Source organism: Notechis scutatus, chromosome 2, assembly GCF_049901735.1.
Source record: "Notechis scutatus isolate UNSWTSFEM ecotype Mainland chromosome 2, rNotScu1.2, whole genome shotgun sequence".
Taxonomy (NCBI): Eukaryota; Metazoa; Chordata; class Lepidosauria; order Squamata; family Elapidae; genus Notechis; species Notechis scutatus.
The window spans coordinates 82,271,784-82,488,548 of NC_142010.1; the positions used below are offsets into that span (position 1 = coordinate 82,271,784).

General features: G+C 37.7%; 2 protein-coding genes across 21 annotated transcripts; one reads left to right on the forward strand and one right to left on the reverse strand.

The window, feature by feature from the left end:
* The first annotated feature begins 1,951 nt into the window (after window positions 1–1,951).
* On the forward strand, window positions 1,952–13,261 carry SKP1 (S-phase kinase associated protein 1). 9 transcript variants are annotated; one of them, XM_087955313.1, is made up of 6 exons: window positions 1,952–2,473; window positions 4,343–4,439; window positions 7,581–7,654; window positions 9,815–9,958; window positions 10,794–10,934; window positions 12,545–13,261. In XM_087955313.1, exons 2-6 carry the CDS (start codon window positions 4,343–4,345, stop codon window positions 12,578–12,580), a joined length of 492 nt encoding a protein of 163 aa, XP_087811439.1. In that variant the 5' UTR covers window positions 1,952–2,473; the 3' UTR covers window positions 12,581–13,261. The 9 variants fall into 9 exon arrangements, with proteins under 9 accessions (XP_087811439.1, XP_087811440.1, XP_087811441.1 ...); XM_087955314.1 differs by having other exon boundaries at window positions 1,952–2,313; XM_087955315.1 differs by having other exon boundaries at window positions 1,952–2,190.
* TCF7 (transcription factor 7) lies at window positions 12,957–174,146 on the reverse strand. 12 transcript variants are annotated; one of them, XM_026687298.2, is made up of 13 exons: window positions 170,631–174,146; window positions 170,451–170,517; window positions 169,493–169,599; window positions 71,503–71,635; window positions 63,044–63,134; window positions 50,609–50,695; window positions 47,723–47,833; window positions 44,592–44,754; window positions 42,793–42,900; window positions 33,688–33,780; window positions 28,064–28,112; window positions 25,864–25,936; window positions 12,957–20,612 (listed from the first exon to the last, which is right to left on the reverse strand). In XM_026687298.2, exons 1-13 carry the CDS (start codon window positions 170,874–170,876, stop codon window positions 20,294–20,296), a joined length of 1,647 nt encoding a protein of 548 aa, XP_026543083.1. In that variant the 5' UTR covers window positions 170,877–174,146; the 3' UTR covers window positions 12,957–20,293. The 12 variants fall into 12 exon arrangements, with proteins under 12 accessions (XP_026543083.1, XP_087811429.1, XP_087811424.1 ...); XM_087955299.1 differs by having other exon boundaries at window positions 20,529–20,635; XM_087955303.1 differs by lacking the exon at window positions 33,688–33,780 and having other exon boundaries at window positions 12,957–20,635.
* Between the last annotated feature and the right edge of the window lie 42,619 nt (window positions 174,147–216,765).

The window sequence follows — 216,765 nt, forward strand, 5'->3', positions numbered from 1 at the left end:
GGGGTAGTACCTAGCCAACTTTGGCTTATCTAGAAAGTTAATTAGGAAACATCTGTGAAGTTGGTTTGTCCAGGAGCTTGGAAAACATCCTGAAAGAAGGCAGTGAGCCAGAACTAACCCATACTAATAAGAATGCATGGAGATATCAATATAAATTGTTGAGCTCATGCTTGGTTCAAAGGCAATTTTACTTCCAAGTAATCCTTGTTTAGTGACCAATAACTCAGTTGCTAAGTGAAATTAGGGCTGCTTATGGTCTCTGCTTATGGCTTCCCCTTTGCTTTATTGGCCTGAGAAGGTCATAAATGCAAGGATTGATTGCAAAGTTACTTTTTCATCATCATAAATGCAAAGAGTTGCTAAACAAGAACTACCTATGCTATACTAGATGGTGATGGTGGAATTGGATGTTTTCATCAATATCTGGGCTAAGTATTCCACTGTGGCTGACAGTGATCTCTTGTATTGGGTTTATAATGCCTTGTCTAGATCTACCTGGACTTATCTTTTTGCTGCAGTTCCCTCTGTATGCCTAAGAGAAATTTAATGCTTGAAGATTGAACACTCCAGTTCTACAAATATTAGAAGATGGTGCTTGATGCACTAGATTTATCAAGCAAGAGGTAAGACTTTCTGGCTTGGAAAAAAAAAAGGTTTGCTGTCTCATGACTAATCCATAAATGTGGGAGGGGGTAGCAAATAAGGAAATAAATTGTGATATTGCTGCGATATCAAACATCATATGGCATTTATTTGAAGTAGTTTAGAACTGCTTTGGGAATAGTTTTTGCCTGAGTTTATTTAAACTTTGGTTTAAGTGGCAGATATCTCTTAATTCCAAACACTGGTTTAGTGTCAAGTTATGATCTGGTCCTTGATCTGGAAAGTTTTTCAGAGGATGCTCTTCTAGAAATATTTATTGGGAGGTGTGGGGTGGAGAGAAAACATAATGTACAATTTGAAATTTTATTGTGCCAGAAGAGTAAATGTAGTGCTGCCCATTATATAAGCAGGCCCCTTTTCAAGGTTTCCTCTTTCAAAAGTTGGAACATTTACGCAATTAAAATAGAACTATTTGGCGAGGGCAGGCGACTAACCAATCAATTCTGTATTCTTGCTAAAGAAACAACTTGAATAATTATCCTAGCATAGTAATGGCAATTAACACTTTGCCTGATATGAAACAGTCGATGTAAAGCACTAGCTAATGTTAGGATGATGGAATAGTTTCTTACCAATGATTATATGTGAAAAACATACTTAGACCGATTCCCTTAATACTTAATTCCAAGGGTACGTTGAAACGTCTGGTGCATTTGTGGATACACACGTATAACTCTAACATAGTAAATGTAATTTCTTAGGCGGCACTGAACTACTTGATATTCCTCCTGTTTCAATTTCTCTGTCTTCATCAATTACTCAACATCTTTTGTGGGAGGGGGCCAAATAAGCCCACGGAGTAATAACCAGAAGGAGCTGGATTCACACACACACATACAAGCAGCATCCACGATTATCAGACATGAATTACGCAGCCGTCCAACTCCAACAGGGAAAAGAAAAGGGAAAATAATTACAGAATAAATGAGAAACTGTCCTTCCTATTATGACGTAACACCGTCGCCACTACTATGAGGTAGCCTCGGCCACGAGCGTACTCGTAGAGGGCAACCTCCGATTTTGCCTGAAGGACCCCAAGGTACTTAATATCTAAATACGTTTAAGGGTCTCCTCCTTCTTTTTTATACGAACTAAGTTATTCCCCTCTCGGCCCCTCCGCAGTCCCTCCACGATGAAGGCGGGGGGCCGATGCTCGCTGAGTCGCCCGGCGCAGGCGCTCAAGACGACATACCCGGCCCGGTGAGTGGAAGGGGCGGGGACAAACGCCAAGGCCCTCGGGTCCGCTCCGCCCCCAACTCTATAAAATGCCCCGGCCGCCAGACGCTCCAGTGCGCCCTTAATTTGAGTTGGGTGGTGTGTATTTCGGGGAGAGGCTAAAAGGCGCCACCGCTGCTCCCGTTGCCATTGCCGCCGCCTCCGCCGCTGTTTGTGCTGCCTCACGGTGAGTGAGGCCGAGGCCTGGTCGAGGTTCGGGCCTCCTCAGCGGATGGTGAGGGGATAGAACAAAGTTGGCAAGAGGCTTGTAAGGGCCGCGGAGGAAGAGGACGGCTTGAGAACCTATCGCAGGTGGTTGCTAAGGGAGCGGCTTTCCACCCCCCGCCGGGAAAAGGGGTGCGGAGACGCGCACAGCCGAAGGGCCGCCTCCGCCATCTCTTCCACTAGCCCGGCTCGTCCTGGAAGGGGAGGAAGGTGACCGGCTCTAGGAATCTGCACTCCTTTCGTCTCCCGAGCCAGAGGAGCGTTTTCCCATCCCGTTTCCCCTCTTCTGTTAAGGGAATAACGTATTTTTTATTTATTTATTTATTTTAAAAAAGGGGAGTTGACGATACGTGCCTCATTTCTTGACGGTGTGAGTTTTTGCAGGGCGTCTTTAATTTGTAAACGGTGCACACTTCGGGGTGGGGGGGGGAGATAGAGGGTGTGTTTGTGTTTGTTGGAGCGAAGCAAATACAATATAGTGAGTGAAATGAGAAGGGTATAGGGCTGACGTAGCCAGCCGGGCACTGTACCTTCACTGGTTTTATGTACCCTAAATGCTTAGTCACGATTGCCGTTTAATCCGAAGCTGCTTATAAAAATCTGTCTTAAATTTAAACAATCTGGTGAGTTTTAAGTTTTTTTTTTTAAAAAAGAAACTAATGGATTGGATCCAAGCCTAGCCTCAGGATTTAATTATGTCCTAAATCATGGGATTTTAAATGATTAAAGTGTCCATTCAATTTAATGGATCTGTCTGAGTAATCAGATTCATTCTGATCTCATCACTGCATACTTTTTATAACTCTTAGGTTTGGTTTTTAATATTGCATTTATATTTAGTTTATTAAAAATGCTTATGTCTTTCAATGGGAACTTTATGAAAAATACCACGGAAACTGTTAATTATTGTGCCCTGAGGTCTCCAAAGTAGTAATCACTTGTGTATACTATGAAATTTATTATCCGCTTTTGTTTTAAGGGGTTACAGTAGTTGAGGTCAAGAATTTTGCTTAACCTTATCCAAAGTGGATTATGTATGATTTGGATACTACTTGAACAATTCTGAAAATTTTCATATATTTTGTGATTTCTGGTTCTATACCTTGAAAAATAATTTGGGTTCCTCTTAAGGTAAAGGTTCCCCTCGCACATACATGCTAGTCATTTCCGGCTCTAGGGGGTGGTGCTCATTTCTGTTTCAAAGCTGAAGCCAGTGCTGTCTCCTCCATGGTCATGTGGCCAGCATTACTAAATGCCAAAGGCGCACAGAACGCTGTTACCTTCCCACCAAAGTGGTCCCTATTTTTCTACTTGCATTTTTACGTGCTTTTCAACTGCTAAGTTGGCAGAAGCTGGGACTAGTAATGGGAGTCAAACCGCTGAACTGCCGACCTTTCTAATCGACAAGCTCAGCATCTTAGCCACTGAGCCACCACGTCCCTCTTGGGTTCCTCTTAAAAACACTTAATACTGGTTATGTAGTTTCTTTCATGATGCCTGATTACTTATAATACAAGACAGTAGTTATAGTACAAAACAGTAGTTATAATACAAATCAGTAGTTGTGTGAAGAACGATGGTGTACAGATAGTTTGTTGAAAGTATAATATATTTTCAAAACTTGCTTGGTAAATAGCCCACATGATTAGAATTAGGTCATTTACCATGAATCATGACAAAATGCCCAATTAGTTATCTCATTCGGTAAAATGAATGTCTGCTTTTGAAGCAAGATATAAGCATATGCAATACACTGCCTTAAATAGCATAATACAAGTTCGTTTTAGAATTTTAAGTAATTTTAGTTAGACATTTTTATCGGTCATGTGCAGCACTTCAGACTGGAGAGTAAAAAGTTGTTTTGGAACACTAAAAGGTAAAAAAAAATAAGCTTCTTGAAATACTTAATCAAAACATGCATTTTAGTCTTATGCACTAATATTCCATAATAAAGGTTACTTTCAAGGAGGCAACACTGCAAATAGAGTGAGTTGTAATCTGATCAGCCCTTTTTTTAGCCATTAATTTTAAGCAAGCCATTACTGAGTCAGGTGATATAGCTTTATTGATCACATTATGATGATGCAGGGATGGATGAAATTGAACATTGTAAAATAAAAAATTAAATTTCTTTGTAAATATGGTTTACTGTCTATTTTTGTATAGATGCTAGTGAAACCACATAACTGAAATGCAATACATAAAAATACAGGTAAAATATTTTTTCATTCATTTACAGATGCCTTCAATTAAACTACAGAGCTCTGATGGAGAAATATTTGAAGTTGATGTTGAAATTGCAAAACAGTCTGTAACAATCAAGACAATGTTGGAAGGTATGAGCATCATAAAAGATAAATGCTTTCTGTATTTCTGTTTTTCTTTCTCCACACAGACATTTTTAATTTGATAAATTGGATTTTAATCTGAATCAGTTTTAGGGGAGTCTTCCTTTTCAAGGAAGGAAGACGCAGGTTTTTACAGCCTAATGGATTTCCTGAGACTAAGAGCTTATTGGCAAAGGTATGGGTGAGGTGATTTTGAAGCTGATAGTGAATTCTTACTATGCCTTGTGATTGGATTACGGTTAAATCTTGTGAAGCAATAAGATAAAGATAATATCAAAGTAAAAGATACAGGAGTCCTAGCGGATTTTATTCTGCTAGTTGTTGCTGACTATAGGGGGCGGTGCTCATCTCCGTTTCAAGGGCATTGAGCCAGCACTATCCGAAGACATTTCCATGGTCATATGTCCAGCATGATATCACTGAGCAGTGTTACCTTCCCACCGAAGTGGTACCTATTTATCCACTCACATTTACATGCTTCCAAACTGCTAGGTTGGCAGGAGCTGGGGCGAGAATGGGAGCTCATCCTGTCACATGGCGCTTGGATCTTGAACCTGGCTGCCAGCTTTTCCAGCAGACAAGCCCAGCGCCTTAACTGCTGAGCCACCACGCCACCATAAGGGTAATACAGATAGACTGTGAAGTTTTGGAAGCAGTTAAGCCTTGCAGGATGACAGCTTAATTCTACTTGTCTACATATTAAAAAATTGATGAGGGATTTTAGCCAGATAACTTATTTTTTAAACCAATTTGGAAAAAGAGTCTAGAAATCTTTAAAGATTTCTTCCCAGAATTTTCTCTTGACTATGTTGTGATTTTTTAAAATACGGATTTGACATTTTTATAATTTAATGCATTGTTTGCAAGCTACTTTTACAGTTAATTTGAATGTTGGAGGAGTAAGCACTATTTGAAGAAATTTATTACTTTAACCCTTTTCTCTGTCCATAAATGATGATTTGTGATGATACAAATTCTGTATTATAAACACTTTCTAAATTTCATTATCTCTCCATTTCAGTATAGGTATTCCTTGAGCTATGACGGCAGTTGTAAGCAATGTGGTCATAAAACAACATCACATGACTGTCAGTGATGGCAATTCCAGGAGTACCAGTAACCATTGTTAAATGAGATTGTTGAGGACCTCACATAATCATGATTTCCTATTTCCTGCTGGCTTTCCCCATTGCCTTTGCTTGTAGGAAACCAGCATGGAGCATCAGAAATTGTGAACATGTGACCAACAACATGCTATAATTTAATTTTAAGCCAAGTGTTGAGAACCAAGATTGTAATCATGTGGCTATGGGAGCCCTACAATGGCTGGAACTCCATGGATCCATCATAAGTCCCTCCCTATACAACATTGTCATAACTGAATGGTATTGAACAAATGGTCATAACCTGAGGACTAGTTGTAATTATCCAGGTGATTGCTTGTCCCAGTAATAATAATTAGAGAAGAGAAAATGTGAAAACTTTTAAAATTTATTTCTGGAAAAAGTTTATTTTGAATAATGCAGAAAATAGTTAAGAAGTGAAAGGTATTGGTCTGTGTTTCGAAATTCGTTGAATAAAGAAATAAAACAATATATTCAGAAAGTGATGTTTTGTATGATAAAAATATGTATTCTCAGTCCCTTTATGTCACTCCTAATTAATATTTGCTTTGATAAAGTGGATGACAACATTTAGAATATGTAAACATCCTATGTTGATGGTTTCTTCTATTTTGCCTGCCCACTTTTAGAAAGAGGAAAAGAAAGTGATGCTACATTGTTTAGAGTTGAATAGCTTGTAGCTCTATTGGTAATACAAATTATTTTAAAATATATCCCATTCTCTAAATTGGTAAATTTTTGCCTGAGATACATTGTTACGGTATATATACAGAATATCCTTTTTCAAGCAATCCAAAAACATTATTTGATTTTATACTTCATTTCCTAAAAAGCTCTTTTCTTCAAAAATTCTAGAAATTTTACATCTGTTTGGTTACTTAAAGGGAACAGCTACATCAAATACTTGTACAAAGACCATGACAGACATTGGGTTTTTTTAAAAAAATATATTTACCATTATATTAAATGTTTGTAACATCTTGATATATCTGTCCTCCTTTATGTTATACTTGAATTTATGCCACTTATTCTGGTCATGTTTCTTCACTGCTATTTCAGGGTATTAGACAGCTGCTTTAAACCAAATAAATCCATCAATTAAAATGGATTAAAATGAACTTGCAGCTCTATTCAGTGTAAACCTAGAAATATTTGTTTTAATCTCATTTTTAATCTCACAGGTGGGTGGATGTGTGCTAAGGAGTGTAGTTGGTGGGATGCTGTGGATTTGTAGCTCCATAGCAGGCCTCTCAAATGGAAAAAGTAGTGGGCATTTAAAGTAGTTAAGACTGTGCCCTATCTAACAAAATAAAATTCAGTGATGAAAAAAGTAAGGTTTTACACTTAGGACAAAAAAAAACACCATGTCTTAAAATGCACAGGTACAGAAAAGATGGTACATGGCTCAATAGCAGTAACTGTGAGAGGGATCTAGGAGGGATCTATGAGTCAGCATTATGCTACTGTCTATCGAGATCCTTCTGAATCTTGAGCCTATATTCTGGAGTGTTGGCTATTGCCAACAAATACAAATAAGTAGCAAGAGAAACAGATCCGTTTACAATCTTATCCTGTGCGTATTTCCTTAGAAGGTCTTTTAAGTTCTTTACTTCTGTGAATATTTTATATTTTATGGCCCACACAATGGGCCATGATGATGTTAAAGGAGCAATAGTAGAAACTGAGGGCTCCTTGGTGCTCTCTGGGTTTGCTTGTTTTCTTGCAAACATTTCATTACCCTAACTAGATAACATCATCAGTGCTAAGCCTAATAATGTTACTTAGTTAGGGTATTGAAATGTTTGCAAGAAAACAAGCAAGCTCAGAGAGCACCAAAGAGCCCTCATTTCAACACTGAACTACAAATATTCTACTTTATTAATAGTAGAAATTCATATCTCTTTACAGAGAAAAATATCAATGTTTTTTTGGAAATTGCTAGATTGGCTTAAGTGTTAGTAAAATGGCTGCTAATATATTTTTTGTTGATTGTTTTCCTTCTTAGACTTGGGAATGGATGATGAAGGAGATGATGATCCTGTTCCTCTTCCAAATGTTAATGCAGCTATACTAAAAAAGGTAATTCTATTTTAATGAAATACAGAATTTTCAAACAATCTGGTTGCATAATATAAATATGTTCTAAGTTAATTTTTATATTGAGAAGTAGTATATCAAATGCTTGGGGAAGGCAGTTCTGTCTAAAAATCACTGGATGGATTATAATTTTAAGTTTATAAGTATATTCTTGTTTTTGCTGCAGTGCCTTATTCATTTGGGACACCTATATTGCAGAGTAAAGTGCTGGTGTTAATTATAGAATCCTCCCAAGGTACCTGGGTACCTTGAAAACTCTATTGCCCAGTCAGATTCAACCTGGCCTCTTATTACATGGAAGAGGTGCTCCTTGTCTCACATTTCTGGGATGTTAGGAGATCTGAAGCTAGAAAGTGCTGCTCATAGCAGTGTCAGTGTAATAGAATGGGCTTCTCATTGAAATCAGACTGGCCTTCTCTCTGGTACCTTTTAAAAAGCTACTGTATTAAAAATGGAGCTTTTTCAGAGGCAGCATCTGTAATTTCCTCTGCACCTCTTGTTTTCTGTCCTTTGATTTTGTAATTTGGATTATAGATAGTTTTAATTGTGTTGTTTTGATTGTGATATTGCAAAACATGGTTTCTGAGATTGTGGTGGGAATAGATTTTGTTGTGCATGATGTCATGATTAACTAAAAATCTTGAATTCTGTACAAGAGTAAATGCTAAAGCTACAAGACCATCTTTGAGTCCCCCCCCCCACACACTATGCAGTTTATTATTGGCATTCATCCAATAGTTGTTTCCATAGAACAATAGACTATAGTATTTAATATTGGTTAAGTTCTAACTATTGGCTTACTGTTGTCCATGCGTTTTATGATAATTTTATGTTTATAGTATACTACTGAATATTTTCTGTGGGCTACTTAGATTTTGAAAGATTGATTACAAATGCCTTCACGTTACTTTGGTCAATCAATAATTAAACAGTCCCTCAATGCAAGAATTAGGCTTGTTCATCTTTGTGGAGCTGACTCCATTAAAAGGATTAGTTTTTCTAATTGGACTGCTTTTGAACCCCTCATTGCTTCTGAAAGGACAATTTTCTGGTCAAGAATGCCATTTGTCTAGCTTTGCCATTGTAACATATATACCATTTCTTGTTTGTGTTGATACTGAGAATGATTAAAACATTTCTTATATAGATTGCTGCAGTGCGCTTTACATGAGGCTGACCTTGAATCTTTGGAAGTTGCAGTTAGTCCAAATATGACAGCATTCTGGCATGCATTTTGTTGTCCATTTTGTGCCGTTTTTGTTGCCCATTTTGTGCCATTTCTTCTATCACTTGCATCAATTAAAAATAATGTTATGTTCTTCAAAGGGTTTCTTATTTTTGTCATAGTGTTTGTCATAGTGAGGAGCCATTAGAATGACAAAACTATGAAAAAACTTTGTGATAATAGCCCAATTATACAATGTTTAATTATAATTATGTTATTTTTGTTTGGTTTACTTTTAGGCAGATTTTTAACTTTGTACTTTTTAAATGTTTAAAATTAGACTTAATTTTTTAAAGAGTAGTGTTCAGTGATTTCTGTACAGGAAGATACTTCAAATAGTTGTAGAAAAACAAAATGTTTGATTATATAGTTAATATCAGTGCAATATCCTGGCAAAATTGTTAAAGGGTTTATCTTTAAGCTGGTCTTTCTATATTTTTTGACATAACAAAATAGAAATTTGCATAATTTTTACATTATTGAAAATAATTTTCTGCAGTTGAAAGTATTTTTCTAGGAAATAGCTAAACTAAACTATTTTAGTTAGGAACATTTCTGTTGGTAATTTTCACTGTTTTATTTCATTTTTCTGAATATTTTTCTGTAAATCCTTTGTATTAGTATAATTAGGCCTGGAATTCAGAATAATAAATTACATAAGAAATATGTGAAATCTGATTCATATTTTCTACTTTTCTATCTCTGAAAGATTGGTACTTAAGCATTGTGAGCGTGCTTAGTTTGAAAATGGTCTCGCCTTTTGTTTACACCCATAAACCCATAAATCATGTTTGCAGTATTGTGCTAAGCAATGTTTATATAAAAGCTTTGTGGATGCCAGTAAAACATTAGCTTAGTGCAGTAGAAAACAAAACAAATTTATAAAGCTTTTCCATAACATACTTAAATTTCCAAAGGTGATTCAGTGGTGTACCCATCATAAAGATGATCCACCTCCTCCTGAGGATGATGAGAACAAAGAGAAACGAACAGATGATATCCCTGTGTGGGATCAAGAATTTCTCAAAGTAGACCAAGGAACCCTCTTTGAACTCATCTTGGTAGGTTGGCCTAGTATATCCTCCTCCATTGATATTTACAGACTAATGAAATATTGGAGTATAATAGTGTGTGTATGTTGATGTCGTAAATAATTTGCAATTGGTTTAAGCAAAATGCCCTGAAATCTAAAATATCTAATGTCAGAGGTAAGCATCATGATTGTAAAGATGCAGAGATAGATAATGCAAGCAACTTAGTAAATGAACATCACTTAAAGCAGGGGCCCCCAACCTTTTGGGCAGCAGAGTTCTGTGGAGAGAGGTTATTCTGCGGATTGGACAGGGTGTGGTTTTGTGTGCTGCCTGGATCCTGCGGATGGGGCTTCACTTGTTTGCACGGCCCAGTTTCTGGCAAGCTGCAATCCTGTGCCAGTCCACGGACTGGGGGTTGGGGACTCTGCCTTAAAGCTTGTATATCTGTGCCTACAGCATTCAAGGCTGAGATTTTGCTTAGTTTATCTCAGAAGTTTAAACAAAAGAAAGTATGTATGTTTACTGGTTTGTAGTTCTTCCTGCTTTTTGAAAGCTCAACAACAATGAAAACTTGATATATTGTGTCTTATGGAATATGTATTCCAAAGTATAGAATTCATAATAGCACTGTGAAATGTTAACTGGCAGTCCTTACGAAGTCTGTAAATGGAAGAAAGGCTTGTTATTGCCATTAGCAATAATATTTCTAGATCAAGCAAGAAAATACAGTAGTTAACCAGGCTTCATTTCATTTATCATTACTTGCTATTGTATACAATTATTGCTAGAAATCTTATGTACACTATTATATAATGGAGCACTGATTTACAGAGTCTTTAAAAATCTGTTGCTTTTTATAAAGGCTGCAAACTACTTAGACATCAAAGGCTTATTGGATGTGACGTGCAAGACTGTTGCAAATATGATTAAAGGAAAAACACCAGAAGAAATCCGCAAGACTTTCAATATTAAAAATGACTTCACTGAGGAGGAGGAAGCCCAGGTATGTCAAGCCATTTTACTTAAAACAAAATCTCTTCACTATTTAATCCTACAACTATTTTAACTTCTGTAGGCTAAAATAGTTACTTTCTTTTCTGTTGATTAATGTATAAACAGTTTGTTGTGAAGCTGGTGTTGGAATGAGACTCTAAACTATTTGTTTTTATAGACAACAAATACTGATTTGGCAATTCAGCCTTCATATAATTAAAATCAAATGGTAAATAAAATAAAGCTGTGCTCTAATCAGTCCCATTCACTGACTTTGCTATCATTCATGTATGGGAAAAGAAGTCTCAGGCAAGCTAGCTTACTATATGTTTATATTAATACACTATTGCTATTTTTTCATTAGGGAGTTTAGAATTACAGTATACAAAAACAGCTTTTTTATATATGGAAATCAAATTGTTATTCTCGACATAGAACTTAGCACCTCTAAGTTTTCTCCCTTGGCCATCGTCACTTAAGGGCTTGCCCCTTTCAAGACAAGATATTCTATGCAGAATAATTCACTTAGTCTTTCTCATATCAAGATAATGAGGGAAGAATAAGCAAAATTTCTGCAAAGAGCATTACCAGTACAGGAGTCCCTGTGGATTTTACTCCAATAGTCGCTGCTGATTATAGGAGGTGGTGCGAGAGAGAGAGAGAGAAAGAGAGCATTTTATGGAAAAATGTTAGGAAGAAAAAAAAAATCAGAGATAAAGGAAATGCATTGCAAAATATTTTATTAATTTTTTATTTATTGCTGATTAAAGATGAGTTAGAGTAGGTTGCCTGACAAAATCTAGATATTTAGACTACAGTACCATATGCATGGCCTCTGAATTGCACTGTTGAGAAAAACACTTAGCAGATGCTAGGTTACTTAGTCTAAGTCTATAGTTTCAATCTTGTTATTAGATTCCAATTAAAAGGACTTGTGTCCAATTCTCTATTACAGAATCATTATATGATTGTTTAAAATACTTTTTTTAATACTATCACTATAATTTTTGGACTGCAAAGAGAATTTTTAGACACAAGTTCTGCCATTTATCCATTTGATTTCAGTGGTTCATTTAGCACAAGGGTCTTCAAACTTGGCAAGTTTAAGACTTGTGGATTTCAACTCCCAGAATTCCTGAGCTAACATGACTGGAGGAGGAATTCTGGGAGTTGAAGTCCACAAGTCTTAAAGCTTTCAGGTTTGAAGACCCCTGATTTAACATGTTGAAAATAACTGCTAATGTCCTGCAACCAGTAATCAAGCTAATAAAACCCATTTCTTCACCGCAGATTTTTATTCATCTTTGATTTTCTTTTGGGAGAATGAGTTCGCCATGTTAAAAAGTTGCATGCAGTCAGTTCTAAAATAGTCATAACTATATTTCCATAAATGGAAATACTAGTTTTATACAGTGGTATACTTCATTTTTAAATACTACTTGATATCTGGAAGACATCTGAATTGGGGAAATAATTTGAATCACAGGGATGCTATTAATTTACAGGTAAATATCTAGAATAGATATATAAATATATCTATTCTAGATGTTATATATTATCAACACCTAGTATTTGATACTGCTCTTCAAATGTAATTGTAAAGTTTGTCTTTATTTTTAGGTACGCAAAGAAAACCAGTGGTGTGAAGAGAAGTGAAGCTTTGTGCCTGATACCTAACAACACTGTAAGGATTGTTCCAAATATCAGTTGCACTGCTCTGTTTATAATTGTTAATATTAGACAAATGCAGCAGCAAATGAAGTTGTACTAGTCTGGTGGTGTTCTCTTTGCATGTGTAACGTTTGAATATAGATTTAAATTCTATGGTTTAATCAGTGTAATCTGATTTCCTTATTTTTTCTCTTCTCTAAATAAAACTAAACTCCATGCAAGTTCTGTATGGCAATTAGCACTGCAAACTAGACCTTCCGTGCTTCTGAATGTTTCACTGTCACATTAAAATCCTCAGCATGTCAGAATTCAGAAGTCTCTGACCTTGTAAATAAAATTACTTGCAAAACGTTTTCTGAAACTGAATCGGTGAAGCCTACTTTTATTAATGGAGTAAGAGCCACAAAATGTTTTGAAAAACTAGTTGGAACAATTGTTTTGGGATTCTTCCATTCTACATTTTTTGTAGTAGTGACGTTGTTAAAAATAAAGCAAATTAGCTCTGCTTGATACCTACCATTCTAATCTAATATAGGTGTGATCTTGGTAGTGCCTGAGCAGTTAGAACTCTCTTCTGGCTAAATACTTGTAGTTTCTGTAAAGAAGCATAGTATTTGGTATGTACCATTTTTAAAACCAATAAAAATTTCAGTATTTGATCAAAAATAGATTTCTAAACAAATTTCTTGGACAGTTAATATCTGTTTCAGTATATCAGACACATGACATCAGATTGCAGTGATTTGTCACTGCATACTGAGTGATGATATTGATGGTGTATTATTTAAGATCACAACACTAGCCAGTAGGTTAGCAACTTTTTCATTCATTGTGATTCTGTTTAGGGCTTAGAGGAGAGACATGTAATAAGCAATGTAATAAGCGCATCCCATTTCTTTATGAACACTAAATAGAATAAATATTTAAAGATTGATGATGACCTTAAGCATTTAATGTACAATAAAGAATTTTAACATTTAACTATGCATAACAAAATGCACATACTGGGCAATTTCACAAATTTTGTCATTATCAGAATAAAATGGTTGCCAAAAAGATTAATTACCAGTAATATTTTAATATAAAAATAAGTGGATTTCCTACAAAATAGTTCATACACCACTGTGTTTCAGTTGAAGAATCTAGCGAGGATAAACTGAGTAATGGAATTTTAGAATTTGTCTCTTTTCAACATGTCATAATTAGATGCGAGGGTTATGAAAAAATGAAACAATCAAAAATCAGTGCATTTTGAATCTTAGTTTCTAAACAAAGTTTCCATTCCAATCCATCCAATACTACAGGTGAAACTCGAAAAATTAGAATATTGTGTAAAAGTTCATTTATTTCAGTAATGCAACTTAAAAGGTGAAACTAATATATGAGAGAGACTCATTACATGCAAAGCAAGATAGTTCAAGCTGTGATTTGTCGTAATTGAGATGATTATGGCTTACATCTCATGAAAACAGCAAATCCACCATCTCAGAAAATTGGAATATTGTGAAAAGGTGCAATATTCTAGGCTCAAAGTGTCCCACTCTAATTAGCTAATTACACCATAACACCTGCAAAGGGTTCCTGAGCCTTTAAATGGTCTCTCAGTCTGGTTCAGTAGGAATCACAATCATGGGAAAGGCTGCTGACCTGACAGTTGTGCAGAAAACCATCATTGACACCCTCCATTAGGAGGGAAAGCCTCAAAAGGTAATTGCAAAAGAAGTTGGATGTTCCCAAAGTGCTGTATTAAAGCACAGTAATAGAAAGTTATGTGGAAGGGAAAGTGTGGGGAAAAAAGGTACACAAGCTGCAGGAATGACCGCAGCCTGCAGAAGATTGTCAGGAAAAGGCCATTCAAAAGTGTCGGGGACTTTCACAAGGAGTGGACTCTGGCTGGAGTCAGTGCATCAAGAGCCACCACACACAGGCAGATTCTGGACATGGGCTTCAAATGTCGTATTCCTCTTGTCAAGCCTCTCCTGAACAACAAACATCAGAAGCGTCTTACCTGGGCTAAAGAAAAACAGAACTGGTCTGTTGCTCCAGTGGTCCAAAGTCCTCTTTTCTGATGAGAACAACTTTTGCATCTCATTTGGAAAGGACCCAGAGTCTGGAGGAAGAATGGAGAGGCACACACTGCAAGATGCTTGAAGTCCAGTGTGAAGTTTCCACAGTCTGTGTTGATTTGGGGAGCCATGTCATCTGCTGGTGTTGGTCCACTGTGCTTCATTAAGTCCAAGGTCAATGCAGCCGTCTACCAGGAGATTTTGGAGCACTTCATGCTTCCTTCCGCAGATGAGCTTTGTGGGGATGCTGACTTCATTTTCCAGCAGGACTTGGCACCTGCCCACACTGCCAAAAGCACCAAAACCTGGTTCAATGACCGTGGGATTACTGTGCTTGATTGGCCAGCAACTCGCCTGACCTGAACCCCATAGAGAATCTGTGGGGCATTGCCAAGAGAAAGATAAATGACATGAGACCGAACAATGCAGAAGAGCTGAAGGCCGCTATTGAAGCATCCTGGTCTTCCATAACACCTCAGCAGTGCCACAGGCTGATAGCTTCCATGCCACGCCACATTGAGGCAGTAATTGCTGCAAAAGGGGCCCAAACCAAGGACTGAGTACATATTTTTTTATATATTTTTTTTATTTGTCAATTGCTTACAAGATAATAGGTATAAGTAAAACATAGTTATGAATACATGGATACATGTAAGAAAAATAAAGAAACAATAGGACAGGGACGGTAGGCACGTTGGTGTGCTTATGCACTCCCCCTACAGACCTCTTAGGAAAGGGGTGAGGTCAATAGTAGACAGTCTTAAGGTTAAAGCTTTGGGGGTTTGGGGAAAAAAACCACAGAGTCAGGTAGAGTATTCCAGACATTGACCACTTGCTGAAGTCATAGTTCCTACAATCAAGTTTGGTGCGATTAACCTTGAGTTTGTATCTATTGTTTGCTCTTGTGTTGTTCTGGTTGAAGCTGAAGTATTCACTGACTGGTAGGACATTGCAGTGTATGATTTTATATGCATGCTTATACTTTTCAGAGGTCCGATATTGTTCTATGTAAAATCCTTGTTTTATTGATTGCGTGTAATCTAATTTTTTGAGATTGTGTATTTGGGGTTTTCATGAGCTGTAAGCCATCATCATCACAATTATGACAAATCACGGCTTGAACTATCTAGCTTTGCATCTAACGAGTGTCTCATATATTAGGTTCACCTTTTAAGTTGCATTACTGAAACAAATGAACTTTTGCACTATATTCTGATTTTTTGAGTTTCGCCTGCATTTCTACCTCAGTGTGCCTTAAATGTTTTACCTTTGTATACACTGCCATTTTCAAGGTACTGTCTCAGAACACAGCCTGTGTTGTGGCAGCCTACTGAGCCCAGGATGGTATAGCATTGGAATCTGTCTTGAGAGGATATCAGTGTTCTATTGTAAAAAAAAAAAAAAAAAAGATAATACAAATCCCCATGACTTTTCAGTCACTCTCGTTGTTCAGCTGTTATAAGGGAGCCTTTAGCAAAGAGAATTGAAGCTATTGCCTTGATAGGAATTAACAGTTAGTTGTCTGGAAATTTGGGTGAAATCCATGCTTTTTCTGGGCATATGAACAAGAAGGGCAGAGAGCCCAAAAGATCAGTAATGGAGACTTGCCTGTAGACTTTTTAAAAAATGTGTATTGTTTGTCTTACAGCTTCAGAAACTTAGTTCTGTTCATAATTATGCTGGTTCCTTCCATCTACATTGCTATCTGAGAACTGAGATCAAAGCAGTGTGGCTGACTGTCATCTCACAGTATGCACTTTGGCAAATTACCCTAGTCTTTTTCATCAATGAAGAACAGCTGTTCACCTGCTTTGTTTTTCAATTCCTTGACCTGAAGAAAATTTAGGGGCTGTCTCACAAGATAATATGTCTCTCTTAATCTTAAGGGGGAAGCTCAGGCTAGGTGTTTTTGCCCATCATGCTTTTTCTAGCTAAAGAATCAGTTTCATATACAGTAGTGATCAAGACACCAAGGGTGTAAACTATATGAGTTCTAGTTCTATCTTAGGTATGAAACTAGGTGGGTGACTTTGGCAGTTGGGTTATTTCAGTTCTACAAAGAAATTGACAGCAAAATACTTCAGAACATGTTGCCAAGAAAATTGCAGTCCAGGCGTCAACATAGACTTGAAGGTGCCATTTGCCTTCTCATAATGGCCGATGCAAAAATGAGACTCAATCTGTTTTAGTCATATGAAGAATTCAACTGGGCCCTTTCAAATGGAAAACAATTGCTTTCTCTTTCATGGCTGCTACAGACTCATTTGGGGAGGCAGTGTTTAACTGTAGGAATCAGACTGCGCATTGAATAATATAAATTAGTTGAAATATCATTTTAAAATAGTTGGAGATACATATTTACTTCATGTACTTCACTCAGAGTTGAAGATCACAGCTGATATACCATTGTACATGTATAGCTCACACAAAATCAGACAGCAACACCTTCTGTACCTTGCACATATAATGCCTGCATTAGGTTTATCATAATTGCAGCTTTTCTCTCAACTGCTATAACCATATCCACTTGAAGGAGACCCCTGCCCTGAAATAGCATTTGTTTTTGGTAGGAAGAAAATAAATTATAAAGAAAATAGGTAGAATGGTCAATTTTCACTGCCATTGTCTACAAGTGGCTAACTAGATCTAGCTTTGTTGATATATGCACTTGTTGCTGGTGTTGATTGAAGTTTTGATTGCGGTTAATGCACACTGTTTTTAAGAATAAAGCCCTTTTAACATTGTCAGAAAAAGTGCTAAATGTTTAATTTTAAATTTGCTTGATGAATCTAAAATGTTTGTGGCTGATTGGTTTTCTTCATAAACTATGTCATGTACACATATTTTTGTAATATATGGAAATATACGCACACAAAATATAACATTGTTTATAGGATTATAGTCCCCAGTTACCCATTTTTGAATGGACAATCTGGTAGATCACTTTTATTTATAAAGCCATAAACAAATTTTAAACAAAGAAGCAAAACAAATTCAAGATTAAAAAAAGACAAAACAACTCCAGATGATTGTACAAATGAAAGAAATTTTCCCCTGCTACATACATACAGAGATTTTTTTTGTGGCTTATTAAAGTTAAATTTCCATGACATGATACATTCAGTCTTCAGAAAAGCAAATAATGGCATTAAAATTGCACTTGCTGTGTACACATTTAACTCAGGAGTAAAACACCATGATAAAAGCTTTCATTTTACACAGCAAGGGAAGATAAAATACAGAAAATTTAATACATCATTTTTAAACATCTCTTTTTGGTATTTAAGTGATACTTGCATTTTTGGAATCTTGATTGTTTTAAAATGTTTCTAATTCTTGTGACTGCTCTAGTCTTAACTAAAATAGCTTATCTTCCTAGTTACATAAATGATAATCATGCTGATTAATATTGAATAGTTAATTCAGTTCCATTTTTGCACATTAGTTATGTACTCGTATGTGCAAATGCAGAAGTGCCTCTTTATGAGCTATGCTTATATCATATTGGGGTCAGGACATTTTCATGAATTTCAGAGTTCCTCTGAATTATCAATTGGGTGAGCCTTTCTGGAAGAAAAAAAATCAAGTATAGCATTTTAAAGAATAAAATTTCAAAATGATATTCTTGGGGAAGTGCTCTTGCATAGGCTTGAAATCAAGTTTGGACAGCCTTTTGATGCCAAAAGATGCTCCTAGTTTTCCTTGGGTTACTAATGCGTTTTAATGGAGGACTATTTCATGTTGCTCAAGGCACTGGCTGAAAGCTAGGTGATTCTGTTCTAGTCCTACTGTAGAGACAAAATCAACTGTGACTTGGTGTAAGTCATATTCTCTCAGCCCTAGGATGAAGGCAATGGCAAACCACTTCTGAAAATTGTTCCCAAGAAAACTGCATGGACTTGTGTAGTTTCGTAGATGAAAGCTAACTCAAAGGCACAAATAAAGTAAAATATATGTATGTTAGCTGGGATTTTCCCAATTAAGTTTTTGAAGCTTAATTACTAGGATTTATACTACATTTTTGGATGAGTTTTTGCCCTAAAGTTGGGGGAAAATACTATCAGCTGTTCTTAGCAATCATATTGGATGGTTACGGCTGAAAAAAAGTGGTTGAGAGATTATGGCTTATCTACTCTTGATTTGATGAGGTTTCTGATATTCAGAAATTCAGATTAGGGATCACTTCTCATTTCCCTCAAGTTCCTAAGATACTTGAATGAGAACATCATGCAAGTATTAGGAGGATCAACCTGCAATTCTACCTTTGATTCATTTATCATCAGCTTTCTTGCTACTTTCAAATTGTAACCTGTCAGCATTATAGTCTCTTTCTAATCTTCCTAAAAATGAGGTCCTTTCAGATGGAGCAAATTGGTTTAGTTTCAAGTCATAAAGAGTTGCAAACTCTTCAGGGCTGTGATTTTGCAACTTCCTTTACTCCCAGAAAGGTTAATGCAAGGTTCATTAAAATATCATTATAATGAAGTGACTCACCCATTTCAGTTACTCACATTATGAATTTTCCTTCCAGTCCAGTATTATCTCAGTATGTTGGGTTTGGTTATCGATGTGTGACTATATTTGTCCTCTGAGAAAAACTACCATCCCTAAAGTAAGCACCAGAAAGGGACCATCTGTGTTTAAAGTTCCAAGCAATCAACTTTGCTTAGCACTGAAAATGAATTGGGCTCTGGGGAAGCGTATAACTTTCAAATAAATATCTTCCCTGTAGAATGGACAAAAAGGATACAGAGAACGAGGAATACGACTAGGCTTCAATACTGCAGTTGCAGAAATGACTATAGGTAGAGTGCGCGATCACAATTGGCTTGAAATAGAAGGAGGGTAAATCTTGGCAAGCTTTTAAGAAGCCACAAAGACTGCAAAGTAAATTTTTAATGATTAGAGGCACAGCTTATATCCTTTTTATTTCCCATTGATTACATAGCAAAAGTACGGTAAACTGTGAAAAATAAGTATTTTTGGGTTTTGCATATTTTACAGTAGATAGCATAAAAAATCTTTATAGCTGAAAAATTGTGATGCACACAGCCCTATGTCTGGAATAGTAGATAGACTTTCACAGCCAGTGTTTTCTCCTATTTTATCACCTAATAAAGCTGCTGGAATAAACATTTGTTAACGCAATCCACCCTTGATCCCAAAGATGAGGCATTAAATATTTTAGTTTCTTACAAGCTGCTTTATACTTTTTCTGTGGAGCATTTGAGTTTGTCATTCAACAACTGCTTTTGTAATGTGTAATATCTATTGGATGGCTGAACCTCAGGACTTTGACTATAATAGTTTAATAAATGCCTTAACATTTATTGCACCTCTCATCTGCAATTAGATCAGTGCATTTTGTTTTTATCTCAGTTGGAAAAGGGATCAAATAATTCAGTTACTGACCAGAATTAAGTTTATCTTCATACTTTTCAAAGAGACTGTTGATGTCCTTATTTAGGCAACACTTTTAATGCTGCAGTGTTGTTTTCTGATCTGGCTTTTGACTGACTTTAAGACTATACCATTTGATGGCAGGCTGAAGTTGTCTCTGTAGCTTCTGTATGCAGCAGAACCAATCAGCAAAGTGCCTGATGAATCTGTGCACCTTGTTATCCCATTAGTACTATGTTCCTATTGATACCATATTGTCCCCTGAGGATTCACCTGGCACTATGGATTTATGAGGCATTGTTGAACATTTAGAAGGAGGTCCTGATGTGCTTGTAGCAGTTTTGAGATGTGCAGGTAAAGAAGAAGGATTGGCTTGGTTTTGATGTATAAGATCAGCAGGAGCAGCAAGCTTGTTTGGAATAAAAGCAGGGGATGTACACTGGAGCACATCCAAAGGGGAAGGAGGGGAATCTATAGTACTTCCATTGGAAGAAACTGGGCTGGAGCAGTGTCCTTTTCCTTGTAGGTACCAAATGCACTTCTTTTTCCTCCTAAGAACAGTGAAGAGAGTTATCTGTAAATAAAGGGTGAATTTACAGGGTCATATTTTTAAAAATGAAAGCATTTATAGCATTTAATACAAGTATAGTGTCTAAGGAACAAGGATTTAGAAAGAAAAACATATATATTAACACCTATTGTTCAAGTTTTTGTAAGAAGAATTTGTTTAATTAAAAAACACTTATTGTCAACTTGTATTTTTTTAACCACTAGATGGAGGCGTAACTGTAAAACTGCTAAAATTTCTCCAAGCCAATGTGCAAAACTGATCAAAAGTTATCAGAAATGTTTCGTTCTGGTTATTGCTGTCCAAGGGATTACTGAAAACAAACAAAAAAACACCCCCACACATAGCCGTAGATTTGGATAATTACCAATAAATAAGTATAATGTTTTTGAGCCAGATATTTAATTGGGTTTTTTTATTTAGTTTTAGGACGTACGGCGAATAGATCATGTTTTAAGTTGAATTCATGGGTGTTAGAAATTAGAAATAGGCTAAAACCCAGCCTTAGGCATGAAGCCAGCTGGGTGACTTAGGACCAATAACTTTTTCTCAACCCTTGGAAAGAAGCAGGGACTTGTCCAACACTTACAGGAATCAAATATCTTAAAAGCACCTCCTTCCCCCCCAAATTTAGAAATGAGTAGCTGTTTTGGCATGAGTAATTCTAAGGATGCTCTATCCATACTTGAGCATATTTCAGAAATTATTCTGCCTTCTTGAGTATGAAGTAATACATTGGTGATAGGCACCACTTGTCTAACAAAGGATATCACATTAACTTCAAAACTATAATATTATATTTTCCATTGCAGTTCTGAATATTTCCAATACATCTTGGGCAAATCATTGAGATTTGTTTTGATGAACAGGTTTGAACTGTGAAAGCAAACAAATTCATTTTTACCAGAAAAGGCCATTTAATTCACCTTGATTAAGCTGTTCGGGTGCTCTCAAACCACTTTGGGCAAAGGCTGTGGGAGATGGGCTCTCTCAGCCTTTTCACACAGGATTAGTTGATGGGACTTTCTGCCAGGCAATTTCAAAATTATCTATAGCGTGCAATGAAGCTATGTAGTCTGGAAAATCTTCAGTTTATGGGAATGGATCAGTGGTGCAACTATATAATGGATATGTTCTAGGCAGTTCTGTAGCAAACACCACAGCCAGCCTATCTGAGCCTTCTTGGTATGTAAAGGTTTTCCAAACAGGTTGCTTTTGACAAACACAACAGAGTTCTTTGCAGCATGCAATAAAAGTGGCCAACTTCAAAACACTTCCATCTGAGGATTTTCAGCTTATGAATGCAAAAAGAAAGTAGAGCAGTAATGGCAATATTTTGGCCATTGTACCTTGGAGAGTTGAACTATTGATGCCAGCCAGCCACATTTATGGACTGTTGACCAGCATGGGCAGAACCAGTGGCAGTTTTACCTCGTCCTTTTGACATTGACTGGCAAAAAGTCTGACAAGCATGTGTCAGGACAGGTGAGCTAGTGGTGCACCTTCCTCACACCTGTCTGACCTATCTGGCACCTGCTGGTGAGTGCTCCCAGCCAACTGTCTTGAGAAAAACAAGTAAGCTAATGGTGCCATTGGCTTCCTCTTCCTGGAATACACTGGGCAATGCTCTGCTATATTCTCCCAGCCTATACTAGGAGATGTCTACATGTGCTGAGAAGGCATTCTCAACCTTCTCTTACAGGCCTTGCCAAAGAAGATTCTTCTCAGGCTACATTCATAGTTCAGGCTCTGTAGCGAGGGAGTCTAAAGCAGACTGAAATAGAACAATTGTCTTAAAGTGTGGATATCTTTATTGCATTGTGAAACAACTTCAAGGAAATGCAACATTTGAAAATGTGTAGAATCATTATTTTGGGGAAAGTTAAATCAGTAAGCCAAGGTTTTGAATTGCAGTAATATCCACCCATTCTGCCTATCTAGACATCACTATCCTGCTGCCTTTCAGATGGTTTGTGCATTGCACTTTAGAAGAGGTGGTGGTAAGGGCTTAGCATCAAAGACGCAGCTGACAACAAGCAAAATGTTAATTCTTACCTCAGTATAAATATATACTGAGAAAGAAGTATAAATACACTGCTCAAAAAAATAAAGGGAACACTTAAACAACACAACGTAACTCCAAATCACACTTCTGTGAAATCAAACTGTCCACTTAGGTAGCAACACTGACAATCAATTTCATATGCTGTTGTGCAAATGGAATAGACAACAGGTGGAAAGCATAGGCAGTTAGCAAGACATCCCCAATAAAGGAGTGGTTCTGCAGGTGGTGACCACAGACCACTTCTCAGTTCCTATGCTTTCTGGCTGAATGCTGGCGGTGCTTTCACTCTAGTGGAAGCATGAGACGGAGTCTACAACCCACACAAGTGGCTCAGGTAGTGCAGCTGATCCAGGATGGCACATCAATGCGAGCTGTGGCAAGAAGGTTTGTTGTGTCTGTCAGCGTAGTGTCCAGAGTATGGAGGCGCTACCAGGAGACAGGCCAGTACATCAGGAGACATGGAGGAGGCCATAGGAGGGCCACAACCCAGCATCAGGATCGCTACCTCCACCTTTGTGCAAGGAGGGACAGGAGGAGCACTGCCAGAGCTCTGCAAAATGACCTCCAGTGGGCCACAAATGTGCATGTGGATGCTCAAACGGTCAGAAACAGACTCCATGAGGGTGGTATGAGGGCCCGATGTCCACAGGTGGGGGTTGTGCTTACAGCCCAACACCATGCAGGACATTTGGTATTTGCCAGAGAACACCAAGATTGGCAAATTCGCCACTGGCGCCCTGTGCTCTTCACAGATGAAAGCAGGATCACACTGAGCACATGTGACAGACATGATAGGGTCTGGGGACGCTGTGGAGAACGTTCTGCCTGCAACATCTTCCAGCATGACCTATTTGGCAGTGGGTCAGTAATGGTGTGGGGTGGCATTTCTTTAGGGGGACACAGAGCCCTCCATGTGCTCACCAGAGGTAGCCTGACTGCCATAAGGTACCGAGATGAGATCCTCAGGCCCCTTGTGAGACCATATGCTGGTGCGGTTGGCCCTGGGTTCCTCCTAATTCACGACAATGCTAGACCTCATGTGGCTGGAGTGTGTCAGCAGTTCCTGCAAGATGAAGGCATTGATGCTATGGACTGGCCCGCCCATTCCCCAGACCTGAATCCAATTGAGTACATCTGGGACATCATGTCTCGCTCCATCCACCAACGCCAGATTGCACCACAGACTGTCCAGGAGTTGGGGGATGCTTTAGTCCAGGTGTGGGAGAGATCCCTCAGGAGACCATCTGCCACCTCATCAGGAGCATGCCCAGGTGTTGTAGGGAGGTCATACAGGCACGTGGAGGCCACACACTACTGAGCCTCATTTTGACTTGTTTTAAGGACATTACATCAAAGTTGGATCAGCCTGTAGTGTTTTTTTCCACTTTAATTTTGAGTGTAACTCCAAATTCAGACTTCCATGGGTTGCTAAATTTGATTTCCATTGATAATTTTTGTGTGATTTTGTTGTCAGCATATTCAACTATGTAATGAACAAAGTATTTAATAAGAATATTTCATTCATTCAGATCTAGGATGTCTTATTTTTGTGTTCCCTTTATTTTTTTGAGCAATGTATATAGTGAGAAAGGAAAGTAAAGAATGCCATATTTGTATTGCTAGAAACATTCACTAGTTTCTAGTTATTGTTTTAGTCTTGAAATCAATTTTTAACTTATACTACATGGATACCGTTTATAAAAGCAAACATTTAGTATCAAATAAGAATAATTAGAATGAATATTGAAGGTTTTTTCCCCTAGAAGTTAAGCATTCTGATGGCTAGGTAGACATGATGCAATGGTTACACAGTTATAGAAACCATTATGTATTGAATTCCTTCACTCAATAAACCAACAGAAAGAAATTATACCAATCAACAAGGTAAAAATTCTATATTTAATTGGAGGATATCAACAAATTGGGTAGAATCATGATAGACTGAGAAAACATGATTTTTGACCCATGATCTCCCAAATCTAGGAATAAACATCCAGACATGGTGCTTCCAAAGAACACCAAGGTATTCCTTAGGACTAATTAGCTCTCCAAAGAACAGGACTGAGAGCCATCAGACAAGATGTCCCAGTATGAAAAATATAAATTTTATACCTTTTATAAATTGTCCTCTATTCTAAATAAAACCAAGATAAGAACATCGTTGTTATGGGAGAGGTAAGTAGATATTTTCTTATCAGTGCTGGTTTACATAGGAAAGGAAGGATCTGATGAACAAGAATTGTTGCCCCTACTCAATGTTTGAAGGCTCTGTGTTCTTTTCCGTGTTACAGTATCATCTTACTATTTCTTACTATTTTCTTACTATTGTTCCTATCATAAATGGAAGCCATTAGGTTTGTATTATATTTGCAGAATATTTTGCTTAGTAATCTTATACCCCACCCCACCCAAATAAATACTGGGAAGTCCTGTCCATGCTACAAGCACATCATTGAAGAGCCCTGTGTTACATTTTTTTTTCATCCATTACTTTAAAAACAGTCTGAATCTGTTTATTCTGGAAGAAAAAAAGTGAGGACAGTATGTTTATATCATCTTCAGCCACAGATTGCTTCATTTTCCAGGATAAGAAACTAAAACAATTGTAGGGGGGGCTGTTGATGCATAAGTATTGAAACCAACACAAAGAATAATAAATGGCATTGCTTCCTTAACCAAAAATTTTAAGGAACAGGAGTCATTTTTCCTAATAGATTACTAAGAAGAGACTGGAGGACCATGAAAGCCATACTGTTTGGATTGGCAATTGGCAAGGAAGGACATATCAATAAGTTTCAGTTACTGATTCATGGAAAAATATTCTGATAATTTACCACTTTTATCCTTTAGTCCATTTAAATGAATCTGACATCATTTTCAAAAAAATTTAATCATTTTTCTGTGTACCACTCTAGTTAAAAAAAAGGGTTCCCCTCCATATACATTATGCCAAGATACTTCACTAATATCTTCAGCGTTAAATGCAGAAAGCCTCTGTAGGTCACTCAAATGAAGCATGTGGAAAATTGAGAGCAAGCTTAAGCAGCACCATTAGTAGAGTTAGAAAAGGGCAGCTATAGAAATGATGCAAAGGAGATCAATCAAAATGGAGTACAACCATCTTTGTGGTAAGAAGCAGGGCTGCAAAGCGAAAGTTCCCGATACACACCTGCATGGGCCGCACCAGTCCATTTGATGGTTGAGGCCAAAACGAGCTCTGCATTTCTTAGGAGAGGCAGGATCTGAACAAGAAGCATGCGTATTGAATGGGCAAGACAAACAGCAGCAAGAGCAGGAGAAGGAAGAAAAGATGCAACGTCGATTTAGCTGCTGAAGACAAAACTAAATAGGCCACGTAAACTTAATTCTTCACCATAAATGTCTACTAACATCATCTTCCCCCCCCCCAAAAAAAGTGAGTGTTAAACAAATAGGGCACGGATGCAATGATTAGGAAAATGAAATTGCAGATCAGTAGTATAAAATACTAGGGTTTTATTATTTATTTCATTTTGATCACTTTTGTGTTTCAACCTATGCATTTTTTTAGAGAATATCTGAAAGCTTCCTTTAAGTTTGATTAGATCTGAAATTCTGCCGAGCAAGCAAGCAGGTCTTTTTATGTTAGAATTTTGTTATATTCTTCCCTATGAAGAAGTAACTTAGCGACATCCTATGTGCCAAATACTTATTGTTAAACAAACAGGTTAGAAAAAAAGAGAGCAAGAAATCACTTTGAAATTAATGATACTTAGCTACAGTCTAGATCAGAAGTAGGAGTGTAGCCCTCCTGATGTTGCTGAACTATAGCTCTTGGAGATCCAGCCTACCCAGCTATTATGATCTGGTGGGATATGGGATCATCAGCTAGCAATTCGGCAATTTGAGTCTCACCAGTTTAAGGTTGACTCAGCCTTCCATCCTTCCAAGGTTGGTAAAGTGACCAAGGTTATTGGGGGCAATATGCTGACACTGTAAACCGCTGAGAAAGGGCTGTAAAGCATTGTAAAGTGGTATATAACTAAGTGCTATTGCTATACACACAGCTTTCACATGCGTATATACTACTACTGCTTGACTGAACTGTATACATTTTTTAGCGCATGGATGCTTAGTCCAAAAAATGGCTGCCTCAGTTAATTTCTATAGGAATCCATTGTTTTTATTGGTAACAGGGATTCCAAACTCATGTGTCACCTACAAACCTAGAAAATTATGTGACTGTTAGAACAAAGTATACAAGACAATAGCCAGTATTAGATGGCTAGTATGTATGGGAAACTTATATTCCAAAAGCTTTGGTGGGGTCCTTTCCTCTTGCTGTTGAGAATTTGCAAATGATTTTTATTTTTACTCTTTTCTCAAGGGCTCAAGAGTCATAAAGAGAAATTGACTAATGTTCATTACCCAGAATGAATTCAAGATTTAAAATGTGCATAATATAAATTAAATTTAAGAAATGTTTTGGAATTAATTTGATTTTCTTTCTCATTGGCATCTTCCCAAATGCCGTATCTAATGACAAAATGGATTAATTATATTTTAATATGTGAATAATAATTTTAAGGAAAAACTAATATTAAAAAAGCATATATGAGAATGCATCTGTTAAGGTTTTATGCCCTTCTTAGAAACTGTTATTATTGTTACAGGCATCATGCCTGTTAATTATTTCTAATCCCCTAAACAAAGACCTTTGTGCTTATTGAAAGTTTCTATATATGTTTTAAAAATACTGTAGCAACTAATCTAAACTGAATACAAAGGAAAAACATACACCATAATATAGATAGTTATAAAAGCAGGATCTGGCAAGTTTTGCCAATGCAGAATTTTATTTAATCCATTTTAAAATATCTTTTATTACATGTTTTTTCTCTTTGAACCCCCTCAGGTTCCTGATAATGTACTTCCCCCAACTTTTTTTTTTTTTGATGGAGCCCTTTGACCTCAAAACAATTCCTTATGTATATTTGGGTAATTGTTGCAAAAACGGGCTGTTGGATTGGAAGTCAAATGTTTCATAAATGTTTTAACTTGTGCTTTCCTCATTTGTTATTGAAAAAACCTGAAACAGCCACAAATTTAAGAGACTGTTAAGGCAAGAAGATGGGATTAACTTGGTACTTCAATCTGCAGTTAACATGAGTTACTTTTGGTCTGTTGATATTGTCATCACAGATATAATATATAATTGTAGATAGCAGTAAAGTTAGAAAGATTAGTGCAGACAGTAAAGCATAAATAGTCCCAATAATAACCCATGACTACACTTCCTGGAAGACATATTGTTTGGCTAATTTCTTACCAATGTAAATGAAGTGATCAGAAACTAGATAATGTGCTAGATTTTACACCAGGAGGTTTACCTGAATTGGAATCTTGCTGCTTTTCTCTTGTTCGCCTTTTCTTTTTACCCTATGATTAAAAAAGGAGGAAGAGAAAATAAATCATAAATTGAACAAAACAAGCTAATTTTGTTTAGAAAGAGAATTTGGTGAAGAAGTATAGGAACTAATGCAACACAACTCCCCTTCTCCCAATTTTCCTGCTGTAGTTTTATCACTAAAGATTTTGGTTTTTTTTTCAAATTCCTTATTTACTAAAGTAAGATGGCCCCATTCATCAAACATTCAAACACACAGCATGTTGACTCTTACTGACTATATTCCAAAGATGCATAATGAAAGCACTTCTTACTTTCAAAATATGATAAAAATGTCCTAAGACGCCAGAGTCACTGTAACAGTGAGGTGGTCAGCAAATAGATGATTGAGATGGATAGATAGATAGATAGATAGATAGATAGATAGATAGAGATAGGTAGATCTATTGATTGATTGATGGATAGATGATAGAGATGATAGATAAAATAGATTGGGGTATCAAACTGGTGGCCCATGGGCCAGATGTGTCACAAAATGTCACGTGATGGCAACGTGATGCAGCGAGTTTGATACTTGTGTAATAGATGACAGATATAGCTAGATACATGATAGATAGAAAGGTAGATGATGGATGGATGGATGGATGGATGGATGGATGGATGGATGGATGGATAGACAAACAGGCAGACAGATATAGATGATAAATATGTGGGTAGATAGGAGGTAGTTAAATAGAAGTAGTTATCTTTATGGCCCTGATTGTAATGTTTGATTCAAGTTTTCTACTCCATCAAAAATCAAGCTATGAATGAACCATTGAGTCTAGACTACAATTGGGAAGCAGTGTTTTAACTAATTGTTATAAAGCCAGATTTTTGAAACTTCTATATAGTATCTTAAAGGAGGAGAAGGATGTTTGATAGCAGCAGCTCCAACTGCAGTAAGAGAGATAATTGGGTTAATAAGGAAAATACCCATACCCATAATACAGAGAGATCTTTGCCATACAGAGGAAAATAAAGTGCTAAAAATCTCTCCCTCTTTACTGTGAGGTCTGGACAGTTTTTGTCTAACCTTTCTACCTTGCTGCCTCAGTTGTCCATCATAATTACAATTGAGAGCTGTATCATACAGCAACAGATACCACTACAGGTAGTCCTTGACAAATGAACCCAACATTTCTGTTGTTAAGTGAAACATTTGTTAAGTGAGTTTTGCTTCATCTTATGACATTTCTTGCCACAGTTGCTAAGTGAATCATTGCAGTTGATAAGTTAGTAACCCAGTTGTTAAGTGAATCTGGCTTCCCCATTGACTTTGCTTGTCAGAATGTGGCAAAAAGTGATCGCATGACCCAGCAACGGTCATAAGTATGAATCAGTTACCAAGCATCTGAATTATGATCACATGATCATGGGGGTGCTGCAAAGGTTGTAACATTGAAAAATGGCCATAACTCACATTTTTCAGTGCCGTTGGAACTTTGAACGTTCACTAAATGAAGTATTATAAGTCGAAGACTACCTGTAGTCCATGTTTCTTGATGACACACAACATTCTCTTTATTGGGAGCTCATAGTTGCTATTAAAGTCATTGTATATTAAGATCTTAACTGATGTTTCAATGAGATCAATTTGACCTTGTCACTTTCATGATTTTTGAGGGATTAACAGACATCTGTTTCCAAATCTGCTAAAGTCTAATGCATTAAACTGGCACATCGAACCTGCTTATTGTAGGCCATACTCGTGGGATATCAGATATTTGAACTGGTTCATGGTTGTCACAAGAATCCTATTACAAAGTCACACTGTTTCCAAAGTGATATTGCTGCCACACAATGGCCTGATTTGGATAGTGGAAGTTGCACAACTTTCAATTACACATCTTCCACCAGAGATACTCTGGAACTGAACCATTTTCTTCCAGGAGAGATGGAGAAAAGCAGCTGGTAATGAATGCAGAAGATGATTGTGCCTGGACAACTAAAGGCATGCTGAGACACTGCTGGTCTGCATCATGTGCACAATTTCTCCCCCAGTGAAACAAAATACTTTTATCTGCTGAAAAAGTCTTTTAAAAATCCAGGAGCAAAATGGGGAAGGTAATGGGATAGAAAGAAATTTGTTTCAGTTTATAGTAGAGCATAACAAAATAAAATAGTATAATTCAACATTTAAATATTCAACTTCAGACTGAAGAGCTATTTCAAATCCGCTTACAAATGAAGACATCTGCCCTAAAGCTAGGGTCTGTTTGTATTTTCATATGTATCATGCTAACATACTAACGTTTTAATTATATTAACTTCCATTCTCTGGAGTATAAAATCTATAACCACTAGCAGCTTAAAAGGCATGCAACCTTGTAGGTTTGGGCTGCCTGGTCCAAAGGATATTTTGCTAAGAACAAGCTCCCACTGAGTATAACTTACTGTGGAGTAAATATGTTTAGCCTTTGTTTAACTGCCAGAGATGCAACTGCAATTTTGGACAAAACAAAGACTGTTCCATTTTAAGTTCAAACAACATTTAAATATGTTTGTCATTAACCAGGCACAAAAAACCCGCTTCCCTGATGAAAGCAGGCAAAATCAAACCAGATTGTGTTTTCCCCACACTTCTACCCATACAGTACTGATTTTGCTTGCATCAGGAGGCCAAGTTACTGCAAAACTCCCAAAGCCCACAATTAAAACAAAGTTGGTGGTTATTGCTAACTGGAAAACTCCATGGTTAAATTGTGACACAAAACTACATTTCAGCTGTACAATGGAAATGCAGTGAAAATATAGACTGGCGTTCTTAATGCAAACCAACGGCCTTGATTTGGAAAGGCCCTTGTACTTAAAATCATAAGGCAAGTCAAGGCCTAAAAGTGGGGCTTTCTTTCTAACATTGAAAAATTTATAATCTCATAGAAAGAAGGTGGAAGTATTCCTAGGTGCTATATTTAAAAAGTACACGGTGATGGGATGTGTGTGTGTGTGTGTGTGTTTCCTTTTAGAGGCCTGAGTCAAACATCCTGGCACATGAAGATGGCAACTATTATCCCACAGGGAGTATTGATGTGCTCCCCAAGTGCCTTCGCAGATTGCATTTCATTCAAATAAAATCTGATCAGACACTTTTAATTAAAGTTCAGTTGCTACTTCTCTGCCAGCCAAAAAGTAGTTCCCATCAAAGCATTTTATAAGCATTTTTCCCCTTTCCCCCTCCATTCCAAATTTTCACCATTGGAGATTCTACCTAGTAGTGTGGATGGGGAGATGGTCAATCCAGGATGCTGGCAAGGAATGCCAGAAGCAGGGGATGCATTAAGGAGGGAAGAAGCCATGTTCCCAAAATCTGAACCTTGCAAATTATACCATTCAAGCTGAAGTTTTTCAGTGAAAAACCAGTGGCAGCCCAGTTTAAAAGGCATGGAGCTTTGGACTCATAAAAATTTGAAGGTTTCATATGGCAGGAATAGTTAAGGGAGGCTAGTAGTCAGGGGTGGGATTCTTCAGGTTCGCACCTATTCGCTAGAACTAGTTGTTAACATTCTAAGCAGTTTGGAGAACTGGTTTTAGAAGAAATTACTGGCCTAATCCTGTAAGGAAGGCAGGAAGGAAACATTCTGGTGTTGCTTACAGAAACTGCCTCTCCGTTAACCTTTATTACATTCTTGGCAGGACTAGACTTCCTGTCTCAGGAACTTCTCTGGAGTTATTTTTCCCTCCTTTGCTGGTACTTTGCATGTGTGGAGTGACCATTCAAAATTACAATGGCACTGAAAAAAGTGACTTATGACCATTTTTCACACTTACGACTGTTGCAGCATCCCCACAGTCATGAGAGGCCAGGCGAGGAGATGCGTGCCTTGATGTGTGATATTGAGTTGGCCACGCCCATCCAATAACATGACCACCAAGCCATGTCCACCCAGTCACATGACCACCAAGCCATGCCCACCACCTAAGCCATGCCCACAGAACCGGTTGTTAAAAATTTTGAATCCCACCCCTGCTAGTAGTGGACTATACCAAGGCTGTCTCATTTTTTTTTCAGCACTGTTTTCCTAATTAAAATTCTAGTCCTTCCACTAGGTAGCCAAAGGAAAAATCCAAAAGCAGACTTTTAGATGTCAAAAACATTACTTCCACAAGAGGGCATCACTTGTCAGTGAGAGTATAAGAAATACTTTCCCAAAGGAAAAGTACAGTATTAAAACTGTTATCATAATTTTTTTTTTACTTTGCTACTGTTCTGTTTATAGGCTTTGGATTATGAAAGTGATAATGGTGGTGCTGATGTTTCAGATTTAATGTTATGTTGGATGAGACAGAAAGCTATATAAATTTGCAATGATATAATATGAAGGTGGGACAGGAAGAGAAGGAATTCTGTAAAAAGGAAAGATTACAGCTAGAAAGCACTAGCTACCACCATTAATATGTAAATACTTATGTTGTTTTGGATGATGAACTTGGGTGCTTGTACATGTTTCTGGGATGCCTTGGAGTCAGTGCTGACTCTTAGCAACTGCTTAGACAAGTTTTCTTGGCAAGATTTCTTGGAAATAGTTTGCCATTGTCTGGTTCCCAGGGCTGAGGGCATCTAGACAGCTTTTTGTCTAAGGTAGGACTAAAACTCAACCCTCCTGGTTTCTAAGGTTAACCACTACATCAATATCAATGATATACACTGATAAGCCCCAAATGCTGGGGACTGCAGTTGGGTATTATCTGTGTTTATTATTCACCTTGATGTAGCCAATATACAGGTTACTTTTCCTGGTTGTAGTCTTCTTGTAAGCATCCATCCTGTTGCTCTAAAAAACAGCATGCTGGACTAAATGACCCCTGATCTGCCCAAGAAGGGAAGTTTTTATAGTATTAAAGATGCAATTGTACCTCAGAAACTATAATTTCCTCTTAACTGAACAACCTATTGCTTACTTGCTGCATTCTGTATTTATGCATGTATGTACAAGAAGGTATTTGCCACTTAGAAATTGAATATTGAAATGTTGTTTTCTCATTTCCAGGTCTTCACTTCCAACTTCAGTCATGTCCAATGCAATGTAAAACTAATACGAAAAGACTGGTTATAAGTACATTGTTTCTGCTACCTGTTGTCCAACTTATAAACCTAAGCATTTTCCCTAAATTACCCTCCCAAGACATGCAATGTGGAACATGATTTACAGCAATATATTTTTGGGCCCGGGGGATTCAAAATGGCGGCCTTCTGTTTATATCCTCTCAGAACAATATAGGAAAGGGTATAAATGGAGAAGTAGAAACCTGCTGTGATTCCAGAGTTTTGATTAAATATCAAAACTCTGATGTATTCATCTCACAAACAACAAAAGTGCTGGCATAGAGTGTCAACCCACTTCCACTGACACACAAGTTAGCCATCTGAAAAATCATATGGCATATTGATTGTTCCCTCTCAATGAAGAAATTCCAAAGCCAATGAGCAATTCTATGGCCATGGAAAAGCTCAGGGCTCCTGGAATTCTGCAGCCAACGCTGGGTTAGGTGGATGCATGAGTGGCAGATGGTTTCAGACTCTCACTGCCATAATGCAGAATGACATTTGCTGCAGAATTCGCTTACCCTTGCCGCAGAAGCTGGCCAGGAAGTGCTGCTGAATTCCAGGGGCCCTGAATTAAACTGTATGTGATCACGGGATGGAGAGCCTGAAGAAGACTGAAGAGCAAGGGGTAAAGGGTTAAAATAGCAGCTATGGACAGCAGGGAAAAAATAAGCATATGAACACATCAGGAAGTATGCAGGACACCATTACCACATCCCAGGCAAAGACTGAATTCACTATTACTGTTTACTAAAACAAATCATTTGCCTTCTGCTGGAAATTGCATGTATTTTATGCAAGCATATGAATGCTGAACATGAAGTCTTACTTGGTTAAAGAATAGTGGATAGAATTATATATTGTGAAGATTTTGTTTGTTTTCTCTAATCTAAACCTTTTATTTAATCCAATTTTACATTGGACATGGAGCCGAAAGTAAAGTAGCCCCAGAAAAAGTTTCAAACACTTTTATCACAATTTTAACTTTGGACTTAAAATATATACATCTTTGCCAGGTCAGTGGATGAGCTGTATTCCCCTCCTCACTACATATATTTATTAATGAATACCCTTAAATAGCATGTGATATTTATTTAGAAGTCAGTTTTACTGAGTCTGTGCTGAGATTTGATGCCACGTGGAGGAGCACAGACCTGAGGTCTAAAATTATGTTCAGTAGATGAGAACATAAAACAGTTACTATGAGATACTAATTTCTGCTTTCTAAAAACTCATGATACACACTGTTTTTGCTTCCCCTCCCCCAAGTGCAGAAAATACTGCAGCCATGTCCTCTACTGCAAAAAGCTGTAAGATAAGGATCCTTTTGGGGGACGGGTAGTAGATATAAATAATAATCTATTGCACTGTATTTTCCTCCTCCCCAAATTCTCTGTTGCCCAATGCTTCTACTGTCCACCACTTTTAAAAATAATAAAATTTACCTGTAAAATATATTTATTATACTAATGCCTCCTTATTAATTATTCCTTCCCTTCTTTCCACAAAAGAAAAACCTCTGATTAATTTGGGGTAATTTAATAATGCTTTGGGTTTTTTTTAAATGATAGTAATCAATCTTAAAAATCCACAGAAACATTTTAATGAAAGATGGCAGGTTGTGCAAGATTACTAAACTAGTTTGCCTGGAGAGTCTTGTGGGAGACTCTGACCAATTTACCTCTAAGCCAATTGTACTTGAATAATGTAAGAGCCTAAGGAACAACAACAAAATAAAAGCCTTTCTACTTGAAGCGCTTTATGAAGATAACCTGAAGACCAACAAACAAGGATTTGCAATTGTGACCTGCAATGTTTGTGGTTTTTGTCTTCCTTTCTGAAAACAAGCTGGAATACATTTGCAGCAAATGCAAATGTATGGCAAGCCTTGAGAAAAAGCCATGGAATTGGAGCTCAAATTGCTACCCTTTAAGAAAGGAAGCTCCATAGTTTAAAAAAAAAAACAAGTAGACAGAGGAAAAGGCACTATCAAATGCACTGGGTGAAAGTAAAAACCAAGAGCAAAAAATGAAAATATAGTCTCCACTAGAAGTCAGAAACAATACTCAGTACCTTCAAATTCCGACTGTGGGTGTTCAGAAGGATGAAAAAGAACGTGAGACAGGCCATGACTCCCTAAATGATAAATAGGAAGAAACTGTGCCCAATAAGAAGACAAAGTGTACTAGTAGTTGGTTTTTTTTTTAGGACTCCAACAATTGAAACAAACATATGTTGACTGAATCTATCAACTAATGAAGTTTGCTGCTTGCCAATAAAAGGTTCAAGGATATGACAGAATATTTTCTAAGATTTACCACTTTTAATAGCAATTCTCCCTTCCTGTTGATAGATGTGAGGAAAAATGATGTAGTAAAATGAACTATAATTCCTATCATAGCATATCTGACTAAAGAGTGAAAGACATGCATGATGTTAAGTCAGCTGGTCATGTTGATAAGCATTGTTACATTAAGAATAAGACTAGTATGGTCAGACCACAAACTGTTCTGAATCCATACTATGGAGACAAAAGTCTGTCTTTTTGCCTGAGCTATGGTACACAATGCTTAGACTGCAGAGTGCTGCAGGCTAATTCACTGCTCACTGTTAGGAGTTCAATTCTTACTGGCTCCAGGTTGACTCAGCCTTCCATCCTTCTGAGATCGGTAAAATGAGGACCTAGATTGTTGGGTACAATATCTGAAAAACGCTTAGAGAGGGCTATAAAGCAATATGAAGAGGTATATTCTAAGTGCTATGGCTATTGCTAATTTTCCAAAGTGGGTGCCTTCTGGAAGAAGTGGATTTGGCTTTCGATCAGAATTTGGCAAATCAGTCAAATTTTGGAAGTTGTGGTCCAAGCTGGTTTCATCTGGAACACCAGATTAAAGAAAGTTGTCTTAAAGTGTTTTAGATCACGAGTCGCAAACAATTTGGACCTCAGGGACCACCAAACTCATAATTTTAAATCCCATGGACCAGAGACCCTGGGAAAATCCCCAAAAAAGTCTGCAGGAAAATTCCCCATCCCGTTTTCCTATCGATCGATCATTCTTTATTTGGGATCGCAGGATACCATCTCCAGTTCCATTCTCATGGGAAGAGATAGAGAGAGACTTTTGGCTTCATGCAAGGAAAACAGCAGAAGCAGAAGTCTTTCTTTCTCTCCCCCAAAATTCCGCCAGGAATGAGTTTTTGAGAGACTTGTTGCATCTTGGAGCAGGATGCATTTCAGGGTCCCAAAGACTCATTTCTGGCAGAGTTTGGGGGAGAGAAAGAAAGACTTTTGCTGCTTTCCTTGCGTGCAGCCAAAAGCAGAAGAAGAAAGAAGCAGAAAGAAGCAGTCCCGTGGCCAGGTGAGGCGCATGGGGCAAGTTCCCCCCTCCCTTTCCATCCTCCCCTCACTGCCTCATGTTGTTCGCAATGCAAGCAATGTAAGCCTTGTGTTCCCATGGGCCATGTCGGCAGAGCAGCCAGGATTATTGCTTTGGGGGTGCTATTTCTCTGCGGACCACCAAAATTTTCTTGCGGACCACCAGTGGTCCCCGGCCCACTGGTTGATGACCACTGTTTTAGATCATCGAGAAAGACAATCCAACTTCTCACTTGGTGGAATGTGTTAATTAATAGAGGCATATATAAGTTAATTTAACAGTTATTGGCTTTTCCAAAGGTTTTAAAAATGAGTGGGCATGAGAGATTCCGAATGTAAGTAAAAGACCATGCACACAAGTGTGCATTGTTTTGCTTTCCAAACTGCAAGCTTCCTGCTAGCTGTTCGGTCCAAAAAGCTGTAAAGGCATCTCTTTTAAATATTTTTTTTAAAACAAAGTCAGATAAAGACATAATTTAACAGCTGTTCCCCATATACTACTTATTTATGCTATTTCAAGTTCCTATTGCAGTTTTAAAAAAACAACAATAATATCCTGCAAGTACATAATTGCCTAAATATTAATTTTCATCAGAGTGAAGACATTTTTCCAGGGCTCCACAATTAGCCTTCCAATCATATGTGAGCAAGCAGAAATCAGCCCCTGCATAAACTTATTTTGTCCATCTCAAGATAGTACCTTGATTTTATACATGCAAGGGATGTTAAACCAACCCATTGGTTAAGCCAACTGGTTTTGCTGCTCTTTGCTTCTGAGCATCATCAGCCAGTAAAAAGCCATCTGCCAGTCACGTGCCAGTCAAATTCATCTAGTAACCATAATTACATGTAAACCTAGGTTCTCCCATCAGTCTGACATATTACCCACAACACCACTATTAGTCTGTCCTGAAATAGTTAACTGACCCTAATAATTTGGGCATGACATTAGGCACTTCTTCAAGATTTAAAATGGACATTTGCCTGCCTACACTTGCATACTTACATGTGATTGCATTCACAATTTTTATCATCCCAATGCCCAATGATTGCCTTTTCCTCTGAAGAAAAAGTGGATTCTTTAAGCAAAATAGTAAACAGAGAAGTCAGGGAAAATTTAAAGGAAAGATTGCAAACGAACTGGAGGTATAATGTGCAGAATCCTTCTTTTACATTTAGTCATAAAATCTCAGACCAAAGTTATGGAATTTATCTTCTGGGCTTTTCATTTTCCTTCTGAAAGGTTTTTTTGGGGTGGGGGTGGGGGGGCGTTTTTGTGCTGATTCATTCAGACAAAAACCTCAAAGTTTAGGTTCTTTTGCAGGATCCTTTGCAGAAGGAATAGAGATGTATGTAAATAAAAGTAGATAGCCCTAAACTTAGCTTGCCACCAATTAACTACATCTATGCAGTCTTCTACTTGTGGACTTCAGCTCCCAGAATTCCCCAGCCAGCATTCACTAGCTGGGGAATTCTGGGCATTGAAGTCTACAGGTCTTAAAGTTGCCAAAGTTGGAGACCCATGTTCTAAGCAGTGTTATGGAAATGTTGTGGCTCTCTTTTTAGTTTTGTTTTTCAAACTCACAGCCTAGTCAACAACTCTGCAATTCCTTATTGGAACTCTTCCAAGTACTGTCCAGAGCTGATTATACTTAACTTCTGATATCAAATCACGTGTTGCAACCTGCTGAGATAAGCATCAGGGAAGGCACCATCAAATTTAAAGAAGCCTGGTGAAGCTTATCTCTTTCTGAATATTGTTTTAATGATTTTTTTTCTTTGTTACATTTCAAGATGAAGTCAAGTGCAGCTATATCCCGATATGAATCTTCTTTCTGTTATCTCTTTCCATTTTTTTGCATAGTGAACTGCTATAAAATATGCAATGGTGCATCCCTGTTGCATTATACTGCAAAGAAATCCATCCCTTTTGCACTATTCACAAGATGTATCCAGATTTCTAAGGAATATTTTCCCTGAAGTGTTCGTCCTCAAATGCAATGTGAATTATTAACCTAGATCTAGATCTTCCATAGACCTGCATAAAGAAAAGTGCAGTATTCTCACATAACAAGTGCCCTGTTTAGCAATTGTTTGACAGTGGTCACACTGGTCCTTGAACTTATGACCATCACAGTTTCCCCGCAGTCATATGATCACCATTTGTACACTTTACAGCCAGCTTTTGACAAGTAGAGTCAATGGCAGTAAAATCACAAATCGTGTTTAAGTGGTGTCTTGCTTAATGATCAAAAGTGATTCACTTAACAACCATGGCAAAAGTGAGGTCATAAATCTGTTGTGGTCATGTGATTTCTTGCTTAATGTTATGATGGAGTTCCTGTTTCAGTGGCAAGAGTCCTTAAGCAAGGGCTATCTGCATGAAAGCCTGCAGCAATTTCTCTGGACTAAGGACAATTTAGATCTAGCAATATTAAACTGCCTGAATGCAGCTATAATATTCACATACAAGAATAATACGGTAAAGTATGTTGTTGAGAGAGAGAGAAATCATTTATACTAATAATTATACATGAAACATTAATTTCTGATTATTATTTACTTTGAGAATACTACCAAAGCCTTTCTCCTTTTCCCTATTGTAATTTTCATTATTTATAATGGGCACAATCTAATTCAAACTCATGTAAATTTAAAATACAAAAATTCTTCTTATTGCCTGATTATTTTTTTTAACCAATTTTATATTGTCAGCATGAGGAGGAAATAAATAGTTTCTTGATGACAGCAATCAATTAATTAATAAAGAGATGTTTAAAAAATTAAATCCTTATACAATTTCAAGGTGAAGATCCACCTTAAAGCAATTGCTTATTTTCCCCCCACACAAGAATTAAGTATCTTAGTCAGGCATCACATCTAAACATTTGCTTAACACCAAAAAAGGATCTAGCTTTTATTGTCACTTACATAGTTTGAATATTCTTGAGGCAATCTTGTCAGGAGAAATTTAGCCTTTTTAATGCCCAATCCCATTTAAGGGAAGGAGCTCTGAATAATGTCTTCTTCTCTGTCCTTCAAATAATTTTCCAATGCCCCTCTTCTCTTTTTCAACTGTCTGGTGTCCTTGTAACATTCTATGGCCGTCTACTTACCAAGGAGCGTAGGTGAGCATGGAATGATGCAAGGACATAGGCAGACAAAAAATTGGAAAAGGGCATTAGAAGAATATTGGAAAGACAGTGAAGCAGAGGCACTGAAGCTAGTATACTATGAAAGTTTACTAAATGCCAAAGATACCAAACTGGCCTACAAGAAAAATCAAATTAAAAAAAAAAATAGAAAAGAGACATAGCAAGGCAAAATATTACATGGCCAGGACGCACAAAAAAAGTAGCAGGCAAAGCTGATAACAACATGATCAGGTAATGGCTAAGTGCAGAAAAAAGAGACAATTCTGGCTGTACAAGATCACACTTTAAGAACAAAAGCCAGAATTGAGAAGATGGCAATAGAGAACAAATGCTGTCCCTACAAAGAAGCTGAAGAAACCAACTAATTGGTTGCTTCAAGAAGATTGTGTAGACTGACCACAAACAATGGGATGACAAAATAGCAACAATGGTGCATTGGAATATCTGTAAGAAATATCACTTGCCTGCAAACAAGTACTGATGGAACAATAAAACAGACAAATTAATAACAAATGAAGAAGCTAAAGTCCTCTGAAACTTCAGAATTTAAACAGATAAGCATTTGTCACACAACACTCCAGACTAAACAATTGATAGAAAAGACTAAAAAATCTGGATAGTAGATATTGCAATACCTGGAAACAGAATAGAAGAGGAAGAATTGGAGAGAAATCACAAAATACAAAGACCTGCAAAAAGAAGCAAGGCTGTGGCAAAAGAAAGCAATGACAGTACCAGTAGTAATAGGCACCTCAGGCACAATTCCAAATTCTGAACCATCACTTGAACACTATCAGCATGGACAAAGTCACCATCAGTCAATTGCAAGAGACAGCTTTACTTGGAAGAGCGTACATCTTGTAACAATCCCTTTAATGTTATTAAACAAGAACATCTGCCTATCCCAGGTCCTTGGCAAGGACTCAGTGGATAAAAATGCCAAATTGTGGATAAAAATGCCAAATTGTGTGTCCAACTATAAAGATGCCATTTATTTTGGTTGTTCATAAAGACACACGTTCCAAAACATTTTGGAATGGAATGTTTTGACTGTGAAATAGGAGGCTTCAAAGATTTCATATTCTTTCTAATCTGAAAATGGGCTGTGAATAATTGAGATCATTTTTTGGAATGGCCCATTTCAAGATTGGATACTTTCTGAATACTTGGAATGTCACATGGTAAACCTAGAGCATTTGGAAAAATATCCTGTTTTGAGATTGGAACATTTCATAGCAGAATGTTTTATGGCCCTCTACTCATAAAGCATCAAGCTCAACAACAAAAAAGGGACAGAGAAAAGATAGAGAATAAAAAAAGGTAGCAGAAGTCAAAAGTAAACGTTCAGGAAAAGAAATACATTTTTAACCACTGGGTAAACCAAGGTAAGGTTGTGGAGATGCAGGTCTTGTGGGAACCATAAATTATGGGCAGAGGCATAAAATATAAAATAAGTGGAAGTCAATGCAAAGGATAGTAATATATAGTTCTTACAGAGAAGAAGCCACATGGTGACAAATAGAGAAGATAAATGAGTAGCCAAGGGTTTTTTAAAAAACTATATAGAGATTTATTAAGGAAAAAAGTCCAGGGAAAGGAATATTTACTATAAAACAAATAACATACAGAAAACAAAACCATGTTGGTGAGAAAAGTAAGTAAAAAGAGTAAAAAAAGAGGATAGAGATAGAATGAAACAAGTAAAAGCTAAAGGGAAGACAAGAATAAAGGAGAATAAGGTGAAAGAAAATACCACAATTTTTAAAATCAATATTCAAAAGTTGGAAATAACATCTTGTGTAAATATAAGAAAGAAAAACATCTTTACGTTTTATTTATTCTGTCTGGATAGAATGGAGAATATAAAAATGAAACAAAATGAAGGATGTGTAGAGATGGAGCCTTAGATAATCTGAGGTACCCAGTCAGAGATAATTGCAATTAATGTCAAAATGCTGTATAAAAAAAGAGAAAATTATGCTAAGGTATGTAAAAACTATGCAAAGAAAGAAATGCTTACAGGTCTGCTGTTTCGAATAGAAAACAAATATTGAAAGTCGAAATGATAGATCCCAGCAGGAATCAGTTTAAGAGAATAGGCCCTAAATACCACTCTGGGGAAATGAGGGGGAGGGAAGAGGAAGATAAGGTTCAGCAGGGTGTCATATATATTGGCAAAATAAATAAACAGGAAACCAAACTAGGAAAGAAAATGAAGTGTACAAAATAGAAACCTATCAAAAAGCAGATTTATAAACCCCCAGCTGTAAATACTCAGCGTATTTTAGAATACCCCTTTCCCAATATGTCTGTCTGTGACCCAATCAGAGGAATTGTGGACAAACACAATCATCCATTCTCATGGCAAATAGAGATAATGGCACTAAATACATTGAACCTCTTTTTGAGTTGCATTGAAGTTAACGTTATAAGATCCTGCTGAAACCAGTGCCTGAAGGGCAGTTACAGTAGAGTTTTAATCTACTCTCAATATTCTGGCTTATAATAACCTATTGAATTCACATCCTAAACTCAATGGAAGAACCTTTCCTCGTGCTCCCACTCCTTGGACAGTGATACCACTAATTCTTGAGCACAATTTGCTGTCAATTCTCTCCCCCCCCCTCACTCCCCCAATCCTCCTTCACCCCTTGAGAAAGATTCATCTGAAAGCAGGAGCTTGTGTATGTGTGAATTATGACTTGCAATATATTGTGAGAAAGTGATGGCAGGGCAGCAGAAAAGAGAATCCCACTGAACTTAGAAAAGTTCTTTTCAATGTTAAGCTCAGAACGTTTTCAGGGTAAAATACAAAATAAAATATTCTTGTCATCAATATTGCTTGGTCTTCTTCTACCACTTCTACCAGTTTCATATGACCTTTACTATTCATAGTTCAGATAATCTAGTTAAAGCTTTTGAAACCAGTCTTCAATGAAGTCTCTCACTGGGTTGGCATCACTTGCAAACTACTAAGGCAGATAACTGAAAGCCATTAGTGGCAAAGATGAAGAAGCCTGGAGTTATTTATGAAGCAAAAATATCTAGTGTCCCACACAAACTCTGCTACCACACCACAGATCCCAAATACTCACATAGTTATCTCTTGCAGACCAGCCAGGATAAAGCTGCATGTGAAGCTGCCTTTCCTTGCGGGCCAGTTCATAATACTTGGCTTGCTCCTCTCGTGACAATGCGTGCCACTGAAAAGGAACCATAGAAAACAATGAGCACCCAAGATATTTACAGTGGTGTCACATCCTGAGATCAGAAAAGGGTACTGTTGCCTCCCAGGTGTTGGTAGATTTTAGCTCCCATCAGCAGCAACCAGCCACATTCTTAAGCAAGATCTAAAATATATCTAGAAATCTTAATTCTCTTTTAACATCTAATTCATTGCATAGATGCAAGATGGGTGGAAGGAAGATCAACATGTTCCCAAAGATTCAGCCCTTAACTTTATATATGGTATTTGGAAACACTCTGTTGCATACATCTGATCTTGATAAACACATGAAAGAAGAATAATCCACATAGCAGAGGAGAATGAGGAATTAGTGACTCTGCAGATGTTGCTGAACTACAACTTCTAGACATTTGTTTATTAATTACATCGATTTATATAGCCACCATCTCACAGCAGTGAATCTGAAGAATGGCCAGCAGGAAAAACAGTACAGTTTCAACTCTTGTGATTAGGTAATGCTCCATTTCCCCCTTCCACCTACGAGTTTTCTGTACCAGAGCATGGAAAAAAAGATGCAGCAATAGCAATTTTATTTTAGCATTTCTTCATTTCTCAAATCCCCAAATCACTAATTACTAATACAGTCACTGTTATTCATTTGCATATGCCTGTGCTTATCAGTTTTTATGGAAACTGAAGTTCTCTGTGGAGGAAGCAACAGCAAAAGTTTATTAAATAAAAGAGAATTCAATCTCTTGTTCTATAAATAAACTAAATCCTTGCACATTGTTAAATTTAGGAATAGAAGATTTTGACCAAATTCACCAGCAATTGTTTTTACTTTTTTAATGAGTATATATATCCACTTTACATTTTTTACTATTTAAAATAAGATCAGAATTTGGGATAAAATTGAAAGTTAAATTATATGATTGGCCAAAAAAGTAAATTAAAATATCACTGGTCTCTGAAAATCAAAATGAAAAAGCTTCCTCAGCTATAATAAATTAGTTGAGCAACCTTTGGTAGGTCATTTCTCATACTACATCCCCTCTCCAAAATGACAATAGTTGGCACCTGCCTTACAGTGTTGTGTGGATCCGTACTTTGTGGAAGGAAAAATATTTTAGATGTAGAAAGTGATCTACAAATAATCATTTTGAGTTTCCTGACATGTTTTGAAAGTCAAGGATAATGAAAACTAATTCATAATCTGCTGATGCAGGGACTTCAAAACAATCTTCCGAAAACAAACTGGAAAAAGCAAAATGTTTGTGTGTGTGTGTGTGTGTTGTATTTTCTTAAGCAGTCCTTTCTGCAGCAGTGCAGAAGTTTTATTATAAATTTCATTACATTTTCAAAGCCCATCCAAATGCACTGAAACAGTTACAGGGACCATTAAAGTCTAAATATGGAGAAGATGCAGCAAAAACCATACAGATCTCAGCTATGGAAAAGCGTGTTGGTATACTGCAAACTGCACACCAGTCAGGCCACTATACAGCTGGACTATTCACCTATATAGGAGAATAATTTTCAGAGCCTTTCACCAGCCTCTTTCCCAATCCATTGGAGCAATATCTCAGCTGAAAATAATGTTTACAACTAAAATCCAGAATTTCTGAAAAACCAAACAACTCATTCACTGTGAACCTTTCCTAATGCCTATATATCAATCAAAACAAGACAGACCACTTGTGCTCTTACCCGTCTTCCTAAAATTTGGTTGATTGCGGCGCTTTCCTTCAAGGTGCATTCAGCAATGACCTTTGCCCGCATTTCTTTCATGTACAACATAAAAGCATTCAAAGGCTTCTTAATGGTAGGCTTCTTAGCTTCCTTTTCTCTCTTGGGTTCTGATTGTGACTTCCTTATATGAAAGAGAAAATAACCCATTGATAATACAGGGTCTTACTTCAGGACTGCAGCCTCTTAGAAAATAATAAACAATAAGGATTGACAGTGTAGGATTAAAAACCCATGAGCCAAAGGTTAAACATTAAAAGAGCAAAATATGTTTTCTAATGGTAGCCAACTCTAAGACATTATCGCTGGAGATATAATTTTGGGGTCTCTATGGTCCAAAATATTTTACAAAACATCCTATTGAATCGATCCAGTTCAATTAATTTGCTTTGTTAATCTGATATATGAAATATTCATGTAGGAACCACCATGTTCATTACTTTGCCTGGTAGGATGGAAGATATTGTTTTTGAACTGTTACAACAGATGTGTTCCTGATTAGGTCTGATGAGTAACGAGCATAGAGTGCAACCTTCCAACCTGTAACCCTTAACATGAGGCTTGTGGACAATGGCTTTGTAAATGAGAAGCAGCAGCTGCTCTTCCAAGAGATGAAACTGGTAGGGAGCATGCCAGGAGAACATATCAGACCACCTATTCTTGCCAGATTCCTCCCACCTGAAGAAGTTCCTTTAGGACAAGGGTGTCATACTGGCAGCCCACAAGCCAGATGCGTCCCATGCAGGCCACGCCCACCCCAGCTCGGTGAAGGTGAAAACCGTTGCGAAATGTCACCTGATGGCAATGTGATGCTGTGAGTTTGACACCTGTGCCTTAGGAGAAGCAGCTTATGACAAGTGTTCTGTGAAGTGAGGAAGGCAGAGGTCAGAAAGTACTGTATTTCTATCATGGCTGCCCCCTTCTAAGACAGCCTTCCAGAGACTTTTTACAGACTGAACTTTTCTGGATCACCTTTATGGATGGATATAAATAATTATTACTTGGATATTAATTATTATTAATTATATGTAGTTCTTGAGCTATGGTGGTAATTGGGACCAGAATTTCCATTGATAAATGAAGTGGTCATAAAGCATGATCTGACACTTAGTGAAAGCAATCCTAGCACTCCCCATTGCCACCATTACCAACTGACCCAAGCCTCTCCCAGCTTGGTCCCTCCTAGTCCCTTAAATTTGGAACTGCCTCCTTTTCAATTCTCCCATCCTCTTATCAACGCCCCCCTCCCCAATCTCTGCCCTTATGGCCACTTTGCATTCTGCCACTTCTGTCAGTCCTGCTTCCCTGTGCTCACTGGCCATGCTACCCGCAGCTGATTTTTGTCATCTTCTTCTTCCTCCTGCTGCTAACTAGTTGTGCCCAGCCTGGTTTGAAGGTCTTCTTCTTGAAGGTCACTTGTGCCACTCTCCAAATAACATGCACAATTCCCAGACCATCTAAAACAGTGGTCACCAACCAGTGTACCGGGGACCACTGGTGATCTGTGAGAAAATTTTGGTGGTCCACAGAAAAATGTCATCCCCAAAGCAATATGGGAATACAAGGCTTGCATTGCTTGCATTGCGAACAACATGAGGTAGTGAGGGGAGGATGGAAAGGGAGGGGGGAACTTGCCCCACTCGTCCCACACACCTGGCCTCGCCACCAGGCTGCTTCTTTCTGCTTCTGCTTTTGGCTGCACGCAAGGAAAGCAGCAAAAGTCTTTCTTTCTCTCCCCCAAACTCCGCCAGAAATGAGTCTTTGGGACCCTGCAATGCACCCTGTTCCAAGATGCAACAAGTCTCTCAAAGACTCATTCCTGGTGGAGTTTGGGGGGAGAGAAAGAAAGACTTCTGCTTCTGCTGTTTTCCTTGCATGAAGCCAAAAGTCTCTCTCTATCTCTTCCCATGAGAATGGAACTGGAGATGGCATCCTGCGATCCCAAATAAAGAATGATCGATCGATAGGAAAATGGGATGGGGAATTTTCCTGCAGACTTTTTTTGGGATTTTCCCAGGGTCTCTGGTCCATGGGATTTAAAATTCTCTCTCTCTCTCTCTCTCTCTCTCTCTCTCTCTCTCTCTCTCTCTCTCCCTCCCTCCCTCCCTCCCTCCCTCCCTCCCTCTCTCCCCTGAGAATGGAACTGGAGATGGTATCCTGTGATTCCAAATAAAGAATGATTGATAGGAAAACGGGATGGAAAACTTTCCTGCAGACTTTTTTGGGGATTTTCCCAGGGTCTCTGGTCCATGGGATTTAAAATTATGAGTTTGGTGGTCCCTGAGGTCCAAATGGTTGGCGACCCATGATCTAAAATTCATGAGAAGGCCATGCCTGCTGTTCTCCAAATCATTTGCACCGTTCTTGTGATGCTTCACAAAGCCTTTGAAAAGCCTCTGAGGCATCCTGAAGCATTATAAGAACAGCATGAGCTTTTTGAAGGATAGTGTGAGTAGACTCTAGAAGAAGGCCTAGCAGAGTCAGATGCTGCCTCACATAGGGCAGGCTGAGCACACCTTTTTAGCAGGAGGGAAAAGATGGGTATAGCAGGAACTGCGGAGTGTGGGGTAGCAAGAGCTTTGAGCTGTGCCACCGGTTGTGGGCTTGAACTGAATTAGAGGCTGGGAGGGGGACCAGCTGACTGAAATTGCTGAAGGCCTTAGGCCTCTACTTCAGCCCCAGGGTTGCCACCACTGCCAAGGAGTGCTGCTGTGCAGGGCAAACAAAAGGGCAGAAATTGGGGAAAGAAAAAAAGGAAGGTTGGGATAAGTGTCCCTACAGTCATAAATGTGGCCAGACTTCCAAAGATGATCACAGGAGCTCTGCAATGTCTACAATTTTGAGGACCATTCATAAGTACCGTACATTCAGCACCACTGTAACTTCAAACGGTGGCTGAACAAATGGTTGTAAATTGAAAACTACATTGTTATATCTTTGTTGTGCATAGTAGTACATTTATTTTCTGGTGGAAAGTTTATTGTGTCTTACTATGTTGCTGTAAGTCTTAAAGATTCAGCAGCATATAAACGCAACATATAAATAAATGGCACAGTACCTATAAATCTTCAACCCAGTTCTTGGCTACTTACATGCTTCGGTCGTAATGATCCATTTCTTGTTTCCCAGATGGAGATGTGATGCCCGGGTGTGGGAGGCCTGGTGCATGCATTCCAGAGCTAAGCATCAAAGGATGTGTAATCCTGCAATATAACACAGATTTGTTACTGCCTGGACTTCTAATGCATTACATTAGAATGGGATTTGTACAGTAGTTGGACTTGTTTCTAGATGTGGGGAGAGACTGTTTCACAGAACTGTGTGTGGACATTGGTGTAACAGCAAAGTTTGCTGACTTCCATGTAGGCTTGACATTTCCAGAGACATAGCACAATATAAACTGAAGCCTGGGTTTCTAAATTCTTCTGGAACTGCAGCATAATGGATCCTTGGGCACTCAGCTGCTCTATTCTGAATTAGACTGAGAAATACAGCAATGGCAGCCAAGAGCTAACCTGCACTTGAATAGAATTTGGTTTTCAACAAATGTGAGACAAGAGTGGCACTGGGTGGCACTTTCTAACTTGATGTCGTTTTCCCTACAATGGCTGTTGGAGAAAACTAACACAAATATTACATGTCAAAATGACAACCTCCCATCTGCTGCCATCATCTTTGGTTATCCTGAAATTCTGTAAGGAAGCATTCTTCCTGGATGGAGGACACCCAAGAATGCTTTGACACAGCTCTTGGTAAAGCTTATGGCAATGCTGAGTCAGGCAGCGCCAACTCCAACTTGGTATTTTCTTCTTACAATGCCTGTAGTTAAATAAAGACTGCAAGACTTAATTTGCTGTTTGATTAAAGAGCTGTATTTAACAGTTCCTTACTTGTACCTCAGGTTTAAGTTCTAAGAAAAATAAAAAAGGGCTGGGGAAAATTTTATGCTGATTTTCTGGCTTCAGTTGTTTGCAATAATTATTTTATGCAAGTTGTTCTTGCCAAGGAAACTAGGCTGTTGGATGACTAAGTCCATTTTAGATGAGGACCTAGACTTGGCTTAAATACCAATTCTTTGCCAAGAATTTCTTAGCCTAACTTCCTATGATCTGCATGAGATCCTATGGCTTTAGTGCTATACAAATATTGAATGGCCCTTTCCCTTTCTCCAGTAATTCTGAACACAAAGAGGTATTAGAAAGTGAGGGCCACATTCCTTGAGTTTTCATAAAACAGATCATAGGCTAATCGTTTGCACATTCTTCACCAGTTTTGAAGAATACTTTCAGCATTATCGAACTATGCTGTCAATTTACTGAGCATCATGACTAAAGCTTGAGACAGCAGATTTGCCCATGGGAGACAACCAACTGTTCATTAGCTCTGTTGGCACAAAAAGAAATGATGCTTGATATTAATCTACTGGCATAGCTTGAAGCTTGATCATTATCTGTCAAGGTGTGCGTTCTTGTCTGAAAAATCTGCCTCATTTTCTGCTGTTAATGGGAATGCTGCTATGGCAAAGAATGAAACTACCAGATAACTAGGTCTGTAATGCATTTATCTTAAATATTAAGATACTTAGACAGGCACAGGTGCCTGAGGCAGAGTAAACATTAAGGTAATGGCATAATAATACTATAATAGTAAAAATAATGATGTGCCTTTCCCCATTATGATTCCCAGAATGTCTTCATCAAGAGACTTATTAGGACAATACAAAGCAGAAGCCAGAGGAGAAATGCAATGAATGGTGCTTGCACATACATTCCCTGTAGGTTAATGTATATTCCAGATGGACCTTCTCAGTAAAGTAAAGTAAAGAGAAAATATTTATTTTCTCAAGTAAAGAGAAAATAAATTTGGCATCTAGTTCATTCCAATTAACTCCCCCAAATTTACAGCTAAGTGGAACATATCCCAGATCAAATTCTTTTATGATGATCAAGAAAGCCCATGACAAATATGTGTCCCCTTCTGAAGTCTTTTTTTAAAAGTTTTGTATGAGAAATCTGCATACCACTTAGGTGTGGCTGGAGAAATAGAAATAACCTAGGCATTTGTCTGGTATGATAGCACACTCACACTTGCATTGCAATCCTCAACTGTTGCAAATCATTTTGCCACACACTTCCATAGAAGCAAAGCTAGTATTTGATACTAGCTTGTAGCCACCAGGATATTGGTGGAATGAGGGGAAAAGTGTAAACCCTCTGTAACTCAGCAGAACAAAAGTGCAATTGAGAAAAAGCGAAAATGGGCTCAAGGGATGCAGCACATAAGGCAGAGAAACTGGTAGTTTGAGTGCACCAGGTTTTCTGCCCAATTTCTACTTCTGTTAAAGATTACTAATTGAACAAAGTTGTAAGGAAGTCCATTATTTCTCGAAGCTACACCAGGTAGACAATTTTATTTTAAAGGTAGCCAACAAGATATTGCTTCTTTTTCTCTTTTGAGAACCCAGAACAGTTTGAAAAAGAATCACTAGTAAGGACATGTATCGTCATTCTACTGAAGTCCTTAGAAAAGAGCCTTTGCAAAATTCTGCACAGCTTCAAAATCTGAAAAGAGGACTGCGGGTAGAGACCTAATATATAACAAGAAGCATTTTTGAGAGAGCTTAAATAATTGTGGACAATAAAAACTCATTGGAGCATTTTCAGCTCTCCTTCATTTCCATTCCTAGATACTTGACAATAAGAGACATGTTCTTTGGCTTTGCGACATCTTGTGAGGGTTCTCTCTCTCTACTGTCCTACTATTGTTGACCCCAACCAAACTGTGTTTCTCCTCTGGAAGGTCATCCAATTGTTTATTTATTTTCGGTCCGAAAAGTTTGTCTGCTTAAAATAAGAGAACTCCTTCCCTGTTGCTGCCATCTGGACATGAGAGCTTCTCCCTAAATCCTGCAAACTTTCATGGCTTGAATTGCAACAGAAGCAGAGCAACATATCCTGGCTCAGGCAGCTTATACTTACCTGGAGAAAGTAGCCCCAGCAGAAAGCGCCGACGTATAGGGCTGTCTAAATCCACATGACTGGAAAGGGCAGACAGGCTGGCTCTGCCTGGGAGCAGGAAGAAAGAGGCTATAAAGCATCTACACCCATGTCACTTTTCCTGCATACTTTCCCCCCCATTTTTTTGTCTGGATTCATAGCTGGCTAAAGTTGGGAACTTGTATGTTGGGGAAAGGAAAACTTGTTGTTACTCATAGGCTTTTGTCTAAATGTAGACATGAATAGAGAAGAGTTTTCTCTAGAGTTTTTCTCGAACTCCACCAACAATGCTTAAAAGCTACCTGTAATGACTATATGATTAGCTTTGAAATATGGCTAGAGAAGTAGGCTTTCATTCCTGGTTGAGCCACCCAATCAGGTAGAAATGTTTGGCATAACCCTTTCCCTCATGCATCAAGGGATTCATCCAGTCTAGTCACTTGGATGCAAACAAGCAATGCAAAATTAATATTCCTAGAAATCCAGACAAATATTTCTATCATCTATGCCTTCTTTGCACTATTAGAAATCAAGGTCTAAATGAACGTTTCAAAGCCATTTCTTAATTGATGCTCTTGAGTCAGTCTGAAATGACACCAGTTTTATCACTTGTTCTCTTACATAAGTTACACTTACAAACTTGCTCTATTCCAACCATACTCCAAACAGTTACAGAAGATTACATTTCAATAGTGAAAGACATTGTTCTTGACAGCGGCTAGAATTGTATTTGCTAAGAATTGGAAAAATGAAAAAATACCTATGCAGGAGGAAGTTATTAAGAAAATTATGGATTGTGCTGAAATGAGTAAATGGACATTTGAAATTAGAGAGCAAGAAGATAAGCAATTTTATATGATATGGGATTTGTTCTATCAATGGTTGGACAAAAAGACATGGTAATGTAATAGATTAGATAATTTTGTAATAGAAGTTCAATAGATTGATATAAAATATAATACAGACATATATAACCATGGGATGAAAGTACAATATAAATTTCAAAATAAAATTTGAAATATCTCGTATAAAATGATGGAATAAATAGTTTAGTCATGGATGATTAATAACTGATAAATATATAAGCATATGTTAGTTTGACAATGTAAAAATCTATATAAACTGTGAGTAATGACTATGAAAGGATAGCACAAAAGATTTGTAACCAACTGACACACTGTATGTATATAAAATGGAAGATGGTTTTAAAAAATAGTGAAAGACATTGTTTAGCTTTGCACATGTTGACTTTTTTTCCTTTCTAAAAAGGGCTGAAATCTCTTGGGTTTTATTGTAAACACCCCCACTCCAAATTCAAATGCAAATCCAAATCCAAGCACATTCCCAGTGTGCTCTGGGCAAAATGCCAAACAAATACATGCATCTTTGGTTATTAGCCAAGACCTGTGTGTGGGATGCAAAGTTGGCAAAAATAATTTAGCATTACATCACAGGGAAACATGAAGTGACAAGTGATCAGAGGACTGGATTGGGAATGCTTCTGCAAAATTCAACTGAATCCAGGACAATATAGTAGATTCTTCTTTATAGAAGCCTCCACATAAAAAATGTAAAAATAGATGATTTATACTTTTTCTACTCTTGTTAAACAGATAATGGCTTGCAATAATCTATAGCTAGGAAGCAGTGGATCATACTGTGAAATTCTGAGAAAGTATCAGTATCTGCTCTAATTACTAATCAGTTTTTAGTAATTAGATTTAGTAATTTTAGTAACTAATCAGACCACATTTGAAGCCTTCCACCTAGGAGGAAATTGCCTACTCTTATTTTAATCCAAACTATGATCTGAGATAGTGTTTCCCCAACCTTGTATCTTCCAAAAGTATGGACTTTTAGTGCCAGAATTTCCTAGCCAGCATGACTATTGTTGAGAATTTGTGGATGTGAAGTCCATCCATTTGGAAGCTGCCAAGATTGGAAAACTCTAATCCAAGACCACAGAACTGTACTTAATTATGATGGGATGAAAGCATCTAGTGGATATCTTGTTAAGAATCAAGAATTTAATTAGTATATACTGCTCAGCTATCTCAAATACAGGAACAACCATGCTGAAAGCAATGCTGGTGAAAACTCGTGGCAAGGTCAAAAGGCTGGAAAGCATGTCTTAATTGTGGGGAAGATCATCAAACTTCAATAGATTAGATCTGCAGGTGTGGACAAAGCCAAAAGGAAAAATGTGCACTAATGGTGTTAGCATTGAAAGAGATTTCCCATTTTACAAGGACATATGCAATGGAACCACATAATGTGAAATGCATGAATGAATATACCTCAACCTTTTGAATGCAGAAAAGAAGCACATTAAGGAAAGAGTAATTTTATATGGTCTGGAATAAGTCAAATTTAAATGAGATGATATATTCAGGGTATGAGACCGTAAGAAGGAATAAAATAGCGAAGGCAATGGTGTGACAACAGAATGGAAAGAATAATTATAATTATGTGTTCAGTTATAATCCAGTAAATCATAACAATTGAAATTAATGTATTTTCAATGAACATGGTTACATGGTTGCACAAGGTTATGTATTCACTACAACACAGGGGAAAGAGGATTCACTACCTCTTTGGGGAAAGAGGTAGGCTATGGCAAACCTTAAGTGGAACTGAATGAAACACATTGACATGCAGTAGTACTAATGGATAATTACAATGCAAAAGAAACAAGAAGATTTCAAATGGGCAAATACAATAATGCAGGACGTAGAAAGTTAAGAATTCTGTGATCAGAATTATTTTTGTTATTTATATTTATTTTAAGCAATATAAATACAGATTATACACTGGAACATTAACTACATAATATCCTGGTCATCTCTCTTAAGGATTATGCAATGAGCTCTACATGAGGCCGTCTTTAAACAGTATCTGGAAACTGCAGCTGGTGCAGAATGTGGCTACATGAGGAGTCTTGGGCCTCCGAGGATTGTGCAAGGAACCCCTCTGCACCATGAGCTGCACTAGATGCCAGTTTGGTTCCAAGTCCAATCCATGGTTCGGTTATTGCCTTTAAAGCAATAACCGAATATGGCATGGGCCATTGCCCCTGCCCTACTGGCATCTAGTGCAGCTCATGGTGCAGAGGGGTTCCTTGCACAATCCTCGGAGGCCCAGGTCACCCAAGGAACCATCTTGTCCCAGTTACATCAACCTGTCCCACACAATCAGGCAGAGAGGATATGTTAGAGACCTATCAGTTAAGAATTTCAACTGGCAGAGTTTAAGAAAAGAGCCTTCTCTGCCATTGCCCCTGCCCTATGGAATATCTTGTCTTTAGAGGTGAGGTGGGACCCACCAGAAGGATGTGAAGACCTAGCTCTGCCAACTGGCATGGTGGAATCAAAGAGTGGCTCACAACCCTGAGATTGGTGGTGGCTTGATGGTGCTCAAGATTAAAAGAGCTTTCAGAATAAGCTACCCAAATAGCTAGTGAAAGGTAGAGAATGAAAGCCTTGGGTAACAAGTGGCATAAAATGACGGAATATAGATTTTCAGTTTCAAATAAGAAAGGACAAGTGAAGCTATCTCAATCAAGAATGTCACCAAATAAAATAATGTATCATGAAAAGAACAAGTGAAGAAAATCAGAATTAACCCTCAAAATATACACAGCCATTATTCAAGCGATCTAATAGAGGCAAAGAAGTCTAAAAAATGTGGAAGTCCTAGAATGAAATATTAGTGAGACACTGCACTAGATGTTTATTTGAGCAAAAATTAGGGCCTTAGAATAAAAAATAAAGACACATATAGGTTGAAACCAGAAGGATTAGGTGATAACATCCAGAGAATATCTATTTCTGCTGGCATTGTCTTCATCTTCATCTTTCTTAGTTAACATAGTTATTAATACCAGAAGACAAATTGAGGTACAAAGAGAAGGAAATATTAAGTCTTTATACTTTCTAAAGTCCCAGTTTTCTATGTTCCATTCCCGGACACACCTGTGATTCTTAATTGCAGAAAAACTAAGTGAGTATTCAAACTTATTTCAGAAAAGTTGAAATCAAACTGTTTAAATTGGGGGAGGGGGGAAGGAAAAGTATAAATGACACCTGGATGATTATATTTTAGAGTCTTCAAAGACAAGGTGGCTTCCCTTTCAACCTAGATATGTTGCCAATAGGAAGAAAACCTAAAGAGGAAGATCTCTGGCAACATTACTTCCCTTTCCAAGATACCAGAAGTTTGAAATCACCATAGAAGAAACAAGATGTCTAGTAAAAGGAAGACAAGAAGATAGCAGAGAAGCAAAATGGGTTTTCTACATCTGTTTTTGCTGTGAAAAGTATTTGTTGGAGAAAATGGTATGGCTATTTGAGGAGGGATAACATCTGAAAATGTATGCCAAGTAAGAGTGACATAATATTTGCACAATAACTTATCAGTAGAGCCAGATAATTTTCATCTGAATAATTCAAATGAGAACTTGTCAATCTCTAACAAAAACAGACAAATTACTGTTAAAATAATTTCCAGAGAACAGAAAGCCAAATAAAACCATTTTTAAATATGTGCATGTTTGTGGTGTGGTACCAGAGAAGAACAGAACAATTCGGATAATGCCTATCTCAAAGTAGTAGGTGAAAACAGGGATTAAATGCAGGTTTCTTACACTCTGAAACCTATAAAAGAACAAATCTTTGTGTGGAAAATCAGTAGAAGCTTGGTAAAGAGAAGTCCTTCAAATTGTAGCTTTTATTTATTTATTCATTTATTGTTTATTATTTATTATTTGTTTATTCATGTAAGAAGCATAGTAGCATACCTTTTGCAAAATCAGCACACTCTGGATCTTGCTTTTATGAAATATATCTTTTTTATGGATTCTTAAACCCAGATGGGTTGAAATGAATTCTTTGATTAAAAAAAACACCTTTTGATAAAGACTTCCCATTCTTTAGAAATATAGGTCCTCTTACGCTCACAAATAAATTAAATGCAAAACAGACAAGTATAACTGGAGAGTTCTGATTATGAGGGAAAGTAAATGATCACTGAGCTAAAGCTACTTAATTAAATTGTAGTAATAAAGTAAATGAGGCAAACAATGTGGTTGACATCTAATTGTCCAGACTTATGAAGTCAGAAGACCCTAAAGAATTCCAAATGATTTTTCCAGTTAGATGAATGGCCAATATTGCAAATGCAGTACATGCTGGGGGGGATGAAATTTATCATAGAAACTGAAAAGGCTTGAACTGAAAGTCACTGAACAGGCAAAAAAGCCACTGGAACTGTAACAGACAACTTACTAAAAATGCAGATTCACTCTGGGGAGAGTGAAGCATGAAAACTTAGGAATTGTGAGGAAATATGTTAGAAATAAAAGAGAATCAATGTAATCAAATCAGTAAAGTCACTGATCAGTAAAGTCAAATTTCAAAGTGTAGGTATCATTTTATCTTATCTCAAACCTTACATTCTTCCCCTGGAAAAGTGCAACCAAGCTCATACGACTTAACCCTAAAATATTTTTTATTTGGGGTTTTAAGTTTACAGATAAAGATGACAAATGTGACCTAAGATATGAATCAAAGAAAAATGGTTGCAAGAGTAGGAGAGAGAAGATGATTAGGGATAGTCATTAGAACTCAAAATTATCCACTGAAATTAAGAGATATCAGGTTCAGAAGAAGAAGAGTAAAAAAATATAGGCTTTCACAGGTTTACCCAAGTAGATATCTTCCATGGGTGTTGGATTTTCCTCCCCCAATATTTGGTGATGCACCTAGAAATTTTAGAAACTAAAGTCCAGTAACTTAGAACAGCGGCCTCCAGCCTTTTGAGCACCAGGGACTGATTCCGTGGAGAAAGGTTTTTCCACAGACCAGAGGAGCGTGGTTTCACATGGCGGCTGTGTTCCATGGATGGGGCTTTGCTTGTTTGCGCAATTCAGTCTCTGGCATGCCACAGACTGGTGCCAGTCCATGGACTGGGGGTTGGGGGACCCCTGACAGAGCAGAGCAGAGCAGAGCAGAGCAGAGCAGAGCAGAGCAGAGCAGACTAGACTAGACTAGACTAGACTAGACTAGACTAGAATAGAATAGAATAGAATAGAATAAAATAAAATAAAATAACATAGTTGGAAGGGACCTTGGAGGTCTTCTAACCCCCTGCTCAGGCAGGAAACCTTATACTATTTCAGACAAATGATTGTCCAATGGTTGTCTTCTTAACAACTTCCAGTGTTGGATAATTCACAACTTCTGGAAGCAAGTTGTTCCACTGGTTAATTGTTCTAACTATCAGGAAATTTAGAGGGTGTCAGGATGGGGAAGTATATGACGATAGGCATTACTTTTGTAATATAACTGTATGGTGTCGATCTATGATGCTTGCTGATAAATCATTTAAGAAATAGGCAAAGTCACACATGGGAGACACACAAACTTCCGTATTAATTTATATTGTTTCCTTCAGCTTTGATTCACCTCTGCATCTGGATTAGTTCCACTGCCGGAATACACTCATCTAATAAAAAGATATTAATTGAGTGAAATGCAGTGGTTAAACCGTGTTTTGTATTGGTTCATGATCTAAATCAGTTCTGCTCACTAGGGGATCTCAGGAAACGCTTTGTTCTTTCAACAAGTGAGAATAATCTTATAGTGCTGCTATCAGGCCTGCTGAAATAATCTGTCTGGAATATTTTGAATCCCTTAAAGCATTAGATAAACATTACTGTTAACTATCATTATCAGTGTGGTTTAAATCAGAGTTTAGCTTCAATCTTGAGAGAAACCCTATCGGGTGAGAATTTGGAAGTGTAATTTAATATGACATGAACCAGCCAAGACCTACAGCAGGAAACCAAAAATGAGCATCGAAATTTAGCATTCTGGCTTTAGGGCTGAGAAAACCATGACCTCTAATCCCCAAGTGGAAATTGGTCACTCCATGACCCAAGATGCTTCAATGGAACCCTCTGAAAATATATTAAACCACCAAATCAGTTCAGACAAAGTAAAATCCTCCCCTCCCCCACTTTGTTATTTGGAACACTCCCAATATAGCCCCATCAAAATTCCTTCTACTGATTTTAAAAAGCTGACATAGTTTCAGGAAGGGGGAGAACTCTTAATAATGAGACATCATCTAAGTGAATTCATAGCTCATAGTTACAGGACTTTTTAGGGAAGAGGTGTTGCATCAAATGCAACTGAAGACCGGATTCTAAATAATTTGGATAGTTCTTCAAGAGTCTCTCCATTTAACTTGGCAGGTTGTGAGGCTATTCCTGCTGAATGTCTCAAAGGTGCTTTTTCAAAAGACAACTGGACTATTTTTTCCTTGAGGCACCTTTGAGGCAACTATGACCTGAATGATGGAGAATCTCCATAGACATTCCTGCTGAACCTTTTCCTTCTCAGGAAAAGCTCTTGCTATATTACAACCATTGTGTTTGAAGTCAGCTTTCTTCTAGAACAGTGAACCTGTTCTCCTCAGAGCCATTGCCTATCATACCAGTCCTTATTGGCAAAAAGAGATTCTGGAGTCTCCCTCTTTCTCCATTTCTTCTTCCCAAATTGATTTGAATGTAATGAACACTGCCAAGCTCTGCAAAGGATGATATATCAAGGAAGGAGACTAGGGTTTTTGCTTGGGTGAAAGCCCCCCTCCCCCTTTTTTATAAAAGGGTCTAAGAACATTGGTCATGTTTGTCCATACAAGCAACTGTGTGAAGTTCTGTGGGATAAAAGGCTTGATCAGCAAACTGATGGATGCACATGAGCCACTTTTACAGGGGCAAGATTAAGAAATACATGGAAGGTAACTCACATGTAAATAGCATTGTGCAATTATGATGTCTGTGGGGTTTTTGAGGCATATAGGTGCACCAAGAAGGTTAAGACGGATTGTAGCCTGTGGGTGCCAATTGTCATACACCACAATCTATATATGGGTTCATGAAAAAATGAAATTGGGCATAAATAAAACCATCCCAATGAAATAACAGCCAAATAAAATTGGTCCCCCTCTCCTTAATGTGTACTTTTCTGGTTGGGAGTGGAAAAAATCGTGAAGGCTGATGGTGTATGGGCAGCCAGCACAGTTATTGTTTAATATGACTTTGAGCCTGCATGTAGTGCAAGTAGAACACTCCATAGAATTATTTCTGAAGAGTGGTCAAATTGGGAGAATCAGGGGTGGGATTCTGCCAGTTTGCACCTATTCACTAGAACTGGTTGTTTACATTCTAAGCAGTTTGGAGAACCAATTGTTAGAAGAAATTACTGACCTAATCCTGTAAGGAAGGCAGGAAGGAAACATTCTGGTGTTGCTTACAGAAACTGCCTCTCCGTTAACCCTTATTACATTCTTGACAGGACTAGACTTCCTGTCTCAGGAACTTTTCTGGAGTTTTCCCCCCCTCCTTTGCTGGTACTTTGCTTGTGTGGAGTGACCATTCAAAGTTACAGTGGCACTGAAAAAAGTGACTTATGATCATTTTTCACACTTACAATTGTTGCAGCATCCCCACAGTCATGAGTGGCCAGGCGAGGAGATGCGTGCCTCGATGTGAGTGATATTGAATTGGCCATACCCAGCCAATAACATGACCACCAAGCCACGCCTACCAACTTAGATACGCCCACAGAACCAGTTGTTAAAAAATTTGAATCCCACCCCTGGGGAGAATTAATTCTCACACAATCAGTGAGAAACAATAGGATAGCAAATCTGACCATTGCAAAGACCAAGAAGAGATTGAAACAAGCCAGCCTGCCCAAAAGAGAGCACCAGGCAATCCATTGCATGAGGCAGGAAAGAAAGAAACACGAGAGGTCCGAACACTCTTTTCAGTATATGGACTTGTTCTTGATTCCCAACTGTTGCTATGGTTCCTTAGTTGTGGCTTCTTAACTTTCTTCAATGAAACTTTGGTTATCCAAACTCTTGGTTTCCTGGCAGGCTGCCCAAGTGGTTCCAGTCCAGTTCATTGGATGAAACCTGCCACAAATTAGGCACATCCCTGTGATATTTTTAGTTACAATCTCTCATGTATTATAATGTGCTGCAATTAAAGGCAAACAATTCTCGTGCTGGCAAAGGTGTCAGTTTAAAACCAGATCACACAATTGTGTTTTTTAAAAAAGCAGATTAAAAATGATCAGAGAAGCATCCAGTCAAGATAAAGACTTCAGCTGAAGTTGGTGTCCCTGTATGTGTCTGTGTGTGTCTGTGTGTACACCCTTTTTTGTCCAGTTTAGCCTTCCTCAATTTGGGCTTCCTCTAGAAGCCCAAACACAACCAATAGTTTCTCTTTGAGCTTAAATGAGACTTGGAGAAGAGAGCATCGACTCTGATATAACCAAAAGATTAAACTACACGACGAGGTGCCATGATGTAGAACTTAACCTATTATTTTAAGAGAAATATACTTAATGCCATTTGTACTGTTAGTCCTTTTCCCCACACAGATTTATAGCCGAGCTCAGAAATGACAATTTTATACCTGCATGCTACGAACTCTCATTTTAATTTTGCTGCAATCAAAATGGGTTCTTCAAACACTTCCACTATGTCACTGTTTCCTCTCCCCGAATGCTTAGAAGGCCACCAATTCCTGTTTTCTTCCCTTGAAAGGCTTAGGAGGAGATGGAGTAACTCCTGCGCTGTCCTTCCCTGCCTCAAGTTGCTCCTGGTCCAGCAGCAAGAGAGATCCCTTCGCTCCTACTCCATATAAAGACAAAGGATGGGGAGAAGCAGCTTGTCTGGCATTTTCATATTAACTCCTTTGATACGGAAGAGGGAAGAGAAACTGACAAAGGCTTTGTCAATTCCACTCTTCTTCCTTTCGTGTGGATTTCTGAGGGGGAGTTGCCTAGCTAGGCTCAAGCTCAGGAGCCAGGAGCAAGAATGAGTAATATCTTCCACCAGTGGGCAATGGAGCCACTGCTTCACAAAGCAAAAATGGAATAACAGCAGGAATTTTAATTACACCGCACTCAGCCAGAAATAAATCAGGACAGTTCTCAGGCACTGTTGATGTCATGGGAACACAGAGCTCCGGAGCCGTTCCCAAATGGGCTCAGGCTCCTCAGGGGAAGTGTCCAAAGATGCAACTGTTTGGGGTTTTCATCCACAACATTAAAAAAATAGAGAATTTCTCTCTGCTGACTATCGATTGAAATGGACGGGGCCACAATGATCATGTTTTATATCCAAAAATATATCAGCTATGAAATTCAGGGATAACGGGAGCTGAAGTCGAAGCTACTTAGAGAGAAAGTTGTTTGGGATTTTTTTTTTTCTTTATTCATTCAACATATTTAAAAAATGTTTGTATTTGCCCCCTTGCCAATATTTCTTGGCAATACTTCTCTAAATCCACTCTAAAATGTTCTTCCTCTCCTGTTGTCTGAGTTGTTAATCATCACCCACAATGTAACCAGTTTAGGACAAACACAGTATTTAAGGAAAAGAGAGAAATCTAAACAATCAACCTTGACTTAAGTTGAAGCATTAAGCATTTCTTCTTTTGTGAATATAACTACATTCTTTGGTAAGGAAATATCTTACTGTTTAACTTGCAGGGCAGTTTATGACTGCATTTCACTTTAAAAAAATCACACTTAACCTTTCAATGCCAGGGTACCATCCCAATTTGCATTGCTCCAAACAGTTAATCAGGAAAAAAAATACTGACTTCTGGTCTTATGCTTGATTCAGGCTAAGTTAGAAAAATGTATAGCTTGCAAACGCTATGTATAAATCGACATTATACTACATGACAGCATTTACATTATGTGCTGCATAAACACCATGCATTTTTGCCTCTGTCAGATTAGAAAAACTAGCAGGGCTCTGAAATTCCTGGCAGACAACAACACATAGCTTGTAAACTGTGGATTGACTTGATGACTCATAAACTGTGTAGTTTAAGAACCTTTGAAGATTTGCACTGACACATACCCCTAAAAACTCAAGTCAGTCAACACATTGGTTTAGAACACTGCTAATTTCAATGGGCTTTCAATCAATGACTCCAATGTGGTGTACTTTTCTTGCCACTTATTTTTCTTAAGGTAGCTCTAATTTCCACACTTGGGTATTTATCTTCATAACTGGAGATTATTAAGGGTTTGCATTATAGAATATTAATATCTTAACATTAAAAGCTGATTCATCCAGGGTGGTTGTGGTGAGGAGTAATGGTGACAACCAAGTATTGTTTTTCCAACAATATTGATGAATCTTGAGAAAACAGAATGACAGTCTACTGTACCATTTCAGAAAAACTAAAGAGCAAGCATTTTCTCAGGCATAACTTGACCACATTTCATAAGGCTATTTCACCACATCAAATACATTCCGTCAGTCTTCAAGGTCAGAAATGGCAGTGAATCAACATGAGATGGAATCCCATAATATTCAAGTCAAATAAACTTCTGCCACACCACATCCATGAAACTAAGGAGATGTTACAGATTAAACAGAGTGGGGGAAAGTCCATCAGAAATTAAATGAATGCATATATTGACTGAATCTTCCTTCCTTCCTTCCTTCCTTCCTTCCTTCCTTCCTTCCTTCCTTCCTTCCTTCCTTCCTTCCTTCCTTCCTTCCTTCCTTCCTTCCTTCCTTCCTTCCTTCCTTCCTTCCTTCCTTCCTTCCTTCCTTCCTTCCTTCCCAGAATTTTCTAGCTATCCGGAATTATTCTTACAAATAATGCTTGCAAAAAATGCTTTTTTTTTCTACAATCAACAAATAATTTTAGTTATCACAACAAAAGCTTCTCGGGTTTCTTACCATTTCTATCTTTTTATTATCTTGTAAAACCAATTACAAAAGGAATGATGGAACAGCTACACAGGTCTTCACATATATTTTTTTTATTGTAGAGGTGTATAACTAGAAATCATGGGGTCATATTTGTATTCCAAAGAATTCTAAAAGTTATTACTAGATTATAAAGTTTAATATAAAAAGGGAAACATGGTACTTTATTTGAATTTAGGTTTAAATACAAATGAAATAAAATGAAATTGCTTCATGTTTTTTTCCTGGCTCCAACTAACTATTTTTTGGAGCATGTCAGCTCCTGCCAGGACATTCGGGAGCCATGTGCAGCTCTTGCTCAGAAAAAGCTGTGTACCCTCCTTTAGTTAATCTAAATTCTACAACCTGATTTTCCTTATTTCCGAATGGCAGCAGAGGGCTCAATTAATGAAGGCATTCCAATTCTCTGTGAAACGATATTTGATCAAAAAAAGTAGGAGAGCAAGAGAGAGAACCAATATCTCACTCGATAAGAATTCAGAGATATAAACATAGAATCTAGGAAACATGCTAAAATTCAACCACTGTGAAAGATAAAGGGTATTAATACATGTCCAGTGATATTTTTTTAAAAAAGTTATTCAGCTGAAGACCTTAAATACTTACCATCCCACAGAAGGTGTTATCTGTCCAACCCCACTGGGAGGGAGGGAATAAAAACCAGAAATATCTGATGTTTGAGAAGGACGGTGTACACCTATCAGAAAATGAAAACATGAGGAAATTTAGGTTAGCTTTATTTCTAGTTTTAGATCAAAATGGAATCAAAAGGTTCATTAATAACATCCAAACGTCAGTTAATTCATCTACTTACCCTCAACTTGCTCTTCCTACTATTTATTACTAAGATGAATATTCTTGGCTTTTCTTATTTACAACGTTCTTTTCAAAGCATGCAGGCATAGAGGCATGAGGCATAGAGGAAGTGAGCGAGTCAAAAGTATCCAGAGCAAATGTCTATGGAAATTCACAATCATCCACGTCATGGTTGTCCCAAAGGTGCTTTTTTCTAAAAAGCAATTGGACTTCAGTTCTGAAGAATCTTCTTGGATGAGAAGTGAAAGGTTTTCAAAGAAAAAAACCCGAGAAAGTCCCATTGCATTTTGGAAAAAGACACCTTTGGGATATCCAGAATAAGGTGAAGAGAGAACGAATAGAACATAGTCAAGGTAGAACTAGGAAAGGAAGCAGTGTGGGAGATGAGTGGGAACTTCAATTTATCTAGAGAAGATAAACTTAGTGTTATGCATAGTTGGAGAGAAGATCTAAATTTAGTGGTAGATAGGGAGAAACTTGTATTCTGAAGGATAACAATATGAAACTGACTTCCTTTTTGCCCTAAATTATATTGCTGAAATGAAGAAAGCTTGCAAGAAACCTGCTTGGATTCTTGTGGGAAAAGATGATGAGCTTTACTTGGCGCCAGTACTCAACAAATTAACTTTGACTCAGAGTTTTTAAATTCCACTTATTTGTCTATCAATTCATGCTTTAATTCATTTATCCATTAATTAAATAAAAAAGGATTCCTACTTCTTAGCTTAATATGTACTGTATAGAGATGCAGTACTGAGGAGGCATACTTCATTGGGTTGTTGTGAAATACAGAGAACATATTATGAAGTGTTTTAGCATGATATGTGTTCTGCTTCAGATGACCAGTTCTTCAAAGAAACATTCAAGTGTGATATTGGGAGATTTCAATTATCCTGGCATCTGCTGCAAATCTACAAAGATTAGAAGTCCAAATAAGGTCCCCCACTCTTTCTTGCTGGATTTATTTCTCAGAAAATGAAGGAAAGAACAAGAACAATTTGGGTTTGCTATCCAAGATTGAACCCTTATCAGCAGAGATGGATTGGCTGAAGGAATGAAATTGGTGATTATTTGAAGAGAATTGAATCATCATCATGATGTCCAAAAGAGAAGGTCTGAAGAGATAAGTATACTTGAGTTCAGAAAGGTGGATATTGGTTACTCTAAGGGAAGAGAGGTCAGAACCAATAGCCTGAAATCTTGACAGAGAAGTGTCAAGGAAGGAGGGAAAATCCCACAAAATAAGCTACTGAAAACCTAAATATATTCTTATCACAATGAAAAATGGGAGAAATTTAGGCCAGGGCTCTCTAAAATACTGCAGAGGAAAAGGAACATCTAGAGGAAACAAAAGAGAAACCTATAACTAAAGAAAAAGAAATCAAGGTTGGCTTCATAAAGTTTAGGAATTGTGTCAGGAAGAGAAAACTCAAAATAAGCTGAGGCTTGAGAGACAAACCAGCCAAAAAAGTATTTGGGTATGTCTGAAATAAAGCAAAGCAAAAGAGATGTGAATTGACTAAGAGGAAAAATGGAGAGCTGATAAGTAAACCTTCCTACTTCTATTTTCTCAGAAACAAAATAGAGTCTTGGTTGGTCATCATTATATCTCTTGGGCAAGGAGGGACTTGCAGCTTAGGACAGAAAAGAAGAGGATCACATCAGATTCTCTGTTGATCCAAGGTGTTCTCTGGATGGGCAGACACTACCTGCAAAAGTGCAGGTTTGTGTTTGGGGGATTTTTCTTGACCTACAGGTTCTTCTAAAAGAGTAGATGGAGAACATGGCTACTGGGACCTTTGCCTGTCTGTGACAGGTGCACCAATTTTGACCCTTACTGGTGCCAGAGAATCTGGCAATTATAATTCATATCTGCATCCTTGGCTAGATTACTGCATTACATTTTCATAGGGTTGCCCTTAAAGGTTATACATAAAGTGCATTTGGCCCAGAGTGCAGTGACCTGTGTATTTCATGGCCTCTGATATTGGGAGCATATACTGTAAAACTGATTTTGTGAGCCCCTTACAGGTTGCCAAAGATTTTGAGGTATAATTTGAGACAAAGAGTCATACTAGCTATGCTCCTCCTCGCTTCAGTAAGAGTAGCTAGCAAAAGAGCTTTGCATTCTCTGATTAAGTTTGTTTATTTTTATTTTAAGAAATGGTCTTTTAGGAACACTCACAAAGAATTTTAAAATCCCTGGTTGAGTTTCTCAGTATGTCAAGTAATAAGTTGCTTTGTGTTTTATTCCCTAAAGAGCCAAGCAAGATTTGAACTATTTCACTCCCTACTTCCTGTCAGATTTGGTTATTTGCCCTTTGTGGAGCATCTAGTAACTTATGAATTAGTAACTATCTTTTCCCCTTTTCTCTTTATGAAAAGTAGGTGAGCATTTCCAAGAGGTTAGATATGCTAAAAATATTTTCAATGTGTGGAGAAGACAATGAAACATCTTGGGAGACCAACTCAATATCTGAAAAATCTGCATTGTTAAAAACAATGTCCAAACAATACTCAAAGGGGCTTTAGATAAAGTCATTTTTGAGTTTCATACCCACTTTTCCATAGTCCCTATGTTCGGTAGCCTGCTTAACCATATTCAATATTCAGGTTTGTTGTGATTTTAGAGCTTAGGGGGAAAATGAACAGGTAATTTCTAATTATTTCAGTGGAAGTGGGGAAGAAAGACTGTTCCAAAGAAACATACTGAGAAATACTATGGGTGGAGTATTTTTATACCTCACAAGGTGTATTCATTCAGAAATGTTGCAATGAGATTGAATGTAAATGTCTATGAAAGCCAAAAACAATATAGGATTGTACAATCTGAATGCGGATTGACAGTATGTTCTCTGCAACATATGCCTGTTAGTGAAATGAAGCCAAATTAGGGCAGAATGAGAAGAGAGGAAAAAAACAAGACAATGTTGTTATATTAAATTCTATGCTAGTGCTAGACTTTTCTTATGCACTGGAGACAAATTCCTTGTGTGTCTAATCACACTTGGCCTATGAATAATATTCTATTCTATTCTATTCTATTCTATTCTATTCTATTCTATTCTATTCTATTCTATTCTATTCTATTCTATTCTATTCTATTCTATTCTATTCTTACTCTACTCTCTCTACTCTACTCTATTTTACTCTATGCTCTAAAACATAATATTGCATTGTGGGTATGGATTGCGTCTAGAGCATATGAGATAAAATGCACATGGAAGACCCAAAGGGCAATATATAAACTCTAGTGGGCAATCCGAGTTTCCGGTTTGTCGGCTTTGCGAGCGGTAGGGATTCGCGAAGCTGCGCGATCCCTGCCGCGCTAGCCGTTTTTGGGGCTCCGATCCGAAAGGGTGCGGAGCAAGGCTGCCCTGCAGGGGCAGCTGAAGGTAGGGGGGATCCGGAAAAGGGTTTGGGGGTATTGCAGACCCCCTCCCTGGCCGGCAGAACCTCCTTTTACCAAGACGGCGTAGCGGCGGTCTGTAATGGCCGCCACAAAGAAGCTGGCAGCTGGGCAAGTATGCGCTGGAGGAAGAGGAGAAAGTTTTTAAAAGTGAAAGTCTTCTTGGTCGATCCAGGACTCTGAGATATATTTAATTTAATTCCTGGAAGTGATGGCTTTTTGGATGATTCTTTCCATAAGAGAAAGTAAGCGGCAATTCTGAGGTGCTGAAAGGAAAGTTTACTCTCCCTCCCGACGGAATTAACAAACGGATATTGAGAAACCTGTTTTTTTTTCAGGTAAAACTAGCTTTATGGGATAAGTCGGAAGGGAGAGGACAAAAAATATATCTATCTGGCTGGATTTTGTTGGAGGAGATGCCTTAAGGATTTGGAGACAGAAAAAAAATTTTTTTTAATAAGGCTTCAAAACACAGATTTGGATTTTCTTTTTTCCTTTGTCTGATACTACCCCTGGAAGAGAAAGTGGGAATTTTGGCTTGGCTTGGATTGATTGAGGATTGTGGACTTTGGGATTGTCTTATTTTCCTTTTGGAATATTTTGGTTGGAGTAAGAAGAAAGAGGGAAAAAAGAAAAGAAAAGATTTATAATGGCTTTCTCCCTTGAGGAACTGAGGGATGAATATGAGCAAACAAAAGCAGCCTGTAAAGATGGTATGGAAAAAGCTTTTCTATTTTTAGAAATGGCGCTGGTTAACTATGAACAGACAATGCGACAGATGGAATTACAACAAGAAGAAGACGAAGACACCATCTTTAATGAATCCCAAAATTTACCTAAGGAAGAAGGAAGGAAGAAAGTGAGGAAAATGAAGGACTTAAGATCTAAAAAACATTTAAGAAAGAGAAAAATATGATGCAAAATAAATATAATGATAGCAAACAAGAGAAAAAGGAATACAACAGAGAAGGGATGCCAGCAAGACAGAGGTTAGAAGAAGGGGGGGTAGGAAGATCGGGTGGGGGGAGAAAGAAAGGGGAAAGGCGGAGAAAAGCCACAAAGTTTTAAAATTGGATGGGAAAAGAGGAATCTTTTTCAGGGATAAAGGGTAAAGTATAATTTTTTTAAAAAAAGATTTTGCAAGGTACATAAGACGGTATTGTAATATTTGTATTAGAAATAGAAAATTAGAATGGTTTAAGAGTTAATAAGAAGTTAAAATGTTGAAATGTTTAATAATGATTGATTTTTAAAATGTAATAAAATATTGAAGGGAAAGGCAATTAGAATGTTATAAGATTTATTATTTAGATTTATTATTTAACTACGTATTTAGGAGGATACTATGTATTTAAACATTTCTGATTTATTACTCTGTTTTTATTGTTATTAAAAGTAAAAATTAATTGATAGAATGTACCAAGCAGAATCAGATTGGATATTAGGTGTCATTTTAAATGTTAATCTAATATTTAGGGAGAGGATAGAAAGGCATCATACTCTGATTAGAGATTTCAGGAGAAATTCTTTTTTTTTTTCAGTATAAGGAATGAGATAGAGTGATAATAAAGGATGGGCAAAAGATACAAATTTAATGATTTAAATTAAGATGGATTGAATAAGATAGAATTATGAAGAGTGAAATGTGTGGAGAAGTATATATAGAAGATACAGAATGGTAAATAAAATAGGTAATGATCTGTAAGATGAGCATGAATATAATTAAAGCCCATATAAAGAGAGGTACCGGGGGCCAAGTTACTTTACTAAAAGATTTTTTATATGTTTGTTTGTGTCTGTTTATGTGTTTGAGAAGTATTGGTGAAACCTTTTAGAAGTATAGAAAGAAAATGACGATAATCAAGTCAGAAAGAAATAGAGGACAAGAGATGTTTTTATGTTCATTTAGAAATGGTTTAAAATAGAATTGTATTGTATAAGATAAGGTTTTATCTGACTTGTAAAATTTATAATGGAAAAAGGTTCAAATATGTAATGGTTGATGATGATTTGTTTGTTTTTGAAATTAATAAAACTTGTTTTAAAAAAAATAAATAAACTCTAGTGGGCAATCAGATTGGGAGAAAGACACTATGCAAAAGAAAGAAAGAAAAATATCACTTTTCTCATATACTTTCCTTCTGCTAGGATGGAAAATACCTTCTCTGACAGGATCAGGGCTATTGTTTCCTTCTATATGAAAAGATAATCTTAACAGGAAGAGGCATTTACTATATAATCCTTTGTGAGCACGCCAAGTTAGAACAAATCTATGCAGACCTTGCCAGGTATTCTCTGTCTTTGTATTAGTTCTGTGAGTAGATAAGTAAGTAATTCAATGTTAAGATTGGTAGGTAAGTAGATGATGAAACTAAACTGCAAGTGAAAGTGCCTTGGCCTACGAACCTGAGTTTTGGATAAATTATGAATTATAAATGAAAAAAGATTTCCATTCATATTCTAGCTCTCACCACCATTTCATCTCAAACAAAGACTTTTATAGACAAAGTGAGGGTCATGCATTTATTCTTGGGTGCATCTGTAGCTTTCTTGCCTATATATAAAAATGCATCCCTTAGTTCATTTTATTAAGAAAAAATCATCCATGTAGTTTAAAAAAGCAGTCCCAAAAGTATATGCAAAAACATATACTGTATACCCTCATTAATCCTTATTTTGATCAGTCAGTTATTTAACTTTTGTTTTGTCTTGTGACAGCAGAGTTGGTTACAAGAAACAGAGTAATCAAACATCTCAGTTGTTCATTTCATATTTCAATTTTGATATTTTTGTACCATGGTCTCATTTAGTTTGATATTCTTATTAGTGCAGAAATATCATGATTATATGCCTTAATTTATGGATTAATGCTATCATTCAATACGAATGAAGCCATTATTAAAATCAGAAAATTAATTTATAATGAAATTTTAAAGACTTATTCCTTGATAGTAAGTAGTCCACCAGAGGAAGATGTCACAAGGAACAGAGTTGTGGTCTAGTAGTTCTCATACATTATAACAAGCTTTGAAGAAGTTCCATAGAACTACTACTGAATTAAGTTGCTTTTAGCCTTCACTATATTTGAATAATTCACCCAATCATACTGAAATGCTGTGGGATAGTTCATAAAAATTAAATCCCAAACAGGTAAAGCTGTGGTTTCATCAAATCTACAATTTACAGCTTAAATCTAGTCATTCAAAGAAGCAATTCTCATTCTCTAAATGAAAAGCAAGAGACTCATGATTGAGATCTTGAATGTTTTCAATATTTTGATGATGATGATGATACTCCTGAAGATCATTAGATCATTTTTGGATCTAAACAGTTCAGCCCCAATGTACCAAATTTCTTTTTCCATTATAAAAACATCAATCTTTCTTGATCTAGAAACTGGGTTTCCAATCAATGGAAATAGAGATAGTTACAACAGTCCATTTAGTGACTGTTTAAAGTTACGATGGTACTGAAACGAAGTGTCTTAGGACATTTTCACACTTATGACCATTGTAGCATCCCCAGGGTCACATGATCAAAATTCAGATACTTGGCAACTAAATCATAGTTATGATGGTTGCAGTGTCCCGGGGTCCTGTGATCACCTTTTGTGACCCTCTGATGAGCAAACGTCAACGGGGAAGCCAGATTCATTTAACAACCTGTCTTACTAACTTAACAACTGCAGCAATTCACTTAACAACTGTTGCAAGAAAGATCGTAAAATGGAGCAAAACTCACTTAACAAAAGTTTCGCTTGGCAACAGAATTGTTGGGCTCAACTGTGGTTTTAAGTTGAGGACTACCTGTATATGTTGGGAATGACCAGGGGAGACATGATAGCAGTGTTCCAGTATTTGAGGGGCTGCCACAGAGAGGAAGGGTCAAGCTATTTTCTAAAGCACCCAAAGGCCAGACAAGGAATAATGGATGGAAACTGAACAAGGAGAGATTCAACCTGGAAATAAGGAGAAACTTTCTGACAGTGAGAACAATCAACCAATGGAACAGCTTGCCCTCGGAAGTTGTGGGAGTGCCATTACTTGAGACTTTCAAGAAGAGATTGGACTCCCACCTTTTAGAAATGGTGTAGGGTCTCCTGCTTGGATTAGATGACCTACAAGGTCCCTTTCAACTCTGATTATCTGTTATCTGAATGTCCCAACAACAAATGTTCTGTATACCTTTAGGGTTTGTGACAATGCAATAAATGTGGGTTGAGCTATTTCTAGAGGCCAAATGCACTCTTCAGAAAGACTCATGATTAACCAAGATATGTTAGCTGAAGATATGAACTTCTATTAACTGACTGTTATAATAGAGGACTGAAAACTGGAACATAGTGCCATTTTTTCTATTATAAATAGGATTTGAGGCAATAAGGCATTTAATTTCCTAAACTGCAGAGTTATAGATACTCCCAGTGACCTGCAATCTGCTTGTCCATCCTTAAGTATTAAAGCACAGTGCTTCTTTGGTTAAAATACTTTGTTTTATATATCTCAAAGGTTTAGTATCAGATCAGAGGAACTCTGAAAGGAAAAATATGGCCTCAACCCCACCACCACCACCACCAAGATTACATACTTATTCCTTTTCTCTGTCCAGAGCGAATATGTTTGTTGGTACAAAGCATGCAGTTCAACTTCCAAGACACATGAAGGTGGTATGTAAAAATGGGCAGAGGCCCTATGAAGCACAGAGTTGGAAACTAAATGTCTGTGGCAGGCACCCCAAACTTCATGACTATGGCTAAATGCCCCACAGTACACACTTTTTAAAGCACATCCCCCCCCCCAAGATTAGCATCACAGAAGAGGTGAAGAATTACAGTAGTTACCTTGTTTCTGGTTGATGTCAGCTGGCAGGTGTGGTGAATGGGAGCCATGGCTGAAATGTTCATTGCTATATGGGATGAGTGGGGTGAGTGGATGAACCCCATGAGATGGCTGTACTACGGGAACCTTGTTAGACTGAAAAACAGAAGTCAGAAGAAAGAGGATTTAGAAATGCCACCTTTTGAGCTCTGCAAATTGGGGATGTGGGGGGAGAAGAACCCAAGTCAGAAGCATCCTAAAATTCCTCTCTTCACCCCTACATTAGTTATCATCACTGACAATTCAACTTGCTTAGTAGATAACACGAAGCTTTGGAGATGAATATGCAAACACTAACATTTCAACAGAGGTATGGTAAGGAACAATTAGTCCAGTCTGACTATGTCTTTATTAGTGAGATAGCTGAAATGAGAATGAATTAGAACAGGTTTGTCAAATGTAAAATTTACTTTAGTAATTGCCATGCTTACTAATTAGCTGGCTGAATAGAGCTCTTGTTTTGTGTGAACTGCTTGCCAGCATCCCTCAAGATGATTTTTGGGGGGAATCACATGGTCTTCACATGTAAAGTGCTTACCTCCAACATCCTGCCAAAGTTAGCATCTCAGTTTATTTTGTATACATTTGTTAATCAATGTATTTGTTATTACTTATACCAATGGGAATAAAGAAGCATTTCTGCTTTATTGAATACTGAGCACTTCATCAAATATTGAAACTTTTAGAAGCTTTGCACATGTTGGGATGGCTTTTCAAACTAATACCTTTTAGAGTTGGAGAATGGGTGTTCCTCTACATGTTGCTGAATTACAGTCTTCAGCATCTCTGAACATTAGCATTCTGGGAATTATTGTTCGGCAGTGATATTTCCGCAATGCCTGAAGAACTATGCTTTAAAAGATTGTGACTATGGGAATAAAACCATTACGTGGAACTGGTGCTCTTCTATATTGTACAGTGCTGATACCCAGGAGACTGGCCATAATACTGTGTATGTACTCACAAGATTTCTAAACCCTGAAGTAGATCAGGGCAGGCCTGGAAAAAAGCAGTTTCAAGGTACTGCTGAAAAGCACCATGAACAAGTGTGAATCTGCATGCTTGCACAAACACATTCTTTGTGGGTCACATGTGTTATCCAACAATGTTTTGCAAGTCCAAATTAGTGTGTGAGGAACAGCACAGAGCACCTGAGCTTGATGCGTTGAGTTCTGTGGAGATATTTTTCAACTGCGGAATAAGACTCATATGTCAAGTTATTCTATAACAGTGGACTATCTTTTAAATGACTGATAATGCAACACAGTGATCGTTTTGTACTGCACAGGTTATGCAGATTATTTAGGCTTGAAGAAAATGCACCAAACACATTCAGTTCTGCCTTATCATGTTAAAGGAGGACAAAGAAATATATGCCTACATTTACCAGACTATTATGATGCAGGGTTTTTTTTTCAGTTGAAAAGAAAGAATTAGGTGAAAATATTAGGTTGAAAACTATTAACAATTTCCAGCTGCAGCAAATTCAGAGGAACTTGTTTTCAAATGAAAAATAGTAGTCATGCTATTAGAGAATCTCCCTGCCTGCCTCAAGCATTCTTACCATTTCATACTTGCCCAGTTTCGCCCATGGTTGCCTTTATAATGACACTGACAGTACCATACTGGAAAAATTGAGGTTTGTCATCCTGAAAAGCCCTCGGAAAAATACATGGTAGGGAACAATAGAACTATCAAATACAGGATGTTCACTGATTATTGAAAATGGAGTCTTTTAAACTGCCACATTCCTTACATGAGTCCAACAGAGCAAAGTACTATCAAACATGAGTAAACAAGGAAACCATCACATCTATGTTTGATTCTGTCACACCTGGCATTTTATACATAGACACCGAATATATTCAAGGCAATTAATATACTAGAGAGGGGGTGGAGAAATGCTGAATATAATGAACTCAGATTGTACAAGTAGAGGGGAAAAAATAGGCACGACGACAAAGTTCCAATTCTCAAATTAAGTTGCGTAGAGACCAGAGGACAAGAATATGTTTGATCATTTAAGGTAAATCACTATTGTATAATCAAAAATTAATGCCATCGGAACAAGGGTCCACAAATAAAAACATGAAGCAAATGACCCACATTAAAATATATAGCTATTAGTTAGTTCCATATACACAGGAACTAAGTGATTTGCAAATTTATATGTGCAGCAGATAATTAAAATAAGTCAGCCAAGCCACATACTATTAGGTTAAAAAAAAAATAAAGAACTGTATATAGGAAACATAAATCTTTTTCACATATGGAGAATACTGAAAGATAATTTACCCAGTTATTCTTTAATTCATTATGAAATTAACCCTGATGTCCATAATATATGAAAATATATGAAAACCATAGCAAAAATTGTCAAAGCAAATTAAAAAGGATATGCACAGTTCTGCACATAACTAAGAAATGGAATGGGGCAATTCACTGCAGCCAACTCACCATGGACAACTTGCCATGGCCAATTCACCGTGGCCAACTCGACATGAGACAACTCGACATGACCAACTTGACAAGGGACAATTCACTGGGGGACAATTCAACAATTCAGTTTAATTATTTCAATGTTTGCCATTCATATTTCATTTTGTCCCTCCTTTCTTTAATGATTCTATTCCATTATTTCTTTGAATTAGTGTAACTCATGTCCTACAGCAGTGAGGTGAGTTGGCCATTGCGAATTGGCTGTAGCAAGTTGGCTGTGGCAAGTTTGTCATAGACCCACCTAGAAAAGGGTATGGAACAGACTTCTACACACCTGCACACTTGCACTGCAGGGAAGGTCAAGAACTCATCCCACTCAAAGTGAGGATGATCTGTTATCAATTACTTGTCATCTTAGTGTCAACACTGACACCAGGACATATTACCATTTTGTTGATGAGTATGATGTCAATAATACTATTGTAGATTCATTGTATGTGTTGTAAATAGTTCAATGTATTATGGTAAATTCAATTACTATAAATCCTGTGGAAGTATGATCTGAAACATTACATAGCATCCTTCCTATTTTCATTGGACATTATATTTTCATGCGATTTTCATAGGAAAAAAATGAGTAAAATACAAGATAAACAAGATAAAATAGAAGATGAAATTGAAACAGAATAAAGAAAACAAACCCTTCCTAATACCATAACCCTGAGACCTAGTTTGGTGCAATGGTTAAAGGCACTGAGTTAGAACCAGGAGACTGGATTTGATACTCAGACAATGTGGAGGCACTGTGCTTTCCAACTAGTACTGCAGAGGGTAAAGTGTTGCAATGAGCCAAAAGAAAGGCTCTACAGTGTGCTGAGCAAGCAAGACTGAGTAAGTAGTTTGAGTATTGACAGCTACCACTGAAAGTTAGCTTATAGCACCCATGCAATATCAAAGACTCTTTGATCCATTTTGGCTTTAGCTCTCTCTATTCTGAGTTGCAGTAGAATAAATAGGAAAGGCCACAGCGATATAGCTCAGGTGAGATTTTAATTTTCCACCTTGTTGAAAGTTCATCAAGAGCACCAGTGAGTAGTAGGAACACAGTAGCTGAAGTCAATAAGAAAATGGCCAAGGAGAACTCTTTCTGATGCCAGTGGAACCATACTGGTTTCTATGCAGATTAAAGCATTTTAAGTGTAGCAGGAGAAGCAAAAAAAAAAAAAAAAAATGCTTGCAGAGACCTAGATTGGGCAATGTCTAAGGACTTGGAATTATTGTAGGCACATATCTATGCACCACACAAATTTCAGATGCAGTTTTAGTTTTAAAAGCTTGATGGGAACAGGTAACTGCCCTTTAGAAGAAGAAAAAACAAATGAAAAAGCATCAGTCCTAGGATTGCCTTAATGTTAATGCTAACTTTGGCACAACTGGCTAATTTATTTCTGCCCAATTAAAAAGATTTGAAAAAACAAAACAAAGTTAAAACTAGAACTTGCTTAATTTTAGTTTTTCCAGTTTGCAATTGAATATAATGATCTTTGCAGCAATTATCTCCTCCTCTTATTAATATAAATATATAACATTTTGTTCCTAGATATTGATTGTAAAGTTTTCTCCCTGCAAAAATTCCACTAAAAGCTATAGACCTCTACTGAGGCCCCCCTGTGTCAGCAAAATGATTAACGCTTTTGTAGATCCAAGGAGCTGTAAGGCTCAGTTTCAGCCTCAAACCACAAGACTTTACAGGGTTTTTTTTTTTTTAATATTTAATATGACAACCAGGCTCCTGTCTTTGTTTTTTTTTTAAACTAATTAAATTCCCATATTAAGTCTACAAAATTACTGACTGTTGCCCTAATATAAAGCTGCTGCCAGCTTTACAATGCCTAGAGGTCTGAGGTCTTACCTTCCCTCAAATTAACAATGGAAGGCGGTCTTATGTTTCATCCAGAGGCAAGACGCGAAGTAGAGATGGTTAGGCCAACTAAATTCAATGAGATTTAAATAGTGAAATATTTAGTGCTGCAGCCTGGAGAATAAATCGTGAAGCACAGAAAGACAGGCATAACTTTATTAAGACAAGAGATTTCCTACTTCAGTTTAAACCTGGTTGTATCATAAAATACCCTTGATCAGAGCTGCTTTATGAAATGTAATTGGGATTTAAATCCCAGTTCCTATAAATTAATATACAAATTTGGACTAGTTAAAGAGGTTTTATCTGACTATTCTTGCATCTGATAAATGAAGAATTTGCTGCCTCTTCTCCTTACAGACAATTGTCATATCAGATGCTTTGAGATACCTTTCCTGAATATGGGAAAGTATACACTCAGTAAAAAAGTATAAATCAAGCATGTTTCCCAACATTGGTCTTTCCAGAGGTAATGGACTCCTTCTCATTCAACATGGCCCTGTTAACTGTAGTATGTGCCAAGGAATCCTTGGTATCCTAAAGACTAGCACATTTATTATGATATAAGGATAATACATTTGTCAATAAAGAGCTAGAAGGCTCTATTCTAACACATACTGTATATCCTGGAAATTGTTGCAATATATTATTCTGAGCTAATCTGGGTACAAATCTATTATTTCATTACTTATACAGACTTCTCTATTGAGACCTTGAGAACGTTCATTTTCAATGTTTATTTAAATATAATACATCAAGACAAGCAGGTTCTATTTCTTAACTTATACATATTAGAGAATGGCTCAGCAGTCTAGCATTCCTAACTATTTATCTAGATCACTGTTTTTCAAACTTGGCAACTTTAAGAAGTGTGGACTTTAACTCTCAAAATTCCCCAGCTGTGAAGTCCATACATTTTAAAGTTGCCAAATTTGAGAAACAGTAATTTAGATAATTCACAAAACCTGAATAATAGTGATAAAAATTGTTATCACATATCCAAAATATTGAAGATGGTATTAAGAACAGATGGGAGAAAACATTTCAGGTTTAACATTGGAGAACAGTAGAAGCCAATTTAACAGAAGAGCATGAAACCAATTCATATACAGTTTTGCTTAAATTGATCATTTACAAAATGTTTGTGCCTATGGTATTTATATCATCTACATTACAAATGAAATATGACTTGAAATAAGTCAATTTCTGGGGTGGGCTCAGAATGATGAATACAAAATAATGTAAAAAATTAAATTAAAGGGAGATTTGTTGCCCTCAATTCCATTTAGGCTCAATGTTAAAAAAAAAAAAAAAGTAAAATCATGGATTTACACTCCTGCGCATCATGGTATTCACAGTGAATCTTCACCAGTTAGCAGGTACTTGCTGCTTGATCAGTCTCAGGGCTTTTTTGTTGTTGTTGTTGTTAAAAAAAAGAGAGAGAATCACACCAGAATAATTTTCAATTTTGAAACTTATCTCAGCTACATATCAAGGTAAAAAACAAATATTTATTTGGAAAGACATCAACAGCTATATACGTTTTGAAAAACTATTTTAAGTCATTTTACTATAAAGTCACGCTACTGAAAATTACCCCAGTTTTGAAAGCCTGTGTATATTCAGTTCACACATAGTCTTCCTTTTTAAAATTTAAGAGGCACACACACACACACACACACACACACACACACACACACACACACAAATTCACATTCTTTCTTCTTACCATCCTTGCTTCAAAGTGTTAACTGAATTCTCCTTTGCTTGGCAGATTCAGCTGTTCCTCAAATTACAAGGACAGTTTTCCTGAGGGTTTCTCTGAGATTTAGAGGTGGCACTAAGTGCTTTCAACTAGCTTATAGGAGGTGAGCAGCTAGCTTAACTGCTTGGCTGGGTCCCAAAGCTCTTGTGGACACACACCTGCAATCTTATTTCTGTTATTTACCAGGCACACATTTTAAAGAGATAAGCAGGTACTGCCACCGTCAATCAAAAACACATTTCATGCTAACCGCACCATTCAAATAACTTAACAGACACGGGCATCTGAGTTCTGTGGTGAACCTCCCCTCTTAGCAGGGTCTGCAAAAAGAGAGAGGGAAGCTTTCTTGAGCTGGGAAAGACAGCTGCAGTCTTGAGAAAGGCGAGAGAATTATCACTTGTATTTGGTTTCTCAGAAAATTCAGTTTTTCTTAAAGGCATAAATGCAATTGATATGCTGGGGAGGGAAGCAGAAGGACAGTGGGAAAAATGATTTCATCTGAAAAAGTTTAATTAGAGAGGAACTATTATTGGTGGCTTGTTTTCTTCCCTGTATACCTAGACCAGCAATGATTATAAAGCATCTTGACGATAATACCTTTATCAGAGAGAATATTATTGACACTAGTATTCTAACTGTGGGAATACTCTCCTTGCAAGTACAGGTAGTCCTTGACTTATGACCACAATTGAGCCTAAAATTTATGTTGTTGAGACATTTTAAAAGTGAGTTTTGCCCCATTTTATGACTTTTTTTGCCACAGTTGTTAAGTGAATCCCCGCAGCTGATAAGTTCATAACCCAGTTGTTAAGTGACTCTGGCTTCCCCATTGATTTTGCTTGTCAGAAGGTTGCAAAAGGGGATCACATGACCTTGGGACACAGCAAAGGTCATAAATATGAGTCAGTTGCCAAGCATCTAAATTCTGATCACATGATCATGGGCAAGCTGCAAAGATTGTAACTGTGGAAAGCGCTCTTAGGTCACAATTTCCAATAGGAGTTGTAACTTTGAAAGGTCACTAAATGAACTGTTGTAAGTCAAGGGCTACCTATATAAGTGGATACCCACTTTTTCAGAATCAACAAAACCCGATGCCTAAACCACGTTTAACTTTCAAAATAAGCAAAACTATTGTATGTTTAGTAGCAGACAAGGATCACTTACAATACCATGACTTCTTACAGGAATAAATGAATTAAAACAGTGATCCCAATTTTTGGGGGTTTTTTTTTTTTTTTTTTGGTGGGTTGGTGTTTTTTTTTTTTGTTTTTGTTTTTTTTTTTTTGTTTGTTGTGTTACCGGAAGCACTTTAAAACAAGAGGCGGCGTAACCGCGGCCGGGTAGGACGTTCCGTGGGGGGGGGGGGGAGGGGGGGGGGGGGGGGTGGGGGGGGGGTGGTTGGGGAGGGGGGGGGGGGTGGGGGGGGGGGGGGTGGGGACCTGAATTAAAACACAACAGATACTATTTCCTGCTTGGAATATTACTGTTGTTGTTATCCTATGCACTGACAAGTGGTTATCATTTCTGCTAAATTTGGGCACTTAAATTTTTTAACTTTAGCTACAATTATTATTTCTTTTTTTTAATAAAGTTTTATTTGGGTTTTCACACACAAAATACAAGTAAAACATCTTTTTTGAAAATAGCATGGTCCCGGGTTGAATTTTTTTATACAGACACAAAACTCAATTTCATGCTCCTTTTTGTATTCTATTCCATATCTTATACTATTTTACATTTTCTATATAGTTTTCCCCCTCTTTTAATTTTCTCAATTTTAGTTTGATTATCTCATCCCAATTCCAATCATTATATTTATACTTTTGTCTGTTCTGTTTCAATTTCATATTATCTTTTCTCATTAAACAAATTTTCTCCTGTAGTTACTAATTGGAGTATGACCCCTTTATATCTTTTAATTACATCCATTCAACTCTTATTTAAACTTCAATATATACCTTAAGTTTATGACCTTCAATATAATACATAATACATAACTTCCAATCGAATTCTGCTTGGTACATTCTTGTAATGCACACTATATTATTTAAAAAAAAAAAAGAAAGATTGTAAATATATGTAATTATAAACCCTCATTCCATTCCAGTTCAGTTCTATCATTAATAATCATTAAAATCTTAACATCTTTAACACTTCTTTTCAATTAAATATCATACTTCCTTAAAAACACATATAATCTCCATAATTAATTTTGCCCTTATTTCTCTTCACATATGTTTTATAAATCATTAAATATACCTTTCGTTACATTTATTTATTGACAAGCATTCCACTGAATTACGATAGCTATTTTTTCAGACATTTTAATCATACATTGTTTCATATTTTCTAAAATTATTTCTGTTTCTAATATAACGATACTATCTTATGTACATTTGCAGAATCCCTTTTTCCATTAAGTTTTCACCCATTATCTCTAAATAGGCCCTGTTTCTCTATATTTTGCTTCTGTCCTTTATAACTTCTTTTCCTTTCTTTCTTCCCTCTCATCTTCTCCCTCCCCTTTTTACCCTCTTGTCTCTCTAGTTCTAATTCTCTCTTCTGCATTTCCCTCTTCTGTTGCTTTCTGATTTTATACTTATTTTTCACTCTATTTTTTTTTGGAGTTGTTTTTCCCAATCTTAAACTTTCCATTCTCTTTCCCCTCTTTCCTCCCCCCACCATCTAAGATTACTTGTTCATTAAAGATGGCTTCTTCTTTGTCGCAATCTTCTTGTTCCGCAGGCATTTCTTGTTGTTTCTCATAATTCCAAATCTCCATTTCTAAAAACTGAAATACGAAGCCAAAAGAACCTCTCCCTTCTTGTGCATCTTCTTTGTACTTTTTAAGTTCCATTTTCAGTTCTTCTAAAAGTGGAGCCATTTTAAACAGTTTTAAACAACCACCCGATTGATTTTAGTCATTCAAAACAATAACCAAGAATCCAGAAATCATCAAGTAATCCAGATAGTCCCGAGTTATATCTTCTTATTTCTTTTTCGACTTTCTCTTCCTGGGGTTTTTGTTGCGATATTTCAGCTAGAATGTATCTTTTGGAAGTCTTGTTGAGATTTTGCTGTAAGTTCTTTTTTAATTCCAGGCAGTCTCCTCCCTTCCAGATCCTACCCTTTTATTCTTTTTCTCTCCTTTCCTGTTTTCAAAAGCTTTTAATTATCCAGAAATCTTTATTATCCCTTTGACTTTTTATTTTCAGCATTAAATGCCTATTAATGTCAAAGTGGATTTTTTTCCAATTTCTTGCTTAAGTCTCTTAGCTGTCAGTATAGGAAAAGGAGAAAACCAAATCTTTTCCCTTTTGTCTCTCCTTCGCAGGTTAAAAATCTTCTTAGGGAACAATGTTATTGTTTTTTAACAGTTTCAATTCCAGGGTACCTTATTTGTTGCTTTTGCTGTTTGACCCGGTCAACCAAAACTTTCTCTTCTTATCTTCCTCCTGCACATTCTTTTCCAGTCGAGTTCTTCTTTGTGGTGGCCATTTCTGACCACCACTGGAACCGCCTTCGGGAAAGGGAGTAATGGCCAGCTGGGGAGGAGAGATGCGGCTCTCCTCAACCCTGCAGGCAGTCTCCCCCCTCTTCACCACCTCTACGGGGTGGCTTAGCCCCAAAACGAGCTGGCTCGGGGCGCTCTAGCGGCGAGCACAGATCGCAGAGACGAGGTTTCGGTCTCTTGCTGAAGAAGCTCAAACCAGAAGACAAAACCCGCTACTGTACGTATTTGCTGTCAGTTGATAATGGATTTGCTCTTAATTAATTTCCATATGAATTGGGTAATGTATGGATCAGAAGAAAGATTTACTTTAAAAAAATCACTTCCCAGAAGTTATGGTATAGCTGTCAGCTCAAGTTGCAAAACAGAGTAAACATTCTGAAAAAAACCAAGTTTAGGGATGCCTATTTTAAGCTAATTCTCTATCAAAATATACAAGGAATGAAATGTACATGTATTTTTGTGCTAATTAAAAATAAAATGTAGGGATTACTATGTAAATATAATGACACAGACTTGTGGGCATACACATGTGAAAATATGAACAGATTTTTTATGTAGCTGGCTAAGGCAAGACAATGTGGAATTAATTATCTATTTCTTTTAAATTCTCATGAAGAGATGTGCAGCTGATAGTGTATTTGATGTGGTAGCCCATGTCTTCCTGGAACATATGCTTCCAAACATTTCTGTAAATACTTCACATTTTACAGAGTTCACTGCAACAATCACCATGCAACAGACATACTAACTATTTTAACTTTTCCATTTGAAGACATTCTTCCTGGGCCACAAATTATTATTTACCATCTAGCTTTTAGTATATAGCATGAGATGAATTAGTTTATCTCTACTTTGATATTTTTTTTTCATTTCAGAATATGATTTATAACAGAAAAAATTAAATAAGCTCCTGTGAGAAGAAATTTTTTTATCCAAAGAAAGGGCCTTTTTTTTTATTTTTTAAAAGGAGAAAATTGTTTATTGCAGATGTCACTTAGGCTCAATGCCTCCTTCATGAAACTTTGACCTGTATTTACCAGGAAAAGGATAAGGCATTATTTGCTACTTGCACAGCTAAGATAGTTTTGCATAATTTTAATTTGTATTGGGGATATTCATTCCTAGTAAAGATTGAATAGGGTGTAGAAACTGAAGAAAAGGTAATTTATATACTCCTAGCCTTTTCCTCCATATACTGTATGATTTCAGGGTTTAAGAGAAAAGCTATGGACAGCTTATTGGATACTTTATTTGCTTTGCCAACTCATCTTTAAAAGCAATTTAAGGGGAACTTCCGGTTTGTCGGCCAGAGCGGCAGGGATTTGCGAAGCTGCGCGATCCCTGCCGCGCTAGCCATTTTTGGGGCTCCGACCCAGACGGGCGGAGCTAGGCTGCCCTGCAGGGGCAGCTGAAGGTAGGGGGGATCCGGAGAAGGGTTTGGGGGTGTTGCAGACTCCCTCCTGGCCGGCAGAACTCCCTTTTCCCAGGACAGGTGCAGCGGCGGTCTGTAATGGCCGCCACAAAGAAAAACTGGCAGCCGGGTAAGAAGTGCGCAGGAGGAAGTGGAGAAAGTGATTGAGAGAAGAAAGTTTTCTTGGCTCCTAGGACTCTAAGACATATTTAATAAAATTCCTGAAAAGTATGACTTTCTGAATAATACCTGCCAGAAGAGGAAAAAAGCGGCTGTTTGAAGGTGCTGAAAGGATAGCTTTCCCTCTTTTCCTACGGAATAAATAACTGGATATTAAGAAACCTATTTCTTTTAGGTGAAAATTGGTTTTAAGTGATGAGTGGGAAGAGAGGATTAAAAAGAAAATATTTGTATGCTAAGACTTTGTTGGAGCAGATGCCTTAAGGATTTGAAGACTAGAATATATTGCAATAAGATTTTAAACAGATTTGGACTTTCTTTCTCTTGGATTGATATTACCCCAGAAGGAGAAAGTGAGAACTCTGCCTTAGTTTGGACTGACTGATAACTTTGGGACTGTTTTATTTTTTTTATTCTCTTTTGAATATTCTGGTTGTTGTAAGAAGAAAGAAGGGGAAAAGAAAAGAAAGAAAAAGATTTATAATAGCAGATGCCACTTAGGCTCAATGCCTCCTTCATGAAACTTTGACCTGTATTTACCAGGAAAAGGATAAGGCATTATTTGCTACTTGCACAGCTAAGATAGTTTTGCATAATTTTAATTTGTATTGGGGATATTCATTCCTAGTAAAGATTGAATAGGGTGTAGAAACTGAAGAAAAGGTAATTTATATACTCCTAGCCTTTTCCTCCATATACTGTATGATTTCAGGGTTTAAGAGAAAAGCTATGGACAGCTTATTGGATACTTTATTTGCTTTGCCAACTCATCTTTAAAAGCAATTTAAGGAAAGGAAAAAATATCACTAGCAGAACTCTTCCTTAATCTGATCATTTAATGTAAAGGTTAAGTAGCCTCTGTGAAGCTGTAGGACTTAGTGGACAAGCCCTGTTATAATAAAAAAATGAATTATATTATTCAATAAATTGGTATACGATTTTCTTCAAAAAATATGGCTGAATTAACAGACAGTGCACAGTTCATTATGGTCACACATTAATCCCTGAGAATATAGGTTAAGTCCAGACAGTTGTAACCCTATAGAAAGTAAAATTAAGGAGAAGGTAGTTGCAGCGGTGCATTTCAAAAAAAATTTACCGATTCGGTGGGCGTGGCTTGGTGGGCACACTTTGCGCACACATGCCAAACATGCACTTTGTGCAGGCGCAGAGGCTTTCCAACTTGCCTCCTGCAATCTTTCACTCTCCCTGTTGCTTCAGCAGCTGCCGTGCCACATAAAGCCACATAAAGCAGCGATCTGCTTGCCACATAAAGCAGCTGCGCTTCAAAAGCAGGACATTAAGATTAGTATGGAAGCTCGAGTGGGCCCAACAGAATGTCAGAGAGAAACGGTTCACTCTCCGCTGCTCATCACCACTACTGGCTCGGCAGAACCGGGCTGAACCAGTAGAATACCACCACTGCTTGCAATCATTTCCCAACGTCCATTTTTTTGGGTGTTTGGTACGAAGGGACATTCCTAAATGGAAGAGCATTCATTCTTCTGAATCCACCACTGAAGGATATATTTGTGGGACAGCAGAACTCTTGCATATTTCTACTTATAATAAATAAATACATATATAAATTATATAAATGCAAAACTGGCCATTGTGCAATTTGCCCTTAGGACTCACTCATCTAGGTTTGAAAAGCAAGCAAAGCCTGCTCATTTTTGTAAGGAGATTTCCCCCCCAGAACTATATAAGGTAAGTGCTGTTCTCTTTTGCACTACTGCAGGGGAGAGGACTAAATGAATTGGCGCTAAGCTCAAAAGAAGAGGGCAACATTGTTTATCTGCCTAAACCAGCGGTCGCCAACTGATGGGCCATGAGAAAATTTTGGTGGGCCGCAGAGAAATCTCACCCCAGAGCACCCCCCCCCAAAGCAATTAATCCAGGCAGAGCAGAAACACAAGGCTGCGCTGCCCACATGGCCTGCGGGAACCCTCTCCGCCCACTCACTCCTTTCTTGGCAAACTTGCCTGCTAAGTTGCTATTTTTCCTTTTTCCGACCATCAAGTGTTCTGCTGTGCCGGGAGATTTAGATTATCTAGGAAGCAGGAAATGGTTGGATTTCTTGCTTTCTAGCTAGTCTTTAGATCTTCGGCTCTGCTTTTAAGCATAGCCAAACCTCCCTTAGGACTGAAGGTTCTGTTATTCAGTGCAGACTCACGGCAAGAAAATTTGAAAGACTGAGCTAGGTGATGGCAGATAGATAGATCACTGAATGATTCTGTGAGCAACTCAATCTGCCTGCTTGCTTTGCCTGATTTTGGGTAAAAGTTGCTCTTTTAAAAAAAAAAATAATCAATATTTACATACATGGTGTGTTGTGAGTTAATTTTATGAGTTTGATTGCAAGCAAATTTTATGTGACAGACGGAGCTTGCTGATGGCAGATAAATAGATCACTGAATGATTCTGTGAGCAACTCAATCTGCCTGCCTGCTTTGCCTGATTTTGGGTAAAAGTTGCTCTTTTTTATAAAAAATTCAATATTTATATAAATATTTATAATATTTACATACAAGCCATGCCCAGCCAGTCACATGACCACCAAGCCATACCCACAAATTAGGCCACACCCACAGAACTGGTTAGTGGTCCCTGGGATTTAAAATTATGAGTTTGGTGGTCCCTGAGGTCCAAAAGGTTGGCAACCCCTGGCCTAAACAATGCTGCTGTTAGGAAAAATAGTCTTTTAATATTATTTTTTTAACAAATTTCATTGCTCTGTTTAAAAAAAACCCGTTCAAGTCTTCAACTTGCCTCAAGCAGCCATCTTTGGTCACTAGTGAAGCTGAGATGGAAACAACCCAACAGGTTTTGATATGACAAATATTACACTGTTATCAACCAAACATTATACACAACTTTGTCGTGGCTGCTGAGTAAATTTGCCTTGTGGTTCTTAGCAGTCAGGCAAGTAAGACCTGGCTGTGGTGAATTCAATGAGTCATTTCACTCTCAAAACTTTCCTAGTTTGCAAGCCCCCAAAAAGCTATTATAAAAGAGAAGTAAAGACTCAGATCAATTTCCTGGTACAAGAAGTGAAAGTATTTATGCATCTTTGACATATTTTAAATATTATGGCTATGAGGGTTATGTAAAATACAGCATCTGAAAAGAAAGAAAGAGAAGAGAGAGAGAATGGGAAGGAGGGAGGGAGAGAGGGAAAGAGAAAGAAAGAAAGAACAACAGCATAACAGAGTTGGAAGGGACCTATTTAACCCCGCTGCTCAAGCAGGAGATCCTATATCTTATCAGACAAATGGTTGTCCAATCTTTTCTTTAAAAACTCTAGTATTGGAGCAGCCACAACTTCTAAAGGCAAGATATTCCACTGATTAATTGTTCTCACTGTTGGGAAATTTCTCCTAATTTCCAAATTGGTTCTCTCCTTGATTAATTTCCATCATCTTGTTCTGCCTTGGTGCTTTGGAGAATAGGTTGATCCCTTCTTCTTTGCAGCAGCCCCTTAAGGATTGGAACACCGCTACCATGTCACCCCTAGTCCTTCTTTTCATTAAACTAGACATACCCAATTCTTGCAACCATTTTTCATATATTTTAGCCTCCAATCCCCTAATCATTTCTGTTGTTCTTCTCTACACTTTTTCTGGAACCTCATCATCTCTTTTATAACATGGTGACCAAAACTGGATGAAATATTCCAAGTGTGGTCTTACCAAGGCATTATAAACTGGTACTAACACTTCACATGATCTTGAGTTTATCCCTCTGTTAATGCAGCCTAGGAATGCGTTAGCTTTTTTTTGGCAGCTGCAGCATTCTGTTGGCTCATACTTAAGTAGCTGTCCACTAGGACTTAAGGATCCCTCTCACAGTTACTACTATTGAGTCATGTGCCATCTATTTTATACCTGTGTGTTTTGTTTTTCTTGCCTAAATGCAGAGCCTTACTTTTCTCAGCACTGAATTTCATTTTGTTAGATAGAGCCCAGTGTTCAAGTCTATCAAGATTCTTCTGTATCTTGAACTTATCTTCTGGAGTGTTGGCTATTTCTGCCAGCTTTGTGTCAAATGCAAAACCCCTTCTGTCCCCTCATCTAAATCATTTATGATGACATGGAAGAGTACTGGACTAAGAGAGAACCTTGAGGTACCCCACTGAATGCTTCTCTCCATGCAGTTCCATTAAGGACTACACATTGATACGGTTACAAATCTATTTGGTAGTGATGTTGTCTAACCACATTTTTCTATTTTATCAAGTAATAGATTTGGTCTACTTTATCAAATCCCTTACTGAAGTCCTAAATAAATTATGTCTACAACATTTTGCTGGTATTCTAATTTTGTCAGGAAATAACATAAATAAAGAAACCAGCCACATATACTTGCAAGACTTTGGAACCTGAGAATCTGCAGCTAATAAAACAAAAAACATTACAGTTTTAGATGCAGGGTATTTACATGGCAAGTACTTTTTAACATTACTCCAGACAGTGACAAAAGTCTGAGAATTACTTAAGCTTTGCTCCTGATCATTATTAGCTAAGTCAATCTACTTCATTGAAACATTCACAACCAGAGATTTTTATGCTACAAGGGTTGCGAGACGATAACTTCGATTATGCTTCACATTAGTGAAGTTAGTTTGGTTTGGGATCAACATATTTTGTGAATCCAGCTACTGCTGTTTGTAAACCTGAGTTAAGGAAATGCTGGGTGAATATAATCATTGTGGCAGATTCAGCAAACCATGATATTGTGAAGTGTGAAACCTCAAGCAAAGGAGACCTGGATATGAATCTAAATCTAATAGTTACAAAGCTCCCTGCTATGTATTCCAGAGAGCAGGTGCTCAAATGTAAACTGCACAGAAAAAGAATGATGATAAAAACTCATAGCTTCTGTATATCAGTTTTCCAAATTTGGTTTCATGCACTTCTCAAAAGATATGTCAACAACAACCTCAATAACTTTTCAACTTGCTGTCAGGATGTGATCAATACAGAGTCATTTCAGAATTCAGCAGATTGTTTTTATGTTTTTTTTCACTTTTTCTGCAATCAGTTTGCTTCAGCCCACTGGCATTACAAAGAGGAAATGAGGGAAAGTTATTGCAACCTACGCTTGGGGTTTCATTACTGCTGGTTCCTTCCCACACTGTCCCTGCAGTGAGATCTGTGCTTAGGAGAAAGAACTTTGATGCAATTTGGGCCTGACCACATTAGAGTGGCTGACATAACTTTCCTCTGACAACGGCATGTGATCAGAGTGATAAAACTTCTGTGCAATGAACGATGCTTACAACTGCTATATGGCCTGAGCTTCTAAGCTGCTGGCTCAGCAAATGTAGATTGATTTAGAATGAATGAATACTGAATCTCACCATTTGTCATCCTGGGTCCACTGAAAGTTTATAAGACAGTAATCTTGCCAGCACACAGAGCTGTTGCACCCCTTAAAACAGGGGTGTCAAACTGAAGGCTGCGGGCCAGATCCAACCCACAGGGTGCTTAGATGTGGCCCACGGCGTCACCCTGGAAACAGCGAAGGACCGGCCTGCGGTGCCTCGGCCCAGCCCAGCCCAACTTGGCACTGATCTACAACCTGATGACAGCTGGCAGAGTGCTGTAGGAGGCCATGGCAGCCAAAAACAGAGTTCAGGAGAGCAGTGCGTGCCCACCCCCCAGCTCCATTTTCAGCGCAGCCTCCTACAGCACTCTGCCAGCCACCACCAGGTTGTAGATCAGCACCTGGTTGGCCTGTGCCACCATCCAGGGGTCCTCCATGTGGTGTGAAAGGGATGGCAAGGCTCCTCTAGAGGACAAGGGTTTGGCCCTCTCCCTGGTCTTGCCTCCCTCTACTGGAGACAATGTATCCCTTCAGTCCTACCCGGGCAGCCACAGGCGCCCCCTGACACAAGTGACATCAAGCTGGCCATGTCCCCCCCAGGTCAAACACAATCCTGATGTGGCCCTCAAAGAAATCAACTTTGACACCCTTGCCTTAGAAGGATAAAGTGCAATGGGAACTACACTGTTTGCCTGATACATTCTGGTAAAAAACAAAAAGGGACTATTTGCAGTTGGCAAACAAAACTGCAATTTGACAGAAGTTGGATAACTACATAGGAAGTTACTAATGCATGCAATCAAGCACTATTCAATCATTGCAAGTTGGCATTAGGTCTCCAGGGTCTCAGAGTAGACTTTCTTCCAGTCTGAGTTAGACATGTCACAGCTTGAACTTGCCAAATTTTGAATGTGTTTTAAAACTAAGCTCTAGGGTTTTCTGTACATTTCCATCAAAAGTGAGAATTGTAGTCCTGAAATGCCAGTAGGAAGTGAAGGACAGTATTGTGGATAATAGATATCAATTCACCTCTTAGATTAAGTCCAGAAGACAAGCACTGCATTTCAATGTCAAGAATGAACATTTTTCTGGATGCAAACCAGATAGAAGGATTTTGCTTCTAACTCTTTAAATATAAAGAGGTTTGTGCAGTAAAGGGAGGAAATTGACAAAGCAAAGAGAAATAACTAATGGAGTTCTTCAAAGATCTGTTTTTCCTACACAGTTGACTTTTAAAACCTGTATCTTCCAGAACCATCTCTGGAAGACTACCTTATAGCTGATGTATCCGTTTCAAACAATCAGCTGTATATAAACAACACCCCACCCCCCAAAAATGAGCAGGAAAAATATAGGTGCTGGTTCGATCCTGCAAATATTTCAGTCCTTTTTATTCAAATATTTACCTGTTAGAAGAATGTATTCTCCCACCCTGCCTTCCCCCTTTCCCTTGCTGGTAAATGAAGGAAGAGATCTTGGCCAACAAGCAGAGACAGATGTGAGTGGACCAGACTCATTAAATAAGAATACTATCTGGAGAAATCCTTGTGATATGTATTTCAGATTTGGATCTGGATTTTCTCTAAATCTTATATTCAGTTCCCATATTTGGGGGGGAATGTAAGATGCTCAAGCTATATATAGATAGGGCTTGGTTTGTAGAGTCATCTCCACTTTGATAGTCATTCTTGGAACTTGCTATAATCTGTCGCTGTCCTTTTTGAAATGTGATATACAGCACTGGACATTGTACTCCAAACTGGTTCTGAGAAGCACAGAACAATGACTACAGCCTACAGAAAAGATTTTGAATATTTCAAGACTTGTCACATAGAAGAGACAGGACTGTCTTAACAGAATTATGGGCCCCGGGCAAAGCAATGTACTGGGGCCCCTATGACAACTACTCATAGGAATAAAAATGTAAATGGTCGATAAAATTAAACATATATTTGCATGTTAGTAGTAAAACAAACTGCAGTAAAGTTGTAATAAACATTTTGCTGTATTTATATGATACATGGTGCATTGAAGGGTTAACATACACTGATTAGTATTATGGGGCCCCTCAGGCCCATGAGATTAGTATGGAGCCCATCAGGCCCATGTGTTAAGGCAGCCCTGAGAAGAAGTAGTAGATTTATTCTCTAGTTCTGGGGTGGATGGTGGGGACGGGACTAGGATCAATAGGTTAACATTACAAGGAAGCAGATTCCAGCTAGGCTAAAAATCAGAAGGAATTTCTTGAATGTAATAGCTGTCAGCCTGTGCAACAGGCAGCCGTATCTTGTGGTGAATTCTCATTTGTTATAGATCTTCATACTGAGGCTGGATAATCATCTAGAATAGAATAACAGAGTTGGAAGGGGCCTTGGAGGTCTTCTAGTCCAACCCCCTGACTAGGCAGGAAACCCTACACCACTTCAGACAAATGGTTATCCAACATCTTTTTAAAAACTTTCAGTGTTGGAGCATTCACAGCTTCTGGAGGCAACTTGTTCTACTGATTCATTGTTCTAACTGTCAGAAAATTTCTCCTTAGTTCTAAGTTGCTTCTCCCTCATCTGTCTGCAATGTTCTTGGAGTGGACTAGATGACTTCTAATGAACCTTCCAACTCTGTGCTTTACATTTAATAGAAATTTAAATTGAAACCTTAAAATGTATTTAGCTTAAACCTTAAAAAAAAACACCAAAGACTCCCCTAATTCTTTCTCCCTATATTGAGAAAAAGAAAATCCCACCCTAACCAATATTTGTGATATAGACCTGCTTACTTTTTGGCATCCCTTCATCCCTGCCCTCCAGAGGTGACAGAAAGGTGGGTCACCTCTAAACAGCAGGCCCCCTCCTGCCTCTACTTCCTCTCTTTGCATTTCACACCTGGTGCCTATTAATTATGACAATGCAACAATTCCACGCTTCCTTAAAACCACTCCACATTCCAAAAAGCAATCTGATCAACTGTTTCTGTGGCAGAACTGCCTGATTTGCAAACCTCAGTCTTGTTATTCAAATGGCATCAGAACTGCTGGCAACACTTAGATAGTGTACATAAATTTGCAGTAAGTTTCAATTTCTGAGGGTGGATTTTTAAAACTTTCTCAAGCTGATACATCTCTTTCTTCTTCTTTTTGCTTGGCAAGCATTTCTCTTCTAAGAGAAAGATGTAGGTGGCTCAGCGGGAAAAGAAGAAAAGTGGAAAAATGAGGTTAAATGATTTCGTGACTTGTGCTGCCCCGATAGTCAAATCATCCCCAACACTTTTGACCTCTCTTGTTTCATATGATTTTACACTTACAGTACATTTACGAGAAAAACAACCTCACACCTATCGGTGTCTTAACAGATAACAGATAATTAGAGTTGGAAGGGACCTTGTAGGTCATCTAGTCCAACTCTCCCACCCAAGCAGGAGACCCTACACCATCTCTGACAGATGACAGTCCAATCTCTTTTTGAAAGTCTCAAGTGATGGTGCTCCCACAACTTCTGAGGGCAAGGTGTTCCATTAGTTGATTGATCTCACTGTCAGAAAGTTTCTCCTTATAAGGAAGCCCCATTACTCCTTTTTAAAAAGTCGCTTACATACTCTACTCTGCTTCTTAGAAGTTAATATGAAATGAAATTAATGCAACAGAGCTATTTTGAGTTGAATTGTTTATTTCTTAACTTTTCCACAAGTCGAAGGCCTAAACTGACAAGGGAAATAATATTCCATATAATTAGGTTGCTGTATGTTTAAAAATATAGAATGCCCATTTGTCATAAGGAGAAGCCAGACAAATTATTACAATTGTTTTGGCTTATATCCTGCTTTTTCTCCATGAGTTTAAGGCATTTTACATTGTTTTTTCCTGCTTAAGTTTATTCCACAACAATCTTGTGAGGTAGATCAGGTTGGGATAGTAATTGAATTGAATTTATCCAGTTTTTCTCCATAGCTGAATTTCCCTTCCATACCCCAACACTTGAACCATTATTTCAAACTATCGCTAGATAAATTGCATTTACAACAGAAGATCAGATTTTTTGGGGGACTTTGTAATATCTAGTAACATGTATCAATTGTTCTGGGGAAAAAGATGTTCAGGAGATGGGTGGAATCATTTGGGATGGAAGAAGCAGAGATACTGAAAGAAAGAGCAAAATCACCCAAAATTTCCTTCCTGCCTATTCTACTGCTGAAAACGTCAGCAGATCTGTATTTCCATGGGTATGGAAACACACCAATTGGATTAAACACAGTGGCTTTCTCATCACAACACAGTCTCCAAAAGCAAGATGCTAACACATATTTAAAAAATAATCAGTTCCTTTTTCTATGATTTAATGATTTAAATGTTTCGATAGTCTCAGCCCACCTGCATAGCCATAGAACAATGCATCAGATGGAAAATCAGTAGATGCAATTGTTAATATTAGCCATATTTACTTTTCACTGAAGTCTTATTTATTTTTTCATAACTGGAGTCAAGGGAGCATTACTGTATACAAATTCCTTCTTGTAAATAAAAACATGACTCTGAAAGTATGGAAGGGAAATAAGACCTATGCAGTGTGATTCATGGGGGTTTCGATTCTGACAGAGTTGCTTCAGAGCAACTCTCAATTTTACACTTGTGAATTCTTCTCAATGTCAAGTTCTTCTCAATGTCAAGTTCTAACACAGGGGGCAATTGAGAAGGCAGATTGAGATCAATAAGGTCTCCCTGCTCTGTAAATCCATGGAGCAGTATAGCATCTCTTCATAAATCAAAGTGTAATATGGATACAAAAAATGCAAATGCAATTTTAAGTCCACCAAAAGTAAAAATTGTTTCCAATTTTTGGAAGACAATTGAATAGTTCTTTTTCATTATGGATTGGTTAAGACCTTGTTATTAATAGTGCATTCAGTTTTGGACACTACACTTTAAGAAGGCTTTAGACAAGCTGAGAAAGCTGCAGAGACGGACAATGAAAATTTATTATTTAATTCATATCCCGCCTTTATTTTGTATAATTCAAGATAGTGAACATAAAGCTGCCACCCACAATGACCACTGTGGGAGGTGGGTTGGGCTGAGGGAGAGTGATTGGCCAAAAGTTACCCAGCTAGCTTTTATGGTTGTGTGAGACTAGAATTCACAGACTAGTCCAGCACCTTAGCTGTTACTACACCAACAGTATGGACAGAAAAGGAAATTCATCATTGAGAAGATATGACAACATTCTTTATGAGAGGAGATTCAGAATACAAGTCATGGAAGAACAGATTCAAGATAAAGAAGCAGATTCTGAATATTAGGAGAAAAATTATGTTGTAAGCCATCCAAAGTCACTTGTTAGTAAAATGGGAGGCATATAAATTTAATAAGTAAAATAAATAGGGAGAAACTCCTTTCTAAGAGTAAGAGCAAGCCATGGTATTTCTTGTACCGCTCTATGGACGTTAAAATGGATTTTGAAGAAACCAGATAGGAAGTATATTGAGTCCTTTGAACTTTGGTATGAGAGAAGACTCTCAAATAGGCTGTGAACAGCCAAAAACAACAACAAATGGATCATCCAACAATCAACTCAAGGCACACATTATCCTACTATGGACAAAGTAGGCAAGAAAGGGTCTAATACTGAGAAAGGCAGAAAGAAAAAGAAGAGATCAACTAGCAGCTAAGTGGATGGACAGCTATAGCAGTTCTTCCAATGCATCATTCGAAGAACTGAAGAACCAGGTTAGGGCAGATCATTATGTATATGTGGTCATTAAGAGTCAACAGTGACCTGATATGCAATCTTCATAATCAGGAGTAAAAGCAATTCAATTAATTAGCGAAAGTAGTGAGCTCTCCTCAACAGAACACATTCAAATCAAGACTAATAACCATCTCACCCTGGATGCTTCAGTCTGAATTACTGCACTGAAGGGGTGGTCAAATTCCAGGACCTCAATGGCTCTTTCCAACTGATGGTTCTTTGATTTTGGCTCATTCTAGTATAATAATATCAAAATTGCTGATCTTAGCACAGCTGACCAATAAATATTAGATCCAATTCTATTCAGCAGTCACAAATGTTAATCTGTAGTACATGAACGATAAATTTTGAATGAGATGAATGATACAATTGCATTTCTATTTCTTCATAAATTTAAGAAATATATTCATTCTAAATGTGCATATCTGAGTCTCAGGAAATATTTTTTTTTACTTTTCTATTCTTTTTAATCATTTCAATTGTCTTTCTATAAAACTCATGGGTAAGGCTAGGTTTTAGTTTATTAATTATGAAAAAAGCTTAATTATGAGAATCACTTTTCTTCAGTGCTTCAATTACAGAACTGACTGATACTCTTCTTCAGTTGAAGTCACTTCAACCTCCCTGTATTTGCTGTTTCCATGATGAAATGATTGAAGATATAAACATGGAAACATCAGAAGCATTCATACAATTGAATCAAGCTTGCTCTTTCATATCAGACAGTGACTTCTACTAATGCATTTCATAGTTTGATATGTGACAAATTTTGCACTGCAATCAATGGGTAAGTTGATATTATTTATTGAGCGTTTGCTTGACAAAGCATTCAACTAATATTCCTATCACCCTGGCAGATTGTTCTTCCTCTTACATAGCTCTGCCTTTTGAATTACAGATGAAGTCAAATGAGATGTCAACATAATTGCTACACTAGTTTAAAGGACCATAGAAGGCTCCACTGGCAAGTTAAAAGATGTGAACATGCCTTCTTTTAATTCCAATGGATGCTCATTCTCTTTTGCTTACATAAGATGTAAACTCAGCCTTACTACTCCCATTCATGCCGAAGTCTTTCATATTTTGATGTGGTTACATGCTCCAGAATGTAAACTTGCAGCATACAGAAAACAAGCAATTACAAAACTGGGCCAGTCTCAGCATAATGATTCCTTTGTAGAAACCTCATTTAAAATATGCTAAAAAGCCTAGCTGAAGATTGCTCCCATTCAGCTCCATAGTTTTCTATTGAAGTGCTTGTCAACCCTTGAGCCTTGGGGCAGCAATCTCTCCGGGGCAGCAATCAGGTGTAAGCTACGATGAAAGCAGAGTTCTGTTCTCTTGGGTAGTTGCATGGATGGTACATTTCCTGATACCCAAATTAAGAAACATATTGGACGGAATCATGGTATGAATTAATACTAGAAGATAAAATAGTACTGATAAGAAATTGAGTCTATGGTGGTTATAGTATGTCATCGTAACTAAAAGGCTGCATTGTGTATTCTGCCCAAATGTGTGTGTGTGCTTGGAAGTCTTTATTTTCCACCTCTGGCTTTATCAAGGCTGGTATAGACTTTCTTTCACAGAGTTGAGCTGACCCTAAAGAAAGTGTGATTCCTTTATCTTGGTTACTGTCCTCTTGAATCTTCCTTTCTGAGCTTTGCTAAGGTGTGTGCATCTGTCTGTGAGTGTGAGTGTATATGTGTGTGAAATACAGCCAGTGGATTATGCCGTGAATTCTAGATGACACTAAGTTAAGAACTTCATTCAGCTGTGCACTTAATAAGTCTTTCCTCTTTCCCCCTATTCTTTCATCCCTATATTACCATTTAGATACAACCATTGTGTCCTTTTTATTGTGTTAGGATGATAAAAAATAAATATGTTTTAGACCAAATTGTCTCTCATTACACTAATCAATAAATACCACCACTAATAATAACAATTTTGCAAGGACACCAGACAGTTGAAGAAGGAAAAAGGACATTGGAAGAATATTGGAAAGGCAGTGAAGAAGAGGTATTGAAGCATGAAGGCTTACTGAATACCAAAGAGACCGAACTGGCCTACAAGAAAGACCAAAAAAAGAACAGAAAAGAGACATGGCAAAGCAAAATATTACCTGGCCAGTACATAAAAACCTAGAAGGCAAAGCAAATAAAGACCCAGCAATGGCTAAGAGCAGGAAAATTGAATAAAGAGACAGAAGGGCTAATTCCGGTTTCACAAGGCCAAGCTGTCAGAATTGTGAAGATAGCAGCACACAGCAAATGCTGCCTCTGCAAAGAAGCTGAAGAAACAATGGACCACCTAGTTAGCTGCTGCAAGAAGATCGCACAGATTACAAACAATGGCATGAGAAAGTAGCAACAATGGCACATTGAAATATCTGCAAGAATTGTCACTTGCCTGCAAGCAAAAACTGGTGGGACCACAAAATAGACAAATTAAAGAAAATGAAGATGCTAAAGTACTCTGGGACTTCAGAATCCAGACAAGTACCTGTCATACAATACCCTAGACATAACAGTTGTTGATGAAATAGTGGATATTGCAATATCTGGAAACAGCAGAATAGAAGAGAAAGCATAGAGAAAATCTCAAACTAAAGAGCTGTAGATAGAGAGGTAGAAGAGTTATAGGGAAAAAAAGACAAAGGTAGTACAAATAGTAATAGGTATCTTAAATTCAACTCCAAAGTAACGTGTCTGGAGCAACACTTAATCAACACTGACATTGACAGAATCACCATCGATCAATTGCAAAAGGCAGCTTTACTTGGAATAGCTTACATCCTTTAACATTATTAAGCAACACCATTTATATGTCCCAGATCCTTGGGAAGGACTTGATCGTTAGTAAAAAATGCCAAATCCAGTCTAAACAGCTGACTGTATGATCAACAATAATAATTTTTTAAAAACACAGAATGTATATATTAGGTAGAAGACTGTATCCTACTCATTTGAAAATGTTTCTCAGTTCTACAGAAATGCAGTTAGTGAGTTCGCAAATTATAATCAATCAATCTTTCTATCAATTGATTATTAACATTGTTATTATCACCATCATTATATTATGAAACATGTAATAGAATATGTTTTATGAAGAACTTCCTTAATATCTGAATATAACAGAGTCTCACCAAGTTACTGAAAAGCAAAGCTACAGAAAGACAGATTGATGACTGTGTTGCCTTACAAATGAGATCTAGGACAGGCAGGGTGAGTTTTGCAGTATTTTGTATATAAACTCCATTTTAGACTTGCCTATGATGTACAGCTCATCATTGCTAACTCTTTTTCGCCTGCATGGCTCTCTTTCTCTCTCTATGATACAAAAGATGGGATAATCATCTTGGAGGTAAAATGAATTACTGACACTCTCAGAAGGGAAAATTATTGTTGTCCCCTTGTACCTCACTTTCAACTATGATAGATTGACAAAAACTACCATTGTTACTAATCCTAAATGATACACATATATCTGCAGGTAGAAATCATCATTTTCTTGAGATATAGAATTAGTGCCTTTCAGTGTCTAATTCCTCTTTTTCTTATCCTTCCTATCCACTTAAAAAAGAACTTTATTGTGCAGAGCAAAACAAACAGTTGAACTATCTTTTGTTGCAAAATTATTTTTAAAGCCCTATTGTAAAATACTAAATCTTACTTTCCCCGCTCCATATTCTGCCTTCTCTTTGTTCTCTTAAAAACATGGCTGAATGAAAACCTGCACTATGTGAATTTGCATAAATTTAGACCAATTAGGAAAATTAAGAAATTACATTGATACCAGTATCAATATTATTATTATTTCTTTTGTATATGATATTTTTAAATTTGTGGGTTTTTAATTTAACTGAAAAATAAGATTTGCTTTAATTTTATTGATTAGTACTATTAGTCTATTAGTACTATTCCTGGCGGTACTAGTAGAAAATTAATTCACATTAATAGTACCAATATAATCAATAATATTGATCTTCTCATGATAACTGGAGGAGTGAAACGAACACAAACTTGTTCATTTTAATAATAGAGTCCTGCAATATGAAGCAAATGCCAGTATAATTGATTAGACTGGTTTATTTATTAATCCAGTAATTGACTTTTTGAATGTTATGAAATATTATCTTATTGTAGAGGATTGCATAGAACTGGTTTATTTAAAGTTAGTTCAGGTGCTTGCAAGAAAGGGCTTTCCTTTAATTACATATTTCTACTTTGTATGAGTATAAGGCAAGGGTCTTCAAACTTGGCAAGTTTAAGACTTGTGGACTTCAATCCCAGAATTCCTGAGATAACATGACTGGAGGAGGAATTCTGGGAATTGAAGTCCATAAGTCTTAAAGCTGCCAAGTTTGAAGACCCCTGGTATAAGGGATAACACAACATGGAACCTTTTAGAAAAAACTGAAAACTCCACCAAAGGTATTGGAGAAAACATAATTGTCATGAGCCAGGCTAAATGTGCTGTACATATGAATTGATGGAAAGGTGAGATTGAAACCAAAATTGGCATTCAATCAAGGCAAGGTGCAATTTAAGGGAAAAAAAGTCAACCACTCTATTTCTCATGTTCCGAGCCATATATCCAGCCAACATCTTGCTTCAGATAATAGACCTATTTAATGAAACGCAAGCTGTACTTTAGTTGGACTACCACATTCTCTTTGTATGCTCCAATTTCTTCTCTCAAGTGTTTGCATAACCCATCATCTGTATTCATTTGTAGGGTCCCACAGCAAAGCAGAAGAGATTACAGCTCCTCTTTCACTAAGAATCCCAGAGGGTTGAATTTATATCCTACAATTTGAACTCCATCATCTTAGACCTTGATTTCAATTTCAGCTACTGTTCCCCCCATGCTGTCAGTGTGCATAATACCTTGAAAAGTAAAAAAGGGCAAGTTTTTCCCCCATGGAATTTATAATGATATAAGCAACAGAAGAAGAGGTCAGACACATGGATTTAGGCTTAGTTATCTATTGTTTTAAACAGGGCATGAGGACCAGAAGAAATACATTGAAGGTTTCAAGAAAAAACAAGTACTAAGGTGCTGTCTCAAGACAGGAGCATCATACAATCATTTTGATAATATGTCAAGTTTACAGGACAGCAAAGGATAAAGAATGAAGTCATCTTTCTGTGAGGAAGGGTAAAGGAGAAGAAATGAAGGTTAGAAGGTGAAACAAAGTCTGTAGAGTTAAGGGAGAAAAGGGCATAAAAGGACTTTCTGAAGAATGAATGAATCAATGAATGAATCAACCAGCCAACCAACCAATCAAGCAATCCACATTTCATTGTGCATAGTATACTAAATGGTGCAGAAAAAAAAGTAGCGAAATGGAAAACTTAACTTACTCTCTCAAGGAGCTTAAAAAGAGAAAATAAAAAGTGGAAAATAGAGAAGATGGATGACATATTCAGATTAGCTTCTCATCAACATATGAATTGGGAAGGAAACTGCAGCCATGGACTATGCCACTTATATTACAAATTGCATGAAACCAACATCTGGTAACAGGCATTCAGTTTACATTTGCATAGAGCTGTTGAAATCTGTATATACCATAGGTCAATGAGGTCCAATGAAATAGTTATGTACATGTAGTTTTGTACTCATATGTAGATTTTTACATGTCATTGATTGGACAGAATATCTAGTAAAGTTACAGCACTGTTGGGGGTTTGCTGTCAAAAGACAATCCAACTCATTCTAAGAATTTCTCTAGAGAAAAGCTAAGCATCATAGCTGAGCATCAGAGTATATCTGATCCAAAATACAGAAGTTGGAGATCCCATGTTCAGATTAATCAAAAGACAAGCTTCTTGGACCATGATAATAATGGCCGAAATATTACCTTGCCAAAAGGTGGAAAGAGGAATTCTTTTTCATGCAGTATGTCCAGGATGACCTTTCTGAAGCTCCATGAAATCCCTCCCAACTTTTCTCCCTCAAAGTCTGCTGAGAGGAAGAGTAATTATACAGGTGAAACTCGAAAAATTCTGCAACATTAATTTTTGACCTAGGTGCAGGAGGCTTTCATCTTAGCCCACCCTAGTTCCTTGGCTCTCTTCCTTCCACGAGTCAAGGTATCTTGTCTCTTGCTACTGTTTCAAGTGGATTTCATGCCAACTGCTAAAACAGGTGTCAAGGATACGACGCTCTTGCCTTCTCTTCACCACATTTAAAGAGCAGAACAGCAGCATTACTTTTTCTTGTTGTGCCAAATGCAGTATAGCATGTCAAGGAAAGGAATGGGACAACAATTACATATCAACTTCTGTGCTTCCCTGAATGCCAGATTGCTGGACCATCCATGAAAGGAGTGCTAGATTACTTATTTTAAAAAACTTGGTGTGGATATCCTAAAGCAGTGCAAAGTTGCATTCAGAAGTATTTGGGGACAGAAATGACTCTGCTATTCAAATGACTATTTGAATGAATGAATTGAATGAATTCTTTATTGGCCAAGTGTGATTAGACACCCAAGGAATTTGTCTTTGATGCATATGCTCTCAGTGTACATAAAAAGAAAAGATACATTCATCAAGAAACATAAGGTACAACACTTAATGATAGTCATAAAGTACAAATAAGGATAGAGCCTTTGGAGAAGGAGAGAATTTTTTTGATGCTACTCACTGATCATATGTGAGGTAGAGAAGTCTAATAAGGTATCCTCAGATACAAGCTGGCTCTCAGAATGATAAAAAATCCCCCACTACCCCAGCAATTTGCAATGTGGCCTTTTCAGCCTTTGGTCTATTTACCCACACAACACAGCTGGCTAATAGTACTGATTAAAAAAAAGCTTCAATAAATGGCTTTAAATTGCATTTTAAGTGCAAAAGACTTCTCAGAAGCAAGGAAGTAAGAATTAAATGGCTGCATTTTACAAAGTTAAATTTTATTTCTGTTCTCTATGAAGATAAGAGTTTAAAATTAGTTTCATGCTGAATGAATTACTTTGAAGACTTAATTTCCAGCATCACTAGCTTTTCTTTTATTTAATTTGGCTGATGTTCATCAGTACAATTCTAGCAAGTGTGCTTATTAGAAAAGTGGACAGATTTTTACTGCTGGTAAAGGTAGCTTTGGGATAAGTCCCAAAGATGCTTTTTCAAGAGGCAACTGGACTTCCTGATTTTTCTTTGAAGATGTTTCGCTTCTCATCCAAGAAGTTTCTTCAGCTCTGAAGGAGCTTCTTGGATGAGAAGTGAAGCATCTTCAAAGAAAAACTAGAAAGTCCAGTTGCCTCTTGAAAAAGCACCTTTGGGACAACCATGACCTGGATGACTGAGAATCTCCATAGACTTTGGGATAAGTGAATACTACTACAGTTAGTGCTACATTTTTATAAAGTAATGCATACATGTTCTATTCTTTGGTTTGTAGGTAAACTTCCAATACAAATACACCCAGAGAGATGCATACAACAACAATGCATAATAATGATAGTTGAGTTAGGAAAAGTTAGGCTAGGAACAATAAGGTTGTAATATTCTAAAACTAAAGCAAGGAATTGATCAACATCCTTATTAAAACCAACAAAAATGAATATATACTATGGATAATGAGGAGTCCTGTGTAAGGATAAGACATTGTAACTATAATGTGAATTATAAACTTTGAGTTTCCTACACGTGTGTGTGTGTGTGTGTGTGTATGCATGTGTGTGTACCTTCTAGCTAGTGTTAACTCACAGAGATTGCCTGGACAAGTCCTTGCTATTTTTTTGGCAAGCTCTGGAAAGTGGTTTGCTATTGCCTCCTTCCTGGGGCTGAGAAAGTGACTGGCCCTTTGTGCCTATCACAGACTAGATGTCATGGTCTCCGGGTTGCTAGCCTGGTACCTTAATCACTACACCAAACTGATTGACACAGCTTCACAGGTCACAAGTTCTTGAGTGCCTATTCAGTTAGATAGTTTAATTAAAAATCCATTCCACAAAGGATGTCCTTATGTTTTATTATCAGTTATCTATTTTAGATATAAAGTGAGTTATTGCTGACAGGATCCCAGGGCAAATAGTCTCAATCCTGACTCACACTATTTTCTTTTATTAAAGTACTGCAATTGAATGGAGGAATACTGAACACTAAGGCTAAGAGCATATAAAACACCATCTATACCCATGGAATTAATCTATTTCAAATTCCCCACATCAGTTAGGTAGAAATGTAAAATGCCAAAATTGATTTTGAAACAGGCAAAGGGGGAAAAAAGTATTCAGAAGCAGGTGGTGTAAAATCTATAGTAACATATGTAGCAAACTTAAAACTGGTTTTTCCCTATAAAAAAATTCTCAACAATTCTTTGGGTCAGTTTTACCCACCCTGCCATTTTCTTTTTGAAACAGACAGACACATTTTTTTCCTAATCAATACCATACCTTCAGTCAGCCTGGGTAATTGCATTTATTTATTTGAAATATTTACATGGCTGTCCATCTTATACTACACTCTGAGTGACTCCCAATTAAGAACTAAAACAACATGCAACAACATTAAAACTATTAAAACCATAAACATCAAAAACAAAAGTCTGGCACCAAGTCAAATAATGACATTCTTGAGTCATCTCACACTCAGCAGGATGGTTTGAGTGAAATATCCAAATAGCCAAGATGATTTGCTTCACTGATCATTCATTAATGAATAACAAAATGATGTCCAAACTTAGTGGAAGCTTTGAATTAACATGACAGTATGCATTGTAATTAACTGACAGGTTAAAGCTTTGAATAGTCCACATATGAGAAGCATCAAACTCAGCTATTATCACATTGAGCTTCTGGAATCTGGAAGTTTCTACTATCTTGTGAAACAGGCAGCAAAGAAAGTTTCTCACATTATAATGGGTAGATTTATAACAATGAAGTTTTTCAGGCCAAGGGCAAAAGTACATTAAAATTAATGTAATTGCAACACTTACTAGTAGAGTTAATTCCCTGGGTATGCAATTATTTTTTCTATTCTGTCAGGTCAAAAATCACAATTTTGCAACAGTTTCAGAAGTGTTCTGGGGGCTATGTGTAGTCTTTCAGGGGCCACAGGTTGTATGCTCCTATAATAAACCTTTCTCGTCTTCATAAGCATTACATTGTAAGTAGTTCTAATATCTGATTCATTCAAGGTGCTATCATAACAATGGTTCAGCAGGTGGCAGCACATGGTTGACCTTGTTTGGGCTTAGAAATTGAGCTTGATCAGACTGGTTATTGGCCTGATGACAAAGTATTTCTCAGGGTTACAGGCAGGACTGGAAAGTTTTTTTTAAAAAAAACCTGGCATGACAAATCATCTATACAGCATATCATTCCTTAGAAAAAACCATTTCTGTATGCATGCAGTTATTTAGTTCAACTTGAGCCAGCATTTGTTGTTTGACCACTGTCAGTAAAAGAAACAGGTGGAAAGTCTTTTTTTCTTTTCACCAACCAGATGGTCTAATGGGTAGGGAAAGAGAATGCATTGAGTGAACATTCCCTGTACATGTCAGAAGGGAGATTAAGTTCTGTAGAAGGTCTATAGACTCCTACTATGGGTGTGGATCTCTCTTTAAGTTGGAAGCTTTTAAAACCTTTTGCTTCTTAAATAGAGATGATTCATATACAGGAACTGTTTTTCCTGAGTGTTTACTCTGTACTGAATCAGGTGATTATTTTTTCAAATAATAAGTCCAGCATGGGCACCACAAATTTACCAGTAAATGGTATATCTGCAAATTCATGCAGATGTATGCCTCAGTCATAAGACCTATGTGTACATCTCCTTGGTCTCACACTGTGTCACAAAATATCTGTTAAGAGACAGAGTTATTTCAGAAATAACTGAGTTATCAGTTATTTCAACAAATAACAAACAACTAGTTTCCAGACTAAGAAGCACAGGCTCTAAAATGGGTTAGCAATGTGAGGGTTGAGAGGAGAAAGGCGCTAGGATTTAACTACAGTAAGTATAAAAAGGAAATTGCACTTTCAAATTGGCAACAAATCAACTCTTTTAGTAGCTTTTTCTGAAGAAACAGTAACAATTCTGAACTAGCCATGCCATGTTGTGCCTCTGAGAGCATTTTAAGTACAGTATGAACCTAGAGACCAGTCAAATTATGCTGAATATAGGAAAATTAGATAACACTACCATTTACATAATATATTAATATACACTACAGATACTTAATAGAAGTGGACACGCTGCAACATATTCAATCATGTTCAGTATCAGTTAGACTACAATTTTTAAAAAATGCAAATGTGGATAATTTTCACTGGAAAAAGTGCCATTATTAACAGAGCTGTTATTATTCTCAATAACTGAGAATTCTTTAGCAAGAAAAATAGATAGAAAAATTGTCCCTTTCTTCCTACCACATATGCCAGTAATGCAAAGATGTTTACTACTAGTTTCATTCACTAATGAGGAGGGGCATCTCCTCACTGAAAAAGAATGAAAAGATTGAACTCTAAATGTGACCTGGAACTATTCCCAATGCACATTCACAAACACACACCTTTTATTACACCTATCATATTTAGCAAAGTAAACTTTTCAAGTATTGCAACCTTTCTAGTGAACGTAAATAATCATTCCCTCACAGTAAGTATTATATTGGCTTTGCTGTTTCCTGTAATGCCTATGTGCTAGTTGGGGAATATTTTTTGTTTGGCTGCAAATAAAAACACAAGAAAGCTTAACTGTAAGGGTGTTTGCTGAAATGTGTTCCTTGTAATAACAATAATTATAACATAAAACACACTAATAATAGTTTATCATTACTTATATGGTATCGAATAGGCTTTCCTAGTTAACTTTCGATTCTGTGAGCTAGAAATATCTTTATCTCTAGAAACATAAATGCCTGGAAAAATGATTTATTATCCTAGTCCCCCATTAAATACTGTCTTAACCAGGGAAGTAACAAGCACAATAAATTTGATTGTTATAGTATGTGAACAACCAGTATGGACTTTTTGCTATGATCAAATGGAGAGAGAGGGGGGTGAGGTATACTGTCAGTTTTATCTGCCTCTCTTCCATAGTTGCATAGTTCCATAGTTTATCCTACACAAACCAGTAGAATTGATGTACTCTGGTTCCCACTGATTAAGCAATATCCCCCGATAGTCCTTCTCTGTTGTAATGCTTATCCTCTGGAAACATATTTCCCCAGAGATTTGCATACGGTCCTTAATATTATCTTATTTAGACAGGTCTTAAGACCTTGCTCATTTCCCAGACTTTGGATGAGAGTGGGTGGCAGGCCCCCTGTGGGTTTTCTGATTAGTGAGACAGTGATTGTTTTCTCTAGATGTTCTTATTGTATTCCATATTATGTGTATTTTTTTTAAGGTTGTGCATTGTATGCTGCTCAGAATCATAATGGAAAGGGGTGACGAGATAAGGTTAGATCAGATCTGATCAGATGTATTGTACATGTGCATGTTGGTAGCAATTATAGCCAATAACCTGGCTGGGACCACACCTGATTGGGTCCCCTAATATTGTTTCCTGGTTTGATACTTTTAACAGCACCACAAAGGCACATCTGCCTCTTATTTTAATTTCCCACATCTCTACCACAGATGTGGGAAATTAACAATAATGGCCACCAGAAACCTATGCTAAGGATGGTCATCGGAGTGCTCTCAGTTAAGTAACCTCTTCCAATTGAAATCTGCTCCCAACTATTCTATCACTTTCCAAAATGCCTGATGCTCCTTATGAGATAACAAGATTTCTCTGGGAAACCTTGCAGAAAGGTTTGAGTGTAATCTTGTTTTTGCTTGCTGTTTTTCTAGCAACTGATATATACTGAATATATTGCATCAACTGAATGTTACAATTCCATTGGTTCATGCATATAAAATTCTCACCTATCAGGACATTTTTATGATTACATGAGCAGTTCTCCTTCAGCCAACCAGGCATGGATGAGCTCAAGCAAGTCTGAATCCTATGGGTATAATTCCAGACTCATCAATCATTTGAACAAGGCAAACAAAGCAGGAAGTAATGAAAATTCTGGATAACAAACTATTGCTTCAATAATTATTTAGATTTATCTGCTTTGCTATGTAGTCAGAACTTTCTTAAAAACAGTCTGAATATATTTTAATGTTATATCTGATCAGAATAATTTAATCAAGTTATGAGTCATCATACAGTTCATGAAAAACAAGATTTATGCATAATGAGTCTTCTCACATGTATTGAACATACAGATAACAGGAGCATGTTCTGTGGATCTATAAACTAGATTCCATGGCATGTGTTCCCTTTGTATATTTCTCTATATTCATGAGATTTCATGTGTTCTGTTGGATACCAAGAGTAGTTTGTAAGGAGAAAATAGTAAGTACATTCCTATATATAAAGAATTCCTCCACCCCAGCAAAAACATATATAGGTCTGAGGTGTATAATATGGGCAGCTTTTCTTCTAAGATCATCAAATCTAGCACTCATGAGGTCCCACTTGCCTGGACTTGCATTCAGTAAACAGCACTGAATTGTCATTATTGATCTGAACTACAGTTATACATTTGGGTCTAGGATGTAGGTCCTTAATTTAATTTGCTCAAAATTCTCCTAAATATAACAGTATAAGAAGAATGTACAGAGAACTTTGCACACAGCACACAAAAATCTGTAGATCAGTCCAAGTGCATCAGACCCAAGGAAATGAAATAAAACCAAACAGTATTTTCCTGAAAAGAATTTAATGGTGTTTGTGGGTTCATGTGACTGCAACTATAGAACAAAGCCATGTGAAAATCACATGCCAAAGGCTACTGTGGACAGCCCCAAAATATTGTATACCCACCCACCAAAAGAAAACACCAAAAAAAAGATGTTCATGCATCTTTATTGTGCATGAACAAGCCTAATTAAGCATTAAATAAAATATCATTAAAAGAAGACAGACTGCACTGCTAACATATTACCTCCTCAGGCAGGAGCTCAGATTAAAGTTGATTGTCTTATCTTAATTCTAGATCTTGGACGCTTTACCATTTAATTCCCTAGGAATTAAAACATACCCAAAAGAGCTGCATTAACATATTTTATGGGCATACGTGATGTAACTTTATTTCCAAAGCTATCAACCACAAGCTGAAATGATGAAGTCAGATTTCTCAGCCTACATCTCCAGGTCATTTCAGCAGTGATGCAATATTCAGACAGGTTACATGGCAATGGAGATGGGATTTATCTGATTCATCAGGGATACAAAATCTTTGCAGGTGAAGGGCTTCAGAGGTCTCTTGCCAAGAGCTTCCCCTAATTTAAATATAAAAGTGAAACATTCTCCTAATAAGCTGTAAGTATTTATTTTGTAATTGGTTGCACACCAGATAATAATGGGGAAAAACATTCCTTGCAATATGAATATTTGATTGTGGCAGAAAAATAAAGTCCAAACAACCATTCCCAAATTAAATGTTTTGTAGATATGTTTTGGCTGAGAATGATTGAAAATGAAATTTGATATATCAGTAAAGTTCAGAAAAACTGATCTGCTAGATTCAAGGTGCATCCTCCTTTGGCTTTCATTGCTGAACATTGCTAGGAGCCAAGTTCTGGGCCAGAAGCCAAGTTTTGGGGCCTATTTACAAAGATGCTGGGTAATAATAAAGCATGTAAAGAATCTTACTGAACTGGAATTTTGCAAAAATACTTGTTTTTCTTTAACTGTAGCAAAATTTAACTGGTTAGAGCGGCCTTTTTTCAAATGTTCAACTGATCCTGGGAAAACTTCCAACAGGGTAAAAAACAGAATCCTATTAATCTGGGGTCCCAATCAGTGGTGGGATTCAAATTTTTTTACTACCGGTTCTATGGGTGTGGCTTGGTGGGCGTGGCAGGGGAAGGATACTGTAAAATCTCCAGTCAGAAGGTGGTATTGGCCAGTTCTCCGAACTACTCAAAATTTCTGCTACCAGTTCTCCAGAAACTGCTGAATGCCACCTCTGGTCCCAATGTCTGAGGGTTTAACTGGGTCTGTGAGTATAGCCTGAACAGGAAGGGAACAGGTAGTTCAGGATCAGGGGTGGGCTTCAAAAAATTTAGCAAAGGGTTCTTTCTCTGCCCAGTTGCTGGGTGGGTGTGGCCATGGTGGGTGTGGCCATGGTGGGCGTGGCCTAGTCAGCCTTCTGCACCACAGCGGTGGAGGGTGTTTTTGTTCTCCCCAGACTCCGGAGGCTTTCCTCAAGCTTCCAGGAGGGGGAAAACAGCCTTCTCAGACTTTGGAGGCTCTCTGGAAGCTGGAAATGAGCCCATTTCCAGCCTTCCTGAACTTCCAAGAGGCCTGTTTTTTGCACTCCCAGAGCCTGCACTTACCTGAATCCAAAAGAGGCTGCATGGGGACTCCTGGGAGGGGCTGGCAGGGCCAGCCAGGAGTGGGATTTGGGGGTTCTCCAAACTGCACAGAATCTAAGCTAGAGGCTCTCCCGAACCACTGCAAACCCCCAGCAGCCCCACCCCTGTTCAGGATCCAATCTGGGTTGGTCATTGAGACCAGAGCTTTCGTCTTCTGAGCTTTTGGACTTGTGCTAGAGAGTCCATCCTCAGGGAGCTTCTCTCTACATTCCATAGAGAAATGGGCTCCAGGACAAGTCCCAGTGACTGACCCAGATTGCATCCTACAACATTACCCTGGACATGTATATTTGCTTTCATTCGGAACAGGTAGTCCTTGTTTAACAATGGTAACTGGGACTGGAAATTTCTGTCACTAAGTGATGCAGTCCTGTGCAATGTCCTGTGAAAACATTGCCTAGTGTTTCCTGCTTGCCGCCTGCCTATTCCTTTTATTTCATTTCAGTGAAATGTTTAGATCCAAATTGAAATTTCTGGACTTGCTGATTTTAATCTTTGTAAAAAGACACACAAATATACAAAGGGGCAGACTGTTTTCCCATCCAGCCTAATAGTCCTTTTCTCTGACTGTCAGGTATTCTGCAAGATATATTGGGCACACAAGTTTTGCGTTCATACCAGTGGGGGGATTCAACATTTTTTTACTACCAGTTCTGTGGGCATGGTTTGGTGGGTGTGGCAGGGGAAGGATACTGTAAAATCTCCAGTCAGAAGGTGGTATTTGCCTGTTCTCTGAACTACTCAAAATTTCCACTACCAGTTCTCCAGAACTGGTCAGAACCTGCTGAATATCACCTCTAGTTCATACTATTTAAATAGGTTGGGGACTGAACATTATGTGTGTATTCTACCACTACTATGTTTTCTGCCCTAATACAGAAAGGAAAAGAAAAATATAACTTTTTCACATCTATGGAGATTCTTAGGCACCAGGTCATAGTTGTCCCAAAAGTGCTTTTTCAAAAGGAAAAACAAATCCAATTACCTTTTGAAAAACCACCTTTGGGTTACTTTGTTTGCTGGCATCGTCAGTTGAGTCTCCAATTTCAATTCAGAAAAAAGTGTTCTAGGTACCAAAATTGTGAAAGAGATTCTAGAAGCTCATTTTGCTGGGGTCACATCTTTCTAGTTAATTGCCTCATCCCATATATGGGATGCAAGTGAACATTTCCAACCAACTGTATTGTTTTGCCTCAGCTGCTGTTTTGCCTTAACTTAAAACTTGTGTTTCTCCGAAATGGGGCATACAATTTGTTATGACAGACTTTGAGACCCCATTAAAAAAACCTGTATGGATGCCAAACAAATTATTGTAGTTCTGAGATTTATGCACAAAGTTTAAGGTAAACAACTCAAATGCTCCCAGAAAGGCTGCTGTGGTAGTCTAATGCAGGAAAAACAACAAAGCCCTAACAAGAACTGGTAAGAGTAGATTGGTTCTATTCTAGGTTCTATTATATCACATGACCTAAAATGGAGACCTAACATCAAAAACATCCTCAAAAGAGCAGAACAATGAATGTTCTTTCTGTGCCAACTCAGAAAGCTCAAACTGCCCAAGGAGCTGCTGATACAGTTCTACAGAGGAATTATTGAGTCTATCATCTGCACCTCTATAACTGTCTGGTTTGGTTGTGCAATCCAACAGGACAGACACAGACTTCAGAGGGTAATTAGGACTGCAGAAAAAACAATTACTACCAACCTGCCTTCCATCGAGGACCTGTGTACTGCACGAGTCAAAAAGGGCTGTGAAAATATTTACAGACCCCTCACATCCAGGACATAAACTATTTCAACTCCTACCCTCAAAACGACTCTATAGAGCACTGCACATCAGAATAACTAGACACAAGAACAGTTTTTCCCGAATGTCATCACTCTGCTAAACAAATAATTCCCTCAACAGTGTCCAACTATTTACAAAGTCTGCACTACTATTACTATTAATCTTCTCATCACTCCTTATCACCCATCCCCTCCCACTTGTGACTGTATGACTGTAACTTTGTCACTTGTATCTTTACGATTTATATTGACTGTTTCCTAGTATGATTTGATTGCTTATTGTACCCTATGGCTATTATTAAGTGTTGTACCTTATGATTCTTCACTCTTGATGAATGTATCTTTTCTTTTATGTATACTGAGAACTTTTGCACCAAGACAAATTCCTTGTGTGTCCAATCACACTTGGCCAATAAAAGAATTCTAATTCTAATTGTTTGGGCAAATATATTCAATTTCATTCAATGCAGCCTATTGCCCATTACCAAAACCAAAAAAAGGTAGTCTTGACAAGCCAAAGAATAGTTTTTTAGTTTCAGATAAAATTCTGACATTTCTTTAATATAGGAAATCAGGAATCTTCAAGACAACCCCCCTCCCCAATGAGATTTCCTGTATTTTTGTATCCTGGAGGATGGCACCTGGCACAACCAATAGTACCAGTTAGAAGCTAACACATGGATGATCTTAGCTGATTTCTAAAAGCATCATCCTGGGCCTTTTAACTCGATGGGGGGGAAAAACAGCTTAAAGAAGAATGCCCAACCACTTTTGTATTGTTGGCAAGACATCTACATGAATTTCTGGAAGTCATTCCAGAGGACCAATACCATCTTAAGAGGGCCCCACAACTGATATGTTCACTCTCTGCACGCCTGTGGTTTATATATCTTACTTTTTAACATATTTTAATAAGTATTGTTATATATTATAGGGATTGTATTTTAACCATTGTGTTTAGTTGATTATTGTTCACCAATCAGAATAACTTCTTGTGAGATAGGCAGCCCTACAAATTTGACAAACAAACAAACACAATTACCAGTGATCAAGTTGTATTCAAGGGAAATTGAATAAACAACAAAAAACAGCAAAACATAACCAGGCAACACTGGTGCTAATGAAATAATCCTTTTGATCAATAGCATTTTATTTTGTTATATATTTGATGAATAGTTGTTCATGAACATACTTTTTATATGTAGCCTACAGGCATTCATATGTGTACGAGTGGTTAGTATTTGAATGAAGAATTACCATGGGATGCCAGACTGTAGGGCAGAATGGATAATCCACAAACCATCCCAGAAGAAGATAACTGAAACCTGCTGCTCATAACTTTACATGACATAGCACAAAGAAAATCTTATGGGAATGTTTCTCAACTTTGACCACTTTACAATGTGTGGACTTCAATTCCCAGAATTCCTCAGCCAGTTTTGCTGGGAATTGTTGTCCCCACATTTTTAAGTGGTCATGGTTGAGAAATATTGCTTTATAGCAGGAGTCTCTAGACTCGGCAACTTTTAAGACTTGTGGACTTCAACTCCCAGAATTCCCCAGCTAGCATGGCTGGTGGAGGAATTCTGGGAAGTAAAGTTTACAAGTCTTAAAGTTGCCAAGTTTGGAGACTCCTGCTTTATGGCTTGCTCTTAGCTCAAGCCATGTTAAGCGAATGCCACTGCCTGCTCCTCAGCCCAGAGAAAATAAGGAAACCACTTCAGCTGAGCTGTCATTCTCTTCAACAGTGCTTTCCTCACTTGCAAAAATTCCAGCCAGATCAACTGTATTGCAGAGAGAGAGTAAGGAAGGAAGGAAGAAAAATTGGTACAGTTCTTTCTCTCCTTCCCCCCCCCCCCCAAGATTGGAACTTGAAATTGTAACCTTTCTACATGATATTGGCAATATTATGAACAAATTGGTACATATTACCATCTTTGGGGAAAATATCAAGTTAGTCCAATGAAGAAATCAGAAAAACCAGCCAACAGTTCTTCACTAATAAATCCTGCTAATTTATGGTCCATATTTCCTAGCATATGCTAATTGAAACACAGAAATTGAACTGATACTTATTACAATTGCTAGGCTTGGCATCACTAAACACTGAAAAATTAAGTGCATAATTTATCACGATCACTAGCATATACCAATGTAAGAAATTGCTGTAATCAAAAAGCACATAGAAAAGTTGTTTGAAAAATCCTATTAAGTGGATATTCATTCAAAACCAGTGATCACATTAACTATCATTTGCCTATTAGGATAACAGCCATTTGCATAAATCACTAGAAATAGGTGTTTCAAATGGATTTGATGTGTGTGTATATTCCCAAATTTTATTTAATTTCTTTTTTCTCCTTCATTTTTTACTCAGTTTATTTTTCCTTCTAACTCTGCTATATTTTAATTTCTACTTTGATGTTTTCTTTGATTTAAATAAGATTAGTTTTTTTGCCATTACAAAAATATTTAATTTTTATCTCATGTGAATTGCATATAGTGAGATCACATTTACCATATCGCTATATGTTAAACTATAGTCCTTCTGGTATTTACGTAGCCTTTGTAAGGACTTTCCTCTCCTCAATAATGGATTTGCCTTGAATGGATTTGCACCCATTTGGGGTTGCATTACCAGAAGGCTCCACCAGTGTCATCCACAACAGATTTAAATGCAGAATTTTTCATGTGTCTCTTGCCAATCCTAATTGCTACTACACATTATTTGAAAGAAAGGCCCAATGAGTTGATAAGTAATTTTAAAATTAAAATTCAATTTTAAATTTAAATTGACCAAAATGATGATGGACAGTAGAGGTAAATATATATGGGCCCATATGGAGTTGACCACGATATTTCAAGGAATGTACCGTAAATTGAAATGTAACTGAGCAAAGAACATGAATAAATGAATGGGGGGGGGAAAAGAGTTCTTTTCGGTGTTTTATGATACAGATCTGAATGAAGGTGGTTTGATCTCATGGAGAGAGTATTCACTGAGAAAATCAGACATTATTAAGGATAAAACTTTATTGATTTGATTTATATCTCACTTTCATTCAGGAGCTCAGAATGGCATACATTGCACTCCAACCTCTGTTCTTTTTGTGAAATGGTGTAATTAAGAAATGTGTGTGGAAAAAGTAAAATCACGAACACTAAATAAATGTGGGTGGAATACAAAAGTTGATCACCAATCCTTATCTGCAATATAGTATAACTATGGATAGATCTTGAACAACAAAATAAACAAGTATAGGTAGATGCCATTTTATTTTAACCTACTTCTTAGAACTTAAGAGGTAGATTGCTTTAGTTTTAGACAAATAACATTCTGTTTTTAGTTCTAGAGAAACAGCTTACACAGCTTTTTTTTTTTAAAAAAAGTCACCCAGCCCTACAATTGACTGAAATCTTCCCAGACTAGCAGTAGTAGAGAAGATGAAATAAAAAAATATAATAATTTACATAAATCACTCTTCTGGCTGAAATACATGTTTTACATTTAATCAGGCTCACCTACATTTTTTTCTGAGTAAAATAACTCTCATACAAAAAGCAGTTGCTAGCTATCACTGAATCATTATCATTTTGCTGATAGAAATTACCATGGCCTCTTATGAGCAATCAGAACTACTCAAATCAGCATTTTTAGAATCCACCATGCGCATGTGCACACATTTTCCCTCAGTTTCCATTTGCATAGAAGAGATTAGCTCTCAATCATGACTGATATCATATCCTTTCAAAAATCCAGGTTCATCCCAAATGGAATGGCCATATGATATGAAAATAAGACTTTTTTTTAAAAAAAATATTATTTTATTTTATCAATTGAAAGGCTGCCTGACTCCTAATGACTGGCTTAATTTAAAAAATAAGAATAAAGAGGAAAAAGTGAAAAAAAAATCATAAGTAGCCTGGAACATCCTATCCAAGAAGGGTTCAACTATCAACCTGCCCCAAAACATGGGAAAATAGCCAGGCCTGCAAACATTCCTGAACATCATCAGTGTTAGTCAACTAGATCTTTTGAGGTAGGGTAGGGGATATTATTCCAGAGGACAAATGCCAGAACTAAACAAAGCCTTCAAAGTTATCCCAAAGCTGTTTTTTCAAGAGGCAACTAGACTTTGTTTTTTCTTTGAAGATGTTTCACTTCTCATCCAAGAAGCTTCTTCGGGTCTGCTTGAATGGTGGGGAATGGAAGGACTTATACTCCTTGCAGACAGCTGGTCATTTGCATTCTTTTAAAGAGTCATTGAGGCTACCTGGAGGTTTATCTGTGTAACCAGAGTCAGCTGAGTGGTGCAAATGGGTGTGGAGCTTTCTTGGAACTGTTGAAAGCACTCTGTTGTAGATTGGAGATAGATGCTGTCATATCCCTCCCCTTCTGTTGAAAGAGGGCTGTTTAATTTTGACATAGATCAGGGGTCACTGGGCCACTCCGGAACAAGTCCTACTGCGGCGCCGCCATCTTGTTTTGATGAAAAAGTGCTTCCGGTGAGCTTTTCCGGTAGAAAGCTCACTGGAAGCACTTTTTCATCAAAACAAGATGGCGGCGCTTATGCTTCGTGAGCTTTTCCGGGTAGAAAGCCATTTCTACCCGGAAAAGCTCATCGAGCGATGCCGCCATCTTGTTTTGATGAAAAAGTGCTTCCGGTGAGCTCACCGGAAGCACTTTTTCATCAAACAAGATGGCGGCACCCAGCTGATGTCGGTACCGTGCCGCGCCATAAAAAAGGTTGGGGATACCGGGCCGCGGCATAAAAAAGGTTGGGGATCACTGACATAGATGGTCTCTTTGACCCCTCTTTCAAACCAGCAGCTCTCCTCTGTCCAAAATGTGGCCTTTGCTCTTTTCAAAAGAGTGGTCTTTGTCTTTTAAATGCAGATGGACTGCTGAATATAGTTCTGATGGGTTTATTCTCCTATGCTTTTATGAACGACTCACTAAAAGAATGCAAATGACCAGCTGTCTGCAAGGAGTATAAATCCTTCCATTCCCCACCATCCAGGCAGAGATGAAGAAGCTTCTTGGATGAGAAGTGAAATGCCTTCAAAGAAAAACAAGAAAGTCCAGTTGTTTCCTGAAAAAGCACCTTTGGGACAACCATGACCCAGATGACTAAGAATCTCCATAGACCTTCAAAGTTATGTTTTGTATTACTGAAAAGTCACAAAGCAGCAAAAAAAATAATCCAAAAGTTGAATCCAATAAATAATATTCCAGAAGATGTCAGCAGGCTTCTCCTGACAGTTTTCCATGGCCTTCCCAAAGCTGCTTGGGAGGCTCTGAGGACAAGACAAAGAATCCTTAGAACTGTCAAGCTGACATAGAGTGGCATAGACAGATAAAGAGTCTTTGTTTTAAATGGTGCTGGTATTTATTAATGAATTGGAACGGAAGTTGTACCTAAGTTGCAACTTCTTGAGCAGGAGTGGTGGCGTAGTGGTTAGGATGCAGTATTGCAGGCTAATTCTGCTGACTGCCAGTAGTTTGATTCTGACTGGCTCAAAGTTGACTCAGACTTCCAACCTTCCAAGGTCAGTAAAATGAGGAGCCAAACTGTTGGGGGAAATATGCTGATTCTGTAAACCGCTTAGAGAGGGCTGTAAAGCACTATGAAGCAGTATATGTGTTTTTGTTAGTACTGCTTAACTCATTGATTATTATGTTTCACTCCCAAGGATAAGATTGGGTTTCATACTTATTTATTTGCATCCAGCACTTATTATTTTTACAAAGAACTCAAGGAGGTGAACTTATCCAACACACCTTCTTCCTATTTCAAAATCTATTGCTTTCAATGGGTCTTTGGCTCAATGAATGTTTGCTACGTTTTTGCCCAGTGGGTAAATGTCTCACCAGCTGTGTTTGAAATAAAACATTAACATTCTGGAGTCAATAATCTAGTAATATTTCTGCCGCACAATCACCCTGTTTAAGTCACAACATGACATGCAAGCTGGGATTATTAGTCTAGCAGCAAACCACAATAAATTTAACTTTATATTAAGCAATAGAGAGAAAGGAATGTGTATTTTACACATTTTAATTCATCACTATGGGGTACAAACATAATATGTAACATTTGCATATAGATAGATATGCCACTTAGAGCTTTTGGAGTAAAGTGGTACACCAATGTTACAAGTAAACAAATAAATACAACAGGTCCCTGCAGTATAATTAATGGTGAGGACAGAAAGAATACTAAATGAAACATCATGAGTTGAGGGCTAGTTCACAGACCTAAATTGTTAGATGACAATGAGGCCCAAATTGAGAGACAAAACTAGTTAAGTCAAACTAAAATATAAATACTGAAAAAAAAGCAAAACAGTCCACCAGCATGTCAATTCTATCTGATGGCTCCCCTACTTTTGGGGAGCTGTTAGCTATAACTTTGCTTGTCAGGACATACATACATACATACATACATACATACATACATGTATATATAAAAACTATAAAGCTATAAATTAATTTTTAACATTAAAACTCTGCTTTTTAAAAGCCTTATATAATTTTTAAAGTATTTTTAATATTATATTTGTACACCACCCAGAATCAGTCTGTGAAGGGGATGAGTGGTTTTTAAATAAATTGGTGAATAAGTAAACAAACAACTTGAAAGCATCACACTGCAATGGTGCTCCACCTATTGGAAGAACTGGCTGGCATAAGCCAATGCATTCCTGGTTAAGCCATTATCCTGACATACAAGAGTGTGCAAGTGGTAGTAATTTTCTCATTAGTCTGAGGGTGAAACAGTTGTTGAAAAACACATTTCAGAGGAACTCTGAGCTTAAAACTGGCAGTTTGGATTAAAAACCATTCAGATTTGAAATATTTTGTATACTTTCCCTAACATTGTGACATCTACAGTAAATGCAGTCGCTGAATGACAAACTTGTTTATTAGCATTTTAATCTCTGTTTTCTGCTTAAAAAGCACTCAGAGCGGCTAACAAAGTTATTTAAAAACAGGATGAAAATATATTTAAAATAATGATTAACAGGCTCAATGTACCTGCAAAACATAAATCAATGAGACAGAAATAAAACAGATGGATAGAACAGCTAAGGAAAGTCAGCCAAAGCCAACGAAAGCTAAATCTTTGCCTAATGCTTGAGAACAAGAAGAATTGGAGTTGGGCAACCTTGAGAAGTATGAAATGTTACAAAATGGGAGCAGTCCCCCAAAAGGGCTAATTTCTTCTGAATAACAGCCTGGCTTTATAGGGGAACTAGCACATGGAAAAAGCCCCAAATAGGCTGGGTGAATGCATGCAGGGGCAGATGATCATTTAACTCTCTACATCCCAAGACAAGCAGGTACCAAATCTTGTATACAGTTATTTACAAAGTTTTATATGTCAAATTCTCTCATGAATCTTCAGTTATGAAGCACAGCTAAGTTTCAATAAAAGAATATATTTGTAGCTCAGGGTTGAACTGTGGAGTCCTTAGTGCTGAGCTTGGTTGTTTGCTTGCCGACGTTTCATTACCTGATTAGGTAACATAATCAGTGCACTTGATTTCTCAAAAGAAGTGTTTTTTAAAAAACAGTAATATTATTAACCATTAATTATTAACTACTGATATTATTAAATATTATATTAATATTTACTTCAAAGTAATGATTATTTTATCCAATCATGTTTTATTTGAACATCTGATTCCTTCCCAGGTAAGATTCTCCATTCTGAACCACGTTTTAAAGTAGGCTTATACATTTTTGCTGGCTTTAACCATAACCATAGATGGTTACTGTAACCACACTTTTGAGCTTTGCACTAGTCTCTCACCACCTCACAGAGCTACAAAAGTCAAATTGCCTCTGATTAAAACAATTGTTCTTTACCATTTTCTTCAAATTCTGAATTCACTGTCTTCCAGGTGACAAAGAAATCATGTATTTGCTCCTACTGAGCCATGGTGGTGCAATACTGCCGTACTGCAGGCTACTTCTGCTGATCACCGGCTGCCAGCAATTCGGCAATTCAAGTCTCCCCAGGCTCAAGGTTGTCTCAGCCTTCCATCCCTCCAAGGTGGGTAAAATGGGGACCCAGATTGTTGGGGGCAATAGGCTGACTCTGTAAACCGCTTAGAGAGGGCTGTAAAGCACTGTGAAGCGGTATATAAATCTAAGTGCAATTGCTATTGATGTAAAACATAGCAAAAGACCAATGTTACAAATGGAGCAATGCATGTAACAAGACAAAATATACACCCATCCTACAGAAAATCCAACCAATTTATGCTTTGTACTCAGATTGAAACATGGCAGAGTTGATGGCCAAAGCAATTACTGTAAAACAGCCAGTTGAAAATATCCCCACAAAACACAGAAATAATGGCTGCATTAAAGACATGCAGAAATGACAGAATCCCCCAGTGAAACAGAGCCAATACTCCCCACCAAAGAAAACCAAAGCAAAAATCACACAAACCAAATGATTCTCTCCTGCTTATCTGCATTAAGGAGATAATCTGGGATCAAACCAAACTGGAGCCTTAATCCTATGCTTGATTGTGGGACTGTATTGTTTTATTATCATATCACAGTTTTGATAGAGTTTCCTTTCATGGGAAAGGAGCAGATGCACAGGTGTGCCTGTCAAAGTAGTCATGTGGTGATGCCATGATTATTTTTATATTTATTTTATTTATTTATTTATATTTATATTTATTTTTATATTTATTATTTTTATATTTGCCATGATGATGATACACCCCCAAGCAATTTGATCTTGAACTCTACCATCTTGAGTAAGAATGGCAGGAGACCTTCTGTGGGCTAAGAGTCTGAGAATGGTTATGTTTTTTTTAAAATGAACTTTCATCCTTTTTATTTCACACCAATGTTGTTTATTCTGTTGGTAAGCAGATTTCCCCCAACATCAATATTTCAAATAATTGGAATGAGTACCACTGACAACTATGGTAACTTAAGAATAGTTACCATTGAACATTTGTTCATTAAACTAAACATATGTCATTTCTGAAACAGGGACAAAATAAAATTTTGCCTGGATTAAAATTGGAAGTAAACCTTCTTTGGAATTAGAAATACTTAGGCTAACATCTAAAACAGGGAGTCTTATTCTGGGGTTGTCCAACCCCTTCAGGATCAGTGGATAGATTTCAGGGAGTCTGTGAATTTGGATGGCATGGCAACCCACTACCCCAACCCTTTACTGTCACTAATCTCTGAAATTTAGCTGTTCATTAAACGATGTAGGTAGGCTACTAAGTAATTTTTGCCTCTGGAGTTTAAAAATATTTTAACTTCAGTAAAGGTTGCTGTCTAAAGTTATTATAACCTATAAAAGTACTTTTTTTCTTCCTAGTATTTTTCTGCAAGTGCAGGGTCCATCTTTTCTCAGATCAACCAAATATCGATCCAATGGTTGATTATTGGAATGAGTGACTGACTTGTTGTTTGAGTCTGGCATTCTGGGTTGAGAGAGTGATTGTCTCAAGATTGCCCAGTTGACTTTCATGCCTAAGGCAGGATCAGAATTCACTGTCTCCTGGTTTCTAGCCTGGTATCTTAACAACTAGATCACTTGCCTAAAAAAAGGATTTTGTCAGATGTTGATTCAATGGATTAATAAACTGCATATATTATTGCATTACATGTTTGTTATTTTCTAATGTTTGATAGTTGCATTTGAGCATAATTCTGAAAAGATTCCATCAGACACTTAAAAAGACCATGGCATAAGAAGACAAGTTATACCAAAGAAAAGGTAACATTTTATAGATGGGATTGTACTTCTCTTTTTTAATTGTAATGGCTAAGAACTGAAGTGGTTGGTGAATGACATGGGGATCTCACCATAGTGAAAATGGTATATTTTTTCCAGGTTTTTGAAGGAGAGGTTTGTTTGTTTAAGGGAGGGGGGATTATGTTGGTGGTTTGTTACCAGCATACCCCAAGTCTCTGGGGAATGAGAAAAAGAGAGGCCACACAGGGGCAGAACAAGGGATGTATCTGGTCCACTCGTGCTCCAGATATTCCACAAATCAATGTTTTGCTTTGAGAAAAGAAAGAATGAGCTGTAAAAATGGAAACATAATTAATAATGATTGAAATGTCAGCTAGTGAAGTAAGCAGGGACAATCAAGGAATCTCTGCAAGAGTGGGCATGCAAAATGACAACCTAACTGGAACAGAATCTGAGGATGGGAGGATACCTATTTCTCATCAATTATACAATAGACTGAAGAGCCTGGCTTAGTTCCCATAATTTAGCAGACATTTTTTTTTCTGCTTGGAAGACTGTATGTAGTAGTTCATATGCTTCATTGCCTTGTTTTCCTCTTATTAAGTCAGTTGACTTCAACATTAAAAAGATGCAATGTATGTATGTATGTATGTATGTATGTATATATATATATATATATATATATATATATATATATATATATATATATATATATATATATATATATATATATATATATATATACATATACATATACACATATACACATACATTTAAATACATATACATATACTTTAAAAGCACAACTATAATGACGTGGGAAAATACCCAAACAAAGCTGAATACCATACATGTAAGTACCCACGAAAATTAAGAAAACAAATTATATATATATATATATATATATATATATATATATATATATATATATGTATGTATGTATGTATGTATGTATGTATGTATGTGTATGGTGTTCGGCTTGGTTCGGTATTTTCCCGTCATTGTAATTCTTTAAATTGTAACAACGTTCAGCAGATCTCATCTGCCATCATCAGGCTCTGTATGGTCCGTCTGTGGGTCAGACTACTACACTGTAAAGTCTGACCCACAGACGGACACAATGACAGAAGCCTGATGATGGCAGATGAAATTCTGCTGAAACGTTGCTACAACTTTAAAAGAACTACAATGACGTGGGAAAATACCGAACCAAGCCGAACACCATACATGAATACCAGGAAAACTTAAGAAAACATATATATATATATATATATATATATATATATATATATATATATATATATATATATATATATATATATATATATATATATATATTCTGAGGTTTTCGTGGTATTTGTATGTGGATCTTTGGTTATTGGGTTTCTCCTGCGTAAAATTGGATCCAATTTACGCGGGAAAACAAAGATCAAAAGATCCATATATATATATATATATATATATATATATATATATATATATATATATATATATATATATATATATATATATTTATATATTCTTAAGTTTTCAAGGGTACTTACATGTATGGTATTCAGCTTTGTTTGGGTATTTTCCCACGTCATTGTAGTTGTGCTTTTAAATTTCTGTAAGAAGCCTGATGATGGCAGATGAGATTCTGCTGAAATGTTGCTACAACTTTAAAAGCACAACTACAATGACGTGGGAAAATACCCGAACAAAGCTGAATACATAAGAGGATACAGGGTTTTGGTGGACTGGTTGAATATTAAAAAATACCCTAATAAAGACTAGAGGGAGCACAGCCTATGCAACTATAACTTCACATGAAGTCTTATTATAAATGCAGGCAGATGATAGAGGTACTTACAACCACAATTGAGCCCAAATTTTCCAATGCTAAGCAAGACAATGCTAAGCAAAAAAGTTTTACAACCTTTTTTTGACACAGTTGTTAAGTGAATCACTGAAGTTGTTAAGTAAATTATGCAGTCATCAAGCAAATCTGGCTTTCCTATTGGCTTTGCTTGTTGGAAGCAAGGTGGAAAGGTTAAAAATGGTGATCACATGACCCCAGGATAGTGCAACTGTCATAAATACATGCCAATTGCCAAGCATCTGAATTTTGATCATGTGGCCATGTGGTAGGTAAGTGTGAAAACTGGTCATAACTTACTTTTTTCAGGCTGTTATAACTGTTTCTAAAATAAAGTTATAAATTGAAGATAACTATAATATAACATTCTTGGAACTAGTTCTAAAATATATTTATAATGCTTGCACAGTTTCTAAACAAGCAGAATAGAATAGAATAGAATAGAATAGAATAGAATAGAATAGAATAGAATAGAATAGAATAGAATAGAATAGAATAGAATAGAATTCTTTATTGGCCAAGTGTGATTGGAAACACAAGGAATTTGTCTTGGTGCAAAAGCTCTCAGTATACATAAAAGAAAAGATACATTCATCAAGAATCATAAGGTACAACACTTAATAATAGTCATGGGGTACAATAAGCAATCAAATCATACTAGAAAACAGTCAATATAAAGTCAATAGTTCAGATAAATGACTACCTTATACGAAAACTACATGTAGCAACCTGAAACAAGTAAACCAAACAGAGTCTCAGCATAATAATATTCATATCTGAAGGTTTCATTGTGCCAATCTAGAATATATTGTGGCAACTGAGGTCATTTATAAGCATCTACACAAACCAAACTGGGCATTTGTGGTAACACCCACCTTTGATATCAGCTAACCATGAGCTTGCATGTGATTCTTTAAAGCTTAAAATCCTCACTTTCAAGATAACATAAAGAAATGAATCACATAGCATAAGGGTAAATATTTAGAGAAGATGCCTGAACATCCTTCAATCTGTAGCCTGGATCCCAGTAAAATTATAAGCCTCCACCCAAGCTGCTCCTCTTTAGAACAGCAATGGCAATCATAGGACTGAATTTATACAAAGTGCTGCACATAGAAAATATTTTAGAAAGGAGGATTAATCTAGCTTCCTTCCCATGGTTATTTTCAATGTACAGAAAAGTCTTTTTGTGGCAAAATAGTCCTGCATAGATGTCTTCATCAGCATTTGGAAATAATACAGCCCCAATCTAATTTTACCACTTCAATGAGACCTCAGTCTCCTTTGAAGACTTTGCTTTCTGATGGAGTATACAACCATGTGGTCTGCTTTGCTTTGTAGCTCTTAAGAATGTATGGTGAACCCTGGTTGCAACCATATTGATGTTGTCAAATAACAAAGGCAAACTAGTAATCCTTGCAATGGTCTTCTCCTGGAACATCCTCAATATAACCAAAAAGATTGACAAATATATATATACATATATATACCAACCAGTCACCCAGATGAAACCCAGCTTCCTAACTAATGATAGCCGTCCATTTACCCAAAGCCAAGCTGCACTAAAGGCCTCCAATAAAGTAACACAATGCTGCCAGCCAATCAAGATACAAAAAGAGCCAAAAAACAGACAGAAGATATTAGAAACACCAATCAAGCAGAACACAGCAAACTTCAAGACCAATAAACACAGACCAAGACTCCCAACCAATCAGGATGAAGAAAAAAACCATTCTGGCACAGCAATAGGCTGCCCCAAATTTAAATCTGAAACCAATGTAAAAGTCTGACCCACAGACGGACACAATACAGAAGCCTGATGATGGCAGATGAGATTCTGCTGAAACGTTGCTACAACTTTAAAAGAACTACAATGACGTGGGAAAATACCCGAACCAAGCCGAACACCATACATGTATATATATGTATATATATGTATATATATATATGGCATTCAATATATATACTTATACATTATACACACACACACACACACACACACACATACATACATATACATATATTGTTAAGAAGTTTGGCTGGTATCCAGTTGTTAAGATTTGGCAGATGTGGCAGAATCTCATCTGCCATCATCAATACAGAAGCCTGATGATGGCAGATGAGATTCTGCTGAAACGTTGCTACAACTTTAAAAGAACAACTACAATGACGTGGGAAAATATAAAATGTTTTTTTGCTTGTATTTAATAAGACTGCATGACTTGGATTTGGATTCAAACTGAGTTAGACATCTACCAGTTGTTTTGGAAATATTCTAATTTGAAATAGAGAAGTTGTCATTTGAAACTTATTACAATAACTAATCCATCTTGGATTCAGTTAAACAAGAGCTCATTGTAACAGCATTGCCAAAAAGGCATTAAGAGCTGTTAACCTTATTTTACGAAGCTTCTTCTCTGGTAACAGTGAATCGCTAACTAGGGCATACAAAACCTTTGCCAAACCAATTCTCTAATACAGCTTGTCCGCCTGGAACCCACACTGTATATTGGACATTAACACAACTGAGCGGGTTCAAAGGTATTTCTCAAGAAGAGTACTCCACTCCTCTACTCAGAATAGTATTCCCTATGCCTCCAGGCTTGAAATTTTGGACTTGGACAATCTTGAACTGCGCCACCTGCAGTCCGATCTAAGCATTGTTCACAAAATTGTCTGCTATAATATCTTGTCTGTCAACGACTTCTTCAGCTTCAATCACAATAATACATGGGCAAACAACCATTACAAACTTAAGGTAAACTGCTCCAAACCTGACTGCAGAAAATACAACTTAAGCAACAGAGTGATCAATGCCTGGAATGCCCTACCTGACTCCGTTGTTACAGCCTCAACCCCTCACAGCTTCAACCTCAAACCGTGGACCTCACCCCATTCTTAAGAGGTTCTTAAAGGGGGCGTGCATAAGTGCACCAGCATGTCTACAGTCCCTGTCTTACTGTCCACATTTATCTGTATTTGCTTCCTTTGTTCATGTTTATGTTCATACCTATACTTGTTATCTTGTACATGTTTGACAAATAAATAAATAAAAAATAAATGGCGTTCACTCAGGTTTCCACGATAGCATGCACAAATGCACTTCAAAAATCCAAATCAAATTGTGTCAATTTTCTAAAAGCAAACTACATCATCAAATCAATTTTTGAATTGATACCGAAATTCAAATCAGATCAAGATTGTTTTTAATGCAAACTAATATTGAGTTTTACAGCTTAATTATTTGCATGCTCTGAAGAGCGAATGCCAGTGCTTACTTAGAAGGCTAAGAAACTATACTGAAACCTCCATGGTATAATATACCCCAACCTAACTAGAAATTTATACATGCAAAACTAGGAGAATCCTTCTTACAGGCTGCAATTTTCCTTCCTTGCAACAGCCAATCATGATAGGCAATACCCATCCATTATCTAGGGTTACATAATGTTTAATGATTGGTTCAGTCTGAGCCTGGGGCCCAAATTTGCTTTCAGGTGTAAGACAAAAGCACATTTAGCTTGAAACTTCAGTGAACATTTCTCCAGCATATACAGTCTATCCCATTAGAAAGCCAAGGATAATACGGTTTAAATGAAATTTTATATTACAATAGTCTGTCTTGGTTTCTTTTAAGCAATGATTTTTGGTGATTTTTTTTTTACTATACACATACAAATCTTCCAGAAAAGTATTTAATTTATGGCAGCAATATAAGAAAAATGGCACATCAAAGAACCGAAGCAAAGACTTTGCTAAGAATTGAAGTTATCTTCTATGAATATATACACAGAAATGACCAAGGAAAACACTGGAATAGCTAGGTTGAATTTAGGAGGATGCAGCAAAAGCATCCTGTGAAATGAATGACAGAGCTTAGATCGTCCACATTCATACTGATTGGAATAGAGAATACCATGCATCTTTATTTTTGTATGGGGAGAGGGTTGCTTGCTTATTTTGGTGCCTTTTAGTCAGTGTTGTCTCTTGGCAATGCCTGGGCACGTCCTTGCAATTTTCTTGGCAAGGTTTCAGAAAGGCGCAGTGGTTAGAATGCAGTATGTCCATAATCTGGAATTTGATCCTGTAAAGCACTATGGGGTGGTAGGTATATAAGTCTAAGTACTGTTGCTATTGCTATAAGTGGAGTTGCATCTTCATCATGACAATAAGGAAGAAATCATATGATTTCTTCATATGAAATGCTGCTGCATAAGGTATCCAGCATCAAAAACCATATTGTCAACTTTGAAGAATTTTTCTCCAAGAAATTTTCATTACAACATTACATTACAGATGAACATGAAGTTTTGGTAGATGTACCTCATGTGAGGACAGCTAATAACCAGTGAGAAAACAGTTGGATAGATACAATTACTCATTGAATAAGAGTTGTCATTGACTGTTAAATATAACTTTATGCATGCACTCTGTGTATCCTGGCTGTTGAATGACAATTGTGACAATTACAGGGAGTGCAATACATCTAGTCAAATTCAACTATCATAATGATACATATTTTTCCAGTGACAATAATTATAGAATTTTGTATTCACAGTTTAGTGGCACTAGCAAAGCAAGGTGGAAGAATAATACATTGAAAATGGAGATTAAAAACCAAAACTTTGCCTATGGAAACCCATGCTCAGATTTGTTAAATAAAAGTTACAAAAAAGAGAAAAATAGAACAATCCTTTACACATTTAAGTGGTCCATTCTTAATCCAAAGCATAATACCTCCTTCCAACGAAAGGCTTTTTTTTAAAGGAAGAGAGATTATGTTCTTTAATGGGAAGTCGATATCACACTATTATTAACTGATTAAGGGGAAATACCAACTCCAACATATTAGGAAATAAGAGTCACACTGTCACTGAGCATTTTAAGCTCCACATCATTTAATGGAGATATTGATGTTGACACTAAATTTTCTAAAAACTCACCCCTAATCTCAGGATGAAGGATCAAATTTATTTTAAGAAAATCGTTTTCAACCTTCCTGCTGTCAAGGTTATTATTTATAGAGGATAATTTACCAAGCAGCCTATCAGAAGCAACAGTTATTACTCTGGCTGCTACCAACACACATTAAAAGTAGCTCCTTTGAAGAATTTATTGTCTCAATAGGAGAGATTTAAATAGTCAGAAAGAAACAATTTTCACAAGCCAGAATCTGTTCAGTAGGAGTTATTATAATTGCAACTGTGTCTCCTTCCAAAAGGTTTCTTTAAAAAGACATTAGGAACCCTTCATTATCTTTGCAGTTAACTTCCTCCATTGTGGTCCAACCTTAGATACTGTTTCCATGGTGGTGAGTATTCTGCTCTCAAACATCTCCATTTTTTTTTCCTTTGGCAAGGTGCAACATGCCAAACGTGCAATTGGCTGGATCATCATTTCAAAGCACACCCACTGAAATGAGTGAGACTTAATTTAATTATGACCGACTTGAAGCTGAAACTGACAGAATGCCAGCATGTTGCAAATTTCATTTGAATAAGGTTACGTTGGCTTGAGGGGCATTTTCATTATAGACAGGTATCTGATCCTAATATGGGGTTTAGAATCCTAGAATATTTAAGACTCCTATACAAAGAAAACTGGGATAAAATAATCATAATCTGTATGGCAACTGACTTTTCAGATGGAGTAACAATTGTTCTTTTATATGAGAAAAGCCTAGGAGCTAGACTATGTGAAGAAGGGGGCTGGGACAAGAGTTCTCCAGTTTCATTATTATTCATTAGTCCAGTTCCAAGGTTCTTTGGGGGAAAGCAGGACCATTAAAAGCTACTAAGAAGTAGAAAAATTCTTATAAGTGATGGAAGTATTTTATTTCTGTATATATTGCTTATCAAAACAAAGCTCATAAAACAGTTTATAAGAAATTTCTGCTTCTTTACAGTGAAAATGAGGTGAGTTTGAAAACAAAAGGTTTTAATTGATCTAAAACCAGAACAGTGCCTGACACTGTTAAGTCTTGATTGATAGTGACCATTATGCTATCAATAAGGTACGCAACAAGGTACGCATATGAGAGGCAGAATTATTTTTATTGGGTTTCAGAGTCAATGAAGTAGAAAAAAAATGGAAACTAATACTATAAACCAATATATTACATGACTATAGGTACATGGTAAGAGCCTCAACTTTGGAGGACCAGTTGAAAGTTACCCATTATTCAACACCATTGTAACTTTGATTGATTGCTGAATGAATGGTCGTAACTCAAGACCTAGCAATGATAAAGCATATAAAACAATTCTTTAAAAAAAGCAGCAGTAAATGCAGTGCAAAATCTTATAGCATCTAAAGCCAGAAAAGTTGGTGATAAAACAAAAAAAAAAAAAAAATCCAAAATGACAACCACTCATAAAAAAAACTCCCTAGAGAATAATAATTATGAGAAAGAGACTTGGTCTGCTGTTTCAGTGATAAAAAGACCAGTGCCTACCAAATCTACCTAGAGATGGTTTCTATAGCCAGGACACTGCATTAAAAAGATAACTCCCAACCTGCCCAGTTGTTGAAGGAAAGGATGTTCAATGGAGAAAGTAATGGTACTATGTCGCATAACTGGCCAAGGGACAGTGCCTCCTTACAATGTCAGGTTGGCTGGAGGAAATGTTCTTGGTAGTCTCACCACACTTTTGGAATGGATCAACTGATTTGCCTGATCAGCTGATCTTCCCATCAGCTCTACCTGCACTAACATTTACGGGAGCTCATCTTTGTTCTTGGTAACTCTCAAATAGTTTTAACTGCAGAAGCAACAATATGGCTTTAAATGCTGAGACTGTTCATGAGCAATTGTTCTGCTGCTGTTGGCTTCACACCTCTCTCTCTCTCTCTCTCTCTCTCTCTCTCTCTCACACACACACACACACACACACAAATTAAAACAAAATCATCATCAAGTTCTTTCCCATCTGTTATCAGGGACCTTCACCACAAAAATGGAGAATAAGCTAGCATGCAGCATGAAAGGCCTATCTGCAAATTTAAAAACATAAAGCTGTAGCTTTGCCAGGTTGAGTATCTGAATTTATTGCATTTAAATGTAGGTTCTGTATGCTAACAGTTACAAGCATAGTGTAGCAAGGATGCAATTTGATAGCAATGTGAAGATGCCAGTTTCTGTCTTAACTGTACATTTCCTGTGCCTAATTTAGTTACGGCAAAGTATGGAAGATCATATTTGTAATGTATTTTAAATCTGAATGACTGATCATAGAGTAGTAGCAATAGGAATAGACACATGCATGTAATACACAAAGTAAACAGGATCACAGAATGCAGCATGAAGCTGCACATCCTAACCAATATAGAAAATGGTCAATGTTAAACATTTCCTGGAGTGCATTTGAACCCTCACTTGATATTTCACAAAAGTCTTTTCACTAACAGCTGAGAAAAGGTATTTCCTGTTTATTTTTTAGATCTAGGCTGCTTTTTTTTTATTCTCTGACCTCTAGCAGCATATAATAATCACAGTTTTAACGAATAGAATATGAAGATAGTATGTTAATCAAGTTGGAATCCTCCAAATGTATATTGGGACTCCACTTCCCAGAATTTCCAGCCAACATATGTGTTAGGCCTACTGTTTAGGAATTTTTGGCACTATTGTCTGAATACCTGGAAAATATAGAGCCTCCTAAAATTGAAATCATTATTGGCTTTTACTGGTCTTTAGAGCAAAAAAAAAAAAAAAAGGAAGAAAAATGAATTTGCTAAGAAAGAACCGCAACAAAAGTTCCTATCTAACATAACCACCTATCAGTTTCAAAAGGTTGGCTTGCCAAATTACAACAGGCAAGCCTGAAGCTGTTTGGGACATTACAAAATAGGAGATAGTCAGCCTTTTAAATTGGGTTTGGAAATAGGTCATCCAGGCATACTAACTGAGCTTTGTTTCATGGCTTTGTTTCTGTTTACCCCACTTTTCTAGACATGCTTTTTGAGACCATCCTTCAGTACCACCTAGGCACCAACTCAAAGTTCAAGAGCTTCTTACATTATGCCATGTTTTAAGTATGGGAGCCCAGAAATCACTCTCACTTACCACTTTACCAAGGGAGATACACAACTGACCAAGTGAGTTTAACATACAAATCAACCAGTCCAATAAAGGGAAAATATTTTATTTTGTTCACCTTATATCTGGGTTAACTCCAAGCCCCATAATCAAAATGGACTATATTGTTAAGAAGTTTGGCTGGTATCCACGTTTCGGCAGAATCTCATCTGCCATCATCAATACAGAAGCCTGATGATGGCAGATGAGATTCTGCCGAAACGTTGCTACAACTTTAAAAGTACAACTACAATGACGTGGGAAAATACCTGAACAAAGCTGAATACCATATATATGTGTGTGTTTTCTTAAGTTTTCGTGGGTACTTACATGTATGGTATTCAGCTTTGTTCGGGTATTTTCCCACGTCATTATAGTTGTAGGAACGTTTCGTCAGAATCTCATCTGCCATCATCAGGCTTCTGCATTGTGTTCATCTGTGAGTCAGGCTTTCACAGCCGTTTCTGTTTTAAATTTGGTGCTAGCCTACTGCTGTGCCAGAATGTTTTTTTCTTCATCCTGATTGGTTGGGAGTCTTGGTCTGTGTTTATTGGTCTTGGAGTTTGCTGTGTTCTGCTTGATTGGTGTTTCTACTATCTTCTGTCTGTTTTGTAGCTTTTTTTTGTCTTGATTGGCTGGCAACATTGTATTTCCTGTATTGGAGGCTTTTAGTGTGGCTTGGCTCCAAGTAAATGGATGGCTATCATTTATTAGGAAGCTAGGTTTCATCTGGGTGCCTGGTTGGGGTGTGTTTGAGCTGGAGGTATCAGGGGGGTATTTGCCTGGCTTGTGGTGTGGAGATTTTTTTGTTTCCGAGTGCAGGCTTCCAAATAATTGACTGTCTGGTGGAGTCATCCAGACTGTCAATTCTATTCATGCTTTCAGGTCTTTTTTCAATTTCTATGGCTTCTTTGATAATTCTGTAGCTGGGGTTTTCTATAGTGGCTAGGGTTTTGGTGCCATTGAAGTCGATGCTATGACCTGTGGCTTTCATGTGTTGGACTAGTGAGGAAGTGTGTTCCAGCTTTTTGACTGCATTTTTGTGTTCATCCAGGCGGGTACTTATTCTTCTATTGGTCTGTCCAATGTATGTGGCAGGGCATGATGCACAGGGGACTTCATATATGCCTTGGTTTTCCAGGTCAATTTTATCTTTGGGGTTTTTTAGGATGGCTGCTATTTTTCTGTCTGTTTTGAAGGCAGTCTTGATGTGATGCCTGTGTAGTATCTTACTGATTTTGTCTGTAGTACCTGCCCTACATAAGAGGTACTACAGACAAAATCAGTAAGATACTACACAGGCATCACATCAACCAGGAAATCAGAAATTATCTAGGGGCTAATTATCCTGGCTGGAATTAAATTTTTTGTTATTTGGGCTTTTCTATAAGCTAAATGATATAAAAAAATAAAAGCTTTTGGTGAGAGTGAAAAGCTAAATTCCATCTAATCGGCCACACTGCAGGAAGTGGATTTATCAGATGTTTAATGGGCATCCTCGTGCCATTCCAAAGCTAAGATTTTGTATAAAATGTGATTTTTAAATTAAGCTCCTTCCTAATATACCTCAATTTTAATTGATATGTTGCGGTTTTAACCGTTCAGTCATGTCTGACTTTTCATAGGGAAGTGCTCTCCATGCTACCATATCATGCACAGCTTCTTTCAATTGTTGAAAATATTTAGTTGGATGATATCCTTTAGCTATTTCTTTTTCTTGTTTATTCCATAGGTTGGTCTTTTTTCTTTTTTCTTTGGTGTTTTCTGTTTTTCTGTCAATCATTCTGAATGCAATGGACTCTATTACAGCTGGTCCTCAACTTATGACCCACAACTGAACTCAAAATTTCCATTGCTAAGAAAGATGGTTGTTAAGGGAGTTGCACCCCCATTTTACAACCTTTTTTTTTGCCCCAGTTGTGAAGCAAATCACTGCAGTTGTTAAGTGGATCATGTGGTTGTTAAGCGAATCTGGCTTCTCTCATTGACTTTTCTGGTCGGAAGCCAGCTTGGAAAGTTACAAATGGTGATCATGTGACTTCAGGACAGGGCAACCATCATAAATACATGCCAGTTGCCAAGCACCTGAATTTGGATCACATGCCATGGAGATGCTACCATGGTCATCTATGCTGAAAGAAGTTATAAGCCACTTTTTTCAGTGCCCTTGTAACTTTGAATTGTCCCTAAACGAATGGATGTAAGACAAGGACCGCCTGTACAGGTTGTCTGTATGGAGGCAGGAGGAAAAAGAGGGGGACAAGTGATAGTTTGTCAAAGCATAAAGCACTACTAGCACCATCTCAAGAAATATCATTATTGGGACTTCCGATTTGAGCTTTTTTGGCGACAGACCAAAACCGCGTCTCTGTGTGGTTTCGATCCGTGCTTGCCACTGGAGCGCCCCGAGCCAGCTGGTTTTGGGGCTAAGCCACCCCATAGAAGTGAAGAAGGGGGAGACTGCCTGCAGGGTTGAGGAGAGCTGCATCTCTCCTCCCCAGCTGGCCATTACTCCCTTTCCCGAAGGCGGTTGTAGCGGTGGTCAGAAATGGCCACCACAAAGAAGAACTCGACCGGAAAAGAATGTGCAGAAGGAAGATAAGAAGAGAAAGTTTTGGTTGACCGGGTCAAACAGCAAAAGGAACAAATAAGGTACCCTGGAATTGAAACTATTAAAAAAAAACAATAACATTGTTCCCTAACAAGATTTCTAAGCTGCGCGAAAGAGAAAAGGGAAAGGATTTGGTTTTTTTTTCTCCTTTTCCTATACTGACAGCTAAGAGACTTCAGCAAGAAATTGGAAAAAAAATCCACTTTGACATTAATAGGCATTTAATGCTGAAAATAAAAAGTCAAAGGGATAATAAAGATTTCTGGATAATTAAAAGCTTTTGAAAACAGGAAAGGAGAGAAAAAGAATAAAAGGGCAGGATCTGGAAGGGAGGAGACTGCCTGGAATTCAAAAGAACTTATAGCAAAATCTCAAAAGATACATCTTAACTGAAACATCGCAATAAAATAGTAAAACTCCAGGAAGAGAAAGTTAAAAAAGAAATAAGAAGAAACAGCTTGGGACTATTTGGATTATTTGGTGATCTCTGGATTCTTGGTTATTGCATTTGAATGACTAAAATCAATTGGGTGTTTGTTTAAAACTGTTTAAAATGGCTCCACTTTTAGAAGAACTGAAAATGGAACTTAAAAATTACAAAGACGATGCACAAGAAGGGAGAGGTTCTTTTGGCTTCGTATTTCAGTTCTTAGAAATGGAGATTTGGAACTACGAGAAACAACAAGAAATGTCTGCAGAACAAGAAGATTGGGACAAAGAAGAAGCCATCTTTAATGAACAAGTAATGTTAGGTGGGGGGAAAAAAGGAAAAGGGGGAAAGAGAATGGAAAGTTTAAGATTGGGAAAAACAACCCAAAAAAAGAATAGACTGAAAAATAAGTATAAAATCAGAAAGCAACAGAAGAGGGAAATGCAGAAGAGAGAATTACAAGTAGAGAGACAAGGGGGTAAAAAGGGGAGGGAGAAGAAGAGAGGGAAGAAAGAAAGGAAAAGAAGTTATAAAGGACAGAAACAAAATATAGAGAAACAGGGCCTATTTAGAGATAATGGGTGAAAATCTAATGGAAAAAGGGATTCTGCAAAGGTACATAAGATAGTATTGTTATATTAGAAATAGAAATAATTTCAGAAAATATGAAACAATGTATGATTAAAATGTTTGATAAAATAGTTATTGTAACTTAGTGGAATGCTTGTCAATAAATAAATGTAACAAAATGAATATTTAATGATTTATAAAACATATGTGAAGAGAAATAAGGGAAAAATTAATTATGGAGATTATATGTGTCTTTAAGGAAGTATGATATTTAATTGAAAAGAAATGTTAAAGATGTTAAGACTTTAATGATTATTAATGATAGAACTGAATTGGAATGGAATGAGGGTTTATAATTACATATATTTATAATCCTTTTTTTTTAAAGAATATAGTGTGTATTATAAGAATGTACCAAGTAGAATTTGATTGGAAGTTATGTATTATGTATTATATTGAAGGTCATAACCTTAAGGTATATATTGAAGTTTAAATAAGAGTTGAATGGATATAATTAAAAGATATAAAGGTGTCATACTCCAATTAGTAACTACAGGAGAAAATTTGTTTAATGAGAAAAGATAATATGAAATTGAAACAGAACAGACAAAAGTATAAATATAATGATTGGAATTGAGATGAGATCATCAAAATAAAATTGAGAAAATTAAAAGAGGGGAAAAACTATATAGAAAATGTAGAATATTATAAGATATGGAATAGAACACAAAAATGAGCATGAAATTGAGTTTGTGTCTGTATAAAGAAGTTCAACCCGGGACCATGCTATTTTCAAAAGAGATGTTTTACTTGTATTTTGTGTGTGTGAAAACCCAAATAAAACTTTATTAAAAAAAGAAACATCATTATTAAGCTCTGTGAAGTAGATGGAGTATCCACCTTGGTGAAACGGTATCTACAATGACTATTTGTTGCTAAAGTGACTCTGGCCTAGTTGGAAAATGACAAGTTCTTTTCTCATTTTCAGTGGGAAAAAGAAATGACCATTGCATTAAATTAAGGCTGTACTCCAGTGGTGGGATTCATATATTTTTTTACTACCAGTTCTGTGGGTGTGGCTTGGTGGGCATAGCAGGGGAAGGATACTGTAAAATCTCCAGTCAGAGGTGGTATTGGCCAGTTCTCTGAACTACTCAAAATTTCTGATACTGATTCTCCAGAACTGGTCAGAACCTGCTGAATACCACCTCTGCTGTACTCTAGGTCTAATGCTCTGGCTGGCTGCATATAGACATATGCACAATTGCTAGACTTGTTATAGACAGGCCCTATTAAACATCATAATGGTCCTTAATTGTTAATTGTCTATAGATTATTTTTTCTCTTCTTGGTAAACCAGGTGTGACTGTGGTTAATACTGTTATATGACAGTTTACCTCAAACTGCTTTTGGTATACTGTTATCACTGACTGTATCTTTCTCATTTTTAAAAAAAAATCTGTTAACAGGTATTGTAGTCAGAGCAAGAGTTGTAAAGCAGCACATATACATACAGTTTATATAAAATATTCTTAGTAAACCAGATATATGTGACAATTGCTACCAAGCAGTCCTTGCAGAAAGAAAACCTTTGTTGTTGTTGTTGTTGTTGTTGTGGTTGTGGTTGTTGTTGTGGTTGTAGTCCTTCCATAGATAATGCACAACTGATTTCACTGGAGGAAAATATGAACTTTTCTCAGCTGGTGCTACACTTGTGCAGCATATTGGAGCTTTGATCTTACTGTAGCTGTGTGCATACTTCCTGTGACTTTCTGGTAGATAAATATGAGCTTGATGCATGTACAGATAGATCTAATGAACAACTGAAGTCATTTTTTTTAGCCAAAACATTGCAGTGCAAAGATTCTCATATAGAGATATTACACTGTAAAAATACACAATGCATAGTTTCCCAAAAATCTACCGGAAGCAATGAGGTGTTTTGCTACAAAACGGAAGGGTGGCACAACATTTTCAGCAACATGGCCTTTGATATTTAGAACAAGTATGAATTCAAACATAGTCCTTTTTTTTTTTGCAATGGAACTGTGTGTCTTCTATTGTTTTAAATTGAGGGGAAATATGACTGAATTGGTGTTTGCACTGATTGCGTAAAGACTAGGAACAACTTCCTAAGGTGGTTGCAAAAAACTTCCCACCTTACCTACTGTGGCATTTTTATGAAGCTTCGATCACCCCCATCTGTCTCCAATCAAACCCATGCAGACCTCTCAGCATTAAACAGTTACAATTTTGAATCAGCTTGCACCTCTCATTATTATGGGTGCAGCAACTCGTTGCTAAGTCTCCAGACATATTTAGACAACTAATCCCTAGAATTACCAGGTTCCAAATTGTAACCCAGGTGAACATCCATGGGGCTCACCAGGTTGGGAAAGATAGTCTGAAAAAAGCAATAGTGCCCTTTTTTTGAAATTAATTGAAAAGGCAAAGTAGCAGTGTTAAGGGCAAAAGGGTAGATGCAGGAACTTGATTCTCTAATCTTTTCAAAAGAAAATCTTCGTTGATCTTTCCTTCTACTACTGAAAAATAAAAACAAACCTGGGTCATAATGGAGCTCAGTGCCTTCGCTCACATGTCCATTTTATGGTTAAAAGCAGACTTTCCTAGTCATTAGATGCCCATGGGGTTTCATGGAATATCAAGGATTTCCATCAGTTCTCTTTACTTCTTAAGCAAGTCTACAATTTGTGCCTGCATAGGATATTGTAGTTCAAACTAATGGAATGAATTCTTGTGTTTTCCACCCAGAGTCACAATGTGAGATGGATAACTTTATAAATTGATGTAATATTAAATAAATAAGGATAGAAAAGCCCCCTAGGAGGAATGGACGAAATATTTCAGAAAAATTAGATTAGGTTATATGAGGATATCTTTGCTTATAAGAATAGACACCAATCTATGATTGGGCAAAATCTTTTTTTTACTTTACCCTGATGGCTGCTTGCAGATTCAGGGGCAAAGTCAAGGTAAGAAACTGTGATGCTTGGCCATTGAGAACAGCTGAGAGATCAAAGCATAATGCAGATCTGAGCCACATGGCAGGAGGTTAGTGTCAAAGCATGCAGAACTTCCTGGATTCAAAGTCTGGTACACAAATGTTGGAGAGAACTTCTGCTGAGTTCTTGGCAGTCAGGAAAAATCATATTATAAACATAGAAACATAGAAAACTGATGGCAGAAAAAGACCTAATGGTCCTTCGAGTCTGCCCTTTGAGGTTTTTTTTTTTTGTTGTTTTTTAATTATTATTTTTATATTCTATTAACTATTTCATCTTAGTTTTAATTTTGTTGGAATATGGACATGTGTTTATCTCAAGCATGTTTACACTCAGCTACTGATGATTGACCCACTACCTCTGCTGGAAGTTGGTTCCAGGCTTCTGCAAAGTAATATTTTCTAAAAGTATTTAACCCAAGGAGAGCCATGATCTGAATTGGAATAAGAGAGTTCTCCCCACATTCAAGTCTGAGGGAGCAAGAATAAGGTTGATGTGGGAACAAGAACAGCATGTGAGGATAAACTTTCTAGCGAAAAGGAAATGCGAAAAACCAAGAACCTGTGCAGAAACAGACAGTCCTTCAATAAGTGTTTCTGTTGAGAAAAAAAATCACCTCAAGTTAAATTATTATTTTACCAACTAAACCACCTGATACAATTCTATGAAGATAACAGATGTGAACTGGGAAAGGATTTATGATATCCTGAACCACAAACAACATTTTATGCTATCTGTCTCATAATTGATCATGATGGAGATGACCCATTCCAATTTTACAGTACAATTGTACTTTCGACAATACATGTGATGCTAAGATTCTAATAAACCCAATTTGCAAAAATAAGTTGAGGAATATCACCCTCTGTTTTCTTTTGCTAGCACTATAAAGGGGGAATGTAAATGACCTTATGGCACTATAACCTTTATCAGTGGCATTAGTATAGCTAGATGTCAGAAATTATAGAAGTTGAACTAAAATATCTAAAGTCATCCGCTCCAGCACAAAATCCTAAAGCTGCCTTGCTATTTCTCTGAAATAAAGTTTGCACATTGGACAAAATAGAAATCAAGAATGCTGGGACCTTGATGCCTATATTGAACACCAAAAGTTTTCAGTGCTCCTGTCCCTCTATCAATCTACACTTAATATACAGTATTATGTTTATTAATGAGCTTGGAGGCCTCAGCATGCTTAATACATGATAGGTCCAAATGCTGGGTGAATTTGGCTTGTAAAACTCCTGGAATTTTCCCTGAAAGATTGCAAAAGGAGAATCTTGAAGTAAACTCATTTAAGAATATATGGCAACAGGCAAAACTAGCAAGGAAATGGAATGGCTGTAATCTATTTTTTATTTGTTAAATTTATTTGTCACCTATCTTGCCAAGGGGATACTCTAGTCTGGGAGGCTATTTTAGCTCTTAGTACATGTTATTTGGTATGAAATTGGGAATGTTAAGCCAGAAACAGTGTAATCAAAACATCAAGATATAGCTAAGTTTAATCAAGGACAAACTGAATGATAGTTCTTGATCACAGATCATTAGCTGAAAGGAGAAAATAAGAAACATCATGGTAGATGAACTGCCTAAGTATAAATGCATGTACTGCATGGAAAATGGATAGTAACAATTAATAGCAACAATTGTTGCTAATAGCAACAATTAATGTCTCTACTAAAACCCACCCATCACATCAAATCCAATGTTTTAATTTGCCAATAACTGCCATAAGAAGGGAACTGGCAATAGGGTATCTGCAATTAAAATCCTAGACTGGCAGAACATTTGAAAACTTGATGCATGCTGCTTGATCTGGGAAAAGAATGGGTGAGCCTTCAAAACAAGAGGTTACTCAAATTAGAGGGACATAAATTAAGGTTTGGATGGCACGGCTACTTATGGTATGACAAAAGTAAAGTTAAGGTTGATTTTAATAACCATTTTGTTAGACGTGCCATATTAAGAGTTTGGAATAAATATAAAACAAGGCTCTCTATGAAGCTGCCTCACTGGGTGTCACTGCAGGAAGCTTTTTTAAGAAAACAAATGGTGGCAAAGCCAGATTGGTTGACATGTGGTAAAATTTTATATTTTAATTCTGGCGACCCAATACTAAAGCCGAGGGAAGAACCTGAATCAGAAGGTTATGCTTGCCATTGGTTTACTTATCAGCAACTGAAAGAGAGGTTTAAATTGGATAAAAAGTGCTATGGATTTGATTTTGTTAAAAATGAATTGGAACTTTCACTATGTGGCAACTCTGAACATATTGCTAAGATTTTTAAAATGTTATTGAAACTGAACTTAGAAAATGAATATGTAAAACATTGTATGATTCAGTGGGCAAGGAATTTTGGATATAATGTGATGCTTGAACAATGGGAAAATAGGTGGATGAAGGGTTTAAAATTTACATTAAATTATAATTTAAAAAAGAATTTTATAAGATGATGTATCGCTGGTATTTAACACTAGATAAGCTATCTAGGATGTATAAAGGTATGTCAAGTGAATATTGGAAGTGTAAAAATAAAAAGGGACTTTTTATCATCTATGGTGGACATGTGATAAAGCAAAAAAAAAAAAAATTAGAGTATGATTTACACTCTAAACAGAAAATCCTGAAAAAGTGGAGATAGAAATGAAATCAGAATTTTTCCTTTTGGGACTAATGGAAAAAAAATTGGAGAAACATTTTTGGAACTTTGTTACTATATATGTTGACAGCAGCAAGACTATTGTATGAGCAAATATGAAAAGACACTTTGATACCTACCATGGAAGAATGGTTGCAGAAGTTGATGGAGTTAGCTGAAATGGCAAAACTGACTACTCTGATTAAAGAAAAGAACATAAGTACTTTTCTTTTCCCTACCTCTCCTCACTTCTCTTTCCCCTCCCTCCTCACTGCTCTTTTATTTACTTTTGTATTTTGAATTTTATAATACTTTATAACTTAATAAAAAAGTTTTGTAAAAAAACTTGGCAATTATTTTTTGTCAGCCATGATCGCAAAATTAAGAAGTGTTTATTTATTATTAATAATGTAGTTAGTCTGAAAAAATAAATGCACCTTTTACTAATCTGGTAGGAAATTCTAGCAGAGAATTCTGGGGGTGTACTCCAACACATATGGAGACTATCTGATTGTGGAATGTATTAATCAGACAAAAGATTGATTACCTGGGCTTCTAGTTCCTATGGATCATTAAGACTTCTTTTTTTAAAAAAACAATGGTTTAATGGTAAGGTATAGTACAGATAATAGTTATTATGGGTGTAATACATTATGCTGAGCCAAAACCAAATGTACCAGATGATTATCATAGTGTGAATCAGGTCACTAATATATCATTTGTGAATGCTACTGGTTAAAGAAAGAAAACAGTTAAATTCAATTTTGAAATCGAATCTACATGATTATAATTTTCAGTGCTGGTTTTGAAACAGATCAACAACTTGATCCAACACACGAGTTGGATTATATTTGAACAGTGCTTAACAGTGCAAATGTATACATGCATATTCAGAATTAGATCCTATTGTTATTTGTGGATTTAATTGTGCAACGGAGTTAGCTATCATGCAAGTCCTGAACTCAGATTAATCTTGTTAAGCTAATGCTGTCAATCTTTATTGGATTCCTAAATTGAATATAGTAAGTTGCAATCTTTTTTGGTAAATTATTATGGGAATTACACTCAGTTTCAGTGTCAGGAATAGTTAAACTTTTTGCCAGTCCTAAGCAGACAGGCATGAATTACCCCCTGAGGTAAAATACAATTAAGTGGCTCCAACAGCCAAAACAAAATATCTAAAAAATAATATTGGGATGTGGGAGTAAGCCTTTGGCTCAAACCCAAGTTTTGCCAGCAGCTACAAAGAACATGAATCAAAATGGCTTTGGTTCACATAGACTTTTATATCAAACCATGTTTCTATTAAATTAATAATGAACACATTTTCAACTGTTTTATTGATTCATATGTTTTGGTCAACATCACATTAACATTAAGCAGTATTTTATCTTCCTTCAGGACCCCTGGTTTATGAAAACAGATACAGGAACAGAGGGTATGAAGTAAAATAAATAAATGCATTCTCCCCCCACTCCCTGATTGCATCAACCTCTGGTGGACAGGATGTTTAAATCATTCTAACAAAACTAAACTAAGGAGAACTAAGGCAGAATCCTCACATCTAAGTGCAAATCAAAGGATGACTGAAATATGTGGTAGTGGAATTTGCAAATAATAGATTTCTCTGTGATTTCAGAAAGAAGGTCCAATGCTAGAAAAAGTGAAAGGAAAGGGAAGAGGACAACCAGCAGAAAGGCGGATGAATTTAATTACAGTGGCAATGCATATGCTGATGGGAGACTTGAGAGAACAGGTGGAGAAAATCTATCCACAGATTTACTGATCTACTGTATGTGGTCACTAGGAGTTGAAGACAACTTGATGACACATAAGAAATCAATCTGTGATTTTAAGGCACATACAAGGCATAGCAGAAGTATCTACATAGCAAAGAGAATGGAGAAACAAGAGAATGCAGTTATAAGAAAATGAGACTTACAAAGAGTAACAATTGATTCCATACAAAATACTATCAGGGATTGCAGTTAATACAAGATATTTCTGTTCATTCAAATATTCTCTCTCTGCAAACTTGAACAGGAAGCAAATCCCATACTCAGTGGCACATACAATATCACCTAGTTGGGTAATGAAACATCTGCAAGCAAACAACCAAACTCAGAAAGCATCAAAGATTCCACACTTCAACTCAGAGCTACCTATATTCTCTTTTATTGGGATTCTCTCTCAAGCTATTAAAAAGGAAAACAAATTTAAGGGAATATATAAGGGCTTATTCAATTTCATTAAAGCAGGCTTCATTGACTATGAGATTGAAGTCTGTAAGCTTAAATACAAAACAACTTAGTGTCAAACAGATTTACCCATTAAACAGTTTAGAACAGGAATTTCCATGAGTGGCATGATATTCATTTCCTTGGAAATGCCCAGATAAAATCAATTTAAATAGTTGCAATGAACAACATACATCTCTATCAGGACTTGCCAGTTCTTAGATGTGATCGGGCCACCTTCAACAGAGAGAAGAGCATTCCACTTACACTCTCCCACCCCAAATAGTTAGCTCCTTTTAGCCTGGATTCAAGATTTCTATAATGAAAGCAATCCAAATATTGGCTGATTTCAGACTCTCGTTTGTGACCATCACCACCTGGGCCAGCTATGATCCTCAGCAGATAAAGCCGTTGTCACACCCATCCTAAGTAGGACTTGTGAGCTGATGTAACATCTTTTAAAATAGCAATAGCAGTAACATTAGACTTATATAACCTTCACATGGTTTACAGAGTTAGCATATTGTCCCAACAATCTGGGTTCTCATTTTACCAACTTCGAAAAGATGGAAAGCTGAGTCAACTGCAATACTGCATTATAATCTCTGGGTCACCACAGCTCTTCAATTAAAAAAAAAATTTTTTTTTTGCAAAGGTATATTATTTGAGCATCTCTTCCTCATTGGTCATGAAATTCTTTGAACTGATTTTTCAACAAAATACATTCCCATGGTTTGCCTAGATGTATCAACATTCCTCTTTAAAATGGGTGCCAGCTGCAAGAAAAAAAAATATTCTGAGCAAAAATTGCAGCATTAAGAAGTCAACATAATTATCTGTATTGTCAAAATTTACAGGTTAAGTTGACGGAACGGTATACATTCTTTCCCTTACAAAAGAGAATCAAAGACACATATACAATATTCATTCATGAACACAAATTATCTCCCCCAAGTAGCCTACAAGCCAGTTTAAGAAAAGCTGACTGCATTTATTTCCACACAATTAGCTCTATCCCCAAGCCCAGCTCCTGGCAGAGAGATAATGAGCTAGATTTTCTCCTCCCCATGTAAGTTACCACCCTGTTCTCTGGGAAGACAGGGAAAAGAGGGAGGAATCCAGCTATCAAAAGGGTTCCATGGAAAGGTCTACCAGGAAAAACTGGCCTCAGATCTGCAAGTCTCAAGGACATGCAAATGGAAAAGCTCCAACTTTGGTGCTTTTTGGCAAAATCGCTAATTTAGCCTCAAGGCTCATGACTGATCTGTTTTCATCCATATAAAAGAAAAAAAGGAAAACAAAGCAAAACTGGAATCATGCTAAGGAGCAACTAGGATTGCCAACTTTTTAAAATGCCAGACTAAATTGACCCCTGAAGAAAAGCTGGTCCTAGATTTCCACTAATGAAGGAGAATAGATGTGTTCCAGGATAATGTTGCAGTATCCAATCTGGGTCAGTCACTGACCCAGATTTCCAGTTGTTATTCAAGAGTTAATGACAAGCACCCCACTGGAGAAAGAATCACCTTGTTAGTTAAAGTGCTCTGTCAATCTTTGCCCAAATACCTTTCCCTAACAAATTCAGGGAAAGCTGCTTTCCATTCCCTTCTTCAACATCAGAAAAGGCATTATAATAGTAAATCCACAATTTACACCACCGCTCCTTCCTGGAAATGGTAGGTCTGTCTGCTACCACCCCAGAACAACTGCTTAATGTAAATATGAATTTGATGCCATAATTGTCTCCAGAATATGCTGGAATATTAGAAAGAAAGAAAGAAAGAAAGAAAGAAAGAAAGAAAGAAAGAAAGAAAGAAAGAAAGAAAGAAAGAAAGAAAGAAAGAAAGAAAGAAAGAAAGAAAGCTATCTTTCAAGTCTCACAATTCTGAAGTAAAATTAATGTATGTCACTGCTACCCATCTAGATGTATGTTCTACTGAACACCAAACCTTTTTAAAGGGCAGGTGAATACATTCTATCCCCTTGCCTCTATGTTTACCAGAGAGGGAGCATCATAAAGTCAGAATACAGAAGCTGTTGGGTCATATATTCGGGCAGCTTTGGGGTTTGAATGACCATAACTGGCACCCTATATTTGCACAGGGAAGACTTCAAAGGCAAAAGCATTTAGAATGCTGACAGCTTTGCTGTCTTCTAAATCAGTGGTTGCCAACTGGTGTGCCTGCAACCACTGGTGGTCCGTGAGAAAATTTTGGTGGTCCACAGAGAAATATCCCCCCCCCCAAAACACTCCCTCCAAAGCAATTAATCCAGGCTGCACGGGACACAAGGCTGTGCTGCCACATGGCCCACCCACCCGCTGGCCCCCACCCTTTGGCCAAGCACAAACCTTACCTTGAGAAGAGCCACGCAAGCTGGAACTGGAAGGTAAGACCAATGCTGGGGGAGGGAAATGTTGGTGGGAAAGTCGGCCCCATATTCCAGAGCTGTAGTAATCACAAGACTGGCCCTTTGGTCATCCCGGAGCAGCTTCTCCAGTCCATGGCAGGCCAGTGCACCCGGGTGGATGGCCAGTCCTGTGACTACTGCAGCTTTGGAATATGGGACCGACTTTCCCACCAACGTCAGCAAGCCACCATCAGTCAAAATTCATATTAGCGGTCTGCAGGATTTAAAATTGTGAGTTTGGTCCCTGAGGTCCAAAAGGTTGGTTACCTCTGTTCTAAATGGTTGGGCTAACAAGGAACCCAATTGCAGCTAACTTACTCCTCAAAGTTTCATGTCTTCTCATAGCTAGGAAGTTGCTAATGCTCTCATGTGTACTTGGAATGAACGGTCCTTTGGAAGAACTTCCTTGCTGCTTGGATTTTTCCCTTCCAGCTATTAGTTGACAAACTGGCTGCTAGCTTTTGTTAATCAACATTTCCCAGACAGGGATTATGGTACTGCTTTAACTGAGATAAAAGGTTTCAAAACAAATAAAGCTGTCCTATACAATTTGGGATTTGAATTATAATACACAATGTACGCTTTAGTATATATACTAAACAGATATTTTCTAACCTCAAATGTCTCCCTTATCAATAAGTTGAGAGCTGGAGTACATATGTATACATGTATAAGTATGTACAGTAACACACACACACACACACACACACACACACAACACACACGCGCGCGCACACGCGCACACACATTATATTTGCAAGTTAGTTGTCAAAAGCAAACAATTGATTGTATTCCATCGTTCACGTACAAATATTTCTCATATTCATTCTTTCCAAATTTAGGTTCTGTTATGCTTGTAAAAATAGTGAAAAATAAATTGTAATTGTAACAGATTGAGTTACAATCTAACACAGAGATATAAATGCATCTTTTCAGGACTTTGCAACTGTTTTATTTTTTTCTCTTGAAAAATTCTAACAGATTGGGAATATCCTGTTCTCTGTTTCAGCTCCTTAAAAGGGACTCCATAATTTATATTGTTATGTTTCTAATCTACCCAACAACCAAAATTCTGATAGAATTAAAAGATTATAAATATTTTTAAAGTGCTTTAAAAAGAAAAGCAATAAAACACAAAGCATAATTAATGCCTAACATAGAAATATCAGGCCCACTATTCTAAGAGTAGAACATCTGTGTTCAGGTCTATCTTGAGTCAAGACTATTTTGATGTAACTTTGGGCATTATCTCTCGGTCCAGCCTAACCCAAAGGATACTTTTGTGGAGAAAACTCAAGAGTGGAATGTAATAGATGCTGCTTTGAATTTCTCTGTAAGAAAAGTAGCATATAAACCTAATGGGGGGGAGTTTGGTAAGCAGAAGTGTTTGCAAGGTTTAAGGGAATTGTCCCAGCTACTTTATTTCAAAAATAAGATATAGAATTTCTACCCATCTTGACACCATGTAAAAGTTCAGAATAATCACTAAATGATCCATCTTCAAACTGGTGCACTTCAGATGTGTCTAGTTCTAAAGCCATATTCACTAGATGCAGATTCTCAGAATCAAATGCATATGAGAAATATCCTGTACATCTTACAATGCTACCACAGGCAGAAGTCAATTCTTGTAGACATTTTGGGGCCTTCTATTCTGGCAGTTTCTTTTTCCCAACTAGGCAAAGCAAATGAAAATAAACGTTTTCTTTAAAAACAATTTGTAGTACAACTTTGAAGCTAAATGATTATGGTCATATACAGCAGTACATCATAAAAGCAAAGGATATTTAAAAGGCATTGAAAGAATACAAAGCAGCAGTGAAAGAGAGATCACCTAAAGCCAAGAAAAATGTGCAATATTTTACCAAGCTAGAAAAGTAGCCTAGTTCACAAGCGAGATGCAATTTCTGAAAATACCTTGTCTCAAAGCCACCCACCTTGCCGCCAAAGTTGGAGGCCTCCAGAACTGACTGAGCAGTTCTTTATGGAAGAAGATATTCCTTCAGGTGCTGAGATCGTGAGCCAACATAACTTTAAGCACTGGCAAAATGTACTCATTTTTAGATGTTCCAGTTAATAGGCTCACTGTTGTATTCAGAGCCAGATAATACTTAAATAAACCATTGGTTTTAGTTCAGATATAACACTAAGCCATCAATTAAAAATGTACAAATCCTAGAGGCTACAGTTCTAAACCAAAACCAAGCATGATATAGGTGCATCTTAATGCATGTGAATATATTCTGACAGTAATCTGGTTTTACATTAATAAAAAAGAAAAAAAAATAGCTCAGATTATTTTTTGGGGGGTGGGCATCCTTAATTTGATTCATTAAACCACCAGTAATCACACCTTCAAAGTACAGATCCAAGCCATTAGTTGAAGCATAAATGTAATTACATTTCCCACCAATAATGTTACAAGCTAATCTGGGTTGGAGGTCAGTGTAGTGGTCTCTATCAAGCCCATAACTGACTTCAAGTTATTATTTAGAATATTAATAACTTTTAGAAGAAGAGAGGGATGAAGAGTTGTAAGTCACCACAACATTAGACCAGAAAAGCTTTGTAAAACCACAACATGAATGTCTTAGGGCAGTGCAGCTATTCTCAACTTCTTCTATTCCAAAAGAACATCTGCTTTGGCTACAATACAAAAAAAAAAAAAAGCATGGCGAAATATGTTCATAGAGTTGGAGGAAATATTTTAGGTCCTCTATCTTTTTCTTGAGAATATTTCAATACAAGAGCAAACAAGATAGGTTCAATTTCAAATTCAGGGCAAAGTCAATGTAAGATGGGTACCATTGATCCCTTAAATCAGTAATAGCCCTTCTAATATCCTTCTAAACAAAGATATGCAAGTCCATAAAATGCACGTGTTATTTTGGTTCTCAATCTTCTTTCTCCCACCTTGGTAAACTTTATTCACCCACTTTGGACATTCATGATCTGGATGTATTTATCTGAGAAGTATTGCAATGGATACGAAAGCTACATTTCAACTGCAAACTTTCTAGGTGATCAGACACAGGTTCTGAGTTGAGTGAGAAGAATTGGAAGCACAGTATGCATTTCCATTGCCTTCAGATTTAGTTTATGAAAACCTGAGGAAAGCTCTCTTGGGGAACAAGCTCCTGAGTTGGCTGTCACTGGGAAAAAAGATTTGCCTTCTTCCTCTGCGTAGCAAACCTTAATGATCTAAGACAGCAAAAATCTGCTCGATATTTATCTGAAACAGCATCAGGAAGTTTAACACTGAAGTTAAATAACATATTGAAAGCTTTTCTAAGAATAACATCTTCAGCACAGAACACTGTGCCTGGCAATCTATGTTATGTTATATGTCATATATTATATTATGTTTATGCTATGTTAGGCATCAGAAAAGACTAGGCTTAGTATTTTTGTATGGGGATGGATGGATGGATTCATTATGCGTGATGTCCAATTCAACAATTGAAATCTATTGTTGCTTCCTACGATTTGATTTTCCTCCATACCCTTAAGGAACTTATGCAGACCACAGAGAATATATGTTATTTTACAACAATTATTTTAGTATTACCAAGTGCCAGTAAAAATTTAGGAGCTGGACAGAAATGTTAGTAGGGAATTGCTGCCTTTTGAGAAGGAGCAGAACATGCAGTAAAGATTTAAATTAAAACATACACTTGGAAAACAGATAAAAACAGCCACAGCAAATCCCTTAATGGTAGAGTTCCCAAAGAGTTTGTGTGCCCTAGCCACATCTGAAGTGAAATGAAGCTCTGAATTTAATAATTTTGAGGCCTTTTATTAAACTGCAATATTGTTTTTATAGAGAATCCTATTATTTTATTAAATGTCTGCCAAGTTCCCATTCTGCCACCTTCATCTCAAAGACAAATGGTTTTTTATGCAAATAAAGTACTTTAATTTAAACTAAATGGCATATGCTTTTCATTTTATCATTTTATACATATTATTACAGAATTAGTTTAGATTTTTAGTGGCTTAGCTTTTAAAAATATCTTTAATCTCATTTTTTTTAAAGTGCAGAGAATCAATATATCTCCAAATGGGGGCAAGGTGGAGGGTAAACATCTCATAGGCACAAAAAGTAAAAATACAGTAGATCTTATGTTTTCAATTGAAAAAAAAAATACCAGAGAAGGTTGCAAACTATTTAAACAATATATGTGAATGGAAGCCGTTAGACATGGCTTATGGTTATTGGTTATGGAGTTCTTTTCAGATGATCAATGTATAGCACAAGGATAGTTGTCTGTCATATGTGTTTATGTGAAAGAGGGAGGGAGAGAGAGGGAGGGAGAGGGGAGAGAGAGGGAGGGAGAGAGAGAGAGAGAGAGAGAGAGAGGGAGAGAGAGAACTCTCTTCTGTTTTATAAATATTTTGATAAAAGCAGCAATAAAATGCTATGAATAACAGTTACTGGATAGGGTCTACTGTACAACACGAAGCTTGAATAAAATTCCAGCAACCTATTTTGGCATTTTATGAATAAACATCTTTTCACATAGATTAGCACATGGTGCTGAGGTTGGCTGGCTGGCTGGAGTTTCCCAGAGATATTGGCACTGTTGCCATCTCCTTGCTTTTCTGTGTGTGCCTGTTCCAACACCAAACTTCCAAACAGTGGCTAGAAGCAATTTGCTCTTGTTGCCTTGGGCCCTTCTAGTGGGCAATGTTGTATAGCATTTCTCAATCTTGGCAACTTTAAGGTGTATGGACTTCAATTCCCAGAATTCCCAGATGGTTGGGGAATTCTGGGAATTGAAGTCCATGCACCTTAAAGTTGCCAAGGTTGAGGAGCACTGCGTTAAGCATAAAGTCGACAGCCAAAAATGATCTAAAGCAAGAATCAGGTATTTCCTAAACATAAAACTTGTCTCTTCCAAGAGCATTCCTTCACTAGTAGTAATCATATTTCACCCCACACCAAAACCCCTTGGCAGTATTATTATTACCCTAACTCTAACCCTTTCTCAAACGTTTATTTTTTTTTTCAACTTCCTGAAAGCCAGGAGTTTGGTCCTGCCAAACTCTGAATCTGAATCTTAAACTGTTTATAGCCAACACCTCCCTATATTTGTTCTGTGGTATTTATGTTTATCCTGGTCCTGACAACACAACAACACATTTATTGCTCAGAATAGAGGGAGTTGCTGAGAGCATTTATCTTTTCTAGAGAAACAGCCTTTAGCCAAATTAGCTCTTCCTTTGTGGACAGGTCACACAGATGATGGTGTAACCTAACTGGAATCATATGTATCTCCAATACACATATGATTTCACCTGAGAGAATACAGGTAGTGCTTGATGTAAAACCATAATGGAGACCAGAATTTCCAGTGGGTGTCATGATAATTGTAAATTGAGGCACCTACATCACCAACCCAATTTTACATTATTATTTTTTGTGGCAGTTCTTAACTGAATGTGGCAGGTGTAAAATGAGGATGGCAGTCATTAAATAAACACAGTCATTACATGAACCCAATATCAAGCACCAGAGAAATCAGGAGATCCAGGCAGTTTCAAATGTGTATAAGGTTTTATTGCAAGCTTAAGATCTCTACAAGAATCTGTACTAAGAACACTCAAGGGAAATTAGCAGGAGTTAAGAATATAAAGGAAGTCAAGGTGGACTGGACTTAGATCACTTGTGGATATGCAAGGACTCATGACTTTGGGCTCAGCCTGGTCATCTCCTACATGTCCACAAAGGATGTAACCCACCCACCCCTTAACCAGAAGTAAATGCCAGTTTCTGGCAAAAACACCATAAATTGAGGTCATGTGACTGTGGGCTGCTGCAAATGTTCTTAAATGTGGGCTGGTTGCTAAGCATGCAAAATGCAATCATGTGTTGGAGGAACTTTGAATCCACGTCTTAAATATCTTTTGGCAAGTCTGTTGTAATTTCGAACAATCTCTAAGTGACCCATAATACCTGTATTTTTATAGATGATGTTTCTTGAGTGTGGAACAGAAGATTTGTATCACCCTACCAGGTGAAATGGACAACCTCTCACGAAATGGAAAACAGTGGACAAGGGAAGTAGACCACAATTCCAGATGTTAAATGATTGGCTTTTTATAGAATGGCTTGTATCTTGGATTTAAATTTAACCTCAGCATGGCAATTGGTTGCTTTCTTCTGCTCTGTGAATATGTAGCTTTGCTTCCTCTTTTATGCCTATGCTGAGAATTTATGTTGTCAACTTCCAATGCCAAGACAAAAATGTATCACAGCGAAAGGAAAATGTCATCACTTGTTATAAATAAAATGATTTTTCATGAGCAATAAAGAAAGGTAAATCAGAGAGAGAGAAAACCATGAGCTGAAACTTTTAAGCCCTGGTTGGCAGTGCTCGCATTGCCAGAGCTTTGCCAAGAATTAATCCTAAAGCAAGGAAATGCTAAAATGATTAAAGCTAGCCAGGCAAATTTAAACAGCAATGGGATGATGTGAGGGTGTGTCATGATTTCTACGGGATGGAAGGAACTACTGTTGCTGGGTAGAGTCGACCTGTAGCATTACTGTCGGGAAACTGGCTGTCTACACAGCTATTTCATTTCATGAGCACTTAAATTACGACTAACTCGCATACTCTCTGAATAGCTATTTTTAGGCCTCCGCCTTTCATGTGGCAAAATGATGTGGATTTTACAAGAGCATTTATAATGTGTTTCATATGCTACAGAGTCTTTATGAAATTGCTGTGTATAAGAGAAAGCTAAATACACACATGCAAACATACATACAGGGAGTTCTCTCTTTTCCTTTATGCTGCAGGTTTATTTATTTCTTTATAAAACACATATCTAGGGCCACCCACTCCAGAATGACTGTGGGCAACTTACCTTTAAAAAAAGAAAAGAAAAGAAAAAAAATTATAATATCAAAAAATAAATGTATTGTTCGCCTAGAGGGAATAATAAAACCCATTTTTTCTCATACAACATACAACCTAAAGGACCTGACAATCACTCTAGAGGAAGAACCAAGTTTAAAGACTTGGCTTGGTTAAAGGCAGGCAGGCAGGCAGGCAGAGAGGCAGAGTACAGGCAGTTCTAATGTGGAGTAAAGTATTTATTCATATTTGGTTCCCCCCCCCTGCCCCCGACTGCCTTCTGTAAAAAATCAGGCAAAAAAGATACAGACAAGATCTTGGGAGCTTTTAATTTTCCTGTGAAAGAGCAGTGGTTTCCGTTTTAAAATGCTGGTTAATTTTAATAGCCTTCCTTGTAAAGATGTGGCTGATGTTAAAGGCTTCCTTGCTGAAATCGTGGGATGAATACAATGAATATCTCTCAAGCAATTGCATACCTATCTGCTGAGATTTAAGCTGCCTAAATTCTAAAGATTAGCCATAAACATATGTTGAACATTCCCACTAAAATTCCAGGAAATTGTGCTTAACCTCACACATGAGCACACTTCCTCAGACTAAAATGCGAAACTTAGAGGCAGTTACTACCAATTCTTTTTATCATGAAATCATAAAAATCTCCAGGGATTGGCATGAATAAAAACTAATTGACATAGTAGGCGCTTTACTAGGCTGTGTCAATTGGACCACTTCAGTATTCCCTGGCTCACTTGGTCTGCTAGCATGCTTGTTGGCTGGCAATTCTCAGAACTTTATTCCCAGGATACCTGGAATCCAAAAAGTTGGGAAAAGCAGATGTATTTATTTAAGCATTATTACTCTGGAAGAGAAAGACGGTAAAAAATTTCCAGCCAACTTGGAGACAGGAAAAAAATGAATGTAAATGCTGGAACTGGAAATTCCTGCTCACTGAACAACATTTGTAATGTTCTGCTTCCTTCTACAATGCAATGAACATTTCGTTACTTCAAAACTACTTACCTGAGTAAATCATGATTAAGAATTGTCCTTGTTAATGTATGGAATCTGCTCATATAGTGGGCAATCAAAATAAGTAAATGTGTCTTCAGAGATATCAAGAAATAAAATGCATTTTAACAAATATGGAAATCAAAATCTTGTGGCCATTTTCACTAATCTATCAATATGAATCTCCTTCAGTGCTGGAGAACTTAATCCCAAATAAACCATAGAATTAAGTTACACAGAAGTTACCCTAAGCAATTTTTTCATCGAAATTGAAAGGAATGAATAGAACAAAGGAATGAATAAACAGGGAACAAAGAATATTAGGCATTAATTTTATAAATTGGATATTCAGAAATAAATATCTACTAATGTCTACACATCCAGCTTCTTATTAAGCCATGTTTTGTTTAAAATGTGGAATAAACACAATTTGTTTGATTTGTACAAAATGCAAGTCCAAAAATCACATTATGATAGTTGCATTCAGTCTGTCTCCAGATTGTGATAAATCATCTGAATCAGTATTTAGATTTATTTCACATGAAGGCAGCCTAGGGATTAATAATGAATGTATTCTATTTAGAACTATAATGTATAAAAATTAATTTTTTATTAATGAAGTATGTCAGAATATCTAATGTACATTATGTAACACTGTCTTGAAGTTGCTAGCAATTGCAATTATTATAACTCAACAAATATAATTGCTAATATAAGTTAAATATAATTGCTGATACGTGAAGATAAAACTTTTGCAGTAATATCAGCAGACAAAGATTGCATTTTTGTTTGAATTTTAATTGAAATTTAAGCTAGAGAAGTGGTAAACTTTCTTAAGGAAACTATTTCAAGAACATCTTCTTAAATACCTTTCATAGTGGTAATATACCAGAAAATCAAAGTTGAAAGAACTTTGAATATCTAAGTGATCTAAGTCAGCCATCATTCCCCATGCAAATATTTCAAATTCTGGGACAGGAGAACTGGTTACTGCCTATAAAACATATTTCTCCAGTTATTCTGTTTTGAACTTCTGGATTCTTTTGCCTTTGGATTATTATTTAGTATAACAACAATAATAAAATAGCAAAAAACTTCGGTGCTCAGATATTAAAATACAATTAGAAATCCATTCAGACCAGCATTACATAAGTCTAGTTTAAAGTTGGAGAGATGGGAACAACTGCCTGACCAACCCATACAACAAATGTATGGGATGGTCATACATCATAGAATATGTGAATTGGCAGGGATTTTAGGTCATGTAACCTGACTTTATCTTCAGTGACGAGGAATCCAACTATTCTAAACAAATTATTCCACTGTTTAACAGCTCTTAAAATCAGGAAATTCTTCTTAATAGCATAAATGTTTTTTCTTTTAAATGTCAACAAATTGGTCTATATCATGCTTTCATTTTCAAGAGTCCTTTGTAGGCCACTATCATATCTTGCCTCAATCTTATCTTTTGCAAATTGACAAATTCAATTAATGTATGGTTATCTTACTGAAATTATTATTTCCAGATAAGTAAAATTTGATAAGTTTTGAGAAACCCATTATAATCAGAATAGCATGTAAGTAGAACAGCAATCTAGACAGATTTCACTGCACTGAACTGTAGTTTTTAAAAGTGAGGATGCAAATCTTTGTTATATTAATAGTCTGAAAATGGCTGAAAATTAGTCAAAAATAGCAACTTTATGCTGATGTTCTTTGGTATTAAGTCAGTCCTAATTTTTTCAAGCCAGAAGGCAGCATGATTCTAATTTTTTGTCATCAGTTATAGATACAGGGTTGCTTCAAATTATCAAAATACATACCTACACACAAAGAAAAAAATGCCACAATTTTAGAGGTAGGAAAGGTGAGATATAAAGAATAATGGTTATATCTGCTGCTCAGCTTTTCATGTTACTTTTCCAACAGTAATATTACTAGATAATGAGAGTCAGGCTAGATTAAGCTTTTTAAGCTAATAATTACAGTAAATAGCTAGCTAGAAATCCTCCAAAGCATTTCAATATTTAGCAGACACATGAAATTTGTCATTATATTTGCAGTTCATTAGAGAGTTTATTTAAGCAATATTGTTTATTTATTATGGATACCGGTTCTCCCTCTTGTGTCTGTAATCAAGTGAATAATCAAGTGTTTTGACCATAGAGTCCAATCCAAAACAACATACCAAGAGCTGGCTGCTTGACTTTCCTTGAATGAACCCAATAAAGGAGAGTCCACCATTCTTTCTGAGTAAGAATTCTTTTTGTGTTATTATGAGTAGTGGAAGAACTGATAGAACCTACTATTATTCTTTAAATGCATCTGATCTTCCAGGATTCCCTTACACCCAATTTTCAATGCAACAGAAATAATTTATTAAGTAATAAATTTATTTTAGTTGCAGAGTCTGCCTGTGTATCCTAAATGAAGAATCTCTCCAGATCTCAAACTACCATAGCCTTTAATTATGGTCATACAAGGAGTCATAAGGACTGTCTTGCCCAGGAAATTCATATTTCTTATATTACTATTTATTTTATTTATTGATTTGATTTGATTTGTCAATCGCTTACAAGATAATAGCTATAAGGATAAACATACTTATGAATACAAGAAATGAGTACATATAAGAAAAATAAAAGAAACAATAGGGCAGGGACGCTTATGCACGCCCCCAGTAGAGTGAGAATGCCTTATGGGTATGTCTTAAACTCCAATTCCCAAATGGCCTGTCAAATTTCTGGAAGAAGGCAAGAACGTCGTCTCCATGTAAAATGCAGTATGTAAAACCTCTCCTCCCTCTGTGCCTTTCAAATATCTGTACCATTCTTTTCAAGTCAGCTCAATTAAACTCAGCAAAAATGCTGCCTTTTCCCAGAGACACTGTGTACTCATTTAGTTCAGAAATCTCTTTGTAACTTCAAAGTGAAAGTTTCTAGGATGTTAATCGGTAACATGGATAAGCCTTGTGGGTTTGGGTTTTGTTTCCTCTTCTAAAAAAGAAAATAATAATAATGAAAAGCTTGAATTGTGCCATTTCAACAAACATCCTTCGGCTTTGTTCAGAAGGGTCGTGACTTCATGTCAATCATTATACTGAATGTAAGTACTGATATACGATGTAGCTTGTTGATGTACAATATCAGTTTGAGAGGAAATATTCCAAAACAGATAAAAAATACTTCCATAATATTTTCTCTTGGCTTTGTATAGCATTTTCATCATAAAGGCAGGAATTGAATTTGATGCTTCCTCATGCCCATATCATTTGGAATATTCTGTAATTTAAGTTACCATGTTCGTTAACTTCACTTATTTATTTTGCTTCAATTGTGTTTTATATTTCTTATCATTTCTATTTGTACAGCATTCTATAAGTTGTTTAATCATGATTGTTCTTTATTTAGGTGAAGTTTAAGAGAAAATACCTTGCAGGGAGATATTCACTGAGCTGAGCTGACTGTAAGATATGCACATTATCATCACCTGGACTTTAATTAAACTAGTCTTCTGAAATATCAATTTCTTTTGACAATCCACATGTCATGATAACTTTACTAAAGTTTGTGATTGCATTCAATTTTTCTGTATCTAAAAATGCTTTGTGTAGTTCACAGATCTTGAAATGTATATATTGTATTATAGTAAAAGGTAACATAAGTTCCTTGGGAAAAGGAAGATTTATTTATTTTCTTCCATTCAGTCATGTCTAATTCTCAAAGACTGCCTAGACAAGTTTTCTTGGCAAGTTTTTTTTAAAGTTGTTTGCCATTGCCTCCTTCTTAGAGCTGAGAGAAAGTGACTGGCCAGGCCACCCATAAAGCCTATAGCTGACTTTATTCCTAAGGAAGAACTAGAATTCAAGGTTTCTCAGTTTCTAGCCTAGTGTCTTAATCACTACACCAAACCGGCTCTAAATGAAGAATAAAAGGCTTCAAGCAAACAAGATGTCTACTTTAAGTGAACAGCACTTCCAAATAGACATGATATAAAAAGATGGAAGAAAGATATAAGAAGTTGAAAAGAAAAGAGAAAAAAAGAAAAATATTTTACACAATGATCAGCTATCTTTAGAAATTAACACTATAGGATTTGTTAGTGACTAGCAATTAACCTGACTTTAAAAAATCACTGAACACATTTCTGTCAACAGGTAGCATAATATCTATTTGCTTCAAAATCAAGTTCCACAGTTTTTACTGTTTAACAATAAAATTGCTGTAGAGGTGAGAATCCTTCAAATGTTGAGCTGGTAAAAATAATAATGAAGGTGTCAAAGTATCCATAATTGGCAGCTGGCAGAAACAGGGCTAAAACAAGTCTACTATTGCTTCTATACAAGCATGTATGTCCATGAACAAAAGTTTACCAAATATTCAAATCTATTCACAAGTACATGATTTGATGTGTTCAATTGATTTGCTAATTTAGTTGGCTAATTTGATGAAATCATCTTTGAATCAAAGCTTTGCACATAGCCTTAATAGGGGTATTTTGCTTTAAACTCTAAAACAAAACTGTGCTCTCTTTATTTTCACCATGGTGGTGTTGGAAGTTAAAACCCACCCCTCTCCTAGAAAAATGAAATATTTTAGGATATACTAAAAAGGCAGAATATTTCCCCTAAAAGAGAAATAGAAACTCAGAGAGGCAGACACTCAGCCCCCGCCCCCCACCTTTGTTAATGGACCATTAAGGCTTGGGCCAGTCTATTCTGCATAACAAAGATCTACCTCCTTCAGGCAGAGCCATTTAATTGCCCTTCATTGCATCACCCACCAAGTTTCGACCAAACTTAGCACACAGATAACCTACAAAGCTAGCTTGGACCTGTGACAGCAACCAGTCAGGATACTCTTCCTGTGCTCCAGGAAGTTCAAAGCCCAGAAAAGGCATAAAACCCAGGGACTCTCAGCATCACTTCCCTTTTCACCCAGGATCTCCAAGCCATGTGGTCCTGTTCATCAATAAACCATCTTTCCAAATGGCTTCCATGTTTCCAGTGTCTTTTTCCCCGCTTGAAACTGAACCCAGAAAGATATTTCTTCCAACAGTGGAAAACCCACACTATTTGTGTTCAGCAAAATTGGCTTCTGTGCCTGGGCAGAAGCTGATGTAAGAGAGGTAGATTAAAGTGGAATTATATGCTTCCAGGCCTTTGCAAGAATCTTGAATTCCTTGAACTAAAACTAAGAACTCCAAAATGTAGGTGTTCTAACAGAACAGCATAATAAGGAGTGCTTCCTGTGTAGAACCAGGAGAAAGATAGCTGAAAATAGAGCAGAAACGTGAGCCTCTATTTCTGAAGAAGCTCCCATGGACTTTTCTGGACATACATATTATTTTGAAAGAGGAGTCATAAATCTTGGAACTCAAGAAATGGCCTCCCATTCTACCAGGGTAAAAAGAGGCTACAGTTCATTTCTAATATGCAAAGCATTTTTTTTTTTGCATGCTGAAGCAAGACAAAGATAGGTTATATTTTGAATTAAGCAAATGTTTCTTCATCAACGAAAGAATCAGGCTGACACCAAGAAAGAATTTACCTTATGTTACCTAAAAATAGGCAAAATGAACCAACAAATACCTATGGCAGGGTTGTGCAACTATGGCAATTTTATGACCTGTGGACGTAGAATTTCTGACCCATCATGGTTGGCTCAGGAATTCTGGGAGTTGAAGTCCATAGATTTTAAAGTTGCCATAGTTGTCCATGAGAAGCCCCAGATCTTTTCCATTACTCACATACCCAGATCCAAAATTAAGAAACTAAAATGCTTCTTCAAGTCTTTTTACATGTTTATACAATATATCACCAACCTGATATAGGATGCAACAATGTTCATAAAATACTCTCAGGTCTTAACTTAAAGATGTTGTCATAGCAAAGAAAAAAGTTTAATCTGATCAAAATTTTGACATGTCTGACCTTTAAGGGTTGTAACCACCTAAAAGGCAGATCTACCTAGTCCTTAAAACACCTCAATTTGTTTTTAGACATTTGTACCATTAAAAAGGGGATATGCTTTCACTATGTTTTAAGGGAAAGGGAATCAGCTAATAATACTAAACTTCATACAGGTTTTCCATAAATCTCTTTTCCTCTGTTTTCATAAAGCTACCTTTGCAAAGAGGAAAATTTGCAGGAATAAATTGTCATGTACAGTATTTACAAGACGGTTAATTCACACATCATAATAAAGTCAAATGCAATTGGTCTGAGTTGGGTTTAGTATGTAAACCCTGCAAACTCAGCCAATCTATTTCATGACTGAACAACATGCATAAAATATAGTACCATACCTTGTTTGACAAACAACAGCTAAGCTCTCTATGTTTTTCATGATACCGAACATGCTCAATCCAGGATCCAATCCAAGTTCTTTTGCTGCCTAGAATGAAGCAGCGAGTGGTCCTCAAGATATTTAAGACTCAAGGTTTGTCATGGGGTGGTGGTACCTGAGACATAAAGCTCCACAAAATGCTTCATCTCTTCTGATAAAATAAATAAATATCTCCCCTCCCCTTTTCCCTCCTTTTTTGACATCAAAGGGTAGTTCCCTTGGATATCTAATTCACTTAGCATAACAGCCCTAATTTAACTATTTTAGAGAGAAAGAGGGTTGGGCCTCTGTGCCTTTAAACAATCTTTTACTTTTCTTCATTGTTTACCCAATTCCATCCAAGTATGGCATTGCTTCCTTTTTATTTTTCAAAGGCTCTGCTTTGGCTCTCATCATCTTACCACAGAATAAAATGAGTCTGCTGTTAGACAAGATGGTTAAAACTACATTAAGATGGTCTTATTCGAAGAAGTAAGAATCATCAGACATTTACCTTGTGTGTTATTCATTTAGCTGTTTTACAATAAAATAAAAATATTTGCACTGTTTGTCTTGAAAGCCAAGAAGAAAGAAAGATATTGTAGGTTTAATTCTTAAAAACTAAGTTGCATTGTTAAAAAATCATTACACATATGTAGGATAACATCTGAATGCATTTAAGATTTAAATAAATAGCCCAGCCACATTTCTCTAATGGCCAGAACATATTCAAATGAATGCAGTTGCTTCCAGAAAATGCCTATATGAGAACCACTGAGACATAGTGGCTAAGGGTTTGGACTAGCAATAGGAAGACTAGCAATACGAAAGTCAAGCTTCAGCAATTAGAGCCTCCTTGGTAACTTTGGGCCAGTTATTCTCTCTCAGTACATCTGCATCTTGGGTTGTGGTTGTGGGGAAAAATAGGGGTGTGTGTGGACTGCTGGGCATGCTGCCTTGAGCATCTGTGCAAAAGGAAGGATATAAATTTAAAAATACATTTACACAAGCAATTTACTGTGCTGGAAGTGCATCATTTGAATTTAGCTTATAGAATATGCTGTACAGCAATCTGGATTCAAAGAGGAAAAGACAATGTTGAGCACATGAGATGCTTTATGGAGCAATCTGGATTGTTCTGCAGCTCTCTTGGATACTTTGTTATTTCAACTATTCAAATATTACCAAATTTTGGGGGAAGGAAGGAAGGGAAAGAAGAGCATCTATGGTGGATACCATATGCTAAGAAACTTAGATTTGCAAACAAAATCTCTATCCATGTATATAATCTAATTACCAGAATATCAGCAATCTCCCAATTAAACAACAACTATCTTCCTTACAGTCAAACATGAGACTCATTCCTAAATGACTCTGTGCAACTTTTTATATAAAAACCAACAGCATAAGAACACCTAAACATTCAGGCCTGGGTAGAATGGTAGGTTTTAAGCTTTAATAAGGAAAGCTTGCCTCCCCTTCAGTAGCAATTCGAGGAACAATGAAAACTACAATACAGGAAAATAAAAATTCAGATGTATCCACAGCAGAACCTGGAAAATGTGGATATTTCTGAAGACTTAAGATTGTTTTTAGTTTTAGTTTTCTTTATTGTCATTGCACCTCATACAATGAAATCAAACACCATCTTCAGTGCACATCATGACCATGAAAATAAACACACATATCCTTCACCCTCCACACATTGAACCGAAAACCCCCGACACCGCACCAATACTGCAGAATTCAAAAGAGCTACTGCCCTGGGATAGAAGCTGTTTTTCAGCCTATTTGTCCTTGTTTTTATTATTCTGTACTGTCTGCCAGATGGTAATAGTTCAAAAAAAAGGGTTCCCAGGATGAGATGGATCTTTGAGAATGTTTTGAACTTTCTTAAGGCAGCAGGAACTATAAAACTCTTCCAAAGAGGGGAGAGGGCAACCAATGATCTTCTGGGCAATGACATTAACCCTCTGGAGTGCTTTCCTATCTGCCACTGTGCAATTAGCAAACCATACAGAGGTGCAGTATGTTAAAATGGTCTCTATGGTGCAGTGGTAGAAGGTCACCAGCAGTTTTTCATTCAGGTGTTGCTTTCTGAGAAGTCTCAGGTAGTATTATCTCTGCTGGGCCCTTTTGACCAGGGCTGCAATGTGGGCAACCCAGGTCAGGTCCTCTTTTAGGGTAACACCCAGAAACTTAAAACTTAAAACTAAATTGTGAGGGAGATTGTATGGATGCTCCTACTGGAGCTTCAGGCTTAAGCCTTAAAATCTTTGTGTATCAGAAAGCACTTTGAATTATATTCAGAAAAAGTAACTTATGTTCTATCAGTTGTGTTGATGTGTTTTAGGCCAACTACAATTTGCAGACTGTTTTCCAAGGTGTGTTCCAAATGGACTGCATTGCAATTATCGGTTGCTGAGGTTATAGGTGCATGTGTCACCAATTCCAGCTATGTCTCTTTCAGGTAGAGCCGTACCAGGTTCATTAGCCAAAGCTGACAAAAGGTCTCCCTTGCCACAGAGGTTATATCCCTGTCCATCAGGATGGGCAGATCCTCTGACTGTGAACCCGTTCCTTCAAGGCTGAGCAGAACAGTGTGCAGAAGAGCTGAATCCTGTTCCTGAAATCAGCAAAAATGTTGAATTGCTAACTTTTTCTCCAGGGCCCAAAAGTTATGGCTTGAAGAAAAATGTTATAGCCTACAGTCTCCCTCAAATTATCCAAGTCTGAATGTACAGGGGATGAAAATTATAGTTATATATAATCTGCAGGCTGATGTCAATTGAACTGCAAACTCCAAATTCTCCCCCATGGCTTTGGATATGTATTAAATAACATGGGTAATAAGATGCTATTGTATGCCCTCCCTTTCCACAAGCTTGATGCAGATTTCTCTCAATATGACCATCATATAGCACTTAAAGAGATTGGAGAAATCATTCAGAGAAGTCTTTTGCTTCCTCTGAATGATCCTAAGTAATATTGTGGTCAACAGTATCCAAGACCATCAAATGATCTTAAAATATCAACAGTACTACACTTCCTTTACCCTTTTTCTGGCATTTAAATGAATCTACCACTCCAAGACCAGATGTATTACATCTCAGGGTACTAAAGGAACCACTGCAGATGATCACAGAACCCCATTCCTGATAACCTTTGAGAACTTCTGGAAGACAGTTGAAGTCCCATATGGGTTAAAAGAAAAGTTGTGTCCATCCTCAAGAAGGTGAACATGGCAAAGTTCCCAGGCAAATTACTATAGGAGCTTATTTGTGAGCACTACAGTAAACAAGGCTAGCATTGATGTTCTGCAACTACCTAGGTGAAACTTATCGCCTTTGATATAGGTACAAATTTAATTGATTGGGGTGATGCCATACATGTGATGTATCTGGATCTCAGCAAAGCTTTCAGCAGAATGTTTCATATTTTTTAAATAAAATATAAGAATTTAGGCTAGATAATACTATTGTTAGATGAACTGACAGTTTGAATAAAAACTCTGAAAAAATGATCATTAACTGTTGTACTTCAGATTGGAATGAAGTATTGCATGGCATGCCAAAGAGTTCTGTTCTAATCTGTTCAAAGTTTTACTAAAGATGAAATAAATTTACTATTTATTTTACTGAGTTTATACATCTTTTTAGACATGAACAGCTCTAAATTGTCTATATCCTACTTCTGTAAGTCAGCTTAAAATGGAACAAAAAGCAAAATACATCAATATATTATTATTATTATTATTATTATTATTATTATTATTATTATTATTATTATTATTATTATTCCCACATCAATTTAATACAGAATGAAGGTCTCTTTGCTGAAAGTAATGGACCATAATCTACCTGTAGCTCCAATGCAGAGGTTTGTAGAAAAACCAGAACTGGGAAGGTGGCTAATTCTTTACATGAAAGAGAAATGTTTCAAAAAGATCTAAACAGCCTTGAAACGACTGGAATGGAATATAATAGAGAATAATATAAAGGACTGCACCAAAGTAGGGGGGGAAATGTAAGGCACAAGAAAAAGATAGGGCAGAGCTGGCTGGATAGTAGTACAAGTGAAAAGACACTAGATTTTTTTTTTTTAAACTTCTGGTAAAACATGGGACATCAGTAGGATGCAGCTATTAAAAAAGCAAGTTGTCTCATTGGGGGCGCATTAATAGGATTATAGAGTGCAAATGATGGAAAGTAATTGTCCTTTTCAACGCTGCTCAGACCCCATTTGGGTTACTGTGTCCAGTTCCACATGCTATTGTTCAAAAAGGACACCAACAAATCAGAGGAGGCCTACCAAAATGGCAAACAGTCTAAAAACCAAACTCTGTGAGGAATAATTAATAAAGGATTTGAATATGTTCAGCCTTCAGAGAACACTCTCTGGAAGGTTGTTACAATAAAAATGCAGTGGCCTTGTTTTCTATTACTTCGGAGGTCAAGAGCAATGCGTTAACATTAAACGGAAGGAGGTTCATGAAGACCCCCACCCACACCTCAGAAACTATTAATCAGAGGAACAAGCTGCCACATGATATGGTGATGGTGTGGGACATGCTCAAATGGAGCCTAGACTGAGCCAGGGAATTGGATTAAATGCTGTCTAATTTCCTTCCTATCATTCCAAATATATCAACTTCATATTTGCTTGCTGCACATGAAACTATTTGCTACATGAACAGGCTAGCTGGGATATCCCAATCTTCCCATTTTAAAGGACTATACTAGGAATGGATAAAGTAATAGCTTTCTATGTACATTTTTGGCATTGCTTAATCTTAAATGTGCTATTAATTATGTGAAAAAGAAATTAATGCTTTTATCCTCCACAGTCAATCATGTCAAGTGCCTCTGCCATGAAATCACTAAATGGTTTTGGGCTAAAAGTTTCCTGTTAGCTTCAGTTCATCCATGTATATAATAAAGGGGGCAAAAAAATAAAACCGACTTTATTTATAAAGACGCTGTACAAATTGCAGTGAAATGCTTTGAACCGCATGAAAACTTTACAAATATTAAAATGTATTATGACACTACTCTGAGACCATTTCTTATGCTATTTCATTAGCAAGCCAATTGCTAAACAGTTAATTGTTCCTTGGCTCAAGGAATGCAGGCCAAAGGCAAAAAGAAAAGAAAAAATCACTGTACTTTTCTCTGCCTCTCTTTCTCACCCACACACATACATATGTGCACACACACACACACACACACACACACACACACAGCAACTGCTCAATCCTGATGGCATAACTGATAATTAATGGAGAAAAAAAGAGAGAGATGTTGTAAAAATGCTGTTAGTAATGTTTTTAAAACTATTCAATAGTTAATGATTTTAAACCATTTAATATTTAACAGTTTAGCCAAGAACAGTTTTAAATGTCTTTGAAATGTTGCCCCATCTGTATCTTTGTCCTCCGAAATCCAAAGCTGATCCTCCTGCCCCATAGAGATCAGAAGAATTAGTTTTCCCCATGCTGAATATCAATCTCTTTTTCTCTCCAACACACACACACACACACACACACAATGCACCAACAAGTGTAGTGTTATGATAATATATAACACTAGGAGAAGATATTTTGGAATCCTAAATGAATTTACCAGGAAGTGTGACCCATCCTGTCTACCTTTGGATAAAAATACATGGGTTATTGATGTCAGATTCTAAAACATGAATATCTTTGATCTTTCATTACTGTAGCAGAAGTATTTTTAAGTAATTTATTAAAACATGAACCATAATTGGGAAAATATGAAAAACGTCAAGAGAAAATATTATAGCATTAACCCCAGCATGCTGTACATGGTTACATGGACCCTGATAAATAAACTGTCTGCTTGCACTTAGATTCCTGCAATATATAAGAAGACAACATAAATCTAGAAACCTTTCTATGCTGTTACACCAATTGATGCACATCTCACCTTTTCTTCTAGCTAGCAAATGTTGCTATTAGCACAAAGTTCCCACCTAATACTGGTAGATCAACCCTTGAAGGACTCTCTCTGCTCAATTGCCTTCTAAAATTCCTGAGATCTCCAGAGCACTATAAAGATCAGGGAATTGCAAGGCATGATGAGCAAGATATGCCAGTCTCTTAAGAGAATCCCGTAATGGTATGCAGGAATCCACATTTATCTGGAAGCGAAGGCCCTTGTCTCCGAATTATTGGTTGGTTAGTCCTAGTGCGGTTTTGCCTCCTGTCTTTGTTTCCTCTTCCTGCTTCCGTGTTATTATCTGTGTCATAGGACTGCTAATCAAGCAAGCAGAGTTTTTGATTCCCTAGCCACTACTGGAACATGCTTTCTCCAACAAAGTCTGCCTGGAACAATTTTAGGAAAAAAGGAAGTTCCCTTATAATGACCCAGTTCACAAACAATGCCATTTACATGATTCATTTCAGACTTGTTTACTAGATAAGCTACAGCTACTTGGGGCCATCCATATTAAGGTATAAAACATGGTTTAGAAACAATAATAATATGAAAAATATACCTATATCCACAAGGGTTTGATGCAATTGATCAATTAATTCATATCAATTCAACTATTGGTCTATTTGGGGCAGAGACTGGTACATCATGATCTCTACAAAAACAGTCCTACACCAAACGATTTAGCCCATCTACAAATAATGGCTAATGCTTATTTCACTACAGCTTCGGCTCAAGACAGCCCTGGTAATTGTGTTGCTATCAGATGCATGAACAAAACCAGCAATTCTTGAAATGGGTTAAAAAATTTTTTTTAATGAAAATTGGTAATAAATATCGGTGTTAGGTGGATTTGCCACCTTCTTCATTGTTTATTTGATCTGGATTGCACACAGCTGCTTTTTTTTTTTAATGCAGAGTTGACTGGAGTTGGTCAGCATCCAAGGTGAATAAAGTAAATAATAAAAGACATTATTGATGAGACCATCTATTTTTCTTTGAAGAACTCAAGTCATATGCATGACTGAATGGCCATTGTGTTTCCTCAACATCCCTGTGCTGTAACTTAGGCTAAGAGATCATGTATGGATCAGAATCCCTCACTGAGCTTTCTAAATACATAGCAATTTGAATTTGGATCACTGCAATTCTAATCTGGCAATTTAACCACAACAGTGGTAACTCCTGTACTGTACATTCAACTGACAAAACAGTTCTGCATAGCTATGCTTATTTTGTTGATGATGTTCTGCTTTGAATGGAGCTGTCTTTTAAAGGGCTAGGCAATAAGCTTGCAAGACCTTTTCAGGGTGCTTAGCTGCTGCCTGTGGCGATTCACATATTATGTGAATCACAAGCAGCCTATTAGTTACATTAAAAGTTCTCAGAATGGGATGATCCCATAGAATTTTATAAAACAACTATCAGGCAAGCATTGCTTACAGAACCTTGAAGTATGTGGCTTGAAAGAGATATATACCTCAGGTATCAGTTAATAACAGCTGAATAGCTACTACGCAAATATAATTGTTTGTAACTTTTTAGGAGAATCATGCACAGGAACTTCTTGTTTTTTAACAACAAAACCAAGTGGCCATCCTATGCACACATGCTGAGATAGTTGGGGACGGCTTACAAAGCAGCCACCCAAGCCTAGGAAAGGATCATGCTTCTTTAACCATGTTAAGAAAGGTACTTTGTAGGTGTTTCTATATGTTGCAAAGCACCTTTCCCAAAAGATTTGCATTAATCGAAACAGGCTTTTTCTAGTCTGAAATTTAGCCAGAATATTTCTTTCATTCTCCGTTACCCCAATAGAATTAGAATTCTTTATTGGCCAAGTGTGATTGGATGCACAAGGGATTTGTCTTGGTGCAAATGCTCTCAGTATACATACAAGAACAATTTCACATATTATGATGCGGAAGTGCTAGAGAAGGAAATGCCAGTGATCTTTTTGCAGAACAGATAGCCCAAAAAGTTGATCCAACAGAAACTGCCAATATAATCCATAAAATGAAGTTTTGCTCCATTAATTAGTGGTAAGGATAGTATCTCTTTTGATATATCTGTTGGGTAAATCTCTTCCAGGCTGTGCTTTAAAATCATTTTACATCAGAAATGAGAATGATGTTCCTACAGTTATTTCTTCAACAGGAAAGATAATTTTAGTATATGCGGGAGGGACAATTTGCAGAAAAATTAGAAAAGGTGATTTACAACAGGCAGGGAATATGACCATAGCACCTGTCTGCAATTCTTTATAGCGGTTGCATCCATTGCTTTAATTTACCTGTAGATGACTGAGAGAAAATTCAAAGGCCAGTGAAACACTCTAAAATGAAATGTCTCCTTTTCCTGTGTTTTTTTTTTTAAACGCACTGTTGCTAAAATCATTTTCTTATTAAAAAATTTTGAGAAAAATATTTTTTAAAACAAGGCTACTACTTTTCAGGAAATGTCAGAATTTCTGGAATGATAAAACTAGAATATTACTTAGTGTAAAACTGGTCCAGGGAAGCCAATTAAAACATGGAACTGCTTTACTATCAATTCCAATGATTTCTGAGCAAAGAAAAGCTTACACTGAACTTTTAGGCGGTCACTTGTATACAATCTAATGATCAGTACTAAAAATCCAATAGTGCCAATTGGTTGTTAAGCCGACAGGATAAATAAATGTTTATCTCACTTTAAATGTTGCAATCCATTTAAAGGGCGAGTACCAGAATTGTTAACTTGCACAACTGCTACCCTGATATTAATTTCTTCCTGGTTTCTAGCAATATGTACAGTTTCATTTACAGACATATTATTCCTTTAGCTTACACTGATTTTTTCCCCATTGATAACCACCTTTAAATCCTTTGATCCTTATAGGAAGGAAACTGCTTGAAATTTGCTTCTTTATCTTTTTGCTTATTGCTTTTATTTAAAAAATGACCATAACAAGTTGCCACTGAGACAGAAAAGTTGCAGAAAGGGATAACCCAAAACTATCAAAAAACTAAAACACACAAGGGGGAGGGAGGCAGAAGTAATTTGGGTCCTGGAGATTAGGAAATTTAACATGTTCAATCCAAATAACTTCTGATACAGTCTAGATACTGTTTTAATCAAATGTATTAACTCAATACATTTGCCGCCACAATCTTGACAGCTGCTGCCAGAGATGGAGATAATAAATTATTGGCAGTCTTTTTAACTTAAATGGCAAAGTGGAACTTCCACTTTCATTGGCATAAATACCCCAAAATATCAATTACTATGTTATCCGGAGAGAAACTGTTACTTTCTGTGTGTGAGCAAAACACAGGAAGCCAAAAGACAGAATGTTGGTAATGTCTAGCAAGCTCAACCCAGGATTTTCTTGTTCTGTAGAATTCCCTTGGATTCTGCTACCATCAACACTTCAGACCTTTTCCCTTGTCCAGATCTGAAGTCTTGTTTTTTTTCAAAGTCTTATTTTATCTAATAAATAGCTGAAATTGAAACACCTCTCTTTGACACCAGCTAGCTACCCAAAAAATCTGTTCTCTTTAAGGAGGGAGAAGACAATGCTAAAGTTATACTTGACAAAACCCAAACAAATACTCAACCTAAGCAAAAGCAATGTTTTTTTCTGACTTCAACGTTCTATCAATTTCTAGTGAGCACACAGAGTGTTGCATTTCCTTGACTGCATTTCTTTTGACACTGACCTTTCTTGAACTTCAGTCAGACCCTTGAGATGGAATCACAATGTTTAAAGCACAAAACTCCCCAAGATCTGAAGTGTAATCAAGTTATATTGAAACGGCAGAGAAATTGTCCTTAACTGCACCATCCTATGCATAGTGCAGTAGAAACAATCCCTTTTTGATTAATGGGCTTACTTCCAGTTAACTGTGTACTAGATTGCAACCTGAAGGAGCAAATCTGGGACTAAGCCCCACTGAAATGAACTAGATTTATTGCTGTGGAAACCAATTTAGAATTCTAGAATAAGATTGCAACTGAATCCTTATATACTTGGGGTTAAGCTGTAAGAAAAACAGAGCCACACTTACAGCAACATTTAAATCTTCCAATTAATCTTCCAAATGGGAAAGTAGGCTTCACTGAGATCAGTATAAGCACAAAAGAAAGCCTTCCAATAATTGCATAAAAACAATTGCAGGAAAATGGCAAATAAGAAAGCAGGAAGAGGCAACACTTTATAAATGTAGACAAATATAATTGTCCCAAGATAATGTTGCAAAGTCCAATCTGAGTTGGTCACCGGGACCAGAGGTTTGTTCTTCCAAGCTTTTGGACTTGTGCTTGAGCCCATCCTCTGGGAACTGAGGACTCAGATTGGACCCTGCAACATTTTATTATGCTGATCAAGTTGTCCCCCTTTTTTTTTACTAGTAAGAAAGAAACTACAGGCAGCTTTTTACAATATAGAATCTAACCTCAAACACATCCTACCAGCAGCCAAATCCGATAGCCACAAAACTTATCTGTAACTAGCTAGGCCAAGATCACAGTTTGCATTATGATCATTTGTCAATAAGCACAAAACATTGCCCTGTTGCAAAGAGTGTTTCACAGGATACTAAAAATAGTTTATTTATTTACTATAAAATAGTAGCACTATTTTTAAAAAGCCTTTTTCATATATCTTTGCAATTCTTATTGAATGGAGAAATGTTTACATTTACAGCTCTCTAGAGATTGAAGAAAACAAAAGATATTTTAAAAGAAAATATAGGACACACATTTTATTAATACCAAATACAAATACAGTATATATTAATATCAATAACAAATATACTATATATCAAATAATTTGTATTGATATATTTCCTGACATCCAACTGTAATATGCTCCCTACTTCCACAGTGCAACAAAGCAAGTTTTCATTAAAACATTTCCCCCCCTCTAATATAGGCAGGATACAATGTACTCTTCCCATGTGCCTGTTGTGCCGTAATCTTACAAAATAGGCAACAAGTTCATTTCTAACCCATGGTCACTAGACCAGTTCATGAACACCAATTTTGCCTTCTTAAAACAATCTCTACACTAACCTACTGTGCAAAGGGAGAATAAAAAGTGAGGATTCAGAATTCAATTCAAATTCCTCTGCTTCAAATTCAGGGAGATTTACTGCGGAATGAGCCTGATTAATAAAAACTTCAATCTCTACACACACAAATACATGATTTTCAGAGCGGGCTGCTTTCAACCAAGTTGAATCTCTGGCAAGAGGGAGGGAAGGAGATACATGTACTGTAACCCTCATATTTATCTGGAAGTAAGTAGGGCTTTTCATTTATTAGGTACATATTTATAACGCCTGCTTAGCTTACGGTACATTGGGAAGGAAAAAGTCCTCATTTTACCAAAGGAGATTTAAAAAAAAAAAATAGTCAAGGAACGGATCCTTAACTGGGCCATTTCTGATCAATTTATTTTTAATCACTTTGGTACAGTAGAACAGTAGTAGCAATAATAATACTATAATATTATAATTTGCTAATTTGCTTTACATTCTGGGGTGATAGGAAACCTCCCCACATAAGCAAGTATGTATAGCAGCATTGCAAGGCAAAGGAGGTATTGCCTAAAAGGCCACAATCCCTTCTAATGGAACCCATCCATGTTAAAAGTTTTGAAGATTAAAGTTGTTAAGTTTAGTCTTGAAACAGGATCACATAGACATATTGTAAGAATTTAGGAATGGGATATGTGTACTCACCAAAGGTGACATAGATCCATTTGGCAGGTAAGGATCAGACAGCATGAGGAAAGGGTATCCAGAATAAGGAGATCCTTTATACATCCCTGGGTCCTGATGTTTTAAACCTGTTAAAATTCAAGTCCCTGGTTAGGATTTCGCCTCAGAACCAATCTCCCCTCCCCTCCCCATACATTTGTTGCATTATTTGTGCTGGCTAGCATCTGTGAAGTTCACCTGACCTTCAACTCCCCATTACCGCCACCCATGAGTTTGCAACCTATCTGGTGGTATAAAGGAAAGCCATGAAGGAAAAGGACCAAGTCCCAGAATGCAAACAGTGTGCAGATGTGCTCATTTCTCCACCTTGGTTAAACTGGTGCTCTTGGTCAATCGGGAGTGGGGTGCATTCCATCCCAGATATTTGTACCTGCCCCATACTTCTTCCCCAAACTTCCAGGGTGTGTGTGTGTGGGGGGGGAGAGTTTCACCCCTGCAAGGAGCTCACTGTGCCAACAGCGCCCAGGCCAACTTTACATCCTGGGATGCAATACTCAATTATGGGGAAAAAAAAGTGTGTGTGTGCGCGCGCGCGCAAATGATGGGGTGTGTGTGGGGGGGGAAGGAATGACAGCCTAGGGAGAAGCACCTTTATGTTAAGTTTCACTCGCCTGCACCCTTGCAGGTCAGGGCTTTCACGAGCGGTGCGGAGTCCCTCTCCGGGCGCGGGCGCGAGGCGTTTGCCCGCTTTGATTTAGCTGCGAGGCATTGACGTTTCCCCGCGACCACGAGGGCTGCCAAACCTTCCCCCTTCTCTCCCCTCCCCTCGGCGGTCATGCTCCCTCCCTCGAGGCACGGAGGGGAGAGGAAAAGGTGGGCGGCGGGGAGAGGACGCGAGGAGGAGGAGGAGGAGGAGAAGAGCGGGCGGCTCTCTCTCTCTCTCTCTTTCTTCCCCACCCCCCCACCCCCCGAAACTGACCATCATCCATGTGATCCGGGAGTTTTTCTGGATAGACTCGCTGAGGCTCTTGCAGCCGCCGGATTGCCTGCAAAAGGCGAGGAGAGAGAGAGGGATGAAGATCGTTTTTTTGTTTTTTGTTTGTTTAAAGTTTAGCATAAGAGGAGAAAGTGACCCGGGGCGGGCGGGGTTCGGTCTCACCTCGGAAAGGGCTCCTGCGGCGGCTCCAGCCACGGTTGCTGCTGGGTTGGACGCCTGACGGTTGCTGCTGCTGCCGCCGCCGCCGCTGCTTTCCGACTCATTCACCAGGGATGATTTGAGGTCAGCCAGGTCCCCCTCAATGAAGGCGTTGGCCTGGATCTTCTCCTCCTGCTCCCCTTCGTCCTTAAAGGCGATCATCTCGTCGTTGGCTCCCAGATCATCGCCTCCGCCGCTGAGTTGGGGCATTTTCTTCCCGAGCCAAGCCAGGGAGGGATTGGGGGGGTGCGCGAAATGTGGGGCGTCGGAGCGGCGCCGGGAAGGACAGCGGCGCACTCCGGTTCCCCCTTTCTTCCTTGAAGAGGGAGGCAAAAACGTTGGGCGACCTCCTGACCGGGTAATCCCGACTCTCGTCGGGGCGCTAGCCTAGGGAGGGAGCGGGGGGGTGGGGGTGGGGGGAAAACTGTGCTTGCGGTCTAAAGCAGGACGAGCAAGCGGAGGGGTCGAGGTAGCGATCAACCGCTTCCCCCCACACCCCTCCGCGGTCTTGGGTGCCCCTCCCTCTCTCCCCAGCCCCGGGAAAGTTTGACTAAGCAGTCGCAGCCGGCCGGCCAGCTAGATCGATAGCCTAGCCTGGCTGAGAAAGCTGGAGTAGCAGGAGTAGGAGTAGTAGTAGCAGCAGCAGCAGCAGCAGCAGCAGCAGCAGCAGCAGAAGCGGCGGCGACTTTCGCTGGGAAGGGGGAAAAAAAATACACACACACAAAACAACCACCCCAAGCAGCAGCCGAGCTAGCGCTGTTAAAGTGCGCGGCTCTGGAAGAACACTGGAGAGCCCGAGCCAAAAGACTTTCAACATCAAAGCCGCCGCCGGCTGATTGACAGCGGCGGGGCGGGATTGGAAGACTCTGTTCTCCCGCGACGCGCTTCGAGCCTTAAAGAGACAGCGCCCGTCTCCTCCTCCCGCGCGGGCTGCAGGGGATGCGCGCGACGGGCCCTTGAGAACCGGCGCTCCTCGCCTCCGTGAGGTAAAGGGCGGCAGCCGTGCCTCCAAACCCTTGGCAGGGCCGGAATACAATCTCGGCCAGAAAGAAAAAGAACAACTTTCCCCTCTTCCTGACGAAAGTGGGTCGCTATCCGATGGAGTGGCGCACTTACACGTGTCCTACGCAGACGCCGCCGTCCCGTACGCAGACGGTGCAAGAGAAGGAGAGCAGCGGGGCGAGCGAACAATGGGGGCTTGGCTCCGGGCTGCTCCCTTCTACTGCAACCCTTCCCGACCTGGTTGCCTCCGACAACTCGCAGAATTCCCAGTCAGCTCGCCTCACCACAAGGCCATAGTTGACTGTGGATTATAGGAGATGTCGTCCAACACGTCGGGAAGGAAAACATGTTGGGAAACCTGTTTTAATGCCACAGCGTTAATGTGTAGGCAATTCCCTTAGAGAAGGAGACGGTGGTGGTTTTTATTTTATTAATACAATGTGCCCTTCTTAATATTCACTTTTTAAAATCCCCTTCATCGTTTCGGAATATACCCTGTTACGTTTATGGACCCATTTCTATGTTACAATCACAACCTGTCCGTCTCTCTGTCTCTCCCTTTCCTTCTCTCCGCCATCTGGATGAGATCACAGTGGGGTTTCTTTCTGAGCAGAGGGCATTGATTGCTGTAAGGGTCAGATCCCATAACCATTTATTTGGAAATCATATCGGGAATGGAACCAGGATGGGTGCACTTATCAGACCAAACTATGATTTGTTTTACCATTGTCACATAAAACAGTTGACTAGATTAATGCAACATGCTAAATAATAAAAAAAAAATCCATGTTATGGCTCCAATTAACCACACTATTTCCTAGTAAATTCATATGAATTACAACTATTTCTATATCACTGTGTTATGCTATGTGAAATAAAACCAGGTCTTTCTGACATCCAGTCACCCAAAATTGCAGGGCTGCTGTTTACAGCTGTTGTTCTAGCAAGACATGCCTGTCTTCCCCACAGATCCTAGACACAATTTTCTTAATTTTAATGGCACCAACTTTTAAATAAGCAAGGATTAGATTACATCCTTAATTGCCCTTATTTTATTGTGTTTTATATTCTTAATGAATGGGCAGAACTATTTTTTAAATTAAACTTGGGGTTTAGACTAAACCCAAACTAGTCAAACAACAAGAAGCATCAGCAGTTATTATTATTAATAACGACTCAGCTTTTCCAGCTATGCCTGCAACTCTAAGCCACATTTTTTGGCACATTGAACCAATGGGACTGACTTCGGAGTAAATCAAATGTGGGCTCTATTTCTGATATTTACCCCCTGCCTGCTTCCTTCCTTTTTGGTCTCATTGACTGCAAAGAAGCTCAACTAACCTGGGTCCAAGAGATGCCCATTTATGTTTGGGGTGAGGCTGTTTTGCGCTGTGAATGGGCAAAGCCCTTCTCGCTCTTTGTGTGCCGGACAACTGGCCATACAGTGCTAAAAGCATTTATCTAGGTCTGATGGGGTTTCCAGGTTCCCGAAGCCCCCATCCCTCCCTTAAAAAACCCCCAGGGAACTCCTTCTCCCCCCCCCCCCTTTTTTTTCTTTTATTTTCCCAATTTCTCCCCCTCTAGTATTGGCGATCCCTCCTGGAATAAAGGCATGTAACACTGGATCTCAGATAATGATTACTTTTCCTAACCTGCCCCGAGGGTAAGGAAACATGAAATAGCAACTTTTCAGCCGGTTTTCAAACCACTTAAAGCGGGGGTGTCGTCCAGAGGCGGGGTGGGGTGTGAACTTGGGCGACAATTTTTTTTCATTTGGGGTCCTCCTCACAGTCCCTGCTACTCACGAGGCGGCATTTTCCCACCTGGCGCTCACAATTCCTGTATACGAAAAAGTTAATGGATAGCAAAACTCTCCGACGAGAGAGACTCCCGCTCCTTTTCATAGCGGGACAGCTGCGGGTCTGTGCAAACCTTCCATCTGGTCGGGGATTTGAACAATTCCACGTAAAGAGGTCTTCGTACTCTCCGCATGGCACATAATTGTTACTTTCAACACCTCAATTATCTCCAGCGCTTCCCTCCGCTTAAAGGTCGTGTTCTGCTATTGAAAAGATTTATTTTTCGGCAGCTCGAAAGCAAACCCACCCTTCCCAGTAAAAAAATAAAAATAAAAAAGGAGAAAAAAACAGCCTTTTCCATCAGATGCGTGACTTCTCGGGGCGCGCTTAGATCCCTTTCTTCAATTTTTCTCCCGCTCTCCCTCTCCCCCTCCCCCCTCTCTCTTTTCGTGAAACAGGTAAGCTAATGATAAAGGCAGAGACTCCATCTCCCAGGCACTGACACCCCACCCCCCACCTCTGAAAGACCGAAAACAGCCGTGCGGAGCTTTCCTGGATGTCTCCCCACGCCAGCTCTCTAAAGGTCCGAAGTACCTCCTGAAACAAACCCTCTATAGATTAAACATCAGCCCGGGTCGCCTCTTGCTTTTCTTCCCCGTTTTGCAAGCAAAACGCGAAGAGTGGCGAGGGAGGGAAAAGCATGGAGCAGATTTGTTGCTTCCAGATTTTCGTCGTCCCCCCCCCCCCGTGTTTTGAGACTCTTTCGCTTTGCATGTAAAAGGCAGCGAGAGCGAGCGAAATAGCTTGCGATTTACAGCCCTCCCAAATGGAGATAAAACCTTGGCAATGAGTTGGAAACCTGTTGTAATCTGTGATCCAGGAAACAAAGAGGCTCATTAATGCAGAGTCTTTGGTGAGCCTTTGATGTTAGCTAGCATAGCATTCACTCTCCTTTCCATTTGCATTTAAACATTCATAAACATCGTTTCTGCTTCCTTTGCCTTAAGCAATTTAGAAGTAAAGTATAGCTTCTATTTAAAGAAACCCACAGTGGTGAAGCCGAGAATACACATAATCTTCCAATATCACATAATCTTCCAACAGAGCAAATATTTTTCCTGCATTTCTAGCGGACACAGATCTAACACAGACTCAAGATTTAAGGAACACAGATGGTTAACTCAAGTTTAAGTTGACGTAAAGAGAAGGAGGTCTGGATAATTTTCTTAAGGTCAACTTCATATATTAGCTGATTTTGTTGCATGTGGAAATTTTACAATTGGATCCCTAAGCAGAGCCCTCATAATTAATCCACACTCCTCTTGTTCCCCCTTTATTTCTTCAGTTGAAAGGTCTTGAATTACAAAATATGTGCTGATTCATGATCCAGGAAAAAGAGACTGGCTGACCATCATCAATGAAAATAATAATAATAATGTTCCCTAAAATGTTAATTCCAATTCATCTGGATGTGGCCAGCAGGTTGAGTGCTGTACTATAGCCAACACATGTAAGTTACAGAACATGGCTGGAAGTTGCATAAAAAGACATCCGCTAGGATGTTAATCACTTGGAGGAAGAGATATGAGCCATATATATATCACAATGCTGAGTTCTTGCATAAGTTGTTGCCTATATTCATTGGGAGATCTGCAGTTATATATCAACCCTATATTGCTTCATTTGGGGGGGGGGAACCCACCAAATGCAAGAGGATTTATATTTAAATATGTGTGGTTTACAGAAGAGTAAGGCCTTTGTTTTTAGCCATAATGCAGCCTGAATAAACATGCAGGGATTTGTACTGCCTGTCATTATTGTCTCTAATTGTTGAGCTATATCAAGAAACTTGGCAGCCTCTTTGGCAAATCAAAATGGAATAGAACACACTAGAAGGAAGGCTGTCATTGTTATTATCTTGGAACCTGAATTCTACGTATGAGGGTCGTTTTTTAATGTAACCTCATAACTAAGGATTAACCAAGTTAAAGAATCGAGTACATATTAGTACCTTGCCGGTCTCAAAAAGGTAAGTTCAACTGCAGTGGGTTAGAATTCTGAAGAATGACCACCAGGAAGGCTGTGATTGAGAGAAGATGGATAAATAAATAAATAGATGGAAAAATTAAATTGACAAACATAAATATTCCAGAAACAGGTGACAGCAGTCTGTACTGGTACCAAGAAAATAACAAACACATCAGGAGTCCAACTTTCTTTTTTACATGGGGGACCTTTTTAAGCCATTCTTGTTCTTTAATGCAGTATGCAATGATAAGTGCAAGAAATGTATCAGTATCTTTGATAGTAATGTTGCATTTCTAGTAGCTATCTTTCTATATGATACATCATGTACGAGTTTGAAAGGTGTGAGTGGAATTCGTGCAAACTAAATGATCCAACAAACTTTCTACAATGATAATTGTATCCCCATCTTTTTGTTGATTTAAGTCTTCATATGTGCAAAATTATATGGAAGGAGGTAGTCCTTTTTATGAAATGTATTCCTTTAAGCATAGAATTCAGGTTTGTGATTGGATTACTGGCACATACACCCTAATTTGTATTTTTAAAAATGTACTTATATACAAGAAAATCATCTTTCTGATATCTTATTGGAAGTAGATCAAAGTGAAACAATAAGCTTGATGCATTTGTCAAATCATATCTGTGGGCAATGTCACAAGTTGATTTGCATTGTTGTTATGGAGAAGTCCTGAAATAATCCCTTGTTGTAAAATATCTTAATTACATTGTAACTATAAGCTCCTCCAATAATTTCAGTGAAGGCAAGTTTTCTATTTCAGTAATTTGGGGAAGAGGCACCCAATTATATAACTTAAGAGGGGGAAATGAATGTCTTCATTTCAGTTCTTCTGACATGATGGATCTCCTTAAGAAAAATTTAAAAAATACCACCCCTCCCCCTAAATGCTCCTGCAGGAACTAAAAAAGGTAAAGTAAAAAAATAAAAAATAAAAAAAGAACGCCAAACTCTTTCTGGTGTTTCTTTATTTACTCTCTTCATTAATCACCCAAATCATATGGTTCTATGAGTGGTGTGTACAACAAAGCAAGCACATATAACAAACATCATTCAAACATAAACACCATCAGACAGTATAAGGAAATTATATAAGTACAAAGATGGGCACCTGCAACAATCAATAGCAGCCAAAAGCTTGTTGAAACATGAAAAGGCATTAACAATATTCTGGAATCCCAGAAGGGAAGCAGCTATTCAAGTCTCTGAGGGCAGAATGTTCCACTCCACAATTGGGGTGGGGGGCACCATCGAGAAGGCCTGCTACTTTGTCCATTCCACTTAGGCTACCCTGGGATTCCACTTTGACCATTCCACTTCACAGAGGGTTCCTATTTGGCCACTGTCCAATAGCGTTTCATAGGTGTATGTGTTCCTGAAACATCTAATTTAAAAAAAGGAATATATCTCTCTGCGTCTGATCTTCTCAACATTTGTAACATTAGACAAGTTATTTAGATCAGAAAGTAAAAAAATAAATAAATGCTGAAAAGGCCCTTTTCAGAAGCAAGAATGGCAGGGTACTCTCCTTCCTGGACTGCCAGATGTCAGGGAGCTCCCTTGATCTCTTATAAGTGTCAGACAAAGTCATAGATGGGTGAGGGGTAGGAGAAGAGTGATATGCATGTGCCAGAATTGGCATGATAGCAGACTAATGTTGCAATGGAAGCTCCAGCCCTGGCCATACAAAATGAGTGGGGCTTGCATTGTGATGTTTTGTCTGCCACCTTTCCAGTGTTGACCATTGTTTCCAGATATTGCTGGCAAATTGTGATTTTTTCCCCCCACCCCCTGGTGATGCTATGAATGGTACACCTTTTTTGTCTCAAATTAGAGAGCTATCAGCGTTCATTTGTTTATTTCTATCTCATCCCAGAAAAGCCTCAAGGCTCCTACTGTTATTGTGGATACCTGTAATAGTTTTCTTTTGGCTGAGCTTTTAGAGAACCTAGCTTTAATCTACTTCTTTTTAGTCTAAATTCACCTTGCTCTGCATTTTGGACTGTGATCTTGCTCCCACTTCCCAAGAATTTAAGTCTCCCTGAACTCAATACATGATCTGATTTTTTAAATTGCAAATAACATTGGTTTTCCTATATTTTATTATTTATTCTATTAATTAGGTTTTAAAAAGCGATCTGCTTTTGTGGATGTTTGCCCCCACAAGATAAAGATAAAGTAAAAAAAGAGATTGAAAAAAAATTCATGGATGAGTTTATTTATTTATGACCCAAGACCAAGTCACAGTATTTTAAAATAAATTTAAAATTTTATTATGTGTGTTAATAATTATATATAGTATATATATAAAAAAGGAAGAAGTCCTATAAAACTGAGATTTCATTGAAGGTCATTTTAATAATGACTTCTATAAAAAAGTATACATAAAATTTTAAATAAAAGGCTACAAATAAAAAAAATGCTATTGCTTTTGAAGCATCTGGGTATTGGCCATTTGATAAGAAAACCTCAATTTCATCATCATGAATGGCACTGATCAAACTAAAGATCGGGTGTATTAATTTTGTTCATCAAAGTGAGTACAGTGGGTACTTTAAATGGATGGACTTGAAATGGATGGACTACACTCAAGTAGATACATACTCAGTCTTTATATGGAAGGTTGCCATACTGACCAAGTGACAGCTCATGGATGAGTAATTGGAATCTGGTTCTAATTGTTACTTGGAGCCTAACACTAAACAGTAGCAAGTAAGTGTCCTTTCTTTTAAAGCCTGAGGCCAATGGACAAATACAGCATGAGATTTTGCAACATCTAGTCTCATTCACACTATGCATATCCAGTTATACTGATGTTAATTCTCCTTTAATATACCGTATAATCCCTTAAGACATTTGTTCCTTTGCCTTTGTTACTTTAATTCTTTGATTTTTAAATTGTATCTAATTCTCTTGTCTAAGTCCGCCATACCTAATATATATCGTATTGATGAGAAAAGAAGGTCTTAAGTAATGCTTTTCTTCAAACACAGATGAGAAAGCTGAATCTGGTTCTAAACAAGGCAGTATCAGATGAATATAGGTATGCTATAATGTTAATGTTTAGGCTTTTAAAAAAGGACATTTCCATCATTTCATAGACCTTGAATTTGTCCAAATTAAGGAAACCACTGTAGTACTTGTGATGTTTGAAAGTAGTTAATTATATTCAATATTTTAAATCAGATATATTCCTCTTGGAAATGAACCTTGATGTTGATATGTATTCCACTTAAAAAATTATCCTATTTCTGGGAATTCTGAGAGTTGAAGTCTAGACATCTTAAAGTTGTCAAGTTTGAGCTAAATAGTTTCAGTAAATATGAAAGTAAAGTGTTTAGTAATTGTTTATAAAATAAGCTTATAAAATATGTAGCCAAACATATCTGTGGCTTGGAAATTTTTCTTCCTTTAAAAAATAATTTTTAAAATGATTATTTCAAATAAGTTTTAACAGTTCTGCTACTATTAATTTATGTCCATAAAAGTGAATGATAGATTCTAGTAATATAATCTCACCAGTGCTTTTAGTTCAGAGATATACAACCAGAGATCCCAGGGTGGTATCCATCAAGACTCTCCAAAATATGTCACCAAATTGTGATTTTTAATATGGCAGCAGGGGAAAAAATCCATAAAAGAGAGATCATGGGATCAAAAGTACTTTAAAACACAATTGATATACAATTTTTTTTTTTTAAATCCTGCTTCACTCATTTCTGATTAGGCAATCCCTCAGGCCAGTCCATTCCTCTTCCAGCGATGGTTTCTACCTTCTGTTCATACAAGCCATCACGAACTTGGCACCCTCAGAGGAGTTGGATTACTCATAATTCCCAGGCAGCAGAGCTTATAGTGTCTGTAGTCCAATATTTCTGGAATGTGCCACATTTGGCAAAGCTTATCAACTGTATTCATTCTCAAATTAATCAAGATGTCTTATAAATGAAAACCAGCAAACCTCCTGTATTCTTATAGGAGACAGTTTGGTTTTTTAAAAAATTTCTGTCATAAACAGGCTCACTTCTTTTTTTGCAGAACAACTGACTGGTTTCTACTATAGAAGAGGCCAAATGAGTTGCTCCCAAGGGGATCAGACAATGTGGTACTTTTCTCTGTTCCCAGGATACAATTTTTGAAGAACAAAATTTTAAACATTCAGTTTCCAGCAAGCTAATAAATAATATTCCACATTGGCTCTGGGAGAGGGTTATTTCTCCTGAATGCTTTCCTATGTGTGACCTTCAATTTCAGTTGAAGATTCAACAGATCCATTTTCCTTCAGTAAGAGGAAATGTACAAAGGGTTTGGAGTAATGAAGAGAAGTTAAAAATCATGCAATATCCATAAAGAAACAAGCAGGCTGAGAACCCTGATAAAAGGGAAAATGGATGATGGAAACAGTGAACTGGGACTGGTCCAGACTTGGTCCAGATTAGAAACAAACCACTGAAACAACTGAGATTTAAATTAGTTCTGATTAAAAGATCAGTTCTAAGCATGGGGGACTTCTGGTTTGAAGGGCTTCGGCGACAGACAGAAATCCGCGATCATGCACGGTTTCTCTCTGGGCTCGCTGCTGGAGCGCCCCGAGCCAGCTGGTTTCGGGGCTAAGCCACCCCATAGAGGTGGTGAAGAGGGGGGAGACTGCCAGCAGGGTCAAGGAGAGCCGCATCTCTCCTCCTCAGCTGGCCATTGCTCCCTTTCCCGAAGGCGGTTGCAGCGGTGGTCAGAAATGGCCACCTCAAAGAAGAACTCGACCAGAAAAGAATGTGCAGGAGGAAGATAAGAAGTGAAAGTTTTGGCTGACTGGGTTAAATTGTAAAAGCAACAACTAAGGTACTCTGGAATTTAAACTTACAAAAAATAACATCACTCCTAAAGAAGAGTCGGAAGCAGCGAAGGAAAGTGAAAAGGGAAAGGTTTGGCTTTTTTCTTCTTCTCTCTCCTTCCCTATACTGACAACTAAGAGACTTAAATAAGAAATCAGAAAAATCTGCTTTGACATCAATAGGCAATTAAGCTGAAAATAAAACAAAATGCCAAAGGGATAATAAAGATTTCTGGACATTAAAACTTTTCTTTTTCATAAGCAGGAAGGGAGAGAAAAAGAATAAGGGCAGGATCTGAAAGAGGGAGGAGACTGCCTGGAATTAAAAAGAATCTACAGTAAAACTTCAACAAGACTTCTAAAAGATACATTTTAACTGAAACTTTGCAACTAAATAGTAACCCCAGGAAGAGAAAGTGAAAAAAAAAAAAGAGCAAAAAAGAAACAGCTTGCGTGTATTTGGATTATTTGGTGATCTTTGGATTCTTGGTTATTATATTTGAATGACTAAAATCAATTGGGTGGTTGTTTAAAAATTTATACAATGGCACCACTTCTGGATGAATTGAAAATGGAACTTAAAAAGTACAAAGAAGATGCACAAGAAGGGGAGGGTTCTTTTGGCTTCATTTTTCAATTCTTAGAAATGGAGATTTGGAACTATGAGAAACAATAAGAAAAGACTGCAAAACAAGAAGACTGGGACAAAGAAGAAGCCATCTTTAATGAACAAGCAATTTTATGTGGGGAAGAAAAAGGAAAGGGGGGGGGGGAAGAGAATGGAGAATTTAAGACTTAAAAAAACAACCAAAGAAAAGAAAAATAACTTGAAAAATAAGTATAATACTGGAAAGCAACAGAAAAGGGAATACAGAAGAGAGACATAGAGGTAGAGAGACAAGGGTGTAAAAAGGGGAGAGAGAAGAAGAGAGGGAAGAAGGAAAGGAAAAGAAGTTACAAAGGACTGGAGCAAGATATAGAGAAACAGGACCTATTTAGAGATAATGGGTGAAAATCTAACTGAAAAAGGGTTTCTGTAAAGGTACATAAGATTGTATTGTTATATTAGTAATAGAAATAACTTTAGAAAATTGGAAACAACATATGATTAAAATGAGGGATAAAATAGTTAGTGTAATTTAGTGAAATGTTTGTGAATAAAATAAGTGAAATAAAATAAATGAGAAAATTGAATTAGGAAGGAACGGGAACATTTTAATTAGTTAATGTTTTATAAAATATAAGTGAAGAGGGGGCGGAATTAACTATGGAAAGCTTATAATTGTTCCCATAGAAGTATGATATTTAATTGAAAAGTAATGTTAAAGACGTTAAGACTTTAATGAATATTAATATTAATGATAGAATTGAATTGGAATGGAATGTTGTTTTAATTATATTATACATTTATAATTTTTTCTTTTTTTAAGAATACAGTGTGTATTTTAAGAATGTACCAAGCAGAATCCGAATGCAAGTTATGTATTATATTGAATGTTACAACTTTAGGGAAAAGATATAAAGGCGTCATACTCCAATCAGTAACTACAGGAGAAATTTTGTTGAATGAGAAAAGATAATAGATAATTGAAACAGGACAGCCAAAAAATATAAATACAATAATTTGAATTGAGATGAGATGATTAAAATAAAATTGAGAAAATTAAAAGAGGGGAGAAGCTATGCAGAAAATGTAAAATAGTAATAAGATATGGAATAGAATATAAAAATGAGCATGAACCTGAATTTGTGTCTGTACGAAGAAATGTAACCCGGGATTATGCTACTTTCAAAAAAGATGTTTTATTTGTATTTTTTTTCTCTTTGTGAAAACTCAAATAAAATTTACAAAAAAAAGAAAAAAAAAGATCAGTTCTAAGCATGATGATCTTTAGATACAGTCTATGGAGTAGGGCTACCACTTGCTGAGTATTTCCCACAGAAGTCAAATCTAAATAACCTGTCTAGTTGTGAATCTCCTGAACAAGATTTGCTTCACCCAGTTGAAATGGGTGGCATATCAATTTAATAGATAGATAGATAGATGATAGATAGATAGATAGATGATAGATGATAGATAGATAGATAGATATAGATATATGATAGATAGATAGATAGATAGATGATAGATAGATATATGATAGATAGATAGATAGATAGATAGATAGATAGATAGATTGATAGATTGATAGATAGATAGATAGATATAGATATATGATAGATAGATAGATAGATAGATAGATGATAGATAGATATATGATAGATAGATAGATAGATAGATGATAGATAGATAGATAGATAGATATAGATATATGATAGATAGATAGATAGATAGATGATAGATAGATATATGATAGATAGATAGATTGATTGATTGATAGATTGATAGATTGATAGATAGATACCCCCCTCCCCAATTTCCAGGGATCCTCATTCAATTTTAGAGCAGTCTTGTTTCCATGCAGTCTTGTATCCCATTCTTCTTTCTCTTTCGGTGTCCATGTGACATATTGACATTCTTTCTCTTGCTTTACTGGTTTTTCACTTCCTCTGCCTACTGTATGTGCCTGAGCTTCTCTATTGCTTCCCATTTTCCTCATAATACTGCCTTTCTTTCTGTTTGTTTCAAGCCCTTTAAGAAAACTTTACCCTGCTTCTGCTCATGCTTACCCCAGCCTCTCACTCTCTCCTTTATCCTGAAGATGCTTTTTCAAAAGGCAACTGGATTTCAATTCTTCAGAACTGAAGAAGCTTCTTGGATGAGAAGAAAAACGTCTTCAAGGAAAAAGTCCAGTCGCCTTTTGAAAAAAGCACATTTGGGACAACCATGACCTGGATGACTGAGAATCTCATAGACACACTCTCCTTTACCTGCCACATGTCATTCCCTTGAACCCCAGAGAGAAGGTGGGATAGAAAAGCAAAAATAAATCAATAGTTTTCCTTGGGAAACTATCACTTTTTAAAAGTCCCCTTCCTTTTGCAAAATTGAATGAACAGAGAATGCTAGACATTTTCCACATAATATTACTAATTATCTTTATCATATGCTTGTAAGGTAATCAGTCATATCAACAACTCTGTAAGGTAATTTTGTATTATTATCACTGAAAATGTACATGAAAAGAGAGAGCCAACTGTGGAACTCATAGCAGAGGGAATAACATAGATTTTCATTACAGATATTTTTTTTGAGGATAATTGAAATAACTTATGAGAAATACTAACTCCTCCATCATCATGAATATATTTCTCCTCCCTTTCCCCTCTCCACAAAAACCAGACTCATTTGTTTAACTATTAAACAACAATGTTTATGGGATACAAGAAAGAGAAGGAAAACTGCCACTATAGACAGGAGTAAGTAAGAACTGCCTAATAGAAAAGAAAACAGCAAGTCGTTTGAGGAAAGTCTGGATCAGTGTTTCCAGAAGAATTTGTCAAAATGCCTTAGCAGTATTGTTTATTTAATGAGCTCAGAGCAGATACACTTAATTAGGGTGTGTCCACACTCACACAGTCATTTATGTAAAGGTAACGTGTTGTAGACCTGAATGAGAAGATCAGCAACAAATAAAATAAAGCCACCCATATCTGTGCGGTCTTGGGACCATTGTTTTGACATAGCTCAACATAACAGAGAGAAAAATAGGTTTTTAAATCAATATGTTTCTGTGGTTGGTTGTTTCAGGAGGTGTTATATATGTGCAGACATCTGTTGCTGGCAAGGCTGCAGGCTCAGGGCTGTTCGCCAGACTCTTTTGTCTCCAGGCAAGTGTGTGTGTGTGTGTGTGTGTGTGTGTGTGCGTTTCCTGGGCCTTCCCCCCTCCTACTATCCTAATGGCATTTTTTTCTCTTGTGCAACCATATTCAAATGAAAATTTACAATTATGCTATAATGTATTTTTAATTTCTTTTTGCAGTTGACTTCTCAGTAGTAGGAAATGTGTGAACCAGGATACATAACCATCAGCAACAGCAGAGAATATGGAACTAATGATACCCTGTGTCAGTCATCAGGAGAAAGGGGACTGAATTATAGCAGCACCACTGCCAAAATGCAATATGATTATCAGCATTGATGTTAGACATAAAAATCTCCCTCCCTGAGTTACTGCCAGAAATAGTATAATAGATATGCTAGCAGATTTTCTAGTATTGCTTCTAATACTGATTGTATATGTGCTCCTTTGGTAAAGGCTTCCACTTTCAACTAAATTGTGGCCACTATTAGCAACTACCAGAACACCCAGTTATGGGCATCTCCTGAACCAGAGTTAGCAACTCGAGTGGTCTGTCCTTTCCAAAATAATCATATATAATGGAGAAACTGACATAAAACCAAGGATGTGAGTCCATTTCTACCAATTGCCTGGCTGCCAAGGACTCCCTGGACTCGACATTAATGCAGGATTCCTGGGAATAATATACCATACTTCCAGAAGCATAGGGCTTGATTGGTGGCTAAAAATTAAGGGAACATGGGAAGAGAGATTCAGGGGATTGAACCTTTTTAAAGCAAATGAGGCTTAGAAACAGAATTCTGATTGGACATAATAGACCTTAACATTCACTACATCCAAAGCTTTAGCACCATAGAGAATCATTACACTTCTACCACAAAGTGGTAGGTGACTGGACGGGGTCACTGAAGCAGTAGGCATGAGCTTAAATAGACTCCAGAAGATGGTAGAGGACAGGAAGACCTGGAGGAATGTTGTCCATGGGCTCATGATGGGTCGGACATGACTTCACAACCAACAAGCACAACAACGACAAAGTTAGGATTGGATGAAGCTACTAAATATGTCTTGACACAGGATTTCTGACAATTTGTAATGGTGACAAGAAGAATACCCAGTCCATAGTCTGATACAGGTAGCTAATCAAGGCAGTTGTTAAATGAGTCATGTTCTATTTGATTAACTTTTTGCCATGGTTGTTAAGCAAATCACTGCAATTATTACATGAAACATGTGGTTAAGCGAATCTAGCTTTCCCCGTTTGACTTTGCTTGTCAGAAGCTCACTGTGAAGGTTGAAAATAACAATCTTAGGAAGGATCCTAGGATGTTGCAACCATTGTAAACACATGCTATTTGAGAAACAACTAAAGTTTGATTATGTGACTGTGGGGGTGCTATAACAATCATAAGTGTGAGAACCGGTCATAAGATACTTTTTTCAGTGCTATGGTAACTAGGACCAGTCAGTAAATGAATGATTGTAAGACAAGAACTACCTCTATGAGGCTGTTCAGTCTGCAGGTTGGGGACAAGCACAGGAAGTATTTTGGAAGGGACCCTCCCAAGTTTCTCTAGAGACTAAGAAAAAGGAGGGGGACAAGACTGATGCCAGCCCTGCAAAATATTCCAGACAAGAAGGAAAGACAGATGATCTGAGTTCTTTACTGTAAGGGTACACTAACAGAATAATTCCCACACACCATTATACCCTCCTTGTCTTCAGAAGGCCATTAAAAGCTGGGTAGTCCTGGGTAGTCAGAAGGGGAGCTGAGCCTGGCACTTGTAGTTTTGTCATGGGATTGTTATGGGACGTGGTGATGTGAGAGAGTTTTTAATGTTTTGTATTGTTATTTGTTTATCTGTTATTAGCTGTCAGGTCTTATTTTATGTAAAAAGGGCAGTCTAATGTGTTTGGGTTGTGACTCCCAGAATGATTGACTGGAGGACAGTGGAGACTTTCTTCTAGTTAATCATGTCAGTTCTTAAATATAAGTTGTCTTTTCCATTTCCTTCAAGTAACTTTCAAATAAAAGGGACTGCCTCACTCTTTGACCTTCTCTATATATCGGGCCCTGGTAATGCATTTCCAAGAAGCAATAGATGAGTTTAGTAAATTACAGCCTGCAATGGAATCGGTATCTGGAGCTGAGTGAGATCAGATTTGAATGAGAAGGACACCTTTTCTAAAGGTTATTTTCCACCTTGCTAGAGATTGCTGAGAGTTCATTTCCCACAAAAGACCCAAGGTGCTCATTATCACCTGTAGTTACTTGAACCTTTGAAATGGCAACTTTCAGCAAAAAAAATTTTTTTTTACTTGTTACCTTTAATGGAAGGACCAGATAGATCACTGGAGGAAGCTTATCCGGAGGATAGGGGATTGGTGCTCTACCCTTACAGACAAATGGTAAGTAAGTCCACAGAATGTACTAGTTTGCAAAACATCTTATAATGATTAACAAGAGAAGGAAAGAAGAGGTTCCTGCATTCCTAGAAGAGGTTTGGAGAAGAAGCTTGACTCCTCTAGCAGAGGGGATGTAGAATGTGCTATCTTTTCTCTATATGTCTTTCCAAGTCATATTTTACATGAACCATTGCTCATCCAGGAAACTAACTTTATATGTTCTAACCTTGTATATCTGAAAGATAGGGATCTCTTAAAGAGACAATCCATTTTACGAACATGGAAAAGGTAGTTGCATGTATGTGTGTTGTGTATTTGGATGATAATAATAATAATAATAATAATAATAATAATAATAATAATAATAATAATAATAATAAACACCAACACCTCTTCTACCAGTCACTTGATGAAAGTCAAGTCCATACTAATGGTCACCCATGTAAAGAAAAAACTGAACTTTTGGAGACTGTGGGAAAACTCAGCGGAAGATGATAAAACTGCCTCCTGGATCAAAGATATTCAAAAAGAAACAACATGAAACAAAATGGAGACTATTGTAATAATAACTGATATGGTTGCACAATAAGTAAAGAAGGTCAAAAACTGGAGTACACCTGGCCTGGATGAACTGCATGGAAACTGGTTAAAACACCTGATCAGCCTCCATCACAGCATGGCCACTCAATTTGATGGAACACTTCAAAATGCAACAAGTGAAGAATGGTTAACAGCTGGTCGAACATACTTGATAATGAAAGACCCAGAAAAGGGAACAGAACTAAGCAATTATTGCCCAATTACTTGTCTGCCAACAATGTTCAAACTTTTTACAAGAGTACTGGAAAATTCAGTATTCAATCATCTGATGGAAAACAGTTTGTACCCAGTAGAACAAAAAGAAAATTACAAAAAATCAAGAGGAACAAAAGATCAGCTGCTCATTGACAAAATAAAACTTAAAAATGCAAAATGAAGAACAAATTTAAATATGGCATGGATAGATTACAAGAAGGCATTTGACACATTACCTCACAGCTAGATTAATGCCAGTCTGAAAAACTTTGGAATCAGCAAAAATGTTTGTATATTTTTGAAAGCAAATATGCAAAAGTTGAAAACAGTTCTAACAGCAAATGGGGAGAACATTGAAGTCAACATCACACGAGGAATCTGCCAAGGGGACTCACTTTCACCACTACTGTTCAACATTGGATTAATCCCACTGACAATAATCCTACAAAACACAAAACTGGGCTACCAAATCTGCATGGACAGCACTTGAAAAACATTGAAGGAAAATGTGATAACAGCTTGAAGAAACTTCAAGAAAGAAACGGAAGGTTGAATACTTGCTACTCAAGAACAAGCACTACAAACTAATGTCATGAATGCGAAGATACAAAAATCCACTGACTATCCAAACTGCTGACTTTGAAACTGTTTCACCCTTAATCTGTGAGTGTAGCAAAATCGTGCAAGTTGACTACAAAGCTAGACATGATCAAGTTGCTAAATTAATCCACTGGTCATTATGTGAAAAATATGCCCTACCTGTATCCGAAAGGTCATGGGAACATAAGGTGGAAAAGGTTGTTGAGAATGAGACATTGAAGATCTTGTGGGTTTTTTGAATACAGATGGATTGCCATTTAGAGCACAATACGCCAGATATTACAGTTGTCAAAAGCCGAAACGTACAATGTATTGATATCACGGTACCAGGAGACACCAGAATCGAAGAAAAAGAACTGGAAAAAATCATGAAATATCGCAAAATATGGCCATTGAAAAACTACGTGATTATGGATGAAACATATAACAGTGATACCCATTGTCATGAGGGCACTTAGTACCATGTCCAATAATTTTATAAAATACATCAAGAAATGGCAGCTTCCTGCAATAACATCAGCGGAACTGCAAAAAAACCTGCACTACTCGGAACTTCATACATCTTAAGAAGGTACTTGGTTGATACCTAGGATGCTGGCAGCAACCCGTATCAACCATTAGCACCAGTCAATGGTATTTGTGATGCATTTTTGAATGTTCAGTTGACTGAGTTTCATGTTTAATGAATCAAGTATATAACAATAACAATAACGGCAATCTTATTAGAATGCTCAAACCTAAAACACTATTTCAACTCATATTCCCCTCAAGGTAATAAAGGTCTTTTTAGATCTACAACTGTCAATGAAGCATACTTTATATTTTGTGTTTTAGAATAGCACGATCATTTGTGTCTTTTTCCTTTGGTTGACCTTTTTCATTCATGATGTGTGTCTTGCTCCTTTATCCTGCCTCCTTCTTGTGTCTTGGTCTTTTTTCCCCTGACTTGTTCTTTATCTTAAATATCTGGTTTTGTTTCATGACTCCATACATCTCAAACAGCTGGTTTCAGTCCCTCCTGGCACTTGTGGTGTGACTGTGAGCTGGAGAGGCAAAGCTGAGAAATGGTGACTTGCCCAGATTCACCTATTCATTCATCAAGGTCACATATCTATTTCAGCCAATACATGATTGGTAGAAAAATAACAGACCTCCTTTTTCAACTTGGAAAGATACATCTATACATAAGGGTATAAAACAAAGAAATGACAAAAAGTTGAATTTTATTAAAACTTTCTTCTAGATCCATTAGCCCGAACTTATCTTTTTAATGTACTGCTATGCTATTTATGATTTTATAAAATATAAATTATCAAGGCCCATTCCCTCAGTTCATAGTCCATTAACTTCTCTGTATTGAATTTATTGGATCCATTAAACATTTTTTCCTTCATGTTTCAGGCTCAAGGCTGTTCAATATAACACCCCCAGACCAGTAGTATACCTGCAAACATTTTCTTTGGTATATACCAAATTCCCATGCAACCTGGCTTTCCACAGTTCAATTATTTTATTATCTTTTCTGAAGAAAAGTTGGCATGCTGCAGTGCAAAGTATCAGTTTCCAAATTATTCATGATTTACAGGAATATCTTCCCACCTGGACACCAAATGGGCCCCATAAGCCTTGTTAGATAAAAATAGAGGATTGCTTCAATGCTTCATATGAAAGTTTGATGGACTACCTAGACAAAAGAGAAATATAAATTGGGGGATAAAAGGAACTAAGAGCACCCTAGGAGTCTTGATGAGATGGGATGGAGAACTGTCTTCGTGTTGCCTGTTAGTAAATTGACGATTTGTGTCTGGCCAACTCAATCAAAGGCCTTTTGTGAAAATGAGGTTCCCTTTCCTACAAAACATATTGTAACAATAGTGTGACTGTAGAATCAAGACCTCCTTACTCGAAAAGCTTTGGAATCTATATTTGTTCAAAGGTGTAGGCACCATAAAATGAAAAGCAGTTGCGAAACACTGGGATGAAACTCTAAATGTTCACTGAGTTGTGTGGCTCTTTTTTTCAGAGATCCTGAGAAATAGTTCCTCAAGTTGTAGAATTTTAAAAATTAACTTTTCAATTTGTGTTTGATTTTTTCACATAATCATTTCAATAGGACCCAGATATGCTGACTCTGTAAACCGCTTAGAGAGGCCTTCAAAGTGTAAAACACTTTGAAGTGGTATATAAGTCTAAGTGCTATTGCTATTGCTATAGGTCTTTTGATACATCTTTATGATAAACTTTATTTAATCCAGAGTAAAGTATTCCAGTATATAAAGATTACACATATTAACATTGACTTTTAAAATTATTTTAGCTCCAAAACAATCCTTGCCAGTTCTAATAATCTAATCCTTCTTTTCCAATTTGCTTATTAACTTCAGCAAGATGGGCTTTGTAGTCAGACTTATAGTAGTTTATAATTTGTGTATCTGATGCTACATTGCAAATATTTGGGTCACTATACTACAGTTCATAATCATGTGACTGAGCTTGGTGGATATTGCATGAATAAGGATGATTCATGGGATGGGTTGAAATACACACTTAGGCTTGCAGGAACTACCTCATCAACCACAGAAATCCAACTTCTGCCAAAGGGAATTTTTGATGTTCTTCTGGACATGCCCCAACAAACCATATTCATTTGGAGAGCAGCTCTTACTCACTTCTGGACTCCTCCTGGCTCATCAACAATATTATGACTGTCAGCTCTTCCCCACCTTTTGCAATTATCTTTTCAGAATACTGGTTTTCAAACGTTGCCTCCATTGAAAACTCATAATATCTGATTTTAGAAATCTTCTAAGTCTAGGTTTTAGAAAGGCATATAAAGCAACTAGCCTGAGTGCTTGCTATTTGTGGCACTTAGAGAATCAGTATTACTAGCACTGCATGATTTTTACATAGGGAGGGTAATACCTGGTGGGCAAGTTTACATTATTACATTTGTACTTCTACAAATTAAGTCTGCTTGGCTGTCATCCTGAACATATCTAGGCTTTAACCCTATAATTGTGGCTTCCACCAAAGAGTCCTGCAAAGTAATATGCTAAAATAAATGAAGTCCCATTAACAATAGGAAAACCGTTCCTATTTATATAGTCTGGCTTTTAGAGACTTTCTGGACCAGTTGGAATATTAAGGACTTTCTGTCCAGAAGAAACTAATAGCCAGCCTAGATGAAAGGAGTCTCTCTTTGGGATATTTTTCTGAATAAGTTGTTCCCATTGAATTGAAAACTAGAAGTCAAGGAAGAGACCCAGACTCCAGCTGAACGGCCAGATTCTTACAGATTCTCCATTAGGTTCTATACCAATTTACAAGGACTGCAAGCAGTGTTCTGTTGGAATAGGCAAGTCAGAAGAAGTTTTGAATCTATCCAATGCTTGGGTTTTAAAATAAAAAAGAAAGCAATCACTGAAAATAAAGTGATCATCCTCCTTCCCACCTTTGTGAACCTCCTGATGGGTAAAGATGATGCCACCAGTATGGCATGAGTTGTATGGTTGAATGTAATTGAAACTGTTATGTGCCATTGATAATGCTAATAATTACAGAGAGATGGCTTAGTAGTTCTGGCAAGGACAGATATTTTTGCCTTTGGATTTCTTTGAATCACTGTCTTAAAAGCCGTATCAGTAGAATCGTATGGATATATATTTTGTAGTAAATCCTATAGAGTTCATGAAGACTTTATTCAAGGGATTGTGTAGAATTTTAGCTAGCAGGAGGACTGAGGGAAAAAAGGCTAAAATAGAAGGAGATGATGTGCATGCTCTTCCCTGTTGTCCTAGCCATTAAAAAAGGTTTCCTTCACTTTGTAAGCAGCAACAGAAAAATTATCTATATTACCTCCAGATTTGGAAATTGATTCCATGCCAGCTGAGGACATTTAGCAGACAGATGGCCTCTTCCACGGCATGGCTTTTTGGCCTTTCAGTTGTCATTTGGTAGGATGGGCTTGAGTTGTCAGGTAGGATGAGCTAGGGCTGTCAAACTGTGGGCCAGATGCATCATGTGCTGGCCATGCCCACACCCAATTTAGCAAAGGGGGGGAAAAGTCCGATATGTCACATGACGCTGTCGTGACGAGATGAATTTGACACCCCTGAGCTAGGCAGAGAAAACAGAAATGCCTGGTTTTTAACTCAGCTCTCTCCTTCTGAGATTGGACCTTTCCCTCTTTCCATAAGGACAGGACTCCAATGAATCCTTTATTCCCTTGGACACCTTCATAAAAGCCACAGAATGGCTGCCTTAACTGAATGAACAGATACTATCTCTTAGTCATGCAGCATTTTAAAAAAAACCATTTTAAATACAAGTCCATATAAAATCCACAATTAGGAAGCAGAGTTTAAAAGATGGGGGTGCTCTTTTTTGTTAGAAAGGAAATGTATTTTCCAATATAATAACTGAAACCAACCAACCAATCAATCAATCATCAACCAACCAACCAACCAACCAACCAACCAACCAATCAATCAATCAATCTCTCTTGCACTCTCTCACACAAAAGGAATTAATAATTATGCATTCCTTTTCACACTAAGGGATCATTCTGCAATTGTGTTTTCCTTTTCCTTTACAGGGTTCTATGTGGCTTGGTAATTTTCTGGCTTTCACCCATGTCTCATCTATGTTTTTCCAATTTTGTTACTTGAAAGGAGAAGTGACCATATATAGAGATTCAGTTCATTCTCATGTTTGGGATGTTTAGTAATGTTGGTGGCAGCTAATTAAAATATGATGGCAGGACAGTATAACTGCCTGCCTGCCTTCATCTCATTTTATAGAACATGTTCAGGTTATTTTATAACTTTAACAGGCAGGCTACTTCTCTAACCCATGGTGCACTTCTCTGGGTTTGTTCTGTTTTCTGGACAGTGGTAGATTTGTCTTCTGTACAGATGCAGATAAACTCAACAAAACGTCCATAACAAAGTACTTTTATTGGTTCATCAGATATCCTCATAACTCACATTTGTGATGAAGTTCTTCTTTAATGACCAATCCTTTGCATATCTGTCTTGTAGGTAAAAAGATGGTTATCTGCTATCCTTTTTCCCTTATCTCATAGCGGTAGAAATAGAACAGTTACCATGAGTCTATGAGTTCAGCCAAGAGAAAACTCCCCCAACCCCTCGAGGGTCAATTTAGTGACCAATCAGGATTACAGATGTGGTCACATGATATGGACTACATTTCCCAGGATACCTTAACTACATTTACCATGATGCATACCCTTAAGAGGACAGCTCACAATTGCTACCTAACTATTCAATTCCCATATACTGGCTGGACAGCACATTCCCCTCCAGGAATTGTAAATTCCATTATTAAAAGAAGAAAAAAAGAATTAACTATAAACTAAGATAAGCAGTAGACAATAATACTAACTGAATAGCAGATAACTATATAACTAAGATAAACAGTTAGCTATATAACTAAGAGAAACAGTAAATATTAATAAAGCATCAAACAAAACAAAGGATGCAAAGCTTGAGGTTCAACCTTCAAGTTCAACCTCATGGTGCAAGTCTTCTGGTCACCTCTGGCGGCCTTTTAGGGAACTCTTGGTGGCAAAGGTGAAAGTCTGGTGGTTGCTTCTGGTGGCATTTTAGGGTTGACAGGTACTCTTGGTGTCAATGGTGAAAGTCTGGTGGTTGCTTCTGGCGGCCTTTTAGGGTTGGAACGGTACTCTTGCTTCCATGGTGTCAAAGGGCATCGGGAAGCTGTTGGAAAGGGTGTTGCGGAGGCATATACCTGTGTAAAGCGACTTAGTGGACATCTGGTGGTTGCTGGTGGCCATTTAGGGTGTCCTAGTGAAAGTGTACTGATCGCTGGCAGCCTTTTAGTCTGGAATGGCATTCTTGTTTTCGATGGTGCTAAAGGGCATCAGAAGGCTGTTGGAATGGATGGTGCTAACGCATTTGCCTGGGTTGGGGCTGCATCTGATTGACACTGACAGTTCCTGAGATTCCCGCAACCCAGGTCTGTCTTGAAGGCAAAGGGTGAATATCTCGGGCCTCTGACTACTTCAGTTTGTGCTAAGGCATCATTGAATCCCAGCAAGAGCAAAATCTTGGCTTCAGGATCAAGGGTGGGAAACAGATGAGCCATATGTGTTGCAATGCGGCTGCAGTCATCTGGTATCCTGTTCCATTCCAGCACGGGCGGCAGTAGAAACTGGGAACTTTCATCTAATGACTCTATACAGGGTCCAGTAGCTTCTCTCCCTGCCATGCGTCTCGGTGTGGTGCACATCGATATCATGAAGTGCACTTCTTCCTTCTGAACATCAAAGAGGTAGAAGAATGAGGACTTGGCTAGTGAGCAATCGCTCTGAGGGTCCAGTATTACATACATCTTCACTGCTTCCTCTGGGTGTCCATCTGGGTAGACTTTGGCTAGGCAGATCTGACGACACGCACGAGGGGCTGGTGTGCCATTGCTGTGCAATTGACACTCACCACTGACTCTGGGTGTGCTTCTGCAGCATGTTGAGGCTCCTTGTTCAAAGGAGGGCTATGAGATGTCTGCAGTGGTGGATCGGGGTCTGGATGAAGCGTGGTCAGGTGCTGGTCACTATTGCAGAAGTAGCATTGCACCTTGGCTGTGCAGTACTTGGATGGGTGTTTAGATTTGCAACACTTGTAACAGTATTGGTACTTCCTTATCAACTCTTTTCGTTGGTTCAGTGATTTTGCTGCAAAGCCAATGCACCTGTTCAGCGAATGATGAGTGTGGTACATAGGACAAAACTGTATTCTCCTTGTATTTGGAGATCTAAATTGGGTTGGATGGGATGAGTTAGCTGAGGAGTGTACCTCTGTCTTATGGACAGCCATGAAGGGTCTTTCCCTTGCAGTGTGCATAAGGCCTGTGGACGATATTTGGTTGCTGTTGTATTGTTTTTGATTGGGAGGGCTAACAGCTCTGAGTGCGTGGGCCCGGGAGGAGTTGCACTCTATTGCCTGGTGGGCCACAAATTCTTCGAGAATGGTAAAGGGTATAAAGTTGTGGTGACCCTTGGTCATGAAGGCGTCGGACATCTGGAGCCATTGTTCAATTAGCACCTGCGGGAGTTTTAGGACGATCTTGTTTTGCATGTTGTTTTGGTCAAGACAAGCAAATCCCAGTAACTTGGGATCCCATTGTGCTGCTTTCAGTTGTATGAGTATATTAGAGAGTTCTGCGATCAGGTGAGGCTTGCTGATAGGAATTTTTGGGAAATCTGTGGAGGCTATCCAGGAGCGTTGATTGTACGTCTGAGGCAGCGCCGTACAGATTGTCAAGTCTTTGCCATGACAACCGTAGGACAGCATCTGGGTCATCTAAGTGGGAGGCATAAAGTGCCTTTGTATCTCTGGCAGACTGGGGTCCTAGCCACGCCATCAAGTGTACAAGTACTTCATCAGATTTCAGGCGAGCAGCCAGAATGGGGTGCAAGAAAACTTTCTTCCATAGGAGATATTTGCTGCCTGGCTCATCAGTGAATTTGTATACACTGTTAGCGGCCAAATCTAGCATTCCTCTGCTTATTGCCAACTCTCTCCAGTAGTCTGCATTGTCTGTAGAGTTGGGTTGAGGCATTGACATAGAGGGGTCTTCCCTTGGATTCTCGTAGGGTAGGTTCGAGTTGTACGTCAACGATGGGTTGAAGCCTTCCTCCCAGTGCTTACGGAGGATGTCATTCTGCCATTCGAGAGACTATGGTGGAGCTTCATGCTGCTGTGTAGGCTGGCCACGGTTATCTTGTTGTGCCTGTGAGCTCGGGTAGTGTGGAGGTTGTGGCTGGAATGGTACCGCCTGTGGATTGAATGTGGCAGGTGTTGTCGCTGGTATGTCTATTTGTTGAGAAGTTGTTGTGATCACTGGTGGGCTAATTTGCTCACCTGGCAGGCCATGAGACATTGGAGTAGGGCTGCTGATGCTGGGAAGAGAATCTCGGACCTTAGTATGTACAACATCAGTTGGGGAAGGTTTTCTGTTGGTGGGAATTGAATCCCGTACTTTAGGTCATACAACATTAGTTGCGTAACTGACGTGTAGAGTCTGTGGTTGAGATTCATCCCTGTGCTTCCCTGGTTGTGGGAGACTGCTAGGCAACTCAGGCAGTTCCATCTGCTCATTTTGTAGTGAGTGCTGCTCATCCACGTAGGCTTTGACCCATGTATCTGGGCTCTCTTCTCCCAACTCTTTCAGGTTGAATTGGAAAGAGGTGTCATCGGCCATCTTCTGCCATGCTGCAGCCCGTGCTGTCTTTGTTGCAGCATCTCTTTGCTGTTCGGCCAACTCCAATTGGGCCTGAACTTTGGCCAATTCTGCCTTCTGCCATGCTACTTCCTCTGTGGCGCATAGATCTGCGTCTGCTACAGCAGCTTCTACTTCAGCTTCTGCCACACAGTCAGCATAACTTGCGGCTTTGGAGGCCTTAGATGCGCTGTTATGATGGGAGGATGTTCTGGAAGGATGGTGAGAGCTGGCAGCAAAGAATTGGTGTGAGACACTAGAACCCGCTTGCGAACTAGCCAGTTTGGGGTGGAGAGAGGAGGCTTTCTTTGAGTGATGGGAAGAAGACACATGTGATCGAGGAGCTATATCAGATGTGGCCTGCTCCCTTGATGCTATGTCCTTTTGAAGCACATTGAGGATCATGGCCCAGAGGGAGTTTCTGCCTTCCTGAATGGTGTCTTTGCATTCTTTGTTTGCTGCCTCGAAGCAATGAATGTGTTCCTGGAACTCTGGGTCTTCCAAGTTTGACTGTAAGTATTTAAGCTTATTTCCACTGTTTCTCTACTTTGCGAGGTGCTCCTCTAACTCCTTCTGCATTAGGAAGAGGCTGTCGAGGGGCAACTTGCTTTTGGGTGTGTCACAGATCTTGAACAGCTCCGTCCATGTGTCTGCATGACGGAGATACTGCCTTTCCCAATCCTCTCTGAAGCGTGCCACCATGGGTGAGGTAAGCTTCCTATGCTGTCTGAGGACGTAGGCCTTCTGAGGTATCGTGGCTTCTCCAGAGGGTTGGACATCTAAAGGTGGTTGTTGGGAACCAGGCTCCACATTTATGTCAAGGGTGGGTGGAGAGTTGGAGTCCCCTGGTACATCAGAGACATCTGTCATGGCTGAAGCAGTTGCCATGTTTCAAATTGGCAAAAGGTGACTTTTGGAAAATTGAGTGGTTTTCTGTGCAATTCCCATTTTTTGTACTAGGGTGCGCTGCAAGCTGGTAGCAGAAAGTAGAATTGCTGCTGGATTTAATACTTGAGCACGTAGGTGGCACTGCAGATCCTGGGCGATGCTCGCACAGCACACAGTATGGCTGTTTCTAGGGTGCGTTGTGTGCTTGCTACACAAGGGGGCACTAGAGGTTGCGTAGCGAAGTCGGAAGACTTGAGGGCTAAACGCAGAAATATGTGTAGCAAAGTCTGAAGACTTGGAGGCTAAACACAGAAATGTGCTTGTTAGTGTTGCTTGCTCCCCAAAGTGGCAATAGAGGGTTGCATAGCGAAGTCAGAAGACTTGAGTGCTAAATGCAGAAATATGCCTGTTAGTGATGCTTGCTCCACAAGGTGGCAGTAGAGGGTCTGGAAGATGCTGTTGCTACACCCATGTAAGGTTGCAGTTAATCTTGGAACCTTGAATAAAATTGATTAAATTGTCCACAATAGTTGCAAAAAGGGATTATCATTGCAAACAAGTATTGGGAAACTCTGGGAGATTTTGCCTTGAGTCCCAGATGTAACTGTAGGCTGCTTTGCTTAGGTCTCACTTCCTTGTTGAAGAGAAAAAGAAGGGGGTGAATTCCTTGCCCAACATCCAAGGGGCCTTTTAAATTTTATGTTGCACAGATACAGAGAAAAAGAAATTCAGATACCTTTGCTTAGGAGGAGAAAGGAAGTCACTGTAGGTTTTTTAAGCCAAAGGAAATGCTCTCTGCATTTGGATAGAGCTTTGAGACAAAGGGGGCTACCTCATGGCTGGCTGTTTCTATGGTTACAAGGTATGTTAATTACTGGCATCCGGTAACAACTGTTGGATGGAATTGGTCATGAAAATACAGGCTTTTCTCAGAAGGAAGGAGAAAACAAGAAGCCAAACTCTCTTTTATCTGCTGTAAATGCATTTAGTTTCTAGCTTTTAGCCCACAAAAGGAATTGGTAACTGTAGGAATTCAAAGACAAATGGAATGCTTGGCCCTTTCCCCTGCTTGCAGATGAGCTCCTCTTTAGATAACAGCGATGTAACATGAGACAGAGCATGTCTTTCTCTGAAGAGAGAAGGGGGAGGAATTTACTCCTTCCTGCCTTGATACGAAGACAAAGGAATCCAGCGTCAGTAAAGGAAGAGAAAAAAAAAGGATCGATGGAGACAAAATTTGATTGCCTTTGAGAGCCAGAGCACAGAATATTTGAAAGTCTCTTGCATAAAAGTGGAAGGGAGGGGTTCTTGCCCCTCCCTGCAATTCAAACTGAGGCACAGAGCTTAGCATTCCACATTCACTCCTGGCTTGAACATTACTTTGCTTTATCACAAATCCAAATTAACTGTCTTTATACTGAGGGGCTTCAGGACTTCAAATTAACCATCTTTTTACTCTTCTGTTTTCTGTACAGTGGTAGATTTGTCTTTTGTACAGATGCAGATAGATAAACTCAACAAAATGTCCCTAACAAAGTACTTTTATTGGTTCATCAGATATCCTCATAACTCACATTTGTGACAAAGTCCTTCTTTAATGACCAATCCTTTGCATATATGTCTTGTAGATAAAAAGATGGTTATCTGCTATCCTTTTTCCCTCATCTCATAGTGGTAGAAATAGAACAGTTACCACGAGTCCATGAGTTCAGCCAAGAGTGAGGAAAACTCCCCCAGCCCCTCGAGGGTCAATTTAGTAACCAATCAGGATTACAGATGTGGTCACGTGATATGGACTACATTTCCCAGGATACCTTAACTACATTTACCATGATGGGTAAATGATTTACCATTAAGGGGACAGTTCACAACTGCTACCTAACTATCCAATTCCCATATAGTGGCTGGACAGCACAGGGTTGATGCCTGATTGTAGACTTACAGAAAAAGTTAAGAAACTCTTCTCTGTGGGCAAGGAAACCTGGCTGTGATTAAACTAGAAGATGTGAAGAAAGGTATATACAGTTTTATTGATATCATCTTTTAAATAGGTTGATCTCTGTCCCTGTCAGCTGTTGTAACAAATTTCGTTTCATGAAATTCATGTTCCTTACCTGAACTATCAATCCAAATATATATGGTGGAGACTTTAAGAGTTTTAAAATGTTATATCGAATATTTAACTATTTCATGAATACACAGTGAAGAAGGAAAGCCCACATTCATTAAATCTCAATATATTGGCAGTTTCATATGCTATACTGGGAAAGTAATAGGAGATAGGAGAACAATGAAAAAAACCTATACAGTTGGATGGATTCTGGGCATAAGAAAACCTTTTCCACCGTGATTGTTGACAGAATACCAATTGATCTGAATACTTCACTACTTGCATAGCAGTCCACTTGTTCAATGGTGAAAATTTTATTTGCTTTTCATAGCAGCATAAATAGAGTTGGAAGGTACTTTAAATAACATCTAGTCCATTCTAGCTCAAATGCAGAAATGGAACTGCAGCATCCTTGGTCCATTTGTTACTTCTGTACTTCCAGTGAATGAGAGTTCATCACGTCTGAAGGGTTCAGTTTCACTATAAGGCATTTCTCCTTTGGAAAATGCTTCCTTAACCAAAATGTAATGCTCTGCAATTGTTGCTATTTAGCTCAAGTCTTTTCCTCTGAAACTATCAAGAGTAAGTGTCCTCCATCTTTCAAGAATAGAAAAGGCAGCTATCATGTTTCCCTTTAATAATCTTTTCTTTGCTCAGGTGATAGAGCATGCATTCAAAAAGCATTACATGTGAATCAAGCCAACATAGCTTGCTCGGTAAGCCATGGTTTAAATTTAAGAAATCCTGTCTGCTATGAACATTACTATTTTGTCGTTGTATATGGGCCTGCTTTTGAAGAGTATCAGAAAGCTTCAGGGAGTGCAAATGCAGCAATATGGTCAATTACATGTACTACAAGATATGCACAAATAACAACTTTGCTATGTGAGCTTCATTGATTTCAAGTTTGCTTATCAACACAAAGTCAAGATGATGGTTATAACCTTTTAAATCTCACATGATATGAGAGCAGGATATTTGAGGGTCCACTTCTCCCTAGTTAGATCTACCCATCTCATCAGATCTGGCAAGAGAGAAATGTTGTGGGTCTTTTAGGCTAGGGCATATTGTCATGTGGGATCTAGGTAGAAAGCCTCTTCTGCTGAGTCATTTGCCTTGTGGGACGTTACACCCTTAGGTGAGGTTGGCTCTCACCCTAGTGGCTTTGTTAACTAGCTTGGAGTTCTCATAGTAGAATGGAACCTGTTAGATGGTTGAATGACAGTAAATGAAATGTAGTCTCTGTAAGTTATTCTGTCGTTTTTTGTTTTTATTTCAATTCATTGTTACTATATATACCACCCAGAGTTGTTACATGAGATTGGCAGCTATACAAATGTCAGTAAATACATAAATAAATAATAAAAAGAAAGCATACAAAACTCTTAGGACCAGTTACTAAAAAAATCAATGCCCAGCAAAAATTTTCCTTCAGTTTGTTCACCATTTTTCATTTGTTTTTTGGTTTTTTTTTTCTTTATTATTTTTGGCACAGTTGCAATTTGGTCAGGTTTATTTAATGCTGTTTCATTTAATGCTTACAGCGCCTTATACGTGTGAAAATACTGAGTCAAGAGATCACAATAAGGGATACAGAACAATTAAACCCCGTGAGGTGTATTTATACTACACCTTGCTTGAAACAATTATAGATATTATCTTTGCTATTTTAAATTGGATTGTATTGCATCGCTTTCAATCATTACAAAGCATAAATTGTGAAGAAGTCTATTAAGTCTCCAAACCTGGGGGGGAAAGAAGAAAGATGGCTCATTTACATCATCAAAAAACTGAGATCGGGGAAGTCCACGGCTCAAATCTCACTCCACTTATGAACTGATTGTCTGGGTTAATTCTAAAAACCATATTAAAATAATTTTATGAGTCTTCATGTTTGGGAACACAGTCGTTGTCGTGGTATGTTGTAAGAAAAAAAAAAGAGGTCATCATCATTCTGAATCCTCATATGGTTTAGTAATAGCAATAGCATTTAGACTTATACAGGTAGTACTCAATTTACAACAGTTTACTTTAGTGACCATTTGAAGTTACAACAGCACTGAAAAAGTGACTTATGACATTTTCCACCTTTAGGACTATTGCAGCATCCCCATGGTCATGTGATCAAAATTCAGACCCTTGGCACAGCTGACTCATATTTAGGATGGTTGTATTGTTCCAGGGTCATGTTATCCCCTTCTGCAATCTTCTGACAAGCAAAGTCAATGAAGGAGCCAGATTCACTTAACAGCCACGTTACTAATTTAATAATTGCAGTGACTCACTTAACAACTGTAGCATGAAATGGGATAAAATTCATTTAACAAATGTCTCACTTAGCAATAAAAATTGTAGGCTCAGTTGTGATTGTAAGTTGAGGACTACCTGTATACCCTCCCATAGTGCCTTAGAGCAGGGTTTACGATGTCAGCCTTATTTTCATATCAACCCCTCCCTCCCCAACAATAATCTGGGTACTCATTTTACCGATCTTGGAAGGATGGAAGACTGAGTCAGCCTTGAGCCAGTCAGGATCAAACTCCAGTGGGGAGAGTTTGCCCGCAACACTGCACTTAATCATTACACCACCAGGGTTCAGGGAATTTGGCACATCATGTGATGTAAATATAGCAGTTCCTTCTGATTAACCTTGGTTTAGACTTGGTGAGTGTGAATAAAGAACCATGAGAAACTTTCTGTTCAACAAAAATGAGGACTGAATATATATATATATATATATATATATATATATATATATATATATATATATATATATATATATATATATATATGTATGTATGTATGTATGTATGTATGTATATATATATGTATATATGTATATATGTATATATGTATATACACACACACACACACACACACACACACACACACATATATACATATACATATACATACACACACACACACACACACAGACTGAATACATATGTACAGAGTATATCTAGTTTGTGTACAAAACTGAGTGACTACATTATAGATACTAACATTCCAAGTCTAAAATACAGTAGACCATTGAAAGGTAATTGGGTTATTTGTGATCAGGATATCTGCAAAGATTGTAGATGGGCCTTGCCGCAAAAATAACAAAAAAGGCACATCTCTTCTAAAGCAATAAATACGATGAATATTTGCTTTAATATTTTGATGGCTTTTGAATGTGTGCTTCTTGCTTTGAAAATAAGATACGAAGATTGCAGTAAGTTAGAACAGTAGTTCATGGAAGACAAAAGTCCACCCTTGTTCTAAATTAATGCCAGACTTTATTTAATTATGGACATCATCTGTCCTTGGAGCCATCATTAGATCAGCAATCAGAATTTTCTGTCTAACAATGCTTTGATGCACAACATAGCAATAATATCAGTGGATATAATGGGAGAGTATACCCATTAATTTCATAATTATTCTAGTCTTCACAAAACACGTAGTTTGTTCATCCTGCTTTTATTAAAAATCCAAAACAGCCTCAAACCAAATGCTGGAGAGCTAATTCTTAAGAATGAAAACCTGATCTCTGAAAAGATTTGCTCAGAGATTATTGGGTTTTACTTCTTGATATGGTCATGTTTCATTAAACATTGTTTTTTAATGTACACATTTCTCAAACTTGCAGTTTTGGGGGGATAGCGTGGGGGAGCTTTCAGCAGGGACGTATCAGCAAGGACCTGGATGATTAATATTTAGATTCTGTTTGGATCTCTGCGAGGGCTCCAGTCCAAAACCATGAATGATTTTGTCAGTTCATTTTGTTTTTTGCACCAGCAGCAGAAGGTGTCAAGGCAGCCTGAAGTATAATAATCCACAGAGTTGGGAATATAGTGCTAGTTTTCCTGCACCCCCTTGTGGATGCCTCAAGAACAAATAAGCAGCTTTCATCAACAAACACCTTCTCCTCCTTCCAAGTTTCTGCTAAAACAGATTTATTTGAATAAAGATTTGGGGTAAGCAACATTTTGGGAACAGGCAGATTAAACAGTATTTGTAGGCAAGACTCACATGGAGTAAAAGCAAAAGTGTATCTAAAATAACTGCCAATATTTACACTAACTTCATGGGTGGAAGTGACATGGGCTATATTCCACAATGCCACATTTTTAATAACATGTTCTTCTTTCTCATACTGAACCTCACCAGCATGTGCCAATCTTTTGTTTCAAAGGTCTTTGTTTTCTTATAAATAGATAGCAATGCTCTTATAGTACTTTTATTCAACACTAGCAATTGTTTCAAGGGGGAGTATCTATGGATGATTTTTATTTTGAACATATATTGGGTGTGCAATTGAATAAAAATATCAGGTAACTATTAGGTTTGCATGATCATCAGACTTTTAATTTCCATTAAAATACATTTTGGAGAAGTATTGTTCTTCTAGTTATACGCGAAGGCCACAAACTCTGAAACACAGTTTTCAAAACTCCATTCAAGTTCCTAACAATATAGTTCTAGCTATAGTGCTTAATATCTTATTACAACTAAAGGCAAGTGCACCTTCATAAAAAGTCTTTAATTTAGTTTGTAGATCAAAATTGATATGAATTTATTTTGTTTGAATTAATGCACTTCCAGTTATTTCTCATTTAACCATAGAATGCATAAAAATTGCCTTGAATTTTTCTGGTATATTGTTTTCTGAACACACACACACACACACACACACACGTGTTTCTGCCTATGAGTTGAATATTTTTCCAACAAAGCAAACCTACTGTCATTTTGAAATCAGTTAGGATTTTCACTGAAATCACTGGAACCTGAAGGGAACAAAGACAGTCATTTTCTTAGAAATGTTATTGGAAATTAGCTCTTTGGGGCAAAGAAGTATTTTGAAGTTGGCAGTTTGTTGTGAGAATTGGACAGATTGATATGAGTATTTATCACAGGACAGAGTAGAAATAGTACAGATCTTCTTCTTCTTCTTTTTCTTCAGCGTTTGTCTCGCGCTCTGGCGAGGTCCGCTAATGTCCTTGAGTACTGCTTCCACGCCTCTCTGTCTGCCACGTATGTCGGGTCTGCCTTCGCGATCTCTAGATCGGCCTTGATCGTGTCCATCCAGCGTTGCTTAGGTCTACCACGCGGTCTCGCTCCTCCGACAATCACCTTCATCGCAGATTTGATGATGGATTCTTCCTTGGCGCGACTCACATGGCCGAACCATCGTAGCCGGGACTGCCTTATGACCGTAGGGATGGGCACGACGTTGAACCGTCTGCGCACTTCTTCATTCCTGACGCGATCGAGTAGGGTGAGGCCTACCGACCATCGGAGCATTCGCATCTCCATTGTCTGGAGTCTGCTTTCGACTTCTTTGGTCGTCGGCCAGCACTCTGCGCCGTATATGGCCACGGGGCGCACCACAGAGTTATAGATTTTCGCCTTCAGGCGCATCGGCATCTTCTTGTCACAGAGGACGCCCGTGACGGACTTCCATTTGCCCCACGCTGCGTTGATCCTGGCTGCCACCTCAGTTTGTAGTAGGCCTTCTTCCCCAAGAGTAGTTCCCAGGTACTTGAAGGTGGAGGCGCGCGGTAGCTCCTGCCCGTTCACGTGGATGGAGCCTGTCGTTTCGTTGTCAGTGGTCAGGTATTCGGACTTCTTTAGGTTCAACCGGAGCCCGAACTGCTCGAGGCGGTCGTGCCACTGTTGGACTAGGTGCTCAAGTTCAGCCTTGCGCAGGTTGGCCAGGAACACATCATCGGCGTAGAGCAGCGTCCATGGGGCGGGCGTGTGCAGGTCGTGTGTAATTGTGTCCATCACCAGAATGAACAGCAGTGGTGAGAGAGCAGAGCCCTGGTGTACGCTGACGGTGATATTGAACTCCTCTGATATCCCAGCTGCCGCTTTTACACGGCTTTTGTGACATCTGTATAGGAGTTGGACCCATTGTACGAGTAGCTCGGGCACGCCGTGATCTCGTAGTGCGTACCAGATGAGATCGTGCGGGACTCGGTCGAAGGCCTTTTCCAAGTCCAAGAAGGCGGTGTGGAGCGGGATTTTCTTCTCTCTGTGAGCCTCCATCAGCATCCGCACACCGAAGATGGCATCGGTGGTGCCGCAGTTCTTGATGAATCCGGCCTGGTTGACGCTGATGTCGACGATGTCCCGAATGCGCTTATCGAGGACGCGTTCGAAGATCTTCATAGTGTGTGACAGTAACCTGACCGGTCTGTAGTTGGAGCAGTCCGCTGGGCTGCCCTTTCCCTTCCAGATCGGAACAGTGGTGCTGCGGTACCAGTCGTGTGGCACTATTCCCGTGGAGACGATGTTGTTGAACAGCTCGCACAGCCACAATGCCGAGCCCGGTAGTGCCTTTTTCCAGAAGTCGGCAGGGATGTCGCCTGGTCCTGTTGCCTTACCGTTTTTCATGGCCTTGATGGCGTCGGTGACCTCGCTGGCGTGAATGCCTGAGACTGGGCCTTCGACGGGGTCACCTCGCGGGTTCGTGGGTGTGGGAACTCCTCGGTGGAGATCTTCTCGAAGTATTGCCGCCACCTCTCGGCAGCGTCTCTGGGGTTGACGATCAAATTTCCCCTTCGTCGTTGATCCCATGAAACTGGTCAATGTCCAGGGTCTTCCTGTGTCTGCTTTTGGCTAGGCGGTAGATCTCATTCTCGCCTTCTCGCGTGTTCAGCTTCTCGTAGATGTCATCGTAGTGGGAGCTTCTGGCTGTCGCTACTGCTTTCTTGGCTGCCTTTTTGGCCGCCTTGTACTCGCAGAGCTTCTCGCTGGTCTTCTCCTGAAGAAAGGCCTTGTAGAGCCTTTTCTTCAGGTGCACGGCATCTTGTACTTCCGGTGTCCAGAGCCATGTATCTCGTTTGATGCGTCTCCGTCCTGGCTTGATACAACCAAGCTGTTGGCAGCCGGCAGTGTGAACAGTGCTCTTCAGCATGGACCACGCTTCCTGTGGCCCGTCGACCATCTGCAGGAACTGCTCCGGTTTGATGAGGGGTCCCGCCATCTTCTTCTGGTTCCACCACTTGATTCGTGGCTGGTCTGCATTCTTTTTGTCAATCTTGGTCTTGGGCTTGCTGATCCTGATCTTCGCCATCAGCGGCCTGTGCTGACTGCTCGATTCGTACGGGTACACCTTGGCGTTGAGCACGTTTTTAGCGGCTCTTCGTCGTACGATGATGTAGTCGATCTGTGTGTGGTGGTTCCCATTTCTGCTATGGTAGGTGAGGAGTTGAGGTTCTCGCCTAATGAAGCAGGTGTTCGTAATGGTCATATCATGGGAGTCGGCAAAGTCCAGGATCCTCTGGCCATTCTCATTCATATCGCCTGTGCCGTGCCCACCGTGGCACTGGTGTCCGTTTTTGTCCCGCCCTACATGACCATTCAGGTCGCCAGAGATGATGATGTCGTCTTCATATGGGATCTGCCTGAGTTGGATGTCGAGCAGTTCCCAGAAGGTATCCTTCTCCTCCTCGTGACATCCGGTCTGAGGGGCGTAGGCGGACAAGATGTGTAGGCGCTGCCTCTTGGTCGCTACGACGATTATCATCAGTCGTTCTGTGAGGCGCTTAAATATTATGTCTAATACAACCTATATTGATTTCCACTGATGACATGAATCATTTTCTATCTCTGCTACAATTTACAGCAAAGCAAGATTCCGAAGTGAAAAGATTAGCCTTTCATAAGTTACAAGAGTGTCATGTGTACAAAATATAGCTTTGCTTTTAGCTAACAATACACAGGAGTCTATTGTTTCTCCTTGTCTTCATGTTGTAAAGGGAATGAGTCATACTTGTGCTTCATTCTGCAACACAAAGACTAAGGCATCCAACCTTTTCTATAAATGAAAGAAAGATTGTTCACACCAGTTCTTTGGATAAAATATATTCTTTTTTTCAACAGCTACAATGACTTAGTCATACAATTTCTATCCTGCTTTTTCTCCTATAGAGAGTTAAAGTGACTGACAGCACAGCTATGACAGACACAAACATTTACACCTACCAAACAGAATAATTATTTATATAACTCAACTGAAAATACCTCACTAAAGAAAAACTCAACTTCTTTCCAGGAAGCAGAAATACTGGAGACTCTTCTCAGTTCTCTTGGCAGCCTGTTCCTATTGACCTTAAAGTCTGCATGGGTCACATATCTGATATGGCTTAGTTTTGTTTGCAGCTAAAGCTATGGCTCCCTTTCACTTAATTATAGGCTTATTCTATCCATAAAATGGACCGTTTTGAAACTTTTATGAAGCCTAGATAATGTTCAGTCCTATTCCAACTTTACATTTTACCATTTTAAGGAATATTAAAGTATACCGCACAGAGATATGGGATGTAATATTTTCACATGGACGGATTAAAATAAAATGTAATTCACAAAGAATAGACCCAATGATAATTCCCACAGGTAATACAAGTTTTGAACTGTTGACCAACGATTACTATTGGATTAGTTTCATTCATTAGGAAGTCTCCAGATTCATTATTTAGGATAGAACTTGAGACAAATTCAGAGTCCTTGATTATACATTTTTGGAAAATTAAAATTGAACTAAGGGATCACTGGACTTTAGCTTCCTTGTTAAAGTATATAACAGAAGATCAAAACTGCTCTTTTTTTCCCATGGTTTGGAAGACCTATCTGTCTATATGGAACAAATATCATTTAGGTAACTCTGGCTTGCTTCTAGTTGATCAGGAAATTAAAAATACAAACAAATAACATTACCTGAACACAGAGATCTTTGCCTTCTTTTGTAACTTATGAAAATATGAATGACAGATTGAAAAAGTAGGTACCATGTTGTGTAAAGGTCTTTTCCTCAGATGGATTCCATATTATGTGGGAATCAACCCAAGTATAACTATGAACAGGATTGGGAATATGATCTGTCCATATTTCTCTGTCCACTGGCTAAATGGCTTTGGGGGGATGGTGCCCAAAATCTGCTGTATACTGAATTACAATTGAGACATGAAATGTATTAAATTTTAAAATGATTCCCCCCCCCCAAACCCATACCCTTCTCCCATAACAAATAAGAAATCCTCTACTTGGTGGTTTTTAATGAAAATCGCATTTTTTTTAGCTCTAATAGCCAACATCTGGGAAAATGAATGCTTTTCTCCTTCATCATCTAAAGACTTATTTGGAAGAGTATTGGTTTGTGGCTCTACTGGGTAACTTTGCTGATGATCCGATTTAAAAGTCATTTAATTTCTTCTAAGACCACAGTGGTTACCATAGAAATGTATTTGCTGAAAAACAAGGAATAATTAGTATACATTTGTTCCTTCATATCCCCTAATTTCTTCCATTCAATGTCTTAAACGTATAATTAAAGGGATTATTTAGCTTTTGATTTCCCCCCCTCCCACCAAATTAATTTAAAGACAAAACCCTTGTGTCAGCAGTGCCGAAGTCACATTTGGTAATCAGTCCAGACTGTTTGTCTTTACAGAATAAGCCTGCATGTTTTTTATTGAAAGCAGTAACATTGAACTAGTGGTAAATGTTACATTCTACTAGAACCTATAAAGAATAGATATAAGAAGGTAGAGAAATGTTGGTAGGGATTCTTTACCCAATGTCTTTGTGTTCATGGAACTGCTGCTGCTGCTGGGATGTAGAAGTAAAAGCTTTTCAGGACAAAACAGCATCCATGGAAGGGGGCGGAAAGATGTAATGGACAACTGGATCAATCCCAAGACAAACTGAACCAATTCAATGTGCAGCACAGCATTTCTGACTGGATTTTATTAGGGACAGAACAAGCATATGGTAAACATGGGTTTTAGTTGGCTCATATTCTGAAAAACTGAAGTTGTAATCATATGCCTTGTTTTCTGAGTGTAGGTTACACGGAACTCAGTGGGGGGTTACTTGTGAGTAAATAGGTATAAGATTTCACTGTATTTCCTCTTTTCAACTTCCAACGTTTCTTCATGTTTTCCATGAGGTTTTTTTGTTTGCTTTATTTTCTGCACAAGATGTATCCGTCAGTGTGTTCAATGGCTTAGAACAGGAGACAATGTCCCAAAGTGGGTAGAAGGAAATCGAAATCCTGTGGATACAGGAGTATTGCAGAAGATGGAACTGTGCAGAACTTGCATGTCTTGTTCCAGCAAATAGGAGGATTTACCTAGGGACAATATCAGTTACAGAGCTATTTTAGGCACTGGTTGTCAGTTTCCAAGGTTTTTTTTAAAGCTTAAGCTTAGAATACAGTTTTGTATTCTAGAGATCTTTCACCAATAAAGGAGAATATTTGTAGCTCAGGATAGAAAGAGGAGACCTTGGTGCTCTCTCTGAACTTGATTCTTTTCTTGCAGATGTTTCATTACCCAAACTAGATAACATCATCAGTATGGGTCTAGTACTGATGATGTTACCTAGTTTGGGTAATGAACTATCTGCAAGAAAGCAACCAGAGAGCACCAAGGAGAGATTATTTATTTATTTATTCCATTTCTCTTGGCCATCCATATGAAGTATAAATATAAATGTGCTTTTGTATTACATCAAATACATCTCAGAATCTATTCCTTCATTTTCCTTTCACGCCAGAAATCATATTTTGATGGAACAGATAAATATGCCTTCCCACCTCAGCTATCGTTTTGACAGTCCATTGTGTCTATATGTGCCTAAGGATGAAATTGTCATATACTCCTTATTATACAATGAACAGGCAGGATATATTCTCTATTCCTCCTATTTGCACTCTAGACATCCTTAGCTACCAATCCTATAAGTATATGTTTGCTGAAATTAATCAGCTCTGCCATTCTATTATCTACTGAAGAATACAGACTCTCTCAGCTGTTGCTATATCTGTCAAAATATATTTGTAAAGATAAATGATATACTGCACAGGTTTATTTTGGTGGTTGACAGTACTGCACAAGATACTAAATTTAGGATATATCTCATTGACCCAAAAAACATTGCCCAGTAAGTGACTACTGAATATAACTCAAAAGTTCCCTGCTGTGAAGAGCCAGCAGTCTTGCTGGTAATATATATTTAGGAGGCTTTTTATAGCCCAATACTTATGCTAATGCACAGGAGATAAAACAAGTTGTAAACCACTAAGTACAAGCAATAAAACACAGTGACCACTGAACATTTCACTGCTGAAAATAGGCAAGCCTAGAGCTGCATTTCAAATGTTTTGCAGGATGAATATGATTCCAAATACTTGTAGATGTTTAAAAATACAAAGAAAATATTTTTCATAGCTAAGTGTTTGTAATATAAGTATCTGTTCCATTTCACTATCCTGATAGCGAAATGAGCATTGTGATGTTCTGCCTTTTTGTACCTGCACAGATTATTGCAAACAAGTAGAGAAGAGATGAAATTTATATTGTGATATCATAATATGCTATTGTGATAGCTAACCTCTGGCTGCTTGGGTTTTGGTTTTTTTTTTTGTAATTTATGTAAATATCAATAAGCAAAATTTTCAGGATTACTGATGATTGGGCACTGTACTTTGGAAAAGGCAAAGGAATGGTGAATGCCTTTCAAGATGAATTTTATGCTACTTCTCAAATTAAAATAGGACTTATGTAAATCTTTCTATCTTGTGACTGATCTCCATTTTTTCAATTAACACCTGGAAGAGAGGTTGCTTAGACAAACTCTCTCTTCCTATTTATTCTTGTGAGCAGTGAGATAACAAACTTCCAGCTCTAACCCCAATCAGATAATTCCCCTCTATTGTCATAGTAGGTGCCTTGCTAGACACTTAATCCTCATTAATATCTAATCTTTCCTTGCTGATGCCTAAATGGAACAACTCTGCGGGTGGAGGGGGAAAGAGAGGTGGCAGGGTTATAAAGCTCACCCAGTGAAAACCACTCCTTTATGAATCGAATTCTGGAGACCATCCTTCCAGATTGGGGCACCTCTGGGGATATAAGCAATCAATAAGGACAATTTTCAGTCAATTTCCAGACAATTACTGTCCTCCTGCCTCAGTATTTATCCTGCAAATTCTAAACTGGCAATATAAATATTTCAGAAAATGTCTTATACTGTACTGTACTAGGAGAGAAACATTGCAAAAAAACCTCTTTGTTACTTGATACATCTGTGGAAAAGATTTCTAAGACATGCATTTATCTAGAAAGCATTTTCTTTTCATACGACAAATCAATCTGTTTTTCAGAGTGACTGCTTTTCCCATTCAGGGCTTTGTATATATATTAGCGAGTAGCAAAATTTTAGATCTTAGTTTGATGGGGATATAAGAAAATAACCAGTTTTAAGGAACATAACAGGCCTCCTGTAAGACACCCTATGTCCTTCTGTGTACAGTGGAACCTCTGGTCATGACAATAATTCATTCCGTAACTTCGGTCATAACTTGATTTGGTTGTGACTGGAAGCGAGACTGACTGGGCATGCGCCTACAAAAAAAATGGCGCGGAAGGGAATCGGCCATGGCTATGTTTGATCACCACTCGATTTTTAAATCATATTAAAAATGTGGATTTTTTGGTCAGAACCTGATTTGGTTGTGGTCAGAAGCCTTCGTGACCAGAGGTTCCACTGTACTTAGATAGTTGCTGAATCCTTGATACATCACAAGTCTTTTAGTTGCAGTGGCTGAGATAAATCAGTCAAAATTGAGCATTCCTTTCATACTTATTTATAGTAAGTTCCTCTGGCCACATTCTCTGCCAGCATAAATGAACAAGTTAGTCAAAGAGAGTTGCATAATATTATTTGTCTTTTCACACCACAATTGTTATATACATTCATTATTTCTGATATATTTTAAAAGTCACCTCCTGCTTAGTGTATGTCAAAGACAATAATAGTAATAGCAACAGCACTTAGACTTATATACTGCTTCACAGTACTTTACAGCCCTCTCTAAGTGGTTTACAGAGTCAGCATATTGTCCCCAACAATTTGGGTCCACATTTTACCCACCTCGGAAGGATGGAAGGCTGAGTCAACCTTGAGCCTGGTGAGTCAGCCAAATTGCATTCAGCTGGCAGTCAGCAGAAGTATTCTGCAGTACTGCACTCTAACCACTGCACCACCGTGGCTCATGGTAGCTTGATTATTCTATTTCAACAAGTTTAGTATTTACACCATATGATTGTTAATGTTTGTGTAATACTGAAAGAAAAGTTTGAGATTCACCATTATTATATTGACACCATTTAAATATTTTAGGCAATTGTAACACTTAAAACAGAATTTAGTTACTGAAGAGTGATTCTTGGCAATTTATTCATCTTAAACATATATTTGAACTGCATGGTCTTAAGCCGTTGATGCTGCTGAAGATCCACAATTGTTAAAGACTTTAGAGGGATCAGTTGAGTTTCACAAACTGGTAACTCAACTTTAAAAAATGTTGAAACAAATTTATAAATATACCTTAACTATTTGTGTGAACTTTGGAATAGCAAGTTTGAATGGTCTGGATATTTTGTATCTTGATATAAACATATGAACCATGGTGGCGCAGTGGTTAGAGTGCAGTACTACAGGCTACTTCTGCTGACTGACTGCTGCCTGCAATTTGGCAGATCGAATCTCACTAGGCTCAAGCTTGACTCAGCCTTCCAACCTTCCGAGGTGGGTAAAATGAGGACCCAGATTGTTGTTGGGGAGCGGGGGAGTGATACGCAAATAATGCTGACATTGTAAACCATGCTCTAAGGCAGTGGTCGCCAATATACTGACTCTGTAAAGTGCTTAGAGAAGGCTGTAAAAGCATTGTGAAGTGGTATATACTATAAATCTAAGTGCTATTGCTATATCTGGATAATTGAAAATTGCCTTAAAGAGTACGAACTTGATTTTTTGATCTTAAAATGAACTTAATACAAGAGAAAATTCTAACTGTGCAGATGAACATTAGCTCAGTTCTCCTGCTATTGCCACATTTGGGGGGTAAATCCACAGAATATGATGTCCTTATAACTTATCTTTGTTCTTTAAAATTGCATTTGGATATCTGGATATCAAGTTGAATTGATTTATTTATTTTATTTTTATTTATTTATTATTTATTTTGATTTGTCAATCACTTACAAGATAATAGGTATAAGTATATACATAGTTATGAATACATGAAATGGGTACATATAAGAAAAATAAAAGAACAATAGGACAGGGATGGTAGGCACGTTGGTGCGCTTATGCACGCCCCCTTTTTTGTATCAGAGGTGGTATTCAGCAGGTTCTGACCAGTTCTGGAGAACCGATAGTGGAAGTTTTGAGTAGTTTAGAGAACCTGGAAATTTTACAGTATCCTTCCTCTGCCACGCCCACCAAGCCATCCCACAGAACCGGTAAAAAAAATTGAATCCCACCACTGATTTGTATGTACAGAGTATATGTGTGTATGTCTAGGGAATAGAATAGAATAGAATAGAATAGAATAGAATAGAATAGAATAGAATTCTTTATTGGCCAAGTGTGATTGGACACACAAGGAATTTGTCTTGGTGCAAATGCTCTCAGTGTACATAAAAGAAAAGATACATTTGTCAAGATTCAAGAATCATATGGTACAACACTTGATAATAGTCATATGGTACAATAAGCAATCAAATCATACTAGGAAACAGTCAATATAAATCGTAAGGATACAAGTGACAAAATTACAGTCATACAGTCACAAGTGGAAGGGGATGAGTAATAAGGAGTGATGAGAAGATTAATAGTAATAGTAGTGCAGACTTTGTAAATGGTTGGACAGTGTTGAGGGAATTATTTGATTAGCAGAGTGATGGCATTCAGGAAAAAACTGTCCGTGTGTCTAGTTGTTCTGGTGTGCAGTGCTCTATAGCAGGGGTCCCCAACCACCAGTCCGCGGACCGAGACCGGTCCGCGGAACAAGTCTTACCGGGCTGCTGGTTGCTGGGCGCCGCCATCTTTTTTTGATAAAAAAGTGCTTCCGGTGAGCTTTTCCGGGTAGAAAGCACTTTTTCATCAAAAAAAGATGGCGGCGCCCAGTTGATGCCGGTACCGGGCCGCGGCGCCCAGCTGATGCCGGTACCGGGCCGCGGCATAAAAAAGGTTGGGGATCACTGCTCTATAGCATCGTTTTGAGGGTAGGAGTTGAAACAATTTATGTCTGGGATGTGAGGGTCTGTAAATATTTTCACAGCCCTCTTTTTGACTCGTGCAGTATACAGGTCCTTGATGGAAGGCAGATTGATAGTAATTGTTTTTTCTGCAGTCCTAATTATCCTCTGAAGTCTGTGTCTGTTCTGTTGGGTTGCAGAACCAAATCAGACATTTATAGCGGTGCAGATGATAGACTCAATAGTTCCTCTGTAGAACTGTATAAGCAGCTCCTTGGTCAGTTTGAGCTTTCTGAGTTGGTGCAGAAAGAACATTTTTTGTTGTGCTTTTTTTGATGACGTTTTTGATGTTAGGTGTCCGTTTTAGGTCTTGTAATATGATATAACTTAGAAATTTGAAGGTCTCTACTGTTGATACTGTGTTGTCTAGTATTTTAAGAGGTGGTAGTATGGGAGGGTTTCTCCTAAAGTCTATCATCATTTCTACAGTTTTGAGTGTGTTCAGTTCCAGATTGTTCCAGTTATAACAGGAGACAAGTTGTGCAACCTCCCGTCTGTGTGCGGATTTGTCATTGTCTCAAATGAGGCCAATCATTGTTGTATCTTCTGCAAACTTCAGTATTTTAACAGATGGATCAGTTGAGATTCAGTCTTTGGTATATAGGGAGAAGTGGAGAAAGCACACAGCTGTGCTAATTGTACAGGTATCAGATGTGATTCTGCCTAGGTTCATCTGCTGCTTCCTGCCTGTTAGGAAGCTTACGATCCACTTACAAGTGTGTTCAGGTACCGCTAGCTGTTTTAGTTTAGTTAGAAGAATGTCTGGAATGATGGTATTGAATGCTGAACTGAAGTCTATAAAGAGTCCCCTTGCGTAGGGACTTGGAGATTGAAGGTGTTATAGGATGTAGTGCAGAGCCATATTAACAGCATCATCTGTTGATCATTTCTAATAATAGTTTTCTCTAGAGAAAATCTGTTGAAATAGTCTTTCAAACCCGTTATTTTTTTAGTTACAGTAACACATGATGGTACAATTGTGCTATCCTAAGCCACAAATTATTCCAATACTAGTGAATTTTTAAAACAAATCGTGGTGCAACCTTTTCTCCACAAAGCTCCATCCCTGAGCTCCTTTAAATAAGCAGCCATTTCAGCTAATATCTTTTTTTTTTTGCATCCTATGTAAAAGGCAAACAAACAGTAGCCAAGCAAAGCCTTCTCTTTCTGAACTAAAGGTACATACATATAGATACTGTACTTGATCAGTCAATCAGGGCTAAATTGCCTGCCAATAACCTAACTGCCCTGTCTTCTTAGATTTTCTTTTAATTAAGTTGATTTGGAAAACTGAATCATAATTATCATAACAGTGCATTCAAGAAAAGTGTTGAATCAAATCAGCTCGAATTCTGAATAGATCTGAATCAATTGGATCAAAGTCAACCTACAGATCCTTACTGTATTTTCTGCTGCAACTTTTTCTAGTGTATATTTTTAAAGAATGATACTTATCCCTACTGGCACTTTTAAAATAGTATATGCACCTTTCCTAAATACACATGCACGTTTTGAACAGGAAATGATGGCTGTTATCTTTCAGGCTTCATGCCAATGTATTCAGGAACTTGCTTACAGGAGAAGCTCATAGACACAACATGGTTAGAGGAACAACATGGTTTGAGACAAAGAGGAAGCCATATACATTCTGAAGATTTGCTACTGCAGAAAAGAACAGAGCCATTTAAAGCTGTATTTAGCTGTGCTCTTGGGAGTTAGGCTGTGAAGAGTTTTCCTCCTGCTTTTCTGAGTCAAAAGATATTTGGCCATTCTTTCAGGTCTGTGGAAAAATCTTTCCTTGGCTGAGAACTGCTTGTTCTGGCCTCGCCAACTGCAATCCTTATAATCTTTGGCTCTGTTGAATACTGTGACAACGTGTTTTTGGCCCATTGCACCATTTTGTTCCTGCTGCCATTCTTGGTGATTTTCTTTAAACATTCCTAGCGAAGGCATAACATCTAAATTATGTTATTTCTAAATTTCGATCCATCTGTAAAAAACAGCATGTGCAAATTTTATTCAAATCTTTGCCCGCTTTCTATTGTGATAAGGTACCACCTTTGGTGACCTGTTAAGTGGCCGGCATGAAAAAAAGAGGTCCTTTGAGAAATGATTATTTCATCTAATTAATCTTTGCTCAATCTCTGCAAATAGAAGTTTAGAATTTTACAACAATATATTCATTTATCTTCATGTGAACCGGTGTACAAAACGGGTGAACAAGGGAAGAGTTATTTCCCCAATGTTAGTCACTGAGAGATGATTCAAGAAAAAAATAATTTTGGTAGAACGCAAATATGTTATTAGGTGAGCAGATTTACAGTCATGTCTAACATGATACGTGCAAAAAGATGGGAGATTAAGAAATTATATGGATATTTATTAGAGGTTAAATTAGAAGAACAAGTTAAAGAAACAATGATTGCATGGGGGAAAAATTTGGGATGCGGGATTGACCTAGAGAGATGGCAAAAACTATAGTCTCAAAATTATAAAATGACAATGTCAACTGCATATA

What these genes read in the sequence shown, in the direction of transcription:
- TCF7 (XM_026687298.2), bottom strand. Translation starts at nt 170,876, where the DNA reads ATGCCCCAACTCAGCGGCGGAGGCGATGATCTGGGAGCCAACGACGAG. An exon ending in GCTGGGGCTACTTTCTCCAG is followed by an intron (nt 47,834 to 50,608) that starts GTAAGTATAAGC and finishes GTTATATTGCAG; the next exon opens with GATTACACATCCTTTGATGC. An exon ending in GGTCTGCAAGAGATAACTAT is followed by an intron (nt 33,781 to 42,792) that starts GTGAGTATTTGG and finishes CTTGCTCTTCAG; the next exon opens with TCTTCTTCAGGCTCTCCATC.
- SKP1 (XM_087955309.1), top strand. An exon ending in ATGCAGCTATACTAAAAAAG is followed by an intron (nt 7,655 to 9,814) that starts GTAATTCTATTT and finishes AAATTTCCAAAG; the next exon opens with GTGATTCAGTGGTGTACCCA. An exon ending in CCCTCTTTGAACTCATCTTG is followed by an intron (nt 9,959 to 10,793) that starts GTAGGTTGGCCT and finishes CTTTTTATAAAG; the next exon opens with GCTGCAAACTACTTAGACAT.